The following is a 204069-nucleotide window of genomic DNA, read 5'->3' as shown; positions in this document are numbered from 1 at the left end:
GTATTCGACTAGATCTCATACCTACTTTCAGGAATATCATGAACATTATTGCCGTACTTAACGACAAACTCCTAAAGCCTATTTAATTAGACAAAAATAATCAAAAGAGAAAAATTATATGTTCATGCACATGGGCATGTGCAATCACGTCCGTACACATAACGTCATTAACTTAGGAAAGGAAACAACGAAATAAAAGTTTGGTATGATATACTTGTGAAATTAAAGAGCATGGTGTAATTAAAAGCATGTCAAGTTTTGAATATATCTGTTACGTAACGTAATGTTTAATCCACAAACGTTTTACTGTAACAGAACGTTTTTTTTAGATAAGTGGTACAGTAAATACACGTCGAATATCTTTTTAAAGATATTTCTTGTTATATTTGATCGAAAATGTAACCCGCCTCCCAGTTTCGCTGAATGGGTCAAGTTCCCCACGAGTACTACTTCCCCGTACCCCCCCTTTTTTTTCGTACTCAAATGTTTTTCGTACCCAATTGTTTTTTCGTACCCAAATTTTTTCGTACCCAAATTTTTTTCGTACCCAATTATTTTTTCGTAATCAATTTTTTTTCGAAACCAAATTTTTTTTCGTTCCCAATTTTTTTTCATAATTTTTGTACACAAAATGTTCGTACCCATTTTTTTTCGTACCCACAATTGTCGTACCCACATACACAATTGTGGTGATGTAGATAAACTTCAATTGATGCTTTTATATCCACCCTCTTCAAAAGCATCGTCACAACAGTACTGTCAATACTTTGATTTTTATGCTATATCGAGTTTTTATGACTCACTAGTGTTTGCATTCAAAAATAAAGACCCATCATATTTGACTAGTATTTTATGACAAAAGTATTTAGTGTGTTTTGCTGCATTGTCTGCCGTTAAGAATATTGTAATGGGCCCCTTTGGGATAAGGGTGTGATAAATAGTTGTATTATCAACAAAATTCGTTAATTACGGTCCACACGTCACTGTCAACTGCTCGCGGCATAATAATCTCGCTTAGTACCAAATTAGATGTGGTGGGTATTTTTTTATCTATTGATCCATCTATTGATCCTAAAATATAGATTTATATAAATATAAATTATGTGTTTCTGCTATAACGATCGATGTAGTTTTTGCCGACATGTTTTGAATTCGTAGAGCAAAGTGAGACAAACGTAGAGCAATGTAGTAACACCGTAGAGTTATGTAGTAGCAACGTAGGAAAATGTAGGGCAACGAAGAGCAATGTAGGACCAAAGTAAGAGCGGGCAAAGCAGGAGCATAGTAGAGCAATTTAGGAGCAACGTAGAGCAATGTGAGACAAACTTAAAGCAATGTTGTAGCACACGTAGAGTAATGTAGTAGGAACGTGGAGCAATATAGGAGCAACGTAGAGTAATATAGGTCCAAAGCAAAAGCGGACAAAGTAGAGCAAGTGGAGAAATGTAATGAACAACGTACAGCAATGCATGAGCAACTTAGAGCAATGCAGGAGCAATTTAGAAGCAACGTAGAGCAATGTAAGAGCAATGTAAATACGTAGAATAGTGCAGGCTCAACGTAGAGCAATGAACGAGCAATGTATAGTAATATAGGAGCAACGTAGAGCAATGTAAGAGAAACGCAGAGCATTTTAAAAAGCAACGTGAATTAATGTAGGGGCAACATAGAGCAATGCACGAGCAATGTTAGAATAATGAAGGAGGAACGTAGAGTAAAGTCGGAGCAACGTAGAGCAATTAAAGAGTAATGTAGAGCATGTAGGAGGCAACGTAGAGCAGAGTAGAAGCAACGTAGAGTAATGTAGAGCAACGTAGAGTAATGTACGACAACGTAGAGAAGTGTAGTAGTATTGTACAGTAATGTAGCAGCAATTTAGATCTATGTAGGAGCAACGTAGAGCAATGTGAGAGAAACGTAGAGCAATTAGGAGCAACGTAAAGTAATGTAGGAGCAACGTAGAGCAATGTAGGAGCAAACGTAGATTAATGTAGGAGAAACCTAGAGTATGTAGGAGCAACGTAGAGCAATGTAGGAGCAACGTAGAGTATGTAGAAGCAAAGTAGAGCAATGTAGGAGCAACGTAGAGTAATGTAGGAGAAACGTAGAGCAAAGTAGGAGCAACGTAGAGAAAAGTAGGAGCAACGTAGAGCTTTTATGAGAGAAACGTACATCAATTAGGAGCAACGTAGAGTAATGTGAGAGCAACTTGGGCGCATCGTAGGAGCAACGTAGAGCAATTTAATAGCAACGTACAGCAATGTATAAGCAACGTAGAGCAATGCTAGAGCAACATAGAGCAATGTGAGAGCAAACGGAAGAACGAGCAAAGTAGGAGCCAACGTAGAGCAGTGTAGAAGCAACGTAGAGTAATGTATGATCAGCGTATAGTAATGTAGGAGCAACGAAGAGCAATGTAAGAGCAACGTAAAGCAATATAGTAGCAAATGAAAAGCTAGCAAAGTAGAGCGAGCAATAAAGGTACAACTAAGATTAATTATGAAGCAACGTACGAGCTCTGTATGAGCGAAGTAAGATTAAAGTAGGATCAATAGTTGAACAAAGTTGGCGCGAAGTAGGAGCAAATTAGAAACAACGTTGGAGGAAATTTGGATGCGAATAATAGCAATATAAGAGCAAATTATTAGCGAACAAAGTAGGAGCAAAGAAGAAGAAAAGTAGGAGCGGAGTATGAGCAAATTAGAAACGAAATATGAACGAAGTGAGAACAAAGTAAGATCAATGCAGGAGCAAAACAGGAGAGAGCAAAGTAGGCGTGACGTAGGAGCAGAGTAAGAGCGAAGTAGAGCGAAATATAATAAATCTGTACGCGTTATAAGTTCCACGTTCTCGAAAACTTAATTCGTTGTCTGTCCAGTGAACTTCTGGTCAAGTTGTGATCGTTTTTGACATAACCGGGCACCAAGTGGACCATATATCGTGGACAAACACTTTGCGATTAATACACTGCTGATTGCACTCTTCACGTGTTCAGACCGCAGATATATTCGTTTGCCTTTGGTATATACAGTGTCTGAACTAAGATTTCCAACGTTTTGTTTCAAATCCTGTAAGGCCTGGACTTCGATGAACGTATTTGCATGGGAAGGCATGTTATTGATGACCGTTCAATTAAAGGCCCCATCCCTCCACAAGGTCAATGCTCCATCGGACACATAAAATGAGCTAAATCTTTTTTTGTACTTATTTGTTCGTTTATATGCAATTATAACATTTTTTAATGAAAATAGAATTCTTGTTCAAGTAAACAGCACAGAAGTTACACGGTGTGTTGTGAGGTTTAGACAAAGACCTGGCTTGAATTCTAGGTCCCTACTAATAGGGATGATGTCCCCAGAATGACATTGTAATTGGGTTTACCCCTTGATAATTCACGAACGCGGTTGTTAATATTCAACCACTTCAAGATACAGCTCATTAATAAATATCATTTGCAGTTTATTTATGTTTCTGGAACGGAAATTCTCTTATTTCTTTGTCTCATATCTATTGATCTCTATTGCACCCTTCTTTTGAAAAAATAAAACTGACATTTTATTCGGCGTGAATGTCTTAATGTTTTTTTACATAGATTGCTTTCGATAGAAAAGGGAAAAAAGGATTGCCAATAGAATGTTCTTGTTTTAGGGAATGCCATTAGCAATAGGGTTTAATATTGTACCGGTAACTGTTGGAGATAAATATGTTCATACTTGTTACATACAATTACAAGTTGACATATATTCTAGAACTGACCAGAATTATTGACCAATTTTTATGATGTATGTAATGATGAGAATGCGATATTCATTCACGTGAAGAAATATTCATTATATGCAGCCAACATAAACGCTACACTAGTAATTTCAATGCTGCAACTCACATGTTCTCTGTAAGCCGAATACTTTCGATGTGGCGCTTAAACTAATCTAATCAATAGCCTTGCGTAAGAAAGGTGCAGAATCGGTCAATCACTTTTCTGACATTTATCTACCAAAGCAGTCAGCGTACAACTGCACGATCAGGATTCCCAAGTTGATCCAATCATCTTCGGAGGCAATGGTGATGCATCGGCTATCTCCGGAATCCTCCGTAAGATAGGCTTTCGGTAATAAATCGTCTGCTGATCCAGAGTGGCAATCGCGATACATCGGCTATATCGGGACTTAAACCGCAGATTTAAGCAATAAATCGTCTGTTGATCCAGAGTGCCAGAGTGGTACAGTTGTAACCCGATGGCTTGAACTCGATAAGACCGACTAGAAAAGTTCGAGTCATCCGAACTTCGAGCCAAACGGATTCTTATATTATGTGTTTTTATGCTCCCCCAAAAATTATTTTGGGGTGAGCATATAGTCGCCGCTTCGTCTGTCCGTGTGTGCGTCTGTCTGTCTGTCCGTCCGTGCACAATTTTTGTCCGAGCTATTTCTCAGCAACTTATGACCGGAATTCAATGAAACTTTATCGGAAGCTTCACTACTAAGAGGAGATGTGCATATTATCAGCGGGTTCTGGTCGGATGATTTTTCACAGAGTTATGGACCTTTGAAAATTTTGAACTTTCCATTAACTGTACATATAATGCAATTCTCGTCCGGGCTATTTCTCAGCAACTAATGACCGGAATTAAATGAAACTTTATGGGAAGCTTCACTACCAAGAGGAGATGTGCATATTATCAGCGGGTTCTGGTCTAATGATTTTTCACAGAGTTATGGCTATTTAAATTTTCTATAAAAAAAATTCTTGTCCCTCCAACTACTGTGCCCTCAAGACGTTTCCTTTATCTGAATATATAGTGCAATATTGTGACAACAAAAAACTTTGGAGAGCATCACCCGTCTCCGACGGTTTCTTGTCTTATATTAGTCTCCAACAGATATGCATCTCCAGTACATGAGTATCTATACTGCATAAACGTCATACTATTTACTGTGTATGAATTGATGAGAAACAAATATTTACTAAATATATTTATTAATAAATTTTCAAAACGCATTTACACATACAACAAACAGATTTAATTATATAAATATATAATGGATCAGCTTGTTTTCACGAAGAACATTTACGGGTACATGTAAGAAACAGCACTTAGATGCATCACAGAAATAGGCAGTACTGTACTTATAATGTTTGAGTAAGTATCGGATTAGCCTGTGCAGTCCGCATACGCTAATCAAGGACGACACTCTCCACCTAAATAGGATTTTTGCTAAGAAGAGACATTCTTTAACGAAACATATAAAAGCGGAAAGTGTCGTCCCTGATAAGCCTGTGCGGACTGCACAGACTTATCTTGGACGACACTAAGCACATGCATTAAACCCCTTTTCGAAGAGCAAGGCCCAAATAAACCATAGGTCATGGAGTCCTTATTATCTAGTTATCGAGAAATCTCGTTGATATCGGGCGAATATCAGGGGTACGAGACGACAAGTTTCCACTCATCTTTCCTTCACTTATTTATTTAGGAAAAACATCATATCAGCGTTAATTCCTACGCATATTGTCTTTTTAAAATGCATTTTTAGATAACTTTAAATTTCCAATCCCTGAATTGGTCGACAATGCCAATCATACTTATGGCATTAACAGTAAACGAGGGTTATACCATCCCAATACATATATGTAAATCAGGACATCATATAAACTTCTCTCAATACATTCATATATCTTCTGATGCACGACAATATATCGTGTTTTATTTGTTATATAGTAATACTTTTCGTTTCTTTTGAGACATTTTTTTACGGATTTAACGAAAAGAAGACGACAGTAAGAATCCCAATAGTGACAATACGTGTATAACGCTTGTCGCTTCTTGGATACATAGACATCTTGATCGTTCAAATTTTTTCGTTTCCTGCTAAACGTCGTCTGGATCGTACGACAAAATGTAGGACAAAATGTCGCGCCATTACAAAGTAATATACGAAGAAGTTCGCCTATCTCTAGTATTTCATTCTTTAAAAAATATTATGTTTTAGTGTTTATGACACGATTATAATTTTAATACACTCATGCTTGATATAAACAATTAATGGCTTCTGTCGCGTATTGCAGCTTAACTGCGTACATTCGATGTCGACGGGAATGAATTGGCGACTCCGCTTTATCAGTATTTTGACATAGTTCAAAACGATTACAATGTAATATACATACATACGGCAGAGCTGGGTAAGACAGCTATAATCGGACCGCTGCCGATATATACCGGTAGGCCCGATGGCAATGTATGACCACGGACTCTAGATGACACGGATAAGAAACGGGATCGTATCGGCAAATATCTTGTCGAAACTGTGTCACGTGACCGTAACTATAGATCGTTTATAATTAGCGTACATCGAAAGGTATCTAGTCACTTCGGCATCTGGTTACTTCGGCACCGTAAAAAAGTGCCTTCGGCACTCGGGTTTGACCAGTTCGGCATTCACAGTTAGTCACTTCGGCACTGGTATATTATAACATATTTAATTGATGTTCAATCAGTTTGCAAAGTATATACACAAATCGCGGTGCCAATTAAAGTAGGTGTGATGTATTTTTCCTCAGTTGGCCATATCACAGTTTAATAGCAATTAATTAAAGGCCAGTTAATTGATACAATTTTACAATTTCCTTCTAACTTATTTGTGACTAGATGTGATATTAGATATGAATATAATTTTTTTATGCTATATCGAGTATTCATGACTCACTAGTGTTTGCATTCAAAAGTAAAGACAGACAGACAGACAGACAGACAGACAGACAGACAGACAGACAGACAGACAGACAGACAGACAGACAGGACAGACAGACATACAGACAGACAGACAGACAGACAGACAGACAGACAGACAGACAGACAGACAGACAGACAGACAGACAGACAGACAGACAGACATTTTATTTGACTTGCACTTTTTACATCGTCAACATCACATGTGGTTGGTATAGATATATGTCAACATGTATATGCGCAATAAACAAGTGACAACAAACACGAACATTTACAAAACAAATATATACAGAAGAAGTACAGAGGATGAACAATTTGAAAATTACGTTATACGATTTAACAAATTCAATCTAATACTCAACGATTCCTTAACAAATAAACAAAGTTTTATTATTTCAGACCTATTGGCTGATTGAAGCAATTGAACATACTTAATAACAGATGGATTATTATAGTAATATTTTTTAATGTATTTCTTTCTTATATCAACAAATGTTGAACAAATACATACAAAATGAAATTTCGTTCTCAATATCCGTGGCATTACAACAAAGACAATATATTTCTTGTCTAGCAATATTGTTTCCATTATATCTACCAGTCTGTATACGTCGGGGGTGAACAGATAATCTTAATTGGCATATATAAATCCTTAAATTTGTTGGAACTAAGTCTAGGTAAGTCTCGTATTCAAGATTTGACTTAAATGTTCTATAAATATCTAATATTGAACTTTCTTCTAGTGTACGTTGCCAATTTTGTTAATATGAATCAATAATTCTGGATTTTAGAATGGGTTTAAATCCCAATTCAACATCAATATCATGAACGCTGTTAAAGACATAACTGAATCCGTAATCATCCAATAATTTTTTGGTGTTATAATACAATTTCGGCAGCCTCTGGTGTAATCTGAAACACCAATGTTGTATACAGTTTTGATTATTATGTTATCAGAGGCTGCTATTTTAAACCAATATTGTACTACTCGCATGTATCTATGTATAAAGAGAGGATATCTTCCTAAAAGACCCATCATATTTTACTAGTATTTTATGTCAAAACAATATTTAGTGTGTTTTCTGCATTATCTGCCGTTAAGAATATTGTAATGGGCCCCTTCGTGATAAGGGTGTGAATAATAGTTGTATTATCAACAAAATTCGTTAATAACGGTCCACACGTCACTCTGTCAACTGCTCGCGGCATAATAATCTTGCATAGTACCAAATTAGATGTAGTGGGTATATTTTATCTATTGATTGATCTATTGATCCTAAAATATAGACTTATATAAATATAAATTATGTGTTTCTGCTATAGACCGTTCCAGAATTAAGTCATTACCCAATTTTCTCCCCTGAATACTCTCCGCGTCCGCCTTTTCACTGCTGCTTAGAACCGGTAAACTATTTAAGAGAGCACCGATTATTCAACGGATGAAATTCTTTCTAAATTCTATGGCCGTCATGACATGACCTTGGTTGTATGAACTTAAGTTTTTCTGCCAGGGGAGATGTGACGCTAGTGTTATGACAGAATTTTTTTTGAAAAACATGCATTTTTAGGTATTTGTCTAGGAAAACTAACACATTGACACATTAAAAAAAAGCATTTAATTAAATTAAATGCAACATTTTTCATTTGATTATTTGCATCAATCTTAAAAACGTGTAAGCCTTTGCATTCCAGTATTAAATTGCCCCTTTGTTCTGCATAATTCCGATTTTCTCGTTTTGATCAGACATTGTCCAGACTTAACTAACAACATGGTGTCTAAAACAACACTGGGTGGCAGATCTATCTATCTATAGATACTGTCTAACTCCCCTTTCGGGTATTATCGACAGGTGCGCAGTCAGTGCAGGTAAAAGTGTTAAAAGTGAAAAAGTGAGAATGTTAAAAGTATGTTAGATTTATTAAAAGGTGAAGTGATTTAAGGTTAAAAACTGATAAAAACATGTCTCCCATAGTTCAAGGGGCAGAGGGGGAAGGCAGGGACTGCTTAAACCCTTCAAGATCGGGATGTAAAACTGTAGTGGCGGGGAGGTTGTTCCACATCACTATAGCACTTGGAAAAAATTGAAACTTATAATAATTTGCAGTAGTATGGATCTGTCTGTAGAATAGGGGATGCATGTGACGAGTGAATCTGGTGGGTCGCTCGATATATGATGGTAGGGGTACAGCCACTAAACCTTGAACAATTTTGAAAAACATTATTAATGTAGTGTTATTTCGTCTATCTTGTAGGGTCTGCCAACCAAGTTCCTATTGCATGGAGGTGACACTGTCATATGGGGAGTAGTTATGTTTGACCCAGCGGACTGCTCGGCGCTGTACATTTTCAATTTTTTGTATATTTTGTAATGTATGAGGGCTCCATACGGAAGAAGCATCTTCAACCTGTGGTCTAATCATGGTCTTGTATGCGAGCTGGCGAATGTTGGAATTTCTCGTCTGTATGTTCCTGCGGAGAAAACTAAGAGATTTATTAGCGTTGTTTGTAATTCTATTTATATGGGTGTTCCAGGAAAGGTCTTTTGAAATGTCCACGCCTAAGTATTTTGCATTGTCAACAGTTTCTAATATTTGTCCATGGAGCCTGTAATTAAAAGAGAATTTTGATTTATTTCTGGTTATGTTTAAAACTTGACATTTACTTGGGTTGAACTCCATGTCCCAAAGATGTTCCCATTTCATTAGTTTATCTAGATCTTCTTGTAAAGTGTGGCAGTGATGCATATTGTTGATTGTTAGGTATACGGCAGTGTCATCTGCAAATAAGCGAACTTGAGAGGTAATAGACTTAGGTAAGTCGTTTATATAGAGAAGAAAAGGTAACGGACCAAGCACAGACCCTTGTGGTACCCCGGATGTCACTGGCACCTCTGATGATAGTTCTCCATCTCGAGCAACCCGTTGAGTGCGACCTATAAGGAATGATTTGATCCATGAGAAAGTATCTTTATCCACACCAAGTTCCTGTAATTTGAAAAGCAGTTTAAGATGGGTAACTTTGTCGAACGCTTTGCTGAAATCAAGCAATATTAGATCAGTTTGTTTTCCAGATGTCATATTTCGTGCCAGGTCATCAATGAGTTGTAGAAGTTGTGTTTCGCAGGAACGCTTTTCTCTGAAACCATGCTGTAAGTCATAAAGTATGTTATATTTATTAAAATGAGCTGAAAGATTAGAAGCAACTATATGTTCTAAGGATTTACATAAAATACAGGTGAGAGAGATAGGTCTGTAATTTGCTGGGTCTTCTTTGCTCCCTTTCTTGAACAGCGGTATTACATTTGCAGCATCACACTTCTATCTGTATGGAGCTACAAAGAAAACCGGAAGTTGAATCGCCGCAACCGGAAGCCGCCGTATTCTTCTCGTGTACACAGAGGTCGAAAGCAGACGTTGTATTAAAGACCGCAATTGTCCCTGTTTCGTCGTCTCACGCTACAACGGATGCCGCCATATCAATCAACGAGGGCGCGCAGCGATCCTTTATCACCAGAAAGCTTGCTGACGATCTTCAACTAGAGAGTGATGGAATAGAAACACTTAGCCTGATGGGATTCGGAGGAAGTAATAACAGAAGCTTACAGCAACTAGAACGTACGACAGTGTACATAGTACCGAAGAAAATGAAAATACATGTCAGTGTGCTCATCGTCCCCACTATTGCGTCTCCCATCAGCTGCGAATATCTTAGATCGACTGCGGAACTTCCGTATCTACGGGGATTGAAAGTGGCTCATCCAGTTACAGGTCACATGTTTTTTGGCATTTCATTACTCGTTGGAGCTAACCACTATTGGGATATCGTCGAAGATCGTGTTTTTCGAGGTTATTTACTGTCCGGTCCGATGCCCTCCACGTCTCATGCGCCAGCTGATAAGCACATATTGAACGTACTTTTATCGCGCGCCCCAGAAGACAGCATATTAGAACGTTTCTGGAGTCTTGAGAGCATGGGTATCTCACCTTGTGAACATGACCGGAAGTCTTTCGAGTACCTACAGCAATACCAAGAGACATCTATTGAGTACGACAACGAAAGGTACCATGCCAAACTACCATGGAAGCAAGACCACCCTGCTCTACCAACAAACCACAATATAACTTTAAAGAGAACTGTTGGGACTATTCAGAGGTTGCGATACGAACCGGAAGTGCTTCGGGCATATGGTGACATCATAGCAGAGCAAGAAAGATGTGGCTTCATCGAGCGGGTACCACTTGGTCAAGAGGCAGCTGAACAAGTGCACTATATCCCTCATCACCCAGTGAAAAAAGAATCATCAACGACACCCATACGTATCGTCTACGATTGTAGCTGCCGTCAGTCACTTGATTCACCAAGCTTGAACGACTGCCTGGAATCAACGCCACCGGAATTGAACGAGCTAACGTCGATTCTTACAATCGTCACAGAAATCGAGGCTGTACTTAACGATCGACCATTGACATATGCATCAACAGATCTTAACGACCCCGCGCCCATCACGCCGTTGCAGCTGTTATACGGTCGCCGAGTTACAACGCTGCCACACGATGACGTCACAGTCGATGCCGGGAGTATTGCCGCTACAGCCGACCATCCTACATTTAACAGCATGGCATTGCGACTTGAGCTGCTATACAACAGTTCTACATACGCTGAAAGACTGAATACCCTGTGTCTCTCTGCGAGCACCACCGGATGTCTGGTTCCAACACGCAGACGATCAACATCGGGGACGTGGTACAGATCCATGATGATTGCCCTAGATGTCGATCGAAACTTGCCGTGGTCGTCGATGTTGTTACCGGAAGGGACGGGCACGTTCGCGCGGCCAAAGTGCGAACCAGTAACGGACTGTTTACCATAAGGCCAATAGCCAAACTTTATCCACTGAAAGTGATAAGTGCCAATGGAAACTGATGGACAATCATGATATTGTTGTGATGGACTTTTAAAAAAATATTTAAGCATTTTGTTATGATTATCGTATTCGTATACTCATGTGAAAACTCTGTTTTATCATTTTGCGGCCCCCAGTATGTCGTGAATATTATATGAAATTTTAGACGTAACGTTGATTGGCGGTTGCCGCGAATTAGCACGTTATTATTATTATTATTTGACGTCATATATATTTGTATTGTTGTTGACGGGCAGTTGAATTAAAGGATCGAACCTGAACAGTCGTGTTTTGCATATCAACTCAAAGTACACCATTATACCTTCGTGAAAATTATTATCATGACGCCATGTAAAAAATGAAAATTTTATTAAGAAAACATGTACATCACATGCGCAATTTTCTGGGTGGACGGACATTTGAGGTTACGTCCATACATAGTTCGGATTGTGTGTTTGTCATGCGTACTTTGAAACTTTTTTGGGAATAAAGTAAATGTCCCTGACAAATTATTTGAGTTCATACATATTGCTGTTGATCAGAGTTTTCAAAAAAATAGTGAAGTTTAAATTTAATTCAGATAAATGCATAGAAGAACATTAGATGGATCTGGTGGAAGTGTATAGCTTTTTTATTGTTACAACTAAGTTTTGATTGACGTAAGCGTGCCTTTTTAAATTGAATTTGATAACTCTTTTTTAATTAAAGTTCAATGTTATTTGTCTTAAAGAATAAGATATTGTCCGATGTATCCGTTGTTCGACTTATATTTACTTCAACTTATCCATTGGTCGACATTTCAAAAGTTCGATAGGCCGTATTCGTAGTTCGATATTTGACGGTACGGTATTTAGACGGACCCAACAATAACGACAAATACGAAGCACAGGTGGTTAGCGTGTGGCTATGATATTAATTAGTGGAAACATCATTTTGAATAATAAATAATCATATTATAACGAACAATCAACTTTTCTGAAAAAAAATTCACTAAAAAAGCCTCTTGGTTGGGTTTTATACTATAGCATAGCCCTTGGGCTTGAGGGAGTAATACTCCTCTTTTAGTGCAATGTGGTTTCTTTCCAAGTTAAATGACCTTAATTTGGAAGTTATTATTCTGAAAGGAAAGTTGGCTTGACCAGATTTGGCAGAATTATTGTCTGTTGCCTTCTAACCATGTATAATCTATAGTCAACAAGATTATATGCATTCATCTCCTTGTTAAGTGTTTGGTGGACTTAAATTTCCTCAGCTGAATAACCTTAATATGTAGCTGATAGTGAAAAAAGATAATCTTTAGCGTCCGTGGCATATCTAGTTAATCATGCAACGTTCTCATGGGTGTACATTGTTACATTGGAAGACAAAATTGTGTTGCCAATTCTTGGTCGGTCAAAATAAAATTGTACACTTGATTTGACTTTTTTTTACAGGTTTTCCAGTGCATTATAGTGGGCATGGAATCCAATTTCTGTGACAATCAAGGGATATCAGCATTAAGTGACCGTGAAGTTACAGACATGTTGACATCATATTACATCTTAAATAGCATGGATAAGAAGCTGTTCTGGTGCGACACCTGTGGACGTGGTATGCAGGACCTGATTAGTTTGAAACAGCATGTTGCGGAGCACATTGTTGATGTCATTGCAGACACAAATGACACTTGCGCCAGCCAAACTTTACATGCAGACCTTTTAAGTTATCAAGAAGCTGTTACTTATGAAAATGTGAAGGAAAAATTAGAAGACACTACACTAGGTATGCTTATCCTCTGTTCTCATATTGTTTAATATCTGTCCTCACATTGTTTGTTTATAAATCCCTTTACAGCATTCAATAAATGGAGGCTGTCAAGGGATTCCTATATTCAAAAAATTTCATGTATTTTGCACACAAGTCCTGTAAATGTATTTCATAAAGCTCCTATATTTCCTAATTTTTTTTACCTTTTGTATTTGTTTCCTTTATATTGCCAAAATAGGTAATTATTGCACAACGTGCTCATGGTGAGCTCTTTTGATCACCTTTTGTCCATTGTGTGTTTTCTGTTGTCAACATTTACCTTTTAACACTCTAGAGGCCACATTGATTGTCCAATCTTCATGAAACTTTTTCAGAACAGGTGTCCCAATAATATCTTAATAGTTTGAAAATGGTTCCAGTTGGTTAAAAAACATGACCGCCAGGGGGCGGGACAATTTTTCTTGTTTGACTATTGTTAAACATTTTTAACACTCTAGAAGTCTTATTTATTGTCCAATCTTCTTGAAAAATTGTCAGAATATTTTTTATGATGTATTGGATCAGTTGGAAAATGGTTCTGGTCTGTTGAAAAACATTGCTTCCAGTGGGCGTGGTATTTTTTTCCTTTTATGGCTTGAGTAAAACCTTGTTTACACTCTATATGTCATATCTTTAGTCCAATCTTCATGAAACTTTGTCAGAACATGTGTCCCATTATTATCTTGGACGAGTTAAAAAAAGATTTGGTTGGTTTAAAAACAAGGCCGCCAGGGTTCGTGGCAGTTTTTCTTAAATGGCTGCATCAAAATTTAGGTAACACTCTAGAAGTCCCATTTATTGTCCAATCTACATGAAACTTAGTCAGAACATTTGTTGTAATTGTCTGTTGAAAAACATGGTCACTAGGGGCTGAGGCATTTTTCCTTATATTGCTATAGTAAAACCTTGAGGACACATTTTTAGTCTAATCTTCATGCAAATTGGTCAGAACATTTTGTTGAAACGATATCTGGGCTGAGTTTGAAAATGATTCGGGTCCGTAGAAAAACATGGACACCTGGGGGCGGGGCATTTGTCTTTTAATGGTTAGAGTAAAACCTTGTTAACTCTCTAGAAGTCACATTTATGGTAAAATATTTATAAAGCTTGATCAGAAAATCTGTTGTAATGATAGCTCGGCTTAGGTCGAAAATGGTTATAGATTGCCAATGTTGAAAAACATGGCCCCCAGGGGGCGGAGCATTTTTCCTTATATGGATATAGTGAAACCTTGTTAACAATTATTATAGAAGTTACATTTTTAGTGCAATCGAAATGAAAGTTAGTCAGAACACTTGTTATATTGATTTGTCGGTCACGTTCTAAATTTCTTCCGGTTTGTTGAAAAACATGGCTGCTTGATGCGGGGGCAATTTTATTTATAAGGCTGTAGTGAAAACTTGTTGACACTATATTAGCCACATTTATAGGACAATCTGCATGAAACTTGGTCAGAATATTTTGTCCCAATTGAATATCAGCTGCGATTGGAACTAGGTCATGTGAGTTTAAAACTAGGTCACACGGTCAAATTAAAAAAAAAACATTAATAGAATATATTAATACTTTGAAGTCACCTTTTTGGTCCTATCTTTATGAATCAGCTAACTCTTTTTCAGAATAATCTAGTTCCTTTGGATATAAGATGAGCGCCTTAGGGCCCATAGTCCTCTTGTTTTATATGCTGCTTATGCTCACTTTTTTTATTTACTCTTTTTGTTCGCATTCAATTCATTTTCTTTTATTTTGTCATTTTGTAAGTAGGCAAGTTAACAGTTGAAAATATACACATCTGTAAGAACATTTGATGTATTTTAATATGTTCTCTGTTAATAAGGCAATTTAAATCAACTGTCCTTAAATGATCACAGCTTTTAGACACAGTTAAGTCTAAAACCCAGTTTCTTAACTTAAAGGTCTATGTGAATCTTAGTGGTCAAAGGTCAAATAGGGCCACAAAAGAGCTGGGCTAGACGGTTGCATCTTCGTCCATAATGTCATGTAAATATAAGAGATTAGGTTGCTCAGGTAAATCATTTGAAACATTCTCTGAGGACTTGGTTATTCACAAATTTGCTACTCTCTCTCTGAACTTAAAGATATCACCTTCGACGGCGTCGAAGATGATATCTTTAAGTTCAGAGAGAGAGAGAGAGTAGCAAAGCCCTTTTGAAAACTCAAATATCTAAGGGTCCTGTAAAACAACAAGTTCCAAATCACAATACTTATGCCTTCATCAACTCCTACGAACAAAGATTGGATCATTGATTATAATGTGAAAATACTGAGCTCAAGCCGGGGATCGAACCCATGACCTTCAGAGTGGTAGTCAGACACTTTAACCACGTCGCTAAAGAGCTAACCCAACAGCAAGGCTGTTGGAAGTGACCTTATTTCACTACACTCGATCCTCTCCCTTTTAATGTTTCAAGGCCCAGACACGCCCGCTACAGCATCCACATGGCCCTCCCAGAAACCATTTAACAGCTCAGACCCATTCCCTCATTCACAGTTCTTTTTTGCCTCGTCGCCATTAATGTGAAAATACTGAGCTCAAGCCGGGGATTGAACCCACGACCTCCAGAGTTGTAGACTGACACTTTAACCACGTCGCTAAAGAGCTATAGCCCAACAGCAAGGCTGATGGGAAGTGACCTTATTTCACTACACTTATTGACATGCATTGTCCAATTTTATGAAACTTTGTCAGAACATTATTTCATTGATCTATACTGAAAAGTTTATATAAGTCTTTGAACCAGTTTAAACACCCTTTGCTTTGCATTGACTTCCAAGGTGGTGACCCCAGTTTTAATTGTATTTGTGTTATTTGTCATATAGTTAATTATTGTTCTGTATAGCATTCACAAATTGTCTCTTGTCCTAAATAAAGGACTGAGAAGTTGAGAAGAATTCCCCTGCCTATAATGTTTCTGTACCCCTTACAAGCCAAATTGAATGCCCTTTCAGATTAAGAAGTTATTCAAAATGATATGTGAATGATATTGGTCGAGTTTACCGGTTAAAACTTGGTTGTTTAAGGTAACATAATGATTTACTATGTTAAATGGAACAAATACATTGTAAACATTCTTGAAGTGGCATCAAGATTATATTTAAGACTTTGTTCAAACAATTGTAACAGTGATATCGCTAACTAACTACCTGGAAACTCTAGCATGTATGTTTGAAAAGATTTTTTGTAAATGTTTTATAATAATACTAAATTGATCTGTCGGTTGTGTAATTTCGTCTTATCAACCAATAAATTAGCTGGTTTAAATCACCTTATGCACATGCACATGTATTCATGAAGCATTTATTTGGTCATTATAATGTTGTGTCCTTAAACTTATTGTCAATATCATTGATGTTCCACAGGGGCTCCTGACTGTCAAGAAACTGCTGAAGTCCGTTACAGTTGCTCAGTATGCGGGACAGAGTTCTCAGTGTTGCAGGAGTTCAGAAATCACCAAAATGTACATGATCAAACTTGCATCACAACTCAAAATAAAAACGGGCTTAAAGTCAACAAGGGGTTAATTTCTTCAAGGTGGGATTCACACAGGAGAGCGGCCACACAGGTGCAGTGTTTGTGTAAAAGGATTTTCCAGGGTCTCTCACCTCATTGAGCATATGAGGATTCACACGGGAGAGCGACAACACCTCATTGAGCATATGAGGATTCACACGGGAGAGCGACCACACAGTTGCAGTGTTTGTAGGAAGGGTTTTGTCAGCAGTTCACACCTCACTCAGCATATGAGTATTCACACAGGAGAGCGGCCACACAGTTGCAGTGTTTGTGGAAAGGGATTTGCCAGTGTCTCTCACCTCACTGAGCATATGAGGATTCACACGGGAGAGCGACCACACAGTTGCAGTGTTTGTGGAAAGGGTTTTGTCAGCAGTTCACACCTCACACGGCATATGAGTATTCACACAGGAGAGCGGCCACACAGTTGCAGTGTTTTTGGAAAGGGATTTGCTAGGGTCTCTCTCCTCACTGAGCATATGAGGATTCACACGGGAGAGCGACAACACAGTTGCACTGTTTGTGGAAAGGGTTTTGTCAGCAGTTCACACCTCACATATCATATAAGTATTCACACAGGAGAGCGACCACACAGTTGCAGTGTTTGTTGAAAGGGATTTACCAGCAGTTGACACCTCACATATCATATGAGTATTCACACAGGAGAGCGGCCACACAGTTGCAGTGTTTGTGGAAAGGGATTTGCCAGCAGTTCACACCTCACATATCATATGAGTATTCACACAGGAGAGCGGCCACACAGTTGCAGTGTTTGTGTTTAAGAGATTTGTCATCAGTTCACACCTCACACGGCATATGAGGATTCACACAGGAGAGCTGCAGAGTTTGTGGAAAAGGATTCGCCAGGGACTTGGACCTCACAAATCATATGAGTATTCACACAGAAGAGTTGCCACACAGTTGCAGTGTTTGTGGAAAGGGATTGGCCAGGGGCTCGGACCTCACAAATCATATGAGGATTCACACGAAAGAGGGGCCACACAGTTGCAGTGTTTGTGGAAAGGGATTTGCCAGGGGCTCGGACCTCACACGGCATATGAGGATTCACACAGGAGAGCGGCCACACAGTTGCAGTGTTTGTGGAAAGGGATTTGCCAGGGTCTCGGTCCTCACACGGCAACTGAGGATTCACACGAGAGAGCGGCCACACAATTGCAGTGTTTGTGGAAAAGGATTTGCCAGGAGCACGGGCCTCACATATCATATGAGTATTCACACAGGAGAGCGGCCACACAGTTGCAGTGTTTGTATAAAGAGATTTGTCATCAGTTCACACCTCACACGGCATATGAGGATTCACACAGGAGAGTTGCCACACAGTTGCAGTGTTTGAGGCAAAGGATTTGCCAGGGACTCGGACCTCACAAATAATATGAGTATTCATACAGAAGAGTGGCCACACATAGCAGTGTTTGTGGAAAGGGATTTGCCAGGGGCTCGGACCTCACAACTCATATGAGGATTCACACAAGAGAGCGGCCACACAGTTGCAGTGTTTGTGGAAAGGGATTTGCCAGGGGCTCGGTCCTCACAAATCATATGAGGATTCACACGAAAGAGGGGCCACACAGTTGCAGTGTTTGTGGAAAGGGATTTTCCAGGGGCTCGGACCTCACACGGCATATGAGGATTCACACAGGAGAGCGGCCACACAGTTGCAGTGTTTGTGGAAAGGGATTTGCCAGGGTCTCGGTCCTCACACGGCAACTGAGGATTCACACGAGAGAGCGGCCACACAATTGCAGTGTTTGTGGAAAAGGATTTGCCAGGAGCACGGGCCTCACATATCATATGAGTATTCACACAGGAGAGCGGCCACACAGTTGCAGTGTTTGTATAAAGAGATTTGTCATCAGTTCACACCTCACACGGCATATGAGGATTCACACAGGAGAGTTGCCACACAGTTGCAGTGTTTGTGGAAAAGGATTTGCCAGGGACTCGGACCTCACAAATAATATGAGTATTCATACAGAAGAGTGGCCACACATAGCAGTGTTTGTGCAATGGGATTTGCCAGGGGCTCGGACCTCACAACTCATATGAGGATTCACACAAGAGAGCGGCCACACAGTTGCAGTGTTTGTGGAAAGGGATTTGCCAGGGGCTCGGTCCTCACAACTCATATGAGGATTCACACGAGAGAGCGGCCACACAGTTGCAGTGTTTGTGGAAAGGGATTTGCCAGGGACTCGGTCCTCACACGGCATATAAGGATTCACACAGGAGAGCGGCCACACAGTTGCAGTGTTTGTGGAAAGGGATTTGCCAGGGGCTCGGACCTCACCGAGCATATGAGGATTCACACGGGAGAGCGACCACACAGTTGCAGTGTTTGTAGGAAGGGTTTTGTCAGCAGTTCACATCTCACTCAGCATATGAGTATTCACACAGGAGAGCGGCCACACAGTTGCAGTGTTTGTGGAAAGGGATTTGCCAGTGTCTCTCACCTCACTGAGCATATGAGGATTCACACGGGAGAGCGACCACACAGTTGCAGTGTTTGTGGAAAGGGTTTTGTCAGCAGTTCACACCTCACACGGCATATGAGTATTCACACAGGAGAGCGGCCACACAGTTGCAGTGTTTGTGGAAAGGGATTTGCTAGGGTCTCTCTCCTCACTGAGCATATGAGGATTCACACGGGAGAGCGACCACACAGTTGCAGTGTTTGTGGAAAGGGTTTTGTCAGCAGTTCACACCTCACATATCATATAAGTATTCACACAGGAGAGCGACCACACAGTTGCAGTGTTTGTTGAAAGGGATTTACCAGCAGTTGACACCTCACATATCATATGAGTATTCACACAGGAGAGCGGCCACACAGTTGCAGTGTTTGTGGAAAGGGATTTGCCAGCAGTTCACACCTCACATATCATATGAGTATTCACACAGGAGAGCGGCCACACAGTTGCAGTGTTTGTGTTTAAGAGATTTGTCATCAGTTCACACCTCACACGGCATATGAGGATTCACACAGGAGAGCTGCAGTGTTTGTGGAAAAGGATTTGCCAGGGACTTGGACCTCACAAATCATATGAGTATTCACACAGAAGAGTGGCCACACAGTTGCAGTGTTTGTGGAAAGGGATTGGCCAGGGGCTCGGACCTCACAAATCATATGAGGATTCACACGAAAGAGGGGCCACACAGTTGCAGTGTTTGTGGAAAGGGATTTGCCAGGGGCTCGGACCTCACACGGCATATGAGGATGCACACAGGAGAGCGGCCACACAGTTGCAGTGTTTGTGGAAAGGGATTTGCCAGGGTCTCGGTCCTCACACGGCAACTGAGGATTCACACTAGAGAGCGGCCACACAATTGCAGTGTTTGTGGAAAAGGATTTGCCAGGAGCACGGGCCTCACACATCATATGAGTATTCACACAGGAGAGCGGCCACACAGTTGCAGTGTTTGTATGAAGAGATTTGTCATCAGTTCACACCTCACACGGCATATGAGGATTCACACAGGAGAGTTGCCACACAGTTGCAGTGTTTGTGGCAAAGGATTTGCCAGGGACTCGGACCTCACAAATAATATGAGTATTCATACAGAAGAGTGGCCACACATAGCAGTGTTTGTGGAAAGGGATTTGCCAGGGGCTCGGACCTCACAACTCATATGAGGATTCACACAAGAGAGCGGCCACACAGTTGCAGTGTTTGTGGAAAGGGATTTGCCAGGGGCTCGGTCCTCACAACTCATATGAGGATTCACACGAGAGAGCGGCCACACAGTTGCAGTGTTTGTGGAAAGGGATTTGCCAGGGACTCGGTCCTCACACGGCATATAAGGATTCACACAGGTGAGCAGCCACACAGTTGTAGTGTTTGTGGAAAAGGATTGGCCAGGGACTCGGACCTCACAAATCATATGAGTATTCACACAGTAGAGTGGCCACACAGTTGCAGTGTTTGTGGAAAGGGATTTGCCAGGGGCTCGAACTCAAACTCAAACTCAAACAATTTTATTGAAGTAAGTACAGGCCACCGGCCCAACAATACACAATATACACAAATTTTATACAATCACATAGTTGCCTTGTAACTATTTCTATCCATATATAATTATACATTTTTAGATAACGATGTAAATACATATAAATGGATGTTGTTTCACATGTAGATATACATATAAATACAAAGTTATGAATTGATGTTGTTATACAGATGGTATACAAAACTTGCGACTTTATGGATAATTTGATCATTATTTGATCTCGTTAATGAATACAAATCAGATATTGAACATCCCCCATGGAACCAATTAAAAAGATATTGGGTACGGATGTCTCTGTGTTTTAAACAATAAAAAATACATGAAATTCATAATCAATAACACGTATATTATTGTTATCCAGACAAAAATAACATAGTCTACAATCAAATGGGATATTTGATTGTCTACCAATCTCAATATTTAATTTGTGATAAGAACATCTAAATTTAGAAAATGCAATTTTATGTTTATATGGTATGTTTTCTAAGGTAAGATATCTTTCAGTATTTAGCATTGTTTTGTAATACATGTAATGGTGACAGCGAGAAGAATTGTTTTTATCACTTTGCCAGTTTTGAGTATAACAATCAATAATACGTTGGCGGAAGTGTCTAATGAATAAATTAGCATCACCAATTTCTTGACTTATTCATACATTTCCATAGCCATAACGAAATAGCATTGTTTTGACTTTTGAAGCCCAACATTTTCTTCCGGAGTCATCAAGCCCTTTTAACATTATATAACATTGTTTAGGGTATCTATGATTAGGCATAGTTAGTAACGTACAGCAATATTTTATAAAATTGACAAAGTAGGTAACACATAATTGGAGACTTCCGCATTCACCATGAACAAGACATGTATTAGAAGTTTTTTTAGCAATCAAAATTCGTTTACAAAATTTGTTATGTACAACTTCAATTGAGTCAATATACTCGTTAACCCATATTTGTGATCCACAACATATAATTGGTTTGATCATACTATCAAACATTATAAATAATTCTTTAGTCGGGAAATACCCTAATGATTTTTTATAGTTGTAAATAGAAAAAATTGCTTTGTGCTTGTGCACTTAGTTTTTCATTTGTAGCGCTCCAAGATAATTTTGGTCTAAAAATTAATCCCATGTATTTATAGATAGATGTAGTATTTATTCGCGTGACCCGGAAACTCCAATGTTCGTAATGTCTTAAAGGTCCACCGTTTCTAAATACAGTTATTTCTGTTTTTTGTAGACTAATTTCCATTCCAGTTAAAGCACAAAATTCGTCAAAAACGTTTAATTGCTGTTGTAATTTAATTGCTGTTTCGGCACAGCTAGCTACATCATCGGCGAACATTAGACATATAATGTCGTGGATTTTATTAGTAATGAGTTTTCCAGATCCACATTTCTCTCTTAACATCGTAGATAATTCATCGATAAATATTCAAAATCGTTTGAATGGTTTTATCACATTGCCTGGTTCCAATATTGCATTTAAAAAATTCTGTTATTTTTACATGTGAAAACAAAGAGTGTCCGTCGGGTTGGATTTTCGTATTTTGAATTTTAACGCATGAATACAGCGATGTATACATATTAAGTAAAACATTTAAAAAATGTCCATGTATGCCTTTTCTTTGTAGGGACTGGAAGAGTACATGATGATTGATTTTATCGAAGGCTTTGCGGAAGTCAATGTATAAATAATAAAATATACCTCTTTTTTTGACAAATAGTTTTGAGCTATAGCTTGTAGACAGAATATATTATCGATAGCTGAGTAACCAGTACGAAAACCTGACTGTGATTCATCAATTGTATTGTTGGTTTCTGCCCATTCGTACAATCGTTTATTAATGACACCCGTGAAGATTTTATTCATTGTATTTATGTTTGATATTCCACGATAGTTTTCTGGCATATGTGTTGGTCCTGATTTATGAATAGGACAGATAATACTTTTCCCCCATGAATTCGGGAATTCTTTGTTTTCAAAAATGTTGTTAAAAATCTTAACAAGATATGGTGCTAAAATGTCAAAAGTATATTTATAATATTCTGATGGGATGCCGTCTATACCACAGCTTTTGCCATTTTTCAGTTTTCTTATGGCATCTTCGACTTATGATAAAATGATTGGTGAATTAAGGGATATTGTATTAGGAGCAGGATCTACAGCTATATCGTCTAATAAAATGGGTGGTGCGTTATTATCATATAGTAAATCAGAGAAATAATTTCGCCAATCATTTAGACTTATACTTATGTCAGAGCATATTTTTTGTTTTGCTTGTTTAATTTTTGTCCACAAATAATTTGGGTTATTTCGGTTATTAATAAGTTCCCTTCTGTTTTCTGTTTGGAATTCCCGCATTTTGTTATTGCAGTAATTTTTAAATGTGTTTCTGCGATTTTTGTATTCTCTTAGATCAATTGATGAATTGGAAAGCCGAAATTTCCGTACATACTTATATTTCTGCATTTTAAGAAAGTTACAATTTTCGTCCCACCATTTCGGTTGTTCGTCTCTCATCCTCGGAGACTGTGACATAACTCCGCCAGCTTCGTGATAAAATGACGTAATTTTATCAATAGCTGCATTAATGTTTTCATCTATAATGTTAATCAATGCTTGGCTGTTTTTATCAAACAAACTTTTTAAGCGATCTAGAAAGACATGTTCAAATTTACTCCTCCATTTATACTTTTTAAAATACGATAATTTACCTTGGTTATTACTGACAATATTTATGTCATCAATATACTTCATATTCATATGACATGTAATCGGAAAATGATCGGATTCGCCACGGTTAAGCACTTGGAAATCGTTAATATGATCGAAAAATTCAGATGATGCAATCATATAATCAACCACACTAGCTCCGTCGTTTGAGATACACGTAAATTGACCATCTTTATCTCCTGGGAATCGTCTGTTTAAAATATGAGTATCAAAAACTGTAGTTCTTAGCTACATCATAAGCAAATCAATTACGGGGTGTTGCGCCAGATTTCGTGGCTTATTTTGCTTTATGTGATATTATTACTCAGATATCTATATTTACAGAATAAAAAAACACAAGAAACATGAAAATAAACGATTGCATATAGGTCAGCCGGCAATCCTCGAATCTTATTTAATTGCATAATTATAGTATAGTGAATTATTGTGCTCATTCTTAATAAACTGGTCTAAATGGATAAATATTTCTAATTATTTTTATCAAAATTGGTCCTTATCATGCAAATGTTGAACCCATATTAAAAATCGATGATTGACATACCACAATAATATCGCCGAATATCTTTATTTAGTATCTTTCTGATCAAAACAGACTTCAAGTGCATACAGTTTACGAGACGGCGTTTATATAAAGATTTCTGCAACTGACCGCAAACTGACCTTGATACCTTGCGGATTGGAATGCAATGCATTACAGTCAGTACGTTATTGTCAGTAAGACCGGTGTAACACAATGATCGCAACCCCTTCTGCGAACTCCGGTGATGAACTGTATATAAACTCTGACTTTCACAAATGGCCGCGAATTGACCCGAAACCTCGCGGGTTGAAATGCAATGCAAGTAAGTACTAAATATGACAACATAGCTACTAGTATAAACGCTTTTGAGCTTGTAATTCTCTGAAAATAAAAGGTGAACGCACAAACTGTATTTATGTCGAAAATTGATTGTAAAACTGTTCTATCTATTGAGCCTTTTCATTAGAGATAAAATTGTTTCATGCAGTAAAACAGTGTTACAAAGACGCGGATATGTTTCCAATGTTATGGTGTTATACTCAAATCAGCCAATGGAATAAATGAAGTGTATTCATTCGTACCTATCCGCGAGAAATTTTATTTGAGTATTATTGGACACTTACAAAGGTCAAGTCAGGGTGAAAAGCTGGCTTAATACAGCTTACGCCGAAAGAAAGCACATATAACAAGCATTGAACAGAGAGCGACATGGCTCTCACGCGATCAGTAGACGATTTATTGCATAAATCAATCTTTGTAACCGTTTTACAGTGGAATAGTGTTATTTTTCACTTGGTGCAAAGTCCATGAACTGGAATTGTTACTAGCGCTCGATTGGTCATTGTCGGCGCGGGTACTACTTACATGTACCCCGGTACTCTTAATTATACTTACATGTACCCCGGGTACGGTAAATATACTTACACGTACCCGGGAATTTTTCATGCTAAATCGGTCGTTGTCGGCTATTTTTTTATTATAAATTATGTTCACATTTATGTCGAACGTCTGTTAAATAGCCTCTATATTATCGAAACTCGTACTCAAAAAGCATGTTGATGCATATTTTTAAGAGAAGTTTGTTAAAGATAAACAATACCGTTTTAAGGTAATCGGTAGCGCGTTTTACGACATCGGATTTGGGCGGGAATACAACTCGGGTACAGTCTAATTTCGACCAGGTACGTGTAAGTATATTTACCGTACCCGGGGTACATGTAAGTATACTTAAGAGTACCCGGGGTACATGTTATTAGTACCCGAGCCGACAATTGACCAATCGAGCGTTACTAACGAGTAAAGGTCGTTTGAACTTTGAGGTATGCTGAATTATCATCAGCATGATTTCCGTGGAACACTGCGATCTGCCTTATATTAGTGTTTCATAGTTATGGTGCTTTGAAATAGTTCACTATGTTGTAATTTTAGTATATGATTTCAATTTAGACTGCTCTGTTTGATGCCATGTGGCATGGTGGGCATTTGTTTTCAGAACAGGATACCAGTTGGTCATCATTTTGTAATAAAGATTAGCATCACTGGTCTGTTCTGGTGCTCGCAGAGTCTGCTTGTCAAATATGCCAACACTTGCAATAATAAATACTAATTAAATGTTAGGTCCTATCTGTGTCTGTCCACACATCCAAATATGGGAGGGTGGGCAGAATAGTATGAAAAGCCAGGTTGAGAGAGAGGCTGGGAAGAGTTGTATGGACCGTTGAGATGTAAAGAGAGAAGGGTATGAAAGACTTATTCATTAGTGTATATATTTATTCTCGTAGTGTGTAAATAAAATGTAGAGTACATATACTGTGTGGTGAACTTATGAACTTCCCCCCCCCTCGAAAATGGTAACACTGGTGGCAGCGGTGGGATAAGGACTTTAACACGCGAGGAAAGTGGATTTTATATCATTATGTCAGGATTAAAGTGAGCTGTTGGACTTACGAAATCAACAGGGGACTGTTTCATTGAGGTTGGACATATGGGAATGTTACTATGTCTTATTTTGATTATTGGTGTTGTTTCAATGTTTGGAGTTTCGGTTATTGTTGCCCAAAAAGATTTATTTAGCACAAGCTGGTTAGTGGAACCCGTGGAAAAGATTTATTTAGCTGCTAGCTGGTTAGTGGAACCTGTGGACATGTTTGGACTGGATTCTAATCGGAATGATCACAGAAAGTTTAGGGATCGATGGAAATGTCTTCAGTAGTGTGATTGTGACAACAATCCCCTCTGGTTGGAAGTGTTATTGCAGTATGATTTTCGGATACAACACCGAAGTGGCCGAAAACATGTTAATGTGGACAGCCTCAGTCGAATACCAAGTGAACCAGAAGTATGTGAGTGTTATGAAGGACATCTAACGCTAGAGGAGCCATCATGTAAGGGATGTGACACATGTTTGAGGAAACATAAGCAGTAGTCAGATTTCTCTCAGTTTGATGACGCGGTACCTTTATTTGCAAAAAGGATTGTGCAAATCTCGAGGTCATCGAAAGCAAGAGTTTCCAGAGTAAAACTTCAGGAATCCGGATTCTGGGGTTGGATTTTCTTGCTGCTACAGCTTCAGGTGGTGAAGTTGTTGAACTGTGTACATTTCATGTATCGTGGGTTACTCAGAATTAGGAAATATCGTCGCTACCGGATATTCCGACTGCGCTTCCGTGAACATTCTGAAAACTCTGATGCAGATTACAGTTCGAAGGCGGATGACAGAAATTATGAAATGCCAAATAAAGACGGAAAGACTGCATTAGGTGAAATGTCATCTTCTGTAAAAAGTCTTGTCAAATTCAGCAAAGTCTTCTGTTCATCGGAGAGAATGACCAGACTCCAACAGCAGGATTCAGATATTGGCGTTGTTTTGAAGTGGCTTAAATCTGACAGCCGAAGACCTCCAAGAGATACTGTTTCTGGTTATTCACCTAGTGTTCGAAATTGATGGCTAAATGGGGACTTTAGGTTGTGCATTAATACTGCAAAATGTAAAAGACTATCAAAGAAAATTACACCAAATGTATGGGAAGGACCTTATCAAATATAGTTTAAATCATGTGGACAGTGGTTTGAATATACTGTGTTTGTTGCACCAATTCGTGAAGACGGACTTATTGGTATGGATTTTCTGTATGACTTTGATTATCAATTAAGTGCTCACAATGGATTACGTTTGAATGGGAAGAGGTGTGCAACATTTGTTGAGAAAATACCTCTCAGGGTAATTAGGGTCACATCACGAGCCAAGGTAAAAAGTCCAGCCAATTCGGAGTGTATCATACCTGGACAGACAATAAATCTTGGATCAATTAATTCAACTCTTGGGATTCTATGCCCTTCGTCAAATAAACAGCCAACAAATGGGATATCATTAGGGCACACTTTAAGCTCCCCAAGGACAGTTTAAAGCCATCAAATACCAATTAGACTGCTGAATACTTCTTCCAGTAATGTTACGCTGGTTAAAGGTGCTGCACTGGGATTTTTACAAGAATTTGACCCCAATTAATTGTTGAAAGAAAATGTCGACTTAAATTCAGAAATAGAATCTGTCAGCCGACAGGATCATTCTACATGTGTGTGTCTCCACTGTAACAATAGAAAATGTATTGTCACTGTGTGCGCTTTTATAGTGTTTAATTTAATGTATATAATTCCAAACCAATGACTTTGGTATATATTTTGTTCTTATTTGTTGGATTAAGTGAGTTTTTGCGGAGTGATTTAAAATTTCTCTGGATTTAAAACCGTGTACACTTGGATTTATTCTTTTTCAGAATCAAACATTGCGTCATATTTTCATATAGAATTGTTTATACTATAACCATATGTTCATTTAATAATAAGGCGCACAGGACAATTAAGCAGGACGACTGCTACTTATAATTGTATGAACTTAACAAAATTGTTGTGCCTAAATTATACATTCGTTAATGTTAATTTAAAGTAATAAGTGTAAGGCACTTAACGCGGATGCATTTTAGGACTTGAGTGATAGTGATATGTGTGATTGTGTGAATATGTGCAACTAAATATTAAGACTTTCAAGTAAAAAGTTGGACAATAAAAGAAGATTTTGTAGATGTGCTTATTAAACAGAGTGTTTACTTTGCATATGACTAAGAATGTATATTCTTGCTTTCATATAATCAAACTGTTACGATGTTTTAGATATACTAGTAATGCATGATGTTGGAGATAAAGTTGTTGAAAAATAATATTTCTTTGAATGTGTTTCTTGTTAATTAAAAGGACAATACTTTTAATGATTCATTATATTGATGGATAGATCTGTGTAATTTTTATTGAGAAGTTATTTGCAATACAAGTCAATGTATATGGATGTTTAATGCCATGTCATGTAGTAATTTACAAGTAATATTCCTTGTTGCGGAGGCTTCTAATCATGTACAAGTACTTTAAAAGGGATGATTCATATGATGTTATGTATTATCACAATGTATCATCATCTCATAGTAAAATTCCTTATTTGTAGAAGGTTTTTAATATAAGTATTAATAATACATATAGTTTATTTGTAACTGCAGATTGTGTAGTAATATAATATTCATGTAAAGTGTTTGGATATAAACGTTTAACATGTTGTGAGTGTGAATCTGGCTATTTAGTCATTTATACAACTATTTGGCTTAATTGAGGACAATTAAGAATCTAAGGGGAGGGGAGTGTTGTAATTTTAGTATATGATTTCAATTTAGACTGCTCTGTTTGATGCCATGTGGCATGGTGGGCATTTGTTTTCAGAACAGGATACCAGTTGGTCATCATTTTGTAATAAAGATTAGCATCACTGGTCTGTTCTGGTGCTCGCAGAGTCTGCTTGTCAAATATGCCAACACTTGCAATAATAAATACTAATTAAATGTTAGGTCCTATCTGTGTCTGTCAACACATCCAAATATGGGAGGGTGGGCAGAATAGTATGAAAAGCCAGGTTGAGAGAGAGGCTGGGAAGAGTTGTATGGACCGTTGAGATGTAAAGAGAGAAGGGTATGAGAGACTTATTCAATATTGTATATATTTATTCTCGTAGTGTGTAAATAAAATGTAGAGTACATATACTGTGTGGTGAACTTATGAACTTCCCCCCCCCTCGAAAATAGTAACAACTAGCTGCCAAGATTGGAATGGTACTTGTATACAGGTTAACTAAATGCAGTCTTTATTTTACTGACATATCATAAAATATCACATATAAATATTTATTGAACTCTATTAATTTAAGCTATATTCCTGCAAAAGGCTAATGCTTATCGAGACACTGAAGTAAATTTCCCGGGTAGAACCAATAGTTTCCGAAACTTACAGGTTTAAACTGACGATTATCCACATCAACTCTCGTATTGCTTCCACCATTTTTTTCACAAATCAATAACGTCACAGATTTTTTTTTAAATTTGTTTTTTTGCGAAAGACCTTGCCATTTTTGAGGGAAATAATGAAAGTCTTAAATAATCAATTTAACATATTTTACTGTTTTCAAACAAATCCAAGGACAGCGATAATTTAATAATTATACATTATTTTTCTACACTAAATCAGGTTAACTTATATAATGAGATCGATTTATTGTTTCAATTTTCATTTTTTTTTACCAATGAGCCATTAATAGGTTGATATTACTCAATTCTTGGTACTCAATTATTTTAAATACTGAATTCTGCCAAATTCTTATCTGTTGCTCGGCACATTTATGAATCTGTTTTTCTTTTAAACAAACATGTTAACTATCTCATCATAGTTTTTTTCAGTGATTTCCTTTCAAAAATTATAAATACTCACTTTGAATACCGCTGTCAGTGTTTTTGTTCCGGTTCAAATTCAGGGCCCTATTCTCAATGCAAAAAGTATATTTTGGGACCTAAAAATTCCCAATAAAAGGTAAAAAAAAACACAATAAAACATTTAGAAGGGAAAAATACGTCTAGGGCCTTCTCACAAAAGGAAATAACTTGCGTCGGCAATTATCAGACCATAGTCTACGAACTCCTGCACGCATCAAAATACATGTAACATCAACCACCGATAGATGAAGCATTCATGATCACAATGGGGGACTGATCGGGGATTTGTGTACAAGGCGATAAGAAAACATTGCCTAGAGGCTTATCTCGATTGGCGAGCGTTAATCCCCTTGTTTATCAAGGACAATAAAACATAGCTGCTCTTTTGTTTTGAGGGAAAGTGTACTGTGGGCCCTTGCACGAGAGAAAAAATTGCAGTGGGCCGATTATTATAACAAGAGCACCGCCTTTCGGGTGCAGACCGCTCATCTATTTTCTTTTTAAAGGTGAAGGGACTCTCATTTTCAATCACAAAGGAGGGAGGGGTGGAGTGAAGAGGGGTGTATAGTGTGGGGGTGAGGACATTTATTACATTATTTTCCAAAAATGCGAAAAAAAAATCGGGGGGGGGATGGGGATTCTTGGGTGCGATGGTTGGACGGTAGTTCAAACCTAAATTAATAAAAATAAAAATTTGTGTTTTTTAAACGTTTCAAAAAAAAAATTAATTTGGGAGGGTGGGGGGGTATAGTGTGAGGGTTTGGTGGTCATTTGTGAGATGATCTTAAAAAAATAAAATTAGGGGGGGGGGTGGGATTCGGTTGGGGGGGATTCTACGGTGCGATGGTTGGACGGTATTTCAAACATAAAATAATAAAAATAAATCTTTGTGTTTTTTAACAGTTTCAAAAAAAATAATTTGGGGGGTGGGGTGGGGGGTATAGTGTGATGGTGTGGTGGTCATTTGTGAGATGATCTTAAAAAAAGGGGGGGTTCGGGGGGGATTCGGGGGGGGGTAGGGAACGGGGGATGGTTTGGGTGGAGTCTATTGTGGTATGTCAGGTAAGAGTAGTTTTATCAAAGTATCAATCAAATCTAATCATTAATAAAGAAGTTATGGCAATTTTAGCAATACTTAATAATTTGACCTTGAGAGTCAAGGTCATTCAAAGGTCAAGGTAAAATTCAACTTGCCAGGTACAGGAACCTCATGATAGCATGAAAGTTTTTGAAGTTTGAAAGCAAAAGCCTTAATAGTTAAGAAGTAATGTGGATCGAAACACAAAATTTAACCATATATTCTAAGTTACTAAGTCAAAAAAGGGCCATAATTCCGTAAAAATGACAACCAGAGTTATGCAACTTGTCCTTTTACTGTACCCTTATGATAATTTGCTAGTGTTCCAAGTATGAAAGCAATATCTATGATACTTTAGGGGTAAAGTGGACCAAAACACAAAACTTAACCAAATTTTCTAAGTATAAAGGACCCATAATTCCGTTCAAATGCCAGTCAGAGTTACATAACTTTGCCTGCACAGTCCCCTTATGATAGTAAATAAGTGTTGCAAGTATGAAAGCAATAGTTTTGATACTGTAGGAATAAAGTGGACCTAAACACAAAACTTAACCAAATTTTCAATTCTCTAAGTATAAAAAGGGCACATAATTCTGTCAAAATGCCAGTCAGAGTTACATTACTTTGCCTGCACAGTCCGCTTATGATAGTTAGTAAGTGTTGCAAGTATGAAAGCAATAGCTTTGATACTTACGGAATAAAATGGACCTAAACACAAAACTTAACCAAAATTTTCAATTTTCTAAGTATAAAAAAGGCACATAATTCTGTCAAAATGCACGCCAGAGTTATTTAACTTTGCCTGCCCAGTCCCCTCAGGATAGTAAGTAAGTGTACCAAGTTTGAATGCAATAGCTTTGATACTTTCTGAGAAAAGTGGACCTAAACGCAAAACTTAACCAAAATTTTCAATTTTCTAAGTATAAAATGGGCACATAATTATGTCAAATTGCATGCCAGAGTTATCTAACTTTGCCTGCCCAGTCCTCTCATGATAGTAAGTAAGTGTACCAAGTTTGAATGCAATAGCATTGATACTTTCTGAGAAAAGTGGACCTAAACGCAAAACTTAACCAAAATTTTCAATTTTCTAAGTATAAAAAGGGTACATAATTATGTCAAATTGCATGCCAGAGTTATCTAACTTTGCCTGCCCAGTCCTCTCATGATAGTAAGTAAGTGTACCAAGTTTGAATGCAATAGCATTGATACTTTCTGAGAAAAGTGGACCTAAACGCAAAACTTAACCGGACGCCAACGCCGACGCCGACGCAGACGCAGACGCCGACGCCAAGGTGATGACAATAGCTCTTTTTTTTTCAAAAAATAGATGAGCTAAAAAATCATAGTTCGACAGCCAGCTGGGGGGGCCCGGGCCCCTGGGCCCATGGCCTGGGTACGGGCCTGGTATACTTGGTGTTTAGTTATCAGAGATGATCTTGAGGACCCTCCCTCATTGCCAGTGGGGATCAAATAAAAGTATCTAGACAGACACTATATGCAATATTCCAGCGCATCCTTTTTTATTAAATATAATCATTGATGATTCTGTAATAGTTACATACTTAAAACAGTTACAATATGTGTTACTCATTTATTTTGCTTCTGCCCCCTTTATCAAATGTGGTGTATCTGCATGTGCAACCAACTAACTCAGCAACTGTTCCTAATTTTCAGTAACTGCGTTGTCTTTTAAACTACAACACAAAAAGATCTTGACAAATTATATGTAGCGGTATTGGAACCATAAGAATGCCCGATGCAGACAAAATATACTTTTAACATTAAAAAAACTGCATTTTTCCTGCATACCTTCATGTATGTGTATTAAAAGTTATTTTGTCCTTTTGAAAAATGCACTTCATCAGAACAAAAGTAACCATAAGTGGATTTCAATTGTGTTTTAAGTATATTTTCAAATAATGTAATGCACTTAAAACAAAAATACAGAAAAAGTACAAAAAGTTTATTGAATTTGCATTTAAAACATGATAATTTATCATATACATACCAACGCCTATTTATGAGCAGTAGTCCTAATATGGTTTACTTATGCTCGATTGGTCATTGTCATTGTCAGCTTGGGTACTACTAACATGTACCCAGGCTACTCTTAAGTATACTTACATGTACCCCAGGTACAGAAAATATACTTAAACGTACCCGGTTGATATTAGACTGTACCCGAGTTGTATACCCGTTTAAAATTTGATGTCGGAAAACGCGCTACATGTAGCTATTACCGTAAAACAATATTGTTTATCTTAAATAAACTTCTCTTTTAACAAAACTGCATCAACGTGCTTTTTGAGTATGAGTTTCGATACTATAGAGGCCATTTAACAGAAAATAGTACCCGGGGTATATGCAAGTAGTACCCGAGCCGACAATTACCAATCAAGCTTTACTTATGGTTGAAAAAATGCATTTTGTATTGTTATTATTTCAAAATATAGCTACCCAACCAGTTCAATATACAATTGTAATGTTAAATTATACTCACTATGTGAAGTTGGAATTTAACATACTTACAACAATAATAATGTGCTGTTTTGCATATTGTGTTTATTTATTTTACCAAATTATAAGTAAAATAGATACTTGCATATACAAATTAATTTCATGCTCTGAATAAATATTTGTAAAATTCTGTCTATACAGTTACTTTTTGTTAAAGTAGTACTTTTCAAATGTTTTATTTATTAATTAACTTTGATGGTATTTTTATCATTTTTATTGTATTTTTAAACACGCACGCATAACACGGTTTCATTTTTTTAGGATTAAACACAAAATCAAATTAAACACCCAGTTTTAAAGTGAAATCAATTATAATGATACAATTATATATGCAAGTGTCTATTTTACTTATATTTTGTACAAATTAATAACAGGTAAAACTGCATGTAATGCAGCGTTAAAAAAACACAGTTTATTTCCAAATTGATGTCTGATTCCAACTGCACATAACAGTGTGTTCCTAGAATAATGAAGTAATACTGGAATCTCAAATTGTGTCATATCATAGTTTCTAATCTCTTCATAAGCAGTAACCCTTCTCAAATCGAAATGTGTTAACAAAATGCACTTAAAAATAACATTTTATATGCACTTTTTTAAAAGAGTACACTTTATTGCATTAATTCTGCATTTTTAGAATCAGATGAATCTTTTTTATGTTCTTTTAAATTTGGGAGTGTATTTTGTTTTTTTTTATATAAATAATTCACTTTTACTTAGACAGTGGATTTTTAAGTGCATCTTTATAATTTAAATGTATTAAGTGTATCTTTTCTAGGTTAGGACATATTTTTACTTTAGAAAAAAAAACTAATTCATAAGAGTATTTTAGGTGTCTGCTAAAATTTAAATAAGTAATAAAAAAAGTATTTTTTTCCATTGGGGTCATATAATCAAAATGTTAACCACATTTCAAACACTGTAGCTAATGAATATAATTATCAATGAAATGCTGACAACTTCAAACATCATTCTTTTTAGGTAAGTGCTTCTTCTGTGTTCTCTGTATTGCAATCCACTTAAATCATTAAAAGTGTATTACATGTTGAGCAAAAAGATTGTTAAGTAACAAGCTGAAGTGACATTATTCAAGATGTTTCTTCTCTTAAAGATTCATTAACACAACATATAGTTAAAACAGTTTCAACAACTTTATTCGCAATACCAGTAAATATTTGTAGTGTTTACAACAATCACCCAAATAAATATTAATTATATAATTTTTTTAATAAAAATTCTGACTACATATGTAAAAAATTATTTCAATATCTGTGGAAAATATAGGGATATGGAGTAGCTGTACACACAATTTTAGTGGAACATTTTAAGTTCAACAACAGATGTGGTTGTCAGAAACACAATGCCCCCTAATGCGCCGCTTTGAAGCCATATGTACGACCTCTGACCTCGAAGAATGATCTTGACCTTTCACCACTCAAAATGTGCAGTTCAGTGAGATACACATGCATGTCACATATCAAGTTGCTAACTTCAATATTGCAAAAGATATGGCCAAGGTTAAAGTTTTGGGACACACACAATGACCGACTGACTGACAGACAGACAGACAGACAGACAGACCAAAAACAATATACTCCCGATCTTTCTATCCGGGGGCGTAAAAATGGGGCATTATTTAGCTAATGGCAGGTCAGAGATATAGACTTTGGTAATTGACCTAACATAATGACCCTGAATACATTAATAGTGCTTTTAATGAAAATCTGTAGTAGAAACAGTGATATAAGGATGTTGCATGTTTTCCTTAATTTCATAAACAGCTTATTATTCAAGGTATAGTTGAGCTCAAATTAAATATATTTTTTACATTTAAGCTCAAATAAAAAAATACACATTTTTTTCTTCAAGAGTTTCTGCTGCTGTGTTCAACTGCATGTGTGTCATATAACGTATTCAGTATTATGGGTATGAGAGTCCCATCCACTGCTCCCAGGACCTGTGGCAAAATCCATCCTTCATGCATATTTCTTGTTGTATATTGACTTGAAACCTATGGAATGTATTGTGTGTTTAAATTAACCCTACATGATAAAGCATTTATATACATTTGATTAACTGTGTTTGAATTTTCATTTATTTACTGTGCTAAAGTTTTAATCATCTATTGATTTTCATTTCACATATACATATAATATGTATCAAAGAAAAAAGAAAAAAACAACAACAAAAATGTGAATAAAAAAGATGCAGAGTAAATACATTATACTTGTACGATCCCTGTAAAATGAAAAGTAATTATAACTTTAATTATTTTACCCATTATCTATATAAGATTGTAAGACATGGTTCATTTAAATAAATAACATTTTGTCTACAACAGTTTAAAATCATGATTGAGTAATTGATTATAAAAATAAAGACATTTACCGATCATATGTTTGTTGATTGCACTCATGAAGGCATGTCAAATTACATAAGACGGATGATCTGCTGATTCCATGAATATATGCCAGCTTGACATTGATGTTTCGTTTGGCCAAGAATCTTTAACTGATGTTAGTGATGAGTACCTGTTGGTGTAGGACAATAAGAAAAAGTGAATAATACCGGTATTAAATATACATCTAATGTTATGAAAACACAAAATTACTATAATATGTTACGGTAGTGTATGTGTATTCAAAAACAAGATATTCGGATAAGGCTAGTATTCCATCTATCCGCATCCGTATCCGCATCCGCAAAATCATAAAACAGACGCTATATTCCATTTATCCGCATATGTCGAACATATCTTTCTTTATAATATATAAAATTATAATTTTTTAAATATATAAATTTATAATTTAGATAATTATTATGAAGGACAAACGTGAATTTAAGTATATATAAAGTACAAATCATCATTCTGTCTGTAAAAGAATGCAAATGGTATTACTTCTTCTAGTGCCTTGGCCATGTTTTTCCAAACATTTGTGGTGAAATCAGAGTCCCGATATGCAAAACTGCGTTGGTTGTTCACTGTGAATGAACAAAAACTGTCACGTGACCACAAAAGTCAACGTCAGTAGTCGTTTTATGACAACAAACAGCCGCGCAAGGTAGGTTTTTTTCCAATATCTTTGCTGATCATCCTCTGACTTTCATTCGACCTAGTGCGGGCAATATGGCATGCAAATAGTTTTTGATCGGTATATCACGCGTTTTGTGTGTTGCTCTGGTTTTCGAGAACACTTCGGCGCAAATTTTCATTTAAGAAGAAAACGTCAGTAGTAAAATTACAAAGAGTCAGTGTTCTCGAAAATTAACGATCACAGAACTGTCTATGCTTTACCGGACGAACATATATTACATATGTCTATGCATAAACAAACAAAAATATTTACCAGATATTAAATAAACGTTTAAAGAGTGAAAATATGGCAAACGTCAGTAGAACGTTTAGGAATGGCAAACGTCAGTAGCAAAAATATGCAAATGGCAGTAGCCGAATAAATGCAAGCGTTTAATTTAATGAAAAACATTTGAAACAATATAATTTATGCTAATTTAGATTCAAATTAGATATAACAAGTTAAGATTGATGTCATAAATTAATGCACGACATATATAAATTCTGCAACAACAAAAATGAAGTAATGTTTAAATTATATTTTGTGCATCTAACAGTCTATAGGTGTCTATCGCAACCGTTGTTTATTTTTGGTGTTTTCACTTCATGTACACGTATATTCGTTAATGCAGCATCAACATATTGAAAAAATATCCCGGAAAGAGAAATATAATTAAAAATATAATATTTATTCAATTCCCAATTCCAATGTCATGGGCTATCTTCCCAAAAAGTGGAAACAAAACCCTGCCCCCCATATGGGCTGTCAGTTGTAGTGGCAGCCATTGAGTGAATACGTTTTTTGGCACTGTGACCATGACCTTTGACCTATTGACCTGGCAAATCAATAGGGGTCCATCTGTGAGTCATGATTAATGAACCTATGAAGTTTCATGATCCTAGGCGTAAGCTTTCTTTAGTAATCATCCGGAAACCATTTTACTGTGTGAAGTCACCGTGACCTTGACCTTTGACCTAGTGACCTGAAAGTCAATAGGGGTCATCTGCGAGTCATGATAAATGTACCTATGAAGTTCCATGATCCTAGGCGTAAGCGTTCTTGAGTAATAATCCGGAAGCCATTTTTCTAATTTGAGTCAACGTGACCTTTGACCTAGTGACCTGAAAATCAAAAGGGGTAATCTGCGAGGCATGATCCATGTACCTATGAAGTTTCATGATCCTAGGAATAAGCGTTCTTGAGTTATCCAGAAAACACTTTTCTATTTTGGGTCACAGTGACCTTGACCTTTCACCTGAGAATCAATAGGGGTCATCTGCGAGTCATTATCAATGCAACTATGAAGTTTCATGATCCTAGTCATCAAACGTTCTTGAGTTATCATCCGAAAACCATTTTTTACTATTTCCGGTCACCGTGACCTTGACCTTTGACCTAGTGACCTGAAAATCAATAGGGGTCATCTGCGAGTCATGATCAATGTACCTATGAAGTTTCATGATCATAGGCATAAGCGTTCTTGAGTTCATCCGGAAAACATTTTCTATTTCGGGTCACTGTGACCTTGACCTTTGACCTAGTGACTTCAAAATCAGCAGGGGCCATCTGCGAGTCATGATCAATCAATCTTTGAAGTGTCATGATCCTAGGCCTAAGCGTTCTTGAGTTATAATCCAGAAACCATCTGGTGGACGGACATACGGATGACGGACAGGCCGACATGTGCAAAACAATAAATACCCTCTTCTTTGAAGAGGGGCATACATATAATTAACAACCCACACATCCCTTAGACCAACAGGCCTGAGAATATTATGATAATCTAAAGATTATTTCTTATATTTATAAACGATTTAATTAAGTAATACATATGACTTCTAAGATCAATTCATAACTTATATTAAGAAAATTATAAAATGATCAGAAATTTATATGGAGCGTTGAGCAATTGACAATCATATCTCCACAATTCATGAGCCACAATTCACAAATGGAACAATGGATCATTAGTTATTAAAAAGCAGCATATACGATAGTTAAGAACAATTCACTTTATTAATTCCAACACCTTCTCTTGGATACAAAGTTTGAGTTTACAATGCAGTATCATATATTGACTTTTATGGAAATAATTATGTTCATGGAAGTTGTGTTTTAAAATCAATAAGATATTATTAATCTGGTTTAAACACTACAAAAAAGACATTTAATAAACATGTCATCCGAATTTTTTTTATCCGGATATATGGTCACTTTCGACATATTTTAATAAATCCCGACTTTTTTCAGTTTATAAGAAAAACATTCAGAACACATGTTCTTACTTCAATTCTTTTGTAAGCAGTCACCATCTTATCTAAAATGGCACTAAATGACAGGGTTTTATCTCATGTTAACAAGATGTTGTTGTTGTTGTTGGTCACAGCCACACGGCCGCAGTAATCTCCCCTGGTAAACGTCATATGTTCAGTTTTGTGACCTCCCGGGACAGGGTCAAATTTGAGTCCTGGGGAATAATTTGAGCAAATTTGGTAGAGAACTATTAGACATCACAACATACCAAATTTAGTAGCCCTAGGCTCTATAATTAAGAACAAGAAGATTTTTTAAGTTTGCACAAAATAGGCCTTATTCAAGCATATGTTCATTTTTGTGACCCCTGGGGCAAAGTCAAATTTGTTCCCAGGGGCATAATGTGAACAAACTAAGTAGAGAACTATTAGATGTCACTACCTATCAATTTTGATAGAAATAGGCCCAATGGTTATGAACAAGAAGATTTTTATAGTTTGCACAAAATGGGCCCAATATAAGCATATGTTCAATTTTGTGACCCCTGGGGAAAGGTCAAATTTAATCCCAGGGGCTTAATTTGAACAAACTTGGTAGAGGACTATAAGATGTCATTACATACCAAATTTGGTAGCCCTATGCCATACGGTTATGGACTAGAGTTTTTAAAGTTTGCACAAAATAGGACTTATATAAGCAAAGTTTCGATTTTTTTACCCCCTAGGGCAGGGTCAAATTTGACCCCAGGGGCATAATTTGAACAGACTAGGTAGAGGACTATTAGATGTCACTACATACCAAATTTGGTAGCCCTAGGCCCAATAGTTATGGACAAGAAGATTTTTAAAGTTCTCACAAAATAGCCCTTATTTAAGCAAATTTTCAATTTTTTGACCCCCCGGGGTAGGATCAAATTTTATCCCAGGGGCTTTATTTGAACAAACTTGGTAGAGGACAATAAGATCTCACTACAAACCAAATTTGGTAGCCCTTGGCCCAATGGTTATGGACAAGAAGATTTTTAAAGTTTTCACAAAATAGGCCTTATATAAGAAATTGTTCAATTTTTTAACCCCCCGGGGCAGGGTCAAATGTGACCCCAGGGGCATAATTTGAACAAAGTTGGAAGAAGACTATAAGATGTCACTACATAGCAAATTTGGTAGCCCTAGGCCCAATGGTTATGGTTAAAAAGATGTTTAAAGTTTGCACAAAGTAGGCCTTATATAAGCAAATTTTCTATTTTTTACTCCCCCCCCCCGGGGCAGGGTCAAATTTGACTCAAGAGGCATCATTTGAACAAACTTGGTAGAGGACTATAATACATAGAAAATTTGGTAGCCCTAGGCCCAATGGTTATGGACAAAAAGATTGTTTAAGTTTGCACAAAATAGGACTTATATAAGCAAATTTTCGATTTTTTAACCCCCCGGGGCAGATTCAAATTTGACCCAAGGGGCATAGTTTGAACAAACTTGGTAGAAAACTATAAGATGTCACTACATAGCAAATTTGATAGCCCTAGGCCCAATGGTTATGGACAAGAATATTTTTAAAGTTTGCACAAAAAAGGCCTTATATAGTAAATTTTCAATTGTTGAACCCCCCGGGGCAGGGTCAAATTTGACCCCAGGGGCATAATTTGAACAAACTTGGGAAAGTACTATAAGATGTCACTACATACCAAATTTGGTAGCCCTACGCCAAACGGTTATGGACGATAAGATTTTTTAAGTTTGCACAAAATAGGCCTTATATATGCAAATTTTCAATTTTTTGACCCCCGGGGCAGGGTAGAATTTGACCCCAGGGGCATAATTTGAACAAACTTGGTAAAGGACTATAAGATGTCACTACATACCAAGTTTGGTAGCCCTAGGCTCAATAGTTTTTGACAAGACGATTTATAAAGTTTGCACAAAATAGGCCTTATATAAGCAAATTTTCAATTTTTTGACCCCCAGGGGCAAAATCAAATTTGAACCCAGGGGCATCATTTCAACAAATTTGAAAGTGGTTCACCACAGGAACATTCCTGAGAAATTTCATCAGAATTGGACTAGTAGTTTAGGAGAAGAAGATGTTTAAAGAAAAAGTTAACGCACGCACGCACCGACGCACGAACGCACGGACGCACGCACGCACACACGACGAACACATGACCATGACATAAGCCCCGCTGGTCTTTGGCCAGTGGAGCTAAAAATCATCCAACCAGCTTCCATAAAGTTACATTGAATTCCGGTCATTAGTTGCTGAGAAATATCCCAGACAAACTTGTGCACGAACGGACAGACAGACGCACACACGGACAGACGAAGCGGAGTCTATATGCTCCCCCCAATATAAATTTTGGGGGAGCATAAAAACAAGGCTCCATGGTGTATTTATCCGAACAAAAAAATCATCCGAAATCACATGCAGATAAAAAGCTTACAGCCAAATTAATCATTCATTGCACAAGTGGTAAGAGCGGGTGAAAGCGCATTCATCTGCTTTTAAACAATATAATTGAAACACACATACTTAACACATTGGGTTTTCACGTATATTGCAATTTATTTTCATTTATTTATCCTCATCGAAATATATTCAAAGGAGTGCGCATGCGCGAAGAACAAGTCGCGTGTTTTTTTTCGTAACAAAATAAAACATATTTTTAAGTGAATATAAGTCTTTAAAAGCACAATTCTGTCAATAAGTGCATTATAAAATAGTTTGTGTCAGGTAACTTAGCCCTATCCATGTGCCAATAGTGTCAATTTTGCCACGTACGTTGCCTGGAAGCTACCTTGTACACCGCCACTACCCCACCCACCCGGTAATCCATGCGGCCAACATACACGCTCGATTTCACCATGACCCTGGAACTGTTGATAGTCATACTACTAATAGTCAACATCACCAAGAGGAAAGATTCTCCATCGTATAAACACCATCCAACTTATCTATCAGGAGTCTCAATAAAATGTCTTAGACATAGATTTTGGAACTTCTGCGAACCAGCAAAACCAACGAAGAACTTATCATTGTTGACCTGCATCCCACTACTCTGCGGTGACATCGAGTCAAACCCAGGACCAGTAGCAAACACATAGGTTTATCCATGTGGTTTATGTGACCACCCAGTAACGTGGGAAACGTGCTGCGATGGCTGTGATATATGGAACCATCGCTCCTGTCTCGATCTATGCTCTGCTGATTACGACCTTCTAGCAAAACACTCGCATATACAATGGCTATGCTGCAAATGCGAAAGTGTTAATATTTCGAGCTTTGCATTTAGAAGTTTTGAATTTAGCTCAAATATTTATGAACATTTGTCAACCATTGATTCTACAATAGACTCTATCACATCGGACACCACATTCAGTCCTATGCATAACAGCAGCCCTACAGTTAGACCCTGCTTATCAAGACAACAACGCTCCTTTTCACCTACCCAATCAATAACCAACAGTTCATCCTTGTTCATTGTCTCACAGAAACGAAACCTTCGTATTATGAACATCAACTGTCGCAGTGTTTGCGGAAGCAAAAGCTCAGAACTTAAAGCAGCTCTCCACTACATCAAACCTGATATAGTCTGTGGCACAGAGTCTGGCTAAAAGGTTTCAAACCAGAGAACCAACTGCAACAGACGCTTTAAAATCCAGCGGGGTATTTCCTGCCCATTACAAGGCATACAGAAATGACAGAGGAACGCTTGGGGTGGAGTATTCGTTGTTGTCCATGAAGACCTTGTCACTGAAGAGAAAGCGGAATTAGTCACCAACTGTGAGATTGAATGGGTCCAAATCAACCTAAAAAACAATAAGAAACTACTAGTATCATCTTTCTACATGCCTCACAGAAACATGACAGATGTAAACGAACTACGGAAATCAATAGAGATGGCTATGAGGGACAAGGAACGGCTCACCATCATAGCTGGTGATTTCAATATCCCTGATATTGACTGGGGAAGTCTATCGGTACGTATGGAAGCCCAGGACACAGATGTACAGCAATCTCTACTCGACCTTTCAACCGACTACAACCTCACTCAAGTGCATGACAAGCCCACCAGAGAAAACAGCCTCCTTGATCTCATTTTCACCACCAACCCATCATTAATCAAGTCCACTGCCAACACCCCCGGGATATCTGATCACGATATTGTTGTAACTGATTCGGACACAAATTCCTATTATATTAAGCAAAAACCGAGACGATGCTTCACTTTTTCTAAGGCGAACTGGGACCAACTGAAGGCCGACATCACAGACATATCAAGACAAGTAGTACAGCTCTATAATAACAAAAACAACGTTCATCAACTCTGGAATACATTTAAATCCAAACTCTCATCAGCTTTCCATTCGTATATACCATCTAAAATGAGATCTTCAAATAATTCGGCTCTATGGATTTCCAGAAACATCAAACGTCAACTGAAACGCAAAGCCAGACTCTACAAAAAGACAAAGAAATCTAACAATTGGGCTAACTACAGAAAATGCCAAAAGGAAACAAAGAGAGCTATGCACAAAGCTGAATGGAATCACATTAACCAAGAATAGAAGAGGGCCTCCAAAACAATAACTTAAAACCCTTCTGGAATTACGTCAAGTCCAGGAAAGAGGATAACATTGGAACAGCTCCTCTACGTGAGCATGGACACCTTATCACAGACAGTAATGGCAAGGCAGAAATACTAGTAAATCAGTTCCAGTCTGTTTTCACCAAGGACGACACAAACCAGCCAACTCTGCAACTAACAAGCCGGGTAAACGACGACATCCCTCCACTACACATAAGTGAGGATGGTGTACTCAAGCTGCTGAAACACATCAATGTCCGGAAAGCAGCTGGTCCAGATGAACTTCCAAACAGTGTGCTACAAGCCTGTGCTATAGAGGCAACGCCAGCCATTGCTGCCATCTTTCAGAGGTCAGTAGACATAGGCGAACTTCCAAAGGATTGGCGAGACGCAAACATTACCCCAGTCTTTAAGAATGGAGATCGCCATTCGCCAGAGAACTACAGACCAGTATTACTCACCTGCGTGCTCTCCAAGCTATTGGAGCATATCATCTGTCGTCACATATTAAACCACTTGGACAAACACAAAGTATTTACAAACCTAAATCATGGCTTCCGCTCAGGATACTCTTGTGAAACCCAACTTGTTGTCACAGCCCATTACCTACTCGGATACCATGACCAGAACAAACAGGTTGACACCATCATCCTAGATTTCAGTAAGGCCTTTGGCACCGTGCCCCACCAACGCCTTCTGCTGAAGCTTGAACACTACGGCAACCGCGGTCCAATACACAACTGGATATACCACTTCCTCACACAACGGGAAATGTGCGTCGTGATTGAAGGAGAGAAATCCCGTAATGTTGCTGTAGGATCTGGCGTACCTCAAGGCACAGTGTTAGGGCCCCTGCTGTTTCTTTGCCATATTAACGACCTACCAGAAAGTGTGAAATCCCACATCCGGCTGTTCGCAGACGACTGCCTACTGTATAGAGCCATCAATTCAATCAAAGACCACCGAATCCTACAAGAAGACCTTGAGAATTTATAAAAATGGGCCCAGGACTGGGGAATGCGGTTCAACTCTAAGAAATGTTATCTCCTCAGCTCAAAAACGAAATCTTCTTTTTTCTACACCATTGGCAACACAATTCTCAAAAAATGTAAAAGAAAACCAAACTTAGGAATAACTTTCTCCAACGACATGAAATGGAAAACCCACATCTCAAACATTACTAAACGGGCCAACTCTACACTAAGCTTCCTGAGACGCAACCTCAGATACTGACCCCAAAACTGCCGGAAGAACGCGTACCAAGCGCTCATTCGCTCTAAACTGGAGTATGGGAGTGTAGTGTGGGACCCATACCAGCAAGGTGACATAGACAAGCTAGAGCGAGTCCAACGATCTGCGGCTCGCTTTATCACCAGAGATTACAAATCCAGACAAGAAGGATGTGTAACAGCCATGCTTGACGATCTAAACTTCCCCACAATACAAAGAGAGGCGACGCCACGAAAGATTGACGTTCTTGTACAAGGTAGTGGAAGGGCACGTACCGGCTATAAACATTGATCACTATTTTCATCGACTTAGACCGAAACGCACTATTAGGGCTAAGAAGTTTGAAGATTACGTCCACGACAATATAGTGTTAAAATCGGTGAACAATAACTCTAAGTGCTACCAGACATTACACACAAACCGTGATAAATTTAAATACTCTTTCTTCCCGCGAACTATCCTTGACTGGAACTTACTCAGTGAAAGCACAGTGAACTCAACATCTATTGAGTGCTTTAAGGCCGCAATATCGGCAAAAGTGGGACATTTGCCAAGCTCATATTAATTTCATGCGCACTCCCCGTTGAATAAAAGCCAAACATGGTCACTTAAACGTATTCATTCAGATTCAGATTCAAAGAGCAGTAACTGGCCTGTTGATCCCAACGTAAAATATGTTTCAGAAAGTAATCAGGGTATAAAAACAACAACATGTTTACTTCCTCTGTAAGGCCTATGTCGCCGATAAAAAAGACGGAGCCAAAAGCTTCCTACTCGGCGTCTATATGCACAACATACGCGGCGTCCATTTTGGTTTCGACGTCACTACGACTGCTACTGACGTCTCGTAGACCACGGATTCTAGATTACACGGATAAGAAACGGGACCGTTACGCCAAATATCTTGTCGTGTCTAAGTCACGTGACCGTGTCGTAACTATCGATCTTTTATCGAAGCGCCGAGGTTATAAATTTGATGTACTCACTCACGTATTTTGTTAAATTATAGTTTCATTTCTAGGCCGATTTTGACAAATTATATATCATTAGAAAGCTAACGTAACGTAGTTTTCAGATATATCATTATATATTGAGTTTTTCTTCTGATTTCGGCAGCCCGGCGAGTTATAACTTTAACTTTTGCAAATAACATACCGTTTTGGAGTTTTAGAATCTAGATTTACGGTTGACATGTTCGTACTTTATACCGATTTGTAGCGTTTATATTTGGAGTTCAGTTTTAAAAATAACATCTTGCTTAGGAGAATAGAATTCTGTATACGATAGAAAAAAAAATTGTTTAAAAACTAAAGTAATTAAGGAATGAAGGCGGGAAAATGTAGCGCGCGTTCCTAACGCTCTGAACTGATGCTACGGTCTTGGCGATTATGCTTTTGTTTAGATACCGGCCATTGAATTTCCTATGCCATGATTATTATATTTTTTATGAAATATATTGAAATATTTTGTTCTAGAGACATATCCATAAAGCTAAGTATTAATGAAGCTTAATAAATTTACGATTTCAGCTCTTGATTATAACACAGAAAGGGTGTTAATTTTATGATGAAACAGCGTATACAAATGTATAGCGGACCCTCTTGATATTTTTCTGCTTTGCATACTTCAAATATAATGGGTGTCAAAACATTCATCGTTTGTTGTTTATTATCAAAAAGGTAATTATGTAAAATTATATGAAAGGTTATTAACCATAAATTATAAATTAATTAAAATTATTTAAAGATTCTTGAAAATCACGGTCAACTGTCTATGCATGTATATTGAAATATCTTTATAAGTTAACAGAGTTATAAATATATAGAATTCTAAATTAAAACACTGTATTATTTGTATTTTTCGGAAAGATTATTCATACACTCTTTATAGGACTACGAAATGACGGAGTTTTTTTACCGGTATCCGCTAAATACGTTAAATGTTAAGTATTAGATTTTTTAAATGTTTAAAATGTACATGTATAGGTATTAAGCACTTATAATTATTGTGATTTAGCTGGCTGACATCTATACAGTATTTAGTTTATGGCAATCTGTATGGGCAGATGACTATAAATGTTTTCAATACGCTACATATCTCATAAACGCAAAATTGAGTATTGGGCGTTACATTACTCCAAGAAATGACCACTAATACCACGAGAAGACATGGAGGTATCATAAAAAGTGTAATCTGACCAGACATTGCCACCTGTGGTTAGGGACCAATATACAAGTATAGGTCCCTGCTGTGGCGTATGACACCATAGTGTTATTTAGTATTGGTCGGCACAGTATCTGATCATAACGAGATAATTGGTTTGTGCTGAACACATGGGCAATAAAACCACAGATCTATCAATAAACAAGATTATTGAGATATCTTTTTTTGAACACCGCGATAAAAATGCTCAAACCATGGACTCTAGAATACACGGATAAGAAACATGGCAACATTCTCAGAATCATCACTGCTATATGTGTAATCACCTAACAATTCGTCTAAAAATAATTTATATATTTGAGTTGAAGACGATGTACTGTTGTTTAAGTCTGAATAAACTATCTGTCTGCCTGTCTAAATCCAAGCCGTCATCGTCCCGGTGAAAAAATCTGATTTTCAATAGTTGGACATGATGCCCTGATGTCAAAAAACGAAATGACCCGCGTAACACGGACCGTGATTTTCAAGAATCTTTAATAAATTGATAATTTAAGGTAAATAACATTTCAAATAATTATACATAATTACCTTGTTGATAATAAACAGCAAACGATGAATGTTTTTGACACCCATTTTATTTCAAGTATGCATGCAAAGCCGAATAATATCGAGAGGGTCCGCTATATACGCTGTTTCATCATAAATTTTACAACCTTTCTGTGTTATAAACAAGAGCTGAAATCGTTAATTTATTAAGATTCATTTATAATAAGCTTTATTGATATGTTTCGTGAACAAAATACTACAATATATTCCATAAAAAATATAATAAGATGGCAAAAGAAATTCAATGGCCGATTTCTAAACAAAAGCATAATCGCCAAGACCGTAGCATCAGTTCAGTGCGTTAGGAACGCGCGCTACATTTTCCCGCCTTCATTCCTTAATTACTTTGGTTTTTAAACAAATTTTTTTTCTATCGTATACAGAATTCTTTTCTCCTAAGCAAGATGTAATTTTTAAAACTGAACTCCAAATATAAACGCTACAAATTGGTATTAAGTACGAACGTGTCAACCGTAAATCTAGATTCTAAAACTCCAAAACGGTATGATATTTGCAAAAGTTAAAGTTATAACTCGCCGGGCTGTCGAAATCAGAAGAAAAACTTAATATATATTGATATATCTGTTTACTGCGTAACGTAAGCTTTCTAATGATATATAATTTGTCAAAATCGGCCGAGAAATGAAACTATAATTTAACTAGAAATGGCGCGGCAGAGGCCGACGCGTATCCCCACGCCGAATGTTTGACCTAGGTGTGCCCCAGGGTTGGTAATGGGGCCATGCATAGCTGAGATTGACCGTATTGTCATAAGAGAAGTTCATCATCAATTAGAAGTGAATTGGTGTAGAAATGAAGAAGTTATAGTAAAAGGCAATTTTGGGTGGGTGTGACATATGTGGGCAGGGCGCCCCAGGGTTGGTAATGGGGCCATGCATAGTTGAGATTGACCGTATTGTCATAAGAGAGGTTCAGTATCAATTTGAAGTGAATCGGTGTAGAAATGAAGAAATTATAGTAAAAGGCAATTTTGGGTGGGTGTGGTCTATGTGGGCGGGGCGCCCCAGGGTTGGTAATGGGGCCATGCATAGTTGAGATTGACTGTATTGTCATAAGAGAAGTTCAATATCAATTTGAAGTGAATCGGTGTAGAAATGAAGAAATTATAATAAAGGCAATTTTGGGTGGGTGTGGTCTATGTGGGCGGGGCCCCAGGGTTGGTTATGGGAACATGCATAGTTGAGATTGACCCTAATGTCATAAGAGAAGTTCAGTATCAATTTGAAGTGAATCCGTGTAGAAATGAAAAAATTATAGTAAATGGAATTTTTTGGTGGGTGTGGCCTATGTGGGCGGGCGCCCCAGGGTTGGGATTGGGGCCATGCATAGTTGAGATTGACCCTAATGTCATAACAAAAGTTCAGTATCAATTTGAAGTGAATCCGTGTAGAAATGAAAAAATTATAGTAAATGGAAATTTTTGGTGGGTGTGGCCTATGTGGGCGGGGCGCCCCAGGGTTGGGAATGGGGCCATGCATGGTTGAGATTGACCGTATTGTCATAGGTGAGGTCCAGTATCAATTTGAAGTGAATCGGTGTAGAAATAAAGAAGTAAATGTAAAATAACCTAAAAAAATGAGTGATAATTTCTGACGCGGCCCCACCCCAACCCCTATAACTTTTGACCCAGGGGTCAGATCAAAATTCCAAATAGTGCAGGGTCGCACATATGCTCATAGCTACCATGTGTGTAAATTTCAAGGTTCTAGTGCTTTTAGTGTAGGAGGAGATAGTGGCCAGGACGGACGGACAGACGGACGGACAGACGGACGGACGGACGGCGGAGATCACCACAATATCCCCACCTTTTTTTCAAAAAGCGTGGGGATAACAAAAGACGTGAGTGGGTACATCAAAATGTATAACCTCGGCGCTTCGCTGTACGCTAATCGTAAAAGATCGATAGCCACGACACGTTAAAACGCGCGGTGGTAAAACATAAAATTTGTATTTCTTGTGTTTAACTCGCTATAAATCCATTAATAACAACAGGAATATACTAAAAGTTATATTTTTTTGAAAGAGGAATTAATAAGCATCAAGATAACGTATAAACCAATAAAATCGGATGAATAGTTTTTGCATAAGATTGAATTTACTAAAGTAAGGGTCAAATACTCGATTCATCTCCTGTCAATATACACTCCGTGCGTAGACTTACGAGAGAATTCTACGATATCGTAAGTTGCGAAAGTTTATTGAAACGCAAAATGGCAAGTTGCTATAATCGCAACTGGTTAACGAGTCGTAACATATTTACGAGAGCTTATTGAAACGGTACCCTGGTATGTGGTACATAAAAGGATTGGTACATTGGGTGCCACATCGAATTTTAAGTACGGTATTTAGACGGACCCAACCAAAACGACAAATACGAAACAATATATGACGAAGTAGCTTTTAACAACACGTTTATTTAGAAGTGGTGATCTGTGCAAATATTAAAAGGTGAGTGGGCAATGACACTTTGTTGGAGACTTAACTGGACGTTAACTGACATATGATATGGCAGTTTTCTTTAAACAAATGTAGTTGTTGGCGAGTATTTTCCGGACAGAACTATTTTTCGGACAGAACTATTTTTCGGACGTTTTAACATTATCATTCTTCGTGACTAATTTTCTACTTGTGTTATCAAGTGCTTGCATTATAAAGAAAAAATCATTTGTTGTCACAAAAATATATTAACAGTTTGGTACAAACATATTATTTGTATGTTTATTCAATTTTCATGAGCATACATTAAAAATAAGCAACTCTCATCTGGGGAAATATAATATTTTGAACCCTAGTCAGTTTGGCATCTGCATGGTCACTTCGGACTTTAGTCACTTCGGCACTCGGTAGTTACTTCAGCACTAGAAGTTGGACGTTATAGCACTTATAGTTAGACGCTTCAGCACTTAGTTTGTTTTTAAAAAAGTACCTAGGTTTATAATAATTAAATCAGGTATGTATATAAGAGGTATCAACCAGTCTTCGCATTAGCCTATAAGCCCGAAGCCAGAGTCAATTCTTGGGACGGTCGGTCAATCCTAAATGTTTATAAAATACCCCGACCAGTCGATTAAATATTTGAGCGTCATATCAATAACCTGATTTATACGCGTTTTTAAGAGGCACAATTAAATTCGCTATTTAAATGCCTAAAATGACATTATATGTTTTAAAGATTGCATGAACACATGTGGCCGCCAGTTGTCTAAAATGTCATGTAAACATCGGAGTATGTTTCTTTTTAAAGTAATGATGCAATTGACGCCCAATCGAGATGAGGTTATTCAAACTGAACATGCGTAGATCACGTTCCGGGATGTTCGCGCATCAGGCACTTCGTAATGTTTTAAAACAATGACCACTCTAGAAGCGTATTTAATTTTAGAAGCGTTTTACGAAAATGTATTTATAATTCATGAAAAAAGTAATTTTTCAATGAAAATAAAAGAGTCTGTAAGGGATATTGTACGCATAGGGTTTAAAACAAATTGATCATTATTACAGTTAGATTTTCATGTGTTTTAATCAATTATTCTTGCGTATTAGAAGACGTTTTTTCAACTAATTATTAATAAGTGTAGTACTTTCGTTTGTTCTGTAATCTTGTTCTGCTACGTGACCTACTTTGCTACTTACTGTTTACGAATATACAATACTTTTCACGGTTTACACATGCTTATCAAAACATCGAGAATAAATTAAAGAAGCAGACATTGTCACTTGGTAGATTGGGCAATTAACACACCCAGTGGCATTTTTATCTGCAGCCACATGCCGACAATTCAGAAATTCACCGGCGATTGTCCTAGTAATAATACGATAATAATCAATTTGCTTTAAAAATAAAACCTAACACCAGTCAAACTGATTAATGGAATCATTGAATGAGAACATGTGTAATAATAAAGTTATAATAAACAGCATCAGAGCTCCAGATAAAAATTTGGTCTAATTCTTATTTACTCCCTATTTTAAAAATTAATTCTTATTTTATCCCCTATTTATAAAATTAATTCTTAACAATATATTACCAAATAATTTTGAGTGCTTTAGATTCGCAGTCATTTACACAAGAGCTTATAAGTTCACCAATTATTGACGAAACCATGCTTTGGGTATTTGAATCTAATTAAAAAAATGCATGCAGCGAGGACTTTTGACACTGAAATGGCATTTTTGCCTTCCACGCTTCAATACACCGCTTCAGTAGGCCATTAATTTTTTTCTGTAAAACGGTCACTCACACTTCGGCTTTATATAGGTCATAATGGCCTTTTGGTCGCCGTTAAAGTCATATCAAAAACTATATTTAACATTTAATTTTAATGGAAATTTGAATAGGTATACAGTATATTACTTGTGTATAAAAATTATGATAAGTGTAATTGACCTTTCGACAGCGAGAGTGAAGCCACGCCCCCCGATTTCAAGGGAGGTCACTCCGCCGAAGTCCGTCATAAAACTGGCTACGCGAATCGGTACGTTGGAAGATATTCACAAAGATTTCGGTCCAAATTACATAAAATGTTTCTATTGCTATCATGTTTTATTTAAAATGTGTTAAATGTAATGTATTAAATAGGTGTTTAGCTCCCCTCAAAGATATAGTACCAGAAAGGCCGTTTACCAAAAAGGCTTCCCAAAAAGTCTGCATCAGTGAACCAAAAACGCCTCATGGTATACCAGAAAGGCCATACAATATTTTTATTATCATTGAATAGTTATGCTGAATATAATTATCATATCTATGAAATAGTCATAACTTTTTTATAAGTCTACTTAAAAGTCGTTAATCTATAGTCAAAGTCGGCCAATTATCGCAAATTATCACATACAGTATGCATTGTCGTTTGTCACAATACTTTTCATTGAGTAATAGATGTTTCAGTTTTTTAATTAAAAGCCGTTAATTTTGCAACCGTTGGCAATATTGCAAATGTGGCAAAGGTAAGTAAATTTATTATATAAGAAGACAAAGAACGTTATATTGAAATCCGATATAACACATATCTATAATGCGTTTGGTCAAAATGACCCATGAGCATTGTTATAATCGTGTAACATAGTCAATGTCGTCAAAAAAGTAACATACACAATATATTATTAATTTCCTCTTAAACTATTTTTTGCAATGTTTAAAATATAAGAAGTTGAAAGAATTTTCATGTACAAAAAAAAAACTCGCTAATCAGACTGGCTATCAAAGTGTCAAGGGTCATTCACAGTTTGCGGCATCTGTTTTGATAACGGATTAGTAGAAAGCCCACATATGGTGTAAAATGACATTTATTGGCAACTATTGATAATTACATGCGCATTTTAAAATAGTTTCTTAACTTTTAACGATATACAACTAGCTACATTAAATTCGGAAGATTTAAACCGAAAGAAATAAAAATGCTCTATTTTATGTGATATTATTAAAAATTATAACTGATTGTCCTTATTATTACGCATTTCATTAGCATTAATAATCTAGTTAGCAAAGTTTAGAATATTTTTTTATTAGCCGACTGCATTAGAATGTCAAATTTATTTAACGTTAGACACCTTTGAAAATATGGTTTTAAATGTTCCTTTCTAATTTCTCTATATAGAGGAAAAACAAGTAAAAAGTGATACTCGTTTTCTATAGCGTGTCCGGTGCAAAACTTACATATTCTATTTTCGCGTAGTATCTTATTATGACGACCTTAGAACAAACGTCGAGGTGTTTTGCTTTCGGGCGATAGCTTAATATGTTGAGATTAAGCTGTTCGTTGAGACGACTACAAAGACGAATCCAACGTTTGCATTTTTATCCCCACGCTTTTTGAAAAAAAGGTGGGGATATTGTGGTGATCTCCGCCGTCCGTCCGTCCGTCCGTCTGTCCGTCCGTCCTGGCCACTATCTCCTCCTACACTTAAAGCACTAGAACCTTGAAATTTACACACATGGTAGCTATGAGCATATGTGCGACCCTGCACTATTTGGAATTTTGATCTGACCCCTGGGTCAAAAGTTATAGGGGTTGGGGTGGGGCCGCGTCAGAAATTATCACTCATTTTTTTTGGTTATTTTACATTTACTTCTTTATTTCTACACCGATTCACTTCAAATTGATACTGGACCTCACCTATGACAATACGGTCAATCTCAACCATGCATGGCCCCATTCCCAACCCTGGGGCGCCCCGCCCACATAGGCCACACCCACCAAAAATTTCCATTTACTATAATTTTTTCATTTCTACACGGATTCACTTCAAATTGATACTGAACTTTTGTTATGACATTAGGGTCAATCTCAACTATGCATGGCCCCAATCCCAACCCTGGGGCGCCCGCCCACATAGGCCACACCCACCAAAAAATTCCATTTACTATAATTTTTTCATTTCTACACGGATTCACTTCAAATTGATACTGAACTTCTCTTATGACATTAGGGTCAATCTCAACTATGCATGGCCCCATAACCAACCCTGGGGCCCCGCCCACATAGACCACACCCACCCAAAATTGCCTTTACTATAATTTCTTCATTTCTACACCGATTCACTTCAAATTGATATTGAACTTCTCTTATGACAATACAGTCAATCTCAACTATGCATGGCCCCATTACCAACCCTGGGGCGCCCCGCCCACATAGACCACACCCACCCAAAATTGCCTTTTACTATAATTTCTTCATTTCTACACCGATTCACTTCAAATTGATACTGAACCTCTCTTATGACAATACGGTCAATCTCAACTATGCATGGCCCCATTACCAACCCTGGGGCGCCCTGCCCACATATGTCACACCCACCCAAAATTGCCTTTTACTATAACTTCTTCATTTCTACACCAATTCACTTCTAATTGATGATGAACTTCTCTTATGACAATACGGTCAATCTCAGCTATGCATGGCCCCATTACCAACCCTGGGGCACACCTAGGTCAAACATTCGGCGTGGGGATACGCGTCGGCCTCTGCCGCGCCATTTCTAGTTTAAGATTAGTACCCGGTTAATGGAACGGAAAAAACGTAGTTCCATCTTTTAACCGTTCTGGATACATTGTGTCTGAATAACAAGTGCCATAACAGCACCTTTTAACCATTTTCTTTGTTTAAAACACAGCATTACGTATAAGCTTATGTGACGAACAACGGCGAGTTTGACGGACAAAATGGCGGATAGAAACGGGCCTAATCTATGCAGTAATCTGATTGGTTAATAAGCCTGTCAATCAATCGGCTGTCGAAAGGTCAATTAAAATGGTACAATAAACACTAATGACTCGCCTGCAAATCTAGGAGAACAGAATCGAGACCGTTGGGCCTTTGGACCATTCTTAGGTGTGGCTCTTCCTCACAGCAAACGCTTGAGTGACGTTGATTTAAAGTTGTAGTTTCAATTGAGCGCCAAGACGAGCCAGAACCGGGATGAAATGTTTACCATACATAATTTGCTACTGGAAGATTTACGCACGTTCGAAAATTTCGATTTCGTGTTTTAATTTTTCAATGCGTAACTTTACGCAAAGATTTTAAATCTAAATCGTTATTTAAATAATTTAATTTGTTTTTACGCCTTTACGCATGTTATCTGGAGCACTGAACAGCATAATTATCTGGTGCATTTTGTATAAAATGCATTTCAAAAGGAAACAGAATACCCTTTATTACTGTAATCACATGCATCTGTTTTTACTAATGGAAGTAAATTATCTGATTGTTAACGACTATTTTGGTGTTCCTGGCCAAAAAAGTCATACAATTTATATTGACCTCTTCGGGCTCTTGAACATGTCTTTGGGCTATTCAAAATTTTATCTGATTAGCCCGAAGGGCTATTTGGCTAAAATATTTAGCATGAAGACTGATCAACAACTCGATTTTAAGCCAAACAAGGTGTCGCGCAGTACTTGCGCATGCGCACTTGTCTGAAGCTGAAAACGAAAATGATGGATAACACATCTTTCGTTTGGTGAAAAAATCATTTAAATCACCGTTATTAACTGCATGGGCATCGAGACAAAATACACATAGTATAATGACAGTGTTTTCAAAATCAGTTACACATGTATATTTATGTTCTAACTTATGATTTATTCTGAACGCAAATTATTTCAGCTAGAGACAAAAGTAGCATATTTTAAAATCAAATTAATTTAAAACAGAGCAGAAACAATTTCAATTAGAAAAGATAATCTTCAGAACACCATTGTTGACATCATGCCCATATTATGTGATATGAAATTCAAAATAATAATGAGTTTTTGCAGATGATGCAGAGGTGTCACCATCGATAACTTTTGGTATGTTAAAAAGTTTAGGGTTGGTTTAATCAATATGCGTATTTATTAAAATGCATATCCTGTAATATTTTTATAGATAAAAATCAACATACCAATTTTATTTAAAAAGCGCACATTTAACTCTCTTTAAGCGCAGTTATAACCCACATAAAAGCGCACATGTGTGTGTGCTTTTCAGCGAGTTAAATGTGCGCTTTTTTATTTTAAAAAGCGCACATTTAACTCACGTTAAGCGCAGTTATAACCCACACAAAACGCACAATTTACGCACATGAATGGCAGTAAAAAACACACTCACAAAAAGCACACGTGTGCGTTCAACGTGCATCTTTTGCCTTAACAGTTGATTCAATTATATGCTGATAAAAGTTTTTTTTAATTCAGATATGCAATAAAAACCAATAATTATATAAACATATATATTTGTGTATTTTAATACTTACAAGATAATTCAATTTTATACTTTAATGTACACCAACATTTTTTAACATACATGAGTAATTAAATATCAATGGCAATTTGATGAAATAAATATAAACATAATTTGATTATAAATAAACAAAAAATAATAGCATACTATAATAACATGTACAGTATATACACACAAACAGCTATAGGGTATGCATTGAAATTGTATGATAAAAGTATGTAAATATTAAACAGGTTAATATGGACAACCAGTAATTATTCAAACTGCCCCATATATTATTACAGGTTACTGAGATATATGTCTATGTTTATTCATTTGATGTTAATAAATTGTTAGAGCCTGCAACAATTTAGTTTCTTGTTCAATTTCTGTACAACATTTGCTAAACGGTTGTTAAAGACGCATGTAATCGACATCGAACATTTACGAAAGTGAAAGTACACATTCAGCAGCTGCCGCACCTTTCCCTTCCAATACTGTAGCAGATCTAAATCATCTACCCATTCATCATGAAATAGAAACCACAATATTGACATCGTCCCCCGGCCCCAGTTGAAAACATTTCCCATTATTAGATCTACCCCTGCAACTTTATTTAGGACTTTGACTTTAATATCATACTTGTTCATGTGTTTAAGATCAAAAAGGTCAGAGACATGCCTCTTTTTCTAAAAAAAACCCTGAAGTGAGTTATAGACATTGAAATGAACAGTTTGTTTTTTTTCCCCAAATATGTCTCTTTCGCGCTCTATTTTCCCCTTTTACCCAGCGTCCAGCGTCTTCCCCTTTTTCTAAAAAAAACCCTGAACACAGCTTCTGAAGAAAATAAATTGGGTCCCGATGTTTGTATGTACGTCAAAGTCACAAGAAAGTTTTATTTATTTTTTTGACATTATTTTTCAAAAATGAGTTATTATTTAGCCGAAGTATGATGTTCTATCAACTGTAAATAATGTTTTCATACTGCAAGATTTGTACTGCAAGGAATGCAAATAAATTTATTACACCTCAGGCTCTGTTGATAAATGTGCTCAGGGCCCTCGTTTGGCCGTTTTTGGGGCCGAAATTTGATTTTTTTTCAAAGAATACTATCAGAATAGCAAACAGTTTGGATCCTGATGTGATGCCGCGTTCTGTGACGTCTCATCTGGATCTAAACTGTTTGCAAAGGCCTTTAAAATTCAATTCCAGCGCTGAAAGGGTTAATTGTAAAGATGCATATCAACTGTATTTGACCCTTAGTATAGACATTTATTCAAACAATGAATAATTCCCCTTATTTGAAGATATAAACCTATTAACAATCTAATATTGCTTATAATTGTATTAAATGGTAAAACATATTTTTTAAGTACATGACCAGAGCTCCAGATAAGGTTTTGTGAAATTCTTAACGTTACTACCAGATTTTCAAAAAGAATTCTTAACTCTGAAATTTTATTCTTAACGTTACTACTAAGTTTTGGAAAATAATTCTTTACTTTTCTAAATGACCTAAATATAAATAATAATGGTTATTTTCATGCAAAAAATCAAAATAAACATACTAGCAACTGTATTTATACGAGTTCAACCGTGTGACGGTGTCTATTCAGTATTATACAATTTTATTTTTCAAATGCCTTCATATGCCCAAACTGTCAGCAGCTTAGATTGCATGCCTTCGATGAATTTTTACTTATTTCACAATTAAAACGGGTCTACCTTTCAATCTTTTCAACGATTAGCCACGGGAATTGTCCCCTTTACTCGTTCAATGTCTTTTTTTGTTTATCTTTGGACCCGTCGTGTCGCATTTTTTTAGCTTTTCCGACTGTGTCGGCAACTGAACATACAACATCGTATAAAATCTTTTCTATAATGTCTTTGTTAAACAAACCAGATAACCATTCTATATAAGCACTGAAAAGATATTTAATACGCGAAAAAATAATATTCGTACATGTAACTTGATTTTGTACTTCTTCATGGTACGACAAAATTTTAAAATAAATACGTCACGGATTTGTAAATAATTTGTAATTACGAAAATACGACCCTTATCTGGAGCTCTGCATGACTTTAGTAGAATAATTAGAACTCACACCTACAAACATCACCTTTAAAGATAAATTTACTATTAGATTGAAAGTGGGAATCTGTAAAGCAGTACTTGATAAACCTATTGTTCACTCAATGGTGCAGGGCTCGACATTAAAGGTAGTCCGACTGTCCGGGACAACCAAATTGTAAGTCCGGACAAGTAAATAAAGAAATTTGCTAGTCCGACCGGACAAGTGGTCATTATAATTGTATAACTTAGAAAAAATGCCTTTAAAGCCATTATTTCTGTGGAGATATCACTCAACTTTTCCGAGTATATTTTGTATACGTTTAATCGTCGAAGCCCGAGATATTCCGATAGTTCCATGTGATACATGTACTACACTGTACTGTTCACAAGGGAAGCAACCCGTAACATTTTTTTCTTTGCCAAGATAACAAGAATATTCTCCATTGTAAAGAATATGCATTTTACGACACCGGTACACACCGATCATACAGACAATTAACGTAGTGACGTCCTCCTTATGTAAAGAATGATTTTTTTTTAAATATCAGTTAAGTTCTGTACATATACATCACTTTTAACATTTTCTGTTTGATGTTAGCAACACACAAGTTTTTGTCAGGTACATTGTATTATGGCTTTGTATAACGTTTAAAAATCAATAATCTTGAGTTTTCCTGTTATTCTAGTCAGTTTTTAACCAGGTTTTCCGAAGGAAAAAACTGGTTATTAGATTGGCGAATGCGGGCGGGCTGGCTGGCTGGCTGGCTGGCGGGCTGGCGGAATAAGCTTGTCCGGGCCATAACTATGTCGTTCATTGTCAGATTTTAAAATCATTTGGCACATTTGTTCACCATCATTGGACGGTGTGTCGCGCGAAATAATTACGTCGATATCTCCAAGGTCAAGGTCACACTTTGAGTTCAAAGGTCAAAAATGGCCATAAATGAGCTTGTCCTGGCCATAACTATGTCATTCATTGTGAGATTTTAAAATCATTTGGCACATTTGTTCACCATCATGGGACGGTGTGTCCCACGAAAGAATCACGTCAATATCTCCAATGTCAAGGTCGCCACGACTAAAAATAGATTTAAAAAAAAAAAAATTACAAAGGGGGTTAATTTTTTTTGGTCATTTCAAAAGTTCAGTTTGAGTTTTCTCCCTTTATCAGATTTTTTTTTCACAATGAAAACCTGGTTTTGTGACAATTTTGTCCCTTGTTTTGTATTGAAATAGCCTACAATTATGTTTACATGTTATTTGAACGATTCGAGTCTTTATGATTTGAGCATTTTGTATTATTTCATTATTTTGCAAAGTACTGAGCAGAATAAAGATATAATGGTCAGGACAAGTTGCTTTTTGGTCAGGACAAGTGAAATTATGGTCTACTTGTCCGACTGGACAAGTGGCTTCAAAAGTTAATGTCGAGCCCTGTGGTGACTGAAGATTTGTTTTATGCCCCTGTGGAATGGGAGGCATTGAGGATTGCAATAGTCTGTCCATATAAATATTTAGACTGCAGATCCGTATTAACTTCCCAAAGTTGTGTATGGAATTGATCTTAAATTGCTTGGTTGATTCGATTGTTTGACATTTATAAATTGACATAATTAAAGGAAGGAATGTTGACTTCGACCATTTTGTTTGCAGCAATGATACCAATTAAAGTTAAACAGTATAAAATATATGGTTGTGAAAATATTTTGTACTCAATTTCACTTCCATGAAAGTTTCACAGTTGAACTTATGATCTATGATTATAATGTAAGGAATTTCGACTGTGACAAGTTTTTGCAAAAAAATGCCCCTTGGTTGGTTTTTAGCTCCACTGGCCGAAGGCCAGCGGGGCTTATGTCATGGTCCGTTGTGCGTGCATGCGTGCGTCCGTGCGTTAACTTTTCCTTTAAACATCTTCTCCTCCACTACTACTAGTCCAATTCTGGTGAAATTTCTCAGGAATGTTCCTGGGGTGAACCTCTTTCGAATTTGTTCACATTATGCCCCTGGGGTCAAATTTGACCCTGCCCCGGGGGTCAAAAAATCGAAAATTGGCTTATATAGGGTCTATTTTGTACAAACTTTAAAAATCTTCTTGTCAATAACCGTATGGCCTAGGGCTATCAAATTCGGTATGTAGTGACATCTAATAGTTCTGTACATAATTTGTTCAAATTATGCCCCTGGGGTCAAATTTGACCCAGCCCCGGGGGTCACATAAATGAACATACGCTTAATATATCCGCGGTCTGCGAAATCTTTCGCATTTTACACTGGTAGATTCTGCCTAAGCATTTTAAAAAGGAGTGATATAATTGGCTGTCGTTTCCCAATCTTCCAATTAAAATCAGTTTCTTAAAATGTGTTTGGTATTTCAAGGTCGTTTGCAAATGGCGCCGTTGTTGTATTACGGAAAATATTGTTTAAACCGTTATCCCCCTCACGGTGTAAGTAATTTAACATTTGTCTTGTTAGCTCATCTATTTTGTGAAAAAAAAAATTATGAGCTATTGTCATCACCTTGGCGTCTGCGTCGGCGTCGGCGTCGGCGTCCGGTTAAGTTTTGCGTTTAGGTCCACTTTTCTCAGAAAGTATCAATGCTATTGCATTCAAACTTGGTACACTTACTTACTATCATGAGGGGACTGGACAGGCAAAGTTAGATAACTCTGGCGTGCATTTGGACTGAATTATGTGCCCTTTTTATACTTAGAAAATTTAAAATTTTGGTTAAGTTTTGCGTTTAGGTCCACTTTTTTCAGAAAGTATCAATGCTATTGCATTCAAACTTGGTACACTTACTTACTATCATGAGGGGACTGGGCAGGCAAAGTTAGATAACTCTGGCATGCATTTTGACAGAATTATGTGCCCTTTTTATACTTAGAAAATTGAAAGTTAAGTTTTGTGTTTAGGTCCATTTTATTCCTTAAGTATCAAAGCTATTGCTTTCATACTTGAAACACTTACTAACTATCATAATGGGACTGTGCAGGCAAAGTAATGCAACTCTGACTGGCATTTTGACAGAATTATGTGCCCTTTTTATACTTAGAAAATAGAAAATTTGGTTATGTTTTGTGTTTAGGTCCACTTTATTCCTACAGTATCAAAGCTATTGCTTTCATACTTGCAACCATTATTAACTATCGTTAGGGGACTGTGCAGGCAAAGTTATGTAACTCTGACTGGCATTTGGACGGAATTATGGGCCCTTTATACTTAGAAAATTGAAAGTTTGGTTAAGTTTTGTGTTTTGGTCCACTTTACCCCTAAAGTATTATAGATATTGCTTTCATACTTGGAAAACTCGCAAACTATCATAAGGGTACAGTAAAAGGACAAGTTGCATAACTCTGGATGTCATTTTTACGGAATTATGGCCCTTTTTTGACTTAGTAACTTTGAATATATGGTTAAATTTTGTGTTTCGATCCATTTTACTTCTTAAGTATCAAGGCTATTGCTTTCAAACTTCAAATACTTTCATGCTATCATGAGGTTACTGTACCTGGCAAGTTGAATTTTACCTTGACCTTTGAATGACCTTGACTCTCAAGGTCAAATTATTAAATTTTGCTAAAATTGCCATAACTTCTTTGTTTATGATTAGATTTGATTGATACTTTGACAAAACTACTCTTACCTAACAAACCATAATAGACTCCACCCCCCCTCCCCCCCCCCATTTTTTTAACAGTTAAAAAACTAAACTATTTATTTTGATTATTTTATGGTTGAAATACCGTCCAACCATCGCACCCAAGCAAAACAACCCCCCACCCCCCACCCGAATCCCCCCCTAATTTTTTTTTTTTTTTTAAGATCATCTCACAAATTACCACCACACCCTCACACTATACCCCCCCCCCCCACCTCACCCACCCCCCCAATTTTTTTTTGAAACTGTTACAAAACACAAATATTTATTTTTATTATTTTATGTTTGAAATATCGTCCAACCATCGCACCCAAGAATCCCCCCCCCGGTTGTTTTTCCTTTTTTTCGCATTTTTGGAAGATAATGTAATAAATGTCCACACACCCACACAATGCACCCCTCTTCTATCCACCCCTCGCTCCTTTGTGATTGAAAATGAGAGTCCCTTCACCTTTAAAAAGAAAATAGATGAGCGGTCTGCACCCGCAAGGCGGTGCTCTTGTTGAAATATGATCTCGTTATGACTTTGTTCGTATAGAAATTTCTAAGTAACCAGTTTAAGTAAATGTTTTAGCCAAGAATGTTTCGAACCCTGATTTCATACTCATCGTTTTCGCTACTTTATTTTCATAATAATATAATAGTCGGCACTCCCGGAAATTTTCGCTCGGTACTGATTTTCCCCAGTATTGTTTTTATTTTTTTCCTATTTGTTAGCAGATGGAACAGACATCAACTGCAACTGACGAAATATCTTTGCTAGTTTCCGAAAATCTTACCAATGACGCAATGTCCGCCAGCTTGAATTTTTAATGATTGACAGCAACATGGATTTATAGCAAAGTTAAGTAGTGCAATAGCATAATGTACATCAATATGTTAACCAAATAATATATTGATTACGTATTTGACAAGTAATTGGTTTTCATTCTTTGCAGTCAAACAATATGCACATATTATTTTATGTGCCAAACCCGTCATTTTTTTCGGACAGTCGTTTTCGGATACAGGATTTGTCGTCGATCATAATTTATTTCCGTAGTTCTTTATAAACAAAAATATAATTAGGAATACACATGCGGTGATACTGTCGGTCAGGTTTATACTATTCTGCATTGTATTGACAAGAAATAGCAGCTAGAAAGACTAAAAGCATTACATATAAAAACAAAATATTGGCCATGTATGTTTGTAAATTGTGTTATTTTATGTATCATTTTGAACATGTCATGGATTAGACAATAAAATTTGAATCTCGCCCAACGCTTTATAACTAATTGATCCTTGAAATATAAATAAATTTCACAGGTGCCATGTATTACAAATATTATTCTACATGTAGAAAAACGCACTTTTGTGAGAAAAAACCCACATCTGTAAACCTTAAAACACACTTCTTAGATAAAAGACGCACTTCCTAAATAAAAGACGCACTTCTTAGATTAAAAACACACATTTTGCTCACATCTACACTCAAAAGCGCACATACAGATGAAGAAAACACACAAAAAACGCACTTCCTAAATAAAAGATGCACTTCTTAGATAAAAAACACACATTTTGCTCACATCAACACTCAAAAGCGCACTTACAGATGAAGAAAACACACAAAAAACGCACTTTTTCACTAAAATAACGCACTTGAAAAGATTAAAAACGCACAAAAAGCGCACTTATATGCACTTTTGAACACTGAAAACGCACATATTAACAAAAAACACACTATTAACGCACTTTTAAGTGCGCTAAATGTGTGTTTTGGTAAAAAGTGCGTTTTTATTTGACAAGGGTTATGCAAATGCAAACAAAAAATTCTAAACAACACATCATTTTAAAAATGTTACACATTCTCCTTCTAAATCTAAGATCTCCAAAAATGTTGATATTATAAAATTTCGAGATCTAGAAACTGGAAACTGCCTTATATAGGCAAAAATCTAAACATGTGCATTTAACCCATTCCCACTCATAGGCAAAGTGAAAATGGCTACGTGCAAACAGAATAAAACCAGAACAGCCTGCGAGTAACTCTTGTCTGTTCAGGTTTGATGCTGTTTGCAGCTCATCAGTATATTAATGTTGGAAATGAAGATTTTGTCTGTGACACCTGCACACCGGTAGTGTATCCAAATGTCACACCTGTCACAATTTACAGACTGCTCAGCTTCAGTGAGCGGGACTTCAGCAACATCGAAGCCACACACACCACATAAATATACAGGTTGTTTCGGTACTGATTGTCTCTGTCGCTTAGTAGGAGGTTTACATGTCTGAATATTTGATACTGACACCATTGGCATCAATGCTCTGCAGGCTTATGATTTCACAATACAGTTTTCAGACTGATTACACATTGGTTTCATCACTGGTGTTTCTGTGTTATACTGTTGAGGTGGATTATTTTCATCAGTGAGTAGTGCTGGCAAAACATGGTTCATCCAGAACCAAGTTAGACTGGTTTCAGCCTCATTCCAAAACTGCCTAACAAATGGCACACGGACAGTCAAATTTCCATGGCAACTATATATAAATAAGTCACAAAATGTTCTGTTTAGGATTTTCATTTGCCCCTGAATTTGACAGTAGAACCCATATGGATGTTTTCTACTCAGTACCACCTCACCATTTCTCAGTTCTAAATATGGAATATTATCTACACTAGGTATCTGGTCTTTGATAGATTCAGGGCATTTTATTTCGCAGAGGCCTTCACTGCAACAGTCGCACATGGTCTCAAGGTCAGCACTTGCTGCCAGAAAGGGTTTTTCAAGAAGCACACAAAGGCCGGAATCTGTTTGCTTGAATTTCTTATGAGAAGCTTTCATTTTCTTGGCATACGAACGTTTTGCCTCTGGTTCCAATGAAATGCCGTGTTTCATGGCTGACGATTGGAAGTTTTTCGCTCTCCCCAAAAGCGTTTCAACAAGGGCAAATGGATTAGCAGAATTGTCCTCCCTTAGCGTCTTTACACAACTGACCACACGGTGAAACCTGCTTGCTGTAATTCTCCCTTTCCGCTGATCAACCCAAGTAGTATTGGATGCCTGGTTCACTGTAGCATTCTTCAACTCAGTACATTGCTCAGCACTGACCTGAATGCCTTGCAACAGTTCGTCTTCCATTGAGTCTCTAACACATCCCTTTAATTTGTCTGCAACTTCTACGACAGAAGGCGGTAAATTCAGCGGCTCGGGGTTGTACCTCTTTTTCTCCATTTAGTTCAACAAAGCAAGAGTTTGGAATGTCATCCTTCAAGAGTTCGTACAACGTGTTACTAGTGGTCCTCTTGTTGTCAAGCTGCTCAGTTTGGTTTTTGCGATAAGGTGTAAAGCGCCTTTTTATACTGTTTTTCAAATCACTGTCACTAGGAACTTTACCATACCCTGCCTTAGTCCATTTTAAGTCCACTGCCTTTACCACCTGTAACACTGGCTTTCCTTTTGGCACATTCCACATTGATTGCTTGCTTGTTTTTGGAACTCAGTCTCCCCAGTCTTAACAGCATGCTCTATCCTAAACAACAGTCCGGCTACATGATTACAAGTGCCAAACATACCAGCTGTACATGTACAATATGCAGACAGCACTTTTCCACCTGATCTGCCTGGAACGTTCTTTTCCATCACAGCCCACACATCGTAACACTTGCTGTTTATTGACATAGATGGTGTGACCTTACACTTCATGACACACTTGTCACTGTTCTCTCTAATGGTGTGATAAAACACTTCCCTTACCCAGCCGCTTTTAAAGTACCTGTACGCTTTCCCTTCTTTATACTCATTGAGAAGCCTGTCCACGATGCTTGTTGATGTGTTGTTACATCTCAGATGATCTGATATGTCAGAGATATAGACTGCAGGCCAACTGTTAAGTCCCTTTTTCACCCCTAACCATCCTGCAGACAATGTATAAGGATCAGGAACAACATCTTCTCCAATGACAAGTTTATCATTGTACTCCTTTAGTAGTCTCTGTTCGGCTACCTCAGCATTTAAATCAACAGCCGGATTTTCTTCCCATACTGTGAAGGCTCTGGAAAATAAAGAGATGGTATAACATATGGCTCGGAAGGTTCCAATAAAAGAAATGGGAAACATGGCTTTGAAGGTATGCAACAAAAAAATGGGCATATATGTTAACAGCTCATCATGTTCTGGAAGGTTTTGAAGAAATTGGGCTATTCAATAAAAAATTGGGCATAGGTTACCCGCTTTTCATGACCGGGCAGGTATTCAGTAAAACATTTGCCCTAGATAACCTGTAGTTGTACAGTATGTAAATATTTTGTTTACATTCCACAGAACTGCTTCATCCAGAGCTGTTCATATTTATTTTTGTACATGCATCCATTGGAGTTTGAAATTCTATCCATAAAGCTAATGGCTAAATAAAAAAAAACACTATATAGTATAAAGACTAGTCGTTATACTACACAGGGGTATATTTTTTATGTAGCCATTAGATAAGCTTTATGGATAAAATTTCAAACTCCTGTGATGCATCATACCTAGCCTAGGGTTAGGCTTTCAACTTTTCATGTCAAATTATTTATGTCAAAGTGCATTTAATTATTATTAACAACATACTGACAATTATTTTACACAACAACGATTAAATTTATAAAGAATAACATTCACGGCCGTAGAAGAAAAATAAAAATAAATACGGTACCTTGCCACAAGCTCCTCAAAATCGCCATTTACAGATCGATTCCTCCGTGAAAGATACACTTTTAATGCTTTAACAGACCACAGTTTAAACTTAGACAAACTCATGTCACTTAAATCATCCATTGTTGTTGTATTTTGACAGTTTGTTATGCTCTAATAAATTGATGAGTAAACGCTCGATGAACGACGCCATTTTTCAAATTTCTTACTCGAAAATGCAGGTGCGCGGACTTTTTTACCACGACACCGGTTGTTATTTCTTTGACGGTGTATTGTGTTATGAAATGTGTGTTAATTACTTTGATATGAATTTCTTTCGTATTTTATAATATTACATGTTTTGCTCTGTTTGTAAAATTGTTGTTCTTGTCTTTGTACAGGTCCTTCTGTCATTTGACTATATTAGTCTACGTCATCAATAAATGGATTAATTCATCAATGGACTTTGTGTGCCATGTGTCCCCACCCCACACCCACTACAAATGGCGCAAGTCACATGCTTGAGTACATTTCAATCCATGCACATTGCACGCATTTTTTGCATAAAAAACAGTGGAGCGATACAGGGCCATTATGGCCCTTTTGTTATACTATAGCATAGTCCTTAGGTTTGTGGGGGTTATTCTCCTCTTGTAGTCCTATGTGGTTTCTTTCCCAGTTGAATGACCTTAAGTTGGAAGGTATTATTATGAAAGGAAAGTTGGCCTTTGACCAGTTTTGGCATGGAATTATTGCCTGTTGCCTTGTAACCCCTGTATAATCTATAGTCACAAAGATTATATGTATTGAACTCCTTTTTAAGTGTTTGGTGGACTGGGCTAAAATTTCCTCAGCTGAATAACATTAACATGTAGGTGATAGTGAAAAAGATAATCGTAAGCGTCCGTGACATATCTAGTTAATCATGTTCTCATGTGTGTACATTATAACACTGGAAGACAAAATTGTGTTGGCATTTCATGGTCAGTCAAAATAAAATTGTACACTTGATTTGCCTTTTATGCCCCCCTTCGAAGAAGAGGGGGTATATTGTTTTGCTCATGTCGGTCCGTCCGACCGTCGGTCCATATGTATGTCCGTATGTCTGTCCACCAGATGGTTTCCGGATGAAAACTCAAGAACGCTTAGGCCTAGGATCATGAAACTTTATAGGTACATTGATCATGACTCGCAGATGACCCTTATTGATTTTCAGGTCACTAGGTCAAAGGTCGAGGTCACAGTGACCTGAAATAGTAAAATGGTTTCCGGATGATAACTCAAGAAAGCTTAGGGCTAGGATCATGAAACTTCATAGGTACATTGATCATGACTCTCAGATGACCCCAATTGATTTTGAGGTCACTAGGTCAAAGGTCAAGGTCACAGTGACCTGAAATAGTAAAATGGTTTCCGGATGATAACTCAAGAACGCTTATGCCTAGGATCATGAAACTTCATAGATATATTGATCATGACTCGCAGGTGACCCCTATTGGTTTTCAGGTCACTAGGTCAAAGGTCCAGGTCACGGTGACCCGAAATAGTAAAATGGTTACCGGAAGATAACTCAAGAACGCTTATGCCTAGGATCATGAAACTTCAAAGGTACTTTGATCATGAATCGCAGATGACCCCTATTGATTTTCAAGTCACTAGGTCAAAGATCAAGGTCATGGTGACCCGAAATAGCAAAATGGTTTTCGGATGATACATGTAACTCAAGAATGCTTAGGCCTAGGATCATAAAACTTCATAGGTACATTGATCATGACTCGCAGATGACCCCTATTGATTTTCGGGTCACTAGGTCAAAGGTCAAGGTCATAGTGACTTGACACAGTAAAATGGTTTCTGGATGATAACACAAGAAAGCTTACGCCTACGATCATGAAACTTCATAGGTACATTGATCATGACTCGCAGATGACTCCTATTGATTTTCAGGTCCCTAGGTCAAAGGTCAAGATCACAGTGCCAAAAAACGTATTCACAGAATGGCTGCCACTACAACTGACAGCCAATATGGGGGGCATGCATGTTTTACAAACAGCCCTTGTTTTATACAGGTTTTCCAGTGCATTAAAGAGAGCATGGAATCCAATTTCTGTGACAATCAAGGGATATCAGCATCAAGTGACGGTGAAGTTACAGACATGTTGACGTCTAATGACATCTTTAATCGCATCGATAAGGAGCTGTTCTGGTGTGACACCTGTGGACGTTGTATGCGGGACCTGATTAGTTTGAGACAGCATGTTGCAGAGCACATTGTTGATGTCATTGCAGACAAAAATGACACTTATGCCAGCCAAACCTTACATGCAGGCCTTTTTAGTTATCAAGAAGGTGTAACAGATGAAAATGTGAAGGAAAAATTAGAAGACACTACGCTAGGTATGCTTAGTCTCTGTTCTCATATTGTTTGATATCTGTCCTCACTTTGTTTGTTCAAACAATAAATGGAGGCTGTCAAGGGATTCATATATTCCAAAATGTTCATGTATTTTGCACACAAATCCTGTAAATGTATTACATAAAGCTCCTATATTTCTTTTTGTTGCCTTTTGGATTTGTTTCCTTTATTTTGCCAAAAAAGGTAATTTTTGCAACAGATGTTTGTTGGTTTATCATGTGTCAACTTTACTTTTGTGAATTTTTTTAGCTCACCTGAGCACAACGTGCTCATGGTGAGCTCTTTTGATCCTCTTTTGTCCATTATGCGTTTTCTGTTGTCAACATTTACCTTGTTAACACTCTAGAGGCCACATTGATTGTCCAATATTCATGAAACTTGGTTAGAACATGTGTCCCAATAATATCTTAGACAAGTTTGAAAATGGTTCCAGTTGGTTGAAAAACATGGCCGCCAGGGGGCGGGGCAATTTTCCTTGTTTGCCTATTGTAAAACATTGTTAACTATAGAAGTCTTATATATTGTCCAATCTTTTTGAAAATTTGTCAGAATATGTTTTATAGTGATGTCTTGGATCAGTTGGAAAATGGTTCTGGTCTGTTGTAAAACATAGCCTCCAGGGCAGGGCATTTTTCCTTTTATGGCTTGAGTAAAACCTGGTTTACACTCTAGATGTCATATCTTTAGTCCAATCTTCATGAAACTTGGTCAGAACATGTGTCCCATTATATCTTGGACGAGTTAAAATAAAAGATCTGGTTGGTTTAAAAACAAAGCTGCCAGGGGGCGGTGCAGTTTTTCTTAAATGGCTATATCAAAATTTAGGTAACACTCTAGAAGTCCCATTCATTGTCCAATCTTCATGAAACTTAGTCAGAACATTTGTTGTAATAGTCTGTTGAAAAACATGGTCACTAGGGGGTGAGGTATTTTCCTTATATTGCTATAGTAAAACCTTGAGGACACATTTTTAGTCTAATCTTCATGCAAATTGGTCAAAACATTTTGTTGAAATGATATCAGGGCTGAGTTTGAAAATGATTCGGGTCCGTTGAAAAACATGGACACCTGCCGGGGACGGGGCATTTGTCCTTTTATGGTAATAGTAAAACCTCGTTAACTCTCTAGAAGTCACATTTGTGGTAAAATCTTTATAAAACTTGATCAGAAAATATGTTGTAATGAATAGCTCGGCTTAGGTCGAAAATGGTTATAGTTTGTCAAAAAACATGGCCCCCAGGGGGCAGGGCATTTTTCCTGATATGTCTATTGTGAAACATTGTTAACAATATAGAAGTTAAATTGTTAGTGCAATCGAAATGAAAGTGAGTCAGAACGCTTGTTATATTGACTTCTCGGTCAAGTTCTAAATTTCTTCCGGTTTGTTGAAAAACATGGCTGCTTGATGCGGGGTTAATTTTATTTATATGGCTGTAGTGAAAACTTGTTGACACTATATTAGCCACATTTATAGGACAATCTGCATGAAACTTGGTCAGAAAATTTTGTCCCAATTGAATATCAGCTGAGATTGGAACTAGGTCACGTGAGCTTAAAACTAGGTTACAAAGTCAAATACAAAAACACATATTGATACAAAATATCAATACTTTGAGGTTACCTTATTGGTCCAATTATCAGCTCGTTCTTTCTCAGAATAGTCTAGTTCCTTTGGATATCAGGCGAGTGCCTTAGGGCCCATAGTCCTCTTGTTTTGTTTGCTCCTTTTGCTCACCTTTTAGCTCACCAGAGCACAACGAGCTCATTGTGAGCTTTTGTGATCGCCTTTTGTCCGTCACGCGTCGTCAACATTTGCCTTTTCTTGCTCTAGAGGCCACATTTATTGTCCAATCTTCATGAAATTTGGTCAGAAGATTGGTCTCAATGATATCTTGGATTAGTTTGAAAATGGTTACGTTTGCTTGAAAAACATAGATGCCAAGGGGCGGGGCATTTTTCCTAATATGGCTATATATGGCTATTGTAAAACCTTGTAAACACTCTAGAGGCCACATTTATTGTCAGATCTTCATGAAACTTGGTCAGAAGATTCATCCCAATAATATCTTGGACGAGTTCGAAAATGATGCCAGTTGGTTAAAAAAACATGGACGCCAGGTGGCGGGGCATTTTTCTATGTATGGCTATAGTAAAACCTTGTTAACACTCTAGAAGCCACATGTATAGTCCAATCTTCATGAAATTTGGTCAGAAGATTGGTCTCAATGATATCTCGGATGAGTTCGAAAATGGTTACATTTGCTTGAAAAACATAACTGCCAAGGGGCGAGGCATTTTTCTTCATATGACTATAGTAAAACCTTGTAAACACTTCACAGATACATTTATTGACCAATCTTAATGAAACTTGATCTGAAGATTCATCCCAATAAAATCTTGGACGAGTTTGAAAATGATGCCAGTTGGATGAAAAACATGGCCGCCAGTGGGCGGGGCATTTTTCTTTATATATAAAACATTGTTAACACTCTAGAGGCAACATTTATTTTCCAATCATCATGAAACTTGTGCTGAAGATTTGTCCCAATGATATATTGGACAAGTTCGAAAATTGTTCCGGTTGCTTAAAAAACATGGCCACCAAGAGGCGGGGCATATTTCCTTATATGGCTATAGTAAAACCTTGTTAACACTCTACAGACCACATTTATCGCCAATCTTACTCAGAAGATTCATCCCAGTTATATCTTGGATTAGTTTGAACATGGTTTTGTTGCTTAAAAAACATGGCCACCAGGGGGCAGGGCAATTTTTCCTTATTTGGTATTAACTGGTTTTAACATCATTTGCTTTGCATTGACTTCGAAGGCGGTGACCCGAGCTTTAATTTTTTAGTGTTATTTGTCATATAGTTAATTATTGTTCTGTATTGCATACACAACTTGTCTCTTGTCTTAAATAATGATGTTTAGAAGAATTCCCCTGCCTATAATGTTTCTGTACCCCTTACACGCCAAATTGAATGCCCTTTCATATTAAAGTTATTCAAAATGCTATGTTAACGAAATTGGTCAAGTTTACCAGTTGAAACTTGGTTGTTTGAGGTAACATAATGATTTACCATGTTAAATGCAAGAAGTAAATTGTAAATACAGTATTCTTGAAGTGGTATCAAGATTATATTTCAGACTTTGTTCAAACAATTGTCACAGTGATATCGCTAACTCACTAGTTGGAAACTCAAGCATGTTTGATTGAAGAGATTTTTTGTAATTTTTTAGCTCACCTGATTGCTCAGGTGAGCTTTTGTTTTGTGACCGGTCTTTGTCCGTCGAATGTCCGTTCTTTAACATTTGTTCGTAAACACTCTAGAGGCCACATTTATTGTTCGGTCTTCCTGAAACTTGGTCAGAAGATTCGTTCCAATGAAATCTCGGTCGAGTTTGAAACTGGGTCTTGCCGGGTCAAAAACTAGGTCACTAGGTCAAAAAAAGAAAAAAACTTTTAGACACTGTAGAAGTCACATTTCATGCCCAATCTTCATGTAACTTTGTCGAAATGTTTGTCTTCATGATATGTTGGTTGTGGTCAAAAGTGGTTCCAGTTCATTGAAAAACATGGCCCCCAGTGGGCGGGGCAGATTTCCTTATTTGGCTATAGAGAAACCTTGTTAACACTCTGGAAGTCACAATTTTTGCCCAATCATCATGAAAGTTGCTCAAAACATTGGTTGTATTGATTTCTCGGACAAGTTTGAAAATGGTCCAGATCGGTGCAAAAAACATGGCCGCCATTCACTATGTATATACAGTCGAAACTGACCTAACGGCCACCTGAATTTACCGGTCACCTGCAGACAACGGTCAGTCTGGAATCCCCCCGACAAAAAACACTCTATATTACACCTGAATTTAACGGCCACCTGTCCATAACGGCCAACGGCCACTATATTCAACTCCGAAATTCATGTTTGAACTGAAATCAACGGTCACGCGTCAGTCGTCTCGAGTCGCGAAAATTAAAAACACTGCACATCATTTGTCCGTCTATTTTGCGGTAAAAGCGTTTGATAGCGGTAATTGCCTTTGATATTATAAAAGCGGCCCGCTGCGAGTAAACAAATAATAAGGTGTTGAGAAGGTTTGTTTTCCGGGGATAATTGTGGGGGTTTCTTCAACAGAAAATTTGTCAGAGTTTTGACATGTTTAAAGTAATAATCGCTAATTATATGACCGCTAATTAGTACATTGTACTTACAACATTGAGTATCGATTTTAAAATAACATTTTCGGATTGTTCTTTAAAAGAGCTTTCTAGCGTTCACAACACTTTTAAAAGCAATCGGAATAATAAAACACATAACAACAATAAGTGGTAAACTTAAGTTCCTCACATTCGAGGAGCGAGTCAAGAGTTTGAAACTATTTGCATCTGGAAAAAGTTCGCGTGTAATAGCAAGTGAGCTATGTGTTGGACGTACGCAAGTATAGAGTGTGCTTAAGCGTAAGCGAGAAATTATGGAGAAGTATGAATCGAATGCAAATGTTTGAAGCGTTGTATTTTGTATGAAGTTGTTGAATTAAAATGCTTTTTGTGTGATGTTTGCGTACGAATAAATTTTAACACACGTTTTGCGTCTTTTTCTTTTAATTAGAACGGTACAATATCACCGTACTATCGGTTTATGAAAGCGAATCCGCTTTTTAGACTTGTACGGACGTGACGTCAACGGCACGTCACAAGTTTTATTTACTGAATGATCGAGATGCATGAGTAAACAATTACACTAGCGTTGATAAATTCATTGCTTTAGTTTAATAACAATATGAAATTGAATCAATCTATAAGATGTTATTATGTATTATTCAATGTAAGTAAATTCTGTTATCATGCTTAGTTAACACTGTATGCAAACGACTGGGTGGGGTAACGAGGTAGCACTACTACCAACTGACAAACCATCTTAAAATTGTGATCCGAATTCAACGGTCACCTGTGGACAACGGTCACTTTGGCCATTTCCCTTGACTGACCTCTAAACTCAGGTTTGACTGTAGTGAAAACATGTCAACACTCTAGAAGTCACATTTTTGACCCAGTTTTCATGAAATTTTGTCAGAACTTTTGTTTCCTGGATACGTGAGTTAAGTTTGAAAATGGTTCCGGTCCATTGAAAAACATGGTTGCCAGGGGGACAGGGCAGTTTTCCTAATATTTATATAATAAAAAGGCTTGTTAAACAATAATGAATTAAGGTCATGTAACATGCGAGACAATTCTTCTAAATATTGCATTTAAGTTGACAGTAGTTACTCCCCTTTGATTATTAATGTTTTCATATTAATACAGTGTAGATTTATGTATCATTTATGTGTAAATTGTTATTCGACGTTGGATGTTTTTTTTAGCTCAACTGATTGCCCAGGGGAGCTTTTGTGACCGGTCTTTGTCCGTCGTCCGTCCGCCGTCGTCCGTCCATCCACATTTGTTCGTAAACACTCTAGAGGCCACATTTATTGTCCGATCTTCATGAAACTTGGTAAGAAGATTTGTCCCAATGATATCTTGATCGAGTTCGAAACTGGGTCATGCTGGATCTAAAACTAGGTCACTTGTTAACACGGCAGAAGTCACATTTAATGCCCAATCATCATGTAACTTTGTCTAAATGTCTGTCTTAATGATATGTTGGTTGAGTTCAAAAGTGGTTCCGGTCTGTTGAAAAACATGGCCGCCAGTGGGCGGGGCAGTTTTCCTTATATGGCTATAGAGAAACCTTGTAAACACTCTAGAAGTCACAATTGTGGCCCAATCATCATGAAAGTTAATCAAAACATTGGTTTTATTGATATGTCGGACGAGTTCGGTGAAAAAACATGGCCGCCAGTGGGTGGAGCATTTTTCTTTATATGTATACAGTGAAACATGTGAACACTCTAGAAGTCACATTTTTTGCCCAATTTTCATGAAATTTGGTAAGAACATTTGTTTTCTTGATACGAGAGTTGAGTTGGAAAATGGTTCCTGTCAGTTGAATAACATGGCTGCCGGGGGGGGGGCAGTTTTCTTATATTTATATAGTAAAAAAAAGCTTGTGAACACTCTAGAAGTCACATTGTTTGCCCAATCATCATTAAACTTAGTGAAAAGATTGGTTTTATATATATCTCAGATGAGTTTGCAAATGGTCCCGATGGGTCAATAAACATGGCTGCCAGGGGGGTGGGGCAGTTTTCCTTATGTGACTATATAGAGAGAAACCTTGTGATTGAACACTGTGAAAGTCACATATTTTGCCTAATCATCGTGAAACTTAGTCAATACATTTGTTTTATTGATTTCTTGGACAGGTTGGAAAATGGCTCAGATCGGTGAAACACACTTTTTAGCTCACCTGATTGCTCAGATGAGGTTTTAGGATTGGTCTTTGTCCGCTGTCCGTCTGTCCACATTTGGTTTGTAAACACTCTAACATTTACATTTCTCAAGCATTCTTTATCAAAGTTGCTGAAAGATGTCAGTCAAGATTGATGATAGGTCACCATTTCAAATCTTACAAAAACAAAAACACTCCCTACGCCAGAGTTTTGGTTCAATAATGATGAAACTTGACCAGGATGTTTGTCTGGTCAATATCTAGGTCAAGTATGACATAAGGTAAAGATTTAATGAACCGACTCATCTCAGGTGAGCGGACTAGGGCCATGCTAGCCCTCTTGTTTATAATAATACTAAATTGATCTGTCGGTTGTGTAATTTCGTCTAATCAACCAATAAATTAGCTGGTTTAAATCACCTTATGCACATGTATTCATGAAGCATTTATTTGGTCATTATAATGTTGTGTCCTTAAACTTATTGTCAATATCATTGATGTTCCACAGGGGCTCCTGACTGTCAAGAAGATGCTGAAGTCCGTTACAGTTGCTCAGTATGTGGGACCGAGTTCTCAGTGTTGCAGGAGTTCAGAAATCACCAAAATGTACATGATCAAACTTGCATCACAACTCAAAATGAAAACGGGCTTAAAGTCAACAAGGGGTTAATTTCTTCAAGGTGGGACCTCACAAATCATCACACAGGAGGGCGGCCACACAGGTGCAGTGTTTGTGGAAAAGGATTTGTCAGCAGTTCACAACTCACACGGCATATGAGGATTCACACAGGAGAGAGGCCACACAGTTGCAGTGTTTGTGGAAAGGGATTTGTCACCAGTTCCAACCTCACTCAGCATATGGGTATTCTCACAGGAGGCAGGCCACACAGGTGCAATGTTTGTGGAAAGGGATTTGCCAGGGTCTCTCACCTCACAAATCATATGAGGATTAACACAGGAGAGCGGCCACACAGTTGCAGTGTTTGTGGAAAGGAATTTGTCACCAGTTCACAACTCACACGGCATATCGGGTTTCACACAGGAGAGTGGCCACACAGTTGCAGTGTTTGTGGAAAGGGATTTGCCGCCAGTTTACACCTCACACGGCATATGAGGATTCACACAGGAGAGCGGCCACACAGGTGCAGTGTTTGTGGAAAGGGATTTGTCACCAGTTCCAACCTTACTCAGCATATGAGTATTCACACAGGAGAGCGACCACACAGTTGCAGTGTTTGTGGAAAGGGATTTGCCAGCAGTTCACACCTCACAAATCATATGAGGATTCACACAGGAGAGCGGCCACACAGTTGCAGTGTTTGTGGAAAGGGATTTGCCAGGGGCTGGGACCTCACAATTCATATGAGGATTCACACAGGAGAGCAGCCATACAGTTGCAGTGTTTGTGGAAAGGGATTTGCCACCAGTTCACAACTCACACGGCATATGAGGATTCACACAGGAGAGAGGCCACACAGTTGCAGTGTTTGTGGAAAGGAATTTGTCACCAGTTCACAACTCACATGGCATATCGGGTTTCACACAGGAGAGCGGCCACACAGTTGCAGTGTTTGTGGAAAGGGATTTGCCGCCAGTTCACACCTCACACGGCATATGAGGATTCACACAGGAGAGCGGCCACACAGGTGCAGTGTTTGTGGAAAGGGATTTGCCAGGGGCTGGGACCTCACAATTCATATGAGGATTCACACAGGAGAGCAGCCATACAGTTGCAGTGTTTGTGGAAAGGGATTTGCCACCCGTTCACAACTCACACGGCATATGAGGATTCACACAGGAGAGAGGCCACACAGTTGCAGTGTTTGTGGAAAGGGATTTGTCACCAGTTCCAACCTCACTCAGCATATGAGGATTCACACAGGAGAGCGGCCACACAGTTGAAGTGTGTGCGGAAAGGGATTTGTCACCAGTTCACACCTCACATATCATATGAGTATTCACACACGAGAGCAGCCTCACAGTTTCAGTGTTTTTGGAAAAGGATTTGCCAGGGACTCAGACCTCACAAATCATATGAGTATTCACACAGAAGAGCGGCCACACAGTTGCAGTGTTTGTGAAAAGGGATTTGCCAGGGACTCGGACCTCACACGGCATATGCGGATTCACACGAGAGAGCTGCCACACATTTGCAGTGTTTATGGAAAGGGATTTGCCGGAGGCTCGGACATCACACGGCATATGAGGATTCACACATGAGAGCGTCCACACCGTTGCAGTGTTTGGTGGAAAGGGATTTGCCAGGGGCTCGGACCTCACAAATTATATGAGGATTCACGCAGTTACAGTGTTTGTGGAAAGGGATTTGCCACCAGCTCTGACCTTAAAAAGCATACGAGAATTTACACGTAAGAGTGGTAACACAGTTTATGCGTTTGTGGAAAGAACTGTGTTGTGTGGATTCACAATGTAGACCGGCCAACAATTGCAGCGTGTGTGGAAAGAATTGGTCACCAGATCTCAACTCAAGATACATCTAATGTTTCATATTGATGAGCGGCTGCACAGGTGATGCGTATGGGACAAAAGTTGTTCAACTACATCCTTCCTTGAAGCTCACAAGGTGCCGTACCATGGAAAAAAACTTTCAAATATACCATAATATTATGCTGGCCAAAATTCCGCCGAAACGGATATCTTTATCTTAGATAGATATATAATGGAGTCACAATAACGAGTGTAGATATGAGAGCTTGTCTGCAATTATTTATTTGTGACGTCCTTTTTATCGAACACTTATAAAAAACGCTTTCATTAATGGTGAACAGAAGAAGTAACGTGAGCTTTGTACTGTTTAAAACTGTTTAATAACAAAAAGATTCAAGTACAGGGATTTGCATTTATTTTCGTATTAAGATTCTACCATTTGTCGATTACAGGTATGTTGTATTATTATTTGTACAACCATAAACTACTCCGGATTGTGAGATGAACCTGCTCTAGATATAGACAAATATAAATATTGAGTTGACTTTTGGATTCTTTAACAAACCTGAATTGAAATGCTATTCTAATTTCAAGCCAGGCTCTCCTGGACGAACGTACGATCTGGAGTCTATTTGCAATGAAACTTAATAAAAAGTCTTCAATTATTAAGTTGAATTGTTTGTTTATTGTATTAGTCATTGTTTTAAAATCAGGTGCCATCAATTAACGACATGATGGTTTTTCAACGAGAGGATACCTCACTACGAGGGGTACTGTCTTGAGTGGTTTTATCTTTCAGTTTTTAAGGTGGTTTTATCACAGTTAAGGGTTTCGAAATTACTACAATATAGGCAACTTGACATGCATTACCTTCAATGGACAATAGGCCATATCCGTATTTTAAATTCATTATTATGTTTTCAGAATTTACTAAATCAATTATTAACTAATACAATTTGTTTACAATAAGTATACATTTATTAAGGTTCAAATGCTTTCAAGTCACACGAGCTATATGTTGTACATACATCTAAAACTAAGATTCTAGTTGCTATTTACTTACAGCAATTGAAAACGATTGATTTACTGTAGTACTAGCAAATGTGTCTGAATTTTGTATCAGTATATTGTTAGTATGTTTTCCTCTTGCAAAAAAGCACTAATGCATAATGGTGTGTTTTATTACAAAGTAGGAATATTATTTTAATATTTTCAAAGTTTAATCCTAGTTTTTTCACCATCGTGGTGTTGGAGCCCGTTCGGAAAAATCATGCGAAAACGAAATCAAACATACTATGTCGGGGAGGTCATCAATTATATTAAGTATTGTACTAGTTTTTAATGTGTATTACTGTCATATTTTTACCGGAACAATGTTATACATTATGAAAATGAAATGTATTACTGTAAGTGACAAAATATTAAGTAACCTTTTCAATTTTTAATTTAATCCGCTTTTACAATATTTGATCACTTAAGGTAGCGCACCCGTAATGGGCACCTATCCAAATCTAATCTACATGTATTATTTTCTTATTCATCATCATAATACTGAACTACATGAAAAAATTTTGGTAGGCTTTCCATGCTTAAAAAAAATATACTGATTTTTTTCAAAACCACCCCCACACTCGGCTTTTGTCCAATTTATGTGCACCCTTGAGGTATATGAAAGTTCCATAATTCATCCAGATTTCCAAATAAAGGCATGCAGTTGGTGTGTACAGATGCAGAAAAGGTGTTTAAAGTTTAAACAAGATAAACAAGTTTTCTTTTACAGCCATTAATTTTTATACCCCCCTTTGAAGAAGAGGGGGTATATTGCTTTGCTCATGTGGGTCGGTCTGTCGGTCCGTCCACCAGGTGGTTATCAGATGATAACTCAAGAACGCATGGGCCTAGGATCATGAAACTTCATAGGTACATTGATCATGACTCGCAGATGACCCCTATTGATTTTGAGGTCACTAGGTCAAGGTCACGGTGACCAGAAATAGTAAAATGGTTTTTGAATGATAAATCAAGAACGCATACGCCTAGGATCATGAAACTTCATGGGTAGTTTGATCATGACTCGCAGATGACCCCTATTGATTTTTAAGTCACTAGGTCAAAGGTCAAGGTCACGGTGACCCGAAATAGTAAAATGATTTTCGGATGATAACTCAAGAACGCTTTTGCCTAGGATCATGACACTTCATAGGTACATTGATCGTGACTCGCAGATGACCCCTATTGATTTTCAGGTCACTAGGTCAAAGGTCAAGGTCACAGTGACAAAAATCGTATTCACACAATGGCTGCCACTACAACGGACAGCCCATATTGACTAATTGGATGGTGTTTTAACATTGATCCATCTTTGTATCTTGCAATAGTATGTGTTATGTACAATGTATATTTCCCAACAAACGACGTAACTTTACTGTATGACGTTGACGTCTCTTCGTATGTTTTTTTTTACATTGATACTACTGATGAAGGCTATGGCCGAAACATGTTAAGTATTGGAACAAATTTAATAAACAAAAGTAACGTATTTGTCTTTTCTTCTATTTCGTTTGTATTATATCAGGCGAAGCGTGGAACAAAATAACGCCGAGTATCGCAGAGCCGTTTTTTTTTATTCGTGCCAATGCCACGGTGCCTATACCACGTGACTTTTTCGTATCTGTGTTGGGATAATTAAGCGCGACCCAGTTAACATTTTTATAAGATCTCTTTTTAAATATTTCACCATTTTTAATGGGATAAAGTGGAGAGCCCGATCATTCGTAAGAGTTTTCTATAGGTATCGTGATCTTTTTAAACAAATAAGTTTTTTTTCAGTTAAGTGCAACCGCGCGTTTGAACAGTTAGAAAAATATTGGATCAGTGTGGGGACTTCATATTACAAACGCGCGGTTGCATTTTACTGAAAAAAATACTTATTTGTTAAACGATAGGGCAGTAAACCGTTGTTGTTGTTTTTTTAACATTCCTCGATTCCCCCATATTTTAAGAAACAATAAAATATTATCGCAACGACCCTGCATTTGAAGAGGTAGTGAATATGGCGTATAACCTTCGACGTGTTCATTATGTCGTAATGAGCACTTGCGCGTAATATTGGAAAAATACGTTTTTGAAATCTTTTTCGCTTTTTGTGACGGACATAAATTATCTTGGTATAAAATGCTTTATTTTGTTGAATGTGATTCGTTTTTACCAAAAAAAAATTGAATAATTCAGAGTTGGTCATGAGAAATATGACGTTTCTTCCAACATCGACTGATATCAACACCTACTAACATGATAAAAATATGTATCAAGCACCTTTCTATAATTCCCTTATTAGAGTAAATTAAGACAAACAACGATTTTCAGGCCCATTGAATGCTTTGAAAATCAACATAAATGTAAAGGAATCAACGAACTTAAACATCTGGTCGCATACAATTTACAATTAACCCTTTGCATGCTGGGAAATTTGTCGTCTGCTAAAATGTCATCTGCTGAATTTCTAAAATTAGCATTTTATTCGATTTTTTTCAAAGAATACTGTCAGAATAGCAAACAGTTTGGATCCTGATGAGACGCCACGTTTTGTGGCGTCTCATCAGGATCCAAACTGTTTGCAAAGGCCTTCAAAATTCGGTTCCAGCGCTACAAGGGTTAAAATGGAGGTTCGTGTTATGGATAATTATTATGTAGATTCAACATATTTTTTCATAATGTCTAACATAAGTTTTAGTTAGAGTTTTGCCGTGTTTAATATTGTAATTGACAGAAAAAATCAGGTTACTGTTCACTACGTATTGATTAAAAAACATATTGGTAAGGAAAGAAAAGCTTTCGCCGATTGTCAATTATTACAAGTATACATGTACATATCGGAAAATGTACTGGCTTAAACTGTTCGTCTGTACAATGTGGAATGTTAACATTATTATGATACCGACACTACCCAGTTTCTAAACATTAATCCATCACGAAAAAAACACACAATAGAATAATATTTAACTAAACTAATTATTTATTCAATTTATAATGTGAATGACATTAAAGAACGCTTTGCAAAAGTATTTGTGTAGAGTCAATGGTGTTGTATTATTAGAACATTACAATAACCACGTGATCAACCACGTGTTAAGGTTCCCGCTTAATCCCGCTCCGGCGACAAGCCCTGCGCATAAGCTATCTAGCAGCGCAACTGTATAGACGCTCATATGCTACTGTAAATATGTTACAATCAAATCGTAGAATAGAAGCTCGTGTATCTTGTAATATTGCCTTCACATTAGTGTTGACACTCACATAATAAATACACAATATACAACATGGTGTCAGAATAACGGACTTAACGTTCACATAAACTGATATCAACTGGATTTCGTTCAGGACGCGCGGAATACTTAACAGTGACAATGAATATGTCAGGAATTACACCGCCCAGCATGGACTGGGAGAGTTCAAATCTACCTTAAGCATGGGAAAAGTTCAAGCGTCACACCAAACGTGTGTTCAAAGGGCCATTAAAGGACAAAAAAGAAGAAGAAAGAATCGCCTACGTTCTTCTATGGATTGGCGACAAAGGGCGAGACGTATATCAAACTTGGCAGCTCTCCGACGAGGAAAACAAAAGTCTAGAGGCACACTACAAGAGATTTCAAACGTACGTGCAGCCGAAACTCAACTCTGTCTTCGCCAGATTTCGGTTTTACAATGAAGTCCAAGGGGCAGACTCAATCGACAAGTTCATCACCCGACTCCGCCTTAGAGCGCAAGATTGTAAATTTAAAGACAATGGCATCCAAGACGAGATGATTCGGGACAGACTAGTGATCGGTACCAACAACACACGAATTCGTGAAGAACTGGTCAACGATGGTGACAAATTGACTCTCGATAAGGCAATACAGATTGCTCAAAGTTTTGAATACTGCCAACATCAACTTGCATCAATGAACATTGTTTCCAATCAAACCGGCGCAACGTCAATGACGGCAACACCAGTGGACGCTATTGCCTCCAAGCGGAAATCAGGACCGATACGACGCCAGGCAACGCATAAGCAGTACCCACAACAACAACAACAGCAACACCGTGGACAGCAACCCTGTGACAACTGCGGCAACAACCATGGGTCAAACAAACAATCCTGTCCTGCCTTCGGAAAGCAGTGCAGAAAGTGCCACAAACTCAAACATTTTGCCTTTAAGTGTAGACAACAACGGAGTGCGCACAAGTCAGTGCATGACATTGACAATAGTGCTATGGAAGGTGCCTGTGGAGACATTGACAGTGGTTCCGGCGACACCTTAGAGTACTTCGTTGACGTGGTAAGTGCACATTCTTCACAATCTCCAGACCGTGCATTTGTACAAATTTCAATTGGGCCAAATATGACTCCGGTCAATTTCAAAATTGATACAGGAAGTGAGTGCAATATAATCCCTCACGATACATTTCGCAATCTTAAGCTGAGCAGCCCATATGAACCCCCCGACAGTAAACTCACCTCATACTCAGGTGACCTAATTAAGGTTATAGGTAAAGTACGTCTCCCTTGCTCCCACTTATCAGACAAAAAAGACACATTATTCTATGTAGTCGGAAACAAAGCCCCTCCACTACTTGGCCTCAAATCATCACTTGATCTAAAATTGATCAAATTGACATATTCAGTTGTAAACTCCAAAAAAGAGCAGACGCCTCTTACCAAGGACACTTTGATGTCCGAATTCAAAACGCTATTCAGCGGTTTAGGGGAAATCCCAGGTTATGCCAAATTGCATTTGAAAGAAAATGCAGTCCCCGTCGTGAACCCCCCGCGCAAAGTCCCAGAAGCCCTAAAATCTAGGTTTAAGGCTGATCTTGATTGAATGGTTTCCGATGGAATCATCACAAAGGTCACCGAACCAACCGCGTGGTTCACAGTACAGTTCTTATAGAGAAACCTAAGACAGGCAAACTCAGGGTATGCATAGACCCAAAAGCTTTGAATGACGCTATTTGCAGGCCCCATTACCCAATGCCGACGTTAGAAGACGTTACGAATGACTTATCAGGAGCTACGCACTTTAGCATCCTTGATATCACACATGCCTATTGGAGTGTGAAAGTTGACCACGAGTCGTCCCTACTGACGCGTTTTTCGACACCGTTCGGAAGGTACCGATACCTACGACTACCGTTCGGAATTAATTCCTCGGGTGACATTTTCATGCAGAAATGCAATGAAATTTTTGAAAATTCACCAGGAGTCCATTGTATTGTCGTCGACATTCGTATAAGCGGCAGGTCAAGGGCGGAGCATGATCAAAACTTCCGCAACGCGCTCAAACTAGCTCAAAAAGGGTGTCCGTTTTAATCCGGATAAATGTATTATAGGTGCGACTGAAGTGCCATTCTTTGGTCATGTTGTTTCCAGTCAATGTCTGAAATCCGACAGTAGCAAACAAAACGCAATTACGGATCTTAAAGCCCCCCAAACTCGAGCCGAGTTAGAGACTTTTCTAGGCATGGTCAACTACCTGGCAAAATTCGCGCCAAATCTCGCAACGATTACAGCCCCCCTTAGGAGCCTCTTGCAAAAGGAGGTAGAATTCCTCTGGGATGACCCTCAATCGCGCGCTTTCGAAAAAGTCAAGGCCGTGATTACGAATGCACCAGTTCTCGGTTACTCTGACCCCAAGGAGCCCCTTGTGCTTGAATGCGACGCCTCTAAAAACGGGTTAGGTTGCTCCCTGTGGCAGATAGGTAGGCCAATTGCGTATGCTTCAAAAAGCTTGACCGCAAGTGAGAAGCTGTATGCAAACATTGAACGTGAACTACTTGCAATTGTGTTTGGTTGCAAGCGATTCCACCAACTGACGTACGGACGACACGTGGCTGTTCACAGTGATCACAAACCGATTTCGTCAATCATAAAAAAACCTCTATCGGCAGCGCCTCCGAGGCTGCAGAGACTACTTCTGTCATTACAGAAATACGACATCACTGTGGAGCATGTGCGTGGTAAAGACATACCCGTCTCAGACTATCTGTCAAGACACTCAGTAAATGACACGTACCCAACACTAATTGACGGATTGGACACACACGTTCATTCGGTCAGAAAGCAACTGCTGGTGACTGACAGACGTTTAGAAATAATCAGACAGGCAATTCGTGACGACAATCAGATGCCATTCGGTCAGAAAGCAACTGCTAGTGACTGACAGACGTTTAGAAATAATCAGACAGGCAATTCGTGACGACAGTCAGATGCAATTTCTAAAGCAGACGATACTCGATGGCTGGCCAGAATGGCGGTCAAATTGTAACCCCGTGATTACGGAATTCTTCAATCATAGGGATGAGCTGTCTTATGAGGATGACCTAATTTTCAGAGGTCAAACACTCCTTATTCCGAGATCTCTGCAGCCCGACATGATCAGACAGGTACACATAGGTCATTTAGGCGTGACAAATACCCTGCAGCGGGCCAAAGACTGTATCTTTTGGCCTGGCATGCAAAAGCAAATCTCAGAGTACATTTTACAATGCCCAATTTGTCTCACTCACAGAGACTCGAATGCTGAAGAGCCAATGTTTACGTCAGAATTCCCAGACAGGCCTTATCAAGTTTTGTCAACAGACCTGTTTCATTTTGACAATAGGAATTACCTACTGACAGTGGACCATTATTCGAATTTCTTAGAGATTGACTTTTTACCGGACACAAAGTCGTACACAGTAATTCGAAAATTGCAGACACATTTTACTCGCAACGGAATTTGCGACGTGCTGCATAGTGACAATGAACTTCAGTTCTCTAGCACTGAGTTTGCTGACGTTGCAAAATCGTGGCATTTCACACACGCCACATCATCGCCGTTACACTCGCAAGGAAACTGTTTAGCCGAGCGAAGTCAGTATTGCCGATTACAAACAAAGCGCTGTGCCCCCAGGTTATCAATGCCCGCAAGGTCAAACAGTGTTCAAAATACACTCAAGCGAGAAGCAAGCAGAACTACGACAAGTCGGTCAAATCCCTCCCGCCTCTAAATGTATAATTTGGGATCCGGGAAAAGTGATACAAAAGCACTGTCCAAGGTCTTACATGGTACAGACGCGAGAAGGAGTAGTGTATCGCTGAAATCGCATTGCTTTACACAAAACTAACGAAAATGTTTCAGACATATCTGTACCCGACAACAACATCCTTGCAAATACCCCTAAGGAACCCCAATCAGCTGCTTCAGCCAAGACTGCCCAGGTCATACCTTTAGACAATTCTTACGCAACACGGTCTGGGAAAGTAGTTAAGAAGAATGCGCGCTTCTACGGAGCGGAGTATGACAACCGTTGATTTTATAATCATTCAATATGCAGACAACTTCATGTTCTATAATTATGCATAAACGTTAATTGTGTTATATTTTGATTTATGCATAGCACACAGAATCAATAATACAAACTCGTTACATAGAGTACTTAATTTGTGTTCTATAATCATGCTTTATTTTAAACCTTGTTATATTTTGATTTATACACGCAGTTCACTTTTCTTTTGTTTATGAATAGGGAAATGTTGTATTATTATTATTAGAACATTACAATAACCACGTGATCAACCACGTGTTAAGGGTTCCCGCTTAATCCCGCTCCGGCGATAAGCCCTGCGCATTAGCTATCTAGCAGCGCAACTGTATAGACGCTCATATGCTACTGTGTAAATATGTTACAATAAAATCGTAGAATAGAAGCTCGTGTATCTTGTGATATTGCCTTCACATTAGTGTTGAGACTCACACAATACATGTAAATACACAATATACAACAAATGGCTTAATTACATGATTTGCATGATTGCATAAGTACTTTTATTCACTGACCTATACTGCCGAACGGTAATGTATTTAAATGACTTGGCGTTACGTAATATCCCATCGGATACACCGACCTTTAATGACTGACACTCGTCCAGTGGGGATATAGGAAAGTGGACGTTAACCCTGACAAGTGAGGCGTTCGCAAATTGGGCTGTCCGAAATCAAAACCGTGGTGAGAACAGAGTCACGCGAATGTGTGTTTGAAAAATACTAATGGGATGGGTGGCTGAGTCAGCAATGCTTCTTATTTGTTTCTTTTATCTCAGGACAGGCCTTAACTTATTTGGACTAATTCAGTGATATCAATCGTGACACATCACCTATCTCCGGAACACTCCGCAAGAATGGTTAATGCAATAAATCGTCTGCTGATAAAGAGCATCAGAGATATTTGTTTTTTAGTTGTTCGCGGGCGAAGGGTTCTAAAATTTGGCGTGCAAAGTACTTCTGTTGACCAAATCACTCAAAAATCAAGAGTTGAATGCAAACTGTTGTTTCTGTTTCCTACTTTCTTTGAGATACGATCGTTTTGCGCTCAACCCGCATCCGAGCCGAGATAAGAGTTCGCGGGAGAGTATACTTTACATAATTAATTTGCATAACGAAAATAGTCCACTGTGTGCTTCGTTACAAGGCTCTCCTTAAATGTCACAGGGGCAGGTCAGCGGGACCTGTAAACCATTTTACTAAGGGATCAATAGAACATTTATTTAATTTTGTAAACCAAATAAACAATAATTAAAAGAAACATGTTTTATTTGTATATGCATATAAATGCGACTTCATTATTATTTCATAATGATAAGCAATACGCTGTTACTTGATAAAAATCTTGACAATCGAAAATAATTTGTCTATATTCGCTTAACTCAACAGAAAACAACAACAATGTTTGGTTTGATCATTTAGGATATATTTGTGTTTGAAATACATTTGTATGTTTAAATAATACTTTTATTAATATTAAAACCAGTTTTTCGCATCGATGGCAAACTTTGCACTTTGACTCGGGACTCGGTTACTCAATCGTCCTGGAAAGACATAATAAACTATCGATAAACGTTGATAACACAGTATTGCTTTCAAGATAAAAAATCTATCGAAATACACTTCAACACCGTTATTTCGAAGTCGTCGGGACCGTAAAAAAAACTTCGGATTAACGATTATTCGAAATAAACATTTGACAGAATACTTCTTTGACTCTGTACAAATAAAACGTTGTGGAATTTGCATGGTTCGATTACACGCTAATTTTAATAATGATTTTAATTAAAAACGTAAACTAGTCAGATAGCAATAGATTTCTATTTGTAACAAACGGAGGAATAAAACGATTCTTTTTCTTGTTCTTTTTATTTTTCTCAAATTACAGAACATATAAAATACCATGAACAGCACACATTATAATACATGTAAAAACATATGAGTACATTTTCGGAAATTAACTTTTTTTTAATAGACGCGATGTCTATCTGAACATCGGCGTTAGCAGCACTAAACTGGACGCATGTAACATATTTCTTCAATTTGTCAAGGACATTCAACAATTCACTTCCGCCCGTGTTTTGCTCGCAGAACTGCCTTACGTCGTTGATGCGGTCACACATTGATTGGATATCGTGTTCATTCTTGTGTTGTCGGCCTCGTCGTCGTCGCTGGATTCATCTTTTAAGTACTGTTTCCGCTGATCGCTAGCCGATTAAGTCGCAGACGACAAAGGTGTAATTATCGGTTTATGACGTGCAAAGCGCAGACGACAAAGGTGTGAAATTACGCTCAGTGTTTTGACTTCGGATTAAAGATTGATAATTAGGTGCGAATTATAGTGTTGGGACCGACAGAATCACTTCGAATTAACAATGAAATTTTACATTAAACAAAGAAGAACCAAAGTCGGGACCCGAAAAATACTTCGAAATAACGGTGACTTCGGATTATCGGTGTTCGAAATAACGGTGTTGAAGTGTAGTATATTGTCATGATATGACGCAAATCATTTACTTATCCAACCACAAATATTTGCCGTACTCTGTAAGTCGGTATGGAAATCATTCTTGAAAGACCAAACAGGCTACCGAAATTTGCCAGTTTCCTATAAATTATACAGTTTGACTTCAGTTTTCTATCTAAAAGTAGTGTGCTTAGAAGTTCCTTTTATATAAAACAAAGAGTTTTATAAGACCCGCGTCATGCGAAAATTTGTCTTATGCCATAGCGGCCAGCGTAGCTATAGCCCAGCCTGCGAATCTTGCAGTCTGGTAGGAAAATATAAAATGAAACCACGAAACCGTGTGTGATTTAAAGCGGACAGCGCAGCTCCTAATCCGGCCTGCACAATCGCCCAGACCGGGCTTGAGCTACGCTTGCCGAAACATCATAAAACAAATGTTAGCATACGAGGCTCTGAGTGTGATTTGAATGTGTCGAAAGAAAACTGCGTGTTAATCAAATATTAAATCAAAGCGCTGAAGGCACTGTAGGTGTTCGCTGTTGTATAAGTTTAGACGCAACTCAGTTTAAAAATTATGTTATAGCTTTTTATATTGCAAGTTTTAAAGGAACACAACCCATGCAAATTTATAAAGAGTGTGTCTTAAAGCACATGTCCATTTTTTTTAAATCATTAATAAAAACTATAACTTAAGCTTCATTTTGGGAAAACAGGGCTAAATGCATATGCATTAATTTTCATCCCAGTACCAGAGACTCTCTTTAAACGAAAAACATTATAAAATCAGAAATGTCGTCCTTGATTAGCTTGTGCGTATTGCACAGGCTAATCAGTGTGCACAGGCTAATCTTATTTGACATGCATTAAGCCCCGTTTTCCCTGAAAGCAGCCAATATGTACAGATTTCGAAACACTTGACTGGCCAATGTCGTCTTACAAGCTGTTACACACTATACACCCACTGCAGTGTACCATAGGTGAACTATAAACAGGCATATATGGTGGTTATCTTTCCTAGCAGACGCTCCTAGCATTTGTCGTCTGCATTCTTTTACTGCAACAGGCAGTGGCTGTCTTTCTATAGCGTGGTTAAGCAATTAAGCGCATACTGATGTGCAAAACTTGCTCTGTAATATAAATGTGAGCTAAAGCTCACACTAAAAATCATATACTTGTATTTCGATGGTGACAAAATTAAACTCATAATAAGCAATGCGATGACACATATGATGTGATCCCATGTAATATATATTTATTTACGAACTTGTACGTGTTATTTATACACTTACACTTAATAACACACATTTCATGCGTTGAATAAGCGACTTACAAGCGACAAACAACAACAACAACAATCGAAACCTTTGTTTTAACTGTAATTATTAAGAAACGTAATTTGTCGAACTTTTCTCAGGACATACGTAGAATATTATTTTTTTAAAGATATTTATTGTTTAAACTAAGCTTCATCTGTGTAATCAAAAGTGGAGTTTTTGTGAATCCTGTACAAAAATAAGATATTGTAAATTAATGTCTTTGCGACCTTGATGGGTTTTTTTTTAATCTCAATACTTTAGAAAATTACAAGTAAAGTAGATTGACATTTTACTTTGATTCCATAAATCTCCAGTAAGCATATTAAATTAGAAGGCCGTGTCATCTACACAGTATAGTGTTCGTTTGTTTTAACCTTTTTTATAGCTCGATTGCATATAAAGCCTTATTGGCGTCGCTCTGAAGAGCGGCGACTAGTATGTAATGCATTTTTTTTTTCGCTTACGGGAGGAGAAGTTATTTTACGGATCAATGTTTATATTTTTGTTTTAAGAATATCTTGCATAGTGGTGATTTGTTTGTGTACATTAGAGTAAATAAGTACTGCATGTGTGCCTATTACATGTATTACAACATTTATTGCCAATAATGCAAAGCTAATTATTTTATTAATACCTGATCTACAACTGATCACAGGGGAAAGATCACATGGACTGGGCAAATACGCGAACCTTTCTGGTTTTGTATAAAGAAAAAACATAATCAAAATATATTTATTTTATTGTTTTTCTAATTTGCTTATTTAGTGGAGAATCAATGTTAAACGATATTTGACGACCTATCGCCCAAGCAAGTTTATTGGAAGGCGTAGTGGTACGAAAACGTACAATGTATTAGTTTATCAATAGACATATAATAAAAATCGCTATACTTAATTACACCAAATAGCAGCACATAAATGATGTCAGCCGGAATAGCTCACTTGGGAGAGCGTTACACTGAAATTGTTTACGAAACAATCATCTAAAGGCCCTCGGTTCAATCCCGGGTTCCGGCACGAACGGAACAGTTCGGCGGCAGACAATTTTTTTTTAAGTCAGGTGAATAAATATAATAAAGCTTTTATTTAGACATTTTAAAATCCATTTTACTACAATTGGAAATTTTAAATAAAATTAATGAATGCCGCGTGGTGACAACGTTAATTAAAATTTCTTACATAACTTAAATATCTTTAAAAAATACACCTGTTTTTATGTTAACCAATAAATGCAAGCAACACATTTATTATCCATGTATTTTTATGATTGTCTATCATAGGCCCTAATTACTATCCCTTCCACATATAGAGAGTGACACGTATTATTGATTGTAACAATGAATTGCGATAAAGGAAGCAGCCGCTTATCAAGGAGGAGCTGTGTCCCAGCAACCCGTTTCCCTAGAGTCAAGCACTCCTCGGAGTTTTTTTTAAGAACTACATATAGAGCGCGAAGCGCGACACGTATTACTATCCAGGTAGTATGGGCCCTTTAGCATTATCCGACCATTACGTGAATTTACGTCCATAGTTATCTTCCTTAGAATTTGAGAAATTTTGAAATCGTTGTTCGAAGTCCAAAATTTAAATCCGATTGTTCCCAAACTTGCACAGGTTTTTTTATCAATGAGGACCCAACCCAAACTTTATATGAGCAATATCGGACCATAAGTGCAGAATTATATCTCTTTGAATCTAAAAATAAAAGTGAAAAACTGCTTGGTTATGTGATAATGTCTTAATTTTTCATCAGATTCTTTCCAAACTTACAGTGTCTTCATATCAATGAGCATTTTTACCTCATTTAAAAGGAGAAACATCGGGACAATTAGTACATTTTTTTCTGTTAAATTTGACAAAATAAACAATTTCCACTTGTTTAAACGATTTCACAACTTTCGTCTGAATATTTCCAAACTTGTTAAGTGTTTTTATATCAGCATTACTCGAACCCTATTGAAAATGATGAATATCAAAGAAATAAATATATGATGATCTTTTTTTCAGTGTTTTCATATCAATGAGTACTCAACCCCTATCGTAAATGAGCAACGTAAGAATAAGTTCAGAATCATCTCCCCTTGAAGTTGCGAAAAATATGAAATTACGCTTACAAGATGAAGCAGATTTTTTAAAACCTACACAGTTCTGTTCCATTAATGAAAACTGCGTACGGATGCCAGTAAACAAAGGAAACCAATGAACTATGAAATATTTGCGGGTTACAACACAAAATCATAGCTAATGGTTATTTGGGGGTTATAACACAACATCATAAATAATGGTTATTTGGGGGTTATAACACAAAGTTATAGATAATGGTTATACCAGTATCTTTTTCTATTTTGTTTAAAATAATCGGCCAATATATTAATATTCACAATAGATAAAATCGTTCCATAATGATAAGATGGTATCATGTAAATTATGCAAAATAACGCTCGTAAAATAGAGATCTCGATCAGCATTTTCATCAGTTACTGATATCTTTATCTTACACTTTTCCAACCATTTTGTTTTTGTGCAATACTAAACATGACAAATGACGAAACCATGTTTCACTCACGGCAAGCAGTAGTTCCTGCACGAGCATTCCGTTTTTGTGTAATGTATGATTTTAAGGTAAAATCTCAAATGTTATTAAGGACAGAAACTGTGGTTTTATATACAGATATACTGTTTACCTTCGAAATTTTTCTGTGGTTCCCGAGAATAAATGTACACGGGGTAGTAACATCAAAGTAATGTCATTTTAAAAGGCGGTTTACTGAACCAACTCTTATAGTTAAAAGCATTATAATGTTTAAATAAATAATTATTTTTTAAATGATTGCACATATAAATATATATATAAATGTGTGTATAAGAATGTATATACGTATTTATAATAAATATAACTAATACAATAAAACAACATAAAATAAATAATGAATTGCTAAAATTTATCCTGCAAATTAGTTATACGTATGCATCTGAGAAATCATTGTATATAATTGAACATAAGATACATATAATTTATTTCTTACACTAAGGGCAATTTACCTTGCATAAGCACATTTGCTTGTTTTTGTATATTCACATGTTGTATTTTACTGACCTTTTTTGTATGTCTCTACTGGGGACAAGTTTTATATTGTGTTTTCTTCTCACTTCTGTGATTATTTCTTCTCACTTCTTCATGTCTATAGAATATTCATATTTTTGTATCTCTAATTTTTGCTTTCTATTTTTGTATGTATGTATGGACATCTTGAAAATAGAAACTTACTGGACAAACCCACATAATAATATTTACACACCCTCCCTCTTTTTAAATGATTAAATTATGCACTCTGAACGTAAAAGGGCTAAAAAATAAAGACAAACGCATTAAAATCTTCAAATGGTTAGACGAAAAAAAATATAGTATATGCCTACTACAAGAAAGTCACTTGACACATACTTTAGCACAAACCTTAAAAGATGAATGGGACGGAGACATCTATCTTAGTGGACAACATACTAATAAACAAGGCATTGCCTTTCTGATAAAAAATAATATAGGGATCACAGTCAATAACTTTAACGAAATAATAATTGGCAGACAAGCAAGTATAGATATCAAAATACACGAAACAGAATTAACATTAATCAATGTTTACGGCCCTAACATAGATGATTCCACATTCTACGAAACATTACAATCCTTCATAATTAATAACCAAGAGAAAAACATTATAATCGGTGGTGATTTTAATACTGTTCTTAACCCATTATTAGACAAAAAGAATGGAAACCTTTATACTCATCCTAAAATAGAAATAGTTTAAATAACATAATTGAAAACTACAATATGATAGACATCTGGCGTACAATATATCCAAACGAAAGCAAATTCACCTGGCACTCAAACTCAAAACCAACAATATTTTGTAGATTAGACTATTTTTTAATATCTGAATCTCTTTGCAACATTATTGACACATGTAACATAAAACCAGGATTTATGACTGACCACTCTCTAGTTGAACTTAAACTGCACAATATACAACCTGAAAGAGGCCCAGGATACTTTAAAATTAACAACAGCGTCTTATTAGATACACAAAATCAAATACAAATAAAACAGGAAATATTAAATACAGTTCAAAATAATAAAGATGCAAACCCAAACACCTTATGGGAAGTAATTAAAGGAAATATACGTAACTCAACAATTAGATACACATCATTTAAACAAAAAGAAACACACAAACTTGAAACTAAAACCATCAAAACCATTGAAACACTTGAAAAACAATTGCATCAAACAAACACAAATGATACCACCGACATTGAAAATGAAATAACATTAAAAAAACAAATATTAGATGGAATCTATCATACACATCTCAATGGAATAATACTTAGAGCGCGTGCTCATCATGTTGAACACAATGAAAAAAACACAAAATATTTCGCAAACATTGAAAATCGTAGAAGTGAACAAAAAACTGTACACAAATTAGTAGTCAATGGCAAAGATATAACAAACAGAACTCAAATACTAGAAGAACAACGTTTATTTTTCGAAACCCTCTATAAACGAAAAAATGTTGAAAATAACACCCTCTTTAAAAATACACATCACGCTTTAAACCAGGAGGAAAAACAACTGTGCGACGGATTACTTAATGAGTATGAATGTGGATTAGCCCTAAAAGAAATGCAAAATAACAAAAGCCCAGGATCAGATGGCATCACAATCGAATTTTATAAAATATTCTGGAATGATATAAAAACACATCTAATTAATTCACTTAACTATTCATTTAACAACGAAAACTTAACTACGCTACAAAAACAAGGTATTATATCACTTATTCCAAAACCTGGAAAAAACTTAGAATCCTTATCAAACTGGCGCCCGATAAGTTTACTTAACAATGATTATAAAATTGCAACTAAAAGTATAGCAAACAGAATTAAAAAAAATATTACCATCAATTATTTCAAAATCTCAATCTGGTTTCATAAAAGGACGCTACATTGGTGAAAACGTTCGTCTTATCCAAGAATGCATAAACTATTTCAACAATTCAAATAGTCCTGTTCTAATATTCTTTGCAGACTTTGAAAAGGCATTCGATTCGCTTGATCATTCATTTATGTTCTTCTGCTTAGAAAATATGAACTTTGGTGAAAATCTCATTAAATGGGTCAAACTATTCTATACCGATATTAATAGTATAATCATTAACAATGGCTTCTTTTCAAACAGTTTTAACATCGAAAGAGGGGTTCGACAAGGATGTCCACTCTCATCATCGCTATTTATTATTTGCATCGAGTATCTATCACATCACATCCAATCAAATAAACACATAAAAGGCATATCACTAGAGCCTGACGAAGAAATCAAACAATCCCTATTTGCTGACGACGCCACCTACTTTTTAAACGACAATTACGATTCTTTCCATAACCTAATAGAGTCGCTAACCCTTTACGGAATGACATCGGGTCTTAAACTAAACAAAAGTAAATGTACCGTGCTACGAGTAGGTAAATTAAAACAAAGTAATGTTCTATATAAAAAAGAAATGAAATTTAATTGGACATCCGATGAAGCCACAACGTTAGGAATTACTTTCACAAATAATGAAAAGGATACAGTTCTTAAAAACATACTACCTAAATTACAGAATTTAAAAAACTGCTTAAAATCATGGCATCATCGTAAACTTACACTAATCGGAAAAAACACAGTATTAAAAACGTTTGCTCTTCCTAAATTAATATATGTATTAACAGTTCTCCCAAATCCACCAAATGATGTTATTAACGATATAAAATCAGCAATATTTAATTTCATATGGGACGGTAAGTCTGATAAAATAAAAAGAACTCAGTTAATTCAATCTGTAGAAAATGGAGGTATCCAATTAACGAACATTGACTCATTCTTGAATGCAATCAAATGTAGCTGGGTTAAAAGATACCTAGATAATACCAATACGAGTAAATGGAAATTATTCTACCAGAAAATCCTACAAAAATATGGTGACTCCTTACTCTTTGAATGTAACATCAGCAATACTATCTTACATGAAATTGCAAACGAAAACATATTTCTGTCTGATGTTCTATCAGCGTGGAGTGATGTCACTCATAACTTAGAAACCCAAACCAGCAGTAAAACAATTTTATGGAACAATAAAGACATAACTTCAAACAATAAGACGTTTTTCTATAAAGATTGGTTTGAACGAAGCATTAAATATGTCGACCAATTATATGACTACAGAATTAAGGATTTCTACTCTTTTGATAATATATGCTACATATACGGAATACCTTCAAATAATTTTCTGAAGTACTACACACAAATCAAAAGCATACCCATACATATTAAATCTGAAATCAATACAAATAATACACCATGTACTCAAACAATACTTGTAGAAAACATACTTGGAAGAAAAAACAAAACAAATAAAATATTTTACAAACTCCAAATTAAAAACCCTACGGAAAACTCCAAAATCCAAAATAAATGGCAAGTCCTTTTTGGAGAAAATGAACTTAATTGGAAACACATATTTACCATGCCATATAAAGCAACTATTGAAAGCACACTGAGAAATTTTCAATATAAATACATCCATAGAATTATAGCTACAAATAAATATCTCTATAAATGCAAATTATCTAACTCAAATCTGTGTGACTTCTGCAGTGAAAACATTGAAACTATAGAACATCTTTTTTGGGAGTGCAAACACATCCAGCCTATTTGGAATCAATTAACATCTTTTCTTGAACAACAGCAACTAAACGTTAAACTATCTTTCTTAAATGTTAGTTTCGGAATTAACTCATTGAAATCAATAGACGGTAATAATATTGTGAATTTTATGGTTATATTGATGAAATATTTTATCTTAAACATGAAGTACAAAAAACAAGTACCAAATTTTAATTGTTTTGTCCATAGTCTTAAACTAAAAATCCAGATTGAGAAAGAAATAGCCCTCAGTAATGACACATTACAAATCTTTGAACAAAAATGGAATCGGATTAAATTCTCATAATGTTTTGTCCACTTATATACATTTTCACTCTGATGTTAGTTTATCTTTCTAAAATAGTTTTGTTTATGTCTATATATATATATTTTTTTTCAATCTGACAAGATCATTGTGAAGATACAACAAAACACACAAATACAGTATGCTTTCTTCCGACTTTTTACAACTCATCATTTTTCACAACTATTCCTCTGTTGTTCTTTTCTTTTCTCTTTAAAAAAAAATAAAAAATAATATATATATATGAGCGTATCTTGTATATGTATAACATGTCTGAACTGTATTGCTTTATACAATCACTGTGTTGTGTGATCATATACATGTTTACATTATATGTATGATATTGAATAAAAAAAAAAAAAAAAAAAAAAATCGTTCCATGTAACTTCATTGAGTGCCTTTTACACTGAAATTCCCGACGCCCTTTGATGCTTTGCATCAATACTTATCTTGTACTGATTTGAAACGCCCACGAATCCGTTTCCTGGGACTAGACCCGTTCCTTGTTTTCTATGGATGAAATCCAAAGAACGCTCCGACCGTGGGGATCGAACCCACAGTATCCATCAAACCACTGCGACTTTCGTCGCTTCGCGAACCTATAGCTTCGTCGGCAAACGTGGCAGATACGTCGTAGTTTAACGTGGCCGTAAAGCGACAAGAGAACACGCTTTTCGGCAAAACCGTATTATTACCGTATTTCATTTTATTTAAATGAAGATAATTGGCGGCCGGTATTGCAATACAGGTAAATCGATAAACCGAATCCGTGCATTCCATCAGAATTTAATGCATTTCGGTCATATTTGTATTCATATAAGCCTCGTTCTGGGAAAACTGGACTTAATGCATGTGTGTTAAGAGTCATCCCACATAAGCATCTGCAGTGTGTACATGTTAATCATGGAAGACACTTTCCGCTTTTACTGTATTTTCGTTTTATGGAATTTTGTTTAAGCGAAATCCAGTTTGGGCGGAAAGTGTCGTCCCTGATTAGCCTGTTCTGATTTTAGTAACCCTTGACCACTTACATACTTATTTTTACGTATGTGTCGTCCCTTTGAAAGTTCAATTCAATTAAAGACTTGTCTTACTATATTTAAGTTTTAAAGGCTACATTTCAAGAGTTACTCGCAGGCTGTTCAGGTTTTGTGCTGTTTGCATATATCCACTTTCCCTTTGCTTCTAAGTGGCAAAGGGATAATCACAGATTGCGAACTTCATGTGGATGGGTCGTAGATATTTGTTTACCTAGGTGCTGTCTTAACTCGAATTGTCCAACGTTTCATAAATTCTTTAAGTCCAGAAAATTAAATACCAGCTTTAAATTAAAACGCAACCGTTTTTACGGTCAATGACCTCTTTCATACTGTTCTTATCTTTTCGAAAGCTTAGATAATTTATTAATCGTTCCCGAATCGACCCGATGTTGGTCGTGACATGGTAGTACCCAAGCCGATGAATGGCCGATATCGACCCGACATATTCAAATAGGTCAACAATGACATACAACAGATCCCGATGAAAGCGTACGATAGTCACAATCATTTCATTTACATCAAGCCGTCTTAGAAAACGTGTCGTACTTTGGGATATAATAATACGTACTCATCTTGATTATTCACTGTTCTAAACAAGCTTTCTTTCCTACAAAACGGCATCTAGGACATTCCAAAAGATCTGGGACAAATGACCCGCTATTATTATTGTTATATCATTTATGTAAACACACACCCACTGTTTGAATTCCATATGACAAAGTAATTTTATATACTAGTATACAATGTTTTGATTATTAAATAACATTTGACATAAATGACCTATTACTACCATAACTTGTTTCTGTGTAGTTCCACTTCGACAGACCCATCATACTTGAAAAAAGTAATGAACAGGAAATGCACTAATATTGTATTATATTACCATATGCCATAAATATATACATGTACGCCATTTATTTACTGTCTTGTACTGGCTAATCTATTTTTGAATAAGCTTTTTCAACTGTATATTTAAAGCTTTTTTAAACAAGCTTTTTCCGTTTTAGTTTCAGTGTATACATATCGTAAACAAACTGCTTTAATGTATAAATGTATGAAATGCATATAACGTTATTAAAATTACATAATGAAAGAGCAATGTAGATCAATTTTACACAAGAGTACAGCAAATAAGGAGCAATGTAGGAGCAACGTAGAGCAATGTGAGAGACACGTAGAGCAATGTAGATAAAAGTAGGAGCAACGTAGAACAATGTAGGAGCAACGTGAGACAAATGTAGAGCAATGTAGTGACACCGTAGAGTAATGTAGGAGCAACGTAGGGCAATATAGGAGCAACGAAGAGAAATGTAGGTCTAAAGTAAGAGCGGGCAAAGCAGGAGCAACGTAGAGCAATTTAGGAGCAACGTAGAGCAATGTAGGAGACACGTAGAGCAATGTAGGACAAACGTAGATCTATGTAGTAGCAACGTATAGTAATGTAGTAGCAACGTAGAGCAATATAGGAACAGCGTAGAGCAATGTATGAGCAACGTAGAGCAATGCAGGAGCAACGTAGAGCAATGCAGGAGCAAAGTAGAGCAATTTTGAAGCAACGTAGCGCGATGTAGGAGCAAAGTAGAACAGTGCAGGGTACACGTAGAGCAATGTATAGTAATATAGGAGCAACGTAGAGCAATGTGAGAGAAACGCAGAGCATTGAAGTAGCAACGTAGAATTATGTAGCAGCAACATAGAGCAATGCAGGAGCAATGTAAAATAATGACGAACCAACGTAGAGTAATGTAGGAGCAACGTATAGCAATGTAGGATTAAGGTAGAGCAATGCAGTGCAACGAAGAACAATGCAGGAGCAACGTAGAGAAATGTAGGAGAAAAGTAGAGCAATGTAAGATTAACGTAGAGCAATGTAGGAGCAACGTAGAGTAGGGTAGAAGCAACGTAGAGTAATATTGTAGCAACATAGAGTATTGTACGACAACGTAGAGAACTGTAGTAGCAATGTAGAGAAATGTAGCAGCAACTTAGAACAATGTAGGAGCAACGTATAGTTATGTAGGAGCAGCGTAGAGTAATGTATGAGAACCGTAGAGCAATGTGAGAGAAGCGTAGAACAATGTAGGAGCAACGTAGAGAAATGTGAGATCAACGTGGACGCAACGTATAGCAATTTAGTAGGAACGTAGGCAAAGTAAGAGCAACGTAGAGCAGAGAAGCAACGATAACAATGTCGGGGCAACGTAAAGCAATGTAGTAGCTAATGAAAAGCGAGCAAAGTAGGAGCGAGCAAATTAGGCGCAACTAAGATTAATGTAGAAGCAACGTACGAGCTCTGTACGAGAGAAGTAAGAGCAAAGTAAATCACTAGTTGAACAAAGTTGGCGCGAAGTAGGAGCAAATAAGAAACAACGTAGGGCGAAATTTGGAGCCAACAAGTAGCGAATAATAGCAATATAATAGCAACTTAAGAGCAAAGTATTAGCGAGAAAGTAGGAGCAAAGAAGAAGAAAAGTAGGAGCGGAGTAGGAGCAAATTAGAAACGAAATAGGAACGAAGTGAGAACAAAGTAAGAGCAATGCAGGAGCAATAAAGAAGAGAGCAAAGTAGGCGTGACGTAAGAGCAGAGGAAGAGCGAAGAAGGGGCGAAATATATTACAACTGTACGCGTTGTAAGTTCCACGTTCTCGATAATTTAATTCGTTGTCCGGTGAACTTCCGGTCAAGTTGTGATCGTTCTTGACATAACCTGGGCACCACATGGATCATTATCGTGGACAAACACTTTGCGATTAATTCCACTGGGTTTAATGCATGTGCGTAAAGTGTCGTCTCAGATTAGCCTGTGCAGTCCGCACAGGCTAATCAGGGACGACACTTTCCGCCTTATCCGTATTTTCGTGTAGAAGAGACTTCCTATAAACGAAAAATACCATTAAAGCGGAAAGTGTTGTCCCTGATTAGCCTGTGCGGACAGCACAGGCTAATCTGGGATGACCCTTTACGCACATACATTAAGCCCCGTTTTCTCAGAACGAGACTCATATTTGTTTGCCTTTGGTATATACAGTTGTCTGAACTAAGATTTCCAACGTTTTGTATCAAATCCTGTATGGCCTAGACTGCGATGAAGTATTTGACTGGGAAGTCATGTTATTGATGTCCGTTCAATTTAAGTCCCAGTCCCACCACTAGGTCAATGCTCCATCAGACAAATAACATGGGGTAAATCTTTTTGTATTAATTGGTTCGTTTGTATGCAATAATGACATTTTTATAATAAAACTAGTATACGTGTTTAAGTAAACAACACAGAGGTTACACGGTGTCTTGTGAGGTTAAGACAAAGACCTGGGTTGAACTCTAGGTCCTACAGAATACCGTAAGGGCTATTGTGGTTACACATTAAAATCCATAGGGCGAGAATGCCAGAACGCGATAGTACGCTGACGACAATGCGACATCACGTTATCGCATTCTCGCCATCGTACTGTCGCATTGTCGCCATCGTATTGTCGCACTGTCGTCATCGTATTGTCGCATTGTCGCCATCGTACTATCGCGTTCTCGCATTCTCGCCCTCTGGATTTTAATGTGTAATCACGATGGCCATAACGGTATTCCGTAAGGTCCCTACACATTTGGATGATGGCCCCAGAATGACATTGTAATTGTGTTTTCCCCTTCAATATTGACGAACGTGGTTGTTGTATCATCAACTATTTCAAGATACAGCTTATTAATAAAGCATTTGCCACATAATTTATGTTGCTGGAACGGAAATCCTCTTAATCTAGGTCTCATATCTATTGACTTCTATTGTACCCTTCTTCTGAATAGGTCTCATATCTATTGACCTCTATTGTACCCTTCTTCTGAATAGGTCTCATATCTATTGACCTCTATTGTACCCTTCTTCTGAATAGGTCTCATATCTATTGACCTCTATTGTACCCTTCTTCTGAATAGGTCTCATATCTATTGACCTCTATTGTACCCTTCTTTTGAATAGGTCTCATATCTATTGACCTCTATTGTACCCTTCTTCTGAATAGGTCTCATATCTATTGACCTCTATTGTACCCTTCTTCTGAATAGGTCTCATATCTATTGACCTCTATTGTACCCTTCTTCTGAAAAAAATAAAACTTACATTTTATTCCGCGTGAATGCCCTGGATGTTTTTTAACATAGATTTCGTTCGATAATTATATGCAAGGGAAAAATTGATTGCCAATAGAATTGTCTAGTTTTAGGGAATGACAAATAATTATTATATGCAGCCAAATTAAAGACACACGCTCGTAGTAACTTCAATGCTGCAACTCGTGTGTTTCTCTGACGACTTTCGATGTGGGTATTAAACTAATCTAATCAATAGCCTTGCGTAAGGAAAGTGCAGAATCGGTCAATCAATCTTCTGACATTTATCTACCAAAGCAGTCAGCGTACAACTGCACGAACAGGATTCCCAAATTGATCCAAGCATATTTGGAGGCTGTATCGGGTTATCACGTACAGTCGAAATCGTGATTCATCGACTATCCCCGTTATCCTCCGTAAGATAGGCTTTATGCAATAAATCGTTTGCTGATCCAGAGTGGTACAGTCGTAACCCGATGGATTGAACTCGATGAGACCGACAAGAAAAGTTCGATCCATCCGATGATAAGAACCAAATATTTACTTAATATATTTATAAATAAATATTCAAAAACCATTTACGCATATATGAAACAAAGTCCGCACAGGCTAATCATGGACGACACTCTCCACCTACATTAGATTTTTTCTTAGAAGAGACTTTCTTTAAACGAAACATATAAAAGCGGAAAGTGTCGTTCCGGATTAGCATGTGTGGACTGCACAGGCTTATCTGGGACGACTTTTTACGCGCATGTCTTAAACCCCCTTTTCACAGAGCAATGCCCAAACAAATCATGGGTCATGGTGTCCTTATTATCTAGTTTATGACATTTATCGAGAAGTCTCGTTGATATGGGGCGAATATCAGGGCTCCGAGATGTCAAGTTTCCACTCATTTTTCCATGCACTTGTATATTTAGAAAAACATCATATCAGCGTTAATTCCTACGCATATTGTCTTTTTAAAATGCATTTTTAGATAACTTTAAATTTCCAATCCCTGAATTGGTCGACAATGTCAATCATACTTATGGCATTAACAGTGAACGAGGGTTATACCATCCCAATACATATATGTAAATCAGGACATCATAGAAACTTCTCTCAATACATTCATATATCTTCTGATGCACGGCAATATATCGTGTTTTATTTGTTTTATAGTAATACTTTTCGTTTCTTTTGAGACATTTTTTACGGATTTATCAAAAAGAAGACAACAGTAATAAACCCAATACGTATATAACGCCTGTCGCTTCTGGGATACATACACATCTTGATCGTTCAATTTGTTTTCGTTTTCTGATAAACGTCGTCTGGATCGTACGACAAAATTTAGCACAAAATGTCGCGCCAGTACAAAGTAATATACGAAGAAGTTCGCCTATCTCTAGCATTTCATTCTTGAAAAACTTATAAATATTATGTTTTCACGGTGCCTATACCACGTGACATTTTCGGATCTGTGTTGGGAGAATAAATCGCGACCTTGTTAACATTTTTAAGGATCTCTTTTGTAATATTTCACCATTTTTAATGGCATAAAGTTTAGAGCCCGCTCATTTGTTAGAGTTTTCTATAAGTATCATGATCTTTTTAAACAAATAAGTATTTTTTTCAGTAAAGTGCAGCCGGTTAGATCAGTGTGGGGACTTCATATTACAAACGCGCGGTTGCACTTCACTGAAAAAATACTTATTTGTTTGAAAAGATCCTGATACCTATAGAAAACTCTTACACATGAGCGGGCTCTAAATTTTATACCATTAAAAATGGTGAAATATTACAAAAGACACCAATAAAAATGTTAACTGGGTCGCGCTTTATTCTCCCAACACAGATTTTAAAAAGTCACGTGGTATAGGCACCGCGGTTTTAGTGTTTATGCCACGATTATAATTTTAATACACTCATACTTGATTTAAACAATTGATGACTTCTGTCGCATGTTGCAGCTTAACACATTTATGCCTACCGTCTAGAAAAAAAAGGCCTTGGCAAACAGCGTAGACCCAGATGAGACGCCGCATGATGCGGCGTCTCATCAGGGTCTGCGCTGTTTGCTTAAAGGAATTTCTGTAAGAAATATTATAAATAAAAAAAAAAAATACTAGACATCCCTAATTTTGGAAATAATTTGATCCAATTTAAAATGATGGGATAGTCCACTAGGCATAAATGTGTTAATTGCGTACATTCGATGTCGACGAGAATGCATTGGCGACTCCGCAATATCCGTATTTCGACATAGTTCAAAATGATTACAATATAATATACATACATACGGCAGAGCTGGGTAAGACAGCTTTAATCGGACCGCTGCCGATATATACCGGTAGGCCAGATGGGAATTTATGACCACGGACTCTAGATGACACGGATAAGAAACGGGATCGAATCGGCAAATATTTTGTCGAAACTGTGTCACGTGACCGTAACTTTCGATCTTTTATAATTAGCGTACATCGCAAGGTATCTAGTCACTTCGGCATCTGGTTACTCACCCCCGGAAACCCGACATGCTGTGAGAAGTTGACCATGCTAGGTGATGTAGCCGATATATTTCAAAGAATTTCGGTAGGGTAAGTAAATCCAGTTCTATAATTGTTTAAATGCATTTTTGAAAAAAAAAATATTTTGGTGCATGCAAAGGAGGTATTACCATGTATGTTAGAAAAATCCTGGTTAATAATATTCAGGATTTATTGAATTATGGTTATTTAAAGTCGACAATGCAGGGATTTGTCCCATATTTAGCTCTTTCTTTACAAATTTCTTTAAAGGTATGCCAGTGAAAACGTTTTTTCACCGACAATGATATTAACCAATGTCCCCGAGTAACATATCCGCCAGGGTTTCTTAAAAAAGTTCGTATTGGTGGAAAAATTCGACTTTATATACAACGTGTTGATGAAAAAATTATATGACATGGTGCTGTACAAAGATGTCGAGATATGTCATGTGTGAAGTTTATTTATAAACTTAAAAGCTCACTATTACAGCTGATTTATGCCCACTCTGACGCATTGTAGATCATTTTCATTGAACTTTGAGGTTGTATAATGATATCCGCTCTGAAGCTAAGTTAATTTCCAGCTAATTTGTATCTTTTTTTATTGTTTGAAAATCATTGTAAATGTAAAGCAATTGATTCATACAAGTAAAAATATACGTCCGGTAGGCAAACTAAACATTTATAATAATATTTTGTGCCTATAGTTCCAATTATGGGCGGTAGACTTTCATAAATGTGAACTAAATTTGGATCTATTATACATGACTTCAAGTTGACAGCTTTGCAAACATCTACGACAATGCACGCGTGTAAATTTGTGTTTCTTTTCGTTCTTTTTGGTAGTGATATATGCAAAATGTAAACTCTTATTTTCAAAACCCAATCCACGCCTCCTTCTTATGTGTATTTGCATAGATAACACGCATTTTTAATCTGATGAAGCCACAAGCCTTGAAGGAATATATTAAGCCAGATTTAAGCCAATTATAACATTTAAAACTAAGGCGTACTTTCCATAGAGAGTAAAACGTATATTGAGAGAAATCGTCAAGATTGCATTTAAATTATATAGCTATGGTATGTTATCGCTATACTCATTAAATGACGTCCTAGTATGTGTTTTACTTTACAAGGCATTTACAGTTTCACGTCATGGATAAACTGTATATATCGTATTGAATATTAAGTACGACGTACAGTTAGTTTGCAAGTCGCGTAACCCACTTAAGGTAGATTATTAACTTACGGCTCGCGCATACATGTCGTGAATCTCTCTCACTCTGCTTCTCTCCTCTGTGTCTGTCTCTGTCAGTGTATGTCCGCACATACCAGAGCTATCATAGGGGGTTCTTTATGTCCGGTTTTCTGTACACTTGACACAATGAGGTTCATTCCATAAATAATCGCTCTTACGGGATTAACATATACTTGTGGGGTTAAAAAGATCAAAGAAACATCAAAGGCATAACACTAACTGGAATTAGTTTGTTATTATTATAAATGTTTAGATTGCCTACCGGACGTATATTTTTACCTGTATGAATCAATTGCTTTACATTTACAGTGATTTCAAACAATAAAAAAAGATACAAATTAGCTGGAAATTAACTTAGCTTCAGAGCGGATATCATTATAAAACCCCAAAGTTCAATGAAAATGATCTACAATGCATCAGCGTTGGCATAAATCAGCTGTAATAGTGAGCTTTTAAGTTTATAAATGAACTTCTCACATGTCATATCTCGACATCTTTGTACAGCACCATGTCATAACAGTTTTTCATCAACACGTTGTATGTTAAGTCGAATTTTTCCACCAATACGAACTTTTTTAAGAAACCCTCGCGGATATGTTACTCGGGGACATTGATTAATATCATTGTCGGTGAAAAAGCTTTTTCACTGGCATACCTTTAAAGAAATTTGTAAATATAGTGCTAAATATGGGACAAATCCCTGCATCGTCGACTTTAAATAGCCATATTTCAATAAATCCTGAATATTAATAACCAGGATTGTTCTAACATACATGGTAATACCTCCTTTGCATGCACCAAAATATATTTTATTTCAAAAATGCCTTTAAACAATTATAGAACTGGATTTACTTACCCTATCGAAATTCTTTGAAATATATCGGCTACACCTCCTAGCATGTCCAAAGTCTCACAGCATGTCGGGTTTCCGGGGGTGTTACTTCGGCACCGTAAAAAAAGGGCCACTTCGGCACTCGGGTTTGACCAGTTCGGCATTCACAGTTAGTCACTTCGGCACTGGTATATTATAACATATTTAATTGATGTTCAATCAGTTTGCAAGTATATACACAAATCGCGTGGCCAATTAAAGTAAGTGTGATGTATTTTTCCTCAGTTGGGCAGATCAAAGTTTAATAGCAATTAATTAAAAGGCCAGTTAATTGATACATAAAAGAGTTTGGTATAATTAGATATTAGCACTTCGAAAAATTGCGTGTTGTTTGTGTATATACTAGATTTTATATGTGATGGAATTCTTTTTATTAGCGTACTATTTATTAATGTACTTTTGTTTGCGTTTATTTTTTGTTATTCCATAAAATTGTTTTACAATAGCTTTTTCCTTCTAACTTATTTGTGACTAGATGTGATATTAGATATGAATATAACATTTTTGACGATGCTGCGAAGCAGCTCGTCTAAGTTACCATACCATGAAAAAATTCTTCACAATGGCGACCTATGTAAAAGACCAATCGATTGAGATAGCTCGATTTTTCTAATCGGCATACCTCGCTGATTATCATTGATAAAGGTAACGGAATCTCGGCTATAAATAGGACAGCATATTCTGGGAAAAATATTTAATTATAGTTTGAAAACGTTAATTTTAAATCAGTTATATAAAATCCATGATATGTTTATAGATCAATGACACAACTATGCAGTTTCTGTAATGTATTTGACATTTGTCGTGATTCTGTAAATAAATTGCGAATTAAAACGTGTATAATTAACGTTTAACGCGATCATGAGTGTAAAGAAAAACGAATTATTTCGAATCTGCCATTTGTAAACGTTAAAGCGAGTAAAGTATATAAACAACAAAATAGCTTTGAGACGTCTATGAAACTCGCTCTTGTGCATGCTCTCTCATTTTGCATATTTAATAAACTTTTCAAACAGAAATTACAGAGCCACATCAGTGCACACACTATGTTTGATAATTCATTCGTTTGTTGGATATTGTTTTCTGTTTTAAACACATAGTATGTCATACCGCGGAGATTTAGTTATCCTTACCATGTGTTCATGGGCGAAATCACGTATTCAACTCGTATTCGACTATGATCTCATACCTACTTTCAGGAATCATCATGAAATTATTGCCGTACTTAACGAACAAAAATTCCTAAGCCTATTTAATAAGACAAAAGAAATAATCAAAAGAGAAAAATTATATGTTCATGCACATGGGCATGTGCAATCACGTCCGTACACATAACGTCATTAACTTAGGAAAGGAAACAACGAAATATAAAGTTTGGTATGATATACTTGTGAAATTAAAGAGCATGGTGTAATTAAAAGCATGTCAAGTTTTGAATATATCTGTTACGTAACGTAATGTTATAATCCACAAACGTTTTACTGTAACAGAACGTTTTTTTAAGATAAGTGGTACAGTAAATACACGTCGAATATCTTTTTAAAGATATTTCTTGTTATATTTGATCGAAAATGTAACCCGCCTCCCAGTTTCGCTGAATGGGTCAAGTTCCCCACGAGTACTACTTCCCCGTACCCCCCTTTTTTTTCGTACTCAAATGTTTTTCGTACCCAATTGTTTTTTCGTACCCAAATTTGTTTCGTACCCAAATTTTTTTCGTACCCAATTATTTTTTCGTAATCAATTTTTTTTTCGAAACCAAATTTTTTTTCGTTCCCAATTTTTTTTTGGCATAATTTTTGTACACAAAATGTTCGTACCCATTTTTTTTTCGTACCCACAATTGTCGTACCCACATACACAATTGTGGTGATGTAGATAAACTTCAATTGATGCTTTTATATCCACCCTCTTCAAAAGCATCGTCACAACAGTACTGTCAGTACTTTGATTTTTATGCTATATCGAGTTTTTATGACTCACTAGTGTTTGCATTCAAAAAGTAAAGACCCATCATATTTGACTAGTATTTTATGACAAAAGTATTTAGTGTGTTTTGCTGCATTGTCTGCCGTTAAGAATATTGTAATGGGCCCCTTTGGGATAAGGGTGTGAATAATAGTTGTATTATCAACAAAATTCGTTAATTACGGTCCACACGTCACTGTCAACTGCTCGCGGCATAATAATCTCGCTTAGTACCAAATTAGATGTGGTGGGTATTTTTTTATCTATTGATCCATCTATTGATCATAAAATATAGATTTATATAAATATAAATTATGTGTTTCTGCTATAACGATCGATGTAGTTTTGCCGACATGTTTTGAATTCGTAGAGCAAAGTGAGACAAACGTAGAGCAATGTAGTAACACCGTAGAGTTATGTAGTAGCAACGTAGGAAAATGTAGGGCAACGAAGAGCAATGTAGGACCAAAGTAAGAGCGGGCAAAGCAGGAGCATAGTAGAACAATTTAGGAGCAACGTAGAGCAATGTGAGACAAACTTAAAGCAATGTAGTAGCAACGTAGAGTAATGTAGTAGGAACGTGGAGCAATATAGGAGCAACGTAGAGTAATATAGGTCCAAAGCAAAAGCGGACAAAGTAGGAGCAAGTGGAGAAATGTATGAACAACGTACAGCAATGCATGAGCAACTTAGAGCAATGCAGGAGCAATTTAGAAGCAACGTAGAGCAATGTAAGAGCAATGTAAATTACGTAGAATAGTGCAGGCTCAACGTAGAGCAATGAACGAGCAATGTATAGTAATATAGGAGCAACGTAGAAAAATGTAAGAGAAACGCAGAGCATTTAAAAAGCAACGTGAATTAATGTAGGGGCAACATAGAGCAATGCACGAGCAATGTAGAATAATGAAGGAGGAACGTAGAGTAAAGTAGGAGCAACGTAGAGCAATTCAAGAGTAATGTAGAGCAATGTAGGAGCAACGTAGAGCAGTGTAGAAGCAACGTAGAGTAATGTAGGAGCAACGTAGAGTAATGTAAGACAACGTAGAGAAGTGTAGTAGCATTGTACAGTAATGTAGCAGCAATTTAGATCTATGTAGGAGCAACGTAGAGCAATGTGAGAGAAACGTAGAGCAATTTAGGAGCAACGTAAAGTAATGTAGGAGCAACGTAGAGCAATGTAGGAGCAACGTAGATTAATGTAGGAGAAACGTAGAGTAATGTAGGAGCAACGTAGAGCAATGCAGGAGCAACGTAGAGTAATGTAGAAGCAACGTAGAGCAATGTAGGAGCAACGTAGAGTAATGTAGGAGAAACGTAGAGCAAAGTAGGAGCAACGTAGAGAAAAGTAGGAGCAACGTAGAGCTTTATGAGAGAAACGTACATCAATTAGGAGCAACGTAGAGTAATGTGAGAGCAACGTGGGCGCATCGTAGGAGCAACGTAGAGCAATTTAATAGCAACGTACAGCAATGTATAAGCAACGTAGAGCAATGCTAGAGCAACATAGAGCAATGTGAGAGCACACGGAAGAACGAGCAAAGTAGGAGCAACGTAGAGCAGTGTAGAAGCAACGTAGAGTAATGTATGATCAGCGTATAGTAATGTAGGAGCAACGAAGAGCAATGTAAGAGCAACGTAAAGCAATATAGTAGCAAATGAAAAGCTAGCAAAGTAGGAGCGAGCAATAAAGGTACAACTAAGATTAATTATGAAGCAACGTACGAGCTCTGTATGAGCGAAGTAAGATTAAAGTAGGATCAATAGTTGAACAAAGTTGGCGCGAAGTAGGAGCAAATTAGAAACAACGTTGGAGGAAATTTGGAGCGAATAATAGCAATACAATAGCAACTTAAGAGCAAATTATTAGCGAGCAAAGTAGGAGCAAAGAAGAAGAAAAGTAGGAGCGGAGTATGAGCAAATTAGAAACGAAATATGAACGAAGTGAGAACAAAGTAAGATCAATGCAGGAGCAAAACAGGAGAGAGCAAAGTAGGCGTGACGTAGGAGCAGAGTAAGAGCGAAGTAGGAGCGAAATATAATAAATCTGTACGCGTTATAAGTTCCACGTTCTCGAAAATTTAATTCGTTGTCTGTCCAGTGAACTTCTGGTCAAGTTGTGATCGTTTTTGACATAACCCGGGCACCAAGTGGACCATCTATCGTGGACAAACACTTTGCGATTAATTACACTGCTGATTGCACTCTTCACGTGTTCAGACCGCAGATATATTCGTTTGCCTTTGGTATATACAGTTGTCTGAACTAAGATTTCCAACGTTTTGTTTCAAATCCTGTAAGGCCTGGACTGCGATGAACGTATTTGCATGGGAAGGCATGTTATTGATGACCGTTCAATTAAAGGCCCCATCCCTCCACAAGGTCAATGCTCCATCGGACACATAAAATGAGCTAAATCTTTTTTTGTACTTATTGGTTCGTTTATATGCAATTATAACATTTTTTAATGAAAATAGAATACTTGTTCAAGTAAACAGCACAGAAGTTACACGGTGTGTTGTGAGGTTTAGACAAAGACCTGGCTTGAATTCTAGGTCCCTACTAATTGGGATGATGTCCCCAGAATGACATTGTAATTGGGTTTACCCCTTGATAATTCACGAACGCGGTTGTTAATATTCAACCACTTCAAGATACAGCTCATTAATAAATATCATTTGCAGTTTATTTATGTTTCTGGAACGGAAATTCTCTTATTTCTTTGTCTCATATCTATTGATCTCTATTGCACCCTTCTTTTGAAAAAATAAAACTGACATTTTATTCGGCGTGAATGTCTTAATGTTTTTTTACATAGATTGCTTTCGATAGAAAAGGGAAAAAAGGATTGCCAATAGAATGTTCTTGTTTTAGGGAATGCCATTAGCAATAAGGGTTTAATATTGTACCGGTAACTGTTGGAGATAAATATGTTCATACTTGTTACATACAATTACAAGTTGACATATATTCTAGAACTGACCAGAATTATTGACCGATTTTTATGATGTATGTAATGATGAGAATGCGATATTCATTCACGTGAAGAAATATTCATTATATGCAGCCAACATAAACGCTACACTAGTAATTTCAATGCTGCAACTCACATGTTCTCTGTAAGCCGAATACTTTCGATGTGGCGCTTAAACTAATCTAATCAATAGCCTTGCGTAAGAAAGGTGCAGAATCGGTCAATCACTTTTCTGACATTTATCTACCAAAGCAGTCAGCGTACAACTGCACGATCAGGATTCCCAAGTTGATCCAATCATCTTCGGAGGCAATCGTGATGCATCGGCTATCTCCGGAATCCTCCGTAAGATAGGCTTTCGGTAATAAATCATCTGCTGATCCAGAGTGGCAATCGCGATACATCGGCTATATCGGGACTTAAACCGCAGATTTAAGCAATAAATCGTCTGTTGATCCAGAGTGCCAGAGTGGTACAGTTGTAACCCAATGGCTTGAACTCGATAAGACCGACTAGAAAAGTTCGAGTCATCCGAACTTCGAGCCAAACGGATTCTTATATTATGTGTTTTTATGCTCCCCCAAAAATTTATTTTGGGGTGAGCATATAGTCGCCGCTTCGTCTGTCCGTGTGTGCGTCTGTCTGTCTGTCCGTCCGTGCACAATTTTTGTCCGAGCTATTTCTCAGCAACTTATGACCGGAATTCAATGAAACTTTATCGGAAGCTTCACTACTAAGAGGAGATGTGCATATTATCAGCGGGTTCTGGTCGGATGATTTTTCACAGAGTTATGGACCTTTGAAAATTTTGAAATTTCCATTAACTGTACATATAATGCAATTCTCGTCCGGGCTATTTCTCAGCAACTAATGACCGGAATTAAATGAAACTTTATGGGAAGCTTCACTACAAAGAGGAGATGTGCATATTATCAGCGGGTTCTGGTCTAATGATTTTTCACAGAGTTATGGCTATTTAAAATTTTCTGTAAAAAAAATTCTTGTCCCTCCAACTACTGTGCCCTCAAGACGTTTCCTTTTATCTGAATATATAGTGTAATATTGTGACAACAAAAAACTTTGGAGAGCATCACCCGTCTCCGACGGTTTCTTGTCTTATATTAGTCTCCAACAGATATGCATCTCCAGTACATGAGTATCTATACTGCATAAACGTCATACTATTTACTGTGTATGAATTGATGAGAAACAAATATTTACTAAATATATTTATTAATAAATTTTCAAAACGCATTTACACATACAACAAACAGATATAATTATATAAATATATAATGGATCAGCTTGTTTTCACGAAGAACATTTACGGGTACATGTAAGAAACAGCACTTAGATGCATCACAGAAATAGGCAGTACTGTACTTATAATGTTTGAGTAAGTATCGGATTAGCCTGTGCAGTCCGCATACGCTAATCAAGGACGACACTCTCCACCTAAATAGGATTTTTGCTAAGAAGAGACATTCTTTAAACGAAACATATAAAAGCGGAAAGTGTCGTCCCTGATTAGCCTGTGCGGACTGCACAGACTTATCTTGGACGACACTAAGCACATGTATTAAACCCCCTTTTCGAAGAGCAAGGCCCAAATAAACCATAGGTCATGGAGTCCTTATTATCTAGTTATCGAGAAATCTCGTTGATATCGGGCGAATATCAGGGGTACGAGACGACAAGTTTCCACTCATCTTTCCTTCACTTATTTATTTAGGAAAAACATCATATCAGCGTTAATTCCTACGCATATTGTCTTTTTAAAATGCATGAATTGGTCGACAATGCCAATCATACTTATGGCATTAACAGTAAACGAGGGTTATACCATCCCAATACATATATGTAAATCAGGACATCATATAAACTTCTCTCAATACATTCATATATCTTCTGATGCACGACAATATATCGTGTTTTATTTGTTATATAGTAATACTTTTCGTTTCTTTTGAGACACTTTTTTACGGATTTAACGAAAAGAAGACGACAGTAAGAATCCCAATAGTGACAATACGTGTATAACGCTTGTCGCTTCTTGGATACATAGACATCTTGATCGTTCAATTTTTTTCGTTTCCTGCTAAACGTCGTCTGGATCGTACGACAAAATGTAGGACAAAATGTCGCGCCAGTACAAAGTAATATACGAAGAAGTTCGCCTATCTCTAGTATTTCATTCTTTAAAAAATATTATGTTTTAGTGTTTATGACACGATTATAATTTTAATACACTCATGCTTGATATAAACAATTAATGGCTTCTGTCGCGTATTGCAGCTTAACTGCGTACATTCGATGTCGACGGGAATGAATTGGCGACTCCGCTTTATCAGTATTTTGACATAGTTCAAAACGATTACAATGTAATATACATACATACGGCAGAGCTGGGTAAGACAGCTATAATCGGACCGCTGCCGATATATACCGGTAGGCCCGATGGCAATGTATGACCACGGACTCTAGATGACACGGATAAGAAACGGGATCGTATCGGCAAATATCTTGTCGAAACTGTGTCACGTGACCGTAACTATCGATCGTTTATAATTAGCGTACATCGAAAGGTATCTAGTCACTTCGGCATCTGGTTACTTCGGCACCGTAAAAAAGTGCCTTCGGCACTCGGGTTTGACCAGTTCAGCATTCACAGTTAGTCACTTCGGCACTGGTATATTATAACATATTTAATTGATGTTCAATCAGTTTGCAAAGTATATACACAAATCGCGGTGCCAATTAAAGTAGGTGTGATGTATTTTTCCTCAGTTGGCCATATCACAGTTTAATAGCAATTAATTAAAAGGCCAGTTAATTGATACAATTTTACAATAGCTTTTTCCTTCTAACTTATTTGTGACTTGATGTGATATTAGATATGAATATAATTTTTTTATGCTATATCGAGTATTCATGACTCACTAGTGTTTGCATTCAAAAAGTAAAGACAGACAGACAGACAGACAGACAGACAGACAGACAGACAGACAGACAGACAGACAGACAGACAGACAGACAGACAGACAGACAGACAGACAGACAGACAGACAGACAGACAGACAGACAGACAGACAGACAGACAGACAGACAGACAGACAGACAGACAGACAGACAGACAGACAGACAGACATTTTATTTGACTTGCACTTTTTACATCGTCAACATCACATGTGGTTGGTATAGATATATGTCAACATGTATATGCGCAATAAACAAGTGACAACAAACACGAACATTTACAAAACAAATATATACAGAAGAAGTACAGAGGATGAACAATTTGAAAATTACGTTATACGATTTAACAAATTCAATCTAGTACTCAACGATTCCTTAACAAATAAACAAAGTTTTATTATTTCAGACCTATTGGCTGATTGAAGCAATTGAACATACTTAATAACAGATGGATTATTATAGTAATATTTTTTAATGTATTTCTTTCTTATATCAGCAAATGTTGAACAAATACATACAAAATGAAATTCGTTTTCAATATCCGTGGCATTACAACAAAGACAATATCTTTCTTGTCTTGCAATATTGTTTCCATTATATCTACCAGTCTGTATACGTAGGGAGTGAACAGATAATCTTAATTGGCATATATAAATCCTTAAATTTGTTGGAACTAAGTCTAGGTAAGTCTCGTATTCAAGATTTGACTTAAATGTTCTATAAATATCTAATATTGAACTTTCTTCTAGTGTACGTTGCCAATTTTGTTAATATGAATCAATAATTCTGGATTTTAGAATGGGTTTAAATCCCAATTCAACATCAATATCATGAACGCTGTTAAAGACATAACTGAATCCGTAATCATCCAATAATTTTTTGGTGTTATAAATACAATTTCGGCAGCCTCTGGTGTAATCTGAAACACCAATGTTGTATACAGTTTTGATTATTATGTTATCAGAGGCTGCTATTTTAAACCAATATTGTACTACTCGCATGTATCTATGTATAAAGAGAGGATATCTTCCTAAAAGACCCATCATATTTTACTAGTATTTTATGTCAAAACAATATTTAGTGTGTTTTCTGCATTATCTGCCGTTAAGAATATTGTAATGGGCCCCTTCGTGATAAGGGTGTGAATAATAGTTGTATTATCAACAAAATTCGTTAATAACGGTCCACACGTCACTCTGTCAACTGCTCGCGGCATAATAATCTTGCTTAGTACCAAATTAGATGTAGTGGGTATATTTTATCTATTGATTGATCTATTGATCCTAAAATATAGACTTATATAAATATAAATTATGTGTTTCTGCTATAGACCGTTCCAGAATTAAGTCATTACCCAATTTTCTCCCCTGAATACTCTCCGCGTCCGCCTTTACACTGCTGCTTACAACCGGTAAACTATTTAAGAGAGCACCGATTATTCAACGGATGAAATTCTTTCTAAATTCTATGTTTTTCTGCCAGGGGAGATGTGACGCTAGTGTTATGACAGAATTTTTTTTGAAAAACATGCATTTTAAGGTATTTGTCTAGGAAAACTAACACATTGACACATTAAAAAAAAGCATTTAATTAAATTAAATGCAACATTTTTCATTTGATTATTTGCATCAATCTTAAAAACGTGTAAGCCTTTGCATTCCAGTATTAAATTGCCCCTTTGTTCTGCATAATCCGATTTTCTCGTTTTGATCAGACATTGTCCAGACTTAACTAACAACATGGTGTCTAAAACAACACTGGGTGGCAGATCTATCTATCTATAGATACTGTCTAACTCCCCTTTCGGGTATTATCGACAGGTGCGCAGTCAGTGCAGGTAAAAGTGTTAAAAGTGAAAAAGTGAGAATGTTAAAAGTATGTTAGATTTATTAAAAGGTGAAGTGATTTAAGGTTAAAAACTGATAAAAACATGTCTCCCATAGTTCAAGGGGCAGAGGGGGAAGGCAGGGACTGCTTAAACCCTTCAAGATCGGGATGTAAAACTGTAGTGGCGGGGAGGTTGTTCCACATCACTATAGCACTTGGAAAAAATTGAAACTTATAATAATTTGCAGTAGTATGGATCTCTCTGTAGAAGAGGGGATGCATGTGACGAGTGAATCTGGTGGGTCGCTCGATATATGATGGTAGCGGTACAGCCACTAAACCTTGAACAATTTTGAAAAACATTATTAATGTAGTGTTATTTCGTCTATCTTGTAGGGTCTGCCAACCAAGTTCCTATTGCATGGAGGTGACACTGTCATATGGGGAGTAGTTATGTTTGACCCAGCGGACTGCTCGGCGCTGTACATTTTCAATTTTTTGTATATTTTGTAATGTATGAGGGCTCCATACGGAAGAAGCATCTTCAACCTGTGGTCTAATCATGGTCTTGTATGCGAGCTGGCGAATGTTGGAATTTCTCGTCTGTATGTTCCTGCGGAGAAAACTAAGAGATTTATTAGCGTTGTTTGTAATTCTATTTATATGGGTGTTCCAGGAAAGGTCTTTTGAAATGTCCACGCCTAAGTATTTTGCATTGTCAACAGTTTCTAATATTTGTCCATGGAGCCTGTAATTAAAAGAGAATTTTGATTTATTTCTGGTTATGTTTAAAACTTGACATTTACTTGGGTTGAACTCCATGTCCCAAAGATGTTCCCATTTCATTAGTTTATCTAGATCTTCTTGTAGAGTGTGGCAGTGATGCATATTGTTGATTGTTAGGTATACGGCAGTGTCATCTGCAAATAAGCGAACTTGAGAGGTAATAGACTTAGGTAAGTCGTTTATATAGAGAAGAAAAGGTAACGGACCAAGCACAGACCCTTGTGGTACCCCGGATGTCACTGGCACCTCTGATGATAGTTCTCCATCTCGAGCAACCCGTTGAGTGCGACCTATAAGGAATGATTTGATCCATGAGAAAGTATCTTTATCCACACCAAGTTCCTGTAATTTGAAAAGCAGTTTAAGATGGGTAACTTTGTCGAACGCTTTGCTGAAATCAAGCAATATTAGATCAGTTTGTTTTCCAGATGTCATATTTCGTGCCAGGTCATCAATGAGTTGTAGAAGTTGTGTTTCGCAGGAACGCTTTTCTCTGAAACCATGCTGTAAGTCATAAAGTATGTTATATTTATTGAAATGAGCTGAAAGATTAGAAGCAACTATATGTTCTAAGGATTTACATAAAATACAGGTGAGAGAGATAGGTCTGTAATTTGCTGGGTCTTCTTTGCTCCCTTTCTTGAACAGCGGTATTACATTTGCAGCATCACACTTCTATCTGTAAGGAGCTACAAAGAAAACCGGAAGTTGAATCGCCGCAACCGGAAGCCGCCGTATTCTTCTCGTGTACAAAGAGGTCGAAAGCAGACGTTGTATTAAAGACCGCAATTGTCCCTGTTTCGTCGTCTCACGCTACAACGGATGCCGCCATATCAATCGACGAGGGCGCGCAGCGATCCTTTATCACCAGAAAGCTTGCTGACGATCTTCAACTAGAGAGTGATGGAATAGAAACACTTAGCCTGACGGGATTCGGAGGAAGTAATAACAGAAGCTTACAGCAACTAGAACGTACGACAGTGTACATAGTACCGAAGAAAATGAAAATACATGTCAGTGTGCTCATCGTCCCCACTATTGCGTCTCCCATCAGCTGCGAATATCTTAGATCGACTGCGGAACTTCCGTATCTACGGGGATTGAAGTTGGCTCATCCAGTTACAGGTGACATGTTTTTTGGCATTTCATTACTCGTTGGAGCTAACCACTATTGGGATATCGTCGAAGATCGTGTTTTTCGAGGTTATTTACTGTCCGGTCCGATGCCCTCCACGTCTCATGCGCCAGCTGATAAGCACATATTGAACGTACTTTTATCACGCGCCCCAGAAGACAGCATATTAGAACGTTTCTGGAGTCTTGAGAGCATGGGTATCTCACCTTGTGAACATGACCGGAAGTCTTTCGAGTACCTACAGCAATACCAAGAGACATCTATTGAGTACGACAACGAAAGGTACCATGCCAAACTACCATGGAAGCAAGACCACCCTGCTCTACCAACAAACCACAATATAACTTTAAAGAGAACTGTTGGGACTATTCAGAGGTTGCGATACGAACCGGAAGTGCTTCGGGCATATGGTGACATCATAGCAGAGCAAGAAAGATGTGGCTTCATCGAGCGGGTACCACTTGGTCAAGAGGCAGCTGAACAAGTGCACTATATCCCTCATCACCCAGTGAAAAAAGAATCATCAACGACACCCATACGTATCGTCTACGATTGTAGCTGCCGTCAGTCACTTGATTCACCAAGCTTGAACGACTGCCTGGAATCAACGCCACCGGAATTGAACGAGCTAACGTCGATTCTTACAATCGTCACAGAAATCGAGGCTGTACTTAACGATCGACCATTGACATATGCATCAACAGATCTTAACGACCCCGCGCCCATCACGCCGTTGCAGCTGTTATACGGTCGCCGAGTTACAACGCTGCCACACGATGACGTCACAGTCGATGCCGGGAGTATTGCCGCTACAGCCGACCATCCTACATTTAACAGCATGGCATTGCGACTTGAGCTGCTATACAACAGTTCTACATACGCTGAAAGACTGAATACCCTGTGTCTCTCTGCGAGCACCACCGGATGTCTGGTTCCAACACGCAGACGATCAACATCGGGGACGTGGTACAGATCCATGATGATTGCCCTAGATGTCGATGGAAACTTGCCGTGGTCGTCGATGTTGTTACCGGAAGGGACGAGCACGTTCGCGCGGCCAAAGTGCGAACCAGTAACGGACTGTTTACCATAAGGCCAATAGCCAAACTTTATCCACTGAAAGTGATAAGTGCCAATGGAAACTGATGGACAATCATGATATTGTTGTGATGGACTTTAAAAAAAATATTTAAGCATTTTGTTATGATTATCGTATTCGTATACTCATGTGAAAACTCTGTTTTATCATTTTGCGGCCCCCAGTATGTCGTGAATATTATATGAAATTTTAGACGTAACGTTGATTGGCGGTTGCCGCGAATTAGCACGTTATTATTATTATTATTTGACGTCATATATATTTGTATTGTTGTTGACGGGCAGTTGAATTAAAGGATCGAACGTGAACAGTCGTGTTTTGCATATCAACTCAAAGTACACCATTATACCTTCGTGAAAATTATTATCATGACGCCATGTAAAAAAATGAAAATTTTATTAAGAAAACATGTACATCACATGCGCAATTTTCTGGGTGGACGGACATTTGAGGTTACGTCCATACATAGTTCGGATTGTGTGTTTGTCATGCGTACTTTGAAACTTTTTTGGGAATAAAGTAAATGTCCCTGACAAATTATTTGAGTTCATACATATTGCTGTTGATCAGAGTTTTCAAAAAAATAGTGAAGTTTAAATTTAATTCAGATAAATGCATAGAAGAACATTAGATGGATCTGGTGGAAGTGTATAGCTTTTTTATTGTTACAACTAAGTTTTGATTGACGTAAGCGTGCCTTTTTAAATTGAATTTGATAACTCTTTTTTAATTAAAGTTCAATGTTATTTGTCTTAAAGAATAAGATATTGTCCGATGTATCCGTTGTTCGACTTATATTTACTTCAACTAATCCATTGGTCGACATTTCAAAAGTTCGATAGGCCGTATTCGTAGTTCGATATTTGACGGTACGGTATTTAGACGGACCCAACAATAACGACAAATACGAAGCACAGGTGGTTAGCGTGTGGCTATGATATTAATTAGTGAAAACATCATTTTGAATAATAAATAATCATATTATAACGAACAATCAACTTTTCTGGAAAAAAAATTCACTAAAAAAGCCTCTTGGTTGGGTTTTATACTATAGCATAGCCCTTGGGCTTGAGGGAGTAATACTCCTCTTTTAGTGCAATGTGGTTTCTTTCCAAGTTAAATGACCTTAATTTTGAAGTTATTATTCTGAAAGGAAAGTTGGCTTGACCAGATTTGGCAGAATTATTGTCTGTTGCCTTCTAACCATGTATAATCTATAGTCAACAAGATTATATGCATTCATCTCCTTGTTAAGTGTTTGGTGGACTTAAATTTCCTCAGCTGAATAACCTTAATATGTAGCTGATAGTGAAAAATGATAATCTTTAGCGTCCGTGGCATATCTAGTTAATCATGCAACGTTCTCATGGGTGTACATTGTTACATTGGAAGACAAAATTGTGTTGCCAATTCTTGGTCGGTCAAAATAAAATTGTACACTTGATTTGACTTTTTTTTACAGGTTTTCCAGTGCATTATAGAGGGCATGGAATCCAATTTCTGTGACAATCAAGGGATATCAGCATTAAGTGACCGTGAATTTACAGACATGTTGACGTCATATTACATCTTAAATAGCATGGATAAGAAGCTGTTCTGGTGCGACACCTGTGGACGTGGTATGCAGGACCTGATTAGTTTGAAACAGCATGTTGCGGAGCACATTGTTGATGTCATTGCAGACAAAAATGACACTTGCGCCAACCAAACTTTACATGCAGACCTTTTAAGTTATCAAGAAGCTGTTACTGATGAAAATGTGAAGGAAAAATTAGAAGACACTACACTAGGTATGCTTATCCTCTGATCTCATATTGTTTAATATCTGTCCTCACATTGTTTGTTTATAAATCCCTTGACAGCATCCAATAAATGGAAGCTGTCAAAGGATTCCTATATTCCAAAAATTTCATGTATTTTGCACACAAGTCCTGTAAATGTATTTCATAAAGCTCCTATATTTCCTAATTTTTTTTTACCTTTTGTATTTGTTTCCTTTATATTGCCAAAATAGGTAATTATTGCATGGCTCATGGTGAGCTCTTTTGATCACCTTTTGTCCATTGTGTGTTTTCTGTTGTCAACATTTACCTTTTTAACACTCTAGAGGCCACATTGATTGTCCAATCTTCATGAAACTTTTTCAGAACAGGTGTCCCAATAATATCTTAATAGTTTGAAAATGGTTCCAGTTGGTTAAAAAACATGACCGCCAGGGGGCGGGGCAATTTTTCTTGTTTGACTATTGTTAAACATTTTTAACACTCTAGAAGTCTTATTTATTGTCCAATCTTCTTGAAAAATTGTCAGAATATTTTTTATGATGTATTGGATCAGTTGGAAAATGGTTCTGGTCTGTTGAAAAACATTGCTTCCAGTGGGCGTGGTATTTTTTTTCCTTTTATGGCTTGAGTAAAACCTTGTTTACACTCTATATGTCATATCTTTAGTCCAATCTTCATGAAACTTTGTCAGAACATGTGTCCCATTATTATCTTGGACGAGTTAAAAAAAGATCTGGTTGGTTTAAAAACAAGGCCGCCAGGGTTCGTGGCAGTTTTTCTTAAATGGCTGTATCAAAATTTAGGTAACACTCTAGAAGTCCCATTTATTGTCCAATCTTCATGAAACTTAGTCAGAACATTTGTTGTAATTGTCTGTTGAAAAACATGGTCACTAGGGGCTGAGGCATTTTTCCTTATATTGCTATAGTAAAACCTTGAGGACACATTTTTAGTCTAATCTTCATGCAAATTGGTCAGAACATTTTGTTGAAATGATATCTGGGCTGAGTTTGAAAATGATTCGGGTCCTTAGAAAAACATGGACACCTGGGGGCGGGGCATTTGTCTTTTAATGGTTAGAGTAAAACCTTGTTAACTCTCTAGAGGTCACATTTATGGTAAAATATTTATAAAGCTTGATCAGAAAATCTGTTGTAATGATAGCTCGGCTTAGGTCGAAAATGGTTATAGATTGTCAATGTTGAAAAACATGGCCCCCAGGGGGCGGAGCATTTTTCCTTATATGGATATAGTGAAACCTTGTTAACAATTATTATAGAAGTTACATTTTTAGTTCAATCGAAATGAAAGTTAGTCAGAACACTTGTTATATTGATTTGTCGGTCACGTTCTAAATTTCTTCCGGTTTGTTGAAAAACATGGCTGCTTGATGCGGGGGCAATTTTATTTATATGGCTGTAGTGAAAACTTGTTGACACTATATTAGCCACATTTATAGGACAATCTGCATGAAACTTGGTCAGAATATTTTGTCCCAATTGAATATCAGCTGCGATTGGAACTAGGTCATGTGAGTTTAAAACTAGGTCACAAGGTCAAATTAAAAAAAAAACATTAATAGAATATATTAATACTTTGAAGTCACCTTTTTGGTCCTATCTTTATGAATCAGCTAATAATCTAATTTCAGAATAATCTAGTTCCTTTGGATATAAGATGAGCGCCTTAAGGCCCATAGTCCTCTTGTTTTATATGCTGCTTATGCTCACTTTTTTTATTTACTCTTTTTGTTCGCATTCAATTCATTTTCTTTTATTTTGTCATTTTGTAAGTAGGCAAGTTGCCAGTTGAAAATATACACATCCGTAAGAACATTTGATGTATTTTAATATGTTCTCTGTTAATAAGGCAATTTTAAATAAACTGTCCTTAAATGATCACAGCTTTTAGACACAGTTAAGTCTAAAACCCAGTTTCTTAACTTAAAGGTCTATGTGAATCTTAGTGGTCAAAGGTCAAATAGGGCCACAAAAGAGCTGGGCTAGACGGTTGCATCTGCGTCCATAATGTCATGTAAATATAAGAGATTAGGTTGCTCAGGTAAATCATTTGAAACATTCTCTGAGGACTTGGTTATTCACAAATTTGCTACTCTCTCTCTGAACTTAAAGATATCACCTTCGACGGCGTCGAAGATGATATCTTTAAGTTCAGAGAGAGAGAGAGTAGCAAAGCCCTTTTGAAAACACAAATATCTAAGGGTCCTGTAAAACAACAAGTTCCAAATCACAATACTTATGCCTTCATCAACTCCTACGAACAAAGATTGGATCATTGATTATAATGTGAAAATACTGAGCTCAAGCCGGGGATCGAACCCATGACCTTCAGAGTGGTAGTCAGACACTTTAACCACGTCGCTAAAGAGCTAACCCAACAGCAAGGCTGTTGGAAGTGACCTTATTTCACTACACTCGATCCTCTCCCTTTTAATGTTTCAAGGCCCAGACACGCCCGCTACAGCATCCACATGGCCCTCCCAGAAACCATTTAACAGCTCAGACCCATTCCCTCATTCACAGTTCTTTTTTGCCTCGTCGCCATTAATGTGAAAATACTGAGCTCAAGCCGGGGATTGAACCCACAACCTCCAGAGTGGTAGACTGACACTTTAACCACGTCGCTAAAGAGCTATAGCCCAACAGCAAGGCTGATGGGAAGTGACCTTATTTCACTACACTTATTGACATGCATTGTCCAATTTTATGAAACTTTGTCAGAACATTATTTCATTGATCTATACTGAAAAGTTTATATAAGTCTTTGAACCAGTTTAAACACCCTTTGCTTTGCATTGACTTCCAAGGTGGTGACCCCAGTTTTAATTGTATTTGTGTTATTTGTCATATAGTTAATTATTGTTCTGTATAGCATTCACAAATTGTCTCTTGTCCTAAATAAAGGACTGAGAAGTTGAGAAGAATTCCCCTGCCTATAATGTTTCTGTACCCCTTTCAAGCCAAATTGAATGCCCTTTCAGATTAAAAAGTTATTCAAAATGATATGTGAATGATATTGGTCGAGTTTACCGGTTAAAACTTGGTTGTTTGAGGTAACATAATGATTTACTATGTTAAATGGAACAAATACATTGTAAACATTCTTGAAGTGGCATCAAGATTATATTTAAGACTTTGTTCAAATAATTGTAACAGTGATATCGCTAACTTACTACCTGGAAACTCTAGCATGTATGTTTGAAAAGATTTTTTGTAAATTTTTTATAATAATACTAAATTGATCTGTCGGTTGTGTAATTTCGTCTTATCAACCAATAAATTAGCTGGTTTAAATCACCTTATGCACATGCACATGTATTCATGAAGCATTTATTTGGTCATTATAATGTTGTGTCCTTAAACTTATTGTCAATATCATTGATGTTCCACAGGGGCTCCTGACTGTCAAGAAACGGCTGAAGTCCGTTACAGTTGCTCAGTATGCGGGACAGAGTTCTCAGTGTTGCAGGAGTTCAGAAATCACCAAAATGTACATGATCAAACTTGCATCACAACTCAAAATAAAAACGGGCTTAAAGTCAACAAGGGGTTAATTTCTTCAAGGTGGGATTCACACAGGAGAGCGGCCACACAGGTGCAGTGTTTGTGTAAAAGGATTTTCCACGGTCTCTCACCTCATTGAGCATACGAGGATTCACACGGGAGAGCGACAACACCTCATTGAGCATATGAGGATTCACACGGGAGAGCGACCACACAGTTGCAGTGTTTGTAGGAAGGGTTTTGTCAGCAGTTCACACCTCACTCAGCATATGAGTATTCACACAGGAGAGCGGCCACACAGTTGCAGTGTTTGTGGAAAGGGATTTGCCAGTGTCTCTCACCTCAATGAGCATATGAGGATTCACACGGGAGAGCGACCACACAGTTGCAGTGTTTGTGGAAAGGGTTTTGTCAGCAGTTCACACCTCACACGGCATATGAGTATTCACACAGGAGAGCGGCCACACAGTTGCAGTGTTTGTGGAAAGGGGTTTGCTAGGGTCTCTCTCCTCACTGAGCATATGAGGATTCACACGGGAGAGCGACCACACAGTTGCAGTGTTTGTGGAAAGGGTTTTGTCAGCAGTTCACACCTCACATATCATATAAGTATTCACACAGGAGAGCGACCACACAGTTGCAGTGTTTGTTGAAAGGGATATACCAGCAGTTGACACCTCACATATCATATGAGTATTCACACAGGAGAGCGGCCACACAGTTGCAGTGTTTGTGGAAAGAGATTTGCCAGCAGTTCACACCTCACATATCATATGAGTATTCACACAGGAGAGCGGCCACACAGTTGCAGTGTTTGTGTTTAAGAGATTTGTCATCAGTTCACACCTCACACGGCATATGAGGATTCACACAGGAGAGCTGCAGTGTTTGTGGAAAAGGATTCGCCAGGGACTTGGACCTCAAAAATCATATGAGTATTCACACAGAAGAGTGGCCACACAGTTGCAGTGTTTGTGGAAAGGGATTGGCCAGGGGCTCGGACCTCACAAATCATATGAGGATTCACACGAAAGAGGGGCCACACAGTTGCAGTGTTTGTGGAAAGGGATTTGCCAGGGGCTCGGACCTCACACGGCATATGAGGATTCACACAGGAGAGCGGCCACACAGTTGCAGTGTTTGTGGAAAGGGATTTGCCAGGGTCTCGGTCCTCACACGGCAACTGAGGATTCACACGAGAGAGCGGCCACACAATTGCAGTGTTTGTGGAAAAGGATTTGCCAGGAGCACGGGCCTCACATATCATATGAGTATTCACACAGGAGAGCGGCCACACAGTTGCAGTGTTTGTATAAAGAGATTTGTCATCAGTTCACACCTCACACGGCATATGAGGATTCACACAGGAGAGTTGCCACACAGTTGCAGTGTTTGAGGCAAAGGATTTGCCAGGGACTCGGACCTCACAAATAATATGAGTATTCATACAGACGAGTGGCCACACATAGCAGTGTTTGTTGAAAGGGATTTGCCAGGGGCTCGGACCTCACAACTCATATGAGGATTCACATAAGAGAGCGGCCACACAGTTGCAGTGTTTGTGGAAAGGGATTTGCCAGGGGCTCGGTCCTCACAACTCATATGAGGATTCACACGAAAGAGGGGCCACACAGTTGCAGTGTTTGTGGAAAGGGATTTGCCAGGGGCTCGGACCTCACACGGCATATGAGGATTCACACAGGAGAGCGGCCACACAGTTGCAGTGTTTGTGGAAAGGGATTTGCCAGGGTCTCGGTCCTCACACGGCAACTGAGGATTCACACGAGAGAGCGGCCACACAATTGCAGTGTTTGTGGAAAAGGATTTGCCAGGAGCACGGGCCTCACATATCATATGAGTATTCACACAGGAGAGCGGCCACACAGTTGCAGTGTTTGTATAAAGAGATTTGTCATCAGTTCACACCTCACACGGCATATGAGGATTCACACAGGAGAGTTGCCACACAGTTGCAGTGTTTGTGGCAAAGGATTTGCCAGGGACTCGGACCTCACAAATAATATGAGTATTCATACAGAAGAGTGGCCACACATAGCAGTGTTTGTGAAAAGGGATTTGCCAGGGGCTCGGACCTCACAACTCATATGAGGATTCACACAAGAGAGCGGCCACACAGTTGCAGTGTTTGTGGAAAGGGATTTGCCAGGGGCTCGGTCCTCACAACTCATATGAGGATTCACACGAGAGAGCGGCCACACAGTTGCAGTGTTTGTGGAAAGGGATTTGCCAGGGACTCGGTCCTCACACGGCATATAAGGATTCACACGGGAGAGCGGCCACACAGTTGCAGTGTTTGTGGAAAGGGATTTGCCAGGGGCTCGGACCTCACCGAGCATATGAGGATTCACACGGGAGAGCGGCCACACAGTTGCAGTGTTTGTGGAAAGGGATTTGCCAGTGTCTCTCACGTCACTGAGCATATGAGTATTCACACGGGAGAGCGACCACACAGTTGCAGTGTTTGTGGAAAGGGTTTTGTCAGCAGTTCACACCTCACACGGCATATGAGTATTCACACAGGAGAGCGGCCACACAGTTGCAGTGTTTGTGGAAAGGGATTTGCTAGGGTCTCTCTCCTCACTGAGCATATGAGGATTCACACGGGAGAGCGACCACACAGTTGCAGTGTTTGTGGAAAGGGTTTTGTCAGCAGTTCACACCTCACATATCATATAAGTATTTACACAGGAGAGCGACCACACAGTTGCAGTGTTTGTTGAAAGGGATTTACCAGCAGTTGGCACCTCACATATCATATGAGTATTCACACAGGAGAGCGGCCACACAGTTGCAGTGTTTGTGGAAAGGGATTTGCCAGCAGTTCACACCTCACATATCATATGAGTATTCACACAGGAGAGCGGCCACACAGTTGCAGTGTTTGTGTTTAAGAGATTTGTCATCCGTTCACACCTCACACGGCATATGAGGATTCACACAGGAGAGCTGCAGTGTTTGTGGAAAAGGATTTGCCAGGGACTTGGACCTCACAAATCATATGAGTATTCACACAGAAGAGTGGCCACACAGTTGCAGTGTTTGTGGAAAGGGATTGGCCAGGGGCTCGGACCTCACAAATCATATGAGGATTCACACGAAAGAGGGGCCACACAGTTGCAGTGTTTGTGGAAAGGGATTTGCCAGGGGCTCGGACCTCACACGACATATGAGGATTCACACAGGAGAGCGGCCACACAGTTGCAGTGTCTGTGGAAAGGGATTTGCCAGGGTCTCGGTCCTCACACGGCAACTGAGGATTCACACGAGAGAGCGGCCACACAATTGCAGTGTTTGTGGAAAAGGATTTGCCAGGAGCACGGGCCTCACACATCATATGAGGATTCACACAAGAGAGCGGCCACACAGTTGCAGTGTTTGTGGAAAGGGATTTGCCAGGGTCTCGGTCCTCACAACTCATATGAGGATTAACACGAAAGAGGGGCCACACAGTTGCAGTGTTTGTGGAAAGGGATTTGCCGGAGGCTCGGACCTCACACGGCATATGAGGATTCACACGAGAGAGCGTCCACACAGTTGCAGTGTTTGTGGAAAGGGATTTGCCAGGGACTTGGTCCTCACACGGCATGTAAGGATTCACACAGGTGAGCAGCCACACAGTTGTAGTGTTTGTGGAAAAGGATTGGCCAGGGACTCGGACCTCACAAATCATATGCGTATTCACACAGTAGAGTGGCCACACAGTTGCAGTGTTACATATACATTTTTAGATAACGATATAAATACATATAAATGGATGTTGTTTCACATGTAGATATACATATAAATACAAAGTTATGAATTGATGTTGTTATACAGATGGTATACAAAACTTGCGACTTTATGGATAATTTGATCATTATTTGATCTCGTTAATGAATACAAATCAGATATTGAACATCCCCCATGGAACCAATTAAAAAGATATTGGGTACGGATGTCTCTGTGTTTTAAACAATAAAAAAATACATGAAATTCATAATCAATAACACGTATATTATTGTTATCCAGACAAAAATAACATAGTCTATCATCAAATGGGATATTTGATTGTCTACCAATCTCAATATTTAATTTGTGATAAGAACATCTAAATTTAGAAAATGCAATTTTATGTTTATATGGTATGTTTTCTAAGGTAAGATATCTTTCAGTATTTAGCATTGTTTTGTAATACATGTAATGGTGACAGCGAGAAGAATTGTTTTTATCACTTTGCCAGTTTTGAGTATAACAATCAATAATACGTTGGCGGAAGTGTCTAATGAATAAATTAGCATCACCAATTTCTTGACTTATCCATACATTTCCATAGCCATAACGAAATAGCATTGTTTTGACTTTTGAAGCCCAACATTTTCTTCCGGAGTCATCAAGCCCTTTTAACATTATATAACATTGTTTAGGGTATCTATGATTAGGCATAGTTAGTAACGTACAGCAATATTTTATAAAATTGACAAAGTAGGTAACACATAATGGGAGACTTCCGCATTCACCATGAACAAGACATGTATTAGAAGGTTTTTTTAGCATGCAAAATTCGTTTACAAAATTTGTTATGTACAACTTCAATTGAGTCAATATACTCGTTAACCCATATTTGTGATCCACAACATATAATTGGTTTGATCATACTATCAAACATTATAAATAATTCTTTAGTCGGGAAATACCCAAATGATTTGTTATAGTTTTAATAGAAAAAATTGCTTTGTGCTTGTGCACTTAGTTTTTCATGTGTAGCGCTCCAAGATAATTTTGGTCTAAAAATTAATCCCATGTATTTATAGATAGATGTAGTATTTATTCGCGTGACCCGGAAACTCCAATGTTCGTAATGTCTTAAAGGTCCACCGTTTCTAAATACAGTTATTTCTGTTTTTTGTAGACTAATTTCCATTCCAGTTAAAGCACAAAATTCGTCAAAAACGTTTAATTGCTGTTGTAATTTAATTGCTGTTTCGGCACAGCTAGCTACATCATCGGCGAACATTAGACATATAATGTCGTGGATTTCATTAGTAATGAGTTTTCCAGATCCACATTTCTCTCTTAACATCGTAGATAATTCATCGATAAATAATCAAAATCGTTGGAATGGTTTTATCACATTGCCTGGTTCCAATATTGCATTTAAAAAATTCTGTTATTTTTATATGTGAAAACAAAGAGTGTCCGTCGGGTTGGATTTTCGTATTTTGAATTTTAACGCATGAATACAGCGATGTATACATATTAAGTAAAACATTTAAAAAATGTCCATGTATGCCTTTTCTTTGTAGGGACTGGAAGAGTACATGATGATTGATTTTATCGAAGGCTTTGCGGAAGTCAATGTATAAATAATAAAATATACCTCTTTTTTGACAGATATTTTTGAGCTATAGCTTGTAGACAGAATATATTATCGATAGCTGAGTAACCAGTACGAAAACCTGACTGTGATTTATCAATTGTATTGTTGGTTTCTGCCCATTCGTACAATCGTTTATTAATGACACCCGTGAAGATTTTATTCATTGTATTTATGTTTGATATTCCACGATAGTTTTCTGGCATATGTGTTGGTCCTGATTTATGAATAGGACAGATAATACTTTTCCCCCATGAATTCGGGAATTCTTTGTTTTCAAAAATGTTGTTAAAAATCTTAACAAGATATGGTGCTAAAATGTCAAAAGTATATTTATAATATTCTGATGGGATGCCGTCTATACCACAGCTTTTGCCATTTTTCAGTTTTCTTATGGCATCTTCGACTTATGATAAAATGATTGATGAATTAAGGGATATTGTATTAGGAGCAGGATCTACAGCTATATCGTCTAATAAAATGGGTGGTGCGTTATTATCATATAGTAAATCAGAGAAATAATTTCGCCAATCATTCAGACTTATACTTATGTCAGTGCATATTTTTTGTTTTGCTTGTTTAATTTTTGTCCACAAATAATTTGGGTTATTTCGGTTATTAATAAGTTCCCTTCTGTTTTCTGTTTGGAATTCCTGCATTTTGTTATTGCATTAATTTGTAAATGTGTTTCTGCGATTTTTGTATTCCCTTAGATCAATTGATGAATTGGAAAGCCGAAATTTCCGTACATACTTATATTTCTGCATTTTAAGAAAGTTACAATTTTCGTCCCACCATTTCGGTTGTTCGTCTCTCATCCTCGGAGACTGTGACATAATTCCGCCAGCTTCGTGATAAAATGACGTAATTTTATCAATAGCTGCATTAATGTTTTCATCTATAATGTTAATCAATGCTTGGCTGTTTTTATCAAACAAACTTTTTAAAGCGGGTATATACGATTTTTTATATGTGTTTAATTGTAATATATTGATAAAATATGTAACAATAACACAAAATAGGCAAGAAAAATTATACATTAAAGCAGAATTTCATAAAATGCAGCAAAGACAAATTAGCGCCCCGAGCCGATAGGTACGTACATATTTTCCTACAATAACCGAAGCATTCGTCTTTGTATAAGGATCGGAGATAGTGTTCGTGTGTCGTATGAATAGATATCGTTGCAGGAATTCAAATAAACCGTTAAACTAAGTTTAGATGCACATCGTACATGTATGGTATACATGCTGGCGAATTCGGCTGTACAGCCGTTTTCAATTTCAGAATTAAATATCTGGCATTTTTCGACATATGTTCTTCTTAACTTTTATTTTAATTTATATTGAAATATATATATATAATAAGTTTTTTACACAGTTTATACAAATTCATAAATATTTGACAAAATCGTATATACCCGCTTTAAGCGATCTAGAAAGACATGTTCAAATTTACTCCTCCATTTATACTTTTTAAAATACGATAATTTACCTTGGTTATTACTGACAATATTTATGTCATCAATATACTTCATATTCATATGACATGTAATCGGAAAATGATCGGATTCGCCACGGTTAAGCACTTGGAAATCGTTAATATGATCGAAAAATTCAGATAATGCAATCATATAATCAACCACACTAGCTCCGTCGTTTGATACACGTAAATTGACCATCTTTATCTCCTGGGAATCGTCTGTTTAAAATATGAGTATCAAAAACATAGCACACATTTACTAGAGATCTGCCAAAATTGTTTATCCGAAATTTATCTTTGTTTGCTCGTGGTTTGTCGAATAAACTATCTTTGTAATCGACTTCTCCAAAAATGTAATCTAAATTGTCATATTGTATATAATCTATAAAATCTCTTGTTCTTGCATTAAAATCACCTGCTAAAAATATCGATGCGTTTGGGTATAGGAGTTTAAACTCTTCTAAATTAGAGAACCTCACAACTCATATGAGGATTCACACGAGAGAGCGGCCACACATAGCAGTGTTTGTGGAAAGGGATTTGCCAGGGTCTCGGTACTCACACGGCATATAAGGATTCACACAGGAGAGCGGCCACACAGTTGCAGTGTTTGTGGAAATGGATTTGCCAGGGTCTCGGTCCTCACAAATCATATGAGGATTCACACGAGAGAGCGGCCACACAGTTGCATTGTTTGTGAAAAGGGATTTGCCAGGGTCTCGGTCCTCACACGGCATATGAGGATTCACAAGAGAGAGCGGCCACACAGTTGCAGTGTTTGTGGAAAGGGATTTGCCAGGGGCTGGGACCTCACAAAATCATATGAGTATTCACACAGGAGAGCGGCCGCACAGTTGCAGTTTTTGTGGAAAGGGATTTGCCAGGGGCGCGAACCTCACACGGCATATGAGGATAAACACAGGAGAGCGGCCACACAGTTGCAGTGTTTGTGGAAAGGGATTTGCCACAAGCTCTGACCTTAAAAAGCATACGAGGATTCACACGTAAGAGTAGGTAACACAGTTTTGTCGTTTGTGGAAAGGACTGTGTTGTGTGGATTCACAATTTAGATCAGCCAACAATTGCAACGTGTGTGGAAAGAATTGGTCACCAGATCTCAACTCAAGATACATGTAATGTTTCATATCGGTAAGCGGTTGCACATATGATGCGTATGGGACAAAAGTTGATCAACTTCATCCTTCCTTGAAGCTCACACCATGAAAACAAATTTCAAATGTACCATATGTCGGCCAAAAGTGCGCCAAAACGGATATCTATATCAGTGATAGATATATATGGAGTCACAATAACGAGTGTAGATATGAGAGCCTTGTCTGTCTGCAATTATTTATTTGTTACGTCCTTTTTATCGAACGCTAATAAAAACGCTTTCATTAATGGTGCACAGAAGAAGTAACGCGAGCTTTGTACTGTTACACAAAGATTTAAGTACAGGGATTTGCATTTATTTGTATATGAAGATTCTGCCATTTGTCGATTATGTTGTATTATTATTTGTACAAACATTAACTTCATCTGGTTGTGAGATGAACCTGCTCTAGATATAAACAAATATAAATATTTAGTTGACTTTTGCAATCTTTAACAAACCTAAAATTGAAATGCTTTCCTAATTTTACGCCGGGCTCTCCTGGACAAACGTTCGATCTGGAGTCTATTTGCAATGACACTTAATAAAAAGTCTTCAATTATTAAGTCGCTTTGTTTGTTTAGTGTATTATTGTTTTAAAATCAGGTGCCATCAATTAACGACATGATGGTTTTTCAACGAGAGGATACCTCACTACGAGGAGTACTGTCTTGAGTGTTTTTTTCTGTCAGTTTTTAAGGTGGTTTAATCTTATGTTACTCACAGTTAAGACTTCAGAACTTGACATGCGTCACCTTCAAATGGACAACAATTGGCCATATCCGTGTTTTAAATTCATTATTATGTTTTCAAAATTTACTAAATCAATTATTTACAAATCGATTTGTTTACAATAGTATACATCTATTTAGGTTCCAATGCGTTCAGTTCACACGAGCTATATGTTATAGATACATCTAAAACTAAGATTCTATAGTTGCTATTTAGTTAAAGCAATTCAAAACGCCACTATTGATTGATTTAGTTCTAGCAAATGTATGCATTTGTGTCTGAATTTTGTATCAGTATATTGTTACTATGTTTTCCTCTTGCAAAAAAGCACTAATGCATAATGGTGTGTTTTATTTCAAAATAGGAATATTATTTTAATATTTTCAAAGTTTAATCCCTGTTTTTTACCATCGTGGTGTTGGAGCCCGTTCGGAAAAATCATGCGAAAACGAAAGCAAACATACTATGTCGGGAAGGTCATCCAATTATTTGATTAGAGTATTGTACTAGTATTTAATGTGTATTACGGTCATATTTTTACCGGAACAATGTTAAACATTATGAATATGAAATGTATACAGTGGCAAAATATTAAGTAACCTTTTCAATTTTTAATCTAATCCGCTTTTACAACGATGCATATAACAATTAATAGTAATATTGTGGCAATCATTAATCTTACTTTGGTCTGGACGTTCGTGATGCCCCGTCACATATAAGCACGGATGTATACGACAGTCCCGGATTCACCACGAACCTGGACAAACCGTAGACTTTAAAGATTTTTTAGCGTCGATGGTCTCACACAGACCATCACCCCGATGACATCACGGCACCCACACGGACAAACCAGGCAGCAACAAGCAATAAAAACGGGGCCCATACGGACTTTCCCAAACCAACACGTCAGAGACACGGATAGTTTCGGATAAACACGGACCAATACGTTATCAACACGGACCATCCCGGACCTACACGTCAACGACACGGATAAACACGGCAGCGTTACGGACCAAACACGAGTTTCCCCGGTCCGGAAATAAATTAAATAACATCGGCTTGAATTTTGGGGATACAATATATACGGCCGTCCTGTAAGCGCAGTGGTTGATACACGCGCTTCTCGCCCAGCCACCTCGGGTAAAGTACAAGTTCCAGTGAGAATGGTTTGCGGGCAGATGGGGTTTCCTAAAGGTTTTTTCGGCTTCCTGCAACAGCACAAAACCACAACACAATTGGAATATTTAGTTACAAATATAAATAGCTTGAAAATGCAGCTTAATTCAAAAGTCGTCCAATGTTTCTCAAATCAAGTAATTTAATTCGTTAGGAGTGCTGGGACACAACGAGTTCTCACACAATGAAGCCTCGGGCTCGGAAGGAACCTCTTAAACTCCGAAATGCAAACACACACGCACGCACACAAACTCGCATAAACACACACACGCGGTGATTTTTATCATTCTGCAATCGGATCTTGAAGGTGTAACCTCGTATTTCGTGAAACGTATTGTTAAAGTGGGCCTTAAATTTCTAGTTCCCAAATGATCGTTGTACATGTTTTTAAAATACAAATTCACCTTCAAAGAAGATATACCTCTGACACTCAGAGCTTGAAGGGGCCTTTTCACAGATTTTGGCATGTGTTGAAGTTTGCCATTAAATGCTTTGGATTGGATCTAAAAACCTCCATTAAAAAAACCGAGAATAAAATTAAAGAAAGAAAAAACGTAACCCTCAACTGGGCTCGAACTACTGACCCCACGAGTAAAACTCTATCGCTTAGACCACCCGGCCATCCATGCTCATACAATGACTGATGTATTTTATACTTTATATAAGCAATCCTAGTAGTATAGACAACAACAGAACTCTGCTAATTATTCAATCGTTTCGCGTTGCAATAATGTTCAGGTTTTTAAATCTTCAAAAGATGCATATACTGTATATTTTAGAGCATGGTAAATGTTCAGTATAACTGTTTCCTCACAAATATCATAGCTAAAACGAAAATGTACAAATGTGAAACATTTTTTTTGTTTTGTTAAATTACCAAATACGCGAAAAAGCCCCTTTAATGTGAACTCCAGAGTTATGATGACGACCCGGTACGAACGGGCGTGGACTGTGGACAAAATAAAAACGTACATATGCAGAACTTTGTGTTCCTGTGAAGGGCTGATCAGCATGTAGTTAAGTATAAATGTATAATACTTATGTAATTTTTAGTAACAGCATTTTTATTCTGTCAATTAGCACATGTACTACCCGATACAGAATTGTCGGGTAAATTAAGTGATATACGGTTAGTTCACACGTGACTTGTGTATTACTAACGTCATATTCCGGAAATAACTAATGACGGAAACAATTGACTTTAATTGACGTTATAATTTTTATCCATGACAAGACCAGCTTTATATACAGAATACAATTTAAAAAATCTAAATTTCAGGATAAATGAAACAGATCGAAGGTAAGCGTCTTGGATGTGGACATTTTATCGGACTTGGCTCATCGGATACAATGCGTTGCACGAAAAACTTTCTCCATTCAATAAACTCACCATTTTATCGCTATATAATGTATGCAATATAATGACACCGTATTTCATTGAAATGTGTTCCCGAACCAGTGGCGTAGGCAGACTCAAATTTTAGCCGAGGCTGCATCTTAGGACATTTTAGGAGGCTCCGAGGGCATGCCCCCCCCCCAGAACGTCTCTGGTGCAATTTAAACCACATTTTATACATATATTATCGGAATCGTGGACGCTTCATATGACCGTTAGCATCAATAAAGTTAACAAACAATTCTGCTACAAGTTTATTGTCAATTTTAGATTCAGTTTTAGATTCAGTTAACATAAACGGTGTTTGAAGTGACAATGATGAAGCAACCTTAACTACAGAAAAATAGTCATATAATTAATTTGAAGTCAGATAGAAAAAGAAAAAATTGAGACGCAGCTCTCTCATACAAGCCTATAATATGTATATGGATAATAGAATGTGCTTTATATATTTATTATTGAAATACTTAAATAATATAGATCTACCTAACCTTATAATATGAAGAAAACAGATCTTTCAAACATTTTAGCGAATAATGTTTCAAGAATTGTGAAAAACCTTTTCACAGTCTTGACATGTTTTATTATTCTTCAACTTTTAGATATCAATCGTATTGAACGCTAATTCTAACTCTCCTGTCTCCATCTTCAATGATTTAATACCTCACCTATTGAAATAATTATCTGCCTTAACATGAACCAATCGTACTCAATGATAATATTTGTTTGTAAGTATCATAGTGCCTTAAATTCATTAAATTGCCTCGATTTCTTATATACATGTAGATTTTATTCTTTGACATAAATTTTCCTGCTTTCCTTGTAATCTCAACATTACTCTGCAAATTTTAGCTGAGGCAACCGCCTCAGCGTGGCTACCAAGCTGCGAACTGTCAAGGACGCACACGGACAACCAAGGCAAAAATAGTCTGTCCCGGACCCAAAACGGCAGCTACACGGACCATCCCGGGTGCTGCCATCTTTCCGGAACGTCACGGATCGGCCCGTCAGTTTTGAACTTTACAAATCTGCCGTGTTGGCCTGGCAGGGAGTGACACGGAGGTACACGGTGGCTATACGGTCTACACTTACTAGTGAGTATACCTTCAATGAAATTCCTGCAATGCATCCATCCGTGTGTGTACGCATACGTCAATACGAACCTAAAATTATTCCAGAAAAGTATGGGACAACATTTTCAGAATCATTAAGGTACTATTAAATTACCTTACCGGTATTTTAAATGATCAAAGCGTTCAGACCGAGTGTCGCGTGTACTATATCCGAGTCCTTAAACTAACAATGCCGAATGTATACATTTCCGTAATTTGTTTGATTTATCTAGTTTGATTTAAAAAAATGCATTATTTCCTCTTTCCACAAGTAAGAATACATCTCTTTGGGGACAATTGATACGTGATTTAAGAGAAAATGTCATTTCAGAGAAAAAAGCTGCCTGGCTATTCTTAATTTATTTGTTAACATTTTGAATCGCTATCTTTGACAAATATTTCCGGAAATATTTTCGTAGATGTTCGCGTGAAATGTAGTCCCTGGTAGTATTGACCGACGCACACAAATCTACGACTACAAGGTGAGAAACATCAACAGTATTCGGACAGACGCCAGAATATAAATTATCTTTATTATCTCGACGCAATAAACAAAAGCTCATCATGGTAATCATAATGAAACATGCTCATGTCACCGATTATCTTAGTAACTTATATCCAGTGGTAGGTGGAACTGTTATTGCAAAGAACCCATGCAAAACAACGCGGCACAAAATACATATCGTAGAACAGACACACACGTACAAACCAAACAGACAAAAACAAAACTGAGTTCACCGCCTTGAAACAGTCAATGCAAAGCGTTGAAATTAAGACCGATTTTAAAAAGCTCACTATTGGCCCAAATGTATCCATACAATCATACAGTATTCATTAAATGGAAATAACTATTAGCAAAGCTACATCGCGATTACAATTAAACAAAAATACCAGATATTGCTTTTTAATTTAATGCCCATTAAGCTACTGGTTATAAACAGACCAGAGAATCAGAACCTTAACTTCTTGATCATCGTCGAGAAATAAAGGAAAAAGCCACAAAAGGTTTTCAAAAGGTCGTACTATAATACTTAGTTGTATGCGTTTTTAATTACAAACATTAACTATTACAAGGTAATTTGACTAAAATAAATACAATTCTTACAGTCGTTTACCACGAAACATATGCAACCTTAAAACCATTGAGTATACCCAGATATCACACAAAAAGGCAAAAGAAAAACAAACACTCGGAGTACCAGTGAAAACCTAGATATATTGCCTCTAAAATAATGTTGTTTTGGCATAATGTTAAAGGGCTAGTTCTTTGCATTCTTGTGTCCGGCAAGCAGCATAGGGTAAGAATGCACTGACTTAGCTTTTTCCTACTTAATAAACGTATAGTGGTGTGGTACTCTTGAAGGAATTATGCATAGGAAAATGATAACACAATATGATAGGATAAGACACATATTTGTGTTGTGAAATACGTCCATGACGCGACGCTGGTAGACAACAATCACACCAACAATCTGTGTCGTGTAACCGCGGAGGAGCCAATCTTGTCTGCCACCATTGCGTACACACCGGTCTTACTGACAATAACGTAGTGACGTCACCATCTATGTATAGAATGGTCCAATCTCTTGCACGACGGTTACATTACATTCACCTCTGTGTTGGGCTCAGAACGGACTATTGTTATGAAAGCATCTTATTCATGACATGATCATACCAAGCGTTCATCATTGAGGTTACAGTATACCAAAGACCTATAGAATTGTTATCTATATGTCTTTGAGTATACTAAACAATCTCTTGCACGACGGTTACATTGCATTCACTGCATTAAAGAAAACCATCTCATACCATGATATCTTATATCAGTCTTAATTCATTATTATAAAATTGATATGTTTTTTTGTTGTTAAGAAACCAACATACATACACACGTCGAAGCAATTCCTAACGTCACTCAATGAACATTATGTTCAATTATTTACATATGTAAAGTGCGTGGAATGATTCCATTTGCGGAAATGGGCAATAAAATAGTTCCAAAGAGTTGCATTAAACCTCGCAAGTATTTGCACGATTTATCGTACATTTAAAAGTCATATTTCTTAATTTAATGCATGCCATCTTAAATATCCAATCAAATATACATTGAATGTGGTTGTTCGGTTTTAGCTATTTTATAGACAAAATGGCGTGCTGAGCCTTTCGCAGAGTTGTATGTGAGAGCAAGGAACGACAACTCTGCGTGGAGATTGAGAATGGTCTGCCACAACCATCAATCGTAACACTTCGTCCATCTCCGGAGTCTCCGTAAAGAGTGCTACTTTATGCAATAAAAACCGATTGGGTCCAGAGTGCAACAACCATCTGTTCATTCTCCTAGCAGAGTTGTCGTTCGTGCCTCAGCAGACGTGAATGTAATGAACCGCCATTTTATACATAGATGGTGACGCTACTACGTTATTGTCAGTAAGACCGGTGTGTACACAATGATGAACCGCAGTGTAAGAGAGTGCCATCTGTTGAGAACGCCTTTTGAGACAGCAGGACTTCAGCCATCATAAGTTATGGATTTTGTAATTTATTTTGTCAGAATGGTTGGTGTTCGATTTTAACGTTTACAAAAAGTACTGAGATTCATGTTAAATTAATGTTAATTGATGGAAGAACAGAAAATGGAATCTCAGTCCCGGATAACCCATTGGTAGAGTAGGCAACTGCATATGGGCCCCCGACATAACGGGCCACCATTAGACGTTGAAGATTTTTTTTTTAATTTATAAGCAAGCATTATGATCCAATAGACTTGACAAAGTCAATTATTTATATCAATTTTTCAAAACAGGCTAATCTAATCTGGGAGCCACTTTAAGCTATGCATTAAGCCAAGTTTTCTCAGTATGAGCCTTGGCTCATATAATAAATTATGCTGATTAAAACTAATCAAATTCAATGAGCACCAGCGTTCTTGTAAACACTAGGCCGACTAGGGGCCTGGGGCGTGGGCTCCCACTGGTTTAACTGCCTATGGGCCTCCACGGTGCTTAATCCGGCCGTGTGTTCACTGTATTTTTACTTATGTTTTGTAAAGGCATTGGATTAAATGTTTTACTGAGGTAAAATTGTGTTTGACAGTTCCTTTTAAAGCTCAAATCAAATCGCGGTTATAAGTAGTTATAATATTTCCATTATTTTGACTGTGTTGCACGTTTATCATTATCTTCGATTATTTAGGATGATTTGGAGCTTAATGTTATTTATGATCGTTGGTTAAGACTGAGTGTGGACAGTTGGCGTCGCGCGATCGGATTCAAATCAGGTATCTTAGATCTGTCCGGGGCCGATATGATCATATTGAGCCTGTGGATACGAAAACGACCCGCTCGTAATGTCAATGTTTACTATTTATATAAATGATGTGTAATATACTGAAATATGTTGATTATGATTATATTATTGTTTGACATTATAATATGTTGTAATACATAGATGAAGAATAGAAATAAAATAGTTATATTCTGATGAAATAAATAAAAAGTTATAATTCATTATAAGTGGAATGCGTTATCTAAGAGGGGAAGATGATGTCGGATTGGAGGATAATGTCCTTACACCGTAGATCTACTAATAGTAATAAACTGACAAAATGTGTTTAGATTAATCGGGTATTGTATTACATACATGTAGTGCTTAACTAACCGCGGCTTATATGCAGACATTGACGAAGCGCGCAAACAGACGTCCGATTACTAATATCAATAAAATACTACTACTCACTAAATTGCACATACATGTACGCATTAAGAAATATAATGAATCAAAGCGTAAATATAATTATACTTATCCCTTTTCACCATGTAGTTTGTCGACACAGTACACAATCCTAATCCGCAAATAAGACAAAACTCTGACAAATAAAGCACAGTTTAAATCTCAGAGTGAAATCAACTTAAACGTTGTTGTTATCTTCATCTACAGAGTTTTCTCTACCGCTCGGACATATCCGTGTTATTTGCTACCTATGTGTCCTCTCCGCTAGTATAGGCGAACCGGCACGATGACACATCACATCGATGGTTTCATTTCCATCAACAGAGTCCGATGAGCATTTTCTTTCAATTATACGTACTTTTTTGTTTTGAGGTTTGGGGATATAGCTTTGTTCACGTGGAAGATTGTTTGAGAATTGTGAAAACATAACTTCACGTGTTTAATTAACCCTTTCAGCGCTGGAACCGAGTTTTAAAGGCTTTTGCAAACAGTTTGGATCCACAAAATGTGGCGTCTCATCAGGATCCAAACTGTTTGCTATTCTGATTTTATTCTTGGAAAAAAATCGAAGAAAATGCTAAGTTTAGAAATTCAGCAGGCGACATTTTAGCAGACGACAAATTTCTAAGCATGCAAAGGGTTGTGTATGGAGAAATGATTCTTTCACATTGAAACCAAAACCCCTCTAGCTTCTCTGCCTTCATTCTCTAACTTATGTTAAGTACAGGCAATAATTATGTTACCTTTTCCTCCAAAGGTATATGTCTTTGTTTACTTGTTTTCAAAATTACGCAAATATCAAATCGTGCCAATGACTGTAATTGGCGGTTTTGAGACTCCTTTTTCCATATGGGTTCTAAGATAGTTTGTGGATAACACACGACTTATGTTTGGCAAGGAGTTTTTTTACTTTAATTAAACAGCTTTTTTGCATGTATTTGCACTAATTTGGCGTAGGGCGAGACAACTTTCGACTGCATGTTTTCTGTAGAGTCATCGACTTGATAGTCACAATAGCTCTGTTATTGATCATAGCTTCATCTGGGATATGCCCGCTCAACAGATAGTTATCTGCATCGGAGGTATTTATTTGAAGCATAAACAATTGTTTGATTGACCGTGTCTGTGCCAGCTCTAAAGTGTCTAGGAGACTACGTCTTTGCATCTACATCTAGACCGTAAAGCATCATGGAGTGACAAATATTCTGATAGCGCGTAGAGCTGATCATGCATCAAGTCATCTAGCAACATGGAGTCCACTTGAAATTAATATATGAGCAGCCTTTCTTGCCTCTTTGAATGTTGTCATCACCGCTTAGTTCGGCTATTCTTTTAACTAAAGCTGTCCGCATTGTCCAACATCTTCAGCCATACGTTACTACTACATTGCTCTACGTTTTGTCTCACATTACTCTACGTTGCTCCTACAATGCTCTACGTTGCTCCTAAATTTCACTACGTTGCTCCTGCTTTGCCCGCTCTTACTTTGGTCCTACATAGTAGCATTGCTCTTCGTTGCTCCTACATCGCCCTACGTTGCAACTACATTACTCTACTTTTGACACAGTCTTCCTTTTTTGCTAAAAATCAAAAAGGCCGAATGAAAATGTCTAAACAACTGGATCATTAAAAAATTGCACAATTTCATTATTTAAAGGAATATCACAATGAAAATATTGCAGCCATGAAACTCAATCTGCACTGTTAAATAATAAAGTTTATGTTACAGGCCATAGTATATGTTTTAAGTTTGAATGGGTACAACTATGAAGAGTTGGATGAAAACTTTTTGGATGAAAACATGCACCTGCAAAATCGGATGTATAAAATATGGTGTAACTTTCTTAAGCAAAGGAATATCTCTATGAAACCTGTGAAGCTAAATAAAGAACAATCAGCACTTTAGAAAAATATCAGTGATTATGTGATGCAATGCACCTTTTTTAGCTTTGGTCACTCAAAATATGCAAGGTTTTTGCGGAAAATCAAAACGGCTGAATGCAAATATATGAAAACAGGATAATTTAAAACTTGCATAATTTCATTATTTAAAGGAATATCAAAATGAAAAGATGGGCAGCCTTAAACTCAGTCTGCACTTTAATATGATACCATTGATGATATGATCCTTAGTATATGTTGTCAGTTTTAGTCGCTAGAACTATGAATAGTTTGGATCCGATTGAAACACATTTTGGAGTAAAGCATGCACCCAAACAATGGGGTAAACAAAATCTGGTGTTATTTTCTTATGCAAAAGAATATCCCACTGAAAATATAGGACTTAATAAATTACAATTAGCACGTTATAAAAATATAAGTTATGATATGATGCAATGCACCCTTTTATAGCTTTGGTCACGCAACATATGCAAGGTTTTTGCGGAAAATCAAAACGACTGAATGCAAATACCTGAAAAACAGGACAAATTAAAACTTGGATAATTTCATTATTGACAGGAATATCAAAATGAAAGATGGGCAGCCTTCAAACTCAATCTGCACTTTAAAACGATACCATTGATGATATGATCCATTGTACATGTTGTCAGATTAAGTCGCTAGAACTATGAAGAGTTTGGATTGAAACAATTTTTAGCTTAAAGCATGCACCCTCAAAATGGTGGAAATAAAATCAGGTGTAATTTTCTTATGTAAAGGGATACCAGTATGAAAATATGTGCAAAAAATACAATAAAATTAGCACTTTCAAAAAATATCAGTTATGATATGATGCAACGCACCCTTTCTTAGCTTATGTCACTCGAAATATGCATGTTTTTTTATGGAAAACCAAAATGGCTGAAAGCAAGTATGTGAAAAATAGGGTAAAATTAAAACTTATACAACTTCATTATTTAATGGAATATCACTATGAAAATATGGGCAGACATAAAACCCAATCTGCACTTTAAAATGATACCACATATGATGTGATCCATAGTTTATATTCGAAGTTTTATTTGCTAAAACTACTGAGGAGTAGTTTTAATTGAAAATCAAATGCATCCGCAAAATGGGGTAAATAAAATCCGGTGTAATTTTATTATCTAACAGAATATAACTATAAATAAGAGGGCAGTCATCAAACCGAATCAGTACTTTAATAAAAAATGTCAAATTTAATCAATAATATCCAGGGCATATTTTCTTAGTTAAATTTGTCACAAGTTTACTGACATTGGAGCCAAACGTGTGTTTTCCGAGAATAGCGTAAAAATGCAGTAATGTTTGTAACGATTTTTAACGTGATGTCGCTTGTTTTCTGAATTGGTCTGGTGAAAACACTACCCTGATATTGAAAAATAACATATTAAGTCAATGTCAACAAGGCACTCGCTCTAAATTCGCTCTTAAGTTTGTTGCTTTTACCCGTAACGTGTGAGAACTCGGCAGGCTTGGATATACCATAAGAACAAGTTGCCAATCTCTGTTATCTACGTCTCTGACTCAATCAACACTTGAGTCAAATTAATCAAAGTTGTTCGCACATGTAATTATTGCCCATTCATACTGCTATGAATGAACCGACAATAACACCTATGTATTATAGGTGGTACGTAAAGTTTCAAAGATAGATAGATAGTTTATTTCAGACTTGTACATGGTGCATCGTCTATAACACAATACATGTATAAAGGACTTTTGTTTAGTCAATTAAACGAAATAAACATCAAATCTCTTAAATAATAACGCAAATAAATCATATTTAGTACCAATAAATTTTTATTCATATATATATTTTCATCTTAATAAAAATACTAAATAGTTATAAGCATCAGAGAAAATGTGATCGGAAGACTAAATGCTGGAAATCCCACAACTAAAAACTAAAACTGAAAACTAAACCTTAAAAACGGACATCCTGCACGAATCAGGATTCCCAAGTTGATCCAAACATCTTCGGATGCAATCGTGATGCATCGGCTATCTCCGGAATAACCGTAAGATAGCTTTATGCAATAAATCGTCTGCTCTCCGAATCAATTAAACCGCAGATTTAAGAAATAAATCTTCTGCTGATCCAGAGTGCCAGAGTGGTACAGTTGTAACCCGATGGCTTGAACTCGATAAGACCGACTAAAAAAGTTCGAGCCTTCCGAACTTCGAGTCAAACGGATTCTTATATAATGTGTTTACTTATATTAGTCTCCAACAGATATGCATCTCCAGTATGAGTATCTATACTGCATAAACTTCATACTATTTTCTGCGTATGAATTGATAAGAATCAAATATTTACTTAATATATTTATTAATAAATATTCAAAACGCATTAACACATACAACAAACAGATATCATAATATAAATATATAATAGATCACCTTGTTTTCACGAAGCACATTTACGGGTACATTGTAAGAAACTGCACTTAGATGCATCACAGAAATATATAGTATTGATAACTAATAATGTTTGAGTTAATATCAAATGAGCCTCGCTCTGTGAAAATGGGGTTTAATGAATGTGTGTGAAGTGTCGTCTAAGATTAGCCTGTGCAGCCCGCACAGGCTAATTAAGGACGACACTCTCCATCTAAATTGGATTTTTGCTAAGAAGAGACTTTCTTTAAACGAAACAAGCGGAAAGTGTCGTCCCTGATTAGCCTGTGCGGACTGCACAGACTAACCTAGGACGACACTAAACACATGCATTAAACCCCCTTTTCAAAGAGCAAGGCCCAAATAAATCATGGGTCATGGAGTCCTTATTATCTAATTATCTAGAAGTCTCGTTGATATTGTGCGAATATCAGGCGTCCGAGAGGACAAGTTTCCACTCATCTTTCCCTTCACTTATATATTTAGGAAAAACATCGTATCTGCGTTAATTCCTACGCATAGTCTTTTTAAAATGCATTTCTTCTTTAGATAACTTTACATTTCCACTCCCTGAATTGGTCGACAATGTCAATCATACGTATGGCATTTACAGTAAACGAGGGTTACACCTTCCCAATACATATATGTACATCAGGACATCACAGAAACGTCTCTCAATACATGTATACATCTTCGAATGCACGGCGATTTATCGTGTTTTATTCGTCATACACTAATTCTTTTCTTTCCTTCTGAGACAGTTTAACGGATTTAACAAAAAGACGACGACAGTAAGAAACCCAATACGTGTATAACGACTGTCGCATCTTGGGATACATAGACATATTAATCGTTCAAATGTTTTTCGTTTTAAAGGGGCCGTTTCACATTTTGGTAAATTGACAAAATAATAAAACAATTGTTTCAGATTCACAAATTTTCGCTGTAGTTATGATATTTGTGAGGAAACAGTAATACTGAACATTTAACATGCTCTAACATATCCATTATATGCATCTTTTGACTTAAGATTCATTGATTTTTATTGATTTAAGAACATGCAAATTATAAAGCGTTGCAACGCGAAACGTTGGTTCTTTTGTTGTCGTTATATTTTGTGATTATACGAGGATTGCTTATATAAAGTATTAAAAACATCAATCATTGTGAGAGCACGGAAGGCCGAATGGTCTAAGCGATTAACTTTTACTCCATTTACTCCAGGGGTCAGTGGTTCCAGCCCAGTTGAGGGTTACTTTTTTCATTTCATTAATTTTATTCATGTTTTTATTGGAGCTTTTTAAATCTAATGTTTGCATTTATCAATATAAAACATTTAATGACTTCAATACATGCCAACATCTGTAAAAATGCCCCTTTAAGCTAAACGTCGTCTAGATCGTGAGACACAGTCTAGGACAAAATGTCGCGCCGGTACAAAGTAATGTACGAAAGAAGTTCGCCTATCTCTAGTATTTCATCCTTAAAAAACTTATAAATATTATGTTTCTAGTGTTTACACCCCAGGATACCCGATACCTTGTGAGCAGTGTCATACCATTGGAGCAGTGCTCGTTACTTTAGCATGAACAAACATAGGGTAATAAATTGGAAAAATTAAAACTCCATTTTAAAACAACTGTGTATTAACATTGATAAAAAAGTTATTGGCCTACTTGTAGAAAAAATCCTGACAAATTTTCTTAAAAAATGAGCGAAATTTGTCTCCCTGAAGTAGAAGACCGGGCAAAATGGGCCATGTTCAGGCATTTAGGAAAGAAAGAAAAACTGCTTTAATTTGCAAGCCACTACAATATAAAGAAGTGAAACTCCAGCTACTGGAGCACTACAAACCACTACACTAATTAAAGCATTTATACAAACTTACACATGTCTGCCATAACCTCTCGGCAGGGTTACTCCAGATAACTATTTCTTGTGGAGAAATTTGCATTTTTAATGACCATGTTGGGAAAACATGGATACCATCTGGAAAAGACCAGGAAACCTTATATGAGCAGTGACTTTATAATTCTTTTTGGCGACAAAAACCTAATTTCCAGCCACTTTGTTGCAATTTCTTTGCTTTGTAGACGCAGAGAGTAAGTGTATGTGGGCACATATGCATACAAATCACACTAGTCACACTAACATTTTAGAAAAACAATAAATAATCAGCGAAAGTTCAAAGTTATTTGTCTTATAGAATAAGATATATTGTCCGACGTATCCGTAGTTCGACTTATATTAACTTCAACTAATCCATTGGTCGACCTATCCATAATTCGATGTATCCACAGTTTGACATTTCGAAAGTTCGATATGCACTATTCGTAGTTCGATATTTGAGACCGAAACAGACAAGGAATGTTACACCTTACGTAACCAGTCCGTTTATGTACCGGCACTTTATGTACCACTATCTGATACTTTATGTACTATATATATATATATATATATATATATATATATATATATATATATATATATATATATATATAGAGAGAGAGAGAGAGAGAGAAAAATAATGTTTGATTTAATATGAATGTGTTATTAATTAAATGTATTTTGTGTGATATTATTTATGCATTTAGAATTATATATCGCCATAGATTTTTTTGCCAGATTGTCTATGTGTAAGTGAGTGTCTTAGTGCAATTTATTATCCCCAGTAGTAATAAATGATTAATTGTTCTTACCTTAAATTAAAGTAAATGAATAAAATCCATTTAATTTATACCCCATATCATAAAATGAATATTTAATGTTCACAATAAATAAAACTAATTAAGTCCTTTAATACAGACAGTATATAATTCGGCAATATTTTATTAAGTATAAACTGAGATACTAAGTTACTCAGTTTTATATCTGATACATTTTTTGTTAAATATTTACGCGAACCCATAATTTTAATCAAATTTTATTTAACTTTTAACAAATGACTAAAACTTTTTTGATAGCGAGAAAAAAATGATTCAGTACATTGACAGTTTCAAAGTGGTACATAAAATGCCTGGTGACCGTTTCAATAAGATATCGTATCGTAAATATTACGTTATCGTAACTTGGGTAGTTGCGATTGGATTTACGATCCTCGTAAACCGTTTCAATAACCCCCTCGTAAATGTCCTCGTAAAACGCTTTCGTAATCTACGATTTCTTTATTGTACATTCCGTTTTCTTTGGGGTTATCTTCAAACTGTCAACATCCGGTAGAGTTTTTACACCATGTTGTTTTCTGTAATCTTTTGCTGAAAATTGAACAAGAAATATCTTTAAAAAAGATATACGGCGTTGATTGTGGTCGATGTTTATGAACGATCAAAAGTTATCTCTATGAGATAAAAAGTGGCGGATGCCTTTTTTCTGCGCAGTTCTTAGCTACATCATAAGCAAATCAATTACGGGGTGTTGCGCCAGATTTCGTGGCTTATTTTGCTTTATGTGATATTATTACTCAGATATCTATATTTACAGAATAAAAAAACACAAGAAACATGAAAATAAACGATTGCATATAGGTCAGCCGGCAATCCTCGAATCTTATTTAATTGCATAATTATAGTATAGTGAATTATTGTGCTCATTCTTTATAAACTGGTCTAAATGGATAATATTTCTAATTATTTTTATCAAAATTGGTCCTTATCATGCAAATGTTGAACCCATATTAAAAATCGATGATTGACATACCACAATAATATCGCCGAATATCTTTATTTAGTATCTTTCTGATCAAAACAGACTTCAAGTGCATAAAGTTTACGAGACGGCGTTTATATAAAGATTTCTGCAACTGACCACAAACTGACCTTGATACCTTGCGGATTGGAATGCAATGCATTACAGTCAGTACGTTATTGTCAGTAAGACCGGTGTAACACAATGATCGCAACCCCTTCTGCGAACTCCGGTGATGAACTGTATATAAACTCTGACTTTCACAAATGGCCGCGAATTGACCCGAAACCTCGCGGGTTGAAATGCAATGCAAGTAAGTACTAAATATGACAACATAGCTACTAGTATAAACGCTTTTGAGCTTGTAATTCTCTGAAAATAAAAGGTGAACGCACAAACTGTATTTATGTCGAAAATTGATTGTAAAACTGTTCTATCTATTGAGCCTTTTCATTAGAGATAAAATTGTTTCATCCAGTAAAACAGTGTTACAAAGACGCGGATATGTTTCCAATGTTATGGTGTTATACTCAAATCAGCCAATGGAATAAATGAAGTGTATTCATTCGTACCTAGCCGCGGGAAATTTTATTTGAGTATTATTGGACACTTACAAAGGTCAAGTCAGGGTGAAAAGCTGGCTTAATACAGCTTACGCCGAAAAAAAGCACATATAACAAGCATTGAACAGAGAGCGACATGGCTCTCGCGCGATCAGTAGACGATTTATTGCATAAATCAATCTTTGTAACCGTTTTACAGTGGAATAGTGTTATTTTTAACTTGGTGCAAAGTCCATGAACTGGAATTGTTACTAGCGCTCGATTGGTCATTGTCGGCGCGGGTACTACTTACATGTACCCCGGTACTCTTAATTATACTTACATGTACCCCGGGTACGGTAAATATACTTACACGTACCCGGGAATTTTTCATGCTAAATCGGTCGTTGTCGGCTATTTTTTTATTATTAATTATGTTCACATTTATGTCGAACGTCTGTTAAATAGCCTCTATATTATCGAAACTCGTACTCAAAAAGCATGTTGATGCATATTTTTTAAGAGAAGTTTGTTAAAGATAAACAATACCGTTTTAAGGTAATCGGTAGCGCGTTTTACGACATCGGATTTGGGCGGGAATACAACTCGGGTACAGTCTAATTTCGACCAGGTACGTGTAAGTATATTTACCGTACCCGGGGTACATGTAAGTATACTTAAGAGTACCCGGGGTACATGTTATTAGTACCCGAGCCGACAATTGACCAATCGAGCGTTACTAACGAGTAAAGGTCGTTTGAACTTAGAGGAAAAGGAATTAAGAAATATCTACTGTCAGTAATCATTACCGGTATGCTGAATTATCATCAGCATCATTTCCGTGGAACACTGCGATCTGCCTTATATTAGTGTTTCATAGTTATGGTGCTTTGAAATAGTTCACTATGTTGTAATTTTAGTATATGATTTCAATTTAGACTGCTCTGTTTGATGCCATGTGGCATGGTGGGCATTTGTTTTCAGAACAGGATACCAGTTGGTCATCATTTTGTAATAAAGATTAGCATCACTGGTCTGTTCTGGTGCTCGCAGAGTCTGCTTGTCAAATATGCCAACACTTGCAATAATAAATACTAATTAAATGTAAGGTCCTATCTGTGTCTGTCCACACATCCAAATATGGGAGGGTGGGCAGAATAGTATGAAAAGCCAGGTTGAGAGAGAGGCTGGGAAGAGTTGTATGGACCGTTGAGATGTAAAGAGAGAGGGGTATGAGAGACTTATTCATTAGTGTATATATTTATTCTCGTAGTGTGTAAATAAAATGTAGAGTACATATACTGTGTGGTGAACTTATGAACTTCCCCCCCCCCCTCGAAAATGGTAACACTGGTGGCAGCGGTGGGATAAGGACTTTAACACGCGAGGAAAGTGGATTTTATATCATTATGTCAGGATTAAAGTGAGCTGTTGGACTTACGAAATCAACAGGGGACTGTTTCATTGAGGTTGGACATATGGGAATATTACGATGTCTTATTTTGATTATTGGTGTTGTTTCAATGTTTGGAGTTTCGGTTATTGTTGCCCAAAAAGATTTATTTAGCACAAGCTGGTTAGTGGAACCCGTGGAAAAGATTTATTTAGCTGCTAGCTGGTTAGTGGAACCTGTGGACATGTTTGGACTGGATTCTAATCGGAATGATCACAGAAAGTTTAGGGATCGATGGAAATGTCTTCAGTAGTGTGATTGTGACAACAATCCCCTCTGGTTGGAAGTGTTATTGCAGTATGATTTTCGGATACAACACCGAAGTGGCTGAAAACATGTTAATGTGGACAGCCTCAGTCGAATACCAAGTGAACCAGAAGTATGTGAGTGTTATGAAGGACATCTAACGCTAGAGGAGCCATCATGTAAGGGATGTGACACATGTTTGAGGAAACATAAGCAGTAGTCAGAGTTCTCTCAGTTTGATGACGCGGTACCTTTATTTGCAAAAAGGATTGTGCAAATCTCGGGGTCATCGAAAGCAAGAGTTTCCAGAGTAAAACTTCAGGAATCCGGATTCTGGGGTTGGATTTTCTTGCTGCTACAGCTTCAGGTGGTGAAGTTGTTGAACTGTGTACATTTCATGTATCGTGGGTTACTCAGAATTAGGAAATATCGCCGCTACCGGATATTCCGACTGCGCTTCCGTGAACATTCTGAAAACTCTGATGCAGATTACAGTTCGAAGGCGGATGACAGAAATTATGAAATGCCAAATAAAGACGGAAAGACTGCATTAGGTGAAATGTCATCTTCTGTAAAAAGTCTTGTCAAATTCAGCAAAGTCTTCTGTTCATCGGAGAGAATGACCAGACTCCAACAGCAGGATTCAGATATTGGCGTTGTTTTGAAGTGGCTTAAATCTGACAGCCGAAGACCTCCAAGAGATACTGTTTCTGGTTATTCACCTAGTGTTCGAAATTGATGGCTAAATGGGGACTTTAGGTTGTGCATTAATACTGCAAAATGTAAAAGACTATCAAAGAAAATTACACCAAATGTATGGGAAGGACCTTATCAAATATAGTTTAAATCATGTGGACAGTGGTTTGAATATACTGTGTTTGTTGCACCAATTCGTGAAGACGGACTTATTGGTATGGATTTTCTGTATGACTTTGATTATCAATTAAGTGCTCACAATGGATTACGTTTGAATGGGAAGAGGTGTGCAACATTTGTTGAGAAAATACCTCTCAGGGTAGTTAGGGTCACATCACGAGCCAAGGTAAAAATTCCAGCCAATTCGGAGTGTATCATACCTCGACAGACAATAAATCTTGGATCAATTAATTCAACTCTTGGGATTCTATGCCCTTCGTCAAATAAACAGCCAACAAATGGGATATCATTAGGGCACACTTTAAGCTCCCCAAGGACAGTTTAAAGCCATCAAATACCAATTAGACTGCTGAATACTTCTTCCAGTAATGTTACGCTGGTTAAAGGTGCTGCACTGGGATTTTTACAAGAATTTGACCCCAATTAATTGTTGAAAGAAAATGTCGACTTAAATTCAGAAATAGAATCTGTCAGCCGACAGGATCATTCTACATGTGTGTGTCTCCACTGTAACAATAGAAAATGTATTGTCACTGTGTTCGCTTTTATAGTGTTTAATTTAATGTATATAATTCCAAACCAATGACTTTGGTATTTATTTTGTGCTAATGTGTTGGATTAAGTGAGTTTTTGCGGAGTGATTAAAAATTTCTCTGGATTTAAAACCGTGTACACTTGGATTTATTCTTTTTCAGAATCAAACATTGCGTCATATTTTCATATAGAATTGTTTATACTATAACCATATGTTCATTTAATAATAAGGCGCACAGGACAATTAAGCAGGACGACTGCTACTTATAATTGTATGAACTTAACAAAATTGTTGTGCCTAAATTATACATTCGTTAATGTTAATTTAAAGTAATAAGTGTAAGGCACTTAACGCGGATGCATTTTAGGACTTGAGTGATAGTGATATGTGTGATTGTGTGAATATGTGCAACTAAATATTAAGACTTTCAAGTAAAAAGTTGGACAATAAAAGAAGATTTTGTAGATGTGCTTATTAAACAGAGTGTTTACTTTGCATATGACTAAGAATGTATATTCTTGCTTTCATATAATCAAACTGTTACGATGTTTTAGATATACTAGTAATGCATGATGTTGGAGATAAAGTTGTTGAAAAATAATATTTCTTTGAATGTGTTTCTTGTTAATTAAAAGGACAATACTTTTAATGATTCATTATATTGATGGATAGATCTGTGTAATTTTTATTGAGAAGTTATTTGCAATAGAAGTCAATGTATATGGATGTTTAATGCCATGTCATGTAGTAATTTACAAGTAATATTCCTTGTTGCGGAGGTTTCTAATCATGTACAAGTACTTTAAAAGGGATGATTCATATGATGTTATGTATTATCACAATGTATCATCATCTCATAGTAAAATTCCTTATTTGTAGAAGGTTTCTAATATAAGTATTAATAATACATATAGTTTATTTGTAACTGCAGATTGTGTAGTAATATAATATTCATGTAAAGTGTTTGGATATAAACGTTTAACATGTTGTGAGTGTGAATCTGGCTATTTAGTCATTTATACAACTATTTGGCTTAATTGAGGACAATTAAGAATCTAAGCGGAGGGGAGTGTTGTAATTTTAGTATATGATTTCAATTTAGACTGCTCTGTTTGATGCCATGTGGCATGGTGGGCATTTGTTTTCAGAACAGGATACCAGTTGGTCATCATTTTGTAATAAAGATTAGCATCACTGGTCTGTTCTGGTGCTCGCAGAGTCTGCTTGTCAAATATGCCAACACTTGCAATAATAAATACTAATTAAATGTTAGGTCCTATCTGTGTCTGTCAACACATCCAAATATGGGAGGGTGGGCAGAATAGTATGAAAAGCCAGGTTGAGAGAGAGGCTGGGAAGAGTTGTATGGACCGTTGAGATGTAAAGAGAGAAGGGTATGAGAGACTTATTCATTATTGTATATATTTATTCTCGTAGTGTGTAAATAAAATGTAGAGTACATATACTGTGTGGTGAACTTATTAACTTCCCCCCCCCCTCGAAAATGGTAACAACTAGCTGCCAAGATTGGAATGGTACTTGTATACAGGTTAACTAAATGCAGTCTTTATTTTACTGACATATCATAAAATATCACATATAAATATTTATTGAACTCTATTAATTTAAGCTATATTCCTGCAAAAGGCTAATGCTTATCGAGACACTGAAGTAAATTTCCCGGGTAGAACCAATAGTTTCCGAAACTTACAGGTTTAAACTGACGATTATCCACATCAACTGTCGTATTGCTTCCACCATTTTTTTCACAAATCAATAACGTCACAGGTTTTTTTAAAATCTGTTTTTTTGCAAAAGACCTTGCCATTTTTGAGGGAAATAATGAAAGTCTTAAATAATCAATTTAACATATTTTACTGTTTTCAAACAAATCCAAGGACAGCGATTATTTAATAATTATACAATATTTTTCTACACTAAATCAGGTTAACTTATATAATGAGATCGATTTATTGTTTCAATTTTCATTTTTTTTACCAATGAGCCATTAATAGGTTGATATTACTCAATTCTTGGTACTCAATTATTTTAAATACTGAATTTTGCCAAATTCTTATCTGTTGCTAGGCACATTTATGAATCTGTTTTTCTTTTAAACAAACATGTTAACTATCTCATCATAGTCTTTTTCAGTGATTTCCTTTCAAAAATTATAAATACTCACTTTGAATACCGCTGTCAGTGTTTTTGTTCCGGTTCAAATTCAGGGCCCTATTCTCAATGCAAAAAGTATATTTTGGGACCTAAACATTCCCAATAAAAGGTAAAAAAAAAACACAATAAAACATTTAGAAGGGAAAAAATACGTCTAGGGCCTTCTCACAAATGGAAAAAACTTGCGTCGGCAATTATCAGACCATAGTCTACGAACTCCTGCACGCATCAAAATACATGTTACATCAACCACCGATAGATGAAGTATTCATGATCACATTGGGGGACTGATCGGGGATTTGTGTACAAGGCGATAAGAAAACATTGCCTAGAGGCTTATCTCGATTGGCGAGCGTTTATCCCCTAGTTTATCAAGGACAATAAAACATAGCTGCTCTTTTGTTTTGAGGGAAAGTGTACTGTGGGCCCTTGCACGAGAGAAAAAATTGCAGTGGGCCGATTATTATAACAAGAGCACCGCCTTGCGGGTGCAGACCGCTCATCTATTTTCTTTTTAAAGGTGAAGGGACTCTCATTTTCAATCACAAAGGAGGGAGGGGTGGAGTGAAGAGGGGTGTATAGTGTGGGGGTGAGGACATTTATTACATTATTTTCCAAAAATGCGAAAAAAAAAATCGGGGGGGGGATGGGGATTCTTGGGTGCGATGGTTGGACGGTAGTTCAAACCTAAATTAATAAAAATAAAAATTTGTGTTTTTTAACCGTTTCAAAAAAAAATTAATTTGGGAGGGTGGGGGGGGTATAGTGTGAGGGTTTGGTGGTCATTTGTGAGATGATCTTAAAAAAAAAATTATGGGGGGGGTGGGATTCGGGTGGGGGGATTCTACGGTGCGATGGTTGGACGGTATTTCAAACATAAAATAATAAAAATAAATCTTTGTGTTTTTTAACAGTTTCAAAAAAAATAATTTGGGGGTGGGGTGGGGGGTATAGTGTGAGGGTGTAGTGGTCATTTGTGAGATGATCTTAAAAAAAAGGGGGGGTTCAGGGGGGATTCGGGGGGGGGAGGGCACGGGGGATGGTTTGGGTGGAGTCTATTGTGGTATGTCAGGTAAGAGTAGTTTTATCAAAGTATCAATCAAATCTAATCATTAATAAAGAAGTTATGGCAATTTTAGCAATATTTAATAATTTGACCTTGAGAGTCAAGGTCATTCAAAGGTCAAGGTAAAATTCAACTTGCCAGGTACAGGAACCTCATGATAGCATGAAAGTTTTTGAAGTTTGAAAGCAAAAGCCTTAATAGTTAAGAAGTAATGTGGATCGAAACACAAAATTTAACCATATATTCTAAGTTACTAAGTCAAAAAAGGGCCAGCATTCCGTAAAAATGACAACCAGAGTTATGCAACTTGTCCTTTTACTGTACCCTTATGATAATTTGCTAGTGTTCCAAGTATGAAAGCAATATCTATGATACTTTAGGGGTAAAGTGGACCAAAACACAAAACTTAACCAAATTTTCTAAGTATTAAGGACCCATAATTCCGTTCAAATGCCAGTCAGAGTTACATAACTTTGCCTGCACAGTCCCCTTATGATAGTTAATAAGTGTTGCAAGTATGAAAGCAATAGTTTTGATACTGTAGGAATAAAGTGGACCTAAACACAAAACTTAACCAAATTTTCAATTCTCTAAATATAAAAAGGGCACATAATTCTGTCAAAATGCCAGTCAGAGTTACATTACTTTGCCTGCACAGTCCGCTTATGATAGTTAGTAAGTGTTGCAAGTATGAAAGCAATAGCTTTGATACTTACGGAATAAAATGGACCTAAACACAAAACTTAACCAAAATTTTCAATTTTCTAAGTATAAATAAGGCACATAATTCTGTCAAAATGCACGCCAGAGTTATCTAACTTTGCCTGCCCAGTCTCCTCAGGATAGTAAGTAAGTGTACCAAGTTTGAATGCAATAGCTTTGATACTTTCTGAGAAAAGTGGACCTAAACGCAAAACTTAACCAAAATTTTCAATTTTCTAAGTATAAAATGGGCACATAATTATGTAAAATTGCATGCCAGAGTTATCTTACTTTGCCTGCCCAGTCCTCTCATGATAGTAAGTAAGTGTACCAAGTTTGAATGCAATAGCATTGATACTTTCTGAGAAAAGTGGACCTAAACGCAAAACTTAACCAAAATTTTAAATTTTCTAAGTATAAAAAGGGTACATAATTATGTCAAATTGCATGCCAGAGTTATCTAACTTTGCCTGCCCAGTCCTCTCATGATAGTAAGTAAGTGTACCAAGTTTGAATGCAATAGCATTGATACTTTCTGAGAAAAGTGGACCTAAACGCAAAACTTAACCGGACGCCAACGCCGACGCCGACGCCGACGCAGACGCCGACGCCAAGGTGATGACAATAGCTCATATTTTTTTTTTCAAAATATAGATGAGCTAAAAAATCATAGTTCGACAGCCAGCTGGGGGGGGGGGCCGGGCCCCTGGGCCCATGGCCTGGGTACGGGCCTGGTATACTTGGTGTTTAGTTATCAGAGATTATCTTGAGGACCCTCCCTCATTGCCAGTGGGGATCAAATAAAAGTATCTAGACAGACACTATATGCAATATTCCAGCGCATCCTTTTTTATTAAATATAATCATTGATGATTCTGTAATAGTTACATACTTAAAACAGTTACAATATGTGTTACTCATTTATTTTGCTTCTGCCCCCTTTATCAAATGTGGTGTATCTGCATGTGCAACCAACTAACTCAGCAACTGTTCCTAAATTTCAGTAACTGCGTTGTCTTTTAAACTACAACACAAAAAGATCTTGACAAATAAAATGTAGCGGTATTGGAACCATAAGAATGCCCGATGCAGACAAAATATACTTTTAACATTAAAAAAACTGCATTTTTCCTGCATACCTTCATGTATGTGTATTAAAAGTTATTTTGTCCTTTTGAAAAATGCACTTCATCAGAACAAAAGTAACCATAAGTGGATTTCAATTGTGTTTTAAGTATATTTTCAAATAATGTAATGCACTTAAAACAAAAATACAGAAAAAGTACAAAAAGTTTATTGAATTTGCATTTAAAACATTATAATTTATCATATACATACCAACGCCTATTTATGAGCAGTAGTCCTAATATGGTTTACTTATGCTCGATTGGTCATTGTCAGTGTCAGCTTGGGTACTACTAACATGTACCCAGGCTACTCTTAAGTATACTTACATGTACCCCAGGTACAGAAAATATACTTAAACGTACCCGGTTGATATTAGACTGTACCCGAGTTGTATACCCGTTTAAAATTTGATGTCGGAAAACGCGCTACATGTAGCTATTACCGTAAAACAATATTGTTTATCTTAAATAAACTTCTCTTTTAACAAAACTGCATCAACGTGCTTTTTGAGTATGAGTTTCGATACTATAGAGGCCATTTAACAGAAAATAGTACCCGGGGTATATGCAAGTAGTACCCGAGCCGACAATTACCAATCAAGCTTTACTTATGGTTGAAAAAATGCATTTTGTATTGTTATTATTTCAAAATATAGCTACCCAACCAGTTCAATATACAATTGTAATGTTAAATTATACTCACTATGTGAAGTTGGAATTTAACATACTTACAACAATAATAATGTGCTGTTTTGCATATTGTGTTTATTTATTTTACCAAATTATAAGTAAAATAGATACTTGCATATACAAATTAATTTCATGCTCTGAATAAATATTTGTAAAATTCTGTCTATACAGTTACTTTTTGTTAAAGTAGTGCTTTTCAAATGTTTTATTTATTAATTAACAGTGATGGTATTTTTATCATTTTTATTGTATTTTTAAACACGCACGCATAACACGGTTTCATTTTTTTAGGATTAAACACAAAATCAAATTAAACACCCAGTTTTAAAGTGAAATCAATTATAATGATACAATTATATATGCAAGTGTCTATTTTACTTATATTTTGTACAAATTAATAACATGTAAAACTGCATGTAATGTAGCGTTGAAAAAACACAGTTTATTTCCAAATTGATGTCTGATTCCAACTGCACATAACAGTGTGTTCCTAGAATAATGAAGTAATACTGGAATCTCAAATAGTGTCATATCATAGTTTCTAATCTCTTCATAAGCAGTAACCCTTCTCAAAATGAAATGTGTTAACCAAAATGCACTTAAAAATAACATTTTATATGCACTTTTTTTAAAGAGTACACTTTATTGCATTAATTCTGCATTTTTAGAATCAGATGAATCTTTTTTATGTTCTTTTAAATTTGGGAGTGTATTTTGTTTTTTTTTATATAAATAATCCACTTTTACTTAGACAGTGGATTTTTAAGTGCATCTTTATAATTTAAATGTATTAAGTGTATCTTTTCTAGGTTAGGACATATTTTTACTTTAGAAAAAAAAACTAATTCATAAGAGTATTTTTAGGTGTCTGCTAAAATTTAAATAAGTAATAAAACAAGTATTTTTTTCCATTGGGGTCATATAATCAAAATGTTAACCACATTTCAAACACTGTAGCTAATGAATATAATTATCAATGAAATGCTGACAACTTCAAACATCATTCTTTTTAGGTAAGTGCTTCTTCTGTGTTCTCTGTATTGCAATCCACTTAAATCATTAAAAGTGTATTACATGTTGAGCAAAAAGATTGTTAAGTTACAAGCTGAAGTGACATTATTCAAGATGTTTCTTCTCTTAAAGATTCATTAACACAACATATAGTTAAAACAGTTTCAACAACTTTATTCGCAATACCAGTAAATATTTGTAGTGTTTACAACAATCAACCAAATAAATATTAATTATATAAATTTTTTTAATAAAAATTCTGACTACATATGTAAAGAATTATTTCAATATCTGTGGAAAATATAGGGATATGGAGTAGCTGTACACACAATTTTAGTGGAACATTTTAAGTTCAACAACAGATGTGGTTGTCAGAAACACAATGCCCCCTAATGCGCCGCTTTGAAGCCATATGTACGACCTCTGACCTCGAAGAATGATCTTGACCTTTCACCACTCAAAATGTGCAGTTCAGTGAGATACACATGCATGCCACATATCAAGTTGCTAACTTTAATATTGCAAAAGATATGGCCAAGGTTAAAGTTTTGGGACACACACAATGACCGACTGACTGACAGACAGACAGACAGACCAAAAACAATATACTCCCGATCTTTCTATCCGGGGGCGTAAAAATGGGGCATTATTTAGCTAATGGCAGGTCAGAGATATAGACTTTGGTAATTGACCTAACATAATGACCCTGAATACATTAATAGTGCTTTTAATGAAAATCTGTAGTAGAAACAGTGATATAAGGATGTTGCATGTTTTCCTTAATTTCATAAACAGCTTATTATTCAAGGTATTGTTGAGCTCAAATTAAATATATTTTTTACATTTAAGCTCAAATAAAAAAATACACATTTTTGTCTTCAAGAGTTTCTGCTGCTGTGTTCAACTGCATGTGTGTCATATAACGTATTCAGTATTATGGGTATGAGAGTCCCATCCACTGCTCCCAGGACCTGTGGCAAAATCCATCCTTCATGCATATTTCTTGTTGTATATTGACTTGAAACCTATGGAATGTATTGTGTGTTTAAATTAACCCTACATGATAAAGCATTTATATACATTTGATTAACTGTGTTTGAATTTTCATTTATTTACTGTGCTAAAGTTTTCATCATCTATTGATTTTCATTTCACATATACATATAATATGTATCAAAGAAAAAAGAAAAACAACAACAAATATGTGAATAAAAAAGATGCAGAGTAAATACATTATACTTGTACGATCCCTGTAAAATGAAAAGTAATTATAACTTTAATAATTTTACCCATTATCTATATAAGATTGTAAGACATGGTTCATTTAAATAAATAACATTTTGTCTACAACAGTTTAAAATCATGATTGAGTAATTGATTATAAAAATAAAGACATTTACCGATCATATGTTTGTTGATTGCACTCATGAAGGCATGTCAAATTACATAAGACGGATGATCTGCTGATTCCATGAATATATGCCAGCTTGACATTGGTGTTTCGTTTGGCCAAGAATCTTTAACTGATGTAAGTGATGAGTACCTGTTGGTGTAGGACAATAAGAAAAAGTGAATAATACCGGTATTAAATATACATCTAATGTAATGAAAACACAAAATTACTATAATATGTTACGGTAGTGTATGTGTATTCAAGAACAAGATATTCGGATAAGGCTAGTATTCCATCTATCCGCATCCGTATCCGCATCCGCAAAATCATAAAACAGACGCTATATTCCATTTATCCGCATATGTCGAACATATCTGTCTTTATAATATATAAAATTATAATTTTTTAAATATATAAATTTATAATTTAGATAATTATTATGAAGGACAAACGTGAATTTAAGTATATATAAAGTACAAATCATCATTCTGTCTGTAAAAGAAAGCAAATGGTATTACTTCTTCTAGTGCCTTGGCCATGTTTTTCCAAACATTTGTGGTGAAATCAGAGTCCCGATATGCAAAACTGCGTTGGTTGTTCACTGTGAATGAACAAAAACTGTCACGTGACCACAAAAGTCAACGTCAGTAGTCGTTTTATGACAACAAACAGCCGCGCAAGGTAGGTTTTTTTCCAATATCTTTGCTGATCATCCTCTGACTTTCATTCGACCTAGTGCGGGCAATATGGCATGCAAATAGTTTTTGATCGGTATATCACGCGTTTTGTGTGTTGCTCTGGTTTTCGAGAACACTTCGGCGCAAATTTTCATTTAAGAAGCAAACGTCAGTAGTAAAATTACAAAGAGTCAGTGTTCTCGAAAATTAACGATCACAGAACTGTCTATGCTTTACCGGACGAACATATATTACATATGTCTATGCATAAACAAACAAAAATATTTACCAGATATTAAATAAACGTTTAAAGAGTGAAAATATGGCAAACGTCAGTAGAACGTTTAGGAATGGCAAACGTCAGTAGCAAAAATATGCAAATGGCAGTAGCCGAATAAATGCAAGCGTTTAATTTAATGAAAAACATTTGAAACAATATAATTTATGCTAATTTAGATTCAAATTAGATATAACAAGTTAAGATTGATGTCATAAATTAATGCACGACATATATAAATTCTGCAACAACAAAAATGAAGTAATGTTTAAATGATATTATGTGCATCTAACAGTCTATAGGTGTCTATCGCAACCGTTGTTTATTTTTGGTGTTTTCACTTCATGTACACGTATATTCGTTAATGCAGCATCAACATATTGAAAAAATATCCCGGAAAGAGAAATATAATTATAAATATAATATTTGTTCAATTCCCAATTCCAATGTCATGGGCTATCTTCCCAAAAAGTGGAAACAAAACCCTGCCCCCCATATGGCTGTCAGTTGTAGTGGCAGCCATTGAGTGAATACGTTTTTTGGCACTGTGACCTTGACCTTTGACCTATTGACCTGAAAATTAATAGGGGTCCATCTGTGAGTCATGATTAATGTACCTATGAAGTTTCATGATCCTAGGCGTAAGCTTTCTTTAGTAATCATCCGGAAACCATTTTACTGTGTGAAGTCACCGTGACCTTGACCTTTGACCTAGTGACCTGAAAGTCAATAGGGGTCATCTGCGAGTCATGATAAATGTACCTATGAAGTTCCATGATCCTAGGCGTAAGCGTTCTTGAGTTATAATCCGGAAGCCATTTTTCTAATTTGAGTCACCGTGACCTTTGACCTAGTGACCTGAAAATCAAAAGGGGTAATCTGCGAGGCATGATCCATGTACCTATGAAGTTTCATGATCCTAGGAATAAGCGTTCTTGAGTTATCCAGAAAACACTTTTCTATTTTGGGTCACAGTGACCTTGACCTTTCACCTGAGAATCAATAGGGGTCATCTGCGAGTCATGATCAATGCAACTATGAAGTTTCACGATCCTAGTCATCAAACGTTCTTGAGTTATCATCCGAAAACCATTTTTTACTATTTCCGGTCACCGTGACCTTGACCTTTGACCTAGAGACCTGAAAATCAATAGGGGTCATCTGCGAGTCATGATCAATGTACCTATGAAGTTTCATGATCATAGGCATAAGCGTTCTTGAGTTCATCCGGAAAACATTTTCTATTTCGGGTCACTGTGACCTTGACCTTTGACCTAGTGACTTCAAAATCAGCAGGGGCCATCTGCGAGTCATGATCAATCAATCTTTGAAGTGTCATGATCCTAGGCCTAAGCGTTCTTGAGTTATAATCCAGAAACCATCTGGTGGACGGACATACGGATGACGGACAGGCCGACATGTGCAAAACAATAAACACCCTCTTCTTCGAAGAGGGGCATACATATAATTAACAACCCACACATCCCTTAGACCAACAGGCCTGAGAATATTATGATAATCTAAAGATTATTTCTTATATTTATAAACGATTTAATTAAGTAATACATATGACTTCTAAGATCAATTCATAACTTATATTAAGAAAATTATAAAATGATCAGAAATTTATATGGAGCGTTGAGCAATTGACAATCATATCTCCACAATTCATGAGCTACAATTCACAAATGGAACAATGGATCATTAGTTATTAAAAAGCAGCATATACGATAGTTAAGAACAATTCACTTTATTAATTCCAACACCTTCTCTTGGATACAAAGTTTGTGTTTACAATGCAGTATCATATATTGACTTTTATGGAAATAATTATGTTCATGGAAGTTGTGTTTAAAAATCAATAAGATATTATTAATCTGGTTTAAACACTACAAAAAAGACATTTTATAAACATGTCATCCGAATTTTTTTTATCCGGATATATGGTCACTTTCGACATATTTAAATAAATCCCGACTTTTTTCAGTTTATAAGAAAAACATTCAGAACACATGTTCTTACTTCAATTCTTTTGTAAGCAGTCACCATCTTATCTAAAATGGCACTAAATGACAGGGTTTTCTCTCATGTTAACAAGATGTTGTTGTTGTTGTTGGTCACAGCCACACGGCCGCAGTAATCTCCCCTGGTAAACGTCATATGTTCAGTTTTGTGACCTCCCGGGACAGGGTCAAATTTGAGTCCTGGGGAATAATTTGAGCAAATTTGGTAGAGAACTATTAGACATCACAACATACCAAATTTAGTAGCCCTAGGCTCTATAATTAAGAACAAGAAGATTTTTTAAGTTTGCACAAAATAGGCCTTATTTAAGCATATGTTCATTTTTGTGACCCCTGGGGCAAAGTCAAATTTGTTCCCAGGGGCATAATGTGAACAAACTAAGTAGAGAACTATAAGATGTCACTACCTATCAATTTTGATAGAAATAGGCCCAATGGTTATGAACAAGAAGATTTTTTTAGTTTGCACAAAATGGGCCCAATATAAGCATATGTTCAATTTTGTGACCCCTGGGGAAAGGTCAAATTTGATCCCAGGGGCTTAATTTGAACAAACTTGGTAGAGGACTATAAGATGTCATTACATACCAAATTTGGTAGCCCTATGCCATACGGTTATGGACTAGAAGATTTTTAAAGTTTGCACAAAATAGGACTTATATAAGCAAAGTTTCGATTTTTTTACCCCCTAGGGCAGGGTCAAATTTGACCCCAGGGGCATAATTTGAACAGACTAGGTAGAGGACTATTAGATGTCACTACATACCAAATTTGGTAGCCCTAGGCCCAATAGTTATGGACAAGAAGATTTTTAAAGTTTTCACAAAATAGCCCTTATATAAGCTAATTTTCAATTTTTTGACCCCCCGGGGTAGGGTCAAATTTTATCCCAGGGGCTTAATTTGAACAAACTTGGTAGAGGACAATAAGATGTCACGACATACCAAATTTGGTAGCCCTTGGCCCAATGGTTATGGACAAGAAGATTTTTAAAGTTTTCACAAAATAGGCCTTGTTCAATTTTTTAACCCCCCGGGGCAGGGTCAAATGTGACCCCAGGGGCATAATTTGAACAAAGTTGTAAGAAGACTATAAGATGTCACTACATAGCAAATTTGGTAGCCCTAGGCCCAATGGTTATGGTTAAAAAGATGTTTAAAGTTTGCACAAAGTAGGCCTTATATAAGCAAATTTACTATTTTTTACTCCCCCCCCCCCCGGGGCAGGGTCAAATTTGACTCAAGAGGCATCATTTGAACAAACTTGGTAGAGGACTATAAGATGTCACTACATAGAAAATTTGGAAGCCCTAGGCCCAATGGTTATGGACAAAAAGATTTTTTAAGTTTGCACAAAATAGGACTTATTATGCAAATTTTCGATTTTTTAACCCCCCGGGGCAGATTCAAATTTGACCCAAGGGGCATAGTTTGAACAAACTTGGTAGAAAACTATAAGATGTCACTACATAGCAAATTTGATAGCCCTAGGCCCAATGGTTATGGACAAGAATATTTTTAAAGTTTGCACAAAAAAGGCCTTATATAGTAAATTTTCAATTGTTTAACCCCCCGGGGCAGGGTCAAATTTGACCCCAGGGGCATAATTTGAACAAACTTGGGAAAGTACTATAAGATGTCACTACATACCAAATTTGGTAGCCCTACGCCAAACGGTTATGAACGATAAGATTTTTTAAGTTTGCACAAAATAGGCCTTATATATGCAAATTTTCAATTTTTTGACCCCCGGGGCAGGGTAGAATTTGACCCCAGGGGCATAATTTGAACAAACTTGGTAGAGGACTATAAGATGTCACTACATACCAAGTTTGGTAGCCCTAGGCTCAATAGTTTTTGACAAGACGATTTATAAAGTTTGCACAAAATAGGCCTTATATAAGCAAATTTTCAATTTTTTGACCCCCAGGGGCAAAATCAAATTTGAACCCAGGGGCATCATTTCAACAAATTTGAAAGTGGTTCACCACAGGAACATTCCTGAGAAATTTCATCAGAATTGGACTAGTAGTTTAGGAGAAGAAGATGTTTAGCCAGTGGAGCTAAAAATCATCCAACCAGCTTCCATAAAGTTACATTGAATTCCGGTCATTAGTTGCTGAGAAATATCCCAGACAAACTTGTGCACGAACGGACAGACAGACGCACACACGGACAGACGAAGCGGAGTCTATATGCTCCCCCCAATATAAATTTTGGGGGAGCATAAAAACAAGGCTCCATGGTGTATTCATCCGAACAAAAAATCATCCGAAATCACATGCAACGGAGATTAAAAGCTTACAGCCAAATTAATCATTCATTGCACAAGTGGTAAGAGCGGGTGAAAGCGCATTCATCTGCTTTTAAACAATATAATTGAAACACACATACTTAACACATTGGGTTTTCACGTATATTGCAATTTATTTTCATTTATTTATCCTCATCGAAATATATTCAAAGGAGTGCGCATGCGCGAAGAACAAATCGCGTGTTTTTTTTCGTAACAAAATAAAACATATTTTTAAGTGAATATAAGTCTTTAAAAGCACAATTCTGTCAATAAGTGCATTATAAAATAGTTTGTGTCAGGTAACTTAGCCCTATCCATGTGCCAATAGTGTCAATTTTGCCACGTACGTTGCCTGGAAGCTACCTTGTACACCGCCACTACCCCACCCACCCGGTAATCCATGCGGCCAACATACACGCTCGATTTCACCATGACCCTGGAACTGTTGATAGTCATGTTACTTATAGTCAACATCACCAAGAGGAAAGATTCTCCATCGTATAAACACCATCCAACTTATCTATCAGGAGTCTCAGTAAAATGTCTTAGACATAGATTTTGGAACTTCTGCGAACCAGCAAAACCAACGAAGAACTTATCATTGTTGACCTGCATCCCACTACTCTGCGGTGACATCGAGTCAAACCCAGGACCAGTAGCAAACGCATAGGTTTATCCATGTGGTTTATGTGACCACCCAGTAACGTGGGAAACGTGCTGCGATGGCTGTGATATATGGAACCATCGCTCCTGTCTCGATCTATGCTCTGCTGATTACGACCTTCTAGCAAAACACTCGCATATACAATGGCTATGCTGCAAATGCGAAAGTGTTAATATTTCGAGCTTTGCATTTAGAAGTTTTGAATTTAGCTCAAATATTTATGAACATTTGTCAAACATTGATTCTACAATAGACTCTATCACATCGGACACCACATTCAGTCCTATGCATAACAGCAGCCCTACAGTTAGACCCTGCTTATCAAGACAACAACGCTCCTTTTCACCTACCCAATCAATAACCAACAGTTCATCCTTGTTCATTGTCTCACAGAAACGAAACCTTCGCATTATGAACATCAACTGTCGCAGTGTTTGCGGAAGCAAAAGCTCAGAACTTAAAGCAGCTCTCCACTACATCAAACCTGATATAGTCTGTGGCACAGAGTCTGGCTAAAAGGTTTCAAACCAGAGAACCAACTGCATCAGACGCTTTACAATCCAGCGGGGTATTTCCTGCCCATTACAAGGCATACAGAAATGACAGAGGAACGCTTGGGGTGGAGTATTCGTTCTTGTCCATGAAGACCTTGTCACTGAAGAGGAAGCGGAATTAGTCACCAACTGTGAGATTGAATGGGTCCAAATCAACCTAAAAAACAATAAGAAACTACTATTATCATCTTTCTACATGCCTCACAGAAACATGACAGATGTAAACGAACTACGGAAATCAATAGAGATGGCTATGAGGGACAAGGAACGGCTCACCATCATAGCTGGTGATTTCAATATCCCTGATATTGACTGGGGAAGTCTATCGGTACGTATGGAAGCCCAGGACACAGATGTACAGCAATCTCTACTCGACCTATCAACCGACTACAACCTCACTCAAGTGCATGACAAGCCCACCAGAGAAAACAGCCTCCTTGATCTCATTTTCACCATCAACCCATCAAGTCCACTGCCAACACCCCCGGGATATCTGATCACGATATTGTTGTAACTGATTCGGACACAAATCCCTATTACATTAAGCAAAAACCGAGACGATGCTTCACTTTTTCTAAGGCGAACTGGGACCAACTGAAGGCCGACATCACAGACATATCAAGACAAGTAGTACAGCTCTATAATAACAAAAACAACGTTCATCAACTCTGGAATACATTTAAATCCAAACTCTCATCAGCTTTCCATTCTAATATACCATCTAAAATGAGATCTTCAAATAATTCGGCTCTATGGATTTCCAGAAACATCAAACGTCAACTGAAACGCAAAGCCAGACTCTACAAAAAGACAAAGAAATCTAACAATTGGGCTAACTAAAGAAAATGCCAAAAGGAAACAAAGAGAGCTATGCACAAAGCTGAATGGAATCACATTAACCAAGAATAGAAGAGGGCCTCCAAAACAATAACTAAAAACCCTTCTGGAATTACGTCAAGTCCAGGAAAGAGGATAACATTGGAACAGCTCCTCTACGTGAGCATGGACACCTTATCACAGACAGTAATGGCAAGGCAGAAATACTAGTAAATCAGTTCCAGTCTGTTTTCACCAAGGACGACACAAACCAGCCAACTCTGCAACTAACAAGCCGGGTAAACGACGACATCCCTCCACTACACATAAGTGAGGATGGTGTACTCAAGCTGCTGAAACACATCAATGTCCGGAAAGCAGCTGGTCCAGATGAACTTCCAAACAGTGTGCTACAAGCCTGTGCTATAGAGGCAACGCCAGCCATTGCTGCCATCTTTCAGAGGTCAGTAGACATAGGCGAACTTCCAAAGGATTGGCGAGACGCAAATATTACCCCAGTCTTTAAGAATGGAGATCGCCATTCGCCAGAGAACTACAGACCAGTATTACTCACCTGCGTGCTCTCCAAGCTATTGGAGCATATCATCTGTCGTCACATATTAAACCACTTGGACAAATACAAAGTATTTACAAACCTAAATCATGGCTTCCGCTCAGGATACTCTTGTGAAACCCAACTTGTTGTCACAGCCCATTACCTACTCGGATACCATGACCAGAACAAACAGGTTGACACCATCATCCTAGATTTCAGTAAGGCCTCTGGCACCGTGCCCCACCAACGCCTTCTGCTGAAGCTTGAACACTACGGCAACCGCGGTCCAATACACAACTGGATATACCACTTCCTCACACAACGGGAAATGTGCGTCGTGATTGAAGGAGAGAAATCCCGTAATGTTGCTGTAGGATCTGGCGTACCTCAAGGTACAGTGTTAGGGCCCCTGCTGTTTCTTTGCCATATTAACGACCTACCAGAAAGGGTGAAATCCCACATCCGGCTGTTCGCAGACGACTGCCTACTGTATAGAGCCATCAATTTAATCAAAGACCACCGAATCCTACAAGAAGACCTTGAGAATTTATAAAAATGGGCCCAGGACTGGGGAATGCGGTTCAACTCTAAGAAATGTTATCTCCTCAGCTCAAAAACGAAATCTTCTTTTTTCTACACCATTGGCAACACAATTCTCAAAAATGTAAAAGAAAACCAAACTTAGGAATAACTTTCTCCAACGACATGAAATGGAAAACCCACATCTCAAACATTACTAAACGGGCCAACTCTACACTAAGCTTCCTGAGACGCAACCTCAGATACTGACCCCAAAACTGCCAGAAGAACGCGTACCAAGCGCTCATTCGCTCTAAACTGGAGTATGGGAGTGTAGTGTGGGACCCATACCAGCAAGGTGACATAGACAAGCTAGAGCGAGTCCAACGATCTGCGGCTCGCTTTATCACCAGAGATTACAAATCCAGACAAAAAGGATGTGTAACAGCCATGCTTGACGATCTAAACTTCCCCACAATACAAAGAGAGGCGACGCCACGAAAGATTGACGTTCTTGTACAAGGTAGTGGAAGGGCACGTACCGGCTATAAACATTGATCACTATTTGCATCGACTTAGACCGAAACGCACTATTAGGGCTAAGAAGTTTGAAGATTACGTCCACGACAATATAGTGTTAAAATCGGTGAACAATAACTCTAAGTGCTACCAGACATTACACACAAACCGTGATAAATTTAAGTACTCTTTCTTCCCGCGAACTATCCTTGACTGGAACTTACTCAGTGAAAGCACAGTGAACTCAACATCTATTGAGTGCTTTAAGGCCGCAATATCGGCAAAAGTGGGACATTTGCCAAGCTCATATTAATTTCATGCGCACTCCCCGTTGAATAAAAGCCAAACATGGTCACTTCAACGTATTCATTCAGATTCAGATTCAAAGAGAAGTAACTGGCCTGTTGATCCCAACGTAAAATATGTTTCAGAAAGTAATCAGGGTATAAAAACAACAACATGTTTACTTCCTCTGTTAGGCCTATGTCGCCGATAAAAAAGACGGAGCCAAAAGCTTCCTACTCGGCGTCTATATGCACAACATACGCGGCGTCCATTTTGGTTTCGACGTCACTACGACTGCTACTGACGTCTCGTAGACTTACGAGAGAATTCTACGATATCGTAAGTTGCGAAAGTTTATTGAAACGCAAAATGGCAAGTTGCTATAATCGCAACTGGTTACGAGTCGTAACATATTTACGAGAGCTTATTGAAACGGTACCCTGGTATGTGGTACATAAAAGGATTGGTACATAGGGTGCCACATCGAATTTTAAGTACGGTATTTAGACGGACCCAACCATAACGACAAATACGAAACAATATATGACGAAGTAGCTTTTAACAACACGTTTATTTAGAAGTGGTGATCTGTGCAAATATTAAAAGGTGAGTGGGCAATGACACTTTGTTGGAGACTTAACTGGACGTTAACTGACATATGATATGGCAGTTTTCTTTAAACACATGTAGTTGTTGGCGAGTATTTTCCGGACAGAACTATTTTTCGGACAGAACTAATTTTCGGACATTTTAACATTATCATTCTTCGTCACTAATTTTCTACTTGTGTTATCAAGTGCTTGCATTATAAAGAAAAAATCATTTGTTGTCACAAAAATATATTAACAGTTTGGTACAAACATATTATTTGTATGTTTATTCAATTTTCATGAGCATACATTAAAAATAAGCAACTCTCATCTAGGGAAATATAATATTTTGAGCCCTAGTCAGTTTGGCATCTGCATGGTCACTTCGGACTTTAGTCACTTCGGCACTCGGTAGTTACTTCATCACTAGAAGTTGGACGTTATAGCACTTATAGTTAGACGCTTCAGCACTTAGTTTGTTTTTAAAAAAGTACCTAGGTTTATAATAATTAAATCAGGTATGTATATAAGAGGTATCAACCAGTCTTCGCATTAGCCTATAAGCCCCAAGCCAGAGTCAATTCTTGGGACGGTCGGTCAATCCTAAATGCTTATAAAATACCCCGACCAGTCGATTAAATATTTGAGCGTCATATCAATAACCTGATTTATACGCGTTTTTAAGAGGCACAATTAAATTCGCTATTTAAATTCCTAAAATGACATTATATGTTTTAAAGATTGCATGAACACATGTGGCCGCCAGTTGTCTAAAATGTCATGTAAACATCGGAGTATGTTTCTTTTTAAAGTAATGATGCGATTGACGCCCAATTGAGATGAGGTTATTCAAACTGAACATGCGTAGATCACGTTCCGGATGTTCGCGCATCAGGCACTTCGTAATGTTTTAAAACAATGACCACTCTAGAAGCGTATTTAATTTTAGAAGCGTTTTCCGAAAATGTATTTATAATTCATGAAAAATGGACGAAGTAATTTTTCAATGAAAATAAAAGAGTCTGTAAGGGATATTGTACGCATAGGGTTTAAAACAAATTGATCGTTATCACAGTTAGATTTTCATGTGTTTTAATCAATTATTCTTGCGTATTAGAAGACGTTTTTTCAACTAATTATTAATAAGTGTAGTACTTTCGTTTGTTCTGTAATCTCGTTCTGCTACGTGACCTACTTTGCTACTTACTGTTTACGAATATACAATACTTTTCACGGTTTACACATGCTTATCAAAACATCGAGAATAAATTAAAGAAGCAGACATTGTCACTTAGTAGATTGGGCAATTAACACACCCAGTGGCATTTTTATCTGCAGCCACATGCCGACAATTCAGAAATTCACCGGCGATTGTCCTAGTAATAATACCATAATAATCAATTTGCTTTAAAAATAAAACCTAACACCAGTCAAACTGATTAATGGAATCATTGAATGAGAACATGTGTAATAATAAAGTTATAATAAACAGCATCAGAGCTCCAGATAAAAATTTGGTCTAATTCTTATTTACTCCCTATTTTAAAAATTAATTCTTATTTTATCCCCTATTTATAAAATTAATTCTTAACAATATATTACCAAATAATTTTGAGTGCTTTAGATTCGCAGTCATTTACACAAGAGCTTATAAGTTCACCAATTATTGACGAAACCATGCTTTGGGTATTTGAATCTAATTAAAAAAATGCATGCAGCGAGGACTTTTGACACTGAAATGGCATTTTTGCCTTCCACGCTTCAATACACCGCTTCAGTAGGCCATTAATTTTTTTCTGTAAAACGGTCACTCACACTTCGGCTTTATATAGGTCATAATGGCCTTTTGGTCGCCGTTAAAGTCATATCAAAAACTATATTTAACATTTAATTTTAATGGAAATTTGAATAGGTATACAGTATATTACTTGTGTATAAAAATTACGATAAGTGCAGGGGTTTTTTTTTACTAAGAAAGTGACGCCGATAATCGGCGTCTTCCCCTACCAGAATTTTTCCCCTAAAACTACCATTTCCCCTCCAAAAATATAATTTTTCACCAAAATATAATATTTTACCCTCAAAGAAATGTTTTTTTCTTTCTTTTGGAAAGTCGACACTTATCCTATTTGTACCATGTACAACGATCTCGCTCTCTCTCTCTCTCCCGACGAACACTCAAATCTGGGAATCCCAGTGATTCTATATATAGCTCTTAAATTACGTCATGGAAACCGGGCAACTAATCGTATAAATCATGTGACTATTTTACTGGATTCCGGTCTTGCGCGAGAAGGGTGATTCGTCAATTAATTACCGGAAACCAGTCGAGTTTTCATCTGGGTAATGTGAAAGCCAAGATGGGTATAAACGTTAAAACAGAAAAAAGTCTCACAATTGGCGTTCATACATGAACAAAATAAAATGTTCGGACTCGGAAAATATTAATTGCGTTGACGCATTTTGAAGAATGAATCATCAAAAACCGTTGAAACCCAGCAGGATTCGGAGGTACATGTAATCAACATCGATTAATACTGTCGGATTATTGTGAAAGTGAAAGTAGACAATCGGCAGCTGCCGCACCTTTCCCTTCCAATACTGTAGCAGATCTAGATCGTCAACCCATTCATCATGAAATTGAAATCACAATATTGAAATCGTTGCCCGGCCCCAGTTGAAAAAAATTCCCATTAGATCTACCCCTACAACTTTATTTAGGACTTTGACTTTAATATCATACTTGTTCATGTGTTTAAGAACAAAATGGTCAGAGACATGTCTCTTTTTCTAAAAAAAAACCTGAAGTCTGTAGGCGAGTTATAGTGATTGAAATGAACAGTTTTTATTTTTCCCCAAATATGTCTTTTTCGCGCTCGATTTTCCCCTTTTACCCAGCGTCCAGCGTCTTCCCCTTTTTCTAAAAAAAAACCCTGAAGTGTAATAAAAATGGTACAATAAACACTAATGACTCGCCTGCAAATCTAGGAGAACAGAATCGAGACCGTTGGGCCTTTGGACCATTCTTAGGTGTGGCTCTTCCTCACAGCAAACGCTTGAGTGACGTTGATTTAAAGTTGTAGTTTCAATTGAGCGCCAAGACGAGCCAGAACCGGGATGAAATGTTTACCATACATAATTTGCTACTGGAAGATTTACGCACGTTCGAAAATTTCGATTTCGTGTTTTAATTTTTCAATGCGTAACTTTACGCAAAGATTTTAAATCTAAATCGTTATTTAAATAATTTAATTTGTTTTTACGCCTTTACGCATGTTATCTGGAGCACTGAACAGCATAATTATCTGGTGCATTTTGTATAAAATGCATTTCAAAAGGAAACAGAATACCCTTTATTACTGTAATCACATGCATCTGTTTTTACTAATGGAAATAAATTATCTGATTGTTAACGACTATTTTGGTGTTCCTGGCCAAAAAAGTCATACAATTTATATTGACCTCTTCGGGTTCTTGAACATGTCTTCGGGCTATTCAAAATTTTATCTGATTAGCCCGAAGGGCTATTTGGCTAAAATATTTAGCATGAAGACTGATCAACAACTCGATTTTAAGCCAAACAAGGTGTCGCGCAGTACTTGCGCATGCGCACTTGTCTGAAGCTGAAAACGAAAATGATGGATAACACATCTTTCGTTTGGTGAAAAAATCATTTAAATCACCGTTATTAACTGCATGGGCATCGAGACAAAATACACATAGTATAATGACAGTGTTTTCAAAATCAGTTACACATGTATATTTATGTTCTAACTTATGATTTATTCTGAACGCAAATTATTTCAGCTAGAGACAAAAGTAGCATATTTTAAAATCAAATTAATTTAAAACAGAGCAGAAACAATTTCAATTAGAAAAGATAATCTTCAGAACACCATTGTTGACATCATGCCCATATTATATGATATGAAATTCAAAATAATAATGAGTTTTTGCAGATGATGCAGAGGTGTCACCATCGATAACTTTTGGTGTGTTAAAAAGTTTAGGGTTGGTTTAATCAATATGCGTATTTATTAAAATGCATATCCTGTAATATTTTTATAGATAAAAATCAACATACCAATTTTATTTAAAAAGCGCACATTTAACTCTCTTTAAGCGCAGTTATAACCCACATAAAAGCGCACATGTGTGTAAAATGCGCGCTTTTAAGTGGGTTAAAACTGCGCTTTTCAGCGAGTTAAATGTGCGCTTTTTTATTTTAAAAAGCGCACATTTAACTCACGTTAAGCGCAGTTATAACCCACACAAAACGCACAATTTACGCACATGAATGGCAGTAAAAAACACACTCACAAAAAGCACAAATGTGCGTTCAACGTGCATCTTTTGCCTTAACAGTTGATTCAATTATATGCTGATAAAAGTTTTTTTTAATTCAGATATGCAATAAAAACCAATAATTATATAAACATATATATTTGTGTATTTTAATACTTACAAGATAATTCAATTTTATACTTTAATGTACACCAACATTTTTTAACATACATGAGTAATTAAATATCAATGGCAATTTGATGAAATAAATATAAACATAATTTGATTATAAATAAACAAAAAATAATAGCATACTATAATAACATGTACAGTATATACACACAAACAGCTATAGGGTATGCATTGAAATTGTATGATAAAAGTATGTAAATATTAAACAGGTTAATATGGACAACCAGTAATTATTCAAACTGCCCCTTATATTATTACAGGTTACTGAGATATATGTCTATGTTTATTCATTTGATGTTAATAAATTGTTAGAGCCTGCAACAATTTAGTTTCTTGTTCAATTTCTGTACAACATTTGCTAAACGGTTGTTAAAGACGCATGTAATCAACATCGAACATTTACGAAAGTGAAAGTACACATTCAGCGGCTGCCGCACCTTTCCCTTCCAATACTGTAGCAGATCTAAATCATCTACCCATTCATCATGAAATAGAAACCACAATATTGACATCGTCCCCCGGCCCCAGTTGAAAACATTTCCCATTATTAGATCTACCCCTGCAACTTTATTTAGGACTTTGACTTTAATATCATACTTGTTCATGTGTTTAAGATCAAAAAGGTCAGAGACATGCCTCTTTTTCTAAAAAAACCCCTGAAGTGAGTTATAGACATTGAAATGAACAGTTTGTTTTTTTTCCCCAAATATGTCTCTTTCGCGCTCTATTTTCCCCTTTTACCCAGCGTCCAGCGTCTTCCCCTTTTTCTAAAAAAAAACCCCTGAACACAGCTTCTGAAGAAAATAAATTGGGTCCCGATGTTTGTATGTCCGTCAAAGTCACAAGAAAGTTTTATTATTTTTTTGACATTATTTTTCAAAAATGAGTTATTATTTAGCCGAAGTATGATGTTCTGTCAACTGTAAATAATGTTTTCATACTGCAAGATTTGTACTGCAAGGAATGCAAATAAATTTATTACACCTCAGGCTCTGTTGATAAATGTGCTGAGGGCCCTCGTTTGGCCGTTTTTGGGGCCGAAATTTGATTTTTTTTCAAAGAATACTATCAGAATAGCAAACAGTTTGGATCCTGATGTGATGCCGCGTTCTGTGACGTCTCATCTGGATCTAAACTGTTTGCAAAGGCCTTTAAAATTCAATTCCAGCGCTGAAAGGGTTAATTGTAAAGATGCATATCAACTGTATTTGACCCTTAGTATAGACATTTATTCAAACAATGAATAATTCCCCTTATTTGAAGATATAAACCTATTAACAATCTAATATTGCTAATAATTGTATTAAATGGTAAAACATATTTTTTAAGTACATGACCAGAGCTCCAGATAAGGTTTTGTGAAATTCTTAACGTTACTACCAGATTTTCAAAAAGAATTCTTAACTCTGAAATTTTATTCTTAACGTTACTACTAAGTTTTGGAAAATAATTCTTTACTTTTCTAAATGACCTAAATATAAATAATAATGGTTATTTTCATGCAAAAAATCAAAATAAACATACTAGCAACTGTATTTATACGAGTTCAACCGTGTCCAGGGGACAAAAATTCCACTCGTCCGCTCGTATTGACGAGTGAAATCTTGAAAGGACGAGTGAATTTCCCTAAAGCTCTCGTCCTACAGGACGAGTGAAAAAAAACTGATGTTAAAATATATATTTTCTGACCAGTAAGACTCTTTTTCATTAAATAAAATCATTTCTTAAAGCATATCTATTCCGAAAGTAGAACGATAATGAACCAGAAATCGTAATTGAAAATTTCATACAGCGTTGTTATGCGAGACTGTGTCCCGAGTAAATATTGGCTTTTTGGTGCAAACTTTGCGCGTCCATGTTGACAGGGAACCATCTGACTTCATTCACTGTAATTATTGATTTTTTTAAAGAATTATTTTACTGTGAAGTTCGGTTTTAAACCAGTCTGAATTTCATATGAAATATGTCTGACATACGAGGGTTCTTTAAAGGGGGCACGAGCGATGTTCAACCATCCGAAATGGAAAGCACGCAAGCATTAGAAAAAGGAAAAAACAAATTTGTCTTCATTTATTTATTTTGTGTTCCTCATAAATAAAGTAAGTTAACATTTCTTCTGTGATCAGCTGGCATGAATAACTAAGTAAGCAGCATTTTAGCAGTGATATAGGAAACATTGCTAGTCATATCAGTCCTTTGCAATCTTTCTTTCACACATATTTGAAGGACAAGTGCATGTGTTTGCAGGACGAGTGAAAATTTTAATGCACTTGTCCTGCAGGACGAGTGCAATTTATAAGTATTTTTGTCCCCTGCGTGTCTATTCAGTATTATACAATTTTATTTTTCAAATGCCTTCATATGCCCAAACTGTCAGCAGCTTAGATTGCATGCCTTCGATGAATTTTTACTTATTTCACAATTAAAACGGGTCTACCTTTCAATCTTTTCAACGATTAGCCACGGGAATTGTCCCCTTTACTCGTTCAATGTCTTTTTTTGTTTATCTTTGGACCCATCGTGTCGCATTTTTTTAGCTTTTCCGACTGTGTCGGCAACTGAACATACAACATCGTATAAAATCTTTTCTATAATGTCTTTGTTAAACAAACCAGATATCCATTCTATATAAGCACTGAAAAGATATTTAATACGCGAAAAAATAATATTCGTACATGTAACTTGATTTTGTACTTCTTCATGGTACGACAAAATTTTAAAATAAATACGTCACGGATTTGTAAATAATTTGTAATTACGAAAATACGACCCTTATCTGGAGCTCTGCATGACTTTAGTAGAATAATTAGAACTCACACCTACAAACATCACCTTTAAAGATAAATTTACTATTACATTGAAAGTGGGAATCTGTAAAGCAGTACTTGATAAACCTATTGTTCACTCAATGGTGCAGGGCTCGACATTAAAGGTAGTCCGACTGTCCGGGACAACCAAATTGTTAGTCCGGACAAGTAAATAAAGAAATTTGCTAGTCCGACCGGACAAGTGGTCATTATAATTGTATAACTTAGAAAAAATGCCTTTAAAGCCATTATTTCTGTGGAGATATCACTCAACTTTTCCGAGTATATTTTGTATACGTTTGTGTGTTGCTAACATCGTCAAAGCCCGAGATATTCCGATAGTTCCATGTGATACATGTACTACACTGTACTGTTCACAAGGGAAGCAACCCTTAACATTTTTTTCTTTGCCAAGATAACAAGAATATTCTCCATTGTAAAGAATATGCATTTTACGACACCGGTACACACCGATCTTACAGACAATTAACGTAGTGACGTCCTCCTTATGTAAAGAATGATTTTTTTTAAAATATCAGTTGAGTTCTGTACATATACATCACTTTTAACATTTTCTGTTTGATGTTAGCAACACACAAGTTTTTGTCAGGTACATTGTATTATGGCTTTGTATAACGTTTAAAAATCAATGATCTTGAGTTTTCCTGTTATTCTAGTCAGTTTTTTTGTATTGAAATTGCCTACAATTATGTTTACATGTTATTTGAACGATTCAAGTCTTTATGATGTGAGCATTTTGTATTATTTCATTATTTTGCAAAATACTGAGCAGAATAAAGATATAATGGTCAGGACAAGTTGCTTTTTGGTCAGGACAAGTGAAATTATGGTCTACTTGTCCGACTGGACAAGTGGCTTCAAAAGTTAATGTCGAGCCCTGTGGTGACTGAAGATTTGTTTTATGCCCCTGTGGAATGGGAGGCTTGAGGATTGCAATAGTCTGTCCATATAAATATTTAGACTGCAGATCCGTATTAACTTCCCAAAGTTGTGTATGGAATTGATCTTAAATTGCTTGGTTGATTCGATTGTTTGACATTTATAAATTGACATAATTAAAGGAAGGAATGTTGACTTCGACCATTTTGTTTGCAGCAATGATACCAATTAAAGTTAAACAGTATAAAATATATGGTTGTGAAAATATTTTGTACTCAATTTCACTTCCATGAAAGTTTCACAGTTGAACTTATGATCTATGATTATAATGTAAGGAATTTCGACTGTGACAAGTTTTTGCAAAAAAATGCCCCTTGGTTGGTTTTTAGCTCCACTGGCCAGCGGGGCTTATGTCATGGTCCGTTGTGCGTGCATGCGTGCGTCCGTGCGTTAACTTTTCCTTTAAACATCTTCTCCTCCACTACTACTAGTCCAATTCTGGTGAAATTTCTCAGGAATGTTCCTGGGGTGAACCTCTTTCGAATTTGTTCACATTATGCCCCTGGGGTCAAATTTGACCCTGCCCCGGGGGTCACAAAATCGAAAATTTGCTTATATAGGGTCTATTTTGTACAAACTTTAAAAATCTTCTTGTCAATAACCGTAGGGCCTAGGGCTATCAAATTCGGTATGTAGTGACATCTAATAGTTCTGTACATAATTTGTTCAAATTATGCCCCTGGGGTCAAATTTGATCCAGCCCCGGGGGTCACATAAATGAACATACGCTTAATATATCCGCGGTCCGCGAAATCTTTCGCATTTTACACTGGTAGATTCTGCCTAAGCATTTTAAAAAGGAGTGATATAATTGGCTGTCGTTTCCCAATCTTCCAATTAAAATCAGTTTCTTAAAATGTGTTTGGTATTTCAAGGTCGTTTGCAAATGGCGCCGTTGTTGTATTACGGAAAATATTGTTTAAACCGTTATCCCCCTCACGGTGTAAGTAATTTAACATTTGTCTTGTTGAAATATGATCTCGTTATGACTTTGTTCGTATAGAAATTTCTAAGTAACCAGTTGAAGTAAATGTTTTAGCCAAGAATGTTTCGAACCCTGATTTCATACTCATCGTTTTCGCTACTTTATTTTCATAATAATATAATAGTCGGCACTCCCGGAAATTTTCGCTCGGTACTGATTTTCCCCAGTATTGTTTTTATTTTTTTCCTATTTGTTAGCAGATGGCACAGACATCAACTGCAACTGACGAAATATCTTTGCTAGTTTCCGAAAATCTTACCAATGACGCAATGTCCGCCAGCTTGAAATTTTTAATGATTGACAGCAACATGGATTTATAGCAAAGTTAAGTAGTGCAATAGCATAATGTACATCAATATGTTAACCAAATAATATATTGATTACGTATTTGACAAGTAATTGGTTTTCATTTTTTGCAGTCAAACAATATGCACATATTATTTCATGTGCCAAACCCGTCATTTTTTTCGGACAGTCGTTTTCGGATACAGGATTTGTTTGATCATAATTTATTTCCGTAGTTCTTTATAAACAAAAATATAATTAAGAATACACATGCGGTGATACTGTCGGTCAGGTTTATACTATTTTGCATTGTATTGACAAGAAATAGCAGCTAGAAAGACTAAAAGCATTACATATAAAAACAAAATATTGGCCATGTATGTTTGTAAATTGTGTTATTTTATGTATCATTTTGAACATGTCATGGATTAGACAATAAAATTTGAATCTCGCCCAACGCTTTATAACTAATTGATCCTTGAAATATAAATAAATTTCACAGGTGCCATTTATTACAAATATTATTCTACATGTAGAAAAACGCACTTTTGTGAGAAAAAACCCACATCTGTAAACCTTAAAACACACTTCTTAGATAAAAGACGCACTTCCTAAATAAAAGACGCACTTCTTAGATAAAAAACACACATTTTGCTCACATCTACACTCAAAAGCGCACATACAGATGAAGAAAACACACAAAAAACGCACTTCCTAAATAAAAGACGCACTTCTTAGATAAAAAACACACATTTTGCTCACATCTACACTCAAAAGCGCACTTACAGATGAAGAAAACACACAAAAAACGCACTTTTTCACTAAAATAAGGCACTTGAAAAGATTAAAAACGCACAAAAAGCGCACTTATATGCACTTTTGAACACTGAAAACGCACATATTAACAAAAAACACACTATTAACGCACTTTTAAGTGCGCTAAATGTGTGTTTTGGTAAAAAGTGCGTTTTTATTTGACAAGGGTTATGCAAATGCAAACAAAAAATTCTAAACAACACATCATTTTAAAAATGTTACACATTCTCCTTCTAAATCTAAGATCTCCAAAAATGTTGATATTATAAAATTTCGAGATCTAGAAACTGGAAACTGCCTTATATAGGCAAAAATCTAAACATGTGCATTTAACCCATTCCCACTCATAGGCAAAGTGAAAATGGCTACGTGCAAACAGAATAAAACCAGAACAGCCTGCGAGTAACTCGTGTCTGTTCAGGTTTGATGCTGTTTGCAGCTCATCAGTATATTAATGTTGGAAATGAAGATTTTGTCTGTGACACCTGCACACCGGTAGTGTATCCAAATGTCACACCTGTCACAATTTACAGACTGCTCAGCTTCAGTGAGCGGGACTTCAGCAACATCGAAGCCACACACACCACATAAATATACAGGTTGTTTCGGTACAGATTGTCTCTGTCGCTTACTAGGAGGTTTACATGTCTGAATATTTGATACTGACACCATTGGCATCAATGCTCTGCAGGCTTATGATTTCACAATACAGTTTTCAGACTGATTACACATTGGTTTCTTCACTGGTGTTTCTGTGTTATACTGTTGAGGTGGATTATTTTCATCAGTGAGTAGTGCTGGCAAAACATGGTTCATCCAGAACCAAGTTAGACTGGTTTCAGCCTCATTCCAAAACTGCTTAACAAATGGCACACGGACAGTCAAATTTCCATGGCAACTATATATAAATAAGTCACAAAATGTTCTGTTTAGGATTTTCATTTGCCCCTGAATTTAACAGTAGAACCCATATGGATGTTTTCTACTCAGTACCACCTCACCATTTCTCAGTTCTAAATATGGAATATTATCTACACTAGGTATCTGGTTTTTGATAGATTCAGGGCATTTTATTTCGCAGAGGCCTTCACTGCAACAGTCGCACATGGTCTCAAGGTCAGCACTTGCTGCCAGAAAGGGTTTTTCCAGAAGCACACAAAGGCCGGAATCTGTTTGCTTGAATTTCTTATGAGAAGCTTTCATTTTCTTGGCATACGAACGTTTTGCCTCTGGTTCCAATGAAATGCCGTGTTTCATGGCTGACGATTGGAAGTTTTTCGCTCTCCCCAAAAGCGTTTCAACAAGGGCAAATGGATAAGCAGAATTGTCCTCCCTTAGCGTCTTTACACAACTGACCACACGGTGAAACCTGCTTGCTGTAATTCTCCCTTTCCGCTGATCAACCCAAGTAGTATTGGATGCCTGGTTCACTGTAGCATTCTTCAACTCAGTACATTGCTCAGCACTGACCTGAATGCCTTGCAACAGTTCGTCTTCCATTGAGTCTCTAACACATCCCTTTAATTTGTCTGCAACTTCTACGACAGAAGGCGGTAAATTCAGCGGCTCGGGGTTGTACCTCTTTTTCTCCATTTAGTTCAACAAAGCAAGAGTTTGGAATGTCATCCTTCAAGAGTTCGTACAACGTGTTACTAGTGGTCCTCTTGTTGTCAAGCTGCTCAGTTTGGTTTTTGCGATAAGGTGTAAAGCTCCTTTTAATACTGTTTTTCAAATCACTGTCACTAGGAACTTTACCATACCCTGCCTTAGTCCATTTTAAGTCCACTGCCTTTACCACCTGTAACACTGGCTTTCCTTTTGGCACATTCCACATTGATTGCTTGCTGGTTTTTGGAACTCAGTCTCCCCAGTCTTAACAGCATGCTCTATCCTAAACAACAGTCCGGCTACATGATTACAAGTGCCAAACATACCAGCTGTACATGTACAATATGCAGACAGCACTTTTCCACCTGATCTGCCTGGAACGTTCTTTTCGATCACAGCCCACACATTGTAACACTTGCTGTTTATTGACATAGATGGTGTGACCTTACACTTCATGACACACTTGTCACTGTTCTCTCTAATGGTGTGATAAAACACTTCCCTTACCCAGCCGCTTTTAAAGTACCTGTACGCTTTCCCTTCTTTATACTCATTGAGAAGCCTGTCCACGATGCTTGTTGATGTGTTGTTACATCTCAGATGATCTGATATGTCAGAGATATAGACTGAAGGCCAATTGTTAAGTCCCTTTTTCACCCCTAACCATCCTGCAGACAATGTATAAGGATCAGGAACAACATCTTCTCCAATGACAAGTTTATCATTGTACTCCTTTAGTAGTCTCTGTTCGGCTACCTCAGCATTTAAATCAACAGCGGGATTTTCTTCCCATACTGTGAAGGCTCTGGAAAAAAAAAGAGATGGTATAACATATGGCTCGGAAGGTTCCAATAAAAGAAATGGGAAACATGGCTTTGAAGGTATGCATCAAAAAAATGGGCATATATGTTAACAGCTCATCATGTTCTGGAAGGTTTTGAAGAAATTGGGCTATTCAATAAAAAATTGGGCATAGGTTACCCGCTTTTCATGACCGGGCAGGTATTCAGTAAAACATTTGCCCTAGATAACCTGTAGTTGTACAGTATGTAAATATTTTGTTTTCATTCCACAGGACTGCTTCATCCAGAGCTGTTCATATTTATTTTTGTACATGCATCCACAGGAGTTTGAAATTCTATCCATAAAGCTAATGGCTAAATAAAAAAAAAAAAACTATATAGTATAAAGACTAGTCGTTATACTACACAGGGGTATATTTTTTATGTAGCCATTAGATAAGCTTTATGGATAAAATTTCAAACTCCTGTGATGCATCATACCTAGCCTAGGGTTAGGCTTTCAACTTTTCATGTCAAATTATTTATGTCAAAGTGCATTTAATTATTATTAACAACATACTGACAATTATTTTACACAACAACGATTAAATTTATAAAGAAAAACATTCACGGCCGTAGAAGAAAAATAAAAATAAAAATAAATACGGTACCTTGCCACAAGCTCCTCAAAATCGCCATTTACAGATCGATTCCTCCGTGAAAGATACACTTTTAATGCTTTAACAGACCACAGTTTAAACTTAGACAAACTCATGTCACTTAAATCATCCATTGTTGTTGTATTTTGACAGTTTGTTATGCTCTAATAAATTGATGAGTCAACGCTCGATGAACGACGCCATTTTTCAAATTTCTTACTCGAAAATGCAGGTGCGCGGACTTTTTTACCACGACACCGGTTGTTATTTCTTTGACGGTGTATTGTGTTATGAAATGTGTGTTAATTACTTTGATATGAATTTCTTTCGTATTTTATAATATTACATGTTTTGCTCTGTTTGTAAAATTGTTGTTCTTGTCTTTGTACAGGTCCTTCTGTCATTTGACTATATTAGTCTACGTCATCAATAAATGGATTAATTCATCAATGGACTTTGTGTGCCATGTGTCCCCACCCCACACCCACTACAAATGGCGCAAGTCACATGCTTGAGTACATTTCAATCCATGCACATTGCACGCTTTTTTTGCATAAAAAAAAGTGGAGCGATACAGGGCCATTATGGCCCTTTTGTTATACTATAGCATAGTCCTTAGGTTTGTGGGGGTTATTCTCATCTTGTAGTCCTATGTGGTTTCTTTCCCAGTTGAATGACCTTAAGTTGGAAGGTATTATTATGAAAGGAAAGTTGGCCTTTGACCAGTTTTGGCATGGAATTATTGCCTGTTGCCTTGTAACCCCTGTATAATCTATAGTCACAAAGATTATATGTATTGAACTCCTTTTTAAGTGTTTGGTGGACTGGGCTAAAATTTCCTCAGCTGAATAACATTAACATGTAGGTGATAGTGAAAAAGATAATCGTAAGCGTCCGTGGCATATCTAGTTAATCATGTTCTCATGTGTGTACATTATAACACTGGAAGACAAAATTGTGTTGGCATTTCATGGTCAGTCAAAATAAAATTGTACACTTGATTTGCCTTTTATGCCCCCCTTCGAAGAAGAGGGGGTATATTGTTTTGCTCATGTCGGTCCGTCCGACCGTCGGTCTGTATGTATGTCCGTATGTCTGTCCACCAGATGGTTTCCGGATGAAAACTCAAGAACGCTTAGGCCTAGGATCATGAAACTTTATAGGTACATTGATCATGACTCGCAGATGACCCTTATTGATTTTCAGGTCACTAGGTCAAAGGTCGAGGTCACAGTGACCTGAAATAGTAAAATGGTTTCCGGATGATAACTCAAGAAAGCTTAGGGCTAGGATCATGAAACTTCATAGGTAAATTGATCATGACTCTCAGATGACCCCAATTGATTTTGAGGTCACTAGGTCAAAGGTCAAGATCACAGTGCCAAAAAACGTATTCACAGAATGGCTGCCACTACAACTGACAGCCAATATGGGGGGCATGCATGTTTTACAAACAGCCCTTGTTTTCTACAGGTTTTCCAGTGCATTAAAGAGAGCATGGAATCCAATTTCTGTGACAATCAAGGGATATCAGCATCAAGTGACGGTGAAGTTACAGACATGTTGACGTCTAATGACATCTTTAATCGCATCGATAAGGAGCTGTTCTGGTGTGACACCTGTGGACGTTGTATGCGGGACCTGATTAGTTTGAGACAGCATGTTGCAGAGCACATTGTTGATGTCATTGCAGACAAAAATGACACTTATGCCAGCCAAACCTTACATGCAGGCCTTTTTAGTTATCAAGAAGGTGTAACAGATGAAAATGTGAAGGAAAAATTAGAAGACACTACGCTAGGTATGCTTAGTCTCTGTTCTCATATTGTTTGATATCTGTCCTCACTTTGTTTGTTCAAACAATAAATGGAGGCTGTCAAGGGATTTGTATATTCCAAAATGTTCATGTATTTTGCACACAAATCCTGTAAATGTATTACATAAAGCTCCTATATTTCTTTTTGTTGCCTTTTGGATTTGTTTCCTTTATTTTGCCAAAAAAGGTTATTTTTGCAACAGATGTTTGTTGGTTTATCATGTGTCAACTTTACTTTTGTGAATTATTTTTAGCTCACCTGAGCACAACGTGCTCATGGTGAGCTCTTTTGATCCTCTTTTGTCCATTATGCGTTTTCTGTTGTCAACATTTACCTTGTTAACACTCTAGAGGCCACATTGATTGTCCAATATTCATGAAACTTTGTCAGAACATGTGTCCCAATAATATCTTAGACAAGTTTGAAAATGGTTCCAGTTGGTTAAAAAACATGGCCGCCAGGGGGCGGGGCAATTTTCCTTGTTTGCCTATTGTAAAACATTGTTAACTATAGAAGTCTTATATATTGTCCAATCTTTTTGAAAATTTGTCAGAATATGTTTTATAGTGATGTCTTGGATCAGTTGGAAAATGGTTCTGGTCTGTTGTAAAACATAGCCTCCAGGGCAGGGCATTTTTCCTTTTATGGCTTGAGTAAAACCTGGTTTACACTCTAGATGTCATATCTTTAGTCCAATCTTCATGAAACTTGGTCAGAACATGTGTCCCATTATATCTTGGACGAGTTAAAATAAAAGATCTGGTTGGTTTAAAAACAAAGCTGCCAGGGGGCGGTGCAGTTTTTCTTAAATGGCTATATCAAAATTTAGGTAACACTCTAGAAGTCCCATTCATTGTCCAATCTTCATGAAACTTAGTCAGAACATTTGTTGTAATAGTCTGTTGAAAAACATGGTCACTAGGGGGTGAGGTATTTTCCTTATATTGCTATAGTAAAACCTTGAGGACACATTTTTAGTCTAATCTTCATGCAAATTGGTCAAAACATTTTGTTGAAATGATATCAGGGCTGAGTTTGAAAATGATTCGGGTCCGTTGAAAAACATGGACACCTGCCGGGGACGGGGCATTTGTCCTTTTATGGTAATAGTAAAACCTCGTTAACTCTCTAGAAGTCACATTTGTGGTAAAATCTTTATAAAACTTGATCAGAAAATATGTTGTAATGAATAGCTCGGCTTAGGTCGAAAATGGTTATAGTTTGTCAAAAAACATGGCCCCCAGGGGGCAGGGCATTTTTCCTGATATGTCTATTGTAAAACCTTGTTAACAATATAGAAGTTAAATTGTTAGTGCAATCGAAATGAAAGTGAGTCAGAACGCTTGTTATATTGACTTCTCGGTCAAGTTCTAAATTTCTTCCGGTTTGTTGAAAAACATGGCTGCTTGATGTGGGGTTAATTTTATTTATATGGCTGTAGTGAAAACTTGTTGACACTATATTAGCCACATTTATAGGACAATCTGCATGAAACTTGGTCAGAAAATTTTGTCCCAATTGAATATCAGCTGAGATTGGAACTAGGTCATGTGAGCTTAAAACTAGGTTACAAAGTCAAATACAAAAACACATATTGATACAAAATATCAATACTTTGAGGTTACCTTATTGGTCCAATTATCAGCTCGTTCTTTCTCAGAATAGTCTAGTTCCTTTGGATATCAGGCGAGTGCCTTAGGGCCCATAGTCCTCTTGTTTTGTTTGCTCCTTTTGCTCACCTTTTAGCTCACCAGAGCACAACGAGCTCATGGTGAGCTTTTGTGATCTCCTTTTGTCCGTCACGCGTCGTCAACATTTGCCTTTTCTTGCTCTAGAGGCCACATTTATTGTCCAATCTTCATGAAATTTGGTCAGAAGATTGGTCTCAATGATATCTTGGATTAGTTTGAAAATGGTTACGTTTGCTTGAAAAACATAGATGCCAAGGGGCGGGGCATTTTTCCTAATATGGCTATATATGGCTATTGTAAAACCTTGTAAACACTCTAGAGGCCACATTTATTGTCAGATCTTCATGAAACTTGGTCAGAAGATTCATCCCAATAATATCTTGGACGAGTTCGAAAATGATGCCAGTTGGTTAAAAAAAACATGGACGCCAGGTGGCGGGGCATTTTTCTATGTATGGCTATAGTAAAACCTTGTTAACACTCTAGAAGCCACATGTATAGTCCAATCTTCATGAAATTTGGTCAGAAGATTGGTCTCAATGATATCTCGGATGAGTTCGAAAATGGTTACATTTGCTTGAAAAACATAACTGCCAAGGGGCGAGGCATTTTTCTTCATATGACTATAGTAAAACCTTGTAAACACTCTACAGATACATTTATTGACCAATCTTCATGAAACTTGATCTGAAGATTCATCCCAATAAAATCTTGGACGAGTTTGAAAATGATGCCAGTTGGATGAAAAACATGGCCGCCAGTGGGCGGGGCATTTTTCTTTATATATAAAACATTGTTAACACTCTAGAGGCAACATTTATTTTCCAATCATCATGAAACTTGTTCTGAAGATTTGTCCCAATGATATATTTGACAAGTTCGAAAATTGTTCCGGTTGCTTAAAAAACATGGCCACCAAGAGGCGGGGCATATTTCCTTATATGGCTATAGTAAAACCATGTTAACACTCTACAGACCACATTTATCGCCAATCTTACTCAGAAGATTCATCCCAGTTATATCTTGGATTAGTTTGAACATGGTTTTGTTGCTTAAAAAACATGGCCACCAGGGGGCAGGGCAATTTTTCCTTATTTGGTATTAACTGGTTTTAACATCATTTGCTTTGCATTGACTTCGAAGGCGGTGACCCGAGCTTTAATTTTTTTAGTGTTATTTGTCATATTGTTAATTATTGTTCTGTATTGCATACACAACTTGTCTCTTGTCTTAAATAAAGATGTTTAGAAGAATTACCCTGCCTATAATGTTTCTGTACCCCTTACGCGCCAAATTAAATGCCCTTTCATATTAAAGTTATTCAAAATGCTATGTTAACGAAATTGGTCAAGTTTACCAGTTGAAACTTGGTTGTTTGAGGTAACATAATGATTTACCATGTTAAATGCAAGAAGTAAATTATAAATACAGTATTCTTGAAGTGGTATCAAGATTATATTTCAGACTTTGTTCAAACAATTGTCACAGTGATATCGCTAACTCACTAGTTGGAAACTCAAGCATGTTTGATTGAAGAGATTTTTTGTAATTTTTTAGCTCACCTGATTGCTCAGGTGAGCTTTTGTTTTGTGACCAGTCTTTGTCCGTCGAATGTCCGTTCTTTAACATTTGTTCGTAAACACTCTAGAGGCCACATTTATTGTTCGGTCTTCCTGAAACTTGGTCAGAAGATTCGTCCCAATGAAATCTCGGTCGAGTTTGAAACTGGGTCTTGCCGGGTCAAAAACTAGGTCACTAGGTCAAAAAAAGAAAAAAACTTTTAGACACTGTAGAAGTCACATTTCATGCCCAATCTTCATGTAACTTTGTCAAAATGTTTGTCTTCATGATATGTTGGTTGTGGTCAAAAGTGGTTCCAGTTCATTGAAAAACATGGCCCCCAGTGGGCGGGGCAGATTTCCTAATTTGGCTATAGAGAAACCTTGTTAACACTCTGAAAGTCACAATTTTTGCCCAATCATCATGAAAGTTGCTCAAAACATTGGTTGTATTGATTTCTCGGACAAGTTTGAAAATGGTCCAGATCGGTGCAAAAAAACATGGCCGCCATTCACTATGTATATAGTGAAATCATGTCAACACTCTAGAAGTCACATTTTTGACCCAGTTTTCATGAAATTTTGTCAGAACTTTTGTTTCCTGGATACGTGAGTTAAGTTTGAAAATGGTTCCGGTCCATTGAAAAACATGGTTGCAACAATAATGAATTAAGGTCATGTAACATGCGAGACAATTCTTCTAAATATTGCATTTAAGTTGACAGTAGTTACTCCCCTTTGATTATTAATGTTTTCATATTAATACAGTGTAGATTTATTTATCATTTATGTGTAAATTGTTATTCGACGTTGGATGTTTTTTTTAGCTCAACTGATTGCCCAGGGGAGCTTTTGTGACCGGTCTCTGTCCGTCGTCCGTCCGCCGTCGTCCGTCCATCCACATTTGTTCGTAAACACTCTAGAGGCCACATTTATTGTCCGATCTTCATGAAACTTGGTAAGAAGATTTGTCCCAATGATATCTTGATCGAGTTCGAAACTGGGTCATGCTGGATCTAAAACTAGGTCACTTGTTAACACGGTAGAAGTCACATTTAATGCCCAATCTTCATGTAGCTTTGTCTAAATGTCTGTCTTAATGATATGTTGGTTGAGTTCAAAAGTGGTTCCGGTCTGTTGAAAAACATGGCCGCCAGTGGGCGGGGCAGTTTTCCTTATATGGCTATAGAGAAACCTTGTAAACACTCTAGAAGTCACAATTGTGGCCCAATCATCATGAAAGTTAATCAAAACATTGGTTTTATTGATATGTCGGACGAGTTCGGTGAAAAAACATGGCCGCCAGTGGGTGGAGCATTTTTCTTTATATGTATACAGTGAAACATGTGAACACTCTAGAAGTCACATTTTTTGCCCAATTTTCATGAAATTTGGTAAGAACATTTGTTTTCTTGATACGAGAGTTGAGTTGGAAAATGGTTCCGGTCAGTTGAATAACATGGCTGCCGGGGGGGGGCAGTTTTCTTATATTTATATAGTAAAAAAAAGCTTGTGAACACTCTAGAAGTCACATTGTTTGCCCAATCATCATTAAACTTAGTGAAAAGATTGGTTTTATATATATCTCAGATGAGTTTGCAAATGGTCCCGATGGGTCAATAAACATGGCTGCCAGGGGGGTGGGGCAGTTTTCCTTATGTGACTATATAGAGAGAAACCTTGTGATTGAACACTGTGGAAGTCACATATTTTGCCTAATCATCGTGAAACTTAGTCAATACATTTGTTTTATTGATTTCTTGGACAGGTTGGAAAATGGCTCAGATCGGTGAAACACACTTTTTAGCTCACCTGAATGCTCAGATGAGGTTTTAGGATTGGTCTTTGTCCGCTGTCCGTCTGTCCACATTTGGTTTGTAAACACTCTAACATTTACATTTCTCAAGCATTCTTTATCAAAGTTGCTGAAAGATGTCAGTCAAGATTGATGATAGGTCACCATTTCAAATCTTACAAAAACAAAAACACTCCCTACGCCAGAGTTTTGGTTCAATAATGATGAAACTTGACCAGGATGTTTGTCTGGTCAATATCTAGGTCAAGTATGACATAAGGTAAAGATTGAATGAACCGACTCATCTCAGGTGATCGGACTAGGGCCATGCTAGCCCTCTTGTTTATAATAATACTAAATTGATCTGTCGGTTGTGTAATTTCGTCTAATCAACCAATAAATTAGCTGGTTTAAATCACCTTATGCACATGTATTCATGAAGCATTTATTTGGTCATTATAATGTTGTGTCCTTAAACTTATTGTCAATATCATTGATGTTCCACAGGGGCTCCTGACTGTCAAGAAGATGCTGAAGTCCGTTACAGTTGCTCAGTATGTGGGACCGAGTTCTCAGTGTTGCAGGAGTTCAGAAATCACCAAAATGTACATGATCAAACTTGCATCACAACTCAAAATGAAAACGGGCTTAAAGTCAACAAGGGGTTAATTTCTTCAAGGTGTGACCTCACAAATCATCACACAGGAGAGCGGCCACACAGGTGCAGTGTTTGTCGAAAGGGATTTGTCAGCAGTTTACAACTCACACGGCATATGAGGATTCACACAGGAGAGAGGCCACACAGTTGCAGTGTTTGTGGAAAGGGATTTGTCACCAGTTCCAACCTCACTCAGCATATGGGTATTCTCACAGGAGGCAGGCCACACAGGTGCAATGTTTGTGGAAAGGGATTTGCCAGGGTCTCTCACCTCACAAATCATATGAGGATTCACACAGGAGAGCGGCCACACAGTTGCAGTGTTTGTGGAAAGGAATTTGTCACCAGTTCACAACTCACACGGCATATCGGGTTTCACACAGGAGAGTGGCCACACAGTTGCAGTGTTTGTGGAAAGGGATTTGCCGCCAGTTTACACCTCATACGGCATATGAGGATTCACACAGGAGAGCGGCCACACAGGTGCAGTGTTTGTGGAAAGGGATTTGTCACCAGTTCCAACCTTACTCAGCATATGAGTATTCACACAGGAGAGCGACCACACAGTTGCAGTGTTTGTGGAAAGGGATTTGCCAGCAGTTCACACCTCACAAATCATATGAGGATTCACACAGGAGAGCGGCCACACAGTTGCAGTGTTTGTGGAAAGGGATTTGCCAGGGGCTGGAACCTCACAATTCATATGAGGATTCACACAGGAGAGCAGCCATACAGTTGCAATGTTTGTGGAAAGGGATTTGCCACCAGTTCACAACTCACACGGCATATGAGGATTCACACAGGAGAGCGGCCACACAGTTGCAGTGTTTGTGGAAAGGAATTTGTCACCAGTTCACAACTCACACGGCATATCGGGTTTCACACAGGAGAGTGGCCACACAGTTGCAGTGTTTGTGGAAAGGGATTTGCCGCCAGTTTACACCTCACACGGCATATGAGGATTCACACAGGAGAGCGGCCACACAGGTGCAGTGTTTGTGGAAAGGGATTTGTCACCAGTTCCAACCTTACTCAGCATATGAGTATTCACACAGGAGAGCGACCACACAGTTGCAGTGTTTGTGGAAAGGGATTTGCCGCCAGTTCACACCTCACACGGCATATGAGGATTCACACAGGAGAGCGGCCACACAGGTGCAGTGTTTGTGGAAAGGGATTTGCCAGGGTCTCTCACCTCACAAATCATATGAGGATTCACACAGGAGAGCAGCCATACAGTTGCAATGTTTGTGGAAAGGGATTTGCCACCAGTTCACAACTCACACGGCATATGAGGATTCACACAGGAGAGAGGCCACACAGTTGCAGTGTTTGTGGAAAGGGATTTGTCACCAGTTCCAACCTCACTCAGCATATGAGGATTCACACAGGAGAGCGGCCGCACAGTTGAAGTGTGTGCGGAAAGGGATTTGTCACCAGTTCACACCTCACATATCATATGAGTATTCACACACGAGAGCAGCCTCACAGTTTCAGTGTTTTTGGAATAGGATTTGCCAGGGACTCAGACCTCACAAATCATATGAGTATTCACACAGAAGAGCGGCCACACAGTTGCAGTGTTTGTGAAAAGGGATTTGCCAGGGACTCGGACCTCACACGGCATATGCGGATTCACACGAGAGAGCTGCCACACATTTGCAGTGTTTATGGAAAGGGATTTGCCGGAGGCTCGGACATCACACGGCATATGAGGATTCACACATGAGAGCGTCCACACCGTTGCAGTGTTTGGTGGAAAGGGATTTGCCAGGGGCTCGGACCTCACAAATCATATGAGGATTCACGCAGTTACAGTGTTTGTGGAAAGGGATTTGCCACCAGCTCTGACCTTAAAAAGCATACGAGAATTTACACGTAAGAGTGGTAACACAGTTTATGCGTTTGTGGAAAGAACTGTGTTGTGTGGATTCACAATGGAGATCGGCCAACAATTGCAGCGTGTGTGGAAAGAATTGGTCACCAGATCTCAACTCAAGATACATCTAATGTTTCATATTGGTGAGCGGCTGCACAGGTGATGCGTATGGGACAAAAGTTGTTCAACTACATCCTTCCTTGAAGCTCACAAGGTGCCGTACCATGGAAAAAAACTTTCAAATATACCATAATATTATGCTGGCCAAAATTCCGCCGAAACGGATATCTTTATCTTAGATAGATATATAATGGAGTCACAATAACGAGTGTAGATATGAGAGCTTGTCTGCAATTATTTATTTGTGACGTCCTTTTTATCGAACACTTATAAAAAACGCTTTCATTAATGGTGAACAGAAGAAGTAACGTGAGCTTTGTACTGTTTAAAACTGTTTAATAACAAAAAGATTCAAGTACAGGGATTTGCATTTATTTTCGTATTAAGATTCTACCATTTGTCGATTACAGGTATGTTGTATTATTATTTGTACAACCATAAACTACTCCGGATTGTGAGATGAACCTGCTCTAGATATAGACAAATATAAATATTGAGTTGACTTTTGGATTCTTTAACAAACCTGAATTGAAATGCTATTCTAATTTCAAGCCAGGCTCTCCTGGACGAACGTACGATCTGGAGTCTATTTGCAATGAAACTTAATAAAAAGTCTTCAATTATTAAGTTGAATCGTTTGTTTATTGTATTAGTCATTTTTTTAAAATCAGGTGCCATCAATTAACGACATGATGGTTTTTCAACGAGAGGATACCTCACTACGAGGGGTACTGTCTTGAGTGGTTTTATCTTTCAGTTTTTAAGGTGGTTTTATCACAGTTAAGGGTTTCGAAATTACTACAATATAGGCAACTTGACATGCATTACCTTCAATGGACAATAGGCCATATCCGTATTTTAAATTCATTATTATCTTTTCAGAATTTACTAAATCAATTATTAACTAATACAATTTGTTTACAATAAGTATACATTTATTAAGGTTCAAATGCTTTCAAGTCACACGAGCTATATGTTGTACATACATCTAAAACTAAGATTCTAGTTGCTATTTACTTAAAGCAATTGAAAACGATTGATTTACTGTAGTACTAGCAAATGTGTCTGAATTTTGTATCAGTATATTGTTAGTATGTTTTCCTCTTGCAAAAAAGCACTAATGCATAATGGTGTGTTTTATTACAAAGTAGGAATATTATTTTAATATTTTCAAAGTTTAATCCTAGTTTTTTTACCATCGTGGTGTTGGAGCCCGTTCGGAAAAATCATGCGAAAACGAAATCAAACATACTATGTCGGGGAGGTCATCAGTTATATTAAGTATTGTACTAGTATTTAATGTGTATTACTGTCATATTTTTACCGGAACAATGTTATACATTATGAAAATGAAATGTATTACTGTAAGTGACAAAATATTAAGTAACCTTTTCAATTTTTAATTTAATCCGCTTTTACAATATTTGATCACTTAAGGTAGCGCACCCGTAATGGGCACCTATCCAAATCTAATCTACATGTATAATTTTCTTATTCATCATCATTATACTGAACTACATGAAAATTTTTTGGTAGGCTTTCCATGCTTAAAAAAAAAATATACTGATTTTTTTCAAAACCACCCCCACACTCGGCTTTTGTCCAATTTATGTGCACCCTTGAGGTATATGAAAGTTCCATAATTCATCCAGATTTCCAAATAAAGGCATGCAGTTGGTGTGTACAGATGCAGAAAAGGTGTTTAAAGTTTAAACAAGATAATCAAGTTTTCTTTTACAGCCATTAATTTGTATACCCCCCTTTGAAGAAGAGGGGGTATATTGCTTTGCTCATGTGGGTCGGTCTGTCGGTCCGTCCACCAGGTGGTTATCAGATGATAACTCAAGAACGCATGGGCCTAGGATCATGAAACTTCATAGGTACATTGATCATGACTCGCAGATGACCCCTATTGATTTTGAGGTCACTAGGTCAAGGTCACGGTGACCAGAAATAGTAAAATGGTTTTTGAATGATAAATCAAGAACGCATACGCCTAGGATCATGAAACTTCATGGGTAGTTTGATCATGACTCGCAGATGACCCCTATTGATTTTAAAGTCACTAGGTCAAAGGTCAAGGTCACGGTGACCCGAAATAGTAAAATGATTTTCGGATAATAACTCAAGAACGCTTTTGCCTAGGATCATTACACTTCATAGGTACATTGATCGTGACTCGCAGATGACCCCAATTGATTTTCAGGTCACTACGTCAAAGGTCAAGGTCACAGTGACAAAAATCGTATTCACACAATGGCTGCCACTACAACGGACAGCCCATATTGACTAATTGGATGGTGTTTTAACATTGATCCATCTTTGTATCTTGCAATAGTATGTGTTATGTACAATGTATATTTCCCAACAAACGACGTAACTTTACTGTATGACGTTGACGTCTCTTCGTATGTTTTTTTTACATTGATACTACTGATGAAGGCTATGGCCGAAACATGTTAAGTATTGGAACAAATTTAATAAACAAAAGTAACGTATTTGTCTTTTCTTCTATTTCGTTTGTAATATATCAGGCGAAGCGTGGAACAAAATAACGCCGAGTATCGCAGAGCCGTTTTTTTTATTCGTGCCAATGCCACAGTGCCTATACCACGTGACTTTTTCGGATCTGTGTTGGGATAATTAAGCGCGACCCAGTTAACATTTTTATAAGATCTCTTTTTAAATATTTCACCATTTTTAATGGGATAAAGTGGAGAGCCCGATCATTCGTAAGAGTTTTCTATAGGTATCGTGATCTTTTTAAACAAATAAGTTTTTTTTTCAGTTAAGTGCAACCGCGCGTTTGAACAGTTAGAAAAATATTGGATCAGTGTGGGGACTTCATATTACAAACGCGCGGTTGCATTTTACTGAAAAAAAATACTTATTTGTTAAACGATAGGGCAGTAAACCGTTGTTGTTGTTTTTTTAACATTCCTCGATTCCCCCATATTTTAAGAAACAATAAAATATTATCGCAACGACCCTGCATTTGAAGAGGAAGTGAATATGGCGTATAACCTTCGACGTGTTCATTATGTCGTAATGAGCACTTGCGCGTAATATTGGAAAAATACGTTTTTGAAATCTTTTTCGCTTTTTGTGACAGACATAAATTATCTTGGTATAAAATGCTTTATTTTGTTGAATGTGATTCGTTTTTACCAAAAAAAAAATTGAATAATTCAGAGTTGGTCATGCGAAATATGACGTTTCTTCCAACATCGACTGATATCAACACCTACTAACATGATAAAAATATGTATCAAGCACCTTTCTATAATTCCCTTATTAGAGTAAATTAAGACAAACAACGATTTTCAGGCCCATTCAATGCTTTGAAAATCAACATAAATGTAAAGGAATCAACGAACTTAAACATCTGGTCGCATACAATTTACAATTAACCCTTTGCATGCTGGGAAATTTGTCGTCTGCTAAAATGTCATCTGCTGAATTTCTAAAATTAGCATTTTCTTCGATTTTTTTCAAAGAATACTGTCAGAATAGCAAACAGTTTGGATCCTGATGAGACGCCACGTTTTGTGGCGTCTCATCAGGATCCAAACTGTTTGCAAAGGCCTTCAAAATTCGGTTCCAGCGCTAAAAGGGTTAAAATGGAGGTTCGTGTTATGGATAATTATTATGTATATTCAACATATTTTTTCATAATGTCTAACATAAGTTTTAGTTAGAGTTTTGCCGTGTTTAATATTGTAATTGACAGAAAAAAAATCAGGTTACTGTTCACTACGTATTGATTAAAAAACATATTGGTAAGGAAAGAAAAGCTTTCGCCGATTGTCAATTATTACAAGTATACATGTACATATCGGAAAATGTACTGGCTTCAACTGTTCGTCTGTACAATGTGGAATGTTAACATTATTATGATACCGACACTACCCAGTTTCTAAACATTAAAGGGGCCTTTTCACAGATTTTGGCATTTTTTATCTTATTCATTAAATGCTTTATATTGATAAATGTAAACATTGGATCGTAAAAGCTTCAGTAAAAAATCAAGAATAAAATTAAAAAAAGGAAAAGAACATTGCCCGGAACAGGTTTCGAACCAGTGACCCCTGGAGTCCTACCAGAGTCCTGAAGTAAAAACGCTTTAGCCGACTGAGCTATTCCGCCGAGTACACATACTTGATACATTTTATACCTTATATAAGCAATATTCGTAGTTTCACAAAATTTAACGACAAAAACAGAACTCTCCAAATTATTCAATCGTTTCGCGTTGCAACGCTTTATAATTTTTAGGTTTTAAAATCGTCAAAAGATGCATATAATGGCTATATTAGACCATGGTAAATGTTCAGTATTACTGTTTCCTCACAAATATCATAACTAAAACGAAAATTTGCGAATCTGAAACAACTTTTTTCAATTTTGTCAATTTACCAAAGCGTGAAAAGATCCCTTTAATCCATCACGAAAAAAACACACAATAGAATAATATTTAACTAAACTAATTATTTATTCAATTTATAATGTGAATGACATTAAAGAACGCTTTGCAAAAGTATTTGTGTAGAGTCAATGGTGTTGTATTATTAGAACATTACAATAACCACGTGATCAACCACGTGTTAAGGTTCCCGCTTAATCCCGCTCCGGCGACAAGCCCTGCGCATTAGCTATCTAGCAGCGCAACTGTATAGACGCTCATATGCTACTGTAAATATGTTACAATCAAATCGTAGAATAGAAGCTCGTGTATCTTGTAATATTGCCTTCACATTAGTGTTGACACTCACATAATAAATACACAATATACAACATGGTGTCAGAATAACGGACTTAACGTTCACATAAACTGATATCAACTGGATTTCGTTCAGGACGCGCGGAATACTAAACAGTGACAATGAATATGTCAGGAATTACACCGCCCAGCATGGACTGGGAGAGTTCAAATCTACCTTAAGCATGGGAAAAGTTCAAGCGTCACACCAAACGTGTGTTCAAAGGGCCATTAAAGGACAAAAAAGAAGAAGAAAGAATCGCCTACGTTCTTCTATGGATTGGCGACAAAGGGCGAGACGTATATCAAACTTGGCAGCTCTCCGACGAGGAAAACAAAAGTCTAGAGGCACACTACAAGAGATTTCAAACTTACGTGCTGCCGAAACTCAACTCTGTCTTCGTTAGATTTCGGTTTTACAATGAAGTCCAAGGGGCAGACTCAATCGACAAGTTCATCACCCGACTCCGCCTTAGAGCGCAAGATTGTAAATTTAAAGACAATGGCATCCAAGACGAGATGATTCGGGACAGACTAGTGATCGGTACCAACAACACACGAATTCGTGAAGAACTGATCAACGATGGTGACAAATTGACTCTCGATAAGGCAATTCAGATTGCTCAAAGTTTTGAATACTGCCAACATCAACTTGCATCAATGAACATTGTTTCCAATCAAACCGGAGCAACGTCAATGACGGCAACACCAGTGGACGCTATTGCCTCCAAGCGGAAATCAGGACCGATACGACGCCAGGCAACGCATAAGCAGTACCCACAACAACAACAACAGCAATCCGTGGACAGCAAGCCTTCCACAACTGCGCCAACGACACATGGGTCAAAGTGAACAAACCTTTCCTCCTTCATAAAAAAATGCAGAACAGCGCCACCGACTGCAAGACTACTTTGTCTTTAAGAAATACGACAACAACGGGAGTGTGCACAAAGACAGTCTCAGACATTGTCAATACACTCAGTAAGGTGCCTGTGAAGACTATTGACGTGGTTGGCGACACACGTTCATTCGGTCAGAAAGCAACTGCTGGTGACTGACAGACGTTTAGAAATAATCAGACAGGCAATTCGTGACGACAATCAGATGCCATTCGGTCAGAAAGCAACTGCTAGTGACTGACAGACGTTTAGAAATAATCAGACAGGCAATTCGTGACGACAGTCAGATGCAACTTCTAAAGCAGACGATACTCGATGGCTGGCCAGAATGGCGGTCAAATTGTAAGCCCGTGATTACGGAATTCTTCAATCATAGGGATGAGCTGTCTTATGAGGATGACCTAATTTTCAGAGGTCAAACACTCCTTATTCCGAGATCTCTGCAGCCCGACATGATCAGACAGGTACACATAGGTCATTTAGGCGTGACAAATACCCTGCAGCGGGCCAAAGACTGTATCTTTTGGCCTGGCATGCAAAAGCAAATCTCAGAGTACATTTTACAATGCCCAATTTGTCTCACTCACAGAGACTCGAATGCTGAAGAGCCAATGTTTACGTCAGAATTCCCAGACAGGCCTTATCAAGTTTTGTCAACAGACCTGTTTCATTTTGACAATAGGAATTACCTACTGACAGTGGACCATTATTCGAATTTCTTCGAGATTGACTTTTTACCGGACACAAAGTCGTACACAGTAATTCGAAAATTGCAGACACATTTTACTCGCAACGGAATTTGCGACGTGCTGCATAGTGACAATGGACTTCAGTTCTCTAGCACTGAGTTTGCTGACGTTGCAAAATCGTGGCATTTCACACACGCCACATCATCGCCGTTACACTCGCAAGGAAACTGTTTAGCCGAGCGAAGTCAGTATTGCCGATTACAAACAAAGCGCTGTGCCCCCAGGTTATCAATGCCCGCAAGGTCAAACAGTGTTCAAAATACACTCAAGCGAGAAGCAAGCAGAACTACGACAAGTCGGTCAAATCCCTCCCGCCTCTAAATGTATAATTTGGGATCCGGGAAAAGTGATACAAAAGCACTGTCCAAGGTCTTACATGGTACAGACGCGAGAAGGAGTAGTGTATCGCTGAAATCGCATTGCTTTACACAAAACTAACGAAAATGTTTCAGACATATCTGTACCCGACAACAACATCCTTGCAAATACCCCTAAGGAACCCCAATCAGCTGCTTCAGCCAAGACTGCCCAGGTCATACCTTTAGACAATTCTTACGCAACACGGTCTGGGAAAGTAGTTAAGAAGAATGCGCGCTTCTACGGAGCGGAGTATGACAACCGTTGATTTTATAATCATTCAATATGCAGACAACTTCATGTTCTATAATTATGCATAAACGTTAATTTTGTTATATTTTGATTTATGCATAGCACACAGAATCAATAATACAAACTCGTTACATAGAGTACTTAATTTGTGTTCTATAATCATGCTTTATTTTAAACCTTGTTATATTTTGATTTATACACGCAGTTCACTTTTCTTTTGTTTATGAATAGGGAAATGTTGTATTATTAGAACATTACAATAACCACGTGATCAACCACGTGTTAAGGGTTCCCGCTTAATCCCGCTCCGGCGATAAGCCCTGCGCATTAGCTATCTAGCAGCGCAACTGTATAGACGCTCATATGCTACTGTGTAAATATGTTACAATAAAATCGTAGAATAGAAGCTCGTGTATCTTGTGATATTGCCTTCACATTAGTGTTGAGACTCACATAATACATGTAAATACACAATATACAACAAATGGCTTAATTACATGATTTGCATGATTGCATAAGTACTTTTATTCACTGACCTATACTGCCGAACGGTAATGTATTTAAATGACTTGGCGTTACGTCATATCCCATCGGATACACCGACCTTTAATGACTGACACTCGTCCAGTGGGGATATAGGAAAGTGGACGTTAACCCTGACAAGTGAGGCGTTCGCAAATTGGGCTGTCCGAAATCAAAACCGTGGATAGAACAGAGTCACGCGAATGTGTGTTTGAAAAATACTAATGGGATGGGTGGCTGAGTCAGCAATGCTTCTTCTTTGTTTCTTTTATCTCAGGACAGGCCTTAACTTATTTGGACCAATTCAGTGATATCAATCGTGACACATCACCTATCTCCGGAACACTCCGCAAGAATGGTTAATGCAATAAATCGTCTGCTGATAAAGAGCATCAGAGATATTTGTTTTTTAGTTGTTCGCGGGCGAAGGGTTCTAAAATTTGGCGTGCAAAGTACTTCTGTTGACCAAATCACTCAAAAATCAAGAGTTGAATGCAAACTGTTGTTTCTGTTTCCTACTTTCTTTGAGATACGATCGTTTTGCGCTCAACCCGCATCCGAGCCGAGATAAGAGTTCGCGGGAGAGTATACTTTACATAATTAATTTGCATAACGAAAATAGTCCACTGTGTGCTTCGTTACAAGGCTCTCCTTAAATGTCACATGGGCAGGTCAGCGGGACCTGTAAACCATTTTACTAAGGGATCAATAGAACATTTATTTAATTTTGTAAACCAAATAAACAATAATTAAAAGAAACATGTTTTATTTGTATATGCATATAAATTCGACTTCATTATTATTTCATAATGATAAGCAATACGCTGTTACTTGATAAAAATCTTGACAATCGAAAATAATTTGTCTATATTCGCTTAACTCAACAGAAAACAACAACAATGTTTGGTTTGATCATTTAGGATATATTTGTGTTTGAAATATGTTTAAATAATACTTTTATTAATATTAAAACCAGTTTTTCGCATCGATGGCAAACTTTGCACTTTGACTCGGTACTCGGTTACTCAATCGTCCTGGAAAGACATAATAAACTATCGATAAACGTTGATAACACAGTATTGCTTTCAAGATAAAAAATCTATCGAAATAGTATATTGTCATGATATGACGCAAATCATTTACTTATCCAACCACAAATATTTGCCGTACTCTGTAAGTCGGTATGGAAATCATTCTTGAAAGACCAAACAGGCTACCGAAATTTGCCAGTTTCCTATAAATTATACAGTTTGACTTCAGTTTTCTATCTAAAAGTAGTGTGCTTAGAAGTTCCTTTTATATAAAACAAAGAGTTTTATAAGACCCGCGTCATGCGAAAATTTGTCTTATGCCATAGCGGCCAGCGTAGCTATAGCCCAGCCTGCGAATCTTGCAGTCTGGTAGGAAAATACAAAATGAAACCACGAAACCGTGTGTGATTTAAAGCGGACAGCGCAGCTCCTGACCAGCCTGCACAATCGCCCAGACCGGACTTGAGCTACGCTTGCCGAAACATCATAAAACAAATGTTAGCATACGAGGCTCTGAGTGTGATTTGAATGTGTCGAAAGAAAACTGCGTGTTAATCAAATATTAAATCAAAGCGCTGAAGGCACTGTAGGTGTTCGCTGTTGTATAAGTTTAGACGCAACTCAGTTTAAAAATTATGTTATAGCTTTTTATATTGCAAGTTTTAAAGGAACACAACCCATGCAAATTTATAAAGAGTGTGTCTTAAAGCACATGTCCATTTTTTTTAAATCATTAATAAAAACTATAACTTAAGCTTCATTTTGGGAAAACAGGGCTAAATGCATATGCATTAATTTTCATCCCAGTACCAGAGACTCTCTTTAAACGAAAAACATTATAAAATCAGAAATGTCGTCCTTGATTAGCTTGTGCGTATTTCACAGGCTAATCAGTGTGCACAGGCTAATCTTATTTGACATGCATTACGCCCCGTTTTCCCTGAAAGCAGCCAATATGTACAGATTTCGAAACACTTGACTGGCCTATGTCGTCTTACAAGCTGTTACACACTATACACCCACTGCAGTGTACCATAGGTGAACTATAAACAGGCATATATGGTGGTTATCTTTCCTAGCAGACGCTCCTAGCATTTGTCGTCTGCATTCTTTTACTGCAACAGGCAGTGGCTGTCTTTCTATAGCGTGGTTAAGCAATTAAGCGCATACTGATGTGCAAAACTTGCTCTGTAATATAAATGTGAGCTAAAGCTCACACTAAAAATCATATACTTGTATTTCGATGGTGACAAAATTAAACTCATAATAAGCAATGCGATGACACATATGATGTGATCCCATGTAATATATATTTATTTACGAACTTGTACGTGTTATTTATACACTTACACTTAATAACACACATTTCATGCGTTGAATAAGCGACTAACAAACGACAAACAACAACAACAACAATTGAAACCTTTGTTTTAACTGTAATTATTAAGAAATGTAATTTGTCGAACTTTTCTCAGGACATACGTAGAATATTATTTTGTTAAAGATATTTATTGTTTAAACTCAGCTTCATCTGTGTAATCAAAAGTGGAGTTTTTGTGAATCCTGTACAAAAATAAGAGATTGTAAATTAATGTCTTTGCGACCTTGATGGTTTTTTTTTTAAATCTCAATACTTTAGAAAATTACAAGTAAAGTAGATTGACATTTTACTTTGATTCCATAAATCTCCAGTAAGCATATTAAATTCGAAGGCCGTGTCATCTACACAGTATAGTGTTCGTTTGTTTTAACCTTTTTTATAGCTCGATTGCATATAAAGCCTTATTGGCGTCGCTCTGAAGAGCGGCGACTAGTATGTAATGCATTTTTTTTTCGCTTACGGGAGGAGAAGTTATTTTACGGATCAATGTTTATATTTTTGTTTTAAGAATATCTTGCATAGTGGTGATTTTTTTGTGTACATTAGAGTAAATAAGTAGTG

General features: G+C 37.1%; 2 protein-coding genes and 1 long non-coding RNA gene across 9 annotated transcripts; 2 read left to right on the top strand and 1 right to left on the bottom strand.

Annotated features, from left to right (window-relative positions):
• Nucleotides 1–35230: 35230 nt before the first annotated feature.
• LOC127831660 (uncharacterized) lies at nucleotides 35231–163976 on the bottom strand. Of its 2 annotated transcripts, none has more exons than XR_008026432.1 (3): nucleotides 163862–163976; nucleotides 36026–36168; nucleotides 35231–35648 (listed from the first exon to the last, which is right to left on the bottom strand). It is a non-coding gene; the product is annotated as an uncharacterized LOC127831660 (long non-coding RNA). The 2 variants fall into 2 exon arrangements; XR_008026433.1 differs by lacking the exon at nucleotides 163862–163976 and adding an exon at nucleotides 38997–39111.
• Nucleotides 49925–77850, top strand: LOC127831654 (gastrula zinc finger protein XlCGF57.1-like). 2 transcript variants are annotated; one of them, XM_052356677.1, is made up of 4 exons: nucleotides 49925–50014; nucleotides 68722–69049; nucleotides 75914–77051; nucleotides 77220–77849. In XM_052356677.1, exons 2-4 carry the CDS (start codon nucleotides 68746–68748, stop codon nucleotides 77305–77307), a joined length of 1530 nt encoding a protein of 509 aa, XP_052212637.1. In that variant the 5' UTR covers nucleotides 49925–50014; nucleotides 68722–68745; the 3' UTR covers nucleotides 77308–77849. The 2 variants fall into 2 exon arrangements, with proteins under 2 accessions (XP_052212637.1, XP_052212636.1); XM_052356676.1 differs by having other exon boundaries at nucleotides 75914–77850.
• Nucleotides 163977–170572: 6596 nt separating the features above from the next.
• Nucleotides 170573–194185, top strand: LOC127831653 (gastrula zinc finger protein XlCGF57.1-like). Of its 5 annotated transcripts, none has more exons than XM_052356674.1 (4): nucleotides 170573–170677; nucleotides 185513–185840; nucleotides 191409–191622; nucleotides 192043–194185. In XM_052356674.1, exons 2-4 carry the CDS (start codon nucleotides 185537–185539, stop codon nucleotides 192968–192970), a joined length of 1446 nt encoding a protein of 481 aa, XP_052212634.1. In that variant the 5' UTR covers nucleotides 170573–170677; nucleotides 185513–185536; the 3' UTR covers nucleotides 192971–194185. The 5 variants fall into 5 exon arrangements, with proteins under 5 accessions (XP_052212634.1, XP_052212635.1, XP_052212631.1 ...); XM_052356675.1 differs by having other exon boundaries at nucleotides 191409–191998; nucleotides 192671–194185; XM_052356671.1 differs by having other exon boundaries at nucleotides 191409–192546; nucleotides 192715–194185.
• The last annotated feature ends 9884 nt before the right edge of the window (nucleotides 194186–204069 follow it).

Source organism: Dreissena polymorpha, chromosome 5 (genome assembly GCF_020536995.1).
Source record: "Dreissena polymorpha isolate Duluth1 chromosome 5, UMN_Dpol_1.0, whole genome shotgun sequence".
Taxonomy (NCBI): domain Eukaryota; kingdom Metazoa; phylum Mollusca; class Bivalvia; order Myida; family Dreissenidae; genus Dreissena; species Dreissena polymorpha.
The sequence above is the reverse complement of the archived record's forward strand: the minus strand, read 5'-3'. Positions and strand labels throughout refer to the sequence as shown.

Bases quoted from the DNA above. Each gene is read 5' to 3' on its own strand.
- LOC127831654 (XM_052356676.1), top strand. From the start codon at position 68,746: ATGGAATCCAATTTCTGTGACAATCAAGGGATATCAGCATCAAGTGAC. The intron at 69,050-75,913 runs GTATGCTTAGTC...GATGTTCCACAG, and splicing joins ATTAGAAGACACTACGCTAG to GGGCTCCTGACTGTCAAGAA.
- LOC127831653 (XM_052356670.1), top strand. From the start codon at position 185,537: ATGGAATCCAATTTCTGTGACAATCAAGGGATATCAGCATCAAGTGAC. The intron at 185,841-191,408 runs GTATGCTTAGTC...GATGTTCCACAG, and splicing joins ATTAGAAGACACTACGCTAG to GGGCTCCTGACTGTCAAGAA.